This window comes from Eucyclogobius newberryi, unplaced genomic scaffold (assembly GCF_026437365.1).
Source record: "Eucyclogobius newberryi isolate DKJ021-1_F unplaced genomic scaffold, fEucNew1.0.hap1 SCAF_12, whole genome shotgun sequence".
Lineage (NCBI taxonomy): Eukaryota > Metazoa > Chordata > Actinopteri > Gobiiformes > Gobiidae > Eucyclogobius > Eucyclogobius newberryi.
In genome coordinates this window covers 23,098,742-23,387,099 of record NW_027315746.1, presented here as the reverse complement: position 1 = coordinate 23,387,099, position 288,358 = coordinate 23,098,742, and the positions used below count along the sequence as shown (strand labels likewise).

At 41.4% G+C, this 288,358-nt stretch overlaps 6 protein-coding genes across 17 annotated transcripts in view; 4 read left to right on the top strand and 2 right to left on the bottom strand.

The window, feature by feature from the left end:
• Window positions 1-19,268: 19,268 nt before the first annotated feature.
• aqp4 (aquaporin 4) lies at window positions 19,269-28,013 on the top strand. Its single transcript, XM_072441561.1, has 5 exons — window positions 19,269-19,498; window positions 21,869-22,286; window positions 23,081-23,245; window positions 24,373-24,453; window positions 26,015-28,013. Exons 1-5 carry the CDS (start codon window positions 19,452-19,454, stop codon window positions 26,252-26,254), a joined length of 951 nt encoding a protein of 316 aa, XP_072297662.1. The 5' UTR covers window positions 19,269-19,451; the 3' UTR covers window positions 26,255-28,013.
• An 11,746-nt stretch (window positions 28,014-39,759) lies between these two features.
• Window positions 39,760-59,926, top strand: LOC140356535 (BTB/POZ domain-containing protein KCTD1). 2 transcript variants are annotated; one of them, XM_072441560.1, is made up of 5 exons: window positions 39,760-40,032; window positions 48,707-48,885; window positions 52,327-52,471; window positions 54,603-54,908; window positions 58,755-59,926. In XM_072441560.1, exons 1-5 carry the CDS (start codon window positions 40,024-40,026, stop codon window positions 58,917-58,919), a joined length of 804 nt encoding a protein of 267 aa, XP_072297661.1. In that variant the 5' UTR covers window positions 39,760-40,023; the 3' UTR covers window positions 58,920-59,926. The 2 variants fall into 2 exon arrangements, with proteins under 2 accessions (XP_072297661.1, XP_072297660.1); XM_072441559.1 differs by lacking the exon at window positions 39,760-40,032 and adding an exon at window positions 47,223-47,506.
• Window positions 59,927-94,565: 34,639 nt separating this feature from the next.
• Window positions 94,566-96,711, bottom strand: psma8 (proteasome 20S subunit alpha 8). The gene is made up of 7 exons (XM_072441558.1): window positions 96,475-96,711; window positions 95,856-95,982; window positions 95,637-95,761; window positions 95,440-95,562; window positions 95,233-95,352; window positions 95,024-95,086; window positions 94,566-94,934 (listed from the first exon to the last, which is right to left on the bottom strand). Exons 1-7 carry the CDS (start codon window positions 96,574-96,576, stop codon window positions 94,839-94,841), a joined length of 756 nt encoding a protein of 251 aa, XP_072297659.1. The 5' UTR covers window positions 96,577-96,711; the 3' UTR covers window positions 94,566-94,838.
• A 525-nt stretch (window positions 96,712-97,236) lies between these two features.
• On the top strand, window positions 97,237-106,484 carry ss18 (SS18 subunit of BAF chromatin remodeling complex). Of its 3 annotated transcripts, XM_072441556.1 has the most exons (11): window positions 97,237-97,418; window positions 97,843-97,919; window positions 98,019-98,103; window positions 98,384-98,540; window positions 99,476-99,706; window positions 100,274-100,444; window positions 100,865-100,942; window positions 101,571-101,693; window positions 104,479-104,609; window positions 104,827-104,889; window positions 105,272-106,484. In XM_072441556.1, exons 1-10 carry the CDS (start codon window positions 97,350-97,352, stop codon window positions 104,842-104,844), a joined length of 1,140 nt encoding a protein of 379 aa, XP_072297657.1. In that variant the 5' UTR covers window positions 97,237-97,349; the 3' UTR covers window positions 104,845-104,889; window positions 105,272-106,484. The 3 variants fall into 3 exon arrangements, with proteins under 3 accessions (XP_072297657.1, XP_072297656.1, XP_072297658.1); XM_072441555.1 differs by lacking the exon at window positions 104,827-104,889; XM_072441557.1 differs by lacking the exons at window positions 100,865-100,942; window positions 104,827-104,889.
• A 39,053-nt stretch (window positions 106,485-145,537) lies between these two features.
• On the top strand, window positions 145,538-270,677 carry LOC140356531 (zinc finger protein 521-like). 9 transcript variants are annotated; one of them, XM_072441546.1, is made up of 10 exons: window positions 145,540-145,852; window positions 146,507-146,547; window positions 157,344-157,397; window positions 167,509-167,703; window positions 197,788-201,266; window positions 201,417-201,498; window positions 230,549-230,605; window positions 245,162-245,293; window positions 254,797-254,912; window positions 269,658-270,677. In XM_072441546.1, exons 2-10 carry the CDS (start codon window positions 146,508-146,510, stop codon window positions 269,691-269,693), a joined length of 4,191 nt encoding a protein of 1,396 aa, XP_072297647.1. In that variant the 5' UTR covers window positions 145,540-145,852; window position 146,507; the 3' UTR covers window positions 269,694-270,677. The 9 variants fall into 9 exon arrangements, with proteins under 9 accessions (XP_072297651.1, XP_072297650.1, XP_072297647.1 ...); XM_072441545.1 differs by having other exon boundaries at window positions 201,414-201,498; XM_072441548.1 differs by lacking the exon at window positions 230,549-230,605 and having other exon boundaries at window positions 145,541-145,852.
• Window positions 270,678-287,801: 17,124 nt separating this feature from the next.
• Window positions 287,802-288,358, bottom strand: part of LOC140355755 (histamine H3 receptor-like) — a 7,637-nt gene continuing 7,080 nt past the window's right edge. Inside the window, exon 3 of the mRNA XM_072440410.1 lies at window positions 287,802-288,358. This exon is cut by the window's right edge and continues 314 nt beyond it. Coding sequence (XP_072296511.1) covers window positions 287,926-288,358 — 433 coding nt within the window. The 3' untranslated portion in view covers window positions 287,802-287,925.

Genomic DNA, 288,358 nt, shown 5'->3' with positions numbered 1-288,358 from the left:
AGGACACACAAAACCACTAATGAAACAAGAGGCATTTACTGTATTTGAAGGTTATTTTGAACAGGTTTTTAGGAAGTTTTTTTTTTTTTTTTTTAAATGGTGAGCTTATGTAAAATAGATGTTTTTTACTATAAAACGATTTTACTGGTTTTATTGTTTTAGGACAAGTAAGAACCTGAGCACTTATTATACCTTTTGTTTTGGATGTGTCAGTGCAGCACTTTGGAAAGAAATCTGTTTCTAAAATGTGCTATATCAATGAAGTATGAAGGCTTGGGATTTGTTGATTTGGAAATTGTTCTCCACAAATGCAATATTAGCACAAGGCAGTCACTTTGCCTAAGGGCTTCATTTCATGTGCCTGTTTAACATATGCTGATAGTGGCATAATATAAAAACAAGTTGAACCAGAAACCCTCTTGCTGTGAGGCTGAAAGCTATGAATGAATAAAAATGGCAAACATTGTAACTTGCAGTTTGCTGCTAATCATATAAGTCAGTCATCTGTCACATGACTTCTCGTCCCCAAATGATCTTTTTCCACAGATTCCTGAAACACAGGTGGTCCTCTTCCAGTTGTCTTCCATTTTGCATGTCGCCACGGCTGCGTGAAACACAAGACATGTGGGTCTAGCGCCTTCAGCCAGAGTCTCCACAAGTATCTAGAGCAAAGGTAAGCAGTGAACTACGGGTCTGCAGGAGGGACAAATCAGTCACATATTCAGTACACATAAAGAGATCTGAATGTGATAGCATGGTTTTATTACATGACTGTTTTAACCAGTAATGCCCATTATGGTTTTTGCCATGTAGGAATTGCAATTGTAGGTCAGTTGATTTTGACCATGACCAGATAAAATAGAATTATTCAATTTAATTTATTTTATTTTTGAATAAATCACAACAGCGGTTGTCTCTGTGGGCGAATTAGAGGATATAAGCATTCCATAAAGTGAATAAAATAACTGAATTAAACAATTACAAAAAAAAGTTTCAACTGGATGTTCTGTAATTACCTAATGGCAAAACAAACACAAGCAAGTAACACATCATGTTTTTTGGAAAGAAATATTATCTTTATATCAACCTTAATTATATAACTTTATATCAACAACATTACATTAAAAAGTATTTCAGGGTAATATACGGGGCGCATGTGGGAAGGAGAGGTTTCGCAGGTCTTTCCTTCCTGCTGCTGTCAGACTTTATAACCAACACTGTTAGTCCTGAACACTCGCAATACTGACCTAACCATGTGCAATTCCGTCATATGTGCAATTACTGTTGTGATCACATGCAATGTTTTTTTTTTATTTTATTTTTTTTATTTGTTTGTTTATTTATTTTTTATTTTTTTTCTTTATTATTATTCCCCTCCATCCCTTGTTGGGAAATGGGAGGTTTTGTCTATGGGAGTTTTTGTTTATAGGAGATCTTCTACTGAAAGTGTTTTTCAGACTTCCCATAAGTGATCTGTTCTTTTCTTCTGTATCTACCTCTGTATCTACCGGCGTTGCACCAATGAAATTTCCCCATGTGGGACAATAAAGGAATATCTTATCTTATCTTATTGTGATAAAATGTGAATATATGAGTATATTTCTGTCATGTATTTTATCTGCATAATAGTGATATTTTATCTGCATCATTAGTCTAAGAGAAGAACGGGTGTGTGACAAACTGCATTTGTGAAGGGGTCGTAAAGATGGGCCAAAGGATGTTTACCCGAGGGGGGGTGACAGCCCAGAGGAGTTTGGGTAATGTTTACCCAAGGCTTTATCTCTACGGAAAAATACCAAGTGCCTTGATGTGAGGCTTTCGAATGAGAAATGTGACCCGCCTATTCCAGAATATCTAATAAAACCAACCAGCATGGGAAAAAACGAGGTGAGACGCAGGAGGGTCAGCCAGGCTCCTTACAACGGCCTGGCTGACACAGCCCGGCGTTTTCTCCTAAGCTTGCCATACAAATGTCTGATATTTCTGTGTCGTTTCATATTCTAAGTTGAATTGTGTTCTCAATGTGTTACGGAATAGCATCGGTGTTTGTCTAATTCCATGACATTTTCTGGTCCTATCGAGCCGGACGACAAGCAGCCCCTTCGCAAACATTGACGGGTGAATCGGTGAAGTCTGTGCACAGCTGAAAGAAGTCCACTTTTCCCGTGGCCGCCCATCGCACCTCATTCTCTGCGAGGAGAGCACGTCGTTTCGAAGCAGCAGGAGAACACAGGCGACGAAGAAGGTCAGACAAAACTTTGTGTGTGAAAGAGTTAGCCATAAAACGTTTTATGCATTAGTTTGATATTTACTGGAAAAATATTATAGGCTCTTATGCCCAGTTAGGTGTTACTGAGGAAATGCCCAGTTAGGTATTACTGAGGAAATGCCCAGTTTGATGTTACTGAAGAAATATTTTGGGGGTTGGCTTTGTGTAGATAAGTTCTCACATAAAGGAGTTAAATTGCTCACCACGAGTTAAGTTTCTCACCGAAAGTGATTTAATGTATGCCTTATGCCGAGTTGTTACTGACATAAAGATGAGTGAATGTAAGCGCTGTGCACGAGCAAAGTAAGTAAGAGAGAAGTGTGAATGTGTGAATGAGGATTAATAAGTGATTCACTAACGAGTGTGAGAATCACAATTAATCATACAAGGGACACAAGGCATTATTCTGAGAGATCTAAAATTTGCAGTCACGGGTGAATCTTTAAACACCTAGCATTATCTCCGGTGGAAAATCAATAAGAAATTCTACTAGAAGCTTGAGATATGACGTGACTGTAAAGCAAGTAGCATTTCTCTCAGACGACCAAGACCACATAATGCCAGAATTATCACCCCAAACTGTAAAAAGACAAAGGAAAAGTCATAAGAGGATTTTGGAGGGAGACTTCCAGTGTGCTCAGATGACGTGGCAGAGAGGGGGAGATAAGGGGGGTCAACAAGACAGGAGAATGGGAGAAGAAAGCAGTTCAGAGGACGCTCTGAACTGATGAAATAAGTAAAACTAAACTCAGCTGGTTTTAAATTTTAGTATTTCAACAAATTTAGGGGTTTTGTTGGATTGACAACAATCAATTATAAAGATTTCATTAAACTTGATAAGAGATGAAGATTAATTCAGATTTTTGTAGATGGCCAATATTTTGGGGAATGTGATCACAGACAAGACAGGACACTTCCTGTCCCCGACATAGAAGACAAAAGTTGTGTTTTGTTTTTTGTGTGCACAGAACAAAGCTATTAGCTTTTTGGACTTGACGAAAATTATCTTTTTGGACTTAATGCATGACTAGATGAAAGTACAGGACAAAAAGACAGAAGTGGTTTTAAATTTAGAATCAAAAACAGGCATGGGCCTGGAAGTGATAATATGGGTAAATGGGTGACTACTGATGTTTTTGGACATAGGAGTAGAACGGGCACTAAGTAAAGTGATAGTAAAAGTATATCAGTAACTTATTTATTTGTATTATCATGAGGAAACCTCGTATTGCATGTAGACGTAAGTGAGGGAATAAGTTAAATAGTGACGTCCAATGCCCTCCTTGGAAAGACATGACTGTGTGTCATTAACTAAAGGCAAACGACACAAGGGGGGTTGACTGATGAGTAATAAGAAAAGTTAACATTAGCAGGGAAAGATTTGACATTCTAAAGGAATTACCTGAAGGATTGTGAAGATTCAATCAAGAATTGAATAGATTTAAATTAGACAATATCATCTAAATTTAGACGCTATAGAAGTTATGAAAACCAGTGATAACAGGACTTAAACATTAAAGGACTCAGGACGGAGGCAAGAGATGGTTAGACTACAAGAAAGAGAGAAAGTAAAAGCAGGTTACAAGTGAGGGTAAGAGTAAGTGAAAAGAGAGAAAGAAAAAGCAGGTTTAGAAATTTGGAAATGGGTGTTTCCTCCGTTACAAGAGGAAGACAGAGGGGAAGACAGAGAGGAAGATGTGATGAGAGACAAAGGAAAGACAAAGAAAGTAGGCAACAATGGGAAAAAGGGTTGATAAAAGAGACGTGCCTTATGGACAAGGGGAAGGTTTAGAATCATTTAGATTTTTAATACACATATAGACTTGTTAGAACAAACTAATACACAATGTTGTAAAGCACCACATGAGCAGGTGTGAGAGATTGAGTTTGAAACTCACCTGAAGCACATATAGAAGATTAGCACATATTACATTAGATGGGTGATTTTATTCAGGCCACACAAACAGAGGAGATGTGAAATTTGATGTTAATACTCTAAGTTGTGAACTGACCCTTAAGGCCAGCTCAACGGGGGAATTATTTAAATAATTAGTATAGGTTGATGTATTTGAATACGCACACACACACATACACACACACCCACACACACACACACATACATACATACACACACACATACGCGCGCACACGTGGACACCAGACTTTTAGAGTTTGAGACATTTAGAGTTTGAAACATTTAGAGTTTGAAACATTTAGAGTTTGAAACATTTAAAGTTTGAAACATTTGGAGTTTGAAACAAATGGTGGTAAAACAGATTTACAAGTTACAGATCGCAGAGGCAGTGTCGGATTACAGACACACAGGGGGAGCCCAGCGCCGTGGAAGGGGGGCTCAGCCAGGGATGTGACCACTGAACTGTGAAAGGTCAAGAGGTGACATTGCGGAGTTGAAGACAGACGCAATTCCATCTCTTCCTTGATTATATCCTGGATTAGTGAACGTTGTAAACTATCTGGATTGTTTAAATTTTGGTTAAATGTAGAAGTTTGAGAAATGGGCAAGGCCATATCTCAAAAAGGAGGGATATGTACGTGTAAACAAATATTCCGAATCAATAATTACTAAAAAAAAAATTGTAAACAAGAAAACTGTTTGAAATACATTGAATTGTCGAAAAGACTTTGTTTATCACCACAGCAGAACGTGTTGGAGATGTGGTGTTTACAGAGACGAGCAAGGTGGACGGAGCCTCACACCGACCATTGGAGGGACGAGAACATGGATGCTCTCATGGGAAAGTGAGAGAAATGTCTGGACAACACAGCGGCAGATCCAAAACATCGCAGACGCAGGACTTCGTTTGTATGAGTTTTGTCCAGAGTCTACGGTAGAGTACGATACTCTGCTACAATGGATGAGGAGACAAATTCTACAGTACGCAAAGTGCTATACTCTGCTACGATGAACGAGAGCCAGAGGCTACGGTGCGCAGAGTACCATACTCTGTGAAATCAACAGTTATCATCATCACAGCGATGACGATAATATGGGTGCTGAACACCTGTATTATGCACGGGACAATCGGGACAATCGATCAACATACACAGAAATGGAAAATAGAAGGCAGAAAATAAGTGATCAACTTGAAAGGTTATGAAATGCATGATGTGTAATAATGTACAATGTACAATTGACATGACAGTAGCTGAAGAAACACAATGGCATATTGTTGCCACTGTTGTTTACACTAACTAAGAGAGTTTTTTTTTTTATCTGCTACAACATAACTACATGTAATGTTAATGAGATTATGAATTGAGATGGGAAATGTACCAGTTCATATGTGTCATAGGTGTGACCGAAGCAAGCAGCGGAAGAAGGTCTCTTAAGAAACCAAACGAGGACGTGTGGTGGTGTGGAGACACAGTGCTGAGGGCTTGGAGGCAAAGGATGTAGGACGATGTGCCTATGTATCCCTTTTGTGGCCAGCCATGGTCAGAACAAGGACCAGCATCACCCAGAACCATACCGCAAGGTCAAGGTCGAGAGGTTAGTGGACAATCTGGTTCCAGTAGCACCTGATACTACGTATTTGATTCTATTGGGGTGTCCAGAGAGGTCCCTGACGAGTCAAACTGACTGACCAGAGAGCAGCGGGTTTAAGGGCTTTCCGCTTGTACTTCTATATTTCCCATCACACCGCACAAATTATAGACAAGATAAATTGTCTGTTTGTCAAATTACAGAGATTGACCAATCTGACTAAAAATTTAGGACAGTAATGCTGTAGACATGTTGTGGGCCGAGAGAAAAGGAGTGTTTTCAATGTTGAGAACTGTGCATAACTTTTGAGTGTAAAAGTGTCATTTTAACAACAATATGAAAGACATGTTGAAAACTGAAAATAATAATGTGTTTGGCATATGAGACAGTAGACTAATGCTTTGATAAACAGGAGGGAAATGTGATAAAATGTGAATATATGAGTATATTTCTGTCATGTATTTTATCTGCATAATAGTGATATTTTATCTGCATCATTAGTCTAAGAGTAGAACGGGTGTGTGACAAACTGCATTTGTGACAGCCCAGAGGAGTTTGGGTAATGTTTACCCAAGGCTTGATCTCTACGGAAAAATACCAAGTGCCTTGATGTGAGGCTGACCAATGAGAAATGTGACCCGCCTATTCCAGAATATCTAATAAAACCAACCAGCATGGGAAAAAACGAGGTGAGACACAGGAGGGTCAGCCAGGCTCCTTACAACGGCCTGGCTGACACAGCCCGGCGTTTTCTCCCAAGCTTGCCATACAAATGTCTGATATTTCTGTGTCGTTTCATATTCTAAGTTGAATTGTGTTCTCAATGTGTCACAGAATAGCATCGGTGTTTGTCTAATTCCATGACACTTATGATACGATACCAATCCCGATACTCAGAGCTTGGTACGATACGTCTTGGACACATGGATATCCCGATCAAAACTGTGCAATGCATTGGAATTTCATTTTCACAATGTCATGTGTTATTGTAAATGAATACAACAATAGTAATATGTTTAATACTATACAGTGGGGCATTTCAGTCAGAGTGATACATTCTCCACAAGCAGAAAAGTTACATAGTGCACCTTTAATGATTATTATGAAATTAATTATTGTTCCACTTCTTATCAGATTTGACTCTCTAACTGTTCTTCACTTTAATCTTGCCCTCTTTGTTAAATATTTGTAATCCATAACCAGTGCATGGGTCCCAGACTGGTAAGAATGTCCAATGTAAACTAGACAGGATCACATGTGAACAATACAAATGTCCCAAGGGAGAGGTCACCTCTACGCCCGCTTTGACCCACGCTGCATAATATTGGATCGTTTGGAGAGACCCAATGGAAACATACAATACAAATAATTATGAGATTATAGTTACAACATGTCAAATACAGCTGCTGAAATCACAACGATAAACGCGTGCAGCTCTTATCAGAAGAAGAAACTATTTGTGCGTTTCCGCTGGATATCAGTACAAGCTATTTGGATTCTAAAAGTAGCATTTTGGTTTGTCATCAAAATACTATTCAGAATGCAGCTTATCTGTTGAATAAGATGCTGGTTTAAGGGGTTGCTATTTTAGTCTTTGTTTTTCATGACTCTTCCATATTACAATTAAGGGAGCACACCTTTAGTGCATTTTCACTATTATTCACATTGTTTATTGATATTATTTGTTATTTATTCATTTATAACTTTTTATTAATTAATTTATTTTATTCATAAAGTTCAAACAAGTTGCATTTGTTTTCTGCTATTCAAAGATGGCTTAAAATATAATAATGTAAAACATGTATTGTCACCCCCAGATTAAGAGTTTTTTAAGGATTTTTTAAATCTATTTTAACAATAGTAGAAAAAGCTTCAGTTGTAGTCATCTGGACTCAGTTTGAAAAAACCACCAAACCACCTCCTTCAAATATCACATCTGAAGAGAGAAAAGCACTTTCAGCACTGGAAAAAGATCATAGCATCAACATCCTCCCAGCAGACAAGGGACGTTGCACTGTGATTCTCAACGCAGCTGATTACGAAGCCAAAGTCCACACCCTCCTCGAGGACACGACCACATACGAGCACTTGAAAAGAGATCCGACCAGTGGCTACAAGAAGAAAGTGATAGACTGTTTACAAAGGCTGGAAAAAGAGGAAGTGATAGACCGGCCTCTGTATTACAGACTGTATCCTGGTGAAGCCATGCCTTGCATTTATGGCCTTCCAAAAATACACAAAAAGGAGGTTCCACTCAGACCCATAGTGTGCAGCACAGATTCCATCACTTACAATGTGGCCAAGCATTCAACAACTATATTGGCTCCGCTTGTGGGGAATTCGGTACATCATGTGGAAAACACGCACAACTTTGTGGATAAAGTGAAACATCTCCAACTGGACCCAGATGACCTCATGGTTTCATATGTTGTTGTGTCCCTGTTCACCTGCATCCCGACCTCTGATGCAGTAGCAGTGGTGAGGATCAGACTGCAGGAAGACACCACCCTACAGGAAAGGACCAAACTGACACCTGAACACATATGTAAACTGTTGGACATCTGTCTGAACACCACTTACTTTCAATTCCGGGGACAATTTTACAGACAGATTCATGGCTGTGCCATGGGCTCGCCCGTCTCTCCCATAGTGGCCAACCTGTACATGGAGCACTTTGAGAAGAAGGCACTGTCCTCATTCTCAGGCATAGCCCCAAAACTGTGGCTCCGCTATGTCGATGATACTTTTGTAACAATTAAGAAACAAGAGCTGGAAACCTTCTCTGATCACATCAATGCTGTGGACCCACATATCAGGTTTACAAGAGAAGACGCTAAGGAGAATCGCTTGGCCTTTCTTGATTGTTCCACGATCAGAGGAGAGGACGGGAAACTCCAAATAGAAGTATATAGGAAACCTACACACACAGACCAGTATCTGCTCTTTGGTTCCAACCACCCACTACAGCACAAGCTGGGTGTGATCAGAACCTTACAACACAGAGCTCAAGGTGTGCCCACCAGCTCAGAGGGCAAGAAGAAAGAGGAAAAACATGTCCGAAATGCCCTCTCAGCCTGTGGTTACCCCGCTTGGACCCTCAACAGAGTGAAGAGAACCAAAAAGCAGGACAAAAGGGAAACTGAACAGAGAAGGAAGGGTGTTTCTATCCCTTATGTGTCTGGCCTGTCGGAAAAACTGCAGAGAATTTTTAGACAACACGAAGTCCCTGTTTATTTTAAACCAGGAAACACTTTAAGACAAAAACTGGTTCACCCTAAGGACAAGTTGCCGACTCAAAAACAGAGCAATGTAGTTTATTCGATCCAATGCAGTGAAGAAAGCTGTAAAGAACGGTACATAGGTGAGACAAAACAGCCTCTACACAAGAGGCTTTATCAGCACAGAAGAAATACAAGTTCAGGACCTCAGAGTGCCGTGCATCTCCATCTTGAAGCCTCTAATCACTCGTTTGAAGACGGTGATGTGAAGGTTTTAAGCAGGGAGAAAAGATGGTTTGAAAGAGGAGTCAAGGAAGCTATTTTTGTTAAAAAAGAAAGACCTTTAAACAGAAATGGAGGGCTAAGGTTTAATCTTCCTGTTATTTATAATGGGTTACTGAACCCATGGAAAGGTAGAGGACCAGGACAAGGATATCCGGATGCTAATCAGGTACTCAGGGTGTTTGAGCCAGGGTCTCACAAAGACAAAGAGGATTCTAATAGCCCATTAAGATTCTGAATAGGCTAGCTCGGTAGATACAAGGGGGAGTTTCTGTTGAAACAAACAACTCTTTCTACTTCAGGAAGGCTCCGCCCAATGGGTGGGTCTTACCACAGAACAGTATTAATATCGGAGTTCTCGATCTAAATTCTTTTATTGACAATGACTCTTGGATGAGAGTCGAAACGTCTATTTTTTCAAACTGAGTCCAGATGACTACAACTGAAGCTTTTTCTACTATGGAACACGCCTGGACGAATGAGGGATTACACCGACATATTTTAACAATACAAACTCCAGCCACAAGTAGTCAAGAATTAACCTTCTATCTAAACCATGACTTCCCTGCAAAAATGTTAACTTTCATGTAGTTACCCTTTTTAAATTCTTCACCTCAAGATGTAATCGTATACACCACGTCGTTTGAAAGGTTGTTTTAACTACAACACATTGTCATTTCACTCAAAAGTTCCATGCAGACTAAATCAAGGTTGCGACTTACTTTTCCATTGTTTGTCTTTCTGTTAAAAATAAATGGTGCTTATCATGACTTATAACTGTGCCATTGTTTGCAACACTAACACTGAGTAATCTGTCCATCTAGATAAAGACCAGGATTTATTTGCCCGATTTCTGCTTCAAATTGGAGGATTTTCTACTTCCAAGGACCACTTAATATTTTATGCAAAAACAGCCGTTTCTTTCACAGTTTGTACATAAAGACATACTCACTCTTCCAGAAACTCAAACTCAAACAAATGAGCATCATTTTGTTAACTACGTCCTGTTAAAAAGAGCCCAATAGAACTGCTTCAATTTAAATGATCAGTCTTTGCAGCTGTTATTGCTAAACGGAGTCAATACAAAATAGCAAATATTTATTTCCCAGTCACTCAAGAGGTGGATGTTATTATAGCTGATACAAATGTTTGCATTAGAATATGAGTCTATGGTTGTGGGCCTATTAAAGATGCTTTATTCAGAACACAGGGGGCTCATTATTATAGAGCCTCCACTGAGACGCCATTAACATTTACTCAGCTAAAAGAAAGAATGGACTGTTGAAAAGAGCAATATACTGGAAAACATTAAATGGAGATAAGTTTGTTATCTTAAGTTCGGGAGCAGGACCACGCCCCTTCCTACGCCCCTTCCTGCGGCTACACTACTTAATCATCCAGATCACACACACCTGTGTTCGTGATTTTTGTGCACACGCTCCATGGCGGCGGGAGCCTCGCTCGAAAACACACTCGTTCCTGACCTTTCCATGGATCAACTCGACCTCGTTCCTTTCGATGCATCGGCCCAGCACAGGCGAGCCACACCGGGCCATCCTCCACTGGTGTCCCACTAGGACCGGTCCGGTCCCATCAGCTGTTCTCACAGGCTCAGCTCTCGCTCACGGCCAGGCTCCCGTCAGCAGACCGGCGTCCCACCTCGCATCACTTCTGCTAGTCCGGTATTGAGATCGCCGTGCATCCTGCGCCCTCCTCCCAGCGCTCCGGTCTTTCCAGCGCCCGGGTCATCCCAGCGCCCGGGTCATCCCAGCGCCCGGGTCATCCCAGCGCCCGGGTCATCCCAGCGCCCGGGTCATCCCAGCGCTCATCCCGCGGCCTCGCTCGTTAAGCGCCCACCGCACGCGCTCGTCATTTCTCTCTACATTGACCGTCCGAGTGGACGGCGGCAGGTCTCCAGACCACGGCACCGTCATCAAATCATGATGTTTTAAACTTCTCTTTTGCGCTCACAATTCCCGTTAACTCTCTTTCCACTGCGGAGCGCGCTTTGCCCCGCCCACTTTTGCGGGCAGGAGCGGCTCCTCCAGGTAAAGTATCCTCACCCTCGTCTCCTTCCTCCTCCGTAGTTTCCTTCCTCTTCCGTTGTCTCCTTCCTTCCGCACCGAGCATCACTCAAGTCTTGGAGCCAGACTCTCTCACCTCTTTCAAGTAATTAATTCACCTTACTCGCTCACCCCTCCCGCATCGCTCAAAATAACAATAAATAAATACATACAATGTATGTATGTTTATTATAAAATAATAATGAAAACGTATATTTAAAAAAAAAAAAAAAAAAACTTACCCTGCCATCTCTCCCCCCTCCTCTCCTTCCCCATCGTTAATCTTCTGGCACCGTGTCGCCAAGTTACATAGTTTTATCGCGTTGCCACGTTCCGGCAGGTTCTGCGTTTCATCCTCTGGTGCTGCGTTGCCAGGTTCTGCGTTTCATCCTCTGGCACTGCGTTGCCAGGTTCCTGCGGTTTATCCTCTGGCACTGCGTTGCCAGGTTCTGCGTTTTATCCTCTGGCACTGCGTTGCCAGGTTCTGCGTTTTTATCCTCTAGCACTGCGTTGCCAGGTTCTGCGTTTTATCCTCTAGCACTGCGTCGCCAGGTTTCTACGTTTTATCCTCTGGCACTGCGTCGCCAGGTTCTGCGTTTTATCCTCTAGCACTGCGTTGCCAGGTTCTGCGTTTTATCCTCTAGCACTGCGTTGCCAGGTTCTGCATTTTATCCTCTAGCACTGCGTTGCCAGGTTCTGCGTTTTATCCTCTAGCACTGCGTTGCCAGGTTCCTGCGGTTTATCCTCTGACACTGCGTCTCCAGATTCCTGCGGTTCATCCTCTGGCACTGCGTCGCCAGGTTCCTGCGTTGTATCCTCTGGCAGTGCGTCGCCAGGTTCCTGCGTTGTATCCTCTGGCACTAGCGGTTTATCCTCTGGCACTGCGTCGCCAGGTTCCTGCGTTTTATCCTCTGGCATTGCGTCGCCAGGTTCCTGCGTTTTATCCTCTGGCACTGCGTCGCCAGGTTCCTGCGTTTTATCCTCTGGCACTGCGTCGCCAGGTTCCTGCGTTTTATCCTCTGGCACTGCGTCGCCAGGTTCCTGCGTTTTATCCTCTGGCACTGCGTCGCCAGGTTCCTGCGTTTTATCCTCTGGCACTGCGTCGCCAGGTTCCTGCGTTTTATCCTCTGGCACTGCGTCGCCAGGTTCCTGCGTTTTATCCTCTGGCTACGTCGCCAGGTTCCCGCGGTTTACCCTCTGGCTTGGCGTGCCAGGTTCCAGCATTTTATCCTCGAGCACTGCGTTGCCAAGTTCTAGTGTTTTTATCCTCAAGCTCTGCGTTGCCAGGTTCCAGCATTTCATCCCGTTACCGGGTTTCGGTCTGACTCAAAGTCGCCAGCTTATAGCTTCGGTTACAGTCTTTACCAGGTTCTAACGTTTCCATCCTTGGGCACCGCGTTGCCACGTTCCCGCATTTTATCCTCGGGCACCGCGTTGCCACGTTCCCGCATTTTATCCTCGGGCGTTCCGTCATTTTATCCTCGGGCATTCCGGCATTTTATCCTACGGCACCGCGTATCCTCAGGCGCCACGTTACGGCATTAAATCCTCGGGCACTGCGTTGCCACGTTCCGGCATTTTATCCTCTGGCACCGCGTTGTCACGTTCCGGCATTTTATCCTCGGGCACCGCATTGCCACGTTCCGGTACTTTATCCTCGGGCGTTCCGGCATTTCATCCTCTGGCACCGCGTTGCCACGTTCCGGCATTTCATCCTCGGGCACCGCGTTGTCACGTTCCGGCATTTCATCCTTGGGCACCGCGTTGCCACGTTCCGGCATTTCATCCTCGGGCACCGCGTCGCCAGGTTCCAGCGTTTCATCTCTGGCTTTACGTCGCCAGATTCCAGCGTTTCATCTCTGGCTTTACGTCGCCAGGTTCCAGCGTTTCATCTCTGGCTTTACGTCGCCAGGTTCCAGCGTTTCATCTCTGGCTTTACGTCGCCACGTTCCAGCGTTTCATCTCTGGCTTTACGTCGCCACGTTCCAGCGTTTCATCTCTGGCTTTACGTCGCCAGGTTCTAGCGTTTCATCTCTGGCTTTACGTCGCCAGGTTCTAGCGTTTCATCTCTGGCTTTACGTCGCCAGGTTCTAGCGTTTCATCTCTGGCTTTACGTCGCCAGGTTCTAGCGTTTTATCCTCTGGCTTTACGTCGCCAGGTTCCAGCCTCATTCCTTCCATTCCTTTTCCTCCCGTCCTTTACCCTCGCTCTCTTTCTCCCCCTTCCTCCTTCTCCCTCCCTCTCGCCGGGTTCATGCCAGGCCCCGCTCTTATCCAGCGAAAGGTTGCAATTTTCTCTTCCTGGATCACTAGGCCTCACTTTTTCTCATTTATTTCTAAATTAAACCAAATCCGAACAAGTACGTCTCTTCTTCATGCCCCTTCTTTCATGCTCGCTCTCTACCCCCTCATGCTCTCTCCCCCAGGCACCGGGATGCCAGATCTCCTCCTCGTCCTCCCCCTAACCATGAACTCTACCTTTTACTAAATATTTCTCCCTCAGGCACCGGGATGCCAGACCTCCTTTTCGCCCTTCTCCCTAACCGTCAATACTACCTTTACTAAATATCTCCCCCTCAGGCATCGGGATGCCAGATCTCCTTTTCGCCCTTCCCCCTAACAATGAACACTACCTTTTACTAAACATCTCTACCTCATGCCCTCTCTCATGCTCTCCTGACACCGGGTTGCCAGGTCTCTTATTTCCCCCTTTTCTAACCCCCCCTCGGCACCGGGATGCCAGGTCGACTTTCTTTCCCCCCTTCTCCCCTCGGCACCGGGATGCCAGGTCTACTTTCTTTCCCCCTTCGGCACCGGGATGCCAGGTCTACTTTCTTTTCCCCCTTCTCTCCTCGGCACCGGGATGCCAGGTCTACCTTCTTTCCCCCCTCGGCACCGGGATGCCAGGTCTACTTTCTTTCCCCCCCTCGGCACCGGGATGCCAGGTCTACTTTCCTTCCCCCCTCGGCACCGGGATGCCAGGTCGACTGCCTTTCTCCCCTCGGCACCGGGATGCCAGGTCTACTTTATTTCCCCCCTCGGCACCGGGATGCCAGGTCTACTTTATTTCCCCCCTCGGCACCGGGATGCCAGGTCTACTTTATTTCCCCCCTCGGCACCGGGATGCCAGGTCTACTTTATTTCCCCCCTCGGCACCGGGATGCCAGGTCTACTTTATTTCCCCCCTCGGCACCGGGATGCCAGGTCTACTTTATTTCCCCCCTCGGCACCGGGATGCCAGGTCAACTTTCTGGTCAACCCCCCCCTTTTCCCCCCGGCACCGGGATGCCATGTCTCCTCCTTCCGTGAGGTTCATGCAGCCTCTTCGCTCTTCCCTCATGCAGCCTCTTCGCTCTTCCCTCATGCAGCCTCTTCGCTCTTCCCTCATGCAGCCTCTTCGCTCTTCCCTCATGCAGCCTCTTCGCTCTTCCCTCATGCAGCCTCTTCGCTCTTCCCTCATGCAGCCTCTTCGCTCTTCCCTCATGCAGCCTCTTCCCGTCTCTTCCCTCATGCAGCCTCTTCCCTCATGCAGCCTCTTCCCTCATGCAGCCTCTTCCCTCATGCAGCCTCTTCCCTCATGCAGCCTCTTCCCTCATGCCGCCTCTTCCCTCATGCCGCCTCTTCCCCCTTCGGGCACCGGGATGCTGCCTCTTCCCCTTCGGGCACCGGGATGCCGCCGCTTCCCCCTTCGGGCACCGGGATGCCGCCGCTTCCCCCTTCGGGCACCGGGATGCCGCCTCTTCCCCCTTCGGGCACCGGGATGCCGCCTCTTCCCCCTTCGGGCACCGGGATGCCGCCTCTTCCCCCTTCGGGCACCGGGAGGCCGGTCCGCCATGTTTTGGAGTCCTCCAAACAGCAGCTGGTTATACCAACTTTACCATGCAGATCATTCCCTTGGGACAAGCCCTGTATCTCCCACCTCCCGACCCTAACGTCTTCGGTTCATCACTCCAAAGCGTCGTCATTCTCATCCAGTCCATCAAGTTGCTGCTGCACTTTGATACACCGTTCTATCAGCCGGTTTGGGGGTTCTTTAAGACCAATGCTATAAGGATTGCTGTCTTCCTGTCGGGCCATTCATGTTCATGGCCGTCCAGTCCGATGACCCTGTATCATCAACCAATACATTCAGAACATTTACTACCGAGGTGGAACATCATCGACCCCAGTTCCTCCAACCTCAGCTACCACGTTTCACACATAAGCTCCGTTTCAGGTGCTTCAGTCCTCCTAGACCATCCAGCTCCGTTAACGTTCCTTCCATCATGGCTTCGTTCTACCCTCACCACGTTTAACATTAACTAATTACTTCCCATTCACCTTCGACTACCAGTCACATTGCAAGTACTCAAGCCTACCCGAGTGGCATCGACGTCTCTTCAGGCGCGTTCCCCTGCTTAGAGGCCGTCTTGTCCACAATAGTTCTCCTCACCCCGGCATCAAGGACCTCCAACCAACGCTTAAGTCTTCCCCTAAAACAGCAGGACTACTGTGGTAACACGATCTATTCCGAGCCCCTTTGCAATCCGTCCAGACCTTGTGCACTGGTCGTCAAGTGGCACTTCCCAGCAGGACTCAGGATCTGGTTCATCCTTTACTTAAAGTCGTTCCACGCCTGGTCCCCACATTTCCTACCAAACTTTTCCCACATTGGCGCTGCCACATCTGCCTCCAGTTAAGGCGTCGTTGACCGCCTCATTATATCGTGGAGCACGGGTTCTCCATGACTTTCCAGGTCTACACACACCATTACCTCCTCGTCTTCCATTCTGCCAATCCGCACTGCCTCGTTAAGCTTCTTTTGGGGGTATCGAGGCCCGGGAGCCTTCAGCCCTCATCGCAAGAAGACCCAAAACGGCATCAACTTCGTGTTGTTCATGTTTCTCCCCTGCCAATAAACACCTTGCATCGTATCTGGGGTCGTGGTCCTTGCTAGTGAAATGGAGATAAGTTTGTTATCTTAAGTTCGGGAGCAGGACCACGCCCCTTCCTACGCCCCTTCCTGCGGCTACACTACTTAATCATCCAGATCACACACACCTGTGTTCGTGATTTTTGTGCCCCTCCCTCCCACCCTCTTTAAACTATTCTAATTCATCTCCTAGATGGGGGGTATCGAGGCCCGGGAGCCTTCAGCCCTCATCGCAAGAAGACCCAAAACGTCATCAACTTCGTACATTCGTGTTGTTCATGTTTCTCCCCTGCCAATAAACACCTTGCATCGTATCTGGGGTCGTGGTCCTTGCTAGTGAAAAATAAATAAAAATGCGCCTCATTTGTCAACAGAAGTCTGAACAATGTCATGTTCTGTAGGTAAAGCCGGGACCTTCTTGCTGTGAGGCGACTGTCAGTGGAATCAAGCTGTGTTCGAATTTGTATCTGTATTTATTTGTAGAGGGACATATTAATGAACATTACGGTACACGTGTTGAATGTACATAAGTAATGATTACAGCCAACGTGGCAAAGTTCCATCTTCTTTCTCTTGCAGGTTGATGTCAACTACAGGACATAACAGTCTCACAAAAGTCACACATCAGCACATTCATCACACCAACAACCCCTCAATACTGAGAAGTTACTCATGGCGACATATTTGACCCTCCAACAACCATTTTTAGAGCCTTAGAAAAAGCTGCTTGTGTTGACACTCTTTCGTGTGTACAGACCCGACACGCTCGCTAAGCAAACGAGTTGTTCAAAAGCACTTTTTCTGAACGGCACAGAACAACAATCTAGAACCTGCTCTTGTTGTCCGATTTGAATTTCTTTTACAAATTCCTTTAGAGGAGGTTACCATGTGTGCACCAGTATTAAATCAGCACGTTTAATCATGTTGTCCCAATTGAGAAATGTGTATTTGTCAAGGATTCTGCAGTGGTGTTACCTGGAGGGCTTTTTGTCCAAAACATTCAGGGCTTATCAGCTTTGAACAAGAAGTCAATAAACCTGTTTCTATTACTATGTTGTTCTAGATCAATATTGTGTTTAACAATTAATATAATGTAAAATTATGATCTGTGCGTGTTATAGTTTAATACTAAATACTTTTTTAACGTTGAACCTTCTTTTTTTTTACCAGGATAAAAACTAAACTCTTTTGCAATAGCAAGAGGCATATATGTCTCCTTTAACATTATAATATTGTGGTTTATTAATAAGGTTAAGGCTAAAGTTATGTTACACTTTATTGTCCCCGTAGATACATTTGTCTTCTGCATTTGACCCTACATTTTATAATCTTTATAGTGTAAAAAGTAAGTTAAGTTCTTTTAAAATGACAACATAAATCCAAGAAGATCTATGTTTGGTGCATGGAGGTGTATTTTAACTTAACTTTCAACCTTATGGTCACTGGTTCAAGCCTCATCTGCATTTCAGTGTTCATAGATCACCCACAGTTTGTATTGCCAACTCCAGTCACAGTATATGTGGAGTGAACTTAAGTACTTCATTTGAAGTTATACATGGATACAGTACAATGTGTCCTTGTGACATGAAAGGCATCTGTCATGTAAAATAATAAATACAATATTGTTATAAAAATGTAAAACAAATCATCATCAACAACTTTTGCACTTGATCTGAAAATAATTTGACAGACGCTGGATCTTCATTTTGGACTTAATGTGCTTTTAGCTTCTCCACCTCTTCCTTATTTTCTCATTTTATGTTTTTACTTATTTTGTATCTCTCTGGTCCTGTTTGTCTCTGGTTTTGTTTTTTGTTGTTTTGTGTTCTAAAAATATATATAAATAAAAGGGCTGGGAATTACAGGTCCCCTCATATTCTGCAATATATCACTGTACAATACATTTTAACATGTGTTTCTTTGCAAAACCACTACCTGCACAAACTGTATATGAAATACCTCAATTTTAACAATCAAAACAGTGAATAGGTCAAATGTAATGTAAAAATGTTCTTTATCTAAAAACGCAACAGTATTGTAGCGCTGTCATGAAATAATTGAGTAAAATATCCCCAAAATGTTATATTGATACTGCAGCCCACAGTATCACCAAACTTTGTATCACACAATATAAATATTATAGTACACACCCAAACTAAACATAAAATGAGCACTTTATTATCATACCTTTCTATACAGTCCTTGTTTATAAAATGTGCAAAATATAAAGTAGATTTGAATACTTGTTAGGAATGGACAATATCAGTAGTATTATATCAGTTCATACTATATTACGTTATTGGCCTGAAATTTAGTCAATATTTAACAACAATATATTTACATCCTTTTCTTTTTAAACAATACTTCATTGCCATTTCATTATATTGAATTTATTTATTTTATTTATGTTTAATTTGTTTACTTTCAGATTGTCCCAGCATTATTTCTAAAATTGAATACAACTACAGTGGGTGGCGGTAATGTAACACTTGGATACTAAATATAAAAAACAGAACCCTAACCCAAGAAGAAGAAGAAGAAGAAGAAGAAGAAGAAGAAGAAGAAGAAGAAGAAGAAGAAGAAGAAGAAGAAGAAGAAGAAGAAGAAGAAGAAGAAGAAGAAGAAGAAGAAGAAGAAGAAGAAGAAGAAGAAGAAGAAGAAGAAGAAGAAGAAGAAGAAGAAGAAGAAGAAGAAGAAGAAGAAGAAGAAGAAGAAGAAGAAGAAGAAGAAGAAGAAGAAGAAGAAGAAGAAGAAGAAGAAGAAGAAGAAGAAGAAGAAGAAGAAGAAGAAGAAGAAGAAGAAGAAGAAGAAGAAGAAGAAGAAGAAGAAGAAGAAGAAGAAGAAGAAGAAGAAGAAGAAGAAGAAGAAGAAGAAGAAGAAGAAGAAGAAGAAATATTTTGGTCCTTGTACTGTTATGCTGCTGTGCCCAAGGTGCCTCATAGAGAAGTGGCTCCTCCCATGACTCCCTAACCCCGCCCCCTGAGTTGGCTGTTAATTCCCACGAGGTGATGCCCTCCTTGGTAACTCAATAAAGCCGTGTAGTGGAGCCATCACAGTGGTAATGTGTGGATCGTGTTCTACTCAGAGACACTCTTTTTGCTGCTGTTGCTTTCAGACCTGAGTTGGTGGTAAAACCAGGTTAGGACTTTTAACACCAGGCGTGAGAAGATGAGACTGCTGCCTGCTCAGGTAGTAGATCACTAATGAATACAAATACAGAGTGGGGAGAGAGAGTCAGAAGGTGCTGTAGGTAAGTGGATATGTGCAGTGTGTGTAAGAAAAGTGCTGAAATGACTGAATGAATGAATGAATGGTATAAAGCACTTTTAGACATGCTCATAAATTAGGTAAAGGATTTCTGTGTTATGTTTTAAAATCCCCAAATGTTTCAGCAAAAAAATTAAAAAAGCATTTGTTTATAACTCTTTCATTCTATATAAAAGAGAATGTGTCATTTTAAAATCATTGTGGTTTTGTGCCTTACCTTAGATTAAGAAATATTTGATTAAAAAAACTGAAATAATTATAACATTATTTTCTGTAATAGCAATTGTGGTATGACATTTTGCCACAATCGAGCCCAGAAATGCTATTGACAATATATTGTTCGATAAAATAATTGATTGTTTGAGACTTTCTATTAACACATAAAACCCACAAAGAAATTAGTATAATTGATTTTTTTAATACCAAACCATGCCTTTTTAAGGAATCCTTATGATACTACCTCCAGCCACAAGGGAGCAATATAGACAAGGGCCAAACTATGGCCGGGGGCCAAATGCGGCCCTCAGACAAATCTTTGTTGGCCCTCGGGCTTCCTGCTAAATTGGCCCAAATAATCATAATCAAAAATAGTACTTTTTACTGTCAAATTGGACACAATAACAAACATTTGAATGTGAAACAGACCTAAAATGAATCTTCAAACCCTTGGTGTATTTGCCATGTATTCTATGACATTATGCTTTGTACATAATGGGCCCTCTGTTTGGACACCCCTGATATAGACATTACAGATTTAGTCCTTGTGAGTGTATTTTTTTAGTTCAATCTTGCATGAACTCCTGACCTTTTTCCATGCGACAGGGAGCGAGTCTATAAGTACAATTAAAAAGCAAAATCTTCGTACCACTTGAATGAATGTATGTGCAACAGATATGGGATCACATCAGGTTGTTCAAATTAAAATTGTAACACAAATAACTGCACTGGACCTGAGGGGCCATGTCACAATAGAAAACTACAAAAGGGGAATTATGTTGGTAAATGTAGGTCAGTTTTTGAATATTTTCTGGATGCAGTCAAACTTTTACTCTCTGGTTGATGTGCATCTCATTTAGAGCATGGGCGATATGACAATGTAAATCTAATTGTGATTTGATCCCCGTCACAATCTATTCAGGTAGAATTGTCATTGTGATTCACTGTTTCTCTGTAGAAGCTCAATACGTCAACACAGACACTTTCCGCACCCACTCCTCCTATTGGTCATTTCCCGTTAAGATCTGAGCAAGTGACAGTTTGATTTAAACAATCACAGTCAAGTGTGAACTCCCAGAAGAAACAGATATCTAATGTTAACTCTTAAAGCCAATTTACAAATACTACATGCACACAAATCCACAAGACACAAGACACTACAGGCAAAACTTATATTTTTTTTCCAATGTTTTGTTTTTTGGTCAGTTTGCTCTCTCAACACATACACTTTCATATTGAAACTAAATTCTCCAACCTGAACCTAAAGATGTTTTATTGTTTTATTCAATCCTCTATATCTACCTCTGTATCTACCTGCGTTGCAACAATGAAATTTCCCCATGTGTGGACAATAAAGGATTATCTTATTTTATCTTAATCCATTTGCCTCCATAGACTTATATGGGACTTTGTGGGACATATTGCATTTTTCTCACATTTCTCACATAAAAATAAAGATCCCCACTTAGAGTAGCACCTACACACATTTATAATTCTGTACTTAAAAGGTTTTTGATGAATTGTAGCACAGCGTCTAGTAATCTCGCTTCACAAAAAGAAAGACCAGGTGGTGCAGGGAGTTTGTGTGTGGAGTTTACATGTTCTCCCTGTGTCTGCGTAAGTTTCCTCCAGGTACTCTGGTTTCCCCACCACTAAAAACATGTGTACGAATGAGAGTGTGTTATGAGAGCAAATGCGGAACAACAGATGAAAATCAGCCCACGGCTAATCCAGCATGTTTACATCATGTATATTCATTTACATGCACAGTCCGGTCCAAATAAATACATAAATTAAGTTAATTTTTCTCACTTACAACATAAAATATTCCCTTTGGATTTTTTTATTGGAACTTATATAGTAGTATGTCCACAAAATGACATTTAAACCTGTCAATTTCTGGTTTAAATGTCCCAAATATGTTTTTACACACATAATATAACATTTTAGATGACATTATGACATGATGAAAAACTTTTTTTTTCCCCCTTAATTTCCTTAAAGCTCTAAAATGGATGCCTTTGAATGTAAGGTTCTTTCCCATCCACCTGCAGTGTCTCGGCTGTACCCTGGCTGCCCTTTTGAATGTGAACATATAAATAGACTCTTCGTTTGGCTGCTTGTCCCCTTTGGCCAGGAGCTTCTTGACCTGGTGCAACAGTGGGAGCATAATGGTGGCATTCAAAGGCGTCTGGACCAAGGACTTCTGGAGGGCCGTGTCGGCGGAGTACCTGGCCACCCTCATCTTTGTCTTCCTGGGCGTGGGCTCCACCATCAACTGGCACGCGGGCAAGGACAAGCCCCCTCCGGCCGACCTGGTCCTCATCTCGCTGTGCTTCGGCCTGAGCATAGCCACCATGGTGCAGTGCTTCGGGCATATCAGCGGAGGACACATTAACCCGGCTGTGACCGCCGCCATGGTGGTCACCCGGAAGCTGAGTCTGGCCAAAGCTCTGTTCTACGTGGTGGCGCAGTGCCTGGGAGCCGTCACCGGGGCCGGGCTACTCTACATGGTCACGCCCCCCGCTGCCAGGGGGTCTTTTGGAGTCAATGATGTAAGGGTTGTGAAGTAGCGTCCTGTTAGAAGCTGTTAAGTTCAGTCCAGTTTATATCCATGCAACATTCTTACCAAAAACATAATAAATAGGTAATTGATGAACACAAGTATTCAACAACTGAATAGTCCCATCTGCACCTAAAGCTGTTTTATTCCAGGTAGTATCTATAAACCAAATTCTACAAAATGTCTACAAAATCTGTCTTTTATGTGCAATTTTTACACATAAAGCTTTACATTTTCAAATAAAAACATGATGAAACACATATACAATACAATTACATTTAAGACAGTTTAAGGTCAGGCAATGTCCAACGGCTGCCAGCTCTCTTTGCTATTTTGTCGTACTTGCTGTTTGTCATGATAACACGTAAAAAATGTGCAAACTGTTCCTATGTTTCTTCTGATGGAACAGACCCAACCCGTTCTTTTTAGTCTTGTTAGTGAGCGAAACTTTTGTTATGTGATTTTACTGCAACACGTCAACTACACTCAACCGTCTAACTTAACTCTAACCTTAGCCTTAACCTAGCTTGTTCCCAAAACCTAAACCTTTTCTTAACCTCAACCATTTCCCTGGTAACCGTCACTAAAACCACAAAGCCAAAGCGGCCATTCTTTTTGATTAATGTCACGTTAATAATCATTAAACTCACAATTTATTATCATTAGTGACGTTTTATTCCTGACTAACACACGTGACGGCTGAGTAACAGTGAGAGTTCAGAACTGTCAGGTGGTCAGACCCCAAAGACGTGTTAAAAGTACTAACAGAACTATTTCTTCTTTTAGGTTAACTCAGACATTTCACTGGGACATGGGCTTCTGGTGGAGATCATCATTACATTTGAACTGGTGTTTACCGTCTTTGCCACGTGTGACTCCAAACGCAGAGACCTGGGCGGGTCTGCGGCGCTGGCTATCGGTGTGGCTGTAGCCATAGGACACCTGTTTGGAGTGAGTCTCATCTGTTTTATTACAATCCATGAAAAAATATCATCTGATCGCAGTGTTTCATCAGTATTTGGCCTGCATGATGTCATTCTCAAAACATGGATACTTTGTCTTCAATATTGATATTACATTTGAACATTGTATCACTAATGTAGAACTCCAACACCAGAATTTAATGATGGATACATGTGGAATGTGCTTTCGGCTGTAGCAACACAAAACGATAAAAAGGACTGGGCTGATAAAAAACATTGGTCGTTTATAAATTTGCTGGACAGTGGATCAAACGAGACAGGTTCATACATTGTTTTTTTTTTTGTTTTTTTTTGCTGCTCTTTGGCTTGTTCTGTTCATTATCGTTTTGTTTTTGTTGGTATTACATTAAATACAATAAAAAGTAATGCATTTACAGCTAAATCAAATATTATTGACACACAAAACAGAGTGCCATCTGAATTGGTGAACCATATTACAATAAAATGGAACGTATAACAGTTTTTTTCACTATATTTTTGGCATTACAAACTGGTGCATAAAACATCTCCCATCCGCTGCCTGTGAAATTGCATGCATCTCACTAATTCACACCCACATGCACAACTTTATTGGAGGCCTCTATTTCCTGGCAACCGTTCTCCAGGGGCCAAGGACCCACAGAGCAAATGGATGCACTGGGAAATAAATGCTACCAGGTTATATCGCGCCACTCCCTGCTGCTGGAGCTCACTAAATCTATATTATTATTAATGCAGCAGAAAAAGAACAACACAGACCCATGTATAAACAATATCCAGCTTCCATCTCCACTTTCTTTTCTTTCCTTCTTTCAAGTTCACTGATATACGCAGGATTTGTAGAGCTTGATAAACTAGAAGCAGAATCTGGAATAATTTTAGTTGTAATTACATTTTCATGCTAATTTTGCCACTAAACGCCGCTTCAACAAACTAAGCTAAACACTTGCGCGTGTTCATGTTTTCTAAAGATGCTCTGGTGTAACTCAGGCTTTCCCAGTGCCTGGAACACTGGAAAGGTCAATGGAAAGGTCAATATATTCCTAAGCGGGCTAGATTAACTAACTACATTGTATGGCAAGCGTTAAATAATCAAATGTTCTATGTGTTTTTCAGATTCCATACACAGGAGCGAGCATGAACCCTGCCCGCTCGTTTGGACCTGCGCTAGTCACTCTAACGTTTAAAAATCATTGGGTAAGAGAATTCCGCATGCATTTGTTTTCAATCCTATTATGTCGATCTGTTTCGGAGCGATTAAAACAGTTAGTGATAGGTACAATTATTCCTGGTGAGAATTTTGCAGGAATATTGTGTCTGTCTGCTCCTTCAGTCTGAACTATAACCCACTATCACTCTAATGTCCTGACTCTGCTGCTGGAGGCTCGTGTAACAGGATGAATGAAATAGAGAAAGATTATTATATCACCAGTGGCAGTGGTCCTAACGACAGAAGCAGACTGAACTGTAATGGTAACACAATAACTGCAATATAAAACTGACAAACTGGTAGATAAGTATTAAAATAATGTGCTTCATAGTGTGTAGGAATATGTGTTGAGAATTCCTGTAGAGTTCATGCAGAAATAGATCAGATGGTGGTCTCATAACAGGCAGGTCCGGTCCAAGCTCTGTTTCAAATGTATATTTTTCAAGAAGCCAATATGAGATCACACACTGACGCATGTGTAAATTTAGCTTAATTTATACAAATAAGAGCCTACAACATGTATGAATGTGTTGAGCGAGTTATTGGTGACAGACAAAGAGGGTAATGGCTCAGGGCATGAAAAAAAAGATTAAAAATACATTGAAACATTGGCCCATATCTTTATAATAACATGAAATAGAGGTGAAGAGTTGGGACAGACATTTAGCAAGCTTTCAGAGTCAGTCGTCTCAATCTCAACTGTCTATTAATCTAATTAGTTCGGTCGCAGTTCATACATTTGTAATGATTAATGTACCTTTTGTCCTTGTCAGTGTGTTATATTTTATTTTCAATTAATAATAATAATAATACCTTTTATTTATATAGCGCTTTTCAGTGACCCAAAGACACTTTAACATCTACTAAATAAAAACATTTTTATTTAGTTGTTTAGTGGTTTTTGAATGATTTTGGTTTCATAGAGTAACCCCAAATCAAGTCATTATTTCTAATTTGTTCATTGTGAATTAAGTCTTTGTTCAAGCTTTATTAAGGCTAATTAAGGTGTAGTTATGATTCATTGCAACCAAGTCAAATCATTGTGTACAGTCTTATGGCCCCATATAATTATAATGCAAGAAATATAGGTGAAGAGTTGGGAGAGACATTCAGCAAGATTTCAGAGCTGGCAATCTCACAATGTCTAATAACTTTTATAATGTTTCATTTGGTACTTCAATTTATAGCCTAAGAATTGTTTTTTTAAAAGGTAACCCGGAGTAATCTGAAATAATAGTCTATTAAACACTAATTTGTACTATTTATACTAAAGAATTACACCAGATGCCATGCCACCATATTACTTTTACTACAAGATACACGCCTGCAGTTGGTTCACAGCATTTCGCACGTAAATCACTACCATCTGTGGGTAAATGATTGGGTTGAATTAACAAGGTGTAAATAGCATTAGCTATAAATACACGCATTGGGGGGATTTATATGCGTCGATAAAACGGCATCATGGCGCGCGTGTAATTAATTGCTTGGCGCTAGATACCAAAAGCATAACTTATCATTCTGCTAATTGCACCGTCTGTGTTACAGGTGTACTGGCTGGGTCCAATACTGGGAGGCATTCTCGCCGCCGGTCTGTACGAATACCTCTTCTGCCCCGACCCAGAGGTGAAGGACCGACTCCAGCAGGTCTTCCAGAAGGACAAGTCGGGAAAGTACAAGGAGGTGGAGGCTGACGACGTCACGATAAAGCCAGGAAGTGTGGACGCGGAGAAGGGCGAGAAGAAAGACCCGTACAACGACATGGGAGATGTGTTGTCGTCCGTATGACTATCACGCGCACTGCAAATAGAGACCAATCTGTAGCACAAACAGACTGTAGCATCTTTTAGCTTGTCCCTCCCAAATAACGGCCTCGCAATCGTTTTGTAATATCCACACTAGAAAATATGGCGTGTAGAATATGGATTTGTCATTGTTGTTGACAATTTAACAGTGGTGGAAGAAGTAGTCAATTATTGTTACTTAAGTGAAAGTACAGATACTATACATGCAAAAAATGACGTAAGAAAAAATAAAAGTAGCACGGAAAAATCTACTCAAGTAAAAGTATAATTTGATATAAAGAATCGTGCTGATCTTTGGACAACAGTAGGAATTCCAATACATTTTCCAACTTCTATTGCAAATTTGATGTGTATATTTGTGTTTGAACTTAAAACCTTTTGGTAAAGTGTCACAATGAACATGCTAAACCCCTGGAACTAGATAAAAAGTGTTGTTTTCTTTTCAGTCTAGTTCAAAAATTTAGTGGAGTAGTGGAGAAATCTGTAGTAGTAAAATGACTTAAGTAAAGGACAAATTGTTGCCCCGAAAGTATATAGGCAAAGAATCAGACACCTAAAATCATGATGTCGCACGCGTCCACAGCTCAGCAAAGGGTCTGGCTGATTTCAGAATATATTATGTTTCAGAATAATACATTATTATTTGAACATATATTCAGGAAGGACAGTGCATCAGGACAGGACATCACAGTGATCTCTATTTACAGTGCACCAATACAATACCAGTACAATTGTACTGCCTGATATGCCATTTTGTTCATTTTGTTTGTGAATTTAATGTTTCATGTTGAGTATTTCCTTGCTTCTCTGTGGTAATTTTCTATATGATATCTGAAAGAGCCACAATCTGACTGAGTCACTTTGGAGCAGATTGACACAGTGAGAAAGTGTCATAAGTGAACGACACCGGCATGTTTAAAGGGTCTGAACGGGGCCGTGCTAGCAGGCTCGCTCACTTTGGCTAAGAGAGAACGCAGTCTCTGGTAAAAGCAATACAAAAAGGCAAAAAACAGATATAAATTGGAAAAAACTGACCTGATTGCCATATTTCCAATGATGAGAACTTTATTGTTGAGCCAACAAACTTTGCAAAACAAAGCTAGCACACATTAGCATCAGCTAAGACCCAAAATAGTATATTTTTAATGAATAATGCATCATAATCCAAACCCAGTGCGATTCATAAAGAGATGTGAAAGGACAGCACAGAGGCAGAAAAATCTGACAATAATTTCTTTTAGTTTTATACATATTATAAACATCTTTTTGTGAATTGACAAGATTGGCCTTACGAAGAAAAATGATCATTCAGGTATGATTTAGATTTTATTTATTGAGAAGATATTAGTTATGTTTGGGTTAGCTCAGCAGACCTCTGTGAGCCAGGACCTCTGCATGAAACTAACTCTGCCATTAACAGAGGCGTCCCAGGACGCTCCAAAGTGAACCGGTCTGGAGGACCCGGGCCAGTTGAAACGTGGCTAATGGGACAGTTTCCAGACAACCTGATCCACGGAAATGATAACTGGTGGAAACTAAATCAATGATAGTTTATCGGTGGAATACACAACTGTAATAATTGTAATCCTAAAATGTTTTTAAGATCATGGATTCATTGTTTGTTTTTTTACACCTATACTTTTGTTAATGCATGTCTTCTTTCCTTATGTGCACATTTTCCAGCCTAAAGCGTGACATCTTGTAACAACTATTCAAATATCCCTGGAGCCTAGCAACCCAGGGCATTCAGATCACCTCATCATGCCATACCAGTCACTTACAACAGTTTTTTTATCCACCACAACTACCATCTCTATCTCTATACGTTCATTTCTTGCACAACGTTTTGTATTTGCAAAAACATGTGCGGGGTCAGAAGATGAGGTGAGCGCGGATCGGAACGCTGAGGAGGAACATGGGGCCTTGTTATTTCTGGATTAGTGTCACATTTGGTCCATGTAAAGTCCAGGTTCCCTCACTGACATTGTAAGTGCATCAGGACAGGACAAGCTCACTGTTGTAGTGTAGAGAGTGCACCCATGGCAACCAACTGTACAATCTGATATGTCATATTTGCTGTGTTGATTATATTTTTTTATATTGAGAAATGTCAATGTCGAGTTGTTCTGTTTTGTTGATCTGACAATTATGTGCACGATCCAATAAAATGCATGACTAAATTGCAAAACGGATTGATTTGAAATTCTGTTTAGTAACAACTGTTTGACTATTTAAATATTATTGATGAAATGATAAGACACAAATACGAGAAAGAAACTGAAACTGACTGAAAAAAAACAAATTCTGCTGCTTTTACATTTAGGAAGTTGTACAATTCCTGCCATAGACCATAACTTTCAGCTTGAATCACTTTATGTCTCTGTCCCTCTGTCCCATAGCAGAGCATGCAGTACATTGTTACATGTAATAAGAGCACGTCAACAAAGTCTTTCCAATCTAGTATCAGGCTAAAAATACTGCCTTGATCAAAATCCACCTGCTTAAAAACATGTCTGTTGCCGGTGCTAATATCAGCCTCAGATGATGTCTCCCTGTGGCCAGATAAATGTCCAGCAGTGGTGTATGTGAGTCAAATGCATTGTGTGTAATCTCATTCCCCCAGGCAGACGGCAGTGCAGGAAATGAGCCTACTTTGTGATACTGCAGAGCTCATCTGTTATGTCTACACTTTACTACGGAACAGGTGCAATTCAATCTTCTCTCTGTCCAGACTGCTGGGGAAACCATCAGCTCCACAGGATTGCTTTGTGAAAGACTATGAAGATTAAAAAGAAAGTACTACTGGCCTGTTTTATCACGTTAGACACCAGCATCACCTAGTGGTTCAAGCGGGCATTGCTCTGTGCGCGGTCATGTCTGGGATTTCTCCAGGCGAGGGCAGCCTCGAGCCTCCATGTGCGAGATGGAATCCAAGTATGTTGAACATCAGGATTAGACAAAGATATACTTTTGCTGTACAATGTTATGCAACTATATATAGATGTACTTTATTCTTTTCTGTGTCAAGTACTTTGAATAATAAATAATGTTTTTTTAATCAGATTATAATCATAGCCTACGACTTTCAACTCAATCAAAAATACATACATACATACATACTGAATCACCTTTCATGTGTAGGCCTATATTTAGTTATTTCTGATATAATACAACATTTTTACAATGCCTGTTTTGATCTTGCACACTTTTTTTATTTTCTTCATCTTTAAAATATTAAACGCACAGAACAGAGAACATAGAGCAGGACCAGCGAGCAAATGAAAAATACAACTAGCAAATGACACACTTATAGCACAGAACAAAAGTCAATTTCTCAAATGTCAGTTATAATTTCAGCCCAGTCCTTGATTGTAGGTTCAGTTAGCGTCATCCATTTCTTGTCATGACCTTTTTCCCTGCTGACAAAAATATGTTCTAATTGTATCTATCAACTGTGTCCATGGCAGATGTTTTGAGGCCCAAATACATCGTTCTGAAATCGAGTGGGATGAGAATGTCAAAAACAGTCTGCAGCGCTTTGTTAAACTCCAGTAAAGTCCAAAATTGATGAACAGCCGGACAGTCCCAAACCACATGACTATGGTGACCACACTTGAGAACCAACAGAATTCTTTCCAAACATGTGATTTTGTGTTCCACCATTGAAGTATATTTACTTTAGGATGGATGTCCCTCTCTTTACAATAAAACATAACAGCAACACAACTATAAGGTGCATTTACAATTGAATACTAGTAATAATAATAGCTATGACAATGTTTCTTGTAACATTTGCATCCAGATTTAACATGCTGCAGTTCTACCAGCAGCACAAAGGCGGTCCTTCCTTCTCTTCTCTCTGTGTGTCTTGTCCCTTCAGGCCTGTGTGGCTCGGGGCAAGTACCATTTCAATTCCCCCTTAATCATCTATAGCACCTGCATAAACCTGCTGCTTTATTCACCCAGCTCTTCCTCCTGGGACCAGAATATGTAAAATAGACTCATTTGAATGCACCTTTGCTTATGCGACGCCATGACAGGCCGGGACAGGTGATAGCGCTGCCTACTGTTGCACTCAAAATGTGATGTTGGGATTTGTTAGCTGTGAAAATGGTTGAAAGCTGCTTTTTTTGGGGGGGGGGGGCAATTATAAATAGTGTGATGGTGTCAGACTCAGGTAGAAGTGAGTTACAAAAACACTTGTGTGGTCTGCCAAACACTGTAATGAGAACACTCTGCTCGAATAAAGTCAACTCAAAGTGACAGCGGATATTACAGGGGCGTTCTGCTGTCTGTCGAGGTGCAACTCCATCCTCCATCAACAAGAAAGTAAAAGTGTTGCTTCAAAACAATTACAAACTTGTTCATCACTTTTGAGAAGTAAAAGGTGAAAACTGGTATTTCGTTTATCACAAAAAAAATAAACATTCCTAATCCAGCAATTATAATGACTGCTACACTCACAGGAGAATAAATTATCATATTGGCACTTAATATTGCACATTGTTCTCTCATTTACACTTACATGCACCAACAGTAAAAACACCTGTAGACTCTGTAGCAAGTAGTGATGAGGTTAAAGTCAAATTAAGTCCACATTAAGTTTACATTTTCTATATTAAAATGTATCTTAAAAATAGCAGGTTTTTGAAAAATAAAATTCTAGTATTTTTTTTTAAATGCATAAAGTCCATTTTAGTTGCACATTTAAATTTTTAGATCGGTTCAAGCTCGGCTGGAACACACACAGATAATAACAGCAAGATGCATTTTAATCAAACAAACATCTTTGGTATCAATAATAGATTGTGAATGCAATACTTTCTATAGTATTACTTGTAATCGGATCAAAACAAAAAAATCACAGGCAGGTAAAGTGTCTTGCACATGGACACAATGGGAGTATGCATGGCCAGAACAGGAATTGAACCACCAACCTCCCAGGGTAAATGGGCCAATTTCTATGAGTTTACACTTATACTCATAGTTTTAAAGTTCTGATGTTTGATGGGATGAACCCTGTTGTAAATATGTATCACAGTTTTACTTGATTGGCGTGCGGTGTGTGAAGAAAAAAATAAAAATAAAAGTGGGCTTTGAACATGTGTGGTACCTCTGCAGAGTCGTGGGTTTGAGTCTAACCCTTGACATTTGCAGAATGTCTCTCCCCTCTTTCTCCCCTTTTTATGCTGCAGCTGACCTGTCTAACAAAGCTTTCAGGCCGGAGAAACTAGGGGGAAAAGTACAGTTGAGTTCTAAAATGGAATGTCATCAATAGGTGACATTTAAATCAAAACTTAGGGACTTTTTTATGTTTCTTGTTACGTCCCTCGACTGCAAACTGCTTATCACACGGGGTTGTCCGTTAAAAGTGTGCACCTTCACAACAGATACTAATATTTTCAAACATTATAAATAATACCATACAAGTATCGTACAGGCATAAACAGGGCACTCACATAAAATGTCTATTTCCTTTGATAAAGCTTTTCTTGAAATGCATAAATAACTTTTTGACCTGGATGTGAAACATTTTAAACAATTAAAATGTGTTTAATTTGTTAACTTAATGCTGTAGAAGATGGAACATAATAAGATGAATGTTAATTGAATCTTACTATAGATTTTGAGTGGGGTTCATGTCTACCATTACCCTTGATGTTACAACATGTTTTAAATTTAATTAAATCTAGCAATGTATACAATAAAGCGCAGTTTAAACTTATCTTTAAAAAGAAATACCCCAAACAGAACCAGGCAAATGATGAAAACACACACCTTAAAGATCATTAGCAATTAATATTGGGGGATTCATGGAGGCAAAACAGCGTTAAACACTTGTTTAATAATTCATACTATAAACAAGAAAGTCTCCCACTTCCTTAATAATTTAGACGTAAGCTAATGTTGATTTATTCAGGAAGGTCTGTGCCACCAGCGGCGCCCGGAGAGCCTAAATTTGAATTAAAGTAGGACAGTAGCAGGCGAGTCTGTAATAACATTTGTATAATTTTATTATTGCTCAGGGCTCAGTTCATTTCCTCCTCCAGTAGCTGCGTGAAATTGTTTGATTCTGGAAAGTGCCTTCAGTGTGCGGCTGTGGGGAAGGAGGCTGCAGGAAGGAGAAGACACACACACACTCACTCAGAGACACACACACTCACTCAGAGACACACACACTCACTCAGAGACACACACACTCACTCAGAGACACACACACTCACTCAGAGACACACACACTCACTCAGAGACACACACACTCACTCAGAGACACACACACTCGCTCAGATTCACATACACACGCGCACACAAGGAGATAAATAACTTGTTATTCTGGGTTTTGTAATACTGTTACATTGGCGCACTTAATAAGTCGGGCTGTCTCTGCTCCGTGATGGATATTCTCACTCACCTTGTCACTTATGATGAATATTTGTCGGTGTGTGAGAGATATGGGGCAGAGGAAAGGAGTGCTTCATTACATTAGCAAATCACATAAATATGAAACTTTGTGTTTATGTTATTTCGCAGCCGACGGTGACATTTTTGGTTTGCATTACTCAAACAGACTCCCCCTTTTCACCAACTTTATAGAAATGTTTGTGTAAATCCCAAACCTTGATCATTCCATTTTTTATTTCTTTTTAATTTATTTACCAACTTCAGCCACAAGGAGTCAGCATAGGAAAAAACATTGTAATGACTTTTGGTTAAATAAGCAATTTTTCCAATCAAATACATGTCTACATGGTCTCTGCTTTATAACGGAAAAGAAGCCACCACTTTCCACCTCGATATGTTGCTATTGGTGATTTGTTTTAAAAATTCTTGTGTCCGACTGGTCGCCATGAAGATGTTATTGCATTGCCTGGAATGTGTAATGACATAACCAGTATGACATAAATGCATCCATTCCCACAGAGACCAGCAGGGGACATTATCAGGTCAATACAGGTCACGTTTGTGGAGCGATGGATGTTTTTAATGGCATTTGTAGAAAAAAAAATCGCCTGTAATAGAATTCATATTTTATTTGTGTTTTAGTATCCTGTGTTTGTTTGGTATTTATTTTGTGTTGTGTTTTACCTTTCTCATTGGGTCTTCCCTGTATAGATAAATAAAATTGATGAATGAAGAAATGCAAGATACATAAGTTGAATGCCAAACAGTGAACACCCAGTTAAAGCAATAGCATCAGGGAGGAGCAGGTGGCGGATCGCCCTCGAGAAAGGTAACATATTGCACCTTTAATGGGAGTCCCAGGTAATAATAATAATAATCTCTTACACTTGTAATGCACTTTACAGGCTCAACAAAGCTTCTGACACACCTAGCAGTAAGATACTTCTGAAGCCACAGCTGCCCTGAAGTAGACTGATGGAAGCAAGACTGCCAATCTGCTCCATTTGATCCTACAGCCTCCACCAATCATGCACGACATCCTTATGCCAGGCGGGTGACGTGCCTTGTTGGTAGAAGAGTGCGCCACCCGCTGAGCCTCTATTGCCACACTGTGACATACAATTATATTAGTTTGAGTTTAGCATAAATATTTCAGTTTTATTTGTATTGCTGCCATTCCTTTGTTCTCCAAATTAGGTCTAAATTGCTTTCTACTACTTTCAATATTTTCAAATTATTTTTCTCCAGGTCTAATCTCACAGTTTGCAAACTTCCTCACCATCATTGCACTTTTGTTTACCAATGACAGCCCGGTGATTTCCAAAATGATAATTTACCAAAGTCTGATTAGTGCAGCACAAACAATCAGGTTTGGGGAGGTATTAGCACCTGAGCCCCCGGTGGCAGACACAGGAAGTGCGGGTGGAGCGGTGGGGTATGGGGGGGAGGAGAACTTCTGATTGGTTTCCTGGGGGCTTGTGCTTTTCCAAACTTCCCCATGCACATGCACATTCCCTCACTCAGCCTCTCCTCCTCTACCTCCCATCCTTTTGTGCACTTTGATGAAACACATTTGTTTGACTTAACTCTTGCCTGGCCATCGCGGCTGGATCTGGCAGGCCCGGTGGTGGTAATGTGGCCCAACAGCGATGGTGCTTAATGAGAGGATATATGTACAAGTGCGGGACTTTACCTCAGGAGCTGTTTTCCATTTGGGTTGGGTCGGCTGCTCGCGTTATTAGGGAAACCTTTATTATTGTTGCCCTCTAGTGGGAACCATATAATAGGATTACATTTTATTAGCGCCTCGCAGCATCACCCGGGCCGCCCCGCCTCTTGTCTTTGCTTCCTCATGCTGGTGTCACTGTCCTCTGATTGAGACCCCAACTATAGTTTTGGGCAGAATACATTTGCATTCATCACTTAGCATGTGTAATACTAATAGTGACATCCGTTCAACAAGAACAGTGAATTAGATTTCTCCAGTGTTCCCATAATGTCATTGTATGGAAATGATCAAAATGTGTATGTGTTAAGCACTGTCTTGATAGAGCACTGTCTACATCACAGGAATGATTCACCCGCACTCATCGTCATACAGCAGTGTATGCAAACACTGGAGGGGCAGGAGCGTCAGACTGTTTACAAAGGGCTCAACGGCAAGAAAGGGCCCTTCAAAAATCTATAAGGTGATTTTTTTCATAGAGATAAAGGTAGTAGGTGATTCTGCAAGCAGCAAGCATGGGTCTAACTATGGACCTCGGAGATGCTACAGACTTTTACACGAAAAACGGCAGAAGATCGTCCAGAGGAACTACCGTACTCCGAGAAGATGGCCCGTCTCATCACCAACAGAACCAACAGAGTGAAGTTAGAGTATGGCTAAGAAGAGAGTTTTCCCAAGTTTCTAGAGTTCACCTGGCTATCCCTGGACACTAAGAGTGATGTAGGACACTGTGAGGCCCGGGATGCTGGACACAGTGGAGACTTTTGTCCTGAGGGCTGTTGCCCACCTCAAACTGCTCTGACACACAATCAGCTGACCCTTGAGACCTTTGACCGAGACACAAAGATGACAAAGAAATGCAGTTAAAGTGTTTTTGTCAATAACGTTTTTATCTATATTTCTAGTGCGGACCCACCAAGATGATATGTATCCAGGGCCCAGAATTTTCAGCTGCCCCCCCTGTTGAGAAGGGGCACGTCTTGCTCAAGGATCATTGATATGCTTTTCTTCTGCTACTACATAAAATCGCTTCTTTATACAGTCCTCCACTCTGCTCAAGACAAATTGCCTCTCGAGGGAAATAACGTTCATTCTATTCTAATTGTCGTTTTCCTTACAATGAGTTGGGTCAGCTGATTAGATTTATTTAAAGGAGACACAGTATACTTTTTATCAAGTATTTAGTATTGAGCTATAACATTGGTACATGATCATTTTAAACTGCAACATTGATCAAAAAGGCCCAGTAATAGAAACAGGTCCATTAACTTCCTGTTCAAAACTGCAGAACTGTCAAGCCCCGCCTCTTCATATAGTGCCATTTCACAGTAACAAGCAGCAGATTATCACTGACATGTCTTTATTTTTGAATGAATACATTTTATTAAATTCATGTATCACTCATAGTCACTCATATTTATTTTGTATTAATAATCACAACTAAGTGCAGGGATGTGGGCGGGGATAGGGGGTAGGTGAATCGATCAATCCAAATACAACGCATGCTAATTAAAACTGATTGTGTGTCACCTTTAATTCAAAAAGAGGCATGCCAAGCTCAATCTGCTGCTGTGGTCACACACGTTGCCACCTTGACTCTGATTGGTCCAAAAAGAATACACCGGAGGAAAACAAACCTCTTTGGAGCAACACCACAGACATTCTTTATATAAACTGTGGCAGGCTATATTTATACACTTTATGAACAAAATGCAATAGCCATGCCCGCTCTATCCCTCTCACCACCTCACTCAACAATCGTCCTTTTCTATCAGCTCATATAATCACCATTGTTGCTTTTTCTGCACTCGGGGCTGTACTCGTGGCATGACTTGGACTGCACAATGAGCCTATGCAAACACTCCCCCCGCTAAACCTCCTAAAGGTGAATTTCGACGTTGCAGAGATAATATTTGATGAACAGTACTGGCCTGAAACTGTACAACCCCGCCGGCCTCGACTGAGACAGGCTGTGTGGAGCGGCCTCAGCACTTTCCCTTCATCCATCCCACTCGCTTACACAACCAGAGGCCATGCCATGCAGGGGCGTGGCCTATAGTGTACGGCAGCTATTAACCTGCTCCAGGGCCAGCGCTCCTGTTCGAATAGTCGGCAAAAAAAAAAAAGCAGAGGATGTGGGAGCTGAGGTTGGGAGAATTAAATGCATCAATAGTGTTTTTTTGTGTGTGTGTTTTTTTTTTTTTTTTTTACGAGGGAGGTAGTACAGCGTTTAAAATAATGAGGGTCAGCTACTGCAAAAGTAATAAGAGGTTGAATGTGCTGTGTTAGTTCTCTCTCAAATGAGGTAATTTTGTGTTATTTTATTATTATTGTTAAACTTAATGTTTTTTTAGAGTTGTTTCATGTCACTTAAAGGTGCACTGTGTAACTTTTCTGGGGGAGGGTTTGTCACCTGCTTGTCTCTATGGAGATACTTCATCCACTGTATGACATTTACCATATCTCCTTATTCATGGGTTTCAGTTACATTACTTATTTTTGGTCACTGCCATTTTGAAGACATCCCCACATACTGTTGCCTGTCTCCGCTGTTAGATAGTCATCCAAACAGCGCATGAAACTGAAAATGAAAAGGGCTGATACTTCAAGAAGACAGGCGTTTTTGGGTTTTGATCCTTATCCACGGCGGCGAGTCACTGACAACCCACATAAGCAGTCACAACTTGCCACAACAAACTTTTGCGGACATTTACATCCAAGCTTCCTCGTCCAAAAGCCCTCAAAGCTTTCAAGAGCGCTGACTTTGTGTGCGGGTGAGTGACAGACTGTCTGATCCTAGAATATAACACCCGGACAGTTGGAAATAAGGCTTGTTAAAACTGACTGCAAGTAGGCTAAGTAGTTGGGACGACACAGGGGGGCAGCAGTTAGCGCTTAATTTGGCCAAGAAGGTTCTGGGTTTGACTCCCGGTAGAGTAAAGACTTTCTATGTTCTCCTCGTGTCTGCGTAGGCTTCTTCCGGGTGCTCCAGATTCCCCTACCAATGATAGGCTCCTCCCCTGCTAAATGCTAAATCATTAAATAAAGATCAAAAAAAATAATTATCTGTATAGCCACGCAATAATGTGAAAATAACGTTAGCCAGCTGCTAACTAAGTCTCCACCTTTCAGTCCCTCCTGACGATAGTAACAACAACAAAAAGGGTCTTTGGGAATGTTACAGAAAGAGGAATCCTTTGTTTTGAGACTCGGCCCAGCCCACAGCGCAGCAAGCGGCGTCCGTCCTCAGGATGGCAGTAGCAACTTCGGAACCATGAATAGACAACGACCCATAAAACATGGTTAGAACTACTGGTTACAACTCTATTGTAAAACATTCCGGGCAAAAGCAAGATCATTTCTATTGAGACAAGTAGATGTCAGACCCCCCATCAAAGGTCACACAGTGCACTTTTAATACAGTCATTAAAAGCCATGTAAAGGTCTTAAGGATGTATGTTGTTCTAACTAATGAAGCAACAATAAAACTGAATTATCTTACAACTGAATACAATTTAAAAGTGTTTATTTATCGCAAAACGTGAGGAATCTTTTATGGTCTGACTTTCTTGCCAACAACTTTTGTTCCGTTGTCGTGAATGGCAACGGGAGTATTTTCCTTGGCTATGGCTTTGGTGGTGGACAAATTATTCCAATGAGTTGCAGATGTGGGCCCAATGACATCATGAGGGCTTAAAGGAGAGAGGTGGGGCTCCAGTGGAAAATGAAGCGTGCACCGTGGAATCCAGTGATCAGAAGAAAAAGAAAAGGCAGCCCCACAGATCTACTGCATCTCCACACATCTGCTTCCAGACATCATCAACGCTCCATTACTGCAGGTTTGGGACTGGGACCAACTGTTGCAAAGCTCAAAGTCATATCACCAATGTGTTGTATGCAATTATGTCAGCATTGTAGTTTAGCCTCCCACCATGTTATCAAATGTAATAAAGAATTTAAGTTTAATATATTTTATTGATTTCATATGGTGCAAGCGTGTGACACATAATCAGTATTTTAGCTTACTCATATCTGTAAAGGTGCAGTGTGTGTCCATCACCCTCTTGTCTCCATGGAGATGTTGCGTTGCATGGAAAGTTTGACAGAAAAGGATCAAATCACAGGCGTTGTATTGCTTAAAATACTTTGAAACATGTATTCTACGTGTCCACAGATCTGACTTGTAACTTGGCCTGGTGGCTTCACATCTTCACATGCTTGTATCCATGACGATAGATTGTGTTTAAAGCAACACTGTGTAACATTCCAGATGAAGCCTGAGCTTTGACATTGTATGAACTCGCAAATGTATGTAAAAAACATGCTTTAAATTGAATAAAGACAGAAAATAAAGGATTACCTATGACTACCACATGCATATTTAAACATGTCAAATGTGCATCCAGTCCCAATAAAGTTAGAATCACGTGCACTGCCCTCCCAGACCAGTCTTCCCTCTCCTGTTTGTCATTCCTGCCTCTACAATAAACATGGCTGCATTGATTTCTTGTCTCGTTCTAACAGATGATGCTGTCAACAGTAGAGGGCGAGTATGAGCCTTATAGTCTGTCTCACTTAGTTTGTCACACTCCACACACCGAGTACGTTCCCAAAACTCAAACCAAATAGGACTCCTTTCCCCCCCGTGCAGGTTTATTTAGAATGCGTGTTAGGTTTCGCCGCGTGCGTGAAGCAGAAGGGGCTTTAGAAGTGTCTCAATCTTGCTGAAATCATGCATGGCTGAACATTTGAAATGAGCTCGCGCGCGCGCACCACCAGCCCGGGGCACTGATCCCGACTTGATTGGGGCAAGGCGAGCTGCAAGTGCTTATTTATACAACAACGTCATTTGGAGGTTGTCCAAAAGGGAAAAGAACAGATTACAAAGCGGACAAGAAGAAGAAAAAAAATAATTAGAGTGAGGGTGAGAGTCAATAGTTAGATTCATTAACGAAACCTCATTGATTTTTATTTTATTAATCAACAAGTACATTTTGCGCCTTTTACGCACGGTGTTTGGGGTGATTTGGGAACAACAAAGAAAACGTGCTGTAAAAAAAAAAAAGAATTAAAAAAAAAAAACACATATCAAAGCAGTCCCAAGCAACAATCTATATAATTATTATCATCTGCTGCCTTTCCTCTCTGGCAAAGAAACACTCCATCCATTTGCAGCGATGCCTCGGGGGAACATTACATCAAAACTAATCATAACGATTAGATCTGCTCGTGAGGGAGGCAAGTTGGAGGCAGAGGAAAAGGAAGAGAAAATACTACGTTTTCTTTCTGATATTATGAAAAATATATCAATTCTTACACGAGGCGCTGCTGTTATAGTGGTAGGTGTCGTGTAGCTTTAGACGTCTCTTTTCCTTTTTTTTTATTTACTCCACTTTGGTTTAGACTGGGGCAGAGAGGCATGAGCTAATTGTATCCTGATCTTTGCCTTGAGGGGTTTCGAGAGCCCCGGAGCCAGTATTCTCTGTATTTTGTTCTGTCTACCCAAGCTGAGCTATTGCGTTTCTCAGCGCTGTAAGGGAGACCGAGGAAGAAACTGCTCGTGGGGGAAACGACAACGGAGAGCGGAAAGGTGGTCCGAATAAAGATCGACTTTATGCGGCTCCATGTTCCAGGTAAGTGCGTGGGATTTCTTTCTTTGGCTGTGTTTCCTCCCAGCAGCAGGAGCAGGAGCAGGAGCAGGAGCAGGAGCACGGGACTGGGACATTCGAAGGCGCAGCAGCTTTTACGCATGTGCCAAAAAACTGATCCGAGCGGTTCAGTTCTCTTTTTCTTTTTTTTTTCTTCTTTTTTATACAAATGTTTAACCACTTCCTCGCTATTGTCGCCATAAGTAAAGATTGTGGGGGGATTGCGTGTTTGGGAGAGGTGACTGTGCCGCGGCTTTGTGGGCTACTTTTCTGCCCCGCCGCATTTGGCTCCTGGCGCGTTCCGCCTCGCGCCAGGAGCTCGGGTCCGCGACGCCGGGGCGCAGTAACTTATACTAAACTTAACACCGGACCGCATCTACGCGCCTCTCTCCCGCGTCGTGATACTAAGTTGGTTTTAGTCGTGAAACTGTTAGCTTTTCAGGCTGCCCCAGATCCTCTAATGAAAGACGCCATTGTGGAGTAATTTGGCCCCAGGCGATTTGGCTTTTTCTGCAAAAACAGGATGTACCTTCAGCCTTTACGCACGCACTACATGAACCACTACAGCAGACAAACTTCATTCTATGTGTGATTATTGTGCCCGTGCGTGATGTTATTGTATGTTGTGTGGATGGAGAGGGTCATTCGTGGATGGACCGTGCGTCAAAACTCCTGAGGTGATCCGGACACGTAGGAGGGAGCAGCAGGAATGATCATATATTGCGTTTAATATTTGAAATACATCGCAGTAACATTAACTGTAGGCCTAATTAATTAATGTTTGAACTTGCATGTTGCCTCAAGGTCTTTTTGTGAGGTTACACATTTGTTTTATGAGCTGTTTTGGGAGGTTTAATGGGAATTACATCGTTTGTCGATAAAAAAAAAAAAGTTAACATTTGCCAAAGTGTGTGCGTAAAATTAATTCATCACAAGTTATTCTTTGCACATGCCTCAGCAGCAAATGGTGTCTATTTCAGTTTTTGACACGTTCAATTTCTGAAGTGGACACTTGATGGCGCTGCAGTCACAACTCTCCTTTTTAAGACTATTCCCAGTCTTGTTGAACTTGTGCAGAAGTTAAGTTTAGGCCGCACTTGAGACTTGTGTCGTGTACAGTGTGGCTCGTTACTGCACCTTTTGACTCCCACAGCATTGACTCCACAGAGAGGCCCCGTGTTATTGTTTTTTTTGTATCCCATGAGGACTTGCCTGTGCCACTCCTGCGCCCCGGGACACCGCGCTGCGCTCGGAGTGAACACGCACTGTTACCAAGCGCCCCGGGCCACTCTGGACTCGGCGCACCTCCTGCTCCGTGATGTCAGATTGATGTCAGATTGAATAGTGTGCTGCTGTACATGAAATCTGACTGTTCCCAATAGTATGCAGTTACTCAATATAGTATTTATCAACGTTTGGCTTTAAACATTTGACAGAGTTAAACCTAATTGGGCATTATTTAGCCATTACACCACTGAACAAAACTGGATGTATCCTTCCATGTCGTCAAATAATGACCATTATAGCAGGAGAGCAGACATACTCAGTCCTGTGCTCAGTTAGATGTACAAGTAGTAGTTGAGGGAAGATGTAGGCTTACTGTGCAGCATCATTTCAACTTAACAAGTACTCAAAGTAGTACTACATGTTTACTGTCCTAGTTATACATGAATAAACTACAGTGACTCTTGATTATTAGTCATAAGAATAATACATTAGCACATTTCAAGACCTAAAAAGCAAGACTGACAATTGACCATTACTTGTTGGCACACATCATTCATACTTAAGCAAGAGGGTGAAGTACTTTTCCTATGGACGCAACAACAGTATGCACTAGAGCAGTAGTTTTCAAACTTTTTACATCAAGTACTACCAAAGAAAAGGTTTTTATAACAGTTTCTAAATCAGTTATATTACAGGATTTGTAGATTTAGACCTGAAGTAGGAATACGCCATTGCTACAGTTGTTTTAATGGAGGAACTACTCAAGGAAGAGCAAAAAAGGGGAATAAAATGTACTCAAAATGAAGTAAACATTAGAACTGGTGTCTGCGTACCACCACTAGAGCGACTTCTGCCATCCAAATACTAACCAGGCGGTATGGATACATTGTGAGTCCAGTTTAGTCTTGATGTAGACTTCGTTTTGGTCCTGTTTCAGTCCCAAGTTCAATTTAGGTTTAGCCCAGGTTTAGTTTCACATTTAGTGACGTGGTCGACAGAGAATGCACCTTTTAGATTGTAGTGAAATCCACCAATAGGTCAATAACATATTTAGTCAAACTCTCAAATTGCTTTAGGCTTGCATGAAAGTCTGCCAATCTTGGAACAGAATTGGACCCAAATATTAGGATCGAATTAGTTATTATGTCAAGTTTTGGGGATTTATAGTTTTAAACACTCATCTGCCCAACCAAACAGCCACATTTCTGATTAAAAAACAAAACTCCCTCTTTCTAGTCCCTCTTTTATCTACTGCCCATCCCTGCTGTTCCTCACTGTTCCGTCTGAGCCTGCTTCACCTGCACATGTTGCTATTCCCCCAGCCCAGACAGTATACTTAGCCACAGTGTGCTCCTGTCTGTGTGTGGACATTTGAAACAAATGGCCAGGGGCGAGAAAACAGAGACAACCCATCCAGATTATGTAAATACCAGTCTGCCTGCCTCCGACCGAATCTTAATGCTCTGATCTGAAATGCTAATTGTGTCTTTCTGCAAAATGTGGAAATACAAGCAGGCTGTGATGTCGAAGTTAACATTCACAGCCAGTGTTGCAATTATGCGAATTAGAACTTTTAGATGTTAACGTTCGGCATGGGAGTACTTGGCTCAGCTGTCCGAGGCTGTGGTACGATTATTGTGAGAAGAAACATCACTACTTCACAGTTTTATTCATGATTATTGAGAGAATGACCAAAAATACTTTCCCTCTTGTATGTGACCATGCAGCTTTGTTAAATCAAACGTTCTGGATGATAGATCAAAGTTGCAGAGTCAGATTAAAAGCCCTTGACATTTAGATTTACTTTTTTAAAACTATAAATGGAATTGAAATTACTTCCAAATCGTCACCGTTATTATTATTATTTCTTAATTATTACCATTATATTTGACCATGATAAACCAAATTACCTTAACTTCCCCAATTTAGTCAGTTTCTAGTTGTTGAAATAGATTTGTTTGACCAGGTTTAGTCCGAGTTAGTTAATTTGATCCTGAATTAGTATTGGTTTAAATGTTGTCTTAGGGTTGACCCTGTTTTAGATCTAGTTAAGTAGTAGTTTCAACCTGGTTTTGTACTGCTTACTCTTTGTTTAAAGGTCCTGGTGTACGATCAGTGGTTGTGCTAATCAGGTTCAAATTCGCCAGCATTTGGGGCTAATTTATTTTCCTTGTTAAGCCCCTTTTTAGTCCATTTTAGAGTTAAATGAAGAGCATCCAAATATATAGGATTGCTTTGACTAGAATGCACTACAGTGTGGCATTAAACTTATCTATTTTGCAAAAAAGAAAATCCCTGTAACAAAGGACAAAGATACGTTTAATACCTTTGTGGAACATTCCAGGCGATGCCATAACTTCTTCATATATAATGCACCTTTTAAGGCCTCACCAAATGTCAACTTTTAATGCAAAGTCCATTGAAATGACTTGTTATAACGTGCCAAATGATTCTGGAGGCAGCGAGTCTGTTTTGGATTTGTTTGTGCATATTGTGGTGTAGAAAGTATACACGTGGAGGAGATGCACGCTCACATTTCACTAAATATGAAAAGTTAAACATTTGCAGGCCACAGAGGTTGCAAACATAAGGGGGATTTTCGGTACTTTCCACAAGTCCACAGTCAAATGACAAAATGGCACGTTTGCCCGAGTCTATAACGTGATGGGCCAAATGTACAAAACTTAATACTTTCTGCAAGTTTATTACAAAACAGAGGCTTTTCAAGTGAGTTTATATTAGTATTTTAGCAGCAGTAGTAGTGGCGAGGCAGTAGTTTAGAGGTTTTTTTGTCTCAGAACAGGCGAAGAAATGCAAATTCGCCCACATTGTCCACTCGAGTAATGCAGCTGGAAGTTCAGACGAAAAAGAGAAAAGCTCAATTTCAATAACATCTATTTCTGTGTTCTATGTGAGATTATGTTGTGATTCTCTGACCTGCGATAAGACCAGTATATAGTTTAAAACGGAGGCCTTATCCCCGTGACCGCCATTGAATTCATATCAATACCTAATTTGGGAAGATAATGAAGGTCGTAGCCTAATTCTTATAGCACTGTTAGTCGCAAAAGTGTTGGGAGGAAGTAGTGTAACAGAAGATAAAGCATTTGTGTAGGAACAGGAAGGTTGCAGTGCTGTGCCTGGATGTGACAGGATCTGCAGCATCTGGTGTGGTTTGCTGTGGCGCTGATGAAAAAGGGAGTGATGTGGTTGTTAGGGTTGTCAAAAGTATCAGAATTTACATAATAATTGATACTAAAACTTGAATCGAAAGTAGATACTCATTTACACGTGTCGATACTGACAAAAACACATAAATAGGGGAAAATTAAGACCGTTTTTGAATAGTTTCAGAATGGTCTTGATCCTTGTCAACACTAGTAGAAGACCATCTAACATTAACTAAACTATTATTATTTAGTGTTATATTGTCTAAAAAAGAAGCATTTTTATTATAATTGTAGTATTGAAATTGTAGCAAGCCTAGTGTTAGTAGTAGTATTTTGTATGGTGACTCACTCGCAGTAGTTTAAGCATCAATAGTCCTGGGAGTATTTGTAATAGTAGTTGTGTTACTAGTAGAATATTGCTTACGTAAGTTACAGATGATTTGAGAACTTTTACATCTCACTTTTATTAACCGCAAATTGTACTCCTTCTTTCTTGCGGTTGCTTGTGGTAACGGTGATTTCCTGACCTTCAATAAAACCAAAATCATAAAGAAAGATAATTATGGCATCATTTAAAAAAAAAAAAAAAAAAGACAGGTCCATGATCTTAGAGACATTTTCAAACTCTGAATAATTTCTGAACTGGTTCCTCGGAGCCCTGAGCATGCTCATGATTCCCACCCACCTGAATGCCTGTTCCTCTTTCACTTCTCCCCTCTGCACCTTTCCATAATGCCTTACAGATTTTTACACTCCATCCACCTTTGCGATGACAAGGCTTTGAGGAAATCCAATTCCGGGCCGAGCTGTTTTTCAGAACTTGCTCCTCTCCGCAGGGACACACACACACACACACACACACACACACACATATATATAACACCATCTCGGCAAATTAGTCAGGGAACAAATTACCTGCATTGCGAGTGTGATCCCACGCACTTTGCCTGGTTTGCCTAACACAGGTCGCCTTTTGAAGAGCAGCCATGTGATTTTCTCCCTTGGTTTTGCCCTGTAGGCGCTCCTTTGCCTTCTGCGGAGAGGGATTGAGGAGTTGAATTTTAAAAACTATGTATATGCCTTGGCTTATCAGCATGCGCACAAATGGCATGCAAATCAGAGCGGGATCACACGGCGCAGCATTGGAGGCCCCTGCACTCAAAGGCAAGCTTAATTGCTAATTGGGTATCTAGGTGTGAAACGTGTTACTTGCCAATGAGAAGCAGGGAAGAGAGTGTGCATGTTTTAAGGCCAGTGGTTGAACTAATTAATTTTAATCTAAATGTCATTAAAATGTGTGTGGATTCCTTGCGCTTTTTTGGAGGAGGGTAAAAGAGCCCGAGCAAGGCCTGTAACAGTACTCTCCAGTGTGCTTGTAATGCATATGTCTTTAGTGGTCTGGCATTGTTGATGGAGCAGTCATACAAATGTGGATGAGGAGCTTGAGATGAAAGAAAACGGCTTATTCGAGTTCAGCTTTGGAGTGGAAGCAAGTCAATTGATAGTTTGGCCACCAACCGAAGTGGCATTCCGCAGTGATGTTGTGTCCTTGGGCACGACACATCACACACTTGGCCTGAATGATTGGCAGTGGTCGGAGAGGCCACCGGCACAGAAAGTTTGTTATTCTAAATGCATGAGTTTTCTTATTTGGCAGTGAAGCTTCTCAAGTTGCTTTAATCAAACTCTACCTGTTATTAATTACGAAATGAAAAGCAAAGGGAGGTAATACTGGGAGTAGCAGCATTAAAGTACTGGCCCTTTTACTTAAAGCTGTATATTGCATCTATCTAACTAGTTCTTAGCTCTTTTGGCCCGTTTTAGAACAGCTTTTTCAGATGGAGAAGTGAAGCAGGGTCCCAAAGTGTCATATACTAACGCACATTTAGTGTCATATACTAACGCACATTTATTATTGTTGTATATGTATTGCTCACTGTAAGTTTTTTGTGTTTTTATTGTTTTATTCTGTGTTTTGTGAAGCACTTTGTGACTTCTGTCTGTGAAAGGTGCTATACAAATAAAATGTACTTACTTACGTACATTTAAGTTTAACAATCTGCATTATAATATAGTGTCAGTTGGGAAAAAATGAACGTAATCAAAAAGTTGGGTCATTCAGTTGAATAAATATGTACAATGTCACTTTTCAACACAACAATGCCTACAAAGTGCACTAGCAGAGAATTCCTCCTCTAATCCTTTCCATTATTGTCTGTAACAACACCAGGGCAGAACTGTCAGCTTCTGCATACGGCCAGTGACATATACGTTTGTGGGTGGAGATAATAAGGGGCATTTTGGTCCAGGTGCTTGGTCACACTTAAAAACGTGGCTTGGCTTTGATTTGCTCGACATAATCAGAACCGGGGGAAGACGAGATGTCAGCGTGAGGACGGTGCATTCCGCGCACATGGCTCTTCCAAAACAAAGACGTGGGGAAGAGGGGGGGGCAAAGGGCAAAAGCGGTGACGGGACTGGACCCTGGATGGGACAGGACAACGGGACGGGACAGGACGGGACACCGGGGGGGGGACGACGACACATACCTGCCACAGACACAGCGACAGCCCAGAAAAGCCGCGGGCGCTACAATGCTAATGTTGTCGGGGGGTTTGACTTCTCCCAGCCATTGCAACGAGGAGCCGCTCCGTGTGACAGCCGCGCGCGCACGACTCCTCCGCAACCGCCGCAACCGCCGCAACCGCTGATCAGTGCGCTCCTCCGGTCTTTAAACTTCTGACTACTAGAAAAAGAAAAGAAAGCCAGACAGACAGACAACATCAACAACAACAAGCCCCGATCGCTCCCTAAAGTCGCCTCTGCAAATGGACGAAACTGATATCATGGACTTAACGCATCAGAAGGCGAGGAAGCGCGCGCGTCCAATCAGTTCCGCGGACGAGGCGGCGCACGCCACGCTCAAGCGGCTGCCCATGCGAGCCGTGGCCGAGAGCAGGGACATGTACGCCGGGGCGAGGGGAGAGCCGCTGCCCGCCGCCTCGCTCAAGCAGAATGACCACTCGCTGAATTCCTCCCCCAACACAGTGATGCCGGTGCAGGTAAAGCGCGCGCGGGACGCTCCGGGAGTGGATGGCTTTTCTGGATGCACGCGGCACTTTCGGGATGTTTTTATGATGGGAAGTGTACGTTGTGTTGTGTTTTTTATTACTGAAGTGCACTGAAGTTATTTGACTGCAGGTTTATGTCTGGTTTCTTTCATGTGGAGCCTGGTTTAGACAAGATGGGCATGATGAATGTTTGTTTATTACCATATGTGTATTTTTTTCCCACGTTGTAGTTCTGATTTACTATTGTTAGACTTGTTCCCTGGCTTAGTCCTGACTTGTAATAGATTTGAGTTCCCTGGGTGCGTTCATACTTCACATTCACTAGATGAAAACTCGAATTAAACCAGGACTAAACAAGGACAAGAACAGGACTAAGCAGGACTAAAATGGGCTGAATTTAGGAACAAATAACAACAAATCTGAACGTACTGTAGTTAAGTACTGGTTTAGTGCAGTTTTTATTCATAGTATTCAAAGTAAAATGTCTGATATCCAGATGTGTGACCTGTAGTTTGCAATATCATGTGGTATTGACAAAATGCAGCGTAAACCGTCTGTTGTTTGCTGTTGTTCTGTACCGTTTCAACCCCAGAAAACCAGCTTTAGTGAAATCTGCTTTTTTGCACACCATGAAATAGGCTTCAACTATGGAGACCTCTCTCTTCACCCTGTAGTGACAAATCATTTAACACAATATGTTGTTCAAAAGCCCCCCCAGTTTATTATTTATTATGCCAGTGTTTTTGGAGAACATGCTAAATATAGTCATAACGAGAGAAGGCACGATTACCGTCAGAAACTTTAAAAAATATTCTCATTAGTGTCAAAATTCACCCCCTCGGCTAAACAATGTTTGTAGGTTACCAGTGCATAGAGACATTTCACCGAAATCTTATTAGCGCTCTGGAATCAAGACGGCTCATTATTGCTCATTTCGAACGGTGAAATTGATGCTCCAAATTAATTCAGTTTTGGAGATTATGGCCCACAGGAAAGCGTGCAGCAGGGCACCATCCGGGTCAAGGTCAGTCTGCACCAAGTTGAACTGGAATCAACTGAATTACATTATAAAAGAAAAGACATGTACAACACTTTTTGGAGTGAAAAAGCATTCAAACTTGATCTAGTTTTATAAAATGAAATGAAGTACTTTTCCCCAATCGTGTGTATCATGTTGTTTTGTTTTGGCAGGATAATCGCTCCAGTATGTCTCGGCCCATGATCACGCGGTCACCGGTGTCTCCTCTGAGTAACCAGGGCATCCCCACGTCAGCACAGCTCACCAAGTCCAACGCCCCGGTGCACATTGACGTGGGCGGGCACATGTACACCAGCAGCCTGGCCACCTTAACCAAATTCCCAGAGTCACGGTAAGATGGGAAATGTTATAAATACTATATTATTATAAAGAGATGTTACAGTGTTATGAATTGTGAGCTCCTGGGGCCAAAATGCAGTGCTATTGTAAAAAAAAAGGGAGATTGAACTACATAGACCATGATGCTTTGCTTCGAATCAGTGCCGCTAACATGAAGATGTCACTGTGATTAAACATTTGTAGTAAACTAACATGTTTTTCTGTACGACCTGGCAACATTTTAGTCTCAATGTTTTGAAATATAACAGTTATAATTTCACAAAAAGCTTATCTGGAATGTTATGAGAAAAATAGCATTTCAACAGTAGCGCAATCACAATAATACCACATGAATTCCTTGTTTATGAATAACCTCAAAGCAAAGCTACAGCCCTGAACAGAAAGCAGGAGACGTGCAGCAGGCAGACAATAGCGACTTGGTTATTCTGACAGATGTCGCAGCAGCAGTGAAGGGCCAAAGGGTGAGGGGCCATCTGGAGGCTGCGGGGCTGCACTGTCACTCCGGGCTGTGGCCTAAGGGTGACTGGCACTAGCCTGGGGCATCCCAACACCCGACTGGCTCTGATCTCCTCTCAGCACCTCAGACTGAGCTTGTTTTTCGGCTTTCCTTTTGCTCTTAAAAACCTTGTAGCAACCTATATACAAAGGTTATAAAATGTAACAATAACTCCCCATAAACCTTATTTACCCCTCTCAAGAGCAGGACTAGGCTACATGAGTCAGTGGGTACATTTACAACTAGAATCACAGATAAATTAATAGTTAGATTTTGTGTGTGTTTTACATGCACAAAAAGTCTGATAATTGACAAGAACTGGTGAAGTAGCCCTGCGACGAGCTGGCCCATGTCCAGGGAGTACCCCGCCTAAGGCCCAAAGTCTCTGGGATGGGCCCCAGTCACCCACAATCTCTTATTGGAACAAGCGGTAGAAAGTGAATGAATGATTGAATGAACTGGTGAAGTATCAATTAATGTATTTTTAGGGTAACTATTGTAGTTTAAAACAAATAATTCATTTTGAAATAACTGTTTTGATCTTTAACATGTTTTCTTCTATTTTGGTATTTGCTACATTAGTTTACAATTTTTTTGCACAAATGATTGTTCATATCTGCACAGGTATGAATAGTCAGAAAGAGCTGTTTAGATTTCAATTATTCAATAACTCTAGAAATCCAATAATGATCAGATTCTTTGTCTGCCTGTAAACATAGCCAGTGTTCTTATGCTAGTTTCTGCAGTGCTATATCAGGGAGGGCATCTGACACAAACGTATCATGTATTCAAGTGATTATACCTTAACATTCTGTATATTATATATTAGAAACTTGAGATGAGAAGGCCAAAACATCTGATTAAATGAACAACATTGGATTAATCATCAGTTTTCCTTTATCACAATGTTATTTTTATCTCTTTATTCTAGCAGGAAGTTCTTTAATCTTCCCCATTTCTTTACTTTTCTCTGTTATTCCTTGTTTAAAATTGCCAGTGCTGGAATTGACATTTGCCTTTAATTAGATGAGATCACTTAAACCAAAGCAGTTGCAACTCTGGCCCAAATTTGGTGGTGTTGGCTGAACATCGTGATCTCTGTTATTGCCATGATCATCACAGCCTTCTAATCAGGCTGTAGGGATCGCCAGGCAACGCAGTTCATACAGCCTCAAGCTCAAACCAAAAGAATGACTTGCATCAGGCGGAGCATCTGCCCACGGTTAAATCAATATGTGAGTTCCCATTTATAATACAACACGTGACAGTAATGATTTTCTCAAGTGATGGATAAAATAGGCACTAAGTAGGAGTGTAATATGAAAAATCAAAGTATGATCCTGTTTATTTATTGAAGTATTTTGGGGTGGCTAATGGAATTGTGCTTTTCTAAAACTAGATGATGTATACATGTTCCAAAGGTAGTCGTCTGGACAGTGTTTTAGAGATCAGGATCTTTTGACTTCCATCCAAAAGTTATTTTCAATCTGGGTTTTCTAAATGTGTCATGGTAAGTTTGTAGTGTAATCATAAGTGTGAAAAAAATACTAATAAGTAAAAGTGTGCAATTAAAAGTATTCAAGATAGAGGTGGACAATATATTAAACTTTATTTGTAGAGCACAATTCGTACAAAGACAAAACAGTTTAAGACATAAAAGAGAAGAGTGCAAAGTGAATAATTTCAGTCATATGGCCCCAGCTAAACAAAACTGTTTTTAGCTTAGATTTGAATATTGTCAGAGTAGAACCTGTCTCACATCTTAAGAACTGTTCCAGATTTTAGCTGCATAAAACTGAATGTTTAGTCCTGACTCTGGCACCAGCAGGAGGCCGGTCCATGTTTAGTCCTGACTCTGGCACCAGCAAGAGGCCGGTCCATGTTTAGTCCTGACTCTGGCACCAGCAGGAGGCCGGTCCATGTTTAGTCCTGACTCTGGCACCAGCAGGAGGCCGGTCCATGTTTAGTCCTGACTCTGGCACCAGCAGGAGGCCGGTCCATGTTTAGTCCTGACTCTGGCACCAGCAGGAGGCCGGTCCATGTTTAGTCCTGACTCTGGCACCAGCAGGAGGCCGGTCCATGTTTAGTCCTGACTCTGGCACCAGCAGGAGGCCGGTCCATGTTTAGTCCTGACTCTGGCACCAGCAGGAGGCCGGTCCATGTTTAGTCCTGACTCTAGCACCAGCAGGAGGCCGGTCCATGTTTAGTCCTGACTCTGGCACCAGCAGGAGGCCGGTCCATGTTTAGTCCTGACTCTGGCACCAGCAGGAGGCCGGTCCATGTTTAGTCCTGGCTCTGGGCACCAGCAGGAGGCCGGTCCCTGAGGTCCTCAGAGTCTGAGATGGTTCATATGGCATTAGCTTGTCAGGTCATGGAGAGACTTGTCTCTTCTTTGAGCTACAGGGGGCAGTGCAGAGACCTGAGAACAGGACTAATGTGATGGCACTTCCTGGTTCTAGTCAGGACACGAGCAGCAGCGTTCTGGACGTACTGTACTTACAGTAGTCTAATCTTTTGTTAAAAATTTGACAAAAAAGCCAAATAAAAAGAAAAACAAAAAACTAAGTGAGAAATAGGAATATAACGTGATATTTTTGCACTCCTTTGATTAACTTTAGACATTTCACATTAAACCTCAGCTAATGAGTATAAAGACAAGTCGTTTGACTATCATTATTGGGACACTCCAGATGTTCATTCCTGTCTATTCGCCCACCATTAACTGAAGATATAGACAATACGAGACATTCCTAAAGTTGTAAATAGTTCGCCTCTAATCTCACAGCTTTAGTATTTGTTGTACCTTTTTCTCAAGCAACAGACTAAAGTTGTAGATTAAAAGAAGTAGGTGTTGTAACCGATACGTCTTGAACTCGTGCATTGCAAACACGGAGATAAATTGCCTAACCCCGTCTTCCCTCCCTCTCTGCCTGGTAGAATCGGCCGCCTCTTTGATGGCACAGAGCCCATAGTTCTGGACAGCCTGAAGCAGCACTACTTCATTGACAGGGATGGACACATGTTCCGCTACATCCTCAACTTCCTCAGGACGTCCAAGCTGCTCATCCCCGACGACTTCAAAGTAAGTGTCGAGAAAACTGTACAAAGTCCCATCAGTCAGCACTCCTTCAAGTTGGCACACACAATGAATGCTAAGGCTCAGGCTATGTCCACCCTGGAGGGGATGTTGAAGATATGGTTTAGTAAAATTAAGTGTTTTTGCCTTTCAAAAAAGTAGGTCTTTTTTTTTCTGATTGTAACGTAAAAGGCAAGTGAAATGTAAAAGTATAATACGTGTTGATAAGCCATGAAAAACTGATTAGCCAATGCACGTGATCTGATTCATAAAAGCCTCTCTCATTAAAAAGATTTAAAAGTAGCAGTTTATTCAAATGAAATGATAAATAAAGACTGAGTAAAGCCACTGTTCAAGAAGACAGAATTTGATTGTAAATGTAAGAAAACAGAAAAAAATAAGATAAATAGAATAATCAGATCAAAAAAGAAATGTGCTCCTCCAAAACATTAGGTGTCAGTTAATCAGCAGAATTTTAGAGTAGCCTTTGTATTTATCAAAGTGCAATTTAATTTAAAATAACCCTTTCCATCTTTAACATTTTCTCTTTCATGATTGTCTTTGCCACATTAGTTTTCCCGTTTTGCCTAGTTTCCTTGTCAACATCTTTACAGGCATGAACAATCAGAAAGACATCAGATTACCCACATCAGATAAGATGATAAGTATCAGATTTGTGGTGTGGATGTAAACATACGGCGCTCCTGACACATAAATACATTTACGACTCAATTCTCTCTCAATAGCTAATCAAGGCATGATTAATTGCACTTTGGCCTCATCACTACTCACAGCAAGAAGAGCATTTATTATGGAGTTTATATGTTTCTTCTGCCACTGCAGTTAAAGCATTAACCCGAAACACAAACCGTGAGATAATCCTCCAGTTTGTTGGCTCATAATCTGCCAGGTCCGAGAACCCTGCACCTGGGTCCAACCGTGCTGCTCCTGACAGGCTGCCCAGAGGCATGGGTCAAATGCAAATACTATTTTTAGTCATTTTCCTTGAATATTCATACAATAAGATCAGCCTTTATTGTCTCAGAAAGGGAGAAATGTGTCTTGGAAATCAAAGGCACAGTGAAAATAAAGAAAATCAAGACAAACAATTGCACTATCTCGCTTTTATATTCTACAACACTCTGAAATGGCCTGAAAAGTTCCATTTATATTGCACTCCTCCTGATTGGCCTTAGTAAAGTTATATTACATATTCTTAGCGACAAAGTAATAACTTCAAATGGGGACAACATAAAGTAGCATTTGTTTCCATGCCTTGCCTATGCATCGGAGGTTTTATTGTGTGCAGTATATCAGGATTTTTTTATGGTTGCCATTTTTAATTACTGAACTTGCCCCGAGGAGAAACAAATAAGAACATTATCAGATGGACTGTCTGCAGGGCGACTCAATCACTGTAAAGTATGTCAGCTAAAATAAGCAAAGACAAAACGCAGGCCCAGGTTCACTCTGAGGCCATGGAAAGGGTTTCATGAAATAACCTTGAGGAATCAAAAGGATTATCTGCAATTTCAGCCATGATGATTACACTGTGGGGCCACAGTAAACGTTATACTAATACTAGACTACATTTTTACAGTACAATTTATCCTATTACAGAATGTTGCACCGGTGAAATAGTTGAGATATCTTTCTATGAATGTTTAGGTTCATTATCCATTAAAAAAGCGTCTTCACTGAATGAGAGCAAAGCATTATGGTCTATGTAGTCCACCATAATACACAATGCATCTCAGTGAAATATCAATGTTTACAAGCAATCGATTAAGTTATCATGAGATTTAGAGGTGGGCGATATGGACAAAAATGTATGTCTCAGTATTTTTCTGCATTATATATAACAATATTTTAACAATGCATCAGGAATGTGCTTTAAAGTGTCTGTAAATGCCTTGTTTGAGGTTCAAGTATCGCACAAAATACCATAAACCAGAAATTGAACCAGACATATTGTTCTATATTAGTCTATGCAGGACTTTTCTGTCACTTTTTGAGGTAATTTAACAGTTTCCATACATCTCCCGCTTCTCATGAGATTGCATAGAACACGTTACATGGCAAAACCACATTAAAAGAAAGCGTGTATTAAAACTCGTATTGTGTATCTTCTGGTCAGGACTACAGTCTTCTTTACGAGGAGGCGCGGTACTTCCAGCTGCACCCCATGCTGTCGGAGCTGGAGCGCTGGCGTCAGGATCAGGAGCTGAGCCGGGTGTCTCGCCCGTGCGAGTGCGTCGTGGTGCGCGTGGCCCCGGACCTGGGCGAGAGGATCACCCTGAGCGGAGACAAGGCGCTCATCGAAGACGTGTTCCCCGAGATCGGAGACGTCATGTGCAACTCGGTCAACGCCGGCTGGAACCACGACTCCACGCACGTCATCCGCTTCCCCCTCAACGGGTACTGCCACCTCAACTCTGTCCAGGTAACCACTGCAGGGACTCGGGGATGTATATCTCACAAGTCTTTATGAGTTACTAATTCTGTCTAAAGTATTTACGTATATCAATGTTTTATGTCTGTACGTCTTCACTGGCCCAGGATGCTAAGTAAAGTGCTGCTAATTAGCCAGATCAAGGGTCGGGAGTGTAAAATGTGATGAGTAAATTGTGTCAAGGATTAAGGTGCAATGATATACACTTTCACACAGTCAAAATGCTCTTATCAATGTAGGGCTGGGCAATTCATTGAAAAGTGACAGATTGAGGTCCACAGTCGATCCTCTGTCAGTAAAAACATGTGGTTTTGAGCAGAGTTCAGACTTTGGGGGAAGAACTTTGAATATTATTTGTGTTAAATGGCACAGATTAAGAAGTCTGTATTGGTTATGTTCATGAAATCATTATTACATTACAACACACCCCCAAAAAAGCCCAAATAAAATCGAGATCAGTCAGTCGCCTAGCTCTATCAAGACAAAGAAAAATATTGTCTATAGAGGTTTTACTGTTCTTTAGAGGTGGGAGATATATATAAAGAAATTATATTATCTTAGTTTTTGTGTGTTGTGTATCATCTATTATTAAAACTATTAAAAGTGACATGATAAAGAGACAAAAACATCACAAACAAGGGTGTAAAATGATATTTCTGCCCTTTTGGGGTTCATTTTATGGCCCATTTGCATTTTGTACTGGACTTGAACATCAACTAAGATCATCTAAAAAACAGACAAAAAATGTTAGATATTCATATTAAGATATCTAAGAATATTACTCTAGTATAAAAGTACCGTGTGCAAAAATCACTCTTGGAAGTAGTTTGTTAACATTCTTCTTAAATAAATGTAACCAATTTCCACCAACTTTTGATTAGGAGGCAGAAGATACTATAAAATTAGCGTTAGTGTTTTGTAGAAGCCTAAATTAAAGCTGTATGTTAAATATGAATAGATTTGAGATCCGCTGAAAACAAAGGTTTCCCAATTGTGTTCATTTTCATCGCACAAAACCCACTTTATTACAAAACCAATGCACAATAACCTTCCATAACTCCACTGCACTGATCCAAACTTTGACATCAGCATACAGGTTAGCCCTGCTGCTACTTTATTTGGACATTGTACAAACTTGTTTATCCTTACAACTTACCCCCATGAGGAAAACAGATGGCGTTTGAGTGTGATTATAAACTCCTATAGTGGTTGCTGTGGGGCGTTGCCACTATAGACAATCTCGAAGGGCGATAATTGTGCACTTCACAAATGGAGAAATCTTCCATCAAGGTGGATCGTCACATGAATGTGCGGACCGAGGGGGTAGAGGCTGACAACATGAGGAAGTGAGCAATTTGGGGTGCAATAGACACAAGATGGTGCCCCTGAGTGTTCAACCGGGTTCAAATCAATGCTCCATTTTAGAATCAAACCCATACTTTTGATCGACAACTCTAAAACAGTCCTCTCGTTTTCTTGTTTTTGTCGACTCTCCGAATGGGATGTGTCAATATTGCATTTACGTGATTACATATTGAACTCCTACTAAATACATTGATGACACAAACCTCCTGCCGTGCATAAACAAATGAAAGCGAATGTGGCACGTGAGACAGGATTTAGCAGCAATTTGGCCTCTGTCTCCGTCAAAGGGAGTCAAAATCTCAACGCACACAAAACAACATGTCTCTAAAGTGTGTGCGCGAGTCGTGGGGCGCGAGCAAGAGACTGAGCACGCTCCCTGGCAGGTTGTCCCCAGGCAGGCCCATAATCCTGTTTGGATATTAAAGCTTGCCGCCGGTGGATGCTGTATCTGCGGCTAATGGAGGCAAGGCAGGGTTTTTTTTTTGAGAGAGAGACAAGGAAGGGGGAGAGCTGCCAGCAGTAGAAGGACCTTTGTAGTTTTGGTGGAGGCTCGGGCCTGAGGGCCTGAATGGGGTGGTGGAGGAGAGAGAAAGAGTGAAGGAGGGGGATCAGTGGGGTTTGCCGAGCGGACTAGACCAAGCCAAGTGGCGGGGAGAAAAGACTGGCAACTCCCTGGGGGCTCTTTGATGGAATGTGATCCTACAGCCCTCCCGGTCACGTCTGTGGATGTCTGCGAGGCTCCAACGCGCACACACAATCGCACAATATGCACCCCAGAAAACAATGAAAATGAGGGGAAAGAGTTGAAGCAAAACACAATAAAAATGTGTTGAAGAAAATCTGATCCAAATTCTCATCACAGGCAGTATGTTGTACCATTCCCAGAGCTATTTCCAAGGCTGGGCTCCAACTCGGCAGTGCAAAACTAACTAGACAAATGTCAAATTCTGCGCTCGCCAGCCTCGCAGTTATAGACAAAAGGTTAGAGGCCGGCATTAATGTTTAAGCATCGCATTATATGGTAACTGCAGATGCCAAGAAATGATGCTGCGTCAGGATGGAATATACAATGAATCGGTAGACCTTGAACTGGATGTCTGTGCGGTATCAAAAAGCAGCAGGGAGCAATGTGCAAGGCCTGGCACCCGTAACCTGTAATAACGTGTAAACCTGGAGCATGCACAGAGCACCAGCATGTCCAAATGGATACGTATACCAAACAGCACGAACATGATGGCTTATGGTTTCAAATACTATACTGTGATAATGATGGATTCATTTTCTGAATAATAATGTAGGCCTAATGCATTTTTTAAAGTCTTTTTTGTACAATCAGAGACGCTTTACATTGGCGTGTTTACTCGGTGACTCCACATCGCTCACATTACACTACTTTCATGATGGTGAAGTATCTTGCCCAACAGTAGTACGCACTAGTCCGAGCTGGGATCCAACACGCTGGCTCTGGGGCTCTGACCGCTGAAGTACTGCTGTATTTTCCAAAGACAAATAGTCATCAGAATAGTTTTGTGTACTTCAAATCTCCGTTGGTTTAGGTTTCTGCAACTTGTAATATGATGATGATATGAGTGAAATGGGTTGCGTTCACGTTCTGGAGTTTGACGTTAATTTGATGATGTCTCTAAAAGGTACGTTCACAAATTGTGCTAATGGAATGTTGTGATGTCACATGAACCTTTTGTCATCTAAACTCTTCTGTGATCTGCTCTTGAGCTGGTGATGTCATATTGTGATGTAACACGTCTCTGTTCAGTCCAACTCTATGCTCAAAGTCAAACACGTTACGGACTACGACAGTCTGAGGAATAAAGTCTGGCGGTAATGCAACAATTGGATGCCAACCGCCATAAAACAACAACAACAACAACAACTTTCCACCCACTCCTCCTATTGGTCAGCTTCTGTCATGCTCTGAGTGAGTGGCAGGTGGATTCAGCCAATCTCAGTGAAGCTCTCATACTTGTAGATAGTTGTGGCGACTTCACATAACAATGCTTTATGTACACAATATGGCAATTTAAATTATGATCCACACTACAGAAAATCGCGTGTAAATCTTATCTATTGTCTAAATAAAATGCCTAAAATGTAATATTTGTCTTATTCTACTCTCCAGACACTGCTGTAGGTGTCATTGTCTCAGTCCTCGACTAATCAGAACAATCTTTACAGCCAAAAAACACTTTCTGCCCATAAGTCTTTTTCTCTTTCCTCGAAAACCTTAAAAAATGACTTATGTAGTTATGCTTTGAGGCTGTTATCTTACTTCTCTCTAGCTAAAAATGAGCGATTTGACCCATCTTGCCTATATCTATTTGTTGTTGTTGTTGTTGTTGTTACAGAAACCATTGGAGTGAAATGGCAGCTAGCCCCAGGGCAGCTTTGGCTAATGGCTACAGAAGCACTTCGGTTGGCTACTTGCTTCACTCACATCTCATTCTGTGGTTGCAGGTGCTGGAGCGTCTACAGCAGCGGGGCTTTGACATCGCAGGCTCTTGTGGCGGAGGTGTGGACTCCTCCCAGTTCAGCGAGTACGTCCTGAGGAGGGAACTGCGGAGGACAAGTCACCGAGGAGCGCTCAATTCAAACAGGATAAAGCAGGAGCAGCTGGACTAGAAGCCTCCCACACACTAGGAGGTGCTAGACTTTTTACTTGTGGTGACCGAGTGGCACCACAGAGTTCAGTGGACTCTTTACTTTTCAGAATTACCCCTTTTTTGCCATAAGAAGATAAAGAAGACTTTTTTTTTTTGGCATTTGTGATTGTCTAGCCCCCTTACAAACTAAAGCTGGATCCCAAATAAAGATTGTTCAAGCCTACATTAGGTTATATATGATTTTCTATGTTTCTCTTTTAAATTAAAATTGCATTGAACAATATTCTATTCTAGCAGTATTCTAGCTTGTCACTGAATTAAATTACTGGCCGATATCTTTTTTTCCCCCCCTATCCCCATGTAAAAAAAAAAGTCACAGATGTGTTGCTTTCAATATAGAATGTCTCATGTCATATAAGCAATTCATTTTAAAAGAGCTTTTTTTTTTTTACTTTTAGTATAATTGCGATACCAACGAAGAGAATATTTGATTTTCATTATCACATCAAGCTTTAGTTTAAAAATGTCAAATCTCGCAGTACTGGGGGTTTGGCTCTTATAACTCATGTGGTACAGTTTATTTGGATGGCACTACTGTAAATGTGTTTGTGATTTTTACATTGAATCTTTTTTAAAGGAGAACATGTTGCCTCAGACTGGACTGAAAAGATTAAAAGCTTATTGTACGACCCACTTTTAGTCACTTTCACATTAAGACATTGCTTATAAAGTGTTTCTTAAGATGACTGACTCCCTTACACTCCCTAAATTTAAGCATAGATGAAAGTCAAATATATTTAATCTGAAGTTGGAACTGTATCCTTATTGATCACGCACCTGCTAAAGTTAAAGAGTCCAACATTTTTGATCAAAACATCATCCAAAATCTGAGTTTCCTGATTCCCTTGTGTAGTGTTTTTGAAAAGAAACTTTTGACTTGACTTTGTAAAGTTTAACTATTATATTGCACTTGTCTCATAATATTACCAAGCAGCGTAAAATAAATACATTTTCCAGAAAAAAAAAGTTTGATTTGTTTCATTGTTTCACCTATGCTTAAATATTGAATCAGTTTAGTTCATTGCTATCGTTATTATTGACAACCTGGTGGAATGTACAGATGGTATCAAAGTTTATGTGGATTTATCAGTTTCAAGATGCCCAAAGTGATTCACATAGCCTTATTTATTCACTCATAAACTATATCTGTTTGATATTAATTCGATGGCCTCCGACTACCAATAATCACATAGAAACACAAAACAAATATACGCTCTACCATTGAGCATATACAGACTCCTACAGTTACATCTTACCGAACTGAACTCCAACTTTGCAAGCGAAATGTGGGAATTAATGACTTTAATTACTTGCTAAAACAATGGTGTAGCTTGAGAATGTGTGCTGGCGCATCACTGACTACACGGAGCATTCTTTACTTGGTTATACTGAGCAGACTCGACTCCTCCGCGCATGTCCTGTCAGTTGTGCTTCCACATTTCCCTGCAGGCTTAAAATTTAAAGTGAAATCCCACACAGAGCCCTGTCGTCTTGCCTCCATCGCTTTTGGCACAATCTCCACTTTCTTTGGCTATCTACACTTTGTGCTATATGTCTCCCTTTCAGGCCTCTTTGACCTAGATTCCCTTTTGACGGACTGTTATTCTCACAGGCCAGAGGTGCAACTGTGAGTGCGGCCCTTCACCAGTGCTGTGCTTTCAATCATATATTCCAATGAGAAAAGAGATTTATTCAAAAAAGTGTTGCAGTTGACATTCGTGGGCTTGTGTCAGTGACGGAACATTGCTTCAGACGCATGGATAGTAATTCATAAATCGTTTAGTGAGGTTTCTGTCAATGAAGTGCGCTCCATTGAGGTTTTTTTCTTCTTTAAGCCCCTCCCACAGAATTAGACCTGGCTCTATCTTTGAAGTTCTATACATTTTGCACATTATTCTGACAATAAAAACTCCCTAAAGCAGGAATGATTAAGTGTTTTTTGGTGCTTTGAAAAGGTTCACTTGAAGCTGCAGTGCATAACTTTTCGAGTGGAGATGGAGATGTTATTGCTTTGCCTGGAATGTTCCATAATATGGCATTTAATAAACATAAGCCTATCTATCTCCATGGAGAAAAGCAGGAAACGCCACTGGTTCAAGTTACAGGTCAGATTTGTAGAGAAGTCAGCCAGTTTATGGTAAGATATGTATATTTTTATAGTATTTTAGTGAAATAAAAACACTTGGAAATAATTAAATGCTAGATGTATGCATTTAAAGGAAAACTGTGGAACATTCCGGGCAAAATGTAATCTTTATGGAGTTATGCAGGTAGTGGACCTTTGCCTGGCTTGCCAAGACCACACGCATTAGACAATACTTTACAAAGTGGTCTGGAATCCTATCCTGCCGCCCTGCTTGTAGATGGGCGTGATTGACAGGCAGATTAACCAATCAGAGAAACGCATGGTCCATTTGTGTCTAAACAAACATGGCGGCTTACGAGTTAAAAGCTATAATAGATCCATGGTTAAAAGGGGGGAAATAACACTGAGACATAGAAACAATGACAATTTCTGAATAACTAAAGTCTTCATTAAAGTAAGTTATATATTTTGTTCTGAATGTTATAAGGATGTAATCTGATTCCAGACCCTTCTGCGCTCAGGCATCAGTTTAGAGACTAAAGTTCAATCTCTGAACTGTGACTAACACATGGGTGGCTAAGTGACATAGCTTTAGCATTAGCCTGATATCAAGATGTTTCGTGCCAAAAAGACACAAACAAAGCCCAACTGTAATCATCTCGTCCTGGTAAGTTTGAAGTTACTTATTATTACATATTATTCACTATAGTTATTGGAACTCCAGCTGGAATCATTGTCAGCAGGAGGTTAGCATTGTAGCCTATTATCTGTGGCCTATCCATGGGTTTCAGAACGATGAGAAATTAGGACCATTGCATCAACAATTTAAAACTAAGAATATTACATCTTTTGAATAGGAAAAAGTCCTACATGGAAGGAAACCCATAAACGCCGCTCGTCACACGTCATCAGACATTTCAGTTAGACTAATGTTAAACCAGTGAAGATTTTATGATGCACTATACTACATTTAACATACCTGCAATAAATAAAAGATCCTAACTAAAAGTGTTGCCTAGAAGTGAAATGTACTTCTTGTTAATTAGTATAAATATTTCCATAAGAGTATCGATATCCAATTTCAGAGTCAGTATATTTTGATACTTTGTGTCGATACTTCCATCCATATTTACCAGTAGCGACCCTGCAGCAGCTTATCACGTTGTTCTATGTATTAGGCAAATTGGCAACTCTAAATTGGCCCAATGGACAAGCATATTCTGCTACATACACTTAAAACATTGCATCTGGTTCGTCCAACGTAAATGCTATGTCCTTAAATAAATAAATAAAAAATAAAAAAAAATCTCCAGCTCTTTTGTTTACTTTTTTAACTTTTGCTGATGTATCTTTTTGGACGTGTGTCACAGCTGACATTTTTGTTTTTCACATAAATCCTGAGCTCTATTCACCTTATTGTGGACAGAATAATGTGACACTACTTCGGACTGACACTAATCAACACTTTCATTGTTTTGGCCTTTCTACTTAAGATTGACATGGAGATCTAGAGCAAATCTGCCAAAATATTATACAAATTTGGTTGATTTGTGTCAAATGTTCAATATGCACAAACAAGTCAACAATGCACCGTTTCTCTGGGCGGCTTGAAAACGGTTTCATAGTCTATATAGAATTAATTTAGCTTGACAAGATTGACAGCTCTATGCAAAATCATACCACGGGAAAGAAGGCTGCAATTAATGGTGGCGCCTGTGGCAACTCCCGGAAGAAGGTGAAGAGTCGGCCAAAATAGTTATAAAAGTATCCCATACCTACAGTTTTCGATATGTTTGGCTAGTACGATGCCAGACCTTCCTTTATTCCATAGATTGTAGAAGTGTTTTGGTGTAAAAAAAAAAAAAAATCAAGGGGTGTTTGTCCAAGAGTTGAAGCAAAAGAGCACGCTGAGGTACTTTTTGTGCAACCTATGTGATTTGTAAGTTGTTTGACCTGTGGGCCAGCCCGACTATAATGAGCTCCTATCCAGCCCCATCTCTTTGCACTTCCTGAATTGAGCCTAACTTAAAAAGGAATTAGAAATATCCTGCTCTGAGGACACAGCCTTTCGGAGAAAAAAGTGCTTTTTTGTCGAGGGGAATAGAGCAATTTGCGGCATTGCTCTCCGCTCTTGTGAAGCCCCTCTGTGATCAAGTCTCTTCACTGTCTTTCTCTGGTGATTATTTCGACTCATCAGAAGCCAAGAGTGCAGCCAGGGGACAGCGGACATCTTTTCCTCTGCCTCCGCGGGCCCTGCTTACTCACCACTACAGTGAAGGTCAGTGGATGGACTCGTTCACCTCCTGCTTCGAATCACCGGCCTGCACCGCCACTGTTCAGCTAATGAGTGTCCGAGCTTATTATTATTACGGTGCACTGACTTTGTGCTGTGGACCTCATTCTCTGCCGCAGTCTCCCTTTGTTGATCTGTAGGTAACGCTCTCCACTCGAGGTGCCTCCTACCTTTATTGAAAAAGCCCGCCAGCCATTTTATGCCAGCTAGATAATTATAAACGTAACCCGTGGCGAAAAAGCAAAACACAACTCCCACATCCCTCTCTTTCTCTCAGCCTCCCTCGCTCCTCTCCTCCCTCAGCCTCAGGAGCTGATTTCAAATTTTCAAAGATATCTCATAGTGAGACTGGGCGAGATTGAAGGCTCATAAATATCTTTATTATAATATAATGGCCACATATTTCCAGCCATTATTTCTACGGGAAAAATTAGCTCATCCGCGTGATGAATGCCTCTACACTGTGTCGGGGCTGTAAATGTTCCTGGATGGACAATCACTATAGTCATATCTCAAATAGGACACTGGCACTAAAATAATGTAGAGAGCTGGGGAAATTGGTACTGTAGAATATATGAGTCCAGCCTTTCCTAATTTCAAGACAGCAAAGCTTGATTTAAACGTGTAGCTGTGTTACGACTAGACTTCATGTTTATTAGCTTTAAAAAGTACCTACTTGTCTTGATGTAACCGCTCAAGCTTTATTTAAATGAACAAAAACAAGGGTAATCTATCAGCGTAACAACCCCGAGTGTTGCATTATTAGCATCTCTTTACTTCGTGCTGAACAGGAATAACAACCATGGCCAGTTTTACAGCAACTTGCAGAAACAGACAAATGGAGGATTTTGACCTTCATCAATGGGAGACTTTTTTAAACAGGATTCATGATTTTTTTTCTTAACTCTGGATCCCCATAATAAGGTCTTCACTCAATACCACTCTGCTAGTTCAAGGTCCGGGATTCAGTTTTCACCCTTATTACTGTATATATCGTTATCTCTCTTAGTCACGCTATAATAAATCAATATCTACTAAAAACGATGTGACAGACAGCGAGTCAAGGAAGGATAATCACTGACAAAATGTTTCAAGGCATTGTACTTGATTTTTACAGTCTAAAAATGTGGGATAAAAAGAACTAGATAATTTTAAACTCTTTTCACATCCATCGCTCACTTAAATATTCACTGCAATGAGTTTATACAACTCTCAATGAACTTTCACAATAAAAGCTCTATAATTAGATGCAGATAAAGTTTGGTGGTCTCATTTTTACCCAAAAACATGTTTTTACGTTATATCTATTCTGGGCCTAAACAGATTTTACTTTATTACATGAAAATGAATCAGGTACAGCCCCTTTGCGTTTATGATGTAGCTATATCTGACGACACTTTGTAAAGATGTTTGTGTCATGCAGCTAATTTTAACCTAAATTGAACCGAATTATTAATGTTAAAATAGTGCCACAATTTAAAATTTCTGTAATTTGTTGTTAGTTTATTTTAAGACAACGTAAATTAATTGTTTTTAGAATAGCGCAACAATCTGAACTAATGTTTTTGAATGTTCTATTCTAATTTAGGACAGCATTAACTTCCACACAAACAAATATTTCCATTGTTCATAACATTATTAACATGCTGCCAGCGACTATCTATTACTGATCATTTTAGTGCGTCTCAGAGAAAACCCCATAGATATATAATCAGGGCGGAAACGAAATCTCGGGTATTTGAGTCAACCGGAACTATCAGGTCTTGTGCAAAGTGACCTTAACTCCCGGTATTATTTTTGGGGTCCACACTGGGAATCACGTGTAAGACGGAGAAAGAGCACAAACGTCAGCAAAATCAACAGGTGACAAAGATAAGAACTTCAATAAATCCGTTATTCAAATCAGTTATAATTATTAGCTATTTATTTTTGATTAACTCCACCAAAACTGCATGAACTTGTCGTTTGCATGGAAACAATACACACAATACACAATGGTTTCACCTTTGTACTCTAGAGGTTGTCGTCACATCTCAAAGAATCCTCAAAAAAACTAATGTTAAACCAATAGAAATACGTATTAAGATGTTAACACTATTTACTGATATTGATACTTCTGACACTACAGTGTGATAAAAGTATCTAATAACCAGTGATGACACATTTTTTTAATAGTGTTTTTGCCAATACATCTTCAAAGACGGTTGGCACATCTGGTCATAACGGATACTTAGAGGAGGGCACTGAAGAGAAGGTTTGCATTATTACTTTTATTTTCTTTATTTTCAAACTCATGTGCGTTTCATGGATTATCATCACACACTTCTTCAGCTAAATTGAATTGTAAGCTTTATGCATGTAAAAAAAAAATCCCTTCTCATTTGACCAGGTCGAGAGAGAGGCTGTGATGTATTTACTTTACAAAGTCCTAAAACGCAGGCGGCTTGGGGGCTTGTCTGGGTCCTGCACATACTTCAGGGGCGGAGTTTAGTGAATATCATCATTTTCTCCATTTGACGCTCAAAACGCCCAAGATGCGCGTCCACATAGACTTTGAATGTAAACTGGACACTTTGACGCAGCGGTGTGGACAGGCCATTACTCACATTGGGAAGAAGTACCGTTACTTCAATGAAAAATATTACTCAAGTAGGAGACTCCAAGAAGTACAATTTCATGAAAAAGTTACTCAAGCAAATGTAACTGAGTACTACCCATGTCTGCAAGCCATTTTAGATCAATATAGATACTTTTTTAGATGTCCAAAATATGAAATAATGATCTACTGGTATCATAAATTATAACTATTATAGCAGACAAAAGGATAGTATGCCTTCTGTATCAAGATGTTGATTGACCAATGTTTTTCTTAAACTGGACTAGCTCCAAAATGTGTGCTGTTCTCCAAGTGGTGAATTGAAGGTACTGCGGCATGCAAAAACCTGCTGTGCTGCTTTTCATTGTTTATTTATCAGGCAGGCCTTGAGTTATGGTGCACTAGCAGTGAGGAATTTTAGACCGGACTATGGTGGCTGCGGGCCCCTTTGGCATACACTGTACACTGAGAGGAAATCATTTATATTCTACTCCAGAGGTAACAGAAGAACATGAGATTGGGAAACTGCTCAAACACCACTCTTGCCTTGTGAAGCTTAAGGCACCCAAAAGTCAAGTTTTTTTTTCTTTCACTTCTTTTTTGGACCAAATAGTTGAGCAAGTTGTGTTCTCTGTGTCCACTAGTTTCTTCACCAATCTTCCATGCATTACATATTATACAACATTTATGAACGCTGCATGGATGTCTGATGGAATGTTCGGCGTGAATATCCACAGCAGTGAAATCTCTGACCATTGAAAGCTGGCCGTTAACGCTGTATAAGGGCTGCATTGTAACCTGCATTGAAAAAAAGCCTGCAAGGCAGTTTAAGCCACAGAGATAATTGCGAATGTATCCTTTGGCGATCAGCAGCCCCACCCCCATGTACTCTCAATACCTTCCCCTCCACTTCTCCCTCCTTTTTTTGTTTCGTCCAGTTTAGAATTAATAACGGCTACCTTGCTTAAAAGGTCTCAACTGTGCAGTATTGCTCACCGATATCGCACTGGTCTTCACGTGGTTAGACCTGCATGTTCTCGCTAATGATTCGGGGAGCTTGCCATTTGAAGGGCCACCCATCCATCATAGCGGTTAAGGCCAGCGGCTTTATTATAATACAGAGGACAGACATGCTCAGAGGCGATGTGGGACACAATAGAGGTCTTTCAACAGACCTATAAATACATGATCTGTCAGAGAGTGGTTGTCCTGGGGGCTCTCGCAGCTCTATGCAAGCCCCGCGGTCGGCCATCACTTATGCTAAGATATGCACCGGCCCCGAGGCTAAAGGCTAAGGCTCAGTTCATTTCAGCCCCTCATCAACCACCACTGTTCGACCTTCCAGCTATGGAGAATAAATAAGTGCGAGATCGGGGCGAGAGGAAAAAAGGTGATTTATTATGATGGAAAGCTTAGCAAAACAAACAAATGGAAAGGAGTGCAAACAAAGCGTGGAAAGTGCTGACCGAAACAAGTTCAAGTCATTTTGATACTGCTGGACATTTCAAACCGGAGATGTGGAGGGATGTCATGCCAGGTGATCAGAGTTGTTAGCTGCTGACATTTTCTCGAGCCAGATCAATGCATCAAGACAGTAATGTAGTGGCAACCTTTACCAAATTGAACATTAAACAGTTATTGTACGATAGGAGGAAAACGACTTACTCTGATGTTGCTTTGCTAATGCTAACGCTAAGGAGAGCACGTAATATTGTGAGTGATGAATGCTATTGTGCTAGCTAACTTTAGACATAAATAATCAGAAAAATAAAGTCCCATTTCTACTTTCTTGCAACATGTGAGGGAAAAGAAGCCAAACATGACTACTGGTATGTACTGCGCCTATAATTTTTCTATAGCTATATGTAGTGCTGTCTACCAGTGTTCATCCCATACTTGTTATTTAAAGCACTGTGCATTTTTGCTCCGTCTGTACCACAGTCTCCTCCTGTCCTCTCAACATATCTCAGGTAAAAATCTCCTTCCAACATTGCCTTGAAGCTAAGATCAGCAATCTGGGACTCGGGTGTGTACTTTTCAGAGATTAGTGCGGATGGAGAGGCTGTTGCATGTTGGAATAATAAACAGGTGAACACTTACCTCGGCATAATTTCATATCTGTAATATATTAAAATGATATTCTTCCTCCGGGGTGAGAACCAGCAGCGGATTACAGTATGTCCAAGGTACTCTGAGTAGAAACCCAATGACAAATCCCACATCGACAAGGATCACCTGAGCTGCAGCGGCTGAAAACATGGCAGTTCTCAATGATGTACTAATTCTTGCGTGGGGACTTGCAAAGGCGGCACATTAACGTTTGGGTGAGTTGTCATCCAAAAAAAAAAAAGTAGTCAATCATTCATTGACATTCACTGATTGTGTTTATTTAACCACATCTATCCAACTAGAACAATAGAACTGTCATGGATGATTACAGACTTCTAGGTGTTGTATTGGCAGCTTTATTTTGTAGCTTTGGAGAGCTTCAATGCCGAGCTGACCCAAACTTACCTTAGCTGGAGGATTCATGGAGAATTTTGGGGCGTTGAAACCATTTGTTAGTATATTGGGAAAGAACAGATACTCAAACTGACTGCATGAGAACACATTCAGTTCATTTACATCCGTCATTGACCTCTTGGTAAACGCCTTAAACATGTTCAGTTTCCTCAACACGCAAGTCAATTCAACTGTGTGCCAGTAACTACAGCAACAGTTTTTTTTTAACTGTATACGCTTGTATATAGTGCTCATCATTCAAGGGCGGCAGCAAGGTGTGATGTCTCATGGCATCGCCTCCTTGTCAACATGTTCACCCCAAGTTCATCCACATTTGGTCCAAAAAACTCTCCAGAATGCACTCGCTGCTTCCAAAGTCATGCCAAACTGGTATCGTGGCTTTAGGACGATGGAAGTTCGTGACCTGGCGAGTTGAGAGGACAAGCGCCTGGTGCTCTCAGCTTTTAAACCCATGCATAAACAACAACTGCCCCTACACCAGCCCACATCCAGCCCGCCAGCTCTGCCACCCCTTCCTCACAGACTTCTTCTACACTTTCTCAGTCCACCCCCTCCCGTCAAGATGTCTCCTTGCCACAGCTGCTGCCTGCTAGCGTCGCTCACAGCTTTCAGGAGGCTTCCCAAGTTCCTTACTCCTCTTAGCCCCGCAGCCAAGAAGGAAAAGCAGTGCAAATGGAGGGAAAATAAAACTTCAGGCGCACCACGCAAGGCCATCTGGGTAATCTTGTTCAAAAGGCTTGAGGTGATAGCTGCAATTTACACACGCAAAAAAAAAAAAATGAAGAGACCTCATTTCCATACCAACCAGCCTCAAGGAGATGAAATTGAATAAACTAAGAATTAGAAGAGGAATTACAGTAAAACCAATACGGAATATTCAACATTAGCACACGTTTGTCCTTGGATATCTCTGTGCACTTACTTTTTATTTTCAAGATTTACTTTGAAAGACACATGGTGACACAGACAAGCGACGCCACACAATATTCCGCCGCGGGGGGAAGCGATATTTGCGATGAAAGCAAATCAAACTGAAATCCAACGTGTTCAAGTCAAGTTGATTAGTGTGAAAATGTGAGAAAAAAAAAATCATCTGTGGACTGGCATATCCCACAGTCATATGTTAATTTGCCACTTAATAGCTCTGAGCATCGCTTATATAAACCTTGAAAACATGCGGAATTTTTTTCACCCTTTTCAAATGCGCTTTAATGAAGTAAACACCACCACCACCACAAGAAAAAACAATAAATGCCCCAATTAAAAAACAGGCATGAAGTTAAAGTGTCTATTTCCTGTTTGCTTTAGCCCCGCGGACATATGTACCCGAGCGTGTCTTCCGATGCACCGCTAGCATATGCAGCGCACACAAGAATCCTTCAACATTAGCATATGCAGCGAGATGTTTGGTGTGAGCTCCAGACTACACGGCTCGCGTGCGTGTAGATCATGACTGTATAGTAATGCATTCATAATTGTAACATATTGCACATCAATGTTAAGCTGGGTCTATTCTTTGTCTTCCTTCCTGCCTTCCGCCTGCCTGCCTGTGGTTTGTATGTCATCTGGACCTCGCACCCCTCCAGGGCCTTTCCCATCAGGCTGGCTGTGTTCCGATGTGTCCCGACAGACCTGATCTGATCTGAGTGGCTGACGGGTTTGTCCCTGCTGCCTGCTGTCTTTTCCGCTCTTCCCCCGCTCGCGCCAAAGAAAACACATAAACGTATGCGTGTACACAACCTGATGCGGGATGACGGGAATTAGCACCTCCTGAAGAGTTCCACTTAAGGTTCATTTTAACTGCTGAACTTGGAAGAATCAAGCGAGGTACCGTATAATACCAAGTTCCGCATATGCAAATGTGTCCGGTATATACATTTTGTCAATGTAATTTGACTGGATTTATATACCGTCAGTAGTTTTCTGTTCACTGCAGGCTTTTTGAGGATTAGTTTGACACCAAGTCTCTACACACATGCTATTCTGTACCCCTAACTGAATTAAAGAAGACTTTTACATATGTAGATCATTATTTGCATTTTGTTAATCATAAACAGCAATATCAATATAAAGCAGCTTCATATAGATATCTGTTCATGTTCAAAACTGCAAATCAGATAGGCCCCGCCCCTTTAAAGTGGCCTCTCACCAAGTAGCGGTTTTACAGTTACATGTTTTATATATTGTTGAAAATTGACAACATTTTTGACCCAGTGGGTGGAGATAGGCGAATCCACTGATATTACGTGGTTATAAGTTCATAAAGGTGCATTTTACATCTTTAAAGTCATTAAATTACAACAATGAAGAAAATATATATTCCATCCTCATGAAAATATGAATCATGCTGAATGTCAGAAGGCAAATATTCGACAAATAAACTTTGTGACTAAATTTGTAAATATATGCCTAAACATGAATGTTCAATTAAAAAGCCCCGCTGGAGAGAAACAATGGCCCCTTGCTTCAGTGGCCTACACATACACATCTATGGTGGCCCGGGGCGATGCAAGGCAAGGGAGAGAGAGAAAGGGGGGTGGATACCATAAGACTGGGGCATCAAACTGGGGCTTAGAGACAGAGATATACCAACTGGAACCACATACCTACGGGCAGAGAGCGTGTGTCTGCCCGCTTGCCCATGTTAACACAAACTAACACATATGGATGCAGCTAGTGTCGTACTGAGTCAAAAACTAGGCATTTTCTGCATAGGGGACACACCCAGAGGAGGAGTGTGTGTTTGGATATAATCTAATTGCTTACTAGTGGAGGACAAAATTGTTTGGCCTGCAGGTATAAGGAGGGTGGTGCTGATGAGAACTGGTTTGATATCCCGATCCACCAATCAGCGACGCGGGGCCATCCCACAGCCATTGTCTTAATAACTCTTTGTGTACTAATACGGCCCAAGTGCCTCAGTAGACAGGTTATTTTTGTGATAATGATTCTAATAAAATGGACATTAAAAGTATTCAGCAGAAGGCTTTAATTAAAGGAGGACTGTGTGGTTTTATCGATGTATCTCAGGCTACCGGCGTTTTAATTTCATGTTTATGATCAATGATTAACTATCATATTTGACATCTGGAATATGTGCCACACAACGCTAGTTTGACTTGTGGCCAAAGTGAGAAAAAGGCTTAAGGGACTGCGACAAAGAATAGTTTTTTTGTGTCCCATAGGGATATAGGGATGAGATTGGGGAAGGACATTGCATCAAACGTTCAAGAGCCGGATTTGAACCCATGACAACCCGTGGCGGGTTTCTCACATGGAGCGCACATGTGCTATCTACTCAACCATCGAGCAGCACACGACAAAGTTGTTTTCATGTTCTGTGTGTGAATTTGAGGTGTGCAGTTGCTTTTAGTCAGTAACATATGAAACGTTGTGCGATGATTAGTTTGTTAAAGTAAAACTTTGGCTGATCTGTATGTTAACTTTCCAGCAGATAGACCTATAGAAAGTTTCTCATATTACCTAAACAAACTACATTTCATAGCACTGCGATATGATTTCCAATTTGCTCTTTATGTATGTGGCGTCTTGAGAGCAGCTGTACTGCTTTAAGATGACACACAGAGTTGGCCGCCGCTGACATGATGTTTTGACACTGTCAGTTCTGGAAAGTCTTCCTTCACAGGCCCAAGGACATCAGCGCCATTTTAAGGGGGCATGTGTGACCCTTCGCTGGGTGTGATGGTTCCGAGCAGCTCGCCGACAGAAGGGGAGGGGGATGCAGGACCGGATCACGGGTCAGAAGAGTCATGTGACCGCCCTGAGGCGTAGTCGGGAGTGACAGGAGACCTAGCAGAGCAGTGTGCTGGAGCTCCAGCCCAGGGGTAAAAAGGAGGTCAGTGGCCACAGGAAGCAGAGCAGGAGTGCCCCAGGCCAGTGCCTTTAATGAGAGCTCATCCCCTGGGGTGCATATCCCAGCAGCCTCAGTGCCACATGAAAAACTCCAATCTATATTGAGTGCTGCAGGCCAATGAGAGCAGCCATTTTCATGGTCTAGTCCTAAAGCCAGGAGCCATCTTGTGGGGTAAACAAACCACAAATACAGAGAAGGTCCCCGTTCAGAGCTGGTGTAGTGCCATTACAGCAACCTTCAGTGTACACTCTGAGCCCTAGCCTATGAACTCACTGGAAGCCTCTCCAAAGCATCGAAAATTGATTTATTAATAAAGTTTGTGAGCTACTGAAGAACGCTGGCTAATGAAACCGCAGCCCTATAGGCTGAGTGGGAGAAATGCATTTTGAAAATAAACTTTGAGTAACTCATTAGATTAAGAAAATTATAAGAATAATAACCCTGAGCACCGCCTGCAGAGGGAAATCTCATTAACAGGTTTTTCGATTCCTCCGTTCACTACATTTGTTTAAAAAAAAAAAAAAAAGAGTGTTCAATTCTCACCCGCCCTCTCACCTCTGAGACACTGGGTGACAAGAAACCTCAGAGAAGGCTGCAAGGGAGGGGCCACCCACACGACATACACTCATGCACACACTCACACTTCATCTCCCTGTGAGTAATGGACTTTGTGACCATTTGTTTAATACTGTCAACAAACAAGACAGGGGCTGGGGGGCTACTCAGCTAGTGTTGGCCACTCTGAATGACTGAAAGCATATCATTTATAACTCTGCTGGGTCGGCTTCTACCTGTATCCTGCTTTTAACTAACCATAATAATATGTTCAAAAGGAAGTGCATCAAAGCAGCTGGGCTTTATAAGAGAACCCCACCTAAATTCCTTTCTTTCATCTGCTTCCAATCTTCTGGTTGGCCTCCGGGCTCAGTCCTTGCGGCGGGACGTTTGGAAAGCTATATTTGCTCTGGAACCATTTACAGTGCCCTCCTCCTGCTTTTGGAGACACTGGCACAGCGCCTGAGGGGGGTACAAGTCGGCCCACCTGGAGCGGCGTGGCTACATCCACCCCCCATGGTCCGAATCACCAGCACTGTTTGCCCCGGAGGCCCTCAGCTATAGAAACAGCTCGGAACTCTGAGAAATGATTTGAGGCTTAGGCATCAGCAAGCTCCATTTTCCCTTGTAATGATAATATGGAACAAAGCTTTACTGAACTCAGTTTAGTCATTTGTACAGATCATTGTTATCATCAACCTTTAAAAAAAATGTATAATAAAAATATATAAAAAATATTGTAAACTAATTTTTGTATTAATTCTTAACCCTTTGTTCTCAATTTCGAATTAGATGTTTTGTACTCAGTCTTTCCTCGCACCGTTAGAAAAAAAAAGCTAACAAAGTCATCAGCAGAAACAATTCAGTCGTACATAGCATCTGTTTTCCATGTTTGCATGCAATAAAAAGATAAGTTTAACTCATGAGTGAAAAAATAACCAACAAACCCATGTTACTCATGATACAATATGTCATTTGACTCTTGTCTTTTCTAAATGACTACAATAAAAATGTTGCTCCAGATGCTAATACTGTATATGCAACCAACTAATGTCAGAATGTGGAACGTCATTGGAAAAACTATGGTATCTCCATGGAGACGAGCAAGGGGCATAACATACCCTCCAGAAGTGTTACATGAGAATATAACACGAATATAGGCAAAGGTGGGTAGTACTCAGTTTTTCATTGAATAACTTACATTTACTTACATTTTGAAGAATCAGAGACATTTCTGATGCTGTACTTTTACCAGAGTAATATTTGGTTTGAAGTAACAGTATCCTTACTTGAGTAAAATATTGGGTTACTCTTCCCACTTTGAGTAATTCTAGTGAACAATATTAAAGGTGGTATGGACGATTTTTTTTCAGCAATTTTTTTTATCATATTTCCTACTGGCGTGGATAGATCATTAGTCCTGCCACGTATCAATCATAAAACGCACCTACCGCTCACCTGCAGCCGCGTCAGGCTCGTCCTCACGTTTCCGCGTGCCTAAGCGCATGGATCTATCATAATATAGTTCCCTCAGTGTACGGAGCAAAATGAAGACGGAGAAAGACAGTTCGAGCTGACGCAGAAGTGGACAGAAATCTACGGGAGACGAGCGATGCGATGCGCTCCGTCGCGCTAATAAACAAACGCACGTGTGTGTTGTATCAGTCCGCACGGGGGAGTGCGCATGCGCACTTCCGCCTGCGTTCTCAAATCGACGAAAAATCGTCCATACCGCCTTTAAGTGCTTTGAACACCTACACCTATGTTCTTTGGAAATACCTGCATCTGTGTATTATCATGTTTTGTCTGTCAGATCACAGTTACACAAATCATATTAGATACATTTTACGTCCAAACTGTTACTCAGTACTCAAGTATTGGTTTCTCCAAATGTCTTTTATCTCTTGTTGGCTCTTAGAGTCACTAGTTTTCACCTCCTCTGGAGTAATACTACTTTAAAGTAACGTTACTCACACACATACTGCACCTCTGAATATAGAGTATACACTATATTGATTGATTCATTCATTCTACACGAAAAAAATTCTGCAGTGCTGCAAGTTGGCGATGAGTAAACTTTGGCGATGCAACACCTGAAGGTTCAACACTTGATGCGAGGTTTATTCCTTTAAATAACCTTCCACGCAAACAGGGTGTCAAATGGACCTGTGATGACTAAGAGAGCTGAGTAGATTTCTATTTTAACATGTGCCATATGCGATTCTGGAACATTTTCTCAGGCTATAAACTATTTTTGCTACACTATAAAAACTCAACTTGTTGTTTCACACTTTTTCCCCCTTAGTAATTGCTAATATCTAAGCAAGTGCAATTTACTTTTAGCGCCTAACCTTGCCTTACTAAACCACCCAAAATATTAGCTTACGGTTTTTATGTATAGAAAAAATGCCCTCTTTTTGTATTAAAAACACAGACACTGGACACAGACACGCCATTGCTTTGAAATATCATCGCTTGAATGTGTGAGCAGCCGTGAGATGATTTGCAGATAGGTAAAATATATAAACAATAGTGTCATGGCCGCCGGCGAGTGAAAGCAGTATTTCCAGTCTTGTGCCCCCAGCAGAAAACCTGGCTTCATTTGTTTTCATTTTGCCTTCATCCACACTGTGTGAGTGTTTAAAGTGTGAGTAACATGAATTGTATATCTACTGCATTGCAATATGATGTGACAGAGGAGGAGAGAATAAGTATGAAAACGATCCATCAAGAACAGGTAGATTTAATCCCGTTTTAAGACCTTTTCTTAAAGTTACATTCACTTAAACCAATTTAGTTGAAGTAACGTGGTTTTTGCGACACTTGTATCTTGACAATTTACAAAGGATTTACAACTGACCGACCGGGATATTATATACAGTACATTTGATGAAATTGACAAACCTGATATTTTAGTAGGTTTTCTCTGTATTCTATTCTCGGAGCTTCATTCTTATAGTTCAGTGACGTATGGAAAATCAAACTTTTCTCACCTCAGATTAACATCGTCTAGAGTTTCACTCCTTCATTCTGTGATGTTTTTGTTTTATTCTTTCTGTTGCTATTGTCTGTATGTTTTTGATGCCACACAGTTAGTCAACACATTCAGGCCCTGTAGATCAGGGGTTCCCAAACTTTTCAGGCCGGGACTCTCAAAATAACCAACTTGGGACCCTTGGGAAGTAGTAAATGCATTATTGTTATTATTTTTTTGTTTATATTGGTGTTTATTTTAGTAGCAATGGTATGTATGTATTTATGTATTTATTTATTTTTATCTTTATTATTTTTCTCCTCCATCCCTTGTTGGTAAATGGGAGGTTTTGTCTATGGGAGTTATTGTTTATAGGAGATCTTCTACTGAGAGTGTTTTTCAAACTTCCTATAAGTGATCTGTTCTTTTCTTCTGTATCTACCTCTGTATCTACCTGCGTTGCACCAATGACATTTCCCCATGTGGGACAATAAAGGAATATCTTATCTTATCTTAGTTTATTGTGTTATCTGCCCCAATTTCATATTTTTTGGCCTGTAGGCTTTATTAGACAGGACAGCTGAGCGTAAAATGGGGACGAGAGAGAGGGGAGGACATGCAGTAAATTGTCTGTGCCAGGATTCAAACTCAAGTAAATAGTAATACAATGTCATAATTTTCAAATTACATCTTGAAATCATCATCATGAATTAAATTTAAAACATAAGGAGAAAAGGTGGCTTCAACGTGCTTCAACCTTCAAACTATCCACGTATGTCATGGAAAAATAGTTTGAAGCTAGTTTAAATGACATTCTGTTTGTTCGGTTAACACACAGCAAATTGAGTTCAAATAATTGCAAAAATAAAAAATATAATGTAAATATAGCCGCAAGCGGCAATGATCGGCCCTCGCCACGCCGCCGCCACGCCGCAAGAGGAGGGGGCGCTAACGCGCCCCAATTGTCCTTTTATTACGCCTACTGCTGAATCTGTGACGCTGTCACATCTTCTCCCCTTTGTTTTACCATCAAAAAGCAATTTTATTTTGAATTCTTGGCAAAATGTGCGGCTTTGCCGCACAGACACCGTGACTCTTTGAATAAAAATGTGGATAACTTTTGATGGTCCACCCCTGAAGATGAGTCTCACCAAATTTCAGGTTAATATGTCTAACGCCCTAAGAGGAGTTCGTGAAAGTCTAAAGTGTAAACATGTTCTGGCGATTTCCCCATTGGAATAACATGGGAGGTTTTGGTCATCGCTACGGCAACGCCATAACAATTATGACATGGGTCTCATTGACTTTTTTGATGGGGATGCCAAAATTGAGTTGTGTGTCAAATTTCATATAATTTCGCAAAACTAAACATTTAACCTCCATATAAAATCTGTAGGGGGCGCTGTGGCTCCAAATTAATTTATTTCACTTCAAGTAGGTTTAGGGCAAAGAGTTTAACAACTGATTCTAATTTGACGCAATTCGGACTTTATCTGCGCAAACGGCAGAAATGTTAAATTTGGGAGATTTCTGAAATTCTTGCTACAGTTTGCGGCTTCGCCGCACAGAGACCGTGACAGGTATCAATGTAATTTGGATAACTTTTGATGTCCCACTCCTCAGTAGCATTTTCACCAAATTTCAGCTTTTTAGGGCCCACGCCCTGGGAGGAGTTTGTAAAGGTACGACGTTTGGAAAAACTCCGAAGTCATGTTTAGCCATTTTTGAAGCAATATGGCCGACATTTGGTTGGGCGGACGGCGTTGCCGTAATAATATTTTTTACTTCTCTTGTCACCATCTACCTCTGCGCCAAATTTCATGATTCTACGATCACATTTTTTTGGGGTCAGTTCCCATCTCTCAATGCATTTTTGGTACATTTGGGGGCGCTGACGCGCCAATTTTTTTTATTTTAAAAAAGGGAAATAGCCAGAATGTAGAGAGGCACGATTTTTAGAGGTGTGCAAATTTTTGTGACTTTTCGTCAATGTTCACTGGGTGAAAAATAGGGGGGTTGGTCCCGAGAAGAAGAAGAAAGAATAATATTCCGATGCGAAAACAATGTTTCCCATTTTCCAAATATCATAAACTATACATTTTCGGAAAGCGCTCGCGCTTTCCTACCTCATGGTGTGGGTCCCTGGTCACTGACGGGTACTTTCGTTAATTTTGAGTGGGCTCCGCCCACTTTGTGTTTTTGGCCCTCTACACAGTAATAATGTTCAATTTTTGCATTACATGCTTATATGCACGGAACATGCAAGAGATGGGGAACGTATTCGTGAGCTACTTAGCGCAAATGAGTGCTTTATATGGGGATGACGACCGCTTCGCGGTCGTCATCTCAATGTAAAGTGCTCGTTTAGTGCGCACTTTTGCACGGGCTTCGCCCATTTACAACGGTAATGTTCCATTTTCCTACTACTAATTAGTATGCACGGGGCGTGCGTGAGTGGAGGAGTGCGTTAGTGAGTGTTTGGAAGTGGGCGAGCGCTTCGCGCTCGATTTCGTGCGCACTACGTGCGCACTTTCGCAGCCGTGCTTCGCACGGCCTTACGAGATTAATAGGCCTCTCGCCAGCTTGTGGCGCTCGGGCCTAATAATAATTCTTTCTAGTCCATTTTTGGTAACCTTGTGTCATTTCTGGGTCATAGTTCATGATTTTTTTAAATACAAGAAGAAGCTGAAAAGCATTATTCTCATTGTCAATGTCAGGAAACAAGTATACATTAATTATATTGCTTATCGTTATTTTTATTTTATTTTTTGCCATTTTGGGTATACCTCTTAATACACATTTGGGAACGCATTGTCGGCCTAAGCTGAGAGGTTTTATAGCAATTACTTTAGAAATTAGTACATGGCATTGGCAAACTACTACACCTGTATGACTTGATAATGTTTATGTTTTATTCACATCGCTAGGTACTGTATTTTGTAATCAGTGCTTTTCCCTTGAAGTTTTAGAAGCACAAAAATTCCACTTAACCGAAAAGGGGGGAAAGTGGTGCATCTTTGAAGGAAAATAGAGCGGAATTTGCACACACACATCCCGCCCCTCGCACAGTCAAACTTTTAGAGCTTTAGTTTGGATTCAGCTCTTCATTAGCCACAGGGCCCAACTCCGGTTAGCTCTAGTATTAGGCTCAATTAGAACAAGATCCAATTAGAGGACTGCTCTCCCCTGGGGCAAGGAGAGGCAGGAAATGGAGACTGAGAAATGTATAAGTCGACAACATGCGGACACAGCCAACATAAACAAACTTACTCTGTTGATCTCCGCTGTTGCTACGCAGGAGTCCTTGGGGAGTTTAAAGCCCTGCTAGTCTAAGCTATGAGATAAAACAAAATAAAAAAGAAGAAAAAAAAAACTGCCCCACGGCGAAACATGAACTCTGTGAACACAAGGGCTCCGACACCATGAAGGGAACGTCTGGGCCCAGAAAATGAAAAGCCCACGGGCAATTTCCATTTACAGCTAAAAATCCAGCACTCGCTCCCAGCCAGGGTTAGTATCAGACTCTCGAAATGAACACTTACACTACGGGGAAGAACAAATGAGTAGTTCTTCTTACGTTGCTCGATTAAATTTAGCAGTTATTAGACATATACCTTGCCATGGACAGAAATCCATAAAGCGAGGAAGAGATAAAATCCAACCATGTGTGAATAGTTGTCCTTCTAGGTTGGGGAGAGGCGGCCATTTTGTTGGAAGCTGTGCCCTTGCCTGAGGCCGCCAGTGTTCCTCCCCCGGGCGGCTGTGCGGGGGAAATGGTGTGTGAGGGTAAACCTTGACCTGAGTCGCACGCCGAATAAAATGAGCACAAACAAAGAGTTTGAGGGGATGGAGGAGGGAGGGACAGGTGGTGGTTGTTTTTACGACTCCGTACACCATTTCTACTGGCAGCTGATCCAACTCCAGTGTGGGTTGAACATCCGTGTTGAGAGTCATGTTGTGGAGAGGCTGGTGTGGTCAAACTGATGCACAAAGCAACGGGACTTTTCATTTAGATTCCAATTACTGTTTTCAAAAGAATTCACCTCTGCTGGTTGCACTTGGACAGTCCTTTCCTGGAAGTAAATGGAGCCTCAGGTGAATGTACTGAATGTTCAGAAGGTGCATGCTAAATGACAAAGCATTCCTCTTGTGCCCAAACCACTTGGTCAATGCCCAATCTCGTCTGAGCTCAGACCGTAAGCAGGATTAGGCCTGTTTAGTTTTTGGATGGGACTAGTATGAACACTAGGTGCCACAGTGGGGCAGCATGGCTCTACTGCAACTGTTGTTGTGTCCTTAAGACACTTCACCCACCTTGCCTGGAATTAATCCGGTGTGAGTGAGTAATTGGTAGTGGTCGGTGGGGCCAGTGATGCAGATTGACAGCCTTGCTTCCTCAGATTGCCCCAGGGCAGCTGTTCTTACACTAGTAGTTTACCATTGAGTATGGAGAGAATTAATAATGTATGATTATCTGGAAAAGCAAAATATAAGACTCAAGTTTCCAGTCTTTAACCCTTTCATCAAATATTACCATTCAACCTCATTTCTCATCCTTAATGATTTGAAAAATTAATCAAACGCACCCATAAACATGTATACCGTTCCTGTCTGATTATTTTTATGTCAAAGGTAAATTTCCGAATCTCTGAGCTCAGACGGTTTAATGAGTGACTCCTGTGGACATGTATTTGAATCTTACAATCGCTGGTAAAAGACCACACTTTATTTGTTTGTTACTACAGCAAAACCGGGCAGGATCAGAAAGAAAACAAAATAAGTATAAAATAAAATGTGAAAATAAGGAAAGGGCGGCATCCAATGAAAAGAAGGTTAAAGCATATTGAATACAAAATAAGGTTCCCATTTTGGCCATTGTTTGTCAAATTTGTCCATTTTCAGATTGAGACCAATTTTTTTTTTCCATTTTATGTATGTCGATTATGATGTCAGTCCAGTCTTTAATCATCCTTTGTGTCTTTAAAAAGAAAGAAAGTATACTCCAAAATATCCATCCATTGTGTCCATGGCCAAAATTGAGTAGGATGGTTGTTTTGAAAATAGTCTGTATGTCCTTGTTCATTTCTGTCCAATATCTATGTGCAACAGGACAGTCCCAGAACACGATAATGGTGTGCCTCCTGGTGACCAGTTTCTCAAACATACAGTGTTTCCTTGTGAATAATGAGCACTTTGACATGATGTTATGAAGAAACAGGTCACATTCTTCCAACAGAATTGTGGTCCTCCATTGTGAAGTACATATATTTTCCCATTCTTCGTCCGTCAATACAAAAGTTTTTAAATTAAATTACCCTCTCTTTCCTAATCCTTGGTCATTCTTCAGCTTATATGCTTTGATTAGCTCTTACTATAAGCACTTCCTCCAAATGACTCAGCCGTTTGTCGTCTGCCAGTAAGGCCTGCACAGGGACCGCCGGCATATTACTCTCAATATTTTTCCACTACGCTTCATATTCTTAGTCACACCAGTACAGCAACACGATGACTTGAACTCAGATAAAGCTTTAATTTTTCAATGTTTTACTATTTTCAACCAATAAAGTCACAATGAGATTCAAAACCTATTTTTCAAGTCATGACCAAAAGGCAACATGTTACAGCACAGTTACAACATACACACAAAGATGGTATAAAAATCAATTGTACATGAACTAATAATGCTTTCAGCTTTATTTTAAACGTATGGGGAGGCCTACTTTTTTTTTCCTGTTGTGTGAAGCACTTTGAATTGCCCTGTGTATGAAATGTGTTCTACAAATAAACTTGCCTTGCCTTACTTTTCCCAGCTCTGTGCGGGCGTAACGAACGAGATCCACAGCTGATTGTTTGATCATAAAGAGTAGGAGTCAACACTTCTCTGTGAGATTATAATTCAAATGTAGTGAGGCAGTAATGCATGTATAGTCTTGTAACTCAAAGCAAGCACAATAGGTAAAATCCTCCAGCTAAGGTTCTGACAAAGCCTGGCTCAAGTGTACTAATGTCCCTGTCTCCTATTGGCCAGGGAAGGTCATATAAGAATACTCACCTGCAATGACTTCTGCCGTCACATTTTCTCATCAATACGACACCTAAATAACTGCAACTCAAGACCAAACAAAATGGCAATGCAGAAATAACGCAAAAAGCTAAGATGATTTGCTTTGAACCTATATTGCCATTCCACACACCTTTTCCCTCGCTCTCTGATGTAACTCTGAGTGGCAGGGTGCGTATTGAACGTTGATGGGGGGCGAGAGCGTCATGTCGTGGAGCAGAGAGAGCTCAGGTGTTGTGGGTGGAAGCCTGCTACAGATGTAAAGTCAAGTATTTTGCCATTTGCCTTCATGCGCTGCCAAGTACTGGTTCAGGGGAAGATGGAAATCCCATTACGTCTCTTGCCTAACTCACTAACTCCTAAAGTCATTTGTCAAAACTGGGTACAGGTTGTAAAGTGGTTTGGAGCAGTGTGCAATGAGGCAATATTTGTTCTTTCGTTAATACACAAGTTTTGATTTAAGTTTACTTTGGAATTTTCATATTTGCCTATAGCTAACATACATTATCATAATTAGCTATTTCTGTCAATAGCCCCTGTAGTGTTTCAGGAGTTTGGTTGGTGCTGGTTTGGTACAGGAAGACGCTCGAAGGAGGAAATTTGATATCTCTGTATACAGTGGTACTAAACTTTACTAGTTTGACATTTTGGGAGTAGTAACTGGAGTTTCAACATATCAGTAATAGAAATTCATCCAAGATTATGCACCATTGCAAGAGAACATTACCAACTAAAGAGTAAAGTGAAAGAGTAGCTCACTATGTGTAAGCGTATCTGTATTTTATCACACCAAAAACAAACTAACTTTTATCTCACTGTATCACTGACCACAGTTTGTCCTGTTTCAGACAGGTTAACATGGAGAAATCATTTGTATGTCAAAGGTTAAAGGCTCTTTAAGTGACATTTCTGAAGATGTACAGAAGTATTACAATAACCTTGGTCAATCTACACTACAACAAATATTGTATTGCAATGTTAAAGACTCTGAACCAAACATCTCCCCTTGTTGTAAAGGAAAATAGCTTTTACCACATAGAGAATATTGAGAAAACCAGCACTGTATGAATAGAAGGTCGCTGCATACGCTCTGCATTGTATTCAGAATCATTTGTATCTAATGTCAAAGTGTGCACAGGGAAACTGTGGTTGCCAAGATGCCCACCATTACCATGTGTTTTGGGGCTGTCCTATTGTCCTTTAATGTTGGACTGAGATGAACCAAGCGCTGCAAATTGTTTTTGGCACTGGCATCCGACTGGACTTCAAAACAATCTGAGCCTCAAAACTCCTGCCATGGGCAAAATAAATGGATACCTTTGGAGCATAATTCTGGCTGGAGGGGAAAAGACATCACAAAGAACTGGATGACACAAACCGAACCAACGACTCAGGACTGGACCGACACTATAACTGACTTACGGACAATAGAAAAACGGACAAAATCACGTATGGACTCAACATAGAAATGTGAGACATCTACCGTGGACCTTATGTACCTTAACCCTTTTTTGTTATTGGATGCCTTCTTTTTTTTCACTTTTTTCAGCTCTGGTGCTGTCTTTTTGTGTCTTTGTGCTTTATTTTGAAAAATGAGGAACAAAATAAAGGGTAACTCAAAGATGTTTTAGTTAGTTAGAACACGCAACAAGGACAAATAAAGACGAGCAATACCTGAAAACATTAGTGGGGATTGTAGGCTTTAAGAAAAATGTGAGTATTTTTTTTAGATGTTTTTGAAAGTGTTCTGTGAGTCCCAGAGAATTGCTGTGGTCAACCCATTTTGTCAGGTTATGAGTTCACTCTTTTCTTCAGATTGTGAGTTTTTTTGGTAACAGCTTTGCAGTCTGAAAGTTGTAAAACATCGGTCTGTGCGGAAGTCTTTCTGAGAACTAATAACACGTTTGGGCAGCAGCTCATTCCTCACTCTGCCTTTTATACTACGATAATGGTGAAACATTCAGGTTTCTCATAAACTATACCTACTTTGTGAAGTTGTGAACTTGACGCAGGCTTTGAGAATTCTCAACCACTGGACTTGTTTCAACCTAGTTGATCTGACACATTGTGCTCCATTAGATAAACGGCATAAGAACACATTGGATAAGGCACTTACAAACCTTATAGCATTATGAAATTGCTGGCTGCCTCAGGTCCTCCATAAAAGCTTCCATTGATTTGTTCATCCTATCCATTGGGCTTTACGGCTCCCAGTCCCAGCGGAATAATCAGAACCAGGCGGCGTGTTGACAGTGTGTGCATCAAATCACACTGCTCACCTGTAAAAAGCCCACTGAAATCCATTACATACTTTGGAGACGACTCATGAATGGAATAATTAGCACAGCATGCTTTCCGCCCGGCTGGAAGTCTCTCTCGATAATGAACAAAGGAAAGGAAATTAGCTTTTGTCTCATAAAGTCACAACTTCAAAAGATCCCTGCCATTGCATTAATACAGCCATGGCCCGCAGCGGCTTAGAGGAGAATAAAATAAGCGCTCATGCTCAGACCCCATTCCTATCAAGGTCTTTCTCAGGACAAATACTGGCGGACCACACACACAATGGGATGGACTGAGAGAGGACGCTCTATGCAAATCAGGAAAAGCCAGTTCTATTAAAGGATTTTCCGATTGTGAGAACAAAACACACTTTCCACAAACAATGTCCAAGTAATAGGTATTTTATCATAAGTCAAATTAATAGTTGGCAAGATAATAATGCAAACAACAACACAAAAATCAAGCATGTTCCATTTGTATTGCTGACAAGTGAAGTGAAAAGCACGTACTGTATGTGGCATCAAAGACATTTCCTTCATTAAGTTGTGTTAGAAGCAAAAAATAAAATAAGATGGGCGACAGGTTTTGTGTTGCCAGATTGTGATGACATCAGATCTTCTCCTGAACTTCGGCGCTAATTGAATGTTTCTAGCGTTGTGCCTTTAAATTCAAAACGCACCACAGTTTGTTACATATCTGGCTGCAAATACGTTCAAAATCAATAACAATCTGATTCTAGAGTGTTTATTTTTCCATTATTATTATTAGTAGTAGTAGTATTATCTTGTCTTACGCTAGTTGTTTTTTTTTATTATTTTTTTTTTTTTTATATATACATATTTTTATCTTTATATTTCTATTTCATTTTTATCTTTATTTATTTTTCCCCTCCATCCCTTATTGGTAAATGGGAGGTTTTGTCTATAGTAGTTTTTGTTTATAAGAGTTCTTCTATTGAGAGTGTTTTTTAAACTTCCTATAAGTTATCTGTCCTTTTCCTCTGTATCTACCTGCGTTGCAACACTGAAATTTCCCCATGTGTGGACAATAAAGGATTATCTTATCTTATCTTATTCTCACGTTGACAAAGGGCACGCTTGCTTCGCCTTAAGTCGGTCCCAGTGTAACAAAACATAGTACACACCCTATCTGGACTATACCTGCAGTTACAAGGCCCTAGGCTCAATTATACTTCAGTTTTTTAAGGGTGAATTTGGCCAGCTACACTAGATTCAATTGACTTTTTTGTCCATTCAATACAACAACAAGCAACAAGTGCTTGACCAACTGGAATAAAGAAAACACACTTGTCCACAGGCCTAACCTTATTTACACTTGAACTTTGATCTGCCCAAACTCTTGCCTGTGGTAGTTTCGAAATCTCCCATTGTACATCACTTAACTGCAGTTTCAAGTATTGTCCAGCTGCAGTTCTAATGTTCATAATAACATAAGGACTTCTCCTGGTAGTTCCCATCTGTGATCTGGCAAATTGCTGTGTACTGAGCTACCCCCGGGAGTGTGAGCGCGCCCCTGATCCGCGCCCCTGATCCGCTGCTGGGTCATCCCGCCTGACACTGCTGCATTACAACATATTAAAAAGGCCCAAACATGCTTTAGCTTCTGCTCCGTCTGACAGTTTAGAGAGAACAAGCGTCGACGTTCTTATACTCATGGCCAACACGCATACTTAAACATGTGGTCATAGCAACCGTACTCACTATGATATGGATGCGCGGACACAAAAGAGAGGTTGATGTTCAGAACTATCAGCAGATCAGAACCCCACAGGAAACTAATACTAATCAATACTAATGCATTTCCCATTTACAACAAAACAATGTAAATACTGAAAACAATTGAGTAGTTGTGTACATCTTTAGGGGAGATTATGTCCATTTCTTAACACTAAAAATTATTTTGTGTTTGATTCCCGGCCTCGACCATTTGCTGAATGTCTATACACTCTCTCCCCATTTCATACAACGGCTCTCCTGTCTAATAAAGCCTTCGGGCCAGAAAAATTAGAACAAACAACGAAGGAATACATGTTGAATTAGCTTGATATATATGACCTTTAAATAAACTGTCAGCTTCACATTGCTCATAAATGACATGGGGAAATAGGGCTGTGCCATTAATCAAATTTCAAATTGTGATTTCAATTATCACCGTATTCAATCCCATAATTGAAAATACAATTAATTCCTTTCCCGTCAGCATGATGATGATGTGTGCTCATTCTGCCCATCAAAACTCCCCTTTTCTACTCTACATAGGCTTTTAAACAACCGTGTCACAAACCATTACCAGCTCTGTTCTTTCTCTAATAGTTTGACGTGATTGTGATTTCAATTATGAGCCCTATTGTGAACTGTGCTGGTATTTGTTTTCCCGGCAAAAACATAGACTTCACAACTATTCCAACTTTCTGTCCCCATATCCTCTTTCCTCAGCACCACCTCCTGCTGTAGCTGTACGCGGCGGTTATCTGGGAGCTGGAGGAAGCGAGAGTGAACGCGGGGGCAAAGCGCGCGTCGGCCAAGGCACTCTCCCTGGGCGTATCTTGCCTCTTTATCTGCCAGCATCAGTTGTTAGCGCTGGCAGTCTTCCTCCCCTTGTCCTCTAGAGAGATGGTGACTCTCAGCTGGAGAGAGGCGCCACGGGCCATGATGCGCCGTCTCCATTGTGTGTGGAGGGACTCACGAGGACTTGAGAGACCGGTGCAGGTGCAAGAAAGCAACAGCACACCTGAGGGGCCATAGGGGCGGCTTCTCTCCCTCTTACCTCACAAAAATTTGAATTGTTTTTTCTTTTCTTTTTTTAGTGCAAGGACATTTGTGGAGAGGGCGGACAGATGTAAGTGTAGAGGGAGAGTGAAAGTGCCTGAGCAGATGACTTCCCGCCATTGAAATTTGGCTACAGATGCCGAGCCAGAGCTGATAAAAATGTTACCGTGGTGATATGATGCAGAGCAGGGATGCAGGAGTGCCAGAGCGATCTTTGTTTTGTGGAATCTCCTTTAAAACGCAGTGCTGTGATATCAGAAATCAAGTTTAGACAGTTGATTGCCAGGGAATATGCCAGATTTAGAGGTTAATTTGCTAATGAAGAATCACACTTTTCATGAAGGGTCAAAGAAAGATGTATGCTTTCCAGAATATGTAAAGTTATAAGCTATTCTGTGAACCTGGAGGCCTGGTTTTTCTGCGCTTCAATTTGTCTTTCGTCAAGGGAAGGTCCTGGCACCGAGAGAAGATGTACTTTGCATCCCGTATTTTGACACTATGTTCTTCACTTGGATTCTGTATGAGTTCTTTTTTTTTTTGCCCACAACATTCGTTTACAGAAAGAAGCCAGCCAGGGCTGCAATTCCACCTCACACTTGCACTTGCTGTGAAAGCGGTTCCAGTGCTAACAGTTTGTTTAAAAGCTGACAGGCTACAAGAGTCTCGGTGACACCGTCTATTCATCTCTGAGTGTCAGCCGAGAATAAAGGCCGAGCTGTGGAGATGGAGGAGCGAGGAGCTTCTGGTTGGAGAAATATGTTCAGAGAAATGACCACAGAGAATGGAGCGCTTTAACAATACTTTGGCGACCTTAAGATCTCAGAGAACCCCATATGTTGAGTGAGTGAGTGAGTGAGTGAGTGAGTGAGTGATGTTGCTTTGCTTTTAATTATACGTCTCACTCAGCACACTCTTGCTCCTACTCTGCTAATTTAGATTGAGATCCTCGCAGGCTTTACCCTATCTTTCATTTCACTCCCCTCCCTCTCTCCTCTGCATCCCATCAGCCCCTTTGTAGAAAAAACCTTCATGTCTGTGACTTTCTTGCCCTGGAGCATATGAAGCCCTCTTTTATTTTGATCATCGCAGCACAATGGATTCATGCCATTCTGGCAACTTTATTCAGTATCAGCCCAAATTTACATACTGCTTAACAAGTTTGTGCGTGACTGTTGATGCCTCTGATCAAAGTGCTTTTGGAAATCTTTCTCATCTGATTTTTTTTTTCTTCACCCCCCGTCCTTCATTTCCAATGCATGCAAGAGACAGGCATCTTTAACTCAGGGGCAAAGAAAGGTAACCTTAGTGCTGCACAAGCCCAAATGTCATCCAACAAGGAGGGCTCATATCCCGGGGATAAAGATAATGTAATCTAAGCAGTATACAGTGTGTGACCATGTGTGTCTCCTTGTGTGTGTCTGCGCTGGTGCTGTTGTGTGTTAGCAGCTAAAGTCTGGAGGCGGAGGGAGATGGCGATGACAAAAGTCAAAGCAGTCATGTGTCATTTTTGGTGCTGAAGGACTGGGACCTGCCTCCAGGGCTGTCCTCTCTGTCAGACACACTCACATATCCGCGTTGAACTCTCTCTCGCCCACTTCCCGTTTGCCTGTTTCTTTCCCAAACAACATATTGTAAGGTAGCGCTAATGTGCATGCTAACATCTGCTTAAACGCACCATTCTGTGTTCACCGCATCTTGACACCATCTGCCGCCAGAGCCATTCTTGCAGGGACATAATTTGTACCATAACCAGAGAGGGGACTTAGAATGCAAGAGTAGGAGGGAAACGTGTTGACAAAATCAAGCATCACAGGCCACGCTATGAACCAGTTACCTGGAAAATTCCCAGACACAGGAGAGGAACGCTACTCCAACCCACTGCGTGAAGAACACAATAACTTTAAAACAACAAAGCACCAAATTGAACACTTAAATAACGTAGAATGAAACAGTGTCTTTCAAAAATACAGTGAAAAGATGGTGTGGGTGGATAGAAAAGATTCGTGGGAACGCAAGATTGCACCTTCCCTCGGGCAATCGAATTATCCTATGGGCCGATGGTTCCTCCTTATGCGTCGGCTGACATTTTCTTGTAACCCCATCCCGAGTAATGCTATGTGATGTGTGTGACTGGCTTCTGCCACTGCCGCAGAGGCCTTCATGCCCAGGGTCATTCGCCTTCAGCAAGAATTGTTTTTAGCACTGTCTGACTCCTTTTGCTTTTTTCCCCTCCATCTGTCCTCAGGCAAGTGGTGTCCACTCTCCATACATGTTCTTGAGAGAAATCAAAGCTTTGACAGGTGAATCCGAAAAGGCCAACTTAACTTCAAACCATGCTGTATCAATGGCTTGTCTAAAAAGGTAAACTACAACCAATATGAGGATTACAGACATGTCAGCTCAATACTATAAAATGATGTAAAGAAATCACAACAATCCTCTTCCAAATCAACAGTTCACTGAACATTTTACTGAGCCTAAAACAGAACCATGCAAATAAAGATAATAAGTAACTACATGCATTTCTGTCTTTACTCAGAAGTATTACATACTCAAATATACTCATATATTCAAATGAGTTCATTGAGATGCTATTGTGACTTCTTTTCTCTTTGCTTGCATGTTACATAAGCTACTCTACATCTCTGCTTCTGTAAATTTCAACTTTCAGTGAGTTTCAAGGGCATTTCCAGGGGATGGCTGAGGTACAAGCCAAACGTAATATGCCAGGTGCAGCCAGGAGCCAGTATATTGGGAGTAGATTACCATTTAAATATTACTACCAACAGAAAAGGGGAACTATTTATTTTTTGTATTTCAGTAATAATTTTAAGTGTTGACTTAACCTGGGCCGGCCATTGGGGCAATCCTTGGGGCCAACCTTGGGGCAATCCTTGGGGCCAACCTTGGGGCAATCCTTGGGGCCAACCTTGGGGCAATCCTTGGGGCCAACCTTGGGGCAATCCTTGGGGCCAACCTTGGGGCAATCCTTGGGGCCAACCTTGGGGCCAACCTTGGGGCCAACCTTGGGGCCAACCTTGGGGCCAACCTTGGGGCCAACCTTGTGCCACCCCAGATAAATTCTCCACAATCCAGCCTAATTGTTGTTTACTATTTACTCAATGTTATTTGGTTGTACATGATAAGTGGATGGACTTCTCCCACACAGACTCTTTCAGAAATGTCTCATTTTTGAAAGAACAGCGGATGGAAAGAGATTTAATGATGGAGGAGATGAGATGTGCGATACAAGATAATAGAATGATATTCAAAATGTCTGCCTGCAGCTACGAGTTAAAAGAGAACATTAAAAGGAACCATATTTTGATCGCTTATGGATATGTAAGCCAAGTAAACCCAAACTTTACACTTGTGAAACCCCTCTGAGGCACGATAAGGAGAGGCGCAGGACCCATCGCCTACTCCATACTCAAATAGTGGTGGGTGGATTTTCGACGTGTGATGAGCTGAAACAGGACAGTGTTGAGAGCGTAGCCTTTTATGACCCAACACACTCTGACAGCTTGGCCATGGCTCTGGGGCATGACCAAAGTTGCATTTTTCATCTGACAATTTTGAAACAACTCCGCCACCCATTGAAGTATACACAAAAGACCTTTATGGCAGCGGTAGACCAAAACATGCCAACGGATTGTGCTTACAGTTAGCTAAAGAGGAGCGTATACTGTCAATCTGTGCAGGGATGCAAAGTGAGAGGAAAGTGTGAAAGATATGATGTGGTGGGAAATGGGGAAGGCTGCTTTGATGCAATACTGCCCTCTGGTGGGAGAAGATGAGAACATAGCTGTGGACTAATGTAGGCTCATGTCCCTCAGGATGCAGAGTCTGTGTCTACCCTTGAAGCGGTTGCTTTATTTGGACCTAAGGACATTCAGTGCTGACAGTTTTTTTTATCTCAAGAGGGGCTTGCTTTTGGAAAAAATGGCCGGAGGGAGGGAAATTAGAATGACAAAAATGCAGATGCCTTATGAATAGCTTGGAAGTAGAACTGTATCAAACCAAATGTGAATAGTGTGAAAGATATAGTGTACAGTCATTTGGAAGTGGAAGGTGAATATTTATTTTTTTAAAGGGTCTATCCATTTTAAAATTAATTATCTGTTGACTTCTGCAGGGCATTAATCTGTCTGTCGCTCAAACAGAAGGAAACATTAGAACATTTTGTAGAGAGTGGACCTCTACAAAGGTACTGGACCAAAATATATTGCAATTATAATGTTGTGTTTGGCCCAGACTCAAACTGCATGGATGCATTTTCTTTATATAGTTAAACGTTTGTATTGTTCTGGAAATTAGTCCATTAAACTATCTGGGAGGACATATTGAGGAAAAATGACTTTATGAGTCATCATCAGCCTTCTCGCAGTAGTATTTTGATATCTTCATGCATGTTTGAGTATTCATACTGTCCTGCATGGCTTGAGTACTCAGAAAAGGTCGGTTCTCATGCCACTGGATGCCAGGCTGTTTTAAGTTTGAATCTGACTCCGACCATTTGGTACATGTCCGTCCCTCTCTCATCCCCCTTTCACATTGTCGTGTCAAAAAAGCCCATGGGCCAAAGAATTCTAAAAAATATATATATAATAACTCCTATTACCGCCCACATCCCTGATTATTCTTGTTTTTAAGGACACTAACTCATACACATAGGGTTCAAAAATGTTGTGTAGCCATGATTTAAAGATAAAAACACTGAAAATCTGCAGCTTGCAACCGTGGAAAAGGTGGAGCAGATTTGCAGATTTGAACATGGAGTCAATTGTCCCACTTGTGTTACCAAACAGTTTTAGATTCATATTCCAGTTTACAATGAACAGAATGTAAACTTTGTGGTCAGGGCATCTCCAGATGCGACCTCAATTGCTTATCTCTTTATACCTGACCTGCATTCTGTGTACTTAAAGTGTTTTTTATACTGCCAACCATTGTCCTGCCACCCCTTCACAGCTCAACTATCCCCCAACACTCTATTTATGCCGGTATTCAAATCCCTGATACCAAATGCGTCAATATGTACCAACATATGCCTTTGAAAGAGTCTGATGTGTGCTCACATAATACAGTCCAGTCCACGGGCTGTGTTTGTGCTATCGGCCTGGGAGCTCTCAGTCTGTGCATACAAACAGAGTGGGCAGCCTGAAGCACTGCGCACAATTCCAATCCTGGGGCTGTGTTCCTCCGCCGATGACCTCTGGTGAAGCCATTATTTTCTGCATTAACGAAGAGCTGAAGTCAGTGATGAGAGAGATGGACTTGGGCCCGAGGTGATGTGGCAAATATATAAACAAAACTAAGGATGAAGACAGAAAGAAAGTAAAGTCTCCCCACAAGCACTTTGAGAAAGACTGGGAGGGAGCCTTAACAGCAGCATAGAATAAGCCGTATTGAGCTACAAGAAGATGGATCTGGCCATCTTTGTTGCTAGAGGACAAGCCCAAGTACACATACCTAGTTTGCTTGGATTTTGTTGGATTAGTTGGTTGTTTTAAGGCAAATTTTATGAGAGACGTGGCTGAGGAAGGTCAACAATTTGTGAATAGCCTTGATTGAGACAGCGCTAAAACTACACAGCATATTTACACTTTACTTTCATTGTAATCCATTTTGGTTTAATATGGTTTTCTGACCAGAGGATAAAACTATTGACCATATGATGAAATCCACATTATTTTGTGTAGCAGAAGAGTTAATTGTCAACTGAATAAATGCTCTCGATTCCCCACTTGAAAACCTCTTAAATTATGAAGAATTGTTTCTTTAGTGGAGACAGTGGGGTGTTAATGAACATATTGTATGTATTGTCATGTCATTTCCATCCGTGGTGCCACATTCAAGCACTCTCTCTTTCATACACTTCACTGGAGGCAGAGTGAGTGAAGTGTCTTCCCTTGGCTACTTGACACAGTATGCACCAGAGCAGTGTTTCAGGAAGCATTTCAGATTCAAAGGAAAGGTTGAATCAAATAGTAGAAATAAGACATGGAATTTGTAGAACATTTTACATCCTTAATGATGTTTCTGTACTATCATTTTGGCGAAAACAGAAAACGGTTAGCAGCCCTATAATTGGCAATACATACTAGTAAACACGGGTACACAATTACACAAGTGTGACAATACTTGAGACAAAAAAAAAGTTGAGAAGCAATGCACTAGAGCCCTAGATCCTGGCAAAGGAAAAGGTGGTTTGAGAGAGTTACAAGAGGCTTTATCTGTCTGGAAAACAATCCATCTCTAAACAGAAATGGGAATCTTGTCACCTCCATCCTCCTTCTTTAAACAACTAGGTCTATTTGTTGTTGTTTTGTAGTAAATCCCTCAACTCAGAGAGATAAAATGCAGGGTCCCACTAGTTCTCTAGCAGATGAACTGAAGCTGCTTAGATGAGTGGCAAAACATATTCACTCTGAAAACTGTTGTCCAGTTGACAGAATTCAATTTTCTTTTGCTATGAAACCCTGCACCTGTCGACTGAGGGTCAACACAAAAATGTATAAATCTTAAGAAATATCTGTTCAAAGAGTTGGCATACATATTAAGTGAATTAGAGATGAATAATACATGTTGGCCTTTTTTGTTTCATCATTGCCTAATTGCACCCTGATTCCTGCCCACACCACACCTCTGTTAAGTCTGACCAAACAAGACAAATTGTGGAGAAAGTGCAATTGCTCTCGTCAAGACAGCCAGGGCCCCCACTCAGGAAAGGAAATCCTGGCTCGGGGAGATGACTCTAAATGAAGGACTTTACCATTCACCATTATGTCTTTGGTGAGAGTCAGAGGGAACCCCGGGGGCTCTTCAGCACAGCACGGCACAACTTTTCAAAGGGCTCCCAGATTAAAGTCACTGAAAGTTCCCACTGGGGTCTGAGGCCAGGATCCCATTAAGCAGCAGCCCCACCACACCGCCGGCCATAATTGTGTCGTTGAGAATTCAGAGCAGCGGTTGCTTGATAAGCGAATTTAGGGTGAAATAAAAAGGAAAGCGGAGAAAGGGGGTGTTGTAGGACCACCATTAGACACTGTGTTCACTCAGCGCTAATTTGTTTTAAATGAGCAGGAGAGGTGGGTGTTATATGACGCACTATGGTGCTCTGACATCAAGTTTGTTAGTATAAATAGACAGCTCTTTTTTAGGACTGAGTTGTGTACAAATGTATGAAAATGTATGCGTTTTAGCTTGTTTTGAAATACTATTTATAGGGAGACAACTTAAGACTCCCGGAACCAACGTAAAGACAATTCCGTCTTGCACATATAGCACAGGAGTTATTTTTTCTTTGGTTGTTGAGTCTAGGGCATCACTCTGGATAACCATCTTTATTGCACCCGTTGTGATTTACTTGGGCTTTGGACGAGGAGTGACTAAAGTATTCTTTTTTCCTTGAAACACCAAAGTCATGGATGGACATTAGAGAAACAGACTGTTATACTGCCCCCTACTGACTTCCACTAGAATGTATCGATCTACAAATACACACAACATTGTAGCTCTGAAATGTAGTGTTGAATTTACAAAAACGATCACAAGAAAACTCCTTACAAACAAACAAACCTATTTTATTATTCGTTTGATTATGATCCTGTGTACAAATTGTTTTAACATTTGACAAATGCTTCAATGGACTGTCTTGAGAATATACAAAAACATACAAGTGGAGTAAAAGTTTAAATTATAACTCGAGCAGGATCTGCAAATCAAGTTATAATTTACCACTCAAGTATGAAACAAATATGAGGAACCCGTTGATGCCAACTGTTGCAACCTAAAGAGAAATTTGTAGTCTTAAGTGCAGTAAGAAGGACCAGGCAATGGCTTCAAGAGGACTTTTTCTGCTTTTTCTTCTCTGCTTCTTCCTCCTTTTCTTTTTCAATCTCAGCTACCAGGGTCTCAATTTCTTTGGATTCCAAAATCTGCAGTGCATGAAATGATAAATGTGTGGTTAACACCAGTGCATTGATCATTGATGAGGTCATTGAAACACACGGAATGCTCGCATTACCTTGAGTGGCTGATTCCGTCTGATAACCGCAAGCTCAATATTTTTGCCCCCTGACTGCACCACCTATAAATATGGACACATTTTCATGAATTAGCCAGTAGTATTACAATTTCAATGCCATGAATAAATATAAATATTATTTTCAAAATGTATTACAATAAAATTCCACAGTGAATCCTAAAAAGCATGCACGACCAAACCGTTTTTACCTCGAGCAAGGCTTTAATGGCCAACTTGATCGTTTCATTGTCTCCCGCAATAGCTTCATCTGTGTAGTTCTTCTCCAAAAACTCTCTGACAGTTTTTGCACTTCTGCCAATGGCATTTGCCTAATGTTCGGACACATTTAGTTTAGATTTTAAAGGTTACAACTGCGGGCAAAGTACAACGCAAGACAAGATAATCATCTCCCCAACCTTCCACGCATGGTACGTTCCTGAGGGATCCGTCTGATACAGCCTTGGGGTCCCATCATAGTCAAAGCCAACAATTAAAGCTGAAATTCCAAATGGCCTGCGCCCGTTGCTTTGAGTGTAACGCTAACAAAAAATGGTATACATTAAAGCACGCAGAGCAATGACAAAATCAGAAGTTAGCAAAACGCGCTTCATACCTGTTTCAGTGTAGCAATGTAGCGTGTGATGTATTCAACGGTAACAGGGTCCTCGACAGTTAACCTGTGGCTTTGGCATTCAACACGGGCTCTGTTTATCACGATACGGGCATCTGCTGTAAGCCCTAAGAAAAGAAGCAGACAAATATTTTAAATTAAACCTAAGACATGTATGTTTACGTTGACTGTATTATCTAAACCGTATCCTAAAATGTGTACCTGCAAAAGCCATGCAGACGTGCTCATCAAGCGCACAGATCTTCCGGACAGTCCTTTCCTCCTGCAACTTTGCCACAGATTTCTTCTCCACTCCAAGAACAACAATGTCTTTGCCTCGGATTCCCACCTGCAAGACAATGGACATTGCTTGAGAATTTCCTTTGACAAGTTGTAAACACAGAATGATGCGCAGGACAATTCAAGTTTCAAAATGCATCCAATGAAACATGCACATAGTTCATTATTTGATATTTGGAAGGTAGAATTAGAAGATTAGATTACACACCTATATACACACTTTATTTGTGTATATAAAATGTTGAATGCGTATTGTGAAATTTAAAGCAACAAATAGTTAGTATATTCAAATGCCCCTGTGAAACGTTAATGAAACTGAAACTATGACAAGAGTGACACAGCGACAAGACCAAATGTGCTTTATGCAATTTTATACCGATTTATATTCCAGTGTGAAACAAGTCCTTCAGATTTAATTGAACTTTGCCTTTCAATGAATTACAATAAATAAGTTACAACTGAGATAAATGAAAGAAAGCGTGTTAGCATGTTAGCTTCCACGGTTAGCTTTAGCACCAGAGCTAAAATATCCAAAACTTACGGCTGTGGAGCCTTTCTTTACAGCCTCTTGCGCATATTCCACTTGGAAAAGATGACCATCAGGGGAAAAGACAGTAATGGCTCTATCATATCTCGCCGCCATTTCAAAATAGCAGACGTACAATGACAACAAAAAGTAGGACTTGTACTAAATGATTCAGCTGGATGGACGATAGCACGGACCGCTTCACTGCTGTAAACCGAGAGCTACTGAGTCTGCGCGTGAACTCTGACCCTGGGACAAACCATCCGCACACAAACAAGAAGCACAAAAACACATTTTACTTGTATTTTGTAAGAGATTACTCTTAATAAACTCTAACCTTTCGTCTATGAAAATAAATAAATCAGTAAATGCCTAAATTATTCTCGCCTTTTAGTTTTTTTTCAACATAAGGATTAGAAACAAAAGCAACGATTAATAGTTTTGATCCACTTATTTACTATTATGACCGCTATTTACAAAGAATATAAAAATAGTTATACTCAATGAATGATAATTTTGAGCGGTCTCTTTTGTTTAAGTGGTCGATTTCCCGTGGCCTTGCGGACTGAATGTGGACTGTACCATTTTCTAAAATAGGTACAGTAGTATTTTTGGAAGCATGAGAAGCTTCACCGTCACCTTCAAATAAAGCTCTAGTTAATATTTTATTACATACATATTATTTTCTATGAACAACAAAAAGCATACGTACTCAGGGATGCAAACTAAAACCAAGAATAAACTAAACGTCGAGATTTACACCCCTGAAACGGACCACTGCATTACAAAACGGCATCCTCCTGTTCTGAACTGTTTGATCGGAGTTGTACGGATTTGTGGGAAGTGTGACTTTTATGATCTAGCCCACGTTTCATTTCCACAGTGTGACCATGTCGGTGGCGTTCGCACCTCACAGACAGCGTGGAAAGGGTGACATAACGCCCGCTGGGATACAGAAGGTAATTCATCTGTTTAGCCTGTCGCAGAATGGAGGCTGGTGCTGTTAGCCGCGGAGCTAATGAACGTATCAGAGCGCGTCCGAAGTCTTTACAGTGAAAACATCGGGACAGAGCCGCGGTGTCAAAGCGCGCTCAATATGAACCTCTGCGGAGCCAGGGCGCCATGTGTCCGCTTCATCTGCGCGGTTATGGAAGCTTTCATCTAGGTTTTAGCAACAAATTAATGAAGGCCCCGCGGTTTTGTTAGCTGAACACTGTTAGCTGGCGAGACCCGTCTTTTGTTTCCCAGAAAGCCACATTCACACATTTTCTATTGTCCCGTGAAATGCATTGTTCAGTTCTCCCCCAATCAGTTCTCGTTCCTAAATTCATTAACGATTCGTAACTGTATCACACGGTGTAACCTCTGTAACCCATCTTCCAGTTGCTTGATGAAAACAACCAGCTCATACAGTGCATAATGGACTTTCAAAGCAAAGGCAAGACAGCAGAATGTTCACAGTAAGTGAAGAGGATGCCACGAGGGCCCATGATTGTTCCTACACAAAAGTAATACGTTTGTAATCAGAGTAATGTGTTTTGTGTTGCTCTACTTTCCAGGTACCAACAGATGTTGCACAGAAATCTAGTGTACCTGGCCACGATAGCAGACTCAAATCAGAACATGCAGTCTTTACTTCCAGCTGTGAGTATGGGGCAGTGCAAATGTGATGAACACTATAAGTGCTGTAATGATATTCTCTCATAAACATTACAATGTTATTATAGAAGTGTCATTAGAAGTTTATTATAACAGTTCTGTTGGCCAGTTATTCACATGGTTGATGTCTATGAATGCATCTAGGAAAGAAATACCTCGTGCCGTATAGGTTCTATATAGGGGTCCTGTTTAAGTTCATTGATGGAAATGTTCTTCATCAGATTTTCATTACAGCTGACATTGTGTCTTCTTTGTATGCTTGCAGCCACCCACTCAGAATATGCCAATGGGCCCTGGTGGGATGAACCAGAGCGGCCCCCCTCCTCAGCCTCCTCATGGTCACAACATGCCGGCTGAGGGGATGGTAAGTGGCGGCCCTCCTGCCCCACACATGCAGAACCAGATGAATGGACAGATGCCTGGTGAGTGTCCCCCATGTGCGTCTCATTTCTCGTCCCCTTTTCTCCTTCACTCTGGCTAAGGTTGCCTAGCAACACCACAGAGCTGTGAGGGAGGTCGCTCTCTGGAAAAGATGATGTCACCTATTTTAGCTCTGGTAGTCTTGGACATTTACATAGATAAATGTTCATCTTTTCTTTCTTTTCTTGATATAATGTCTAAACTGACTATCAGAAAACCTTTGTTGCTCTATGGAAAAGCATTTGTATTGGGGGAAAGCTGCTGTCAAAAGTATAAACCTCTACTAATATTGTTTATTGATGAATATCACTTTAATGCACAGGCCTCCATATACTACATTTGATGTCACAACTCTTATAAGCTCCACTGCATAACATTTTGGCTAAAAAAAATTTACGCAAATAAAAACATATTTTTTTATTTAGGATTTCCATGGAAATCTTGTTCCTTTGTGTATTGCATAAATCTTTTATAGACAATGTTCAGAAGTAGGTTTTACATTTCTAAATCCATGGACTCATGCTGGTGATGTAATGTTACTTTAAATTCACAAGATACAATTAACCAGGCTTGCCCATTCTAAATGCTCCCATCTATACTAAGTTTGTCCTTTAAAAAAAAAATGCAATTAGCCCTTAAAAAGAAAAGTGCTGCTACAAATAGTTTTTGATCCGACCTGTGTTTTGTTTGGTTAGATATAATGGAACAATATTAACCCCGCAGAGAAATTAACTTCTTAATGCAACGTTTGACAAACATTGAAGTGGAAATGGCTGTAGAGTAACGAGGAAAAAAACAGAGCTGATTAGTTAAAATGATTTAAAGTCAGAATAACTTGGTTAGTGTGTAACTTCAGAGTCTTAATTTCTGAGGACTTCATCTTTTTTGTACAATGCTGTCCTTATCAACAGCTAACAATACTTGTGTTGTTTCACAGGCCCTAATCACATGCCCATGCAAGGCCCCGGTCCTGGGCCTAACCCGCCTCCCAGCATGCAGAGCGGCGCCATGAACATACCCCCCAGCAGCCATGGCTCCATGGGCGGATACAACCACACCGCCCCCTCGTCACAGGGCATGCCCGCACAGAGCCAGATGAACATGACCCAGGGACAGGCCATGGGCAACTATGGGCCACGACCCAACATGAACATGCAGCCAAACCAAGGTAAAGATGACACTCCCACTAGGTGTCTAATATGGATCCACAGTAGTGCATTATGGGCTGATACAATGATCAATATCACAACAAACTAAATGTATCGCAATAACACCAAGGTTCTCCATCTGACAGAAATGTATGGTTTTTAAAATTAAAATGTTGAAAATGGCAGATTCTTGATTTAGTCTTGGCTTATACAAAGTGCTTATAAACTCAAGGTGAATAATATGGATGCTCGGAAAACTGAAATAATTGTACAAATATCCAAGTATACAAATATCCAAGTATACAAATATCGCAATCATATCTATCGCAGTATTTAGCCATATCGCAATGATTTCCAATAATTTACAACCTTAGTATCTCATGATTCAGAACTTGAATGACTTCAGGTGCAAAGTATCAATCTGTAAGGCTCATATTGCTAATTACTGTGCTTTTATTAAAACAATGTGGTATATAAAAGACGAAATACCAATGCCAAAGTATTTAAAAGCCGGAATAAATAGGTTAAGCTTTAGGTCCATGCATTTTTCTGTACAAAACTTCTATTCATAAGTTGTTTTTTCTCAGGTCCTATGATGCACCAGCAGCCACCCTCGCAACAGTACAACATGCCCCCTGGTGGTGCAGGGCAACATTACCAAGGGCAGCAGACCCCCATGGGCATGATGGGGCAGGTCAACCAGGGCAATCATGTCATGGGCCAGAGACCAATGCCCCCTTACAGACCCCCGCAGCAAGGTATATCCTGCAGAGTCCAATCAGTGTGAACGCAATTAAGAATGAATGTTTTCTTTCTAATCCAACACGTTTTTAACATTTCCTTTCTATTTTATTCCCCTTTCCTTGACTTTCTTAAGATTTAGTTGAAGTTACTGGGTTTCAGATCACATCACAGCGTAAACACCTGTAGTTTATTTAAAAATGCGCATAGGCAGGTTAATTGTTCTGTTCTTTTTTTATTATTGAGCCATCAATTCCGCAATACTGGCCACTAACTTAGAGAAGAACGTCATCATATTTACACAACCAGAAAGCAACTAATTAGATGTCAAAATGCACCAAAAATGGGCAAAGAAAGTCCTTGTCCTTATCCACCCTCCCACCCTCCACCACCTGCATCACCTTGGGTCTACTTGTGTGTATGTTGTGTGTGTATAGGACCCCCTCAGCAGTATCCGGGGCAGGAAGACTACTATGGGGACCAGTACAGTCATGCAGGACAGGGAGCATCAGAAGGTAGGAATGCCAAAAGAAAAAAGACAAATCAATCCAGAAGACCAGTGAATCCTTGCGCCCAGGATTCACAGACACATCAACACCTTTTAGCAGCGCCTTAGCAGCTCCCAGTTGTGCCAGGAGCTCCACCTGTTGGTGTGAAGGAGAAGTCAAGGGCATCCAGGCTTAATAAACGTGAAGGCTGCACTGAAATTATGCAAAGTAATATTTCTATGTTTTGGTAAAGGAGTAGATTAAAATAATTTAATTAATTATGCATTTGCCTTGAAATAAAATGTTATAAATATCTTGCATTAGAAGAAAACTAAATCTCTGCAGTTGCTTTTCTGCTTTTTTCTTCATCTTTATCTTCACTAATGATCATGCTTTGTTTGTAGAGCTGATTGCAATCATTGCTAACTAGGAAACAATAGTATCTTGGGTAGTACTAATAATGTGTTCTGATCGCTTACTAACATCTCTTACTAGTCAGCTATCTTGAAACAAAAAAAAGAATAATACTTTGACTAACATCATTCTGGATACTCTAATTGGTGTCTTACGCATCTTAATTTAGGTGCTTGTGTGCTAATTAGTTGCTGTATTTTAGTTGTCAATGAAATGTGACGTCTCGTGTTGCTTGGTGAAGGTAATGCCCAGTACGGCCAGCAGCAGGAGACCTACCAGCCAGGCCCGCCGCAGCAGCAGGGATACCCTCCTCAGCAGCAGTACCCGGGGCAGCAGGGCTACCCGCCACAGCAGCAAGGCTACGGTAAAGTCTCTAATAGTCAACAAAAAGCTTTGAAAAGAAGCAGGACAGAAGAGCTAGTAAAGGGGAACCTCTCAACCGTGTGCTTTTTAACTGCTCTTCTTGATATTTGTGTATATAAGACAAAAAACTGGTTCTATTTTTGCCGCATTGGGCTTTTTAATCTAATTCACTTTCTGATTAAGTGCAGGAGCCTATATAACTTCAAAGAGAAATACTTTCTGAGGAAGTTCTTCAGTCACAATTTATTGAACCTTTTCATTATTTGTTATAAATTGGCTCCATATGAATCTTATGACTGTGTCAAAGGCGTCAGGTTTACACTTCTGCTGCCACATTCGGCGTCCCCGGCATCAGACGCCTGAGGTGGATAAACTGAACACTCGGTACAGCGTCAACCAATCAGGAGCTTCCTCCAGAGCAGCAGTCATTCTGAATAAAGTCACTGCACAAGGCGGCGAGAGGTGTATTTGTCTAGTTCAGACGCTGCCAGTGTCAAAAGTACAGGCGTCCAACTAGAGGTGTTGCATCAAAGGCCTTTAACTAACAACAATCACATTTTTTGTGTGGAATAATAGCACCACTTTATGGAATTATTGTGAGAATGATTTCACTTTTGCTTATTTATGCTGAAGAGAGTGAACTTTGTGCTAGTTTTTGTTTCATGTGGATCGGCCCAGTTATTCGAGACCATAAACCAGAAGACAGCAATCTCTTATTATTAATTCTATAACATGAAATGCAATGAGTCTAAAGTGTCAAATAGTAGTTGTTCTAGTAGCCAGAATGATGCAGAATATTTAACTTTTTAATGAACAGTTGGAGGGTTGAGGTTTGTAGCGTAATCACAAGCAGTTGGTACCACAGTATTAGCATTTCTCCCAGAGCTTTAGTTTTTTATATTGACACACAGTTGTTGCAAAAATGGAAAACGATGATCGCTTAAGGGCACAAGCATGAGAGAGACGGCCAAAATTATTGAGGTATTTTTCATTTTAGCATTTTTTGATTTGCTTACTAAAACTCTTGTTTGAATACAAATGATTTAAAAGTACCAGCAACTATACCATTTTGTTAGCATACCTTTACTAGCATTGATAAATATGTTACCTAGTATGTATACAATTTTGAGACCATCAAATTAAATTCAACATGTTTTGCTCAAGCAATTCTGATTTAGCAATACAAAATGCAGAACAATAAGCGGCTTAATTTGATTATTATTGTTACGTTTATTTTTCAAGCGCCTTGTTTTTTAATCTGAAAATCCCTTTAAATCTCAGGGACCTGGCACAACTCCAACGCAGCCCAAATTCAAACACAATTTATTTCTTTTTAATTCATCCCTTAGAGCAGATTTCCATCATTAGTAAGTGTATTCAAAGCCTCTTGTTTTCGAGGATTCCGTGAAACATCTGAACATCCTGAACAAACCTTCCGGACAGTTTGCGCGATACATTATACGTACAGTCAGTCTGTATTGGCGAAATGAAAACCGCCAAACATTACCGATATATTTGCTGCATAAATAATCAAGTGCCACAGATTTGAACACGTCTTTCATCAGATGGTCCATCTTTAACTAAGCAGTAGTAGCAGTAGTAGTACACGGGTATGTGGTTTTCTCTCCACATCTGGATACGTGCTTAATCCTTCAGGTAAGTACGCCTGGCCACAAACCAACGCAATACAGTTTCAAGAGTCCAATACGACGAATGCATTTTACCTGAAACTAAATACACCCATTGCATTATTTCACATCCTCACAGCACTCTGAAACGTCGACGCGCAGTATTGGCGCCCGCTTGCCGACTCTTATTTCCTCCTCATCCAGCTTTTGAGCCGAGCCTTCCCATCAGTCAGGCGGCGCGTTCGCCAGGGCTCGCGTTCAGCCGGTAATGAGCGCGCGCAGAGGCAGAGGCTGCGAGGTGAGCTCCATCTGGCACCGGCGCGCTTTTCTCCGCGGCCCCCACAAGGTTACGCTCAACAGCAGAAGGCATTAGCGGAGCCTAACGACGCTGCGTGGGCCACGTCTGACTCCAGACCCTCACCTCTGCCCAGTCCTCTCCAGCCCCCCCTGCGTACATTGTCGCTCCGTGTACGGGAGTTTTGGCTTTGCTTGTTTTGAGGGAGATTCTTGGCGTTTTGAAGCGTTAAAGACCAAGCTCCAAAGCGATTAATGGCAGTGGAGATGATTACAGAGTTTGCACAATTAAGGATACAGTGGGTTAAAACCATGTGCAGCTTGTTCTAGTTTGTAAAACCTTTCATTTGGGCTGGACGATATAAAAAAAAAAAATCTTGTTATTTGATTTGATTTGATTTACCGGTAGTCTTTTTCAAAGCAAAATAAAAAATTACATAAACGATACAGGCTTTTAACCGGTGCAATTTAACACACAAAAATGTCTCCCCTCTAAAGTCTGGCCTCACAATTCAAAAACCCCAGCAATGTCATTGGCGATTTGAATTTCCCCGTAAAGTATAAAGTATGGGATTTTTAACTAAATTAGCTGCTATTAATAAAAAAAACAACAAAATACATGTTGATTACTGGTAAGGGCAGTGGAGCATTGTGATTCTAGGCCAAACACTTCACTCAACTCACTACGCATTGCAGGAGGAAGAGCATCTTGTGTAAAAACTTAAGTACCTCAAATAGAAGAGCAAAATAATGCAATCACATGTGCAAATATACTTGATCTACCTTTTGTATGATGGTCGTATTGGACTAGTATTTGAAAAGAATACTGAATAGTTTTTGTTTTTCTATTTTTCCTTTCCTTAGGTCCCTCCCAAAGCGGTCCAGGCCAGTATCCAAACTATCCCCAAGGGCAGGGGCAGCAGTACGGGGCTTACCGGCCCCCCCAGCCTGGCCCCCCACAGGGACAACAACAGCGCCCATATGGCTACGACCAGGTGAGTATGTTGGCTGACAATGTAGACTAGAAATGGCTCAGTTAATTGGCTCTACACTGTGCATAACGCTAATCAGAATACTGTGATAATGATTTGGGTAAACATTAAAACTAAAGGTGATTGTGCATAAATGGGGGTGTATGTGTGTGCCCTGTACTGATGTGGTCTCGTGTGGGACCACCGCTGCACTTTGATGTCTTTATCTTTGAACATTCAGGGGCACATGAGGAAATAAAGACCAGAGATTTGAACCCCTGACTAGCTCTGTTAAGAAGCAAAGGTAATGGTTGCTGTGAAGACCCTAGACTTTTTGTTTTGTCCTGCGGCCATAAGCTGCTTATGATATGATGCATTTCTCACGTTTCCTTTGATCTGCTCCTTTCATTCTTATTGTTTTGAATTATTGTTTCAATCAGGGGTAAAATGTGTGACATCAAGCCCCCAAATTAGCATGCGCAAACAAACTATATTGAATTTGACATATCAACAAAAAACAACGTATCCAGTGAGGAAATGCAATAAGGGTTTACTGGAACATGTCCGGCTCAGTTGTGATGTCATGCTGCCACCTGCTGGTCATCACATAAAATCGCAGTTGTTAAGCATTTCTTTTAACGCAGCTTTCCTCTTTTTGACTGAAACGTTTGCTTTTTGTTCCACAGGGCCAGTACGGAAACTACCAGCAATGAAAGATTGTTACAGCAACCTTTTTAACCCTGGTTTACTGACGAGACTGATTTCAACCCGTTACACATTGTTGCCCCCTGTGCGTGTGGGAATCACGCCTGTAAAAAAAAATATATATACATCTCTCTCATGTATTTGTCAAGTCCCATGATAGACCATCTCCGTCTCAAAGAAGCAGCAATGCCTTACAAACGGAACTGCCTTATTCTTGAGCATTGCAGATTTCGAAACGGGCCTAAACAAAATTTTGGATATCGTTTATGATGTTGAAAATGTACAGACGCATCGATCACGGTGCATTCATTGTCAATATGAAGCAATAATGCCAGCAGTAGGGAGACCGCTCCAAAACCATATAAGGAACTTCCTGCGCCGCCATGGTACACGTCTCGTTGTATGTGATTATGTACAAATATATTTTATGCTTTATAGATCGAGTAACTCTGAATAAGACGGAACTAGTCCTAAAGATGTGTTGTTAATTTCATAAAGGTGTTATGTGTCAATGTTTTTTATGATGACCCATCCAGCACATTGTATTTTTTATTTTTTTTGGTATGTATTTTTTGTTCACTTGTACAACTGTGGACTCGGATCTAATCAATGGTGACTTGGACACTAAGAGTTGTTTGTTGTAAAAATGAAAAAAAAAAAGTAAATAACAGACACAGGGAAAGATACAACAAAAAATCAAGACAAGTGTGAATATGGGTAAAGCATGCAACTGTTGCTATATCCTGTGTGTTTTGTTTGTGGAAATAGTCTAATTTGAATCACAGTAACAAGCCGCCACTAAAGAAGGCTCTTTATCTGAACAAGCGCCTCACTCTTATCCATTGTCTGCAAAAATTGTGAATAGGGATCCTCAATCTGAAAACCTGTTAAATACATCTTAATTCTCTGAAATATTGTTCTATGTTAATATGAAGATTGTTACTGTCCAATATGTGATAATAATGTTCTCCAATGGGTTTGTTAATTTGACAGTACCAGCGGTTGTGCATTTTTATGACTGGCTTGATATGTTTTATGGTGCATACATTATTGATCCCATATGCATAGCAGCTGAAGGGGAGGAACTCAAACTGTTTATATGGCTATTGTAATAGTTTGCATCTGCACCCCATTGAAGTGGTCACATTTGGTGTTCTGTATAACTGTACATGAGAATAAATTGGAAGAATCTTTCATAGACTTTTGCCTACATTATTCTAGTAGCTGCGATCATGACAGCTTGATCTAATAGTTGTCTTCAGCTGCTTGCCCTCATGTCCCTCACTCCCAGGCCCTTCCTAATGACCGTGCCCCACTGCAGCCTGTGAGCTTTGGCCAGATGCATCAGGAGATGTCCAGAGCACATTTACACCCAAAATTACCTCCACGTCCTGCTCCTCTGCCCCTCCAGAGGCAGAGGCTCTACCTGACACAGGGGAAGGCACAGATGGCACAGCAGATGTGTGTCCGGAGCGGTGCTGGTGTTTAGGGGCCACAGACTGTTCCATGGGCCTGAGCAGGTGATGAGTGTCTGTGAGAGGAGCAGATGTGTCTCAGGTATACGTGCGCTTTTACTGCACACCAATGTGAGTGTTTTTAGTGAGGTCTAAAACAGTTAGTGTCTCCTTTAGTGGCACCTTCTCCTCAGCTCAGTGTCCTGCTGCTCCACAGCTGGCCGCTCCGCCTCTCCCAGCTGCTCGGGGGCGCCCTAGCCCGGCTCTTGGCTCAGCCCCCTTTGGGTGCTCCCCCACCAGCTGCGCACCCACACACCCACTGGGGTCACACAAAGTCACTCCTACGGCTGGGCCTGGGCTGCGGCTGGGCTGGGCCTTTGGACAGAGATCAAACAGCCACAAATGATACGATTTTAAGAATAAGGACAACGCTTTAAAGATGCAACAAGAAACTGTTTTTAGGGTAATGCATGCAGGCAAGTGCTATTCAATTTCATTCATCTTTAATGCTTTTTTCTAGTTGTCTGACCTCGGCAAAGCACTACTCAAACTTAAACAAACTTTGCTTTAGCTCCCTGTAACAACATGTATGTGCCCATCACTTTTAATTAACATGATGCAGATGACATGTCATACACTGATCCACCATTTGACTAAATGGTGCATAGTGTGTACTCAAACAGTGCAGTGGCAGCACCATTTAAGGTGATGATTATCTTGTTCAATATTTTGATAATTCTAATTCAGGGCACCTTTCCGAGGAGGCCCTCTCCACTGAGGGGAAAATGACTTTGTGATCAGAGCTGGCAGGCACTCTCTCTCTCTCTCCCCCTCTCAATGGGCACTAACTCTGCCTTTCACTCTCTCATCCACAGCCTCGGTGTGACAGAAAGTCTATGGGGAGGTATAAGAGGTAGTTATGGGGGGAATGCAGCAGCCTCCACAGTTTAATTGGAGATGTGTCACACTAAATAAATGGTGCAAAAACAAGCGCTGACTGGAGGCTTGAGGGAGGGGCCCTGGGGAGGCAGCCTGTTTTATTGGGCAGGAGCTCTGCAGCACTCCAGGGTGAAATGGGGCTATGCACTGCTGAGATAGCCTCCAACAAGCAAAGCACCAGGCCTCCCCAAGACTTACCGTCTACACAAAGGTTTAACTGCATTGCAAAAACACACCCAATCGATATTAGAAAAACTTGATGGCCCTTTTGTCTCCCCTAGATAAGATCATCTTCTTTATCTAAAAGAGCAAAACTCAAAGAGTATAGTGGCTTAGAGAGGCAAAGACTTCAATATCAGTAAGGCACAATTAGTAATTGTGCTTATAAGGTTTTTCAGATATCATTTAGAGCCATTGTGGATGAAGAAATTATAATTACTACTTGCAATGTAGAATTGTGTTCCACAGTTACAAATAGTTCATGTTGCTTGGTTGCTCCATGATGAGTGTTTCAGCCTCACAGCAGGAAGGTCCTGGGTTCGATGTCGGAGTGGGGCCTTGCTGTGTGGTTTGCTGTTCTCCACGTGCTTGTGTAGGTTTCCTCCAGATACTCTAGTTCTCTTTACCACTAAAACATGTTCAATAGGCTCCCAGGACTCCCCTAAAAATGAGATTCCAAATATCAATGGGACTTAAGGAAGTAGAATCAGTCAAAATAACTGCTCATGATGATAGAATGGTCATATAAGTGGCATTAGAAGGGTCCAGGTTTCCCACACTAGATGGAGCCTGTATCTTCTTCCCGAGTCTGAGTGGGTTTCTTTGAGTACTTTGTTTCCACCTGCAACACAAAACATGTGCAATAAGTCCTCATGACCATGAACCTGAATCAAGATCTGAAGATGGGTTGATTGGCACTGCACTGGCACTGCACTGGCACTGCACGGGCACTGCACTGGCACTGCACGGGCACTGCACTGGCACTGCACTGGCACTGCACGGGCACTGCACTGGCACTGCACTGGCACTGCACGGGCACTGCACTGGCACTGCACGGGCACTGCACTGGCACTGCACTGGCACTGCACTGGCACTAAGCAGGGCTCAAACACAACAAACAATTTCCCCAAGGAGGCATTTAGTCGTTATATTTGTACTATTACGTCTTGAATTAGTTGAAATTACAGGTTAATGTAGTTGTGAAAGGGGTATCAGCAGGTCATTGTTATTACTAGTACCAGTGGTGAGTATTTGTAATTGTAAAACGCTTCTATTTTCATACAGCACCAATACTGCATGTAATATATGTACTAGTTGTAGGAGCATGTGAAATTTTATTACCAATTTAGAAAGCCATCATCCTATCCCATACCGCTGTCTATTCTTATGCATTTTCCATTATTCTCCTTGTGTTGACAGGGGTTCTGTCTGGTGCATTTTGTGCGAGGTTCAGGGCACCAGTTTTGATTTACCTCTATGTGCAGCGCAGTAATTGGAGCTGACACCATTTTGCCTGCTCTCCCTGGGGGCCGGGGCAGGAATCTGACTATTATGGCCCCGCTCATGAATATGTCAGGCCAGGCTGCAAACAAAAGACTGCAATTTGGGTAAGTCTTTGGCTGTAGGTTATGTGCTGTGGGGTCTTGATGTATGAGCTGAACATGGAAAGGGTAAAGGGGTTTCTTGTAAGGCAAATTAGTGGGATTACTGGTGATTCATTACTGTTGTTTGAGGAAAAAACACAATACACATTTGTTACAAAAGGTGTAGCTGCCTAGTTTCACATTTTAGAAAACATGATTTTAGTTGGCCTGTGTTTCTATGTCTTTCATATTTGTCTTGACCTTGAACCAGCCTTTTGGTCTGGCAGTAGTGGAGATCACAGATATTGGGGCAGTCGTAGCATTCGATGTAGTAGAAATATATTTAGGCGTGGTAATAAGGTATTTGTAGTTTAAATAGTAATTCTGAAGTATACAAGACTAGTAGCTGAAGTCATAGTTATGGTAGAATTATAGAGATAGAAGTAGAGTTATTAGTAGTAATATATTAGATTAGTAAATTGTAGCAATAGCTTATATGAACAGCTGCTGTTAGTGACCTTTGATGTGGTTTCTAAAATAGTCATTCTAGTAGGCACAATACGTTTGTTTTCTATTATTATTTTTACCAATTATTTTCTCAGGGTGGCACAGTGGCAGAGGAAAGTCTAGGTTTGATCCATGTAGGACACTTATATTTGGGCTGGTTTCCGTGAACCTCACAAACCCTTCACACCTGCTGCCAGACCATCATCTTCTGGCTGCCATTGAAGAATGGGTCACATTTCCATGTTAGGGAGACACTGAAGTAAACCCATTGGCCAAACTTAATCTTGAATTTGTGGACTGCATTGCTCTGCATGCATCTGGTGACAGGCTTGTGCTTTGTTAAAATCCTGTGGTTTGTTGAGGCCATCCAATCAAAAAGGTGTGCTGTTTTATATGTCACCTGCCTCTTCTAAGTCTATTGCCTGGGTCTGACTCCAGGTAACGCGCTGATATCAGTATTCCCTCAGCCTGCATAATTGCTGTAATTTGCTTTCCCTTTGGGTAATCTGTAAACATGGCTGTTTTGATGTTTTTGGCATCCTCCATTGGCTGAGCACTCTCCTCCTTCAGTGAAGCCCCCCTCGTCCCCATCCGCGGCTCAGGGTGACACAAATAGATCCTTCCCCAGAAAACGGCACGTAGTTCCACGCATGGCATGGATCGATACGGGCCCAAGTTACGTCGCTTTTGGAACTGCAGCGGTATTAAAAGTACCCCGTGCCGTTTTGGTCTCACCATGGCGGCATTTTAGGGAAATAAAGCTATTGATCCTTCGGGGGTGCACACTGACAGCGTATTAACCTGGGCCGGCACAAATTAGAACGTGCTCATCTTTACGCATCTGCCCCGCGCGCAATGTTCCCAAAAAGCCCGAGTCCAAGCGAGGCAACGGGAGGGGTGTGAGGGGAGAGGGGAGGGGGGCGCAGGGCATGCTGCTTTTCAATGATGAGTGGAGCACTACTTGACGCCCGTGTCAGAGCGGGGGAGACGTCTGGATGCCCGGGACTTCCATTAGAGGCCCAGGATGGGACAATGGGTCGATGGGCTGAGGTTTGGTTGGGGGTACTCCATCTCCGAGCAGCGTGGTTCCTTCCCTGTGAAGTGGAGAGGAGGAGAGGGGGATGACCCACAGTGAACCTGGCATCCAGAGGCACAGGGGATGGAGAGGCAGAGGGTGGATTTACTTTTTTTTTTTTTTTTTCAAAATAGGCCCAGTTTTGACTTTTTACAAACGTGTGGCAACAAGAATGAATGCATTAAATCAAAATCCACTGCTCATTTTATGCATTCATTCTTGTTGCCACACGTTTGTAAAAGTTGACACTGGGCCTGCTTGAAATGGCCATTGGCTACTTCTATTTTACTCAATTACTTTCTTGGATTACATTGATAACTGCTTCCTCTGTAATCTACAATTGTTGGCCTTTACTCTATCAATACTTCTACTGCAGTGCAAACATACAGTAGTAGAATATGACTATTATATATGCCCCTTGACAATCACAATACTGCAATAAGTTATTTCAAGGTCACCATTTTAGGATTGTAGTTGACTGGAGAATTTCTTGGTCAACTAAAGACAAGCTTTGCCCATCGATTAGTTGTCAGAATGGTTGAGGTGTGCAGTATCTCTATGATCAAACCAAATATCTGACCTAAACTCACTCAGGACTCCTAAACTCACTCAATATTTAATAGAAAAGCATTAATACAGTACTACAAGTATTATTTGCATGTAAAAAGTAAGAATAAACTCACAATTCATCCTTTTATCCCAGAAATATATATAGTTGACAGAAATATTGGACCACGTCGACAGATTAATCAACTTAATGACTTAAGACCTACAGCAATACTACTGCTACTAGGCCTACTACTAGGACAATTACAGTCGAATGCCATCCCCTAAATACTCTTTCAAGACACCCTACTCACAGACCATAGTATTATTACGTGGCTTATCAGCTATAGGCATCAAAACGTATTTGGAAAAATACACTTATCTCAAAATCACTAACAGTACACACTAACTCATCCTTTGCTGCCAGTTTTATTTTGAATGTTTTGAAACAGGTGGTGCCAAATCAGGTGAGTGTGGCTTTTGGACAGTAGTTCAAAGCCTCAGTCATCCACCGCAGTCATGGCAACAGTGACAGAAGCCGTGAAAAAAGTCCCCTCTCTACATGCCGCGTACCACCAAATAATACTCTGGCAAGAAAGTTGTATGTCCATTTTTATTTTATTTTATTTTATTTTTGTGCTCACTGGAGTTTATTGAATCTTTTTGAGAAATTTGCATTGTGCAAACGTAGAATCGTATAAAAGCGTGTGTAAAACAAATTTGCATCGTAATTATAATGAATACTATGATCAATACTAATAATGACGCCTCCTCTCTTAGCTCCATTTGTGTGTAATTACAAATGTTGCCTTTTCTATTTAGGTGAAAAATATATTTACCAAGGGGAGGCTCAACTTCCCTTTCTGCTGTATACTTTGTTCTGACCAAACATATTTTATGAAACTTATTGTAATGTATTTGGCTGCTAAAGCTGGAATTCTGTCCCTGCATGAACGCTATAACACCACCGTGGATTCAGCAGCAAAGTTCCAACGCAGTCCTAATATTTGATCAGATTTAGCATACGCAAACATTTGGTTATGAATGCACATAACTTTTCAGCAAATGAGAAAAGATTCTTGATAGAGTCAGATGGCATCAGGAAAAGGACCGCATTATGTTGTCCCATTCAAATAAGATAGAAGTTGTGTCAATGAGGCCTTTAAATACACTTCATATTTGGACCACATTTCTGTTAGTCTGTCCCAGGGCAGTTGTGACCATGTGGTTAGTGGTTTACTTCCCTAGACTTGAGACTGGACAATGATTATTCTCAAACTTTGCTCCTAAAACTTAAGCCTCACCAAGTCTAGCACGCTCTTGAGTTTTTTAACTTATTATTATTATTTATTTTATTTTATTTTTATTCCCCGTATCATTTGTTTTGCTTTTATTTTTATTTTTTCTTATTTTTATTTTTCTTGGTGTAATAAGTGTTGTTGAGTTTGCGTATGTTTTATGTTCTGATGAAAAATAAAATAGTAAAAAAAAAAGAGAACGGACAATGAATAATATAAGATGTTACAAAAAGAGCTCAGTGAAACGTATCCTCACATCATTGCGGGACGGTGCTGAAGCTAGTCTGTTCTTGTCAGTGGACATTACTTTACATTGTGATGGACTTCTTCCCCTATCGTCCGCGACAACAAGCGGCCACCATGTTTGCGACGGACACACAGATGCAGTTTCCCCCCCCCCCCTCCTCGTGCCCTAGCAGTGGGAAGCTTGTGGAAGTTCTCTGCCCCAGTTCTCCATGTCCTTGAGAGTTGTGCCTTCAGGGGTGGGGTGGCAGGGTCCCGCGGTGCCGCAATGTGTGCCTCTCCCGCTGTAGCCCCGCCCCCTTCTCTGGAGACCTGCCAAGCTCCGAGGGGTTGGCTCGCCCGTGTGTGCCACAGAAAAAGCTCGCCACTAACCCAACCCAACTGGCCAACCCTCGCGCGCGCTCCTCTCCCCATGACGATTGACCGGATATAAATCACTTTGGCTGGATGTGTTGCCCACGACGACGGCGGGATGCTGGTGGAAGATGTTATGAATAATCAGATTAATTGCGATAAACAGTGTGAGGTGATGTGAGAGTGACTGAGGAGCTGGCTAAACATTTCTCAAAGGTTACACCGTGATGGGCCCACTGGCCGTGGTGTGAGTCGGCAATATTGTAACTCATTTTTGTTAAAGGTGTAAACTTTTCTGATTAAAACGGCCGCCATCTAGTTATTGCTTTGCCTAGAATATTTCAGAGCATGGCATTAAGGTTATGTATCCTCATTGAGATAAGCAGCCAGGTCAGATGGAATCATAATTGAAGATAGATAAGTCCAGGTAAAGCAATAACATCTCCAAGCAAACGAGCAAGTGGAGGAACCATCACCTGAAAAGTTACATATTGTACCTTTAAATATACACCTTAATCTGCCCCGCCCACTTTTACTTCTGACTGCTACTGATTGACACTTCCGTCGTTTTGGCGTTTCCAGTTAAGTGGGAATTCAGATCACTTCACTTGATGGAGAATGAGATAAAAGTGGAAAATGTTAAATGTTCCTGTGAATCAATAAGTCAACAATGTTTCTATGTGGCTTGAAAACGCCTTTGTAGTCTGTAAACGTATTTGTCGTCGAGATTTGGCCGCGCCGTGCTAAATCATACAGGCAGAAGGAGGGGGACAATTAATGGCGGCGCCCTGGTAAGTTCCAGAATTAGGTGACAACTCACATCCAACTTCTTTTTACTTCTTACCATGCAGAGACGATGGCTGTAGCTCAGGTGGTTGAGTAGAAAGTTGGAGGTTATATTCCACTTTCAAGCTAGTTGTTGCTCCAGTCATCGTGTCTTTTGTGTCTCCAATGGGGTTTTTATTTGATTATTATATAGATTTGGCTGTGACATTCTTAGTAAACTATATATATCTGACAGGCTAGGAATAAACTTCAAGAAAAGTATTGCTTGAAATTTCAATTCGCCTGCTCAAGCACAGTTATCTGCAATAAAGTTCTGCTATTGGAATTGTGCGAAAAAGTTTTAAAGCTTCACACCAGCTGTCAGGAAATTGTACATGCCTAAACTAATATATAAAATGCTTGCCATGGTAGTGAATATTTGCACTGTATTTTGTAGCCACATGTTTCAAATGAGCTTTTTTTTCCTGCCTGAAGAAAAAGAAAAAGAATTTGATGACTATATGTCAGTAGCTACTTCTAAAGTTCATTGCACTTGTATTCAAAGTATTGTAATTTTTGTGATATTCATAATCAGTAGTAGAAGTAACACCAGAGCTCGTGAAAACATATAATAGTAATAAGCTCTTTAAAGTATCTGTAATTAGTCTTTGTAAAAGTAAAGTACTTTACTATTAGTAGTATTTGCCATGCTGAAGCTAATGATTTTTTTCTCACATTTTTGTAATTAATATGGATATTGGCCAAGAGCAAAGATAAAGATCCATTTTCAAATATTTTGTCCTTGGATTGTGCACTGGGGGAATTCTCTCCCTCCTTTTTCTCCTGTTTCTTTTCCCTGGCTCAAGCGTGGGGAATTGGTGCGGATTTGAGGCTATTCCCTAAATAGCCAATGGCAAGAGGTATCCTGATTAGCATGCTAGCCTTGCTCTCTGGCCACCAGCGCTATCACTTACACACTGTTTGTATTTGTACTTGATAGTGTGTGTCGTTATAATTGGAATGAGCTCTGGAACCTTTTTTTTTGAGTTTTTTTTTTGTGTGTGTGCTTTTGATCCGTTGCCAGCCACTCCGGAGTGCTACCGGTGCCACATAGCTCTCACCTCCATTCTCCCAGTGGATTGTGGGGAAAAAACTGCAACGCTTATGTTCTAAAAAGCGCCTGACAGCATCTCACTCAAGGTCGAACAATAGAATGGTTAGGAGTGGTACAAAAAAAGACGGGAGGGTAAAAGTTGAAGTGATATTTGATGTTGCGCATGGGGGATCCGAATGGAAGCTAGGGGGAAATGGTATTTTAGACTAATATTTTGTGAAGGTAGTTACAAGGATATGTGAAACGATGGCACTTGGGCTGTGTACAACATATGTTAATACTGTATTCAGTCCATATGAAAAATCAATGGCCTGTCTTGACCGGTGATAGGTGAAGGTCAGCCCAGGCCGAAATGCAGCCTTGGGGCCAGAAAGTCTAATTATAGGGAAGGGTAAAGCTGACATATAGGGAAAATAGATATATGAACATCTGTTTGCATATTTATGTTGACAAAAATACATATCACTTTTTACATTCACAAAAATGGTAAAAGATAAATAATCAGAGTTTGATCTCAAGGACACAAATTACTCTAATTATGGACTAGAAAAAATGAAAAAATCAGTTCTGGACTCAACTTGAAAATAAACACATTTAACAGACAATGGACAAAATTGATTCTAATTTTGACTCAATTTACTTTAACCCTTCTTTGGATGTCACCCCCTTGTTTTCACTTATCTTATGTTCCCTCTGCCCCTTTATAAGGGCTTTCCACAACTCTTTAAGTGGCCAAACTGAGTTTCGCTGACAAACATTAGCATGTTAACTTCTTGCTTTGTGGCGAATAAAATGCTCTATAATTTGATGCAGAGAGCTCAGTCTCTTTTTCACCCAAATAGGTGAAATAAGAATAGGTGCTGTTGTACAGCATGGGACAAAAGTAATTTTATTGTATTACATGAAATAAACCTTTAAATGGTTACCTGTTATTGCTTTGCCTGGAATGTTCCACCATATCGCATTAAAATTAGGCTCTATCCAGTATTGATGACCTTGAAAAGCGTGCATTCTTGTGGTGAGCGTGGTCTCCACAGATCTTACCTGTAACTTGACCTGCATGTCTCCATGGAGATAGATTAGTTTAATGGCATACTGTGAACATTATATCTGGGCAAAGCAATGCCATTTCCATGGCAACAAGCAGGTGATGGCCCCTTCACCAAAAAGTGCATCTTTAACAAAAGTCAATAGTAAATTCTAAACATAGACATCACCATCTCTGATGAAACTGATGAGTATCTGACGATCTGTCTTCAAATAAATAGTTCACAAACCATGTCTGACATTTGAGCTGTGTGAGGCAAAAGTGCCCCAGCATTGCATCACAGCAGTTGGAGTGGTGAGGGAATGCCCATCACCAAACGAAGAAAAAAATAACACAAGTCATATAAATATCCATAGTGTCTGGCAGCATTAGTTCTTTATTTATTTGTCAGAAATGTACAAAGACATTCATTTAAAAGAAGGTTCTTTGCATCAGACTGAAGGAGCTACATACCTGTCTGCAGACGACTTTTCGGTCTAGTTTCCTCTCTGCGACCAACAAACCAAAAAGCAGGTAGTACAATAAAGCTTGTGTGGCTAAATTGTTCTGAATCGCATTGAGGCTAGTTCCCTTGGCGACCGTGTTCAATCTCTAATGTCAGAAGTGAGGAAGTCGTTCTAATGATGTACACAAGCTACATTACATTTCACTCCGTGGCATTTTGCTCTTTGATCAGCTGGCTCAGCACTTTTACCGAGTTGGACGGTCCTACAGTGCCAAATGCCAACAGGCCAGTGAAAAAAGATGTGGAACTAGTGCTACGCTCAATATTTAATCAAGCGCGCGGTTACATTTGCAGTTTGATTAGGCGAGAGAATTTCACCTCGCGCCTCAGGTCTGGGATTGCTTTGAAAATATTTGTCTAGGAAGAAATTAATTATTCTCTTTCACCTGTGAGCCTTTGCTGTTAATTTGAGTAAGACGTATTATTGTTAAAGCCCACATAACTGACATATTTGTGGGAATTATGAAGATAAGCAGTCGTTTTGTAGATTACCATTTCGGGTTCATATAAAAGCCAATGTGAAATGAGATCGGTTTTATGCAATGTTTAGCTATACGTTTTCCAAAATGTGGAGGCGCGGACAGTTAGCTAAGTGTGGTTCGTCTGCTCTTCCTCTTTTATATTAATGCAGTGTCTAATCCAAGAGTATTCATCTTGTCTTCTATTTGAATACATAGCCTAATTGACATGCTTGATCCGTTTGCAGAACATCAGCTGATAAAAGACAAGCCGCCATGACCAGGTGACACGTCCAAGATTAAAGTTTACCTCTCAAAGACATATTCAGCTAAGGAAAATATCACCTGTTTATTGCCCAAAGTATTTTTTCATTTCATTTTCACTTCACAGCTAAAAACATTAGAGACCTGCCAAATGTATGTGTGTAGAATTGACTTTATTCAGGAGTACTATATGAATAATGTTCATTGATGTGAGGCCTGTGAGGTGACACAAGTTATATTGAAAGTACTTTTATTGAATGAGAAAAGTCGTTAAAAAGTCTCCATTTCTTTGACGTAGAGTTGATAGTGCAAAGCCTCGAAATGTTTTTTTTTGGTTGGGTAAAAATGTTTGTGTTGATGAGGAAAAAATCCCACCCAGTCATGTGGAGACAAACTTTACTTTTTGCGGAGACTGCCGTTTTATCTTGTAAGTATTTTTCAATTTTTGTATTCTTTATTTATTTTTTCATGAGAAACACATGCAGTGTACACATGCATTTATTTAATTTGAAATTATAATATTAAAATTGTAATTCATTTTATTTTAGTCATATGAGATAAAAGACCCTAAGGTCAGCATACACTTAAAAATATAGAAAAAAACACTGAAATAAGCACAATCTGATGTTACTATTTATACAGTTAATACTTAACACTGATAGTTCAAAATGTTACACATTACATGTCCATTTTTACAAGCATTTGCTTAAGTGCTTATGACAGGTTGGACGACTCATTGAATAAAATAATGTTAAGTTTTGTTTACGGTATTTAAAATGTTGCTAAAAGTTATAGAATAGCATTTTTTTCTTTACGTTTATAATTTCACTTCCTGTTTGTAATTGATGACATCACATTAGGAAATTACCCAGCAAAGACGAGGGGAAAAAAACTCATCTGGCACTTTTTTTTGTTGACTAATACAAATATATGAAGGCACCATTTTGTTAAATTATGTTTAGAATGTCGAAAAAGTGGTTTATTTTGATTAATTAATGCATCAACTTTGTCTGAAATCAGTGTACCTAGTGGGATGTCACCTCCTGTAATAGTCTACAGATTTTTCCACTTTTCTCTACAAATATCGGTGTAAATCTTTCATTTATATGTACAAGAGGTATAAATACACATCATATACATTTTAATATTTTGACTGTATGTTGTAGTTGTGAGTTCTTAAATGCCAACGTTCTTTTTGATTCACTGATCTCTTCAACACAGGCTGCCTCGTGCAATCCCCACCTAACGACAGTCGTGTTAGTGTTGTTCCTGTTGTTCCTCCTTTCTCATCTCTCCGTCTTCCTGTCCGTAAGTGGGTCTGGCCTTGTCCTTGTAGTATTCCCACACAGGACGCCCCGGTGCCACCTGAGGATACTCCTGATGAGCCCGTTCGGCGAGGGCATTACCACTGCTTAAGCACAAGCACCTGCTCAGATATTGGCAATTAGGACGTAATGAGCTGCTAATGTATTTCTAATCCGGAGCGGGGCCATAGATTTGTCTTTTTTGTTGCATCGACTCCCTTTTTTAATGTTCTCCGTTGTTATTGTTTTCCTCAGGTATTTGTATCCCTGGAACGCCGGCTAAGTGGCCTAGTTCATCATATGCAAATGGCTTATTAATTACACATGCATTATGCCTGGAATTCGGGAGACATCAAAGGGGCCTCAGATGGTCCCCCCACAGTAACCACGCGCAGGTTACAAATGGCTGCGTGTGCACTTTCCAATGTGTCTTTTCGGGCAGAATAACATAACATCCTCAATTAAAAATGTTCACAGCGAGAAAAAAAAGCCGACTAATATTTGAGTTGCACCTCCGGAGGTCTGGGCTCCATGGCTTGTTTAGTATAACAGCAAATTGCGAATAATGTTCCAAGCCTAGATTACATTGTTAGAAAGAGGCTCTAGTGGGGGAAATGAATATGCAATGCAATATTATCAGCAGTAAATGTTGGGCTTGTTCTGGAATATTTGTATCGCACTAGTTGTTTTATTGACTTCCTTTTCCTGTATATTTTTAAATTTCAATTTCAAGTGGGTTGCAAGAGAAGTAGCATAAGAAGCTGAATCTGCATGGGATGTAACTATATCTAGATCTTTGGGTAAAATATCACAATATGCATCTCGTGGTACTGTATTTATTGCAATATTTTGAATGGGCAAACAGAATTGTAGATATGCTTTTATTTACTTTTTAAATGGTTTAGGTAATATTCCAAAGACAAAAAAAATGTTTCTTTATATTGTCTGCGTTGAGATGGAGCAAAGGATCATGGTCAATGTAGTTCTCTCTGTTTTTAGCTGCTGCTGCAACAAAACAATGCATTTAACAAAGAAGCTTGTGGTTGGATATATTGTGAAGCCCGAGATATTATCATGAGACTTTTGACAATACCATATCACAATAGTTTGGTTATTGTTACCAGTACTATACCAGATATAGCAGGTAGTTGTGCCAATGGTATAGATGTAGTTGTGGCACTCTGTAGTTCAGTTAATAGCGCACCACTCCATGTGAGTAACCTGCAGCATTGTGAGTACAAATCCAGCTCTTGACAATTCACTGCAAAGTCCTTCCCCAGTCTCATCCACATTTCATGCTACACTGTCCTGTCTCATACGGCCCACGGGCCAAAATATCCTTCAAAAAAATAAATAAGAAATGGCATCAGCAGTATAAATAAGTACAAGTGCAGTAGCATATTTATTGGCAGCAGAAGTACTATCGTAGCATCGTACTTGGGTGCAATACCAGGGGAAATGTCACATTTGTAGTTGTTTTATTAGTGGTAGTTAGATGGTGGGCGATATTGACAAAAATCAATGCCTCAATATTTTTTTGCTTTAGCACAATAACAATATTCAGATGAAGTTTAAATGTGCCTGTAAATATCTCATTTGAGCTTCAAGTCTAGCACCACACATGAATGAACCATAAAAAGAAAACTTTAAACCCTTGTTGGAGAGATTATACTTGATGTTTCTGTCTTTTTTGAAGTTATTTTCAATAGTTTTATGATTGACATCACCATATATTCAATAGTTGGATTTGGCATAACTCCAAAACTATAATTGGGATATTATCCAGAGGAGTAGTTTTAGCAGACAAAATATTACAACGCAACAATCACCATACTTTACAATGTTCCTAAACTTATAAAGTAACACTACATATTTCAGTTGAAGATATTGAGTATGGGACAGAGTAAAATCTATTTCCACCGTATAACCAAACAAGGATGACACTTATTAGCATTAGTAACAAACTGTAGTGATGCATGTCCCTTACTCATTGAACATGTTGCTATAGTCAATTAAAAGAAAGACAGTAGTATTTTATTGTTTCCTTTTTTCTAAACACTGAGAGCAAAATATGGATTTGAAAATGTGAGCCAATTGTCCAACTTTTTATATGAATTAACCTTTTCAACGGGGTTTTCCATCAGATGTAAAGATATTGTGATCATTATGGGAACGAGCTTTTGAAAATCACATTGCAGTTACATTTGTAGTACTTTCCCTCCTCATCTGCAGCGTATCTACTGTAGCCCTCTGAAGCTTATCAAGTCGTCCATGCAAAGTCTTCATTGATCCACCTAGCTGCGATCACTAGTGTTTTGGAGGTGGTCCACTTCTTTGCCGTGGACATTTTACTCAAGTCCTTACTCTACATGTTTGTTTTGTCCGTCCCTGGCGACTCCCCTGCTAACGACCCATACAGCAGGTGTCGGCCCGTGATTTATACGCCCTATAATGCCCCACATTGATTAGCAATAGCACTCTAATGCGGTGCCCGGCTCTCCTCACTCTCCCGCTACCAAAAACACAAAAGAAAGCGCTGTGCCCACCTGCCACGCCCTTTTAGTATTATGCAGTATTAGGGAGTTTGTATAAATATGGAGGGAGACAGTGTGTGTGCAATCACTGTAACCCTGGGCAGTCCTCTGTTATCAGTCCCCGGTGGGCCGCTCAGACTGGGTGCTGCTAGCGTAATTAGCCCAGCGCTGGCTTTGATGATAAAATTGGTAATAGCGCGCTCCGTTCCCCCTCTGCTACCTGCCTGATTTTAGCACCGTTTATTGATCTAATTAAACCCGTTCAGCTTGTTAATGGTGTTGTTTTTGCGCTTTATGGAAAGTGAGTTTTGATTAAAAGTGTTGGTACTTGATTGCGTTCTGTCCAGACAAGTCTTAAGCCATCTGCACCTATACAGCTTGTACTGTGGAGGAAGTTGAGTCGTAATACAGAATGATCCCACTTATGTGCTCCGGCTCCTTGAGCAGTCTGCGCGCCTTAAAAGCCTTTAAATGAGACATATTATGTTTTACCCCATGTTCCCTAATCATTAACTTACACAGAGTTGTGTTTTGATTGATCCTTGCATTTGTAAGTATTCCTTTATTGTCTTGTATTTGAAGCACAGAAATGTTCTGTTTTAATCTCTCCTGTCTGTACTTCGATTATAAAGTACATTGACCCAGTGGCAGTGAGTGGCAGGACAACTGATTGGCTTTTTGGCTTCCTTTTTGTCCAAGAAGCTCTTGTTTTGCTCGAATAAACTTTGCGTATATGGCAAAATAGAAACTGAAAGGAGTTTCTCCATTGTTGCTCTGACTGTGTGGTGCTTACTTAGCTTGTTTGGTCAGGGAAGGAGATTAATGACACACCACAACACAACAATTAATTTCTTCAACAAACTCAAAAATACTCCAAAACATTTTAATTAGGGAAAGAAAGGTAATCGGTTCAACTGTTTATGGTTCTTGTTGTTTATCTAGTTTTCTACAACTGTTTACTCGATTTTCTTCTCTTAGATGTCAGGTACAAACCAAATATTTAGCCGCAGTGTAGACATTTATATTTGTTTTCAAATCTTTCACAATTTAAATGTTTTTACGGCAAGTGTCATTACTCAACCACTGACGCACACCATGTGTTTTTGGCAGTCAAATTCAGAAGCTAGAATTCAGTTTTATGTGCATTATAGTTTATACTAAATACCAGAAAAAGCATAATATGTCTTCATTAAGCTTACATTTGTGGCTCCTGGACATGTGGCTCCTCACAAAACCAAAAGATGCTTCTGTCCCAACTCCTCGCGTGACGTTTTAATGTTAGGCCCAGACTGGCAGCCACTCTTTTGTCAGTCTGCCCCAGGGCAATCGTAGCATCATAAATAGCTTACCATCAGTGTGTTTGAGGAGTGAATAAATTATGCATGACAATGTAAAGCGACTTTGAGTGTCTGAATACGATTAATTTTGCACCCGCAGTCGACCCGGGCCGGATTGATGAAAGCAGGTTCTGACCATCACCAATCACACTGCTGCATTCCCATAGGGCCTTATGGGGGAGTGGCACTTGTCAGTAGTGTCTTATTGATGTGTGTTGACAGATTATTATTATTATTTTTATATAGATTAACATTACTTCCTGGGCTCCACATCTTAAACACAGATTTCTTACACAGACATAGAAAATTGCAGAATAATATACAATTTAAAATACGTAAGAGCAGATGTTTGAATTGTATTGTCTGGCATCAATTACAGTAATAGTAGTATAAGATAAGATAAGATAAGATAATCCTTTAAGGTCCACACAAGGGGAAATTCCGTTTGTTACAACGCAGTAGATAGGGAAAGGACAGATTATAGGAAGTTTCAAAAAAACACTCAAAAAAATTATTAACAAAACTCCTCTCCAATCTTAATAGGGAATGGAGGGGGGGAATAAAATAAATAAATACAAATAAAAAGATAAAGATAAAAATAAGATAATAATAAAATAAAATAAAATAAAATTGGATGCTATACTTTTTTTTTACTGCCAACATATTAAAAATGTTAGATTACTGAAAGTGTTTTCATTGTGTTTCTTTTAAGCAATATTTCCCCCCAAATCAATAACAAAGATTAATACTTCTAGTTGATGTTTTACAATCCTATGTCATCTTTTACTACATCCCAGCAGCTCTTCTTGTACTTCAAAGCCACCAGGTGGGGCTGCTTCTTACTGAAAGCCCTCTCTCCTTTCAAACGAGCATCACCATGCTGAGAGTGAGCCTGTGTAATCCTATGGCACGTCTGCATGGCACCTATAATTTCTCATTAGGAGAGACCAAAGCGCTGGTGGATGTGTCCTCATTACTAAAAAGGTAGAGAGCCTCTTTCCCCAAAGGTAACTTCATCAACAGCCGAGACAAATCTATCTTAGGTGCACTATTTATATTTCTGACTCTGCCACAAAGATTTATTCCACGCTGCTGTCAATCCATCTCTCTAATGGCCGATGGCATCCTTTTTAGTTTGGACGGCTACTGCGTTTTGTGTGTACTCCCAGTGTGTGTGTGTGTGTGTGTGTGTGTGTGTGTGTGTGTGTCTGTGTGTGTCTGTGTGTGTCTGTGTCTGTGTCTGTGTCTGTGTCTGTGTGCGAGTAGAATTTTTGAAACACAAATACTTCGAAGACAGAGAACGCCTCGTCTCCTAAGAGTGCCATGGAGCGCCTCAGATGTGATGTAATTAAGGAGATAAAATAGAAGGCCATTTGCACTTGCATGGGTTATTAATGTGGACTAATGACGCTCAGATCAGCTGTAGATGGCTGCTAGTTACGGGGTTAATCTCTTCGCTCTCGCAAAAGCCACACAGATAAGACATCTTGTGTGCAGAAAATGGGCTGTGGGACGTCTCCGGGGAGCAAGATCAACGTCACGAAAAAGTTTCAAGGACCAAACACAAAACGGATGTGCCACTGCAAGGCCATTTACTAATCCAAGGAAATCATGATCAAATTATCAAAGCAATGAATCATGCAGCGGTCACGTTTTAGTTCGAGACTCTTGTATGCAAAAACATGAAGTGAAATTGTTTAATTGCACTGCATGATTTGATCAATTATGGATAAGGGTGGTCAAATCTGGTCTTCAAACTTCATTTATCAGTGAAGTTATTCATTTCAAGTTTCAAATCACGCACAAAATTGTTCTGATAGTAACCAATAGTTGTTTATGGTGAATAGCGTTTTCCAGATAACTGCATTTATCCATATTATATTTACACACGGGAAATTGCTTATAAGTCCACAATGTGAGATTTTGCAAATATCACAAGCTAGAAAAGGATTAAAAATGTTTAGAAGCTTTTAACCATAGTATGATTGTTTCCCCCTCTAGCTTTTAGGCAGCATTTGGTGACAGAATCAGACTGCTGTGTGCTGTCTGCATCTAAAAATAATCTTCTAAACTTCATGCAGTGCTTGGTGGTGTCTGAAAATGCCGTTATAATGACCCTGAGCAACCCTCAAATGAACTCTGGCCACTTCATTTCTGCTCTGAGAAAAAAAAACTGGGCCAAACACTGGACTCATCTGAATGTTGTTGAATGTCTGTCTTTTTTAAATTATAGATCTTCTTTGGGTACAACATTGTGCTAAAGGATTTATGAAACCTAAGAATTTAGTTTGCACATCAGGTACCCCAGCGTTAATAAAAACAAAAACAATATAAAAGTAATTCAAAGGTCAGCCAGGAATTTTCCACATATTTTAGAGCAATAAAAACGCCTCTGATTGAATAAATGTCAAACGGAAAAGCTTAAAGCAGAACTAAGTAACATTTTGACCTTATTGGACATCTTTTTTGTAAGTCCCGTGATGGTTAAATGTGTATTTTCGGGGCGTTTGAAGTGTCCATTATCACCCCCTGCTGTCTCTGGGAAAACCAGCCTTTTTCAGCTGAGAAACCCTGGCTCTTTTTAACGTTTGTCAATGTGAAATGTTTTACATGTGATTATACTGTCTTATTATGATAAAGAAAGACAGAAAGCTTCATCGACAGCAAGCTTCATCGCCAGAGTTACTTAGGCCTACTGTGGAAAATTACAGACAAAGCATCGTCATAGCAACATGCAGTTACACCATGGACATTTTTACAGCATTTTATAAAGAGCCTTTTCTATTTCCTTTCACTTAATGAACTCTAAACGCACAATAATCGAATATATTTAACAGAAAAAGCCAGGTCACAACTTCCATCCCAGTCCTCTTACCTTTCTCCACACAACGGCCTTGTTCTCTAAACTTTTCACCCATCACCAAACTACCATAAGTCATACTCCAGTGCTATGAACTCACACATTTAATCTCCACCTTCTCCTCTGACTTCTCTAATGGCGGTCGACCTGCGGTTCACCTGGGTGCATGGGTGGTGCGGCGGCTCCTTCCTGTACGTGGGATTGTGTTCATGTCAGGCCCCGCTGATGACTCTATCTGATCATTACATTGTCATTAGTTTAGCGGACGCCGTTGCAGCTCGTTAAAACAGCGCACAAACAACGCTCGGATAATGTGGCGTGGTGTTGCCTGTTTAATGAGGGTCCACATTTGCATAGCGGCCCTCTCCCGCCTTCTCCCATCGCCACCCTGCGCTCATTTATAAAAATAAATCACATTAGTACAACAGCGGCTAATAAAGTCGACCCGTGCATGGCTATGTCTCAAGGCAGATATGAGACAGGAGAATTCTCAAAGGACCAGACAAAACCTATTACGAAAAACATTCTTGCGTGGCAGGAAAAAGAGAGAGAAAAATGGTGTTCAGTGTAAGTAAATGACGCCGGGTTTATCAAATCATCTATCAAGGAAAGCATTTGAAATCTAGCGTTGAAAGTCAAGCCTTAGAATTGTTATAGCCACTTACTGAAGTCAGGATTAATTACGTATTCCATCCTGAAAAGAAAAAAATAGCAATGCGTTTGATTTTGAAGTAGTTTGTAATCTTGATTGCACATAATTGTACAGGATGCCACCTGAGGAGAGCTGGTTTCATAGTTGTTGTTTTTTTAAAGCTTTGATTTGCAAAAGAATAGACTGTGCTTTGATTAAGGATCACATATAATTAATACAAACACTAGAAAGTTGTGGGTTTGGCTGGATGTTTTATATTTAAGGTGGACTTACATAAAGTGCATCCGGAAAGTAATAACAGTGCTTCACATTTTTTCCATGTTTTTGTTATGTTACAGCCTTATTCCTAAATTGATTAAATTGATTATTGCCTCATAATTCTACAAACAATATCTCATAATGACAATGTCGAGTTTTGATTAGCAGATGGAGAGTGACCCTTAGATGAAAGTCAAAACGTTTTGCCTTAAAAAAAAAAAAAAAGAGTCGAGACGATACAACTGTATTTTTTTACAACGTGAAAGAGGGTCTATCACATTGTTGGCATGTTTGCATTCTTTGCCTCTGATACTAATTACAGCCTCAAGTCTTTTTGAGTATAATGCTACATGCTTGGCACACTTGCATTCATCTTTCCGTTGATCTTGACTAGTCTCCCAGTTCTTGCCTCTGAAAAACATCCCCACAGCCTGATCCTGCCTCTGTGTAGGGATGGTACTGGTCAGAGGATGAGCGATGCCTGGTTTCCTCCAGACATGACGCTTGCTATTCAAGCCAAAGAGTTCAATCTTTGTTTCATCAGACCAGACATTTTTGTTTCTCATGTTCTTCAGGTGCCTTTTTGCAAACTCATGTGCCTTTTACTGAGGCTTCTGTCACATACCATGACACATACCATAAAGGCCTGGTTGGTGGAGTTCTGCAGAGATGGTTGTTCTTCAAGAACGTTCTCCTCTCTCCACAGAGACACGCTGGAGATCAGGTTCTTGGTCACCTCCCTGACCTCCCTTAGGCCCCTCTCCCACGATGGCTCAGTTTGGCCAGGCAGCTTGTTTTTTCCAAATGTTTTCCCTTCCCAGATGATGGAGGCCACTGTGCTCTTAAGAATGTTTCTGTACCCTTCCCCAGATCGGTGCATCGATACAATCCTGTCTCAGAGGTTTACAGACTCAATTCAATTCAATTCAAATTATTTTTGTAACGCCCAAAATCACAACAACAGTTGCAGTTGAAAAAGTAGAAACCTGGAGGAGTTCCAGAGTGAAGCAGAGACGAACAGACGGACGCGAGGGAGACTGGAGCTGGAGCCACTCTTCAGGCAGATGAGGGACCGACTGAGGCGAACTGGACCCACTCTTCAGGCAGATGAGGGACCGACTGAGGCGAGCTGGACCCACTCTTCAGGGAGATGAGGGACCGACTGAGGCGAGCTGGACCCACTCTTCAGGCAGATGAGGGACCGTCTGAGGCGAGCTGGACCCACTCTTCAGGCAGATGAGGGACCGACTGAGGCGAACTGGACCCACTCTTCAGGGAGATGATATATTTACATTTGCAAGGAATTCAAACAATCTTCTTTCACTTTGTCATTATGGGGTATGGCTTGTAGAATTTTGAGGCAAAAATAAAAGGAATAACAATGCTTCTCAGCATTGTACAATACACAGAAAAATCATAAAAATAGTACAATGTAAAGAAACAAAGGGGGCAGGTTTAAAAGTTAAACGTAACTTGCTGGACCTAAATGAGCTTCAAAAGTAAAACCTTTAAATCTATTCTAAAAGGCACAGGGAGCCTGTGAAGGGCTGAAGCTGGGATGATGTGTTGTGGTCTGTTTACACCAGTGAGATGTCGAGCTGCTGCTTTCTGAACCAGTTGGAGGCATGAAATGCATTTGGTTTTGGTTTTGTATTGTAGAGTATTTGGGGGTGGAGCCTTGTGTATTTTAGTCTTTGTATGGAAGCTGTGTAGGACTGAGGCCAAACAGTTTTTTGATCATGTGAAATATGATTTATTATGGAATCTGTGTTCATCTTCAATTAAACCTCATACATTTTGATGATATTTTTCATTTACCCTAGACACATGAGTTGAGCTAAAGCCGTGCCCTTACAGCTATAGAAGCAAACCATCTGAAACTGCCACTACATATAATAACTAGACTTATAGGGTCATTTGATCTCAGTGATATAGCTGTGTGCCGTCAGCGTAACGGTTATGGAGGGCAATAACGTGTTGTAAGGGGAACATATTCTGTAAATAGTAAATAAAATGGGACCTGAAATAGAACCTTGTGGCACACCACTGGAGCTGAGGAGGTAATATGACCTATGGTGAGTCCAAAGGTTCTGTTTAAAGAATAAAACCAATCAATTCCTATCAAAATCCTTACTTTTTACAGCCAATGTCGAGGGACAGACTCGAACCTACGACACTGCAGTGGCAGCAAACAGACACAACCTGGGCTATTTTCTACCTTACATACCATTTTTTGTAAAAACTGTGATTTGGTAACCTCAAAAAAGAAAAAAAAAATTGTTCATTAAATTGTCATAGCGTTAGTTATGAAATTAAACTTTAGGAATGATAAAGCAGAAGCTGAATTATCACAATTATAACTTAATCAAATCATCTTGACTCCCTTGCTACAAACTGAAGCTGTATACTGTCAAAATGCATTCATTTATTTCCCAGAGGTCTCATTTCAAGTGGGAAATTTGTCTTGGGCTAGCCACCCATGCTGCCATCAGTGCAGTGCAATAAAATACTCGATTCATAAATACAAGAGGAAGTAACACAATTTGCCATAAGGTGAAGTTAAAACTAGTTCATTTTAAATGCTTTGCAGCAAATGTTTTCCTTCACTTTTCTAACACATTCCAAGCATCCTAATTATTCACTGCAATGAAACTTTAAGCATGTTTCACAACTTTCAAATGCCAGCGTGAAGCTTCCCGTCTCTCTAATAATAACTAGCTTAATTCCTGGTACTTGGATGATAAAACACTTTATAATTTAATGCCAACACCACAAGGCTGTAAAAAAGTCTAATTTTTACAATATATCTGTACTTTTGAAAAACATATGATCAACTGAATGGACAAAAATCACGTAGTGTAGAAAATGTAGCTACAATTATGGACCTTGTCTCTTTGACCACCACAATCATGCATTCACACCAAGGCAGATGAAGTATATTGCTCAAGGACACATTGGCGCATTGGCCATGTATTGCTGTAGTGATTGAACTAATACATCTAAATTTAGTGAACAACTAGAGTAAACCACAATCAGAGAAATTGTGTTTATTTTGTGTGTTAACCATTTGTGCCCTTTAGTCATTGTGTCTTGATGCTTGTGTCAGCCCACTCACTGGCCCCTACTTTACTCGCTCACCCACTCCATCCTGCCTTCATGCTCAAATTGACACTTGGTGCAGAGGCGAGGCAGACTGGGGGCCCTCTCCTCAGAGCCCCTCCAGAGATGTGGCCCAGCTGTCAGCCATCTAATCCAGTCCAACCTCCCCCCGAGTGGGGCAAAGGCTCCGCGCGCTCCCCCTTCTCAGCTCTGTCTCCTCCTCAGTCAGGCCTGGTCCTCAGTGAGTGCTGCAGTGAGCCACGGGGAGAGCAGTGCTTTGCGAGTCAAATCTATATCTGCAGCTCTCCATAAATCAACAACAAGCATGTGGTGTGCGGTGTGCAGGCGGCTGGTGTGTTGAAAAACAACAGGTTATCGACAGTAATCTGGCAACGTGCTCTTTTCTGATGCAGAAAGATAATGTTCTTGTGCAGTCGAATCTTCATGCAGATTTATGGTAATGTTCAATATTCAAATACTGGTTTTCATGCTTTACAGCCCATTTAACAGGTTACGTTCACATTCTAGAATTTCATAATGTCATAGATGACATTTCAGATGGAGTTCAGTGGCCTACTCATGGGTTTCAGCCTCCTGTTATAGTTGGATTTTTGTTCTAAATTGTTAAAAGCAATGGAAACTTTAATGATTTTTCATCATTCAGAAACCCATGAATATAACTATGGAAAATGATCGGTTTTTGGAAGAAATATCCATATGTATGACCCATTAGTCAAGCCGCAGTTAATCAAGAAGAATAAATGTTGATTAGGATATGAAAAGGACATAACATCAAACGCCTAATTCACATTTTTTTCTGACAGTTTAAACAATCATTTAAGAAACATATATTTTAGTTCAACTTCTTCATATTGGGTTAATTGTTTGATGCATATATCATGATATTTCACATGTGAGCATACAAACGTTTTTCTGCATTTTTTACAGTTGTTTGAAACATTTGCGCTCTGTCCCGGTGCCGTTCTTTGGCTCTGTAACTCCCACCTTTTGTGGAGAAGGTTGTTTGAAGCGCAGACACATAGTATATGAGAGGTGATACGTAATTTGATGCATAAAAAAAGTTAGTATAATTCCTACTTCCTGCTTCCTGACTGTAATGTATGTACTCTTATCACTGGCCCATCTGATTCCCATAACCTTTGAATAATTTAACAAATAATACAATTATCATTCACAATATCCATAATAAAGTAATCCATCAGGTGATGTGTATACAGTTAAATACAGTTACTATGGCAACAACAGTACTGCAAGTGCATATCTCCACAGTTGTACATATGGAGTGTTTACAAGCTGCTAATATTCCATGTTGAGCAAATGTTGGCGGTTCCATTCGTGGGCATGTTTGTTTTCCATACCTTCATCTCCCTTCCCTGATATCAGTATTCCTGTAGGTGCGTTTCATGTGTTTGAAGCCACAATGCTGCAGACTTCTCGGAACATGACAGTAAACACAGGCTCTCCTCCCCAGTGGAGCGGTGAGGCGTACATACCCCAACCCGACGGGGTACAGCCTCCCGTGGGACGCCCTTCTGACTTCCCTGCACCTCTCTGGATAAAAATTCCACCTCCGCCTTGGTAAAACAAAAGCACCAACCAAAGAAACGGAATGCCAAACACGGACTTATGACAAGTTGCGGAACTCACTTAACCGGTTATCTGACCCGGTGTCATGATGTATCCCTTTTCAATTTTTTCCTCATGCCGGGAATGCAAGAATCCCGGGGGAAATTAAGGCCCACACTATGTATCTCTTGAGAATTCTTCCTCTAAAGAATGGGAATAAAACAAGCGTCATGAAAAGAGAGGCAGTGCTGGCGTCGGAGAGTTATTGGTCTGGCAGAAAAAGGGGGGATTGCCAACACATCAAAATAAGGCACGGGTGTTGAACAAGACAGAAACTTGCACCGTTTACACCTGCCAGAGAGAAGGGAAGAGGGGAAGAGAGAGGGGGAGAGAGAGATTTCCATAAACACTGCATGATGCGAAGTGCAGAAGTCGTAGCTTCCTGTCACAGCCAATCTGAAGAAGTGTCACCTGCAACACGTTGGCGCCACGGAGGGGTGCTGCATGTTAGATTTTAGGTTACACCGACAGCTATTTGTAAAGCGGAGTGCAGATGACACTATGGAACAGTGGTACGAATCGGTGGTGCAAAGGCATGTGCACTTTAGAAAAACATCCGAGGAAGTAATGGGAAGTCATTTAAGATTTATATGTGTAAAGACAAAACATTAACTAGCACATCTAGTTCCAAGAGGTAAACCTTGATAGTTGATACTGAGAAGCCTTTTGCACAGTGGAACAATACAGAATTATAAAAGGCAAAAGTCACTACTTACTTACTACTATTATTATGTATCTCTACACTACAAAAAAGGACTTCTTTACTTTGTCTGTAGACTAGTTCCAACAGCATCTTTTCGTCAAATAAATCCACTGAATCACAGTAGAAACCTTCTGTAATAACCCTGATCTTGACCCAGTATTGAAGAAGTCATCCAAAAATATATGGGCCAGAATGAACCAAGCCAAATGACCCCCGCTGCCATTTATTACCAGTTTCCTGGCCCATATTATAAGCTTGTGTTTGTTCACAAGTTTGGTGGAGGTCAACATACTGTATCGTCTCGACTGAAGGAAGGTGTAAGCTTATGTAGCAGATCATACAGAACAAACTCTATATTACTGGTCTATGTGACTCACTGCGTACAGTAAGTTTGTTATCACATGCCAGTACGCTGACTGTCAAACACGCTACAGCGAATCAGCATGTAAGAAAAAAGATTTATACAGGATGATTTTTGCCTAATGAGAATTGGGCAGCAAGAACCAGGATTAGAAGATGATTTAACGTGGTCTAGATCAGGGGTTCCCAAACCTTTCTGGCCGGGAGCCCCAAAGTGAAATGACAACAGTGATCAAGAGGCAAGGTGTTGTTCATTTGATTAGTTGGTTGTGTTATTAGACTAAGTTTCACTAAAGGATTGTGTTTTCAATAAAAGAATAGTCTAGATTCATTATCATCATTTTGAGATTATACGTTCTCTCACGACCCCCATCAAAGTGTCTTTTGACCCCCACTTTGGGAGCCACTGGTCAAGAGGCTGATTAAAACAACTCAGGACAAAGCTGAGATCAAACCAGCACTTAATCAATCTATTGAAATGATGCTATAAAGTGTAGCAGCTAGACTTGTGTAGCCTAAAACTACGCAGGTGAGATTAAACCTATTCTATTCATCCAAAAACAGATGGAACGGAGTTTTCTGATGAATATGAATATCTAATATGATAAGCACAGAACCATATCGTCACATCGAACTGAAGGACAAAAGTGCTCCACCTTTGTGAAGTATCTTGTCAGGTCACTATAGGCAGGTGACCCAGCCGAGGCAGCCACCCTTTCAAAAGCACTGGCCCAGAGCCTCTCCATCGGGACGACCCAAAATCTCTGTGGGCCTCATTATATTATTGAGGTACAAAAATCCAGGACCATCTCTTTAATGACACCCTACACACACACACACACACACACACACACACATACAGTATAAGGGTTGGCCAGACCGTGAGACAAAATGGGATGGGGAGAGCCCAAGTGTAAAGGGGAAGTGCATGGCTGTAGAAGGGCAGTCCATTAAGGTCAGACTGACAGAACAGAACAGATGAGACGGGGCGGCGCAGGAGGAGGAGTGTTTTGTAGGTGGGATGTTGTGGAGGGGGGGGGGGAGCGAGGGGTGAGTGGGGTACAGGAGGCAAGAAACTAGGCCAATGTCCAGACCCAGAGCACCAAAGGCCTCGTGTCCCCGGATGATTGTGTCAAGCGTCTGACAGCAGAGATGGGACTGTAACTTGGAGTTTTTCAGCAGCAGCCTGTCTAAAGAACACCCCCACCCACCCCCACCACCACCATGCCTCTCTCTCTCTCTCTCTCTCTCTCTCTCTCTCTGTCTCTGTCTCTGTCTCTCTCTTCTTTCCTTCTCTTCTCTTCTCTTTCTCTTTCTTTCTGCGCTGCTCCTGACGCTTCACCAGTCACACTCTGAGCACACTCGTTACAATAAGGAGGGCACATGGCATGGGACCTCCAGCTTTTTGACTGCGCCCTCCACTGGGAAGACTTTGGGGATCTTTCCAAAACTAAAAGAAAATAAGAAATAAAGGCACAAAAACATTGCCAAACTGCTGTAAAAGTGTCCTACAAGGGTCCTACATAATGCTTAACAGATTGCTTTGAGTACCTTGTAACAATTTAATCATTCAATCACAACGAATGGATTATTTAGATAATCGTCACCTACTTTACTAATCAAATAATCGTTACCTGGACTATGCACAAACTTCAAAATCTGCCATGTGATGTAAAATTAAGTTTCATGGCTCGGACAAAGCAAGAATTGGAGAATTTGAATTGTAAAGAAGAAAGCCAGAATCAGAATGATATTGGGTGTTATTAAAAAAAAAAAGTCTTCATTCTTCTTATCGTATTCTCGATCAAGATGGGCTTTAGGTGAGGGTCTGGAAAATACACAAGACAAACAATAATTGGTGATTTAGCAGTGGCTGTCTCCTCTTGAGCTTCAAAAGTTCATTTCTATGACACAAATGGAGCCACTGGTAATTCATTTCCTTTCAATAGTAAAAACATCAACCCAAAACATGCACCAGAGGTAAAATCCTCCAGCTACAGAAGTCCTGACCAAGCTGAGTTAAAGATCTGGAGATGGATCCCTGGGCGCTGTGCTCACTGCTCCTGACAGGTTGTGCCAGCGGCATTGAAAGATGCAGAGAATGAATTTCCCTTATGAGGGATTAATAAAGTATACCTTCATTAAAGAAATATAATAATCATAGCTTTATAAGTCTGATGCGCCTTGCCTTTGCTACACGGCTAATCAACACGTTCCCATTATAGACTTTGATGATGTCATACTTTCAGATGGATGATTTATGACCTGACAATACTCTAACTACTCTGCTACACGCTCACTACCTTACCATGTAACATTAAAAACATCATTGTATTGTTACGGTTAATCAGATGGTCTGATGAGATACAAAGCAGAGAGTCAAATGAAGAGTACATTTTTAAATCAAACACTTCTCCTGTGGGAGCACTTCTCTGAGGAGGACACAGGTTTAATTATCTGAGCTGGTCTGGAGAGAAGTTATGAAAATTCTTTAACTCCCTCATGTTTGTCTCACAGGCTCGAGAGTATTTTTTAGGATTCCTTCAACTGGCAGTTATTGTTTTGCAGCGCTTGATTGTCACCTGTCTTATTTGGCCCAGTGAGTGAATACAAACCCATTTCCTCAACTGTGAAATATAATGTTTTAGTATTAAACATAGTGATTGTGTGCTAATGGGTGGAGTTTAAAGCTCCAACAATTATTAATTAATTATTTTGGATGGATTCTGTCAACATTAGGTTTCGCCCTTATCCAATAGAATCTTCAGTTCTAGCACACCTCTTGTAAGGGGCCTATGTTTTATTAAAGAATTGAAGAAGCTTTGATGAGAGCTAGAATATATATAATATATAACCCTCATTTTTAAAATGGTTGACTAATTTAATAAAAGTCTTAAGCTGAACAAAACAGACTCTAAAGCCTGTTCTAAAATATGTTTTATCAGAAAGACGGCAGCATTACTAATGATCAAAATTACAATCCAAAATACATTTGTATATATTGTAGCATTATTATTCAATACATTATGATTATTATTGTTATTATTAAATATCAATAATAATAATAATAATAATAATAATAATAATAATAAATGATAGGTAATATCTATAGCAGCTCAATGATTGCCTGATAGAAATCATTACAAAGTACATTCTGGTAGTTAGAGATATACAAATGTTGCATGGTGAAATGTAACAGTTGTAGAAAACTTCTGTGGAACGTTTGTCCATTTTTTTTCTAATATTAACCAGATTCTGTGTTCTCAGTTTACTTAAATGAATTTATCTTACATATTGCCTCAAAGCATAATCCATTTATCACTTATTCCCCGCTGATCCAAAACACCTATTTCGATGTTGGCGCTCCTAAAGTAGGCCAACTCCTCTCCCAAATGGGCATTCCTTTTTTGAAAATAAAGCTCCATTTGGGCAACCTGACGCCCATAATTCATCATTATTTAGCCACCTCCCGCAGACAGTGCATCACACATGGAGCAGCCAGAGCCACCAGCTGTGCCCCATCACAACTCTTGTCCCTGGACCTTCTCACCTCTCCTCTTCTCTCCTCTTCTCTCCTCTTCTCTCTGCTCAAAGTGGAGTTTTTCCTCTTGTTCATCTCCAGCTCGTGTCTGCTTCTTCTTACCTCTGTGACATCCTGCAGTAATGGGGCCTGGCACACGTCCCGCTCTCTAACGAACTGTGTGGAGCTGCGTGGGTGGTGTTTAGGGAGGTGAGAGGGAGCATCTTTGGGACCCACTAATCAGCTCTAAAGCCAGGGGCCCAGGCGGGGCAACTGCGGCGGACAGGTAAGGGGAACCAGCCGCTGCTCCCCTCCTTAGCGCCAGGTCAGTATCAACGCTATCCGTTATGTCCCCCTCCCTCGCTGTCCCTGCATTCCACTGTGGAATACCTCCAGGGGGCCCACAGCACCGAGCAGATGCTATACCAAAGGAGAGCCCCCCAAATGTGCATACTCACGGGCTCTTGTGTGCTAACCTTTTCTTTTAATTACTTCTACCCTAACTCCCTAACTCCCCCCACCGCTGTCCAGAGAGGGCCTTATGCAACTGTCAGAGAACACTGCAAAAAGAAGTAACTAGGTTAGTTGAATTTAGAATATTAATCTTGATTTTAATAGTTTTAAGATACTTTCAAGATTCAAAGCTATGGTTTCCAATTTAGTGGTGTCTACACTATTTTATCTTTATTCTAGCCAAAATGTCAGTGTTCTCGCATTTTTGTCACAGTTTGACAGAGTAAGCTCTTAACCCAAGAAAATTGCACTTGAAATAAGAAAAATAAATTCTATCAGAAAAATGATAAGTTGATTTACTAATTTCACTAGCTGTTCATGTGGGTAAAGGTCAGAAATTGGATACACACCGTTACACTCATTGCATTTTTGAAAATCAATCAAGATTACCATTTTGAAGTTTGAACTATTTTTTGCAGCGTTGCAAAGTGGCGGGTGGACCCATAGGTGAAGGTTCTAGCTGCAGTGGGCGGGTGGAAGTGATGAAGGTGAAGGGGAGGATGAGGAGGCAGATGAATAATGCGTCCATGGCCTGGGAGTTCCAGCTTCTCCTAATCCTTGAGAGCCAAAGCTTCATCCGACATGCTCTCAGACAGACTTCCACCAGCTGCACATTTCCGAGGGACACACCAGTGAAGTCAATAAGACACGCTGATGAGAAGATGGCCGCTTTTGATTCGGACTCGGGCTCATTAGTGGAGGAACAACGGCGAGAAAGATGCCATTGGCGCTTCGGTCAAAGAACTTGGCGCGTTTGTAGAGATTATAACAACAAAAAAGTACTTTTACTTGTATTCTGTAACTCATATTTAGTGGCCATATATGAGTTGTCTTGTTGTAGGCTTGTTGTAGGCTATATACAGTGAAAAAAGTGCCAGTATGGTTCCAACTGTTAAAAGTTCCTGAATTAAAGACACAAGGGACAGAAATGCTTTCACCCTATATAAAATCAATGGGTGTTTTTTAACCTACATTTATAATGTTTCAACAGGCCCTGGTCCACCAAACCTGTTCACTCTCTCATCTCGAGCTGCTTCTGTGGTGGAAGGCATCTCCATGGCAAGGGCGTGGCTCACAGAGGTCTGACAGCTCCCAAATATAACTAATGTGTTACAAATAAATCAAATCTAAATTGTACCTGAATTGAACTTTTTCCTTTTATAAGGCTGATCTCAGAACTTCACAAAAACACGTTTGATTAATTCAAAAGAGCACAGTGAGCTGTGACAAGAAACAAGAAACAACTTCAGGTTTGTTGTTCGTTTTTCTGCATTGATTTAACTTCTCTGCACCTCTACGCAGCGTTTTCATGTCTCTTTGTGAAATGCTTTGGGTTGCGTAGAGTTATATGCAATATACACTGGGTCAGTTTTGTTTTACTATGATTGTTGGCTCCAAAATCAAAATGATCATCCCTGGAAATACTGGGGTTCATCACAAGACCAAGTTAGTGTTTGGTGAGGACTGATTATTTGTTCCCTCTCTTGTCCAATCATCTCACGCTAAAGTGTTCTGTCAACTCGCCCTGGGAGCAAATGCCACCAGAATCCTCAAACGGGGCGGTTCGGATCACTTTCCGCAGTGGAAGCGCCACAGGACCGCACTGCTGCCATGGAATTGCGGCTTTATTGTTTTTGTGCAGTTGTTCATGGTGCATGTTAAAATCCGCATTAAAGAAAACTGGAATACCATTGAATACCATGGACGTGGAGCCATGATACCATTACCATTTTTACAGCACTTTTGAATATTGAGGTGAAGTATTTTAACCAGGAACGCAAGTGATCATAATCCTGTTACATTCTGGTCCGGAGGCAAGGGCTTTACTGGCAGTGCCACTATCTAGCCACTATAGGCTACGATATAATACGATATAATAAATCATGTAAGTTAATTTTGCACAATACGTTATTAAAACATTATTTCCAAAGACTGCCTGGATATAAGCCATGACTCTCAGTATATGTTTTAATCTAAAGTACATGTAAAAATGATATCAGAGCATATGTGAGTTAAATAATTGAATTCAGCTCCAGCGCGATCATTACCTTTTGAGAGCGTAAAATGTAGCGCATGATAAGAGCAGGGGTAGTTAACTCTAGCACCATAATATTAGGTGACTTCCTGATTCTATCTCAAAGTGGAGATGGTCTAATGAGAGACTTGTAATGAGGAAGGAAAAAAGTAATTCCGGTAGAAAAAAAACTCCGTCTTATCCTTTCATCTGGAGCGCTGGTGCCAAGTGGAAAGTGTCCATCTTTGGTCAAGTTAGATTTTTATGTCCGTCTTGGCTCTGGCTAATGCTCTCCCGGGGGATCGGCTTCTTGGCATGTTCATAGTGGTCACCATTTGCCGGAGACAGGCTGTGGAGGTCAAAGCCATTTGAGAAGGACATAAAACCCCTATGATTTTTGATCGCACCATGAAACCCTCCCATTGTGGCTGCGCTCATGCCAGTAAGTGATTCTGGTCGGGCCGAGTGGTTTAAAGTTTGGGGAATAAATTTGCTGCTCAGAGGTGGCTTCTGTCACACAAGAATGTCTGCAAATATGTACTAAAATGTGTACTGTAAAACACACACTTGGTTTAATAATAACCCCAGTCCAATGGAGAAGTAACAGCTCTAGCTCCTCAGACTAGAACTAGAAGGCTTCTGAATGGTTGCTGAAACGTCACGATTACATCCCCCCCCCCCCCAAATTACTACATTTGAAACCTTTAAAACAGTAAATTTTCCTCTTTTGTTTTGGTTTTGCAGGCTTACATTGATAATCCCTGGGACCATGTTTATGTGCCATAGATTCAAGCTAAATCTTTATTTACCAAGTCTTTATTGACACTGAAGCTTTCATGTCAATGGTTTCTGAAGCATGCTTATAAATGTGCTTGCATGTCATTGTCCAAAGAGGCAGAAGTTTGTCGCTTTTCTGTATTACTTAACAACTGTGGCACAGGATCATACTTCATTTCATAAAAGTGTACAATGTATGTTGATGAAGCAATGTGGATGGGGGGAAAAAAGGTGCAGGAGTGACAGAATCCACCTGGCTTTCCGAAAACTCTTGCACTTTAGGTTTAAGTCGAGCACCTCACGGCCTCTGCTCTGTAATGGAGTAAGTTACAGAGGGGGAAAACTGCCAGGACCTTCTCTCCTACTGAAGACCCAGAGCAAGGGCACGCTCTCCCCAGCCCCATAGATCAGCCAGACCTGGATGTCAGAGGAGAGAGCCAGGAGTGCCCCTTCTCTCCTCCCCTCTCTCCTTTCTCCTCTCTGGCCCACGATCTGCTGTCTGGTGACACTGCGGCGCTAATGACCCGGTTGGGGAGTTGCTCCGTGGGGCTTCTTGGCTTGGGAAACATGGAAGTCGTGGATATCCAGCTGGAAGGTCACGGTTTTAGGAGAGACCACTCACTCACTTCAACAAAGTAGAAGTGTACCAAAGTATTTTACCGATTGAGAGGAAGCTTTGGACATTATTTTGATATTTGTTTTATTTGTAGCAGACAAGACGGCGATCAAGAAAATTGTCCTCGATAATGGTCTAAAATGGTGGTGCCACATGATGAATGGAGTGAAAGATAACTTGTGTTTTACTTAACGTCTCCATTAATCAGACACTCTAGTTTGAGAAGACGAAGGAAGTATTGCATAGTAAGAGGTTCTGGGTTCGACTCCCAGGCCTTTCTGTGCGGAGTTTGCAGACTGGGTGGGTTTCCTCCTGACACTCAAAACATACACAAAAGGGAATATCTTGCAGCTACAGTAGCCCTGAGCAAGCTTAGATCAACATACTGAACTTAGTCCGGAAGTTACCTGGGGCGCCACCGTCTGTTGTAATCCTCCTTCCAGTCGTGTTATTTTACAAAGAGCTAAGTTAAGTTCTACCCAGACACAAAACCGTTTTCAGGTCGTCCCGGGAATCAGTGCATTGTTTACTTGTTGGTGCACAGATGGACCTACTTTATATCATATTTTAGCCTCGAGCATTTAAACGAACGGACTTTCTGCTCATCCGGAAGTGCCAAAACAACTGAAGTGCTGATCCGTAGCAGAAAGAGGTGGGACAAAATAAGGTAAATAGAGATACAACAACCGGGCGTGACACTGCGGCGCCCACTGCTCCTTCCAGGTTGTCCAAGCGGGCATTGAAGGATTGAAGGAACAAATCTCCCTACAGGGGCAATAAAGTGTACCTTAACCTTAACAACCAGGATCCTCTAACTACTGTTGCACGTCAATGTACCCTTGTGTACTGCATTATTGGATCCAGCTCCTCTGTTCATGTGTACTCTGGACATCACACTCACTGTTTCCCTCAATCAAATGGTGGCAGATGTGACTATTTACTCCCTGACAAATACACAATCATTTGAAGTTTGTTGGTCGACACTGTATTCACAACGGACGCATGTTTATACAGACCTCATACATATGATCATCCCGGTTCCAGTGTGTAATTGCTCGACAAATTGGATAAGAGTGAATTTGGAACACGACCCCTTGCGCTTCGCCTGCCAACGAGGAGCGCTTCTGATTGTTAGCTCTCTATGTTGCTTCTCTTATTTTTCTAATCAGTTTGCAGCGAGAGCAGGCCTCCCCGCTCGAACAGGCCAATGATTCACTTTTTTCCACATTTTTAGCCCTCAGGAGTTTGGCTTGTCTGAGTGTTAAATCCCCCTCCAGGGAGTCTTTCCTCTCCTGACGGGGGCGCCGACTCGACCTCACTCATGGTCTTAGTGTGGGTGGCATCCGACCGCCGAGAATTACTTTGCAAGACGTTGGAAGATGGTGATGCTACTGTGCGCTCTCCATGGATCCCGCCTTATTTTCAGGGTCAAGCGTTCAAGCAATCGCTGTAATTATAAGCAAAAAAGTGTTGTTTCTGTCTTTCACAAAATGAACGCTCCTCATGGGAAACGTTCGCATCTCAAAGTATCTGGTATTGGGATTGGTTTTAATGAGGCAAGTCAAGAGAGTATGTTGCTGTGTTCCTAGCCCTTTTCTCACTAGCATAATTGTCCGAGTGCGCTTTTAAGACATTTTTAAATCACAGTTTGCGAGAAAAACGAAATAGCCTTCAGTGATTATTATTTCGACAAGAGACGAAAGGCGCTCATTGGGAATAAAAACTTTTGGTGAAGAATTTGGAAGTGTTTTTTTCGGTTGATATGGACCCAAGTAGGGGTGAGAGGGCAGAGAGAGTACCCCAGGGCAGAGGCAGGCCGCCGGGGGAAGATTTGGTCGCGGTGAGGAGCAGAGTGGAGGCTCGGATGCACAGGCACGCTCTCTTGGCGTGGAGTCGAACAAGTCTAAGTAAAAGCAACGGGGGGTGAACCGAATCATCTCCACTGCTCAGTTTAGCTCCAGAGGCGAGGGGTAAAGACGGTTAGGTGATCTGAAAAGTCGCCCAGGATTTCTGTGATCGCAGAGTTTGGTGGTCTGTCTTTTGTCTAGTGCAGCTTTCAGGAACAGTTTTATTAATGGTGGAGGGTTTTTTATGATCAAATTCTTCGTAAGATACTGAAGACGAGAGCAGATGTAATGTCTGTTGCTAGTATTAATTATTGTGATGATTAGATAAATAGCAGTGCGAGTTTCTGCTTTCCAGAATCAAGTCGGGGGAAAAAAACAGTGTATGGATTGTCATGACTCATATCAAACAATAAAACCTAAGAAGATGGTCAAAGCAACTAAAATATAGATCAAACTAAGTTAATTTATCAACCCGGTCAGTGTTATTTCATCTTAAAGTTATAAATTAACATTTTAATGAGAATTACTGCTTTTGTTGTCATTAGCTCCGTGTCAACGTGAGCAACATTAGCACGACAAAGTATTTCTAACTGCAGAGGCCCAACAGCAGGTTCAGAGACAGATGTTGAAGATACAGAGGAAATAGCAAGAGTACTATCAATATTTTAACTTTGGAGTGAAAAACTTTATCCAAACGCAGGGCGCCGCCATGTTGAACTGTCTGTCAGATAACCTCCAGGTTCTGAAATGTTGAGTTTCCAAGTAGGAATACCGAGATGTGAGGGTGTTCCAGAGTGAATTTACAAGTCGGACGTCCGAAGACAATGGGAACGCAGCTTTAGATTCCTATTTTACAATCGGAAAACAAACAGAAGTACAAGACAGAATTAAGATATGCTCTTGCAAATTTAATTGTGTAAACAGAATATTGTACAAAGAGGCTTTTCGCCCTTTTTCTTTAAAAAAATGTGAGCTTTTTTTCATTATTATACATGATACAGTTACATGGTGTTTAATGTTTTGTACAGAGCCCAACAGGAGCAGGCTGAAGCAAAGGCCCATGGGTCTTACTCATACCTTTATGCCTTTAAAAGGACATTTTGTTTTAAATTGTTAATGCTATAGCAACAGTCCTAACTTTTCAGCATTATGAAAAACCCATGGGTCATGCTTTTGTGCAAGTGGATGATGAGTTTCTAAGAAAAAGTAACAACAAAAAAATGCACCCAAAATATTAGATAAAAAATATAATGAAGTAAAGTACCCCTCTTACAAAAAGTAAACAAACCTGGAGATGTGTCTTAATTTCTTCTGTCATGGATCAGTGTACTGAATTGCTCCAGTCTGCAAAAATGATAACTTTTATATATCATCATGTTCACTACTGCAAACTTGTCACAATTGTTTTTTTTAAAGGTTAGATTATTTATTACTTCCTTTGTACCTCTTTGCTCCCTAAACCCTATATTTGATTTTCTTCTCTCAAAGTTACAAAGCTTTCCTTCCGGGAGCAGCCATGTCAGAGTTTTTGGGCGCGTCGTGAGCAACATTAGCCACCCGAGGCCTCCTGCATTTGAAGAAACATAACAACAACAACCTCTGCCGCACCGGTGTATACTGTAAGTTGGATTGTGAACTTACTTTGTCACTAATGAAAGTAGCAAAGTGCCCGCGAGGACCTAGAACTACTGTTTGTTTGGTGTTTTTGAGAGCGTTCACGAGGTGCAAGGTGGCAAAACTTTGGGAGATCTTTCTGACAGCGCGTCGAGACCCACGTTGAGGGGGGTGGGTTGTTAAGATTGAAGTTTCTAAGACACCCTGGGACCTCCTGACAAGATTCCAAATAGGCATTTCATATGAGCGTGTTTACCGACCGCAGTGAAGTCGGTGAGGGCTTTTGAATTGAACCAAAGCACGTCACGTCAATCTGTGTCACACTTATCTTTATTGATCTCCGGCACAACGTACTTGATGGAAGCACGTGGGCGGCGGGAATTATGTGCAAAACTAGATTCTCATTTGAGTCAAAAATGTATGAAAGACGGCTCATTATGTAGGTCGCGTAAGCCTGAACTTTGAAAACGTGTCGGCGCTGAAGAAAATGGGTTAGAATTTACTGGATAAGTTAATTACAAGTACAAAGGAGACAGCAGGCTTTTTGCACACCGCCTGCAATGTTAAGTCATTAGTTATATTATTGCGTCGAAATCAATAGACATCAACAGAATCAATAACAACTTATCGACTATTGTGCCTTTGATGCAATGCTTACTAATAAGGTTATCACACATTTTTAAAAGGTTAAAATTGCTTTAATGTAATTCACTCTTTTTACTTTACCTTTAACAGTCTCCCCGTCTGAGAAATTAGTATTTTTTTGTAGCATGAGGGTCCCCGAAAGTACATGCGGGTAGTTCTAGGAGCTTGTTCCTAAAACTGCACAATTTAACTTTTTGGTTCCTACTTACATCACCTCTGTGCTTGGAATGTTCCACGATATGGCATTAAACGAATAAATCTTGTATTTATTCCATCCAGTGTATCGTAGAAAAACCTTGTTGTTACTGTGAGCCCGGTGACTCTCCACAGATGTGACCTGTAACTTGTCCTGGCGACGTCATCAGCTCCACGGAGAAATGTAATGCCACACTGTGAAAGTCAAAGAAATAGCATCTCCATGGAGACAAGCAGGTAGCAGACCCCTCACCTGGAAAGTTACTTAGTGCACCTTTAATATAGTGCATGCTTTTTAAATGTAGGCAGCACTCAACAGAAGACGATGAGAAAAGCTCCAATTTAAGTAGCTTTATGCGCTTTAATAATGATCAAATAAACTGGTGTGATATGATTTGTCATCTCAACAGTGGTGGGCCCGATATAAGTTTGGATGTAAAGGTGTGAATACTCTAGAAGCAACGTTGTTATGTGAAGCTCTATCATGAGCTGTGATGGTTTTTGGATTTAAAAAAAACTGTGTTCTGAACCTTCAGTAAAAGCCATTAAAATCATGTTCTATTCCAGCCAATAAAACCACACTTATAATGAGAATAGAGGTACATGGACTGTGATGTTTACATGGGGGGCCCCTGGATCTCATTTTCACAAGGCCGGGGCCACAGCAGAATAAAAGCCAGGGTGTGTACAGTCAGGGGGAAGTGAGTGCAGGCAGAGTACAAAAGATACAGAAAAAATATAATGAAACAATCAAATAATCTTACGATAATTCATATTCTAAATCAAATTATGTTTAAGTATGTTGCGTACTCCGGATTATGTTTTATTTTGTTGTTTGAATTTTGTAACAGTTTTTATTGTGTCTAAAATAAATTACGTGTATAGAAGTTAGTGCATATTGTCACTAGTAATACTTTACAGTCCTATTGTTACTAGTATGGAATTACATTGTCTCTTTTCTGAAATTGTCGCAAAGTGATTAGACCTATAACAACATTGTGTCTAGTGTAAACATTTTAATTTGTGTTTTTAATAAGCCAACATCCTGATTATTAAGCTATATAAGTCAATACTAATACGTATTCACCGCATGATTGGAAAAGTTGGCACGGATTGTTCCGTTAATAATCTTGTCATGATGTGTAGAAACATGGAAACAGATGCTGGAGCAGGTCATGTGATATCACTATAATGAAGAAGACTTAATTAGAGAAAAAACATCTGCAGTATTTAAAAGTGTATTGTGTGAATGCCATAGTGATTCAAATTAAGAAGCCATGATATCAAATTCCAAACCAAAATGCTACATCTTTTGACACTTAAAAAGCAGCTGAAACACATAGTTGACCAGATACTACCATTAGCCTGTTATTATAGCATTTGTCTTTATACTAGTGTCCCATGTGCTGTCCTACCATCCTCTCAATTAAACCAGAACAGCCAACACACTTCTGACTAAACGCACAGAAAGCACATGTTTAACACGGGAATAGCCCCTGGATCCACGTCCCCTCGTTGTCCCGGCTCGTCGCGGTCCCGCTCCCGGTCCTGTGCCCACTTGCCTCCGCTGAAGCCTTTCCACCAGAAGGGGGACCAGTCCGTCTGCCGTACGCCGGGAGTGTCCGTCGGCGAGGCGCGCGATGCGGAGGGGACGACCGTGAGTCCGGATCCGGCGCGAGCAGCCGATCCGGCGCTCCGCATCTTGCCGCGCTCCCTCGGATTTTAATCATGCCTCTCTGTCTGTGTGTGAGTGCAGGCAGGCTGACAATGATTTCCTCAGTGATTACGTACAGAGCGAGTCCCTGCGGGGTAGGGGCCCCCTCTGGAGCCATCCTGATGGCTTTGGGGGCCTTGCTTCCATTTTCCATTATTATGTGGACTACCGGAGCGACAGCGCAGTCCAAGACCTTGCAGGTTTGTGATGAGGAGGGAGCTTCCATCTTCTCTCTGTTCTTCATCCTCTTTTAAGAGCTATTTAGACGTAGACTTAGAGCACATTCCGAACCTAATTCGTGATTAGCTGAGTGCGGCGGGAAAAGCGCTCGAGTCCAGCAGAGTTTTGACGCTGTTTGCGGGATTTGAAATCGAAGTGTTTGTGCTCGTTTTTACCTGCTTTTTTGGGTGTTTCGTTGCATTTTTGCGCACTCTCGCAGGAGGCGGTTGCCGATTTCGTTCTCACGCGGATGCATTTCAGATGAGAGACGCGAAATGCTAGAAGTCGTAGTAGAAGTGTAGCGCTTTCCCTCCCTCCACGATGCCCGCACGCGCCTGTGTTTTCCCGGAGAATGGAGGCGCGTGACGGAACGCTGCTCTCCCACTTTTGCCGTCGCGCAGCTGCTCCGCAACTAAACACAGCCTTTAGCCCGGCGAGGGCGCAGTGGATTCTACCCGTCCAGCCGCCGCCGCCGCCGCAGCAGCTAAATACCGCCGTGCCCGTAGCGCGCGGCTCACTTGTGTATGTTTTAGTGGAACGCTACGACAGGCGGTGGTTTTAAACGAGATTTAAACAACGCCAAAAATCCCAAATCAGACAGAAACTGAGCAACTTCGGCGTTCTTTTTTCTATAGGATGTCGCGCCGCAAGCAAGCGAAACCAAGATCTCTGAAAGGTAAGTGGCTGTGCGGCTGTGCCAACATTTGATTTAGCGGACTTCTTCTCAGACTGATGAACTTGACATATGTTTATTCTCTTTTTGGCCGGGGCTCTGCTTGTGTTTGTGCGCGCGTGACGTTGGGCACTTGTTTTTTGGCGCGTGAGGAGCGCAACAGTGTCGTTCACGGACCGCGGCCGACGCGTCCGCGCAGCTGCTGGAAGCGGCGCGTCAACATCTGGATGTGCTCAGGGAGGGAAAAGACGCTCCTTTTCACTCCGCGTTTGCTCCGGAACTTGAGCCCGTCTGATGGAATGGGGCGCACACCGTCACGTGACCTCCGCCCCCTCCATCCCTCTCATCCTCCCTGTCTGTCCCCCCCCCGCCCGCCCCGCCGCTGCTCCCTCGCGCGTCTGTCCCCCCCCCCCCCCCCCCCCGCTCCTCGCTCCTCGCGCGTCTGTCTGAGAGAAACTAAAAAGGAGGAAAGTGTTCGTGGAGAAGGGAGAGAGGACGTGGCGCGGTGACAGGTGTTAATACCGCGGGGCTAATTGGAAAAGTTGGTAATGAAGTTAAAATTGATGCGTGTTTATTTGTCTTTGTGACGTGTACGTGATGTTTGGGTCAGTGGTTCACGACGTGTGATTAGACCCTAGGGCAGCGGGGCTAGAGCCCAGGCGAGACTGACATGAAGAGAGAGCAGTTGTTTATTCCAGTAGCATCAATCTTTTTAAGTGTTTCCAAAATACAAAGCTTGCAATTCTTTCCACTAAAAAAATCTAAACTTTTGTGTGACTCTAGAATAACCACTAACAGCCCTCTACCACTGTACTTTTCTCTGTGTTGGGGGGCTACAGTTCATCTGGCAGCCATTGTATTTTTGCCCAGCGAATAATCGTCCACAATTTCACATTCCCAGCTTGCGGTCGGTCGGACCCCTTTCGCCTGCCTCTGCGTCTCCTTCTTCGCTCCCCCCTTTTTCCTCGGGAAGTCTTCATCTCAAAAGGAAGATTACATGGTCTGTGTGCGACTGTATTCCTGCAGCCACCATTTTAAATCAATACCCGCGAGAGGAGAGGAAAATGAGCGTGTACCGCAAAACATTTGGTCACTAAAATCCATTTGCCTGTAAATAACCTTGTCCATCGCTTTGGCGTTTGTTTGTTTGTTTGTTTGCTTGATTTGCATGACATTTCTACTCCCCCCAACAACTCAATATCTTTGCATTCTACAAGTGTGCATGAGAACATCTGTTGGGAGCTGTGGAGAATGAGGTATGGTGTGAATTACCACGCAAGTTTAGCCATTGAAATTCCAAATAAGAAAGATTTACAGTTGTTAAAAAAAAACAAAAAACGCGCTTAGCTTTTCCGTCTTCATCACAGAGCGTGTTGAAGTGAGAGTGTACCTTAGGACGGCCCGCAGATGTTATTTATTTTTCTTTGTCAAAGTCCACTGAGATCTGGCAGCACTTACAGATGTCCACATTAACTGTACTCGCATCTTTTTTTATGAAGAACACTTTTACGCTTTCGCTCAATTTAAACTGCTTAGTGTTGCTGTACTTGGATTTGCTTGTATCCAGTTTTGGAAGACACATATATAGACTTGTGCTGACTCGAAGCGGTGGTCACTGACTTTTTTCTCTGCCAAAAAGTACATTTTGTTCCAGGAAGACAAGCCAGAAGACGATGGTGTGGGGCCATATGTTATGTGAACGCTGCATGCAATAAGTATGTTGAGTACTGCTGAATGACATGATTTTATACTCATTTCTTTGAGTTTAATTAGAAAACAAGGCAAAAAAGTGACGCAAACAGAACTATAGACAAAACACAAGATCACGACTAAATCCCAAATGTTATTCTTATTATTTGTTTTGCAGTTTATAGTCTCAAATATTACTGCTTCTGGATGTGTTTTTCAAAATGTGCACAGTCAACGTAATCCCTCTGTAGAAACGTTTATTGCAAATCAAATCGACATGGCGACACTGTCAAGGATTAAACGCACAAAGTTATATCTCCAATCATTTTTTTCCGAGGTTATATGAAGTTATAGCTTATATTTGATCCTTTGCCATTCCCGTGCAAAACTTTAAACACTATTTTTTTTAATTTCCTTGTACATTTTGACCGCCACACGTAGCAGCACATCCCGCCTACATTAAGAAGACAATATCATTTGCGAGACAGTTGGCACTCCTCTTTCCCTCTCCCTCGGCGACAACCCACCCCTCTCTCCCTCTCGCTATTGGCTGACGTGGGGGAGTCAGAGGTTATGTTTTTGGTCCCATGGAGAAAAAGGGCAACATTACAAGTCCCGTTTCAATTAAGTCTGAGAGACAGATCCGGCGATGTTATTGCTTGGGGGAATAAATGGCGCAGGACGAGCCCCATACATCATTGGCGTATATGCAAACACTTGAGCCGCGCATCTGACATTTACTCAATCCTCCGGCCCGCTGCGTTCCCCCACTGTAGGCACATTGTAATTTTGTTTTGATGTGCGGAGATGTTGGGTCACCGGTTTTCCGACTCGCCCCTCGTCACGACTCGATATCCGAAAGTATCGTGCGGTTTTGAAGTGCGATTGAGGCGATATGACAGATGTCCCAATTTTATCTTATTTAAACAAAACAGACGCAGTACATAGTCCAATTTCTTTATTTAAAGTCTGAATTCTGCTCACATGCTTTTACTGTCTGAGTATTATATTAGCTGTTGACATCTTCATTAAAAAGTTGACAATTATGAATGACTGATGTTAGTTTGAAGCTGTTTCTTTTACTATAGCGCTCGATACGCATTTCAAAAAGCTGCAATTGTTTAGTCATGCCAGTTATAAAATATAAACTATAAAAAACTGCATGTTCGCTCATCATAGTTAAAGGCGGTATGGACGATTTTTCGGCGATTTGAGAACGCAGGCGGAAGTGCGCATGCGCACTCCCCCGTGCGGACTGATACAACACACACGTGCGTTTGTTTATTAGCACAACGGAGCGCATCGCATCGCTCGTCTCCCGTAGATTTCTGTCCACTTCTGCGTCAGCTCGAACTGTCTTTCTCCGTCTTCATTTTACCCTGTACCCTGTACTATATTATGATAGATCCATGCGCTTAGGCACGCGGAAACATGGGGACGAGCCTGACGCGGCTGCAGGTGAGCGGTAGGTGCGTTTTATGATTGATACGTGGCAGGACAAATGATTTATCCACGCCACGAGGAAATATGATAAAAAATTTGCTGAAAAAAATCGTCCATACCACCTTTAAATAATGGTACAAACATGTTTTGCAGAGCGTGTGATTCTTATGTTAGTTTAGCAGTTAATATTTCAGTTTTCTCTTAAATGCTCCTGGTTGTGCCTTGTGTTTAAAATGAATCTTGATTTTAAAAAGTAAATCGTACTCATAGAAAGACATCTCGTGCCTCAAGATCTCATAAGATAATTTTGGTTTTCTCCATTTGTTTACATTTGGTTTGGATTAAAATAAAGGGTGAGTTTTCAGACGCTGTAGTTCCAAAAAGCAGTGCCACAAAGTCAGCATTTTGTAGATAAAATAAATTAAAAGTTGTCGTGAAATTGAGCTGAATCACGCAAATGATCTATTTTACAGTAAATGATCTCAAATTCCCGTCTTGTCTCGTGTCCTGGAGTAAATAACAAACATAATCACGTTGGCAAGTTCGGTATTTTCCCCCCAAAATTGTTCCGATTTGCATTTATAAACACAGCTTTTACTTGTCACTTTCCCAGGCCATGGCAGATGTCATGAAGTCAGTGCCTTGTCATGTACTGTTTAAATATTTGATGATTTCCATGTGGGTTGAATTTCCATCCATTTGAGTGACGGCAAAACACAATAGAATGTTATTTACAAGATGAAACAGTTGGATTTTGGATCAAAGAAATGGTAATACTTTCATTTTTGGTACATGGCATTTCCCATAATTTCATAAAAATCTAATATTTAATTCTGGAAAAACGTACACAAATGATCATAGTTGCATAACAGTCCCAAGTTATGTCAACCAATCTCAACTTTTTGAAAACATTTGTATATATTGAAACGTAAAATGACATCACGGCCGTCTGCAAAAGAACCACACACAAATCAAATTCCCAGCTTATTTTGCACATTTAATCAAATATTGTCTCATTTATTTGAACAAATGTTTTTTTTTTAACTCCCTCCACTCCTGTTCAAATTAGCAGTTGCTTAGTTTGGGAGCAGGCTGCTGCATTCCGGTCTGTTCGGTGAATTAATAGACTGTGGCATAACACCCATTAACACTTTTCTAATTTGACACCAAAATATGGTTAGTATTATTATTGAGGGAGCGATGGCTGTGCTGTGGAGACAGACGCACTGTTGGTGCTGGTGTCACTGCTCTTAATGTGAAAGTCTGCCCTGTGTGTGGCATCTGCTGCTTCCTCTCATGAACTGTCAAAAGTGTCATACTGGGAAACTGGGATTGACTCTTGTATTTCCGTACTCTTGATTTCATCCGATATTTCACAGCATAATTAACTTTCTCCCCCTCCTCTGCGAATGAAATATAACCATCAATTAGTTCAGAAAATGTGCAACGTATTGAAATCTAGAATAACTGAAAGAAGATGCTAGAATAATAGATTAGAATAATGCAAGATGATAGAATAATATAATCTTTTTGTTTTAGAGTGAGGCAAACGTTTGTATAGCAGCAACACATTTTATAAAGTAACCGTTGTACTTTATACTTTGTACTGTTCAAGTAGCACTCTATTCTGTAAGGTTTGAATCAATACTGATCGAAAATATTGATCTCGTGCCACAAGATCTCGCGAGATAAGATTGTACGAACATTAATGGGAAAGGATCTTGTGTAATATCATCCCGAGAAGCATTAAAGCAGCAAAAAGCAGCGCAATGACGCCAAAACTATGACATTGTGTGGCCAAAAGTGGATTGCGCAATTTGTTGTGAATTATGTCAAAGTCTCTCGTTCTCGTGGAACCAGCCTCCTGTATCGTCTCTTTTTGTGGTAATTGTGTTTCATTATACCACTAATTGAATATTTTGTTATGTTTTTACATATTTCAGTGTGAAGAATTGATTAGAAAGCACTGCACATTTACGTATCATCACACACACACACACACACACACACACACACACACACACACACACACACACACACACACACACACACACACACACACACACACACACACACACACTAACTATACAGAAAGGTTGAATAATATTTGATAGACACAATAACAGAATAGAATAAAAAGCAAATGTTCAGTTTTATTTTGCTTTTTTATTTCCTTCATTATATTTCAGTGGCTGCGTTACATCTAAAAAAAATAAAAAATACAACACTTACACAACAATGAGAGACAAACAAATAGCTGGGACAGTGACAGATTCAAACGTAACTCCTTTTTAATGTCCTGTTTGCTTTTACCAATTTGTCACCAGGATTACAAATGCGATTAACACGCTCCTCTGCTGCAAATTATTTATGGCACTAATCACCAGTTCAAATAATGCTCATTAAGAAACTCGTCCTCCCCTCCCGCTCCCTCCCACACTCTCCCTCTCTCCCCCTTTCCCCGCTCCTAATTGAGGAGTTTTGACCTCTTGACCTCTGCTAAATTGAGTTGTCGTCCCCGCGGCGAGCGTCTCCTTTGCCGGTCAGTCAGGGCGGATTACACAGCCATTGTGTCGTCCAGAGCCGGCTGTAACCAAGCAGATGAGACACGCATATCTGAGGAAACGAGCTCAGAGCGCGCGCCGCCGCTGTCCCGCTCGCTCTCCTTCTGTTTCCCTTCTCTCTTTTTTTTTTCTCTCCCTCACTCTTCCTTCCTCTTTCCCCTCTCCGTGGAGGGGGAGCAGCTCCGATATGCACAGTCATGTCAAATAGACTTGTCCAGCGATCTTGAACGGCACGAGCGCGTAATGGCGTAAGATGGTTTTTATTGCGTCATTTCTTAGTGTTGGTACGAGGGATGGCAAGGTTATTCGGTTAACTGATGATTATTCAGGTCGCAGTAATATGTAAGAGCAAAAAAATGATAATTGTGACTATTTTAGATGCAGGTATTTGTTAATTCTCCCATTCTACGGTCAAAAATGCATTGAAATGTAGAGTGTTTTTGTCGGAATAACTTGAAATTGACCGGTCACAAACTTGAGGAATGGGAATGTATTAGAAAATTAAAGGTTTAAATGTTGGGTTATAAACAAACTTTGATAATGTCACATCCCTTATGTCCAAATTGTTGTGTGAAAAACTTGGCAAATAGTTCTGTAGTGTCATTATAATATATGTGTTTCCACTAAAGAATTCAAGCTTGTTCTTTTATAGAGAAACAAAATATAATGTCTGTATAAAAGAAAAGAATTACCTTATGCTTATTGTAATAACATTTTACTTCAAGCAGCAAAACATTCATTTAGATTTTTGGCATCTAATAATCGACTTTATAAAGTTTAAAGTTTCCCTTGTGGATTTTTCAATAACGTATATAAAAGACTGAACCCTGAAAATAACATTTGAAACATAAAAACATATATTTTAATCTCAACCTTTAGAACCCAATTCATTATCTTTCCCAGTTTAATGTTTAAAGTTGAAATTCCAGTTTCACATTTTTAATTTTCAGCCAAAAATATCACAAATTACATTCTGGATTTCTTCATATCGACCTTTATTCCTTGGTGCGAATGACACATAAATACTTTACCTAAATACTTTAAAATGTGTACATGCAAACACAATACAGCTTTTAATAGTAAACTTACTGTAACCAACTTCAAAAACACAACTTGACCTAAAACGGCACAAGTTCAATTACGTAATTTCTGACTCTTTTCCTCGTTTTTTTCTTTTCTTTTTTGCCATATTGAATTGTTTGCGAGTCCCCCTCCCTAAACAGCGAATGGGGATCGTTCTTCACAGTTTGACAGGCAGTTCTTTCTGTGTTTGGCCAATGCTTGCGTTAATTAGTGGCCTTTTACCGCGACTGTTTTTTAAAAATCAGACGAGCCCCTCTGAAAAGGTCCCGTGTGTGTTCTGGATTGTATCAACAAAAGCTAGCAGCGCGATTACAGTTTGTCACCGGCCAACTGATACCTGTACACGTCAAAACATTAATTAACTGATAGCGGATGTATTAGGAACAAACGGGAGCGGAGTTAGCGGTGAAGTAGCACGCTGTTTACAAGATGATTGTAGGTGGAAGCGTGTTTCAGTTAAACTAACCGACGACTGGTGAAAGATGAATTGCAAATAAAAATAAATGGAATACAAATTAGTTATTCAATATTTTTGTAAGTTGCGCTGGGATTTGGATGGTGGAATTAAAGCTGAATCAAAATTGGGGCTAAATTAAAGGTGGAAATATGAAGATAAACAACTTTTTAAAATTGAGTATATTGTTTATAGTAAAACAAATGTCACTAAAGGCAATTTTTTATTTTCTAAAGAAGAAAAAATAAGGGTACAAGATAATATTTCTGCACTTTTATGATTCATTTGACGGATATGTCACGAGACCCCAACTAATATGTTTAAAGGCATGTTTAACACCTTTTTGTTTGACATAATGCTGTTGGAATGTTGTTATCAAGATAATCAGATTTTTTTTTTTTTTTTTTTTTTTTAAATAGAGAAATAGAGATTTATTTTTGTCAGTATTGGCCTTCCCTAGACTAAACTAGGACTAGACCCAGAACTAAACCAGGTCTAGGCCATGACTAAACCAGAACAAAAACAGGACCAAACCAAGACTATAGTAAGTTCTAAACCAGGTCTAAAGCAGTAGAACTGTTAATCGATAAGTGGATTAATTGTTTGATGTCTTAATCAACCAAACATTTATTAGTCGGATTAATTGTTTTAGATTTTTAGAATTTGGGAGCACTTTTGAATTTGGGAGCTTTTGAATACCTAGTTTATTTTACCTTTATGTATGGATGTTTGTTTTGGCATGAAACGAAATCCTGCGTTTGTGGTCATGTGAGTGCAGTTTGTGTCAGATCAGAGATATTTTAATCAATATGAGCTTTTAATAGCACCATCCATTGTCTCCTTTAGCAGCCGAATGCAATGGGCAAGTTTTTAGTCGACCAAAGCAGGACCGACCAGGTGAGAGTAGCTTTAAAGCTAGAAGTCCTGTGATATACAACAATATCCTGTGAATAACATGAATATATTGTATACTGTGACTTATACCTACAATAATTCTTTTTAAAGGAAGATTTATCAGCCTGTGCGTTTACTACTGATCAAAAGTGCAGCAAGGGATGTCAAGATTATTAGGTGGATCGATAACGTCAATATTTAGGTTACAATGTACAGTCATTGTGAGAACCAAACTAAAAATAATCAAAAATAAGCAAAATAAAGTCTTTAAAAAAATCTGTCTCTTTTTCTAGCTTTTTTGGTCACATTGATATATTTTTACTGTACAACCATACAGTTCAAAAGACTTTTCTTCTTTATTTAAAATCTTCTCAAGTTTTCACCAGTTTGCGATGGCATCATGTTATATCCCCATTCTCCGTGAATTCTCTGAACCCCACCGCCCCCCGTGGCCCCCACCCCTCGGCCCCCACGACTTGACGTGGCCTTCACAATTACCCACCTGTCGGATGCAAATGGACGTGGCTAATTCCGAACGACAAAACTTTTAATACGTTCACTGCGGCGACAAATCACGGCCGTAATGTCGCCGTAATGTCCCCGCTTCTTATGGTATTGTGAACTAGATTTTCTGCCTGAACTGCCTCATCTCGCCAACACGGAGGGTAATCAAAACAAAACTCCACACACCAATCTCTGGTGGAACGGTGGGGGATTTATTAGGACCCCCTATCCCGGGCCCATTTAAATTATCCCGATGTGCAGAGCTGGAGAAAGCCATTACGCTCTCAGGGCCGTCTTGATTTCTGACTTGGAAGGGAACAGTCGAGTTTGTGGCTCCCAGGGACAGAATCTCCACCGTGGCCGACTTGGGCTACTTTTAATTGATTTCACTAATTAGTTGCCAGAACCACGACCCTTTGTTTAGCACTTTTACTGTGTGTGGAATGTACATTGAAGGTTTGAAATAGTGATACAAGTTTTCCAGAAAACTTAAAAATGATGATCAACTATTTGCGAATGACAGCTTTCTGAGGACTGGCTGCAGCGGAGGCAAGATTATTACTGTAAACAATACCAAATCCTCTATTTTACAGTATAAATTATGTAAAGCTCCACGACCTTTCACGTCTCATTAAATAGTTTTGATTAGGATCATATTTGCATAGAAAAGAAGAGCGCTTTGTCAAAGATGAAAATGTACAAGAAAATTGACACATTTTACAGTATATTATGGTAAATCTTTATGAGATTGTGCTGTGTGGACAATTTAACATGTTTGACACATCTATTTGTAATCTAATATTTTAGTTTACGTGCTTATAGATGAAACACTTAACTGACAAAAGTATATAATTAGTGGTGTTTTGCGTCCGACTGTGGTTGTGTGTTGATAGAACGGAACAGCAGTTGAACGGTGCTGTTTGTCGTATTGTAGAATCTCTCGTGTTCGCACCCTGACATTTTGATCCTTTATGATTAACTATTAGCGCCGTGAAAGACTCTTAAGTTACACTGATGATTGTGATGCCAGATCTGGCTGGACAAGGCCTGGCAGTGGAACACAGCGGTGCGTAGCCGTCTTCAGAAGAAACAGCTCAACACTTTCCCTCTTCATTTTTCACCGAGCCTTGACACCCCGCTTGACACCGACTCTCGCTCCCCCGAGGAAAAGGCTTCTGCCACCATAGGATCTTGCCTTAATTATGCAAAGTACTGGATATTTTGTGCGATTTTAAAAGTGCACCAGTTTCTGCTTTGGCAGTCGCCTCTACTCTCCCCTACTGGGAGGGCCTGTCAGATAAACCCCCCCCTTCGCCTCCATTGCTCGCAAAAATGAAAGGCTAGAAAGAAAAGACATAATGGAGAATGCATTTCAACGGCAGGGGTGGAACGCAGACATGCAAGGAGTCCTCGACGAGACCCTCGTTTTACATAGAACAGGTGGGAGACTCTTTTGTTCTTCCCCTGCTGCTAAAATCCATTTCATTTTCGGGTGTTTGACACGGCACAAGGAAACTCCGCGGTTCTGGCAAACAACGTAAAACATGTTTTTTTTTTGTGTCTTTTTGACTAAACAAGAGTGATGTTTTGTCCAAGGCCAAAGTGCTTGTCAGAAAAGTCAGTGGCGGATTGGTTTCCAAGCGCCTATAATGAGCGGTCCCCATCGCTGATCAAGCCATCACTATTTTGTCATCTGCCATGTTAGCGAGCAGACAAGCACTTTGCAGCTGCTAAAGTTGTCAGGACATTTTACACACAGCGGGATTTGAAAGAGAGGTACACGCGTGATCCGGAATGTGCAAATCTGTCTTTGATTTAATTTTGCAAGTCAAGGCACTACTCGCTAATGCAGTCATCAAGGTGTTTTGCAGTTGGTCGCTGGTGATTTCGATTTCAGGGGTGGGGGGGGAAATGGTCCATAATTCATTACCCAATGTGTTATTTACGTAAGTGTTTGCTGCAATGCCAAAAGTCATCCTCATGAAAGACTTGCTCGGATTCCCAGACCGCAAGTTTAGCTGTCGAAAGCTGTTGGATTCTCCTGGAGTTTCCATACAGACAATTCTCAGTAGTAAATAATAGAGAAATGGACAACGTGTACATCTTGTTAACTGTTTCTTTCCCTCTGTCCCCCCCCCTCTCTGTTCTCTGTCTCTTTCTGGCTGTAGAAGACAATGTGACGGAGGAGCTTCACAGTCCCGGGCAGACTGCCATTCCAAGCGGTAATGCTCCGTTTCATATTTCATCATTTTTGGGGCAGGAAAAGTTGTGTGTTGGTGAAGGAAAATACAGATTTAGCCCGTGTTTTGTGGGAAGTGTGATTTTGCACACTTCATAACAGAGGCCTGACTTATGAATTCTTACTGATCTTTGCATGATACTGTGTTGGATCCTATATTATGCTATTTTTACCATTTCATAGTCCACCCTAAGGGCATAGTTGATCATGATAAGTGTTGTGCAACACACATAACATATTGTAGTTAAGGGGTAAATGCTTTGCCCCTTTTAACCCACAGACCCATTCTGAATACAGTACATGTCTTAACTGTGAGCATGACACTGGGCCAGGACCATATTGACAGTCTTGATATGTTCTTGCATTATCTTTAACAATATTCTCACATTGCATCACAATGTGACTATTTGTGTCTTGGATGAGGCACAAATATTCCATAAAATGTGAAAAAAACATTAATAAATGGTCCACAAAAGTGCAGAAATACCATTTTATTCTCTTTAGGGATTACACTTTATGCTGTTGTTTCTTTTTTAGGTAATTTCAATAGTTTTGATTAAAAATATATGTTTGAATTAAGAATTTCTTAAACAACAATTGCGATTTAATATTTTGTTTTATATAGCTCTCACTCCTAATTCAGTGGTATGCATACTATGTGGCATCTTTATTTTAGATTATCGTCATTGTCCTAGCGAACAAACATTGTCAAAACCACATAACTAAATTTGATATTTGGATGTTACATATACTTTTATAGTGACAAAGCCTTTCATTGAACATGCTTTTCCTTGCTTTTTTGCTTGTAGATGTTATAGTCGGACTACAACCACAAACCCACTTCAAAGCTGCATTATCCCAGCTTATTATCCCAGCCTGAACACTTTAATTCCATGTAAACAAAGACAAAGAAAGTGTCGATGGGTTTCTATGTGTGCGCATGTGTGTGCATGCACAAAAAACACTTTTTGTTTATGAATTTATGCATCGCCAGCCCTCTTTGTTTCCCAACCTTTACCGGTGTATGATGTAGGATAGCATTCTGCAGATGAATGTGCCTTGTCCTCGCGTATGCCATTCACGGCGCCCCCTCAGGAACAGCGTGGTAATTCAGGTCAGGCCTTGGCAGAGAGCCCCCTATGAATGAAGGCTGCTCCGGATGCGCCACACTGTATATTTTCATTTCATTTGTCTCTGCTAAAGGTTAAGTCTCAGGCGTGGTTATTTTAAACCCGATATGGATGGGTTTGCCCAGCAGGCTGGGGACCCTGGGCCCTCAGAAGGCTGCCACATTAGTCCAGCGTTTACCCAGTGCAGTGCAGCGCGAGTGAGCTAATGCACCTCTGCTACAGTCCAGGCTTTTAATGACTGCACTATAGTGTCGTCTGCTATAATGTATTACCTGCTTTGGTGATGTAGATTGTGCTGATATGTCCTTCTTTCAGATTAGGGCTCTGTCAATATTATTGTCCATAATCTGTCCATCCAGGGAAAAGAAAGATGTTGTTTGTATATCATCGTTGTCCAATATCTAGTTTGCAACTTCACACTATGATCTCAGCTTAAACCTATGCCAAATGTTACTTATGTTTCAGCAATGTGCAACAGTTAAACCCCATTTTACACAACCTGAAAAGAAAAACCCATGATTAAATTGGTTGGCAGTGAACAGTCAGTGGTGTCCAAGATCAGAGTTCTTTCCCTTCTGTTTTAGAAATGTGTGCCCGTTATCAACAGAAACGGAACATTAAATAAATCATAATTTGTTGTGTGATTGATATTGAACCGTTTGTATCTTAATTTAGGATTGAAACACCGTATCTTTTTGAGGCACTTTTTCCTTTTGTACTTTAGTTTATTCAAATAGCACATCTATAGTATGTAATTATATTCTAATTCATACATTTGATCAAAGATGCCAAGGCTCCTTTGTAGCTTTACCTAAACAACAAATTAAACAATACAATATTATAACATTGTACGCCTTCTGTATTCATATTCTCCATGTAAACTAGATGGACTAATGTTTCTCTCTCTTGGCTGCGCTCCACAAATATAAACATATGGATCTTTATATTTATTTAGCTTTTGGCTTTGGGACTGGGCAAGTTTAAATCTGGATACGCTTCCAGTCACAAGCATCCACGAAACTGAGAATATACTGTGCTTCCACCTTGGCAGTCAAAAGTTTGGAGTTAACATACAGTTGCTGAAGTATAGACTGTTGTGCTAATGTGTATTGATAGGTGTTAGCGGGTGGTTCACTTGTGGAGGAACAAAAACAAAAGCAGGCTCCTTAGCCCCTAAACAAGCCCAGCTCCGGAGACTCGGCCCGGGGTGGAGCGGGGGGTCGTCTTTGGGTGGTGGGTGGTGTGGGGGGGACCTCCAGAGCACCGCTAATGAGAGTGCTTGATTACAACAACCCCCCCAGACTCACGGAGGCCCTCCCTCTCCCCGAGCCGCTTCCACCTCCAGGGCCAGGGAGCAGGGCCGCGACGTGATCGATGTCTGCCTGTGGAGAAATCAGGAGGGCGCACAAATTAATTTCTCACTTTCCTCATTCGACTTCATCCGAGTGATTTATTTTGAACCCATCTCTCTCTCAAGATGCAACTTTTGCTAATCACCGATGAGGGAAAGTTTTCAGGGATGGTATACGTTTTAGGAAGTATTCGGATCTGTGACCAAACTTACTAGCCCCAAAGATCACAGATGTTGTCAAGAACTGTTGCTATACTAGAGGTTTTATGTAACTTAAAATAAGAAGGGGATAGATAAAGTGAATATTGTTAATATGCAGATTTTGGTGTTGTATAGCAACAGTTTTGTCTTGAGGAGGATTTGGTTTAGTCCTGTTCTAGTCCTTGTTTTGTCCTGAGCTAGTCCAGGTTTAGTTTCAGGTTTAGTCCTGGTTTATTCCCAATTTTGATGTGGCGAATGTACAAGTTTTGTGAGCTGTGATGACACAATCCCGTTTTCTTTTAAACTTAATATGAATCTGAGATATGATGACTCACTTAAGTGTATCTAACCTTGTAAGTATAATCAAATAGTTTATTTGATTTCTTTCCTAAATCGATGTAAGGCCAACCACCCAAAAGATCAACAGTTTAGTCTTGCTTTTTATTGTGGTTTATGGCTAAGTTCAGTCTTGTTTTGGTTTTGCAACACCTCCATGTGTGTAACAAACTTGATTCACTCAGTTCTTCATTTAAACCTACTTAGTTAGCTTAGAAAGTTAAACACAGTGCTAAATCAAGCCCCAAATGTAAAGGTAGCTGTCTGACGGACAAGCTACAGTAGCTATTAGCCCAGCTGAAGGACTTAATCAGATGCTGTGTGCAGAATGTAGACCCCCAGCCGTGCTCTTATATGACTCCAGAAGGGTTCACCGGCCACTACATCCTGTTTTTCATTCATGTGTGATATGTAGCGAAGGCAATGGAAGAAATGCTAACAGAAGAGGCCCGGCAGTGTTACGCATGCTGTAGAAGAGGCTAAAACAGCAAGAGATCTGGTTTAATGAGGCGCTATGTAGATAGTGGAGTCTGCTTTAGGTCTGCAGACTTTAGTTGCCACTGTACTCTGTATTTAAAACTGCACGTATTTTTCTGTTATTCGTAAATGGAGTTAGATTTTTTTTGAGTGGGTGGACTTTGCAAATGTGCGCCGTAAAAACAAAAGGTAAAACAAATACACCGGGCTGGAATTTGATGTATTGTACATTCATGACAAATCCATTCATTCTTTATATGCATGGCTTCAACAATTAAGTAATACCACTTAGCCCATTGTGCTGCATTCATAATTTTCTAAGTTTGGTCCTGATTTGGGCGCAGTTTAGTCGTGATGTAGACCTGGTTTGGCCTTCTTCTGGTTTTAGTTTAATTCTAGGTTTAGTCCCAGTTTAGTCTTAATTTTGTGTGACGCTAGTGTGTAGAGGTCACTGAGGTTGAACTGCAAGTGTAGAACTATAAAAAAAAAGGACAAAACAAGATTCTATTAATTGGATGATGATTGAATTTATAAGTTGAATACCTTTTACATCAGCACAAAAAGTTATTGTCCTGGATCTGATTACCCCTGATACAATTATATATCCTTGAGTTCACTGATTGCCATTATCATACAGTCCAATGATATTTGCCTGCGTAGTCTGTCTTTGTCGATTTGTAGTGGTCTGGTGTCGAGCTAATGCCAAGGCTGCCCACAGATCAATGCACTGCTGGGTTTTCACTGTAGCAGGAAGAGCCCAGAACTCTTTCTTCTCACCACTTTGCAAATCCAACTTTCTATTATTCATTTCCTTTGATGCCTTACTGCACTAATGGCATAGCGATGTTCAATTATACTACTCGGGTCTGGAGAGAAGACTGAGAAAAGAAAGGGTTTTTTATTTGGTTTCTATGCTTTCAAGGGGCTGTATTTTATTCATCTGTTTTGCCTCTGTACAGATACTTTGTAAAAGTAGTTCTTGGGGTCAAAATGAGAACTGTGTGCTGGCTGTTTGCATTTAATTCTTGAGTTTTTTTTAATTGGTCGAGAACCAGGAAGTAACTTTGGTGGGCTGTTAGCATGCTAGTGGTTAGCATACTGGAACGTGATTAAAAAAAAATGATATAAATGGGCCAAAAGTGGACCTTTTTCAACAATTTTAAAATGGTCTTGACCTGTCAGAACTTACGGTAATTACAATCTGAAAATTGTGTTTTCAATTCAAATTATTTTCCATTTCCTTTTGTATCAAAATCAAGTTGGAAATGTTAGGAAATACTTACGGTACTTACCCAATACTTGATAGTATTATTGACTACTATTAGTTTCAATACTAGATTTAATTCATATTTGCTATACAGTTTTTGTCACTACTGTATTTTAGACCCAGTTATAATGTAAAAGTGCATTATAATGTTAATACCTAAATCTAAGTAGAGAATGAGAGTTTTCTGCTTGCTTTTTGACAAACACCTCAGCTAATCTGGCGTAAGGTTCCACATGCACCAAATATGAAACGCTAATTAGCGCTTAATATGAATCAAGGCAACTCGGCGCACTAAATCAGATTGTGCAGGCAGATCGTGTGAACACCAGCTCTCCTCATGCAAATCCCCGCCATCGTTAGCAGCCTGCCAAGTCTCCAGTTCACCGTCATTGGCTTCTTTAATGACAGAGGATCAGTGGCTGTCTAAAGTGGAGAGCCCCTATCTTCACATTAGAATACTTCATGGAGGCACGTGCGGTATTAGAGCATACGATGTGACCTATATATCGGTAGCTGTGCAGAACAAAGTTTTTTAGATTTTTAAATAATGAGGTGCCGGGGAAGCGTGTGAAGGTTATTCAATCTTAATGTCCTCCTATTTCTGACAGCCTCCCTGACTCTGATAAAGGAGCAAGCCCACCTTTGATCAAGACCGCCGACATGTGTCTACTGAAGCCGCTCGCTGGTTAGAATAAATTCTTAATTCGAACTTGGGGGTGGGTGGTTGTGGGTCGGTTCGGAGGTGGAGGTAGGGTAGGGGGGCATGGTAGGACTAGGATCTCTGGGATATGGAAGGGAATGAATGTAATACGGATGTTTTCAATGGTGACGAGAGATAGAAAATGGTAGTGGTTCAGAGAGAAAAAAAAGTTTTTTATTGTTGTATAATGACGGATATTCTTGCCTCACAGCAAAAGGTCCCAGGTTCCATTCTCGGACCATATACAGTACCCTCTTTATGAAGTCTGAATATAGTCTCCCCATGTCTGGGTTATCTCTAGTAGTGATGGCTTTATCTTTACCAAAATAGTGATATATCAATCTTGTCAAGGTATCGCAAAGTAATGATTCTCATGCAAAAAATCAACATTTTATAAAATGATTGTTGCTTTTTAATGAAAAAACATTTTACTTATATTTTAGTTTATCACCACATGTCTCTTAGTGGCTATAAACATTTTCAAAATTAATACATGGCTCATCGATATTGGATCAATATTACAATACTTTATACTTACATAATATTACAAAATTATACATACTAACCAAAATATAAGGTTTCACCTTCACCTAAATTAAAACATGCAGTTGACAAATCAAGCTAGGTACTCAAATATCCTAGTGAAGAAGGGTTAAATGCAGGTAGACTAAATTCTATGATAACTTATGCCATAACAAGAAACAAAACCAAACCATATTATTTCAATTGTAAAACTAATTGCCTCAAAACTGATAGATTTGATACAAAGCCTTGGGTTGCACTTTCAATTATAATCTTCATGGTCTGAAAATATGATCATGCAAATTTGCCATGCCTTTTGTGATGCCATAATAGACGACATAATGTAGTATAACCTCCTTTTTGAAACCCTATCACATTAAAACTCCGCCTTTGCAAATGAGCCTCCGCCGCTTACCACTTTTCCCTTCTGAGTGCTCCTGCCCGCATGGTCAGTGTCTCAGCTTCTCAGTGTGTGGGCTAGACAGTGGGGGGTGGGAGGGGGTGCGTCAAGGATCCCCTGCCAACCACCCAAGGGTCCCTAGTGGGGCTAATGGAGCGCAGAAAGAATATCAATTAAAATGTTATAAATATTTAAGAGCAGACATATTCAATAATATAAGGGTGGGGGGCCAGAGGGATTTTTTCTTCCTCAAGATGAAAGTTGTGCTGGCGATAAATGTCACCAGGCTTCCATAGGAGACGAGAGTCAATGTGATGGATGGTTTTGGACTTTTAAGACGGAGATATTGCTATTCTCGTCTGGTGTCAATCACAACAGATCTATACTTTAATATTAATCCTGTGAGAGGTTGTAGCTGCATAACCATGGAACTTCAAACATGTTTTCCCCCTTTGATTGAAGGCAACATGTAGTAATCAATAAATACGCACTTTAAGACATGACTATCATTAAGGATGAGGGAAGTTTGCAAGTCTTGGCCAACCTTTCAGAAGAAGGGACGACTGTAGTGCAGCTTCCAGGGAGCTCGCTTCATGTTGACCCAGAATCTCATGTTGAGCCAAGTACCTAGCCCAAATGCTAGCCAGATGCACCAATCACACCCATTTAGACACAGTGCAGGAGTTAAGAGTAACATGACATGTGCAGGTAGAGTAGGTCCATCCCAATTTTGACCTTGGATCTTTTTATGGAAGAGGAGAATGTGTTGGCGGTTTTGGATCAATTGGTCAAATCCTCCCATGCAGTTGCTGGTTGAATAATATTGTCATTGAAATGTATTTAATTTAATAATAATAATAACTTTTATTTATATAGCGCTTTTCAGTGACCCAAAAACGCTGGATTTTATTTTTGGGAATTTAATGTTTATTTATCATCTATTTATTCAGGGAAAACCTTTTTTGTGAGCACCATGCACAAAATACAGATTAAACAAACAAACACAGGATATCCCGATAAAATGCCAATAAAACATTTCAGTAAAACAATACAATAAATACAATGTACAACTCCACGAGAACACACTTTTATACATAATGAAATGTGAAGGTAAATGAAGAAATCTTTTGGAGCATACAAGTTGTGCAGATCAACTTCGTCGCCATTTTTGTGTTGACCTTACCACGTTATAGATCACCGTTCAATGCCTCTCATGTGTCTCCATATCAGTGTTGACAAGTTCATTAGCAACAGTTACAAGCCCTTTTGTTGTGTTAAGAAGAAAGAAAGTAAAAATCTCAATATGTCGCCCCGATCTCATATTCCGCACGTGATTGTCAGCCGTGGCAAGGGCTCGGTGCTATTGATTTGCTGTCCGGCCTGTAGAGAGCATGCTCGCGGATGTCCTGATCTGATGGATTACTGTATGAGGCCCAGAGGCGCAGGAACCGAAGTTATCGACGTGCTTCTTTAATCCCAGGGTTGGACATGACCTTGCTGTGTCAAGCACCCTACGCGCTTACACTGTACTAGCAGCTTTGAGATGCTACCAAACGTCCACCACTATCTAGCACTTAGCAGACTGGGAGCAAAGGTTTTGGAAGTTGTTTGGTAAGTCAGGTTAAATGGCAATGGAAGTAGCTAAAACTACCTGTGAGACCTGAAAAATGTTGATAGATTTGGTTTGTGGGTACTTTGTGGTCATTTGAGTGGAAAACATTTTGACATGGATACTGTATTATCTAGGGTCATAACAAAAACAGAGAGTGTTTAAATTGTCATTTGATTTCTCTGGGCGGGCTGAGCTGTAATATTAGAAATATTAATGATTCATAAAGGCCACTAGAAAAAAATATCAAAGTTGTCACCTCCTCCACTGAAGCACGTACAAAAAGCCTTGAAGTGCTCACATTTCTGTTTATATTTTGAATCCTATGCCGGTGAGTGTGGATGAATCATAAGTCTATATAGTGTGGCTTTTGGCCTCAGTCTGAAGTGTTTTCCCCCAGAGCAAGACCTGCCTGCATCTGTGAGGATTGGGTTGGGATTTTCATTTTCTTGAAACACCTTCTGTTCTGTTCTGCATGCTCCCACTGGGGACCACGGGGCTGATATTTTTAGAGGGCATGTTCCGAGAGCCTGAGTCGCCAAGAGAGAAGGACAATGGAGGGTGTGATGTTACATCAATACTTGGCGCAAGTGGGGGAAAGGAAAAATCCTGGGTGGCCTTGATGAGTTCTGCAATGCCTTTTCCTCAAGGAATCACACAAGCGGAGCAGCACCCTATTAAGATGGACACAAAATGGCTGCATGTTGAATAGTGCAAAGCTGTAGTTATACATTTTATACCAAACTTTATACAAATAAATAAAGGTTATGAAAAAAGAATTAGGTGCACTTTATTGTTCCCGCAGCAATGCAGCTGGAGCAGGAGCAGTGCAGCGCTTTGGGCCCCATCTCCAGATCTTGAGCTGGGTTTGGTCAGAACTGGTTGTTCATCAACTTGGGTTTATGGGGGAAACTGCAGTCCCCGGAGAAAACACTTACAGACACGGGCCCCCACACAGAAAGGCCCAGGAGTCAAGCCCAGAACCTTCTTGCTGTGAGGCAAGAGTGTTAGCCACACAGCCCCAGGATTGTGTCTAAAAAAAAAACACTTGATTGTGACTTCTTGTGGCTAAATCAATTAAAGATCTTTAAAATTAAAAATAGGGTAAGAATGAAAAATGTCTTCCAGTTGTATAAACCTAAAGATCTTGTCACAACAAGCTTTTGGGGCAGCTGACATTATTGTTTGATTGTTAGTAGGGCTTCTTAATCAGTGTTATTGTGCAGGGTAATAGTCACAGCAGGAAGGAGAAGGCCTCTGGGTCATGCTGCCAACCTGACGCTGTTCCGAGCCAACCATCCACTCTGCTATTCTTCTCGGTGAATTTATTCATGTGACAAAAAACATTAGGTTGGATTGTTGCATCACGGGTGCAATTACAGATGAGACGTGTATTGTGAGAGATGACTTTTGGTCCTTACTGTGGGTAGTCCATGGCCCACCGCTGGCACTGCTGCAGCACAAAGCCAACAAGAGACAAAACTGCAGATGGATTGAAGAATATTGATGTGCGCGACCCGCGGCTGCCTGCAAGCAAGGCTGAATAATTTAGGCAAGTGTGTCGTGCGACAGCCTAACACACACCAATCTCAGTTTGGTGTGCCTTTCTCTGCTGGCTCCATACATCCACGCTGCTGGCCTAGATGTCTGGGTAATACGGCAAGGCCTGTCTGCTTTAATACACACTGACTGATGCTATTCAGTGGACTGCCAGGATTTCATATGTCTCCGGTCCAGCCAAAAACTGCAGGCCTGGATTTATTAACTGCACGTATTCCCCTCTGTCTAGTCTCATATACTGAAGTTTTGCTTGGGTGCAGCAGGGCAAACATGTGTAAAAGCATTTCTAATAACACAGTGTAGATCTGTGCCACCCCACAGTCTCTCCCTCACCCCAGCTGCCCGCTTCGTGCTGTGGCATGAGGGCTTGAGTTACACAGGCTCAAATTGAAGCTGCATTTTTATTACAGCTTTTATTATTGTTTTTATTAAATTCAGAGTTGAGAAATCCATTTTATTGTCACCCAGAGGAAGCTATGATGGCTGGTGTGTGGGTTGCCCCACTGACTGTGTTCTGCTGTCATTTCCTGTGGCTGTGCAGATTCCGAGTGCGCCCCCGAGAGGCTGGAGGAGGATGCTGCGGCTGTGCGTTTGAGGCAGAGACTGCGCTCTCCAGAGGAGGCTGAGGAGGGAGAGGACGACGACGACGCACTGCACAGCTGCGACAGCTGCCGGCAGGTGTTCCCGTCGCTGAGCCATCTCACCGAACACAAGATTAATCAATGCCAGCTGACAGGTAAACACTGTTCTGCCCACCGAGTCTGGCTTCTCTCTGCACTCTTCTCCCACTGCTCTGTGTGCTTCACATGTCTGTGCCATACACTGCACTGAGGGGGCACAACACCAGAACCTTCACTGACTCAGATCTCCTAGAAACAGGGTTACGTTTACTAACCTCTCCTATATTTCTAAGTAGGCGCCGTCATTCAGATATATACCAGCAGAATCCACATTTTTATTGGGAGCCAACATAGCTTTCCGCACTGATAAAATTTATATTATTTATTTTATTTTATCAAAAATCCTACTCAAGGTAATCAAATATTATTTTTTTTGTCTTTTTGAAGCCTTACTCTTTTTTTCCTGTGAAAACTAGATTACATCAGTAAATCTGTGTCTCTGAGATCGCATCTCAAAGATTTAGCTGTTGGTTTGTGGACTGTCAGTTACACCCGCATCTTACGCACAACCAGCCCACTTGCTATTCATATGAGCAGCTCATCAATATGTACACAGCAGCAGACATCCAAACAGGCCTCCATGTGTCCTTATAACAGATCACTCTAGGCTACACATGCGTATTTATAGTCTCTGCCTAGTGTCCTTGCTTGGTTCAGCACAACTCACTCTGCACTATAGGTGGGTTCGAATACTTCACCAGAGTGCACTGCAAAGCAGAACAATAGTCCACCCAGTGCAAACATACGCGCTCCCGGATGGTCCCCCAGCTGGTCCGATGCAAGGCTCTAGTCGCAGTGGTAATATCTAATGGGACTGAGAGCGGCATGCCAATGGCGGACTGTGTCATTGACCTGTTGATGGATGAATAGTGCTATAAATACGCTGACAAGGTGGCAGACAGGACTAATGATGTGCACCCAAGGTTTTCCGTGCGCTCCTCCTGCCCTCCTTTACACTGGGGCTGCACTAAACATGAGACATTTATAGTAATCGCAACATAGGCAGATCAGATGCGAGTACGTCATTGATCCTCAGAGGAAATCATTTAACTGGTGTAGTTATGAATAAAGCTATTGTGTACAAAGGAAACCATGATCTAAAACAAAACAAATGATACATTAGATTGTGTAAATGAAAGGTACATGGAATGATGCATTTGAAAAGATAAGCAAGGATATTATGATCGGATTATTAATGTATTGAATCGATCGCATTTAGAGCTGGTTTTGTCATTGGCCGGGGCTGATTTAGGTCTAAATTAGTCCAGTCTGTTCCTTTTTCTCTTTTCTTTATTTTTTTTAGACCTTGTTTAGTCCTGACTTGGAACAAATAGTTTTGGTTCAAGTCTCTTAAAAATCTTGAATTTAAAACCGCTTTCATCCAGAAAATGTCCCATGTTTTCTTTCAGTCTTTTACTGCACAATTACAAGCTAAAACTGAGCATTTTCGGATCCCCACAAATTCAATAGCTGGCCCTGAGAACTCCATTGTAGCCCGTTCTTTGTTTACATTCAGGCTCTGTTTGATTTCATAGTAGTTTGCAACCCGCCATCGACAGACCACAAATTATAGGCTAGACATCCCAGGAGTTTTTGCAAAAACATTTCCATTAAGAGTACTCTAATCTCGGTGCAAAGAATAGGTTATTTTGTTTGGGCGATTTGGTCAAGACGTATCACAAGCTTGTGTTAAAATAAAAATGCATGTACGTTTCTCATAGCATGTCCGTGTCACTCTTGGGCGTTCATGTGTGTGCAAATTCTAGAAATGCAACGCTTGATCAACGAAAGGTGTGAAAATCAATGTGTTGGTTTTCACATCAAGTGTAGTCATTTGTCTTTTTTAAGTGCTGCTTCTTTCATTTTCTAACACCACTTTATAAACTAAAATGACTGCTAGAACATATTATAATATAGAAAACAGACTTTCTTCGAATGCTCTTTCACCCGCCTACAAAGAGTTTTGAATAGTCGTGTGACGTTATCTTAAAAAATAAAAGTATGCTGTAAATGAGTTGTTAAATTTTCCGCCAGTTTTAATTTTATGCCTTATGGACAAAAAGCTAATTTAAGGAATACATTCCATCATAATTGTTTCCTCCTATTTCAAGCTTATACTACAGGCCCTTTGATATTATAACATCACTCACCAATGCTTCATATCATGTTCGGCATCATTTCAATATTAGTCAGACATTTTTTCTTAGAATTAGGCTTGCTTTCATGAATGTCAATCTTATGGACAAATAGTTCTTAATTGCTCAGTGATAAAAACAGGCAGTTTGGATAAGGGCCCCTGTGGAAAGCAAACAAAAGAATATAATTGCCATTAGGGCATCGTGATTGTGCAGAAACACTCTATTAGTATTCAAGCAGGGTGGGAGAAAAAGAACTTGAAGATAGCATACTAAGTACTGAGCCTGTGATTGTGTATTGGCAGTAATATGGGAGGAGATTTCCTATGTGGCATTATGTAGACATCCATGACCAATTAATCTGCCTTACATCAAGTCTCTACTCACAGATGGATCCTTTATTAGAAGCATTTTCTAATCAAGCGCCGGCACCTGCTAAACTCGCATTTTTACAATTTGAAATGTTTTATTTTTGGTAAACAAATTGTAGAGCTTGACTGGAACCAATCCAAATATGCAGATTTACGTGCTGTTCCTTGACTGAAAACAGCACTTTTTCCTCAGCAACATGTTTTGTAAACAAAGTAGTCTGGGGAAGTAGTTGTTATTTTACATATTCTTCAGGTAGGATTAACAGATAGTGATGCAGTTGTCCCATTTGATCCCTTTATCATTGTAATTACTACTAAAGGAGAATCTCACAATTGCTGGTCTCATATTGTTGCATTTACACACTCGGCTCTCTGCAGCAGGATCACATGCAGGCCTCATTATGGTTGTTCACGTTTGCACTTTTCTGCCCTGACTTCAGACATGCTTTGCTCGTAGACAACACCCCAGACGGCCAGAGGAAGATGTTACATGTCACCTCGATCAATGGCCGCCATTGTCTCTCTCTGTCTGGCCGAGGTATAACACCTTTCCATGCACTTAAGCCGTGACCACTGCAGTGCGCTAAGGGAGCACATGGCTATGGATCGCCTCGTGTCCCCAATGCGATCGGTGCTATTGATCGCACTAATGCTGGACTGCAGAGGAAGGAGAGGCTGAGAAATGGAGCGAGGGAGAAGGAGGAGATGAAGAGAGAGCTGCAGGAATGTATCCCCTGGGAGCCCGTCTTTGGCTGGGGCAGGGCTTCAGGAATGCTCCCCAGGAGAGCAGCACGAAGGCTGGGTTAGAGCTGGAAGAATGCTCCTCCAGAGACTGAAGAGTGGAGGCTGCTGGGGCAGGGCTGGAGGAATGTTCCCCCAGAGCACCCCTTCAATCTGGGCAGAAGTGAGGGGCACTGCCTCCCACTGCCTCCCTCTGTGGGGGGAGACAGCACTGCCTCCCTCTGTGGGGGGAGACAGCACTGCCTCCCTCTGTGGGGGGAGACAGTCCAGCTCTGCCTCCCTCTGTGGGGGGAGACAGTACTGTCTCCTTTTGTGGGGGCCTCCGGGGGGGAGAAAGCACTCCCTCTGTCTTTAGGGGGAGACAGCACTGCCTCTGTCTTCTGTCTTTAGGGGGAGACAGCACTGCCTCTGTCTTCTGTCTTTAGGGGGAGACAGCACTGCCTCTGTCTTTAGGGGGGGACAGCACTGCCTCAGTCTTTAGGGGGAGACAGGACTGCCTCTGTCTTGTGTCTTTAGGGGGAGACAGCACTGCCTCTGTCTTTAGGGGAGACAGCACTGCCTCCCTCTGCGTCCGTCCTCCTAGTGGCTCCAGAATGGCTGCGGATCAGGTTTCCTGCTGACAGGGTGGAGGTTGCCCTGGGGAGGAGACAGGAGGCTGGGGGCTCTGAGTCCATAGGACTTTCCAAAAACCCTTCTGCTTTGTCTTAGTCTGACTGAAGAGTCTGCGTCCTCTCTACTGTTGTTATTCTTCACTGAGCCAGAGTCATTGTTTAGTTTGCTGGCACGCTCATGTAGTAGATGTCCACAGAACATGGGTATAAGACCTCATCGCAAAATCTTTTTCATTTTCTGCCAGTGTTTACTAGAAAACTCCCAAAGTAAATAAAAATAACGCTGTAGCTCAGAGTTTAATTCAAAAGATCTCATTTCACAAAGCCCTCTACAGGAGCTCGATGAAATCCTGCACTCGTATTTGAATAGCCTGGTGCACACGGCCTGGGCCTGGTGACCATTCTTTCATTACGGGTCCAGCTCCCTTGGGCAACACCTTTCCTTGTGTCCTTCACTAGAGGAGGGGCATAGCGACCTCCCCAGGAGAGCTCCGTGCCCTGCTATTTTAACCCTCTGTGAGATGACCTTTTTAATAAGTGTCTTACTCTGTTTTCCTGCCGGCCAGTGTGCGAACAAACAGAGCATGTCTTCTGCTTCCCTCAGATAAAGGAATCAATCAGAGAGCAGGCAACAAAGAAGAGGCAGATAACTGGGCCATATATGGATTTATATTATGTAGATTTCCCTTTTCCTCTTCCCTGTAGGCGCTGAAAAATGCTCAGCTTCAATAAAAGACATTTCGGATTTATGAGAAAAATACAAATGCAACGAAAAACAATAAACACACTCCCCACAATGCAGATGTTAATATGATTCAAACTGTTTACACTGTTCAATATGAAGCTTATATTTGTGATTGCAATCACTGCATATATCTTACAACACACTAATATATTTTTATATTTCCAGTGTTAAAATGTTTCGTTTCAACTCATTTTAAGTCTTCGGGTCACGGAAACATGCAGTCATCTCCTTTACTATGAGCAGGCTTCTGGCAGGCCTTGTCTTCTCCTAACTCTTTCCAGCACACTTCTTGCCTTTTTTTTCTTTCCTTTACGAACTTTGTGTATTGATCCAACAGCTGCTTCATGGCTGCCAAAAAGAATGTGCCAAACTGCCAAGACTTTATTTGTTTCAAAAGGCTCGACATAAGAGCGAAGCTAGACCTGATTAGCCCTAACTCAGAAATTCCAAATTCTGCCCCTGTTTTTTGGGGATGTTTTTCCTCTTTCTTTTTTGGGGCGTCTCACGACATTCCGGTACAAAAAGCAGAGCACTGATTACGAGGCTTTGAAAGGACGAGAGGCGGTCAGCGGAGAATAGCTACTCCTGGCACGACGCAGTCACTGAGAAAGGGATCTCATGCTAGAGTGAGCTCCTAAAATTGGCCTTAGGTCCTTTCAAGTGCGCGTGTGAGAGTGTATGCCATAACAGCAATCGTAGAGTAGAAGTTGTCAACCTGAAATGCTTTAGTGCTACAGTGCTAGTTAGGTTAGCAGGAGTGGTTGTGATTAGGAATTCAAAGCGCATGCCCTCATGAGGACGCCCTGGTTCTCTCTCTCCCCAGTGCTCCTCTCCACATTATGCGCTGTATAAAGTATTTATTGCTCTTTGTCAGACAGAGGCTGCGTTTTGTGCCAGAAAACAATCAAAGAACAGAAAAAAGGAGTCAACATTTGGATGCGTTTTTGTCTTTGTAGGAACACTACAGAATGCTGAATACATAGCTCTTTTGAGTCAGCACAGAGAGGACAATGTTCAACTAATTTGAATAACTCCTCCCGCTTTTCATCTGTAATTCTGTTAACCAGGCTAGCCATCTTAATACTTTTCTTTATTCCAGACAAATTCAGAGGCTGCACTAAGAATTTTCAAAGGACAAAAAACAAACAGACACTGATGAAATGAAACATTTTGCCAGTTCATGAAAATTTCCAAATTCGTGTTAGTTACATTTAATGTCCATTTTATAGTGGAGGAGGAAATTATGTTGTTATATATATATATATATATAAAAGATGGATGTTCAGGTTTTGGGACCAAAAAAAACCCCCAAAAAATAAACTCTACGGTAAATGGAGTAAGTACACAACCAGAAAATCATAAAATAGTGTATAGTTATAGAAATACAAGATGTGCACATGAAATGAATATTATATGGTGAATATATATTTGCATTAGCTCAATAACAATATTCATACAGTATTTTAACATGGCATCAGGAATACACTAAAATGTGCCTATTAACGGATGAGGTTCAAGTCCAGCACAAAACGTAAAAGTATTTTATTGTTGCTTTTAGTATTTAGTATTGCTAATCTTCTTCTAAAGCATCACTGGGCCTCAAGAAACGAATTCCATTCTGTCATGTGTTTTTTCCTCATGTTGGACCCTTGTCCAAGGGTCCCACCCTTGTGGGAGATTGCACTAGACATTTTTTGCCCACTCAATATTTTCGTTTAGCATATCTCCAAAACAACAATACATTTTTAGAGAACTCTCCCACCATTACTTTGAAAGACACCAACCATCAGTGAAACACAGCGTCACATACTGTAAGCCCATCCCTTTCTTCTGATTGGCCAGATGGCATTTAATTTGGTTAGAAAAAGCATTGAATGGGAAACAATCCAACCCCACTTCACTTTGCTCGCGAACATATTTTAATCCTGCCCAGACACAGCTGTCCCTATACGATCCGGCTGCCGTGCACAGACCTTTAATCAGAGCATGAATCCATACATAGTGGCGCTTTAAAAATGACAATAGCCTGCTTGCAATTACATCCCCCTCCATCTGACATACATCATCTCCTGGGTTTGCTCGCTCAATCAGTCATCCACTTAGGCATGCGCACACACACACACACACACACACACACCTGCTTTCCTCTGGCACACCTGCACTCTTCACATTTTAGACCATACATAAACCAATGTTTGAAAAATTATACAGATTTTTGAAGAATGGAAAGAATATTTATTGACCAGATTTTTCAAGATTAAAATTGCACAAGATTTCTCATCCCAATGAAGATTTATTTAAAAAAAAAATTGGCACCCATCTGCAACAAATACATTTTGCTGAAGAGTGAAAGAATAATAATTATAAACATAGTTGTGCAGCTTTGGGTAATACGTTATTTCATTGAATTTAAATGTGTTTGTTTTATTGTGGACCTCATCTTGTGGTTGTCATGTGGAATTTGCCTCTCATCCCACCAGCCAAATATTTGAGACTCACTGAATTTAAAGTTCATTTGAATAATCCTTGACATTGTTATGTGTTTATTCTTTTCGCAGTAATCGAAACACTTAACATTGCGTCTTTCTAATTTGACCGTTTTGCTCCTGCTATTATTCCCCCCCTTATTTCTTTCAAACTTCAACAGTGTGACAAAAACCCTCGCCATGCTGCACTTGCCTCTTTTCCCTGGCCCTGGCTCCATCTCCACTCGTCTTTGTTTCTCAGCCTGCAAGTCTTTTTCTTTTCTTTTTTCTTTTTTTTCTCGGCGGCACAAGCAGAAGAATGGCACATTAAATCTTAATAGGACTGCGTCTGGCCGTGTTGAATTGCAGAGCATGTTAAGCCGGCGCTTTCCTCCCCCTTGGCACACGCTCGTGGAAGTGGAAAACAATTGAATAAAAGAAAAGCCCTCTCTCTCTTTCTCTCTCTCTTTCTCTCGCTCTCTCTCCTCCCTCTTTCTCCCTCCATCCCTCTCTCCCTGTATAGCAAGTGACTTCGGCTGCTCTCGGAAAGCGATGAGAGCGAACTGACTCCTGGACACAAATGGCTGAGGCCTTTCCCGAAAGCGTAACATTAATGACTATTTGATATTTAGAGGGATTAAGACCTTTGGCTGAACTACAGGTGTATGTAGATATCATTGTTAGAAGAGCTGGCAGGTCGAAGGTTTGATGCTTAATCTGTCGTGTCATTGGGAAAGACACTTTTCTCACCTTAGATTTAAATGACAGATTAATAATGTATCAATTTGGAAGAAAAATAAACTAAATTACTCATTTGTTTGTGTTGTGTCTTGGAAAAATGTGAATGAAAAAAATAAGTTGGATAGAAGTGGCAAAAATATTGGTTAAAAACGTTATAGGAACTAAAACAATGTGCAATGTGGTCTTTATAGCAAGGTCATAATGTCGTGTTCTTTTAAAGACAATTATTGTTTTTGAGAAACATGTTAAAGGCAACATATTTTGCAAAATCAACTTTAATGAGCTTTCAACCATCCTTGTTTTTCCTCAAAGTTGTCTCTCGCATGTTTTAGTATGTAATCTTATATTGTCCTGCATTTAAGCCCTAATAATTCTTGCTTTCACCTCTGCGCTATTCCTTCCCACATCCCTGTATTTAGTCGCAATTATTTGACAAATTAAGAGTGCGAGTGACACGTGTAGGGCCCTAAAATGTCTCACACATTTTTCACTTTTTTTTTTTTTAAATGACAGTCTGCTAATTGTTGCAGGGAAATATCACTATGAAGAGGCGGTTCTGGAGTTTTGAACAGGAAGTCAATGGACACGTTTCTATTACCAAACCATTTGAAATCAATATTGTGGTTTACAATCAATAAAATGTAAAATTATGATCGACTTATTTTATAGTTCTATTCAAAATTAAAATAAAATAAATACATTTTATTAATGGTTCCTCTCTTCCAGGAGTAATGACATTTCTACCACATTATAATTTCTGTCAACACTGATAACACCTAGTACTTACACGTATACGAGTTCAGGTGGTGCAGTCAGAAGCCAGCATGAGCCTCCATGGCGCAGTAGGCCAGACCAGCTTTGTGCGTCCGTCAGAGGTGGTAATTAGCCCGTGATGAGTGGACGGCTTGTGTGTCCAGTGCACGGCAGCTCAGGGTGGGGCTGTGGGAGGCAGATAAGGCCAGCAGCAGGCTTATCTCGGAGAAGGACGGGCACCAGACCTGCCAGGCAAATCCACCCCCACACCATCCGCATTTTATTAACAACATCATTAATGCCAGACAGGTTATGTGCGGCGGCTCGGAAGAGAAGTCCAATTGAAACATTTTGAAAGAGTGTCTATTCCTGCTTGACCGGCCAGTCTAGGTACCCAGGCGCAGGTTGACGTGTATTGAAAGCAAGGGGCCGGAGGAGATGTTTACCAGGTAGGCAGGTAGCGGAAGGGCACGCTTGGATCGCACCTCTGGGTTTTGCACGCTCTCCTCTGGGCTGCTCGAATTCAAATGATTTTGTTCTTTTTGTATATTTCAAACGCAGAGCTGCTCCCCGGAATAGTGATGAAGTCGATACAGAGAAACACAACTGGGCAAAAAGACAAGCCCCGATGTATATTGAAAACTTTATGAATCGTGCTGTTACTCTCCCACATCGAGTGAAAGAAATTGCATTAGCTCCAAACAGTAGAATATGATCTGGCATCAGCAAATCAGTGTTATTCGCTCCTTTTCATCTAATGAGCAGTTATGTGAAACGTGTAACCAAACAAAACAGCTTTTAATTAACACTATTTGCATATCAAATGGCAAAAGACCTGTTCATTCAGGCGCTAAAAGCATTCATGTCAACAAGCAGGTTAGAACTACAGCACAATGACGAGCTTGAAAGAAAAAGTGTCTAACTCATTCCGGGAAAAACATTGGAGTGGTGTTTGAAACCTCGACTGAAAAGGTCATAGATTTTGGTTGTCGGTGTGGAAATCTACTGCACATTGATCCCCAAAGGATTGTTTTTTTTCCCTTTTTTTCCTGAAATGTTTTTTGCCAAAGTTGCCAGTAATGGGAGGAAGGGAAGCAGGAATATAGCGGGCGGTGGAAAGAGTGACCAGCCCGACAGCTTTATGTCTCCCAGTGGAGGTCTCTGGATTGGACCCACAGGAAAGAGCAGAGCCAGCACTGACGGCATCCTGCTGTAGCCAGTGCGGTTTAGGAACTTTGGGGTTATACGCTATCACCACCTCAACGTTTCCCCTCACTGCCCCCCTCCCTGTAGCCCTCCCTGGGGTTGTTTTTGTTGGCCGGGGGGGCCGGGTTTGGGTGGGAGAGCCATGGCGCCCCTCCTTTTATACTTCAGGGTACGGGGAGTTCAGCCACCCACAAGGACAGCAATCTCAAATATCACATGGAGTAACACATTTGTTCCTTGGCGCTAATTGCCATTTTCAAGCTGAAAGAGGTACATAAATTTAGTTTTTATGGGCAGGATGGGTGTCGTTAGGGTCCCTGAGGCCACCAGCTGGACTTTGCTTTCGGAGGTGTTTGCCGGCACAAATTGTAATATGCGCTGGTGCTGAGTGGTTTGACAGTATAGCCTGGATGTTAGGCGAGACAGAGATGTGCTGTTAATGCTAAGAGCAGGGGACAGCGGGGGGTCCTGCACCACTGAGAATGGAAAGGTCAACTAATCTATTCCACCTCCAACCTGCCCGGCTGATCGATCATCCTGCAGGACTGGATCGATGTGATCAGAGAGCCTCTCCGAAGAGACCGCCTCCCTGCCAAAGGAAAACTGCAGAGCCTGCCAGCTTGGTACATGCCTCTGCGATAAACCAAGACATTAGAATCCCTGATTAAATAGTTACTCTGGCCACCGGTGGTAGCATTCTCACTCTAAGCTTGAACACCGAAGAACGTCTACTGTTTCTGTCGCTTCATCATGTTGTTCTACTCATTCCATATGCAACGCGAGTGCACTTAAATCAGATCAACAAAATCCTACAGGACTGACTGACAGCCAAGAGAGATGTGGTAAACAAAGTGGTAATGTTTATATTAGAACATTATGTGCCCCCAGTCCGACCATGATGCATCTTTCTCATCATAGAGCGGGTTTGTCCAACATACCCCACAAACAAAGTCAACAGACAAAAGCGTAGTGTGATTGGATTTTAATCCGATTGCATTATTATTCCGGCCTCCCATTGGCCATTCATTACTCTCACATGGAGCCTGTGTGGGTTGTTATCACCCAATCAGACCGCGGACTCGATTCGGGTGAGCATGCTTTCGTTTGCATCCTTTAAACCCTATGAGCCTTCCGTCTCTCCGGGCCCGCCAACGGAATACCTAATTCCAAAGTAAACTCATTGCGCTCTCCAACAAGATTACGGAGGTGATGATGTTAGCCAAATGAGACCACTATTCGGATGCAACCAGGGCAGGCTGGGTGCGCTTACTGCAAGATGACTGATCAGCATGTTAAGAGAAACAAGGTTGGTTTAAAAAAAAAAAGAGGAGGGGTAGAAATCGAAAGAGTGTGCTGGAGAGTTGTGCACGCGTGGGGGTAAGCAGAAATGTAATTTGCTTCTCACCTCGGGCGACTGGGCTCGGAGGCCAGTAAATATGCAAACAAGCTGAGCCTAGCCATCAATATGAAGACCCTTGATGATTACTAATCTCCACCGCAGAAGTAGATTGAGGTGTGTTTGGCAGCACCATGCAACAAGAGGGAAGCATCTCCATATTTGCCCCCTAACTTGTGGTTACAGGCATTTTTGACCTTAGAATGTAAGATGCAATACTCTGGATGCATTTAAACCAGTTTTGGTGGAATTTTACCTATATTGCAGCATGGATAAAGCTATTGAGGCAACTTCGCCCCAACTATGAGCCAATCTTGTCCATCTTGGAAAACTCTCCGTCAGATATGTGTACATGAGGTTGCAAAGTTTACCGGGCTATTGTCATTCCCTATCTGTAATCCAGGATAAAAAAAACCTTCGGGAACATACCAAGCTGGAGTCATTAGATGTGTGCGTGGCTTACCCAAACATCCAGATAAACCTGATGCCTCGGGATGGCCAGGGGTCATCTCTGCAAACACAATTTTGATGTCCTCACTACCTCTACTTCTACACTACGCAGTTTCGTTTTTTCCTCGACTTTTTTCTCACCCATTTGTTTACTCTGCATCGTCATCACAAACGCCAAGGTCTGCGTCGCCGTGGAGCTTATAGGAGCCGCGGAACCTGTCAGCTTAAGAGGAGGGGAGAGGTAAGACAGACTGGGGAGAGCGCTAGTCTGTGGCCCTAGGTTGAATGCCTTGAGGGTGCGCTACGTGTGAAGGGTAGTTAGAAGGTAGAAGGAAGCGCAGGTGAATCGGCTCATTTTGGGAGACTTAGTGCATCCGAACACCTCGAGGGGGGACGGCTTTTTACATGAAGAACCTTGATAAATAAATGCAGTCAAAGTTTTTTCATTTTTGCGCCTATTTTTATTCCGTGCTACAGCGTGAGGCCATGTACTGCAAATCTATATTCTAAGGATGCTCTAAATATAATTGACTATCTCTTGTATTTTTTCGAGTGCATTTTCAGCACCGAGCTCTCCCCTCCGCAGTGAGAGCACAAGGCTGGAGGATGTTTACCTGGCATGGTGCCTGTTGTAGCTGCCCTCCTGTTGAGGAAAAGCAGGTCAGGCTATAGCGTAGAGTTTGTTTGTTTGTTTGTTTGTAAGTACATATTTTGAAGCCTGTGTGTATTTTTGAATGTGATCTTGCATATGTGTGGAAAGAAGGGGAGATCATTAGGATGAAGTGGCAGAATGCTTGTACAGCGGCAGCCAATGTGATTGATGCAAGAAAGAAATAGTGCAAAATCATCTCTAAGAATAATTTGTTTTAGCAGGGATGTGGCCAGTGTTGGGAAGAATACTTTTAAATGTAATGCCGCCTTAAAACGTCCTTTATAATATAGATGTAAAAACACTGCCACTCTAATAGTTATTTAAACTAATAACTATTCATTGCACTGTTCACTTTTTGCACTATGTCTGACCATTTGTACATTCCGTGTACATACTCAGAACAAGTCTATTTTATTTTATTAGTGAATTTAGTCTTATCTTGAACCTTTTTAAAGCCAAAGCAAGTTCCATTAACAACTTAATGTTTGTTGCACCTTTTGACATGCTTTTATTTATCACTATTTAGAGACGGCACATTCACACATAGTATTCACTACAAGAGATGTTTTTCAAATATCTATATTTTTACTTCTAATACCCTGGAGTCTGAAGACTAATTTGCATGATCGCGTACCACAATGTATTCCTTTCAGTTTAGGAAAATAACTAACTCTGAACACCAAATGAAGCTGTAACTGTACCGGAATACATTTAGTCAAAATTAGTATTCTTAGTAAATTTGGTTTCCTCCCAATTCTGGATAGGACAAGTTACAAGTACTAGTGTTACTAATTGGAATATTCAGCACAGTACTGCCACCAAACGAAGAAGCTATGCAGTCATAGCATTTTCAGTTGTAATTTAAAATATATTGTGTTTATATACTACAAATATGCACGCTGTCTATATGTTTGAAGGCTCTATTGGTGAATTTACTTTGTTTTCAGTTGTTTTTAATAACTGGGCAAATGCTCGAGCAGTTTTAAATTGACCTGAAGTGTCAAACTTAAGAAGGGAATGCGCCTGTCTTGTCCCAACAGACAACCAGAAGGATAGTTCAAGTATTCCAAATCTCTTCACGGTTCACTGCTGTTACAGACCAGCTGAAGTCAGGAACTCAAATGTACCCACTCCATAAATGTAATCAAGGGGCCATTGTTAGTTGGAATTGTACTTATCACCTCATAAGCCCATTTGAAAAGCTATGTTTTTCTTGCCATCATTTAACATCATATCATACATGTTCTTTTTCTATTGTTTATGTTATATGGGATGTATTGCATGTACACACTAGTATGTACACAAACGCTCACTGAACTGTCCATGTCTTCATCCATCAATCCAGCTCACTGCTCATTCATCCGTCTACCCCTCGCCGCTGTCCAAAGGGCCGAGTCTCTTTGTGGCCCTGATAATCTCCAACAATTTCCTCTGCAATTTATTTTCCAAGCCAGCCACCCACCTGGTCAAGTAACAGACGGCTTCTCAAGGTAGCGCCACTCATCCCAGCAAGAGCCAGCCCACCAATCACACCTCTGCTTTTCTCACTGCTCACAAACCATTTGTCAGGGGCTATGAAGCCTTCTATGTGTTTCTATTTCACTATTTTTTGTTTGTTTTATTTTATGTGTTGTCAATTGAAAAATATCATGAAGCCAAATATATATCTTAGGAATGAATGGTCATGCAAATAGCAAAGTGTAAAGACTTTTTTATTTTATTTTTTGCTGTGGAAGAAGTACTTAAGGCCTTTTCCAAGCAGTTCTAGTTCAGCCTCTGCCGTTACTAGATCTGATATTCAGAAAGTTCTCTAGTAATGTCTACATGGTGCTAAAACTTTGTCAAATTGATTCTGTGTTTTTATGGAAAACAAATACATTGGACAGGTTACCACTCTAGATGTATGCATCATAAGGAATCAATAAGCCACTGACAGGGCTGACTAAAATGTTGTGATTCACCTTGAATTCGATGTTCAGGGCGTCCTGATCATTGCATTGAACTGCATTATGTGTCGAGAGATTATGAATGACCCTCCCTCAATGCGAGCAAGTCATAAAGTCCGGTTCCATCCAGACAAAGACAATAATTGAAATGTCTCCACCTGCATGTAAACATACTGTATTACTGCTCCCTCAATGGCGCCCCCTCCCTCCTGCGCTGCGTCCTGTCACAGCTCCTCAGTATTCCGCTGCTGTCTTGTGTGGAGTGATTTTGCCCAGACACGTCTGGCTCTGGGTAAAGGCTGGTCCCCGGAGAGCCAGCTCGGCAGCCCCCAGGTCGCCGGCACCATGAATACATTATGATCCCCATTTCCATCCTGTTGCCACGGCAGCACTTTCGGAGCCGCGGGGCGATTAAGACGTGTGCTGTCGATACCCCTGATAGGCCCAGAAGTTGGATGGGGAAGGCGGCCTTTGATGGGATCTTTGCGATTGGTGGCAAGACAAAGGAGAGGTCTTGTGAGTTCCTTATTGGTTTGACACCTGCTGTACATAATGCTAATCAAATCTTCAACTCTTTTCTGTCTTCCCTGCCCTAAACCTTTTCCTACCCGCCGCACACTTCCGTCGCTCCTCCCCATCGCCGCAGTTCAGCTAAGGCAGCAGAATACGCAGCATGTCTGATATTCTGCTCTTCTCACAAAGGAAGCAACTCCCTTACCTTTTATTGTTTTGCTTTTTTCTTTGGGGGATGATGTATAAAACATGGAGCCTCAGGTAGAGGATGTTGGGTAGGAAGCCATGTCCCCCTAAATGGCCAGCCGTGTGCATGCGCCTAACACTTCACTGAGCAATCTGTCAACATGTCAGCAACACATGTTTTGTAAAAAGCCTCTGGTGGGAGCCAGGGGAAAAGGCACTCCTGCCAGACCAGAGAGGAAATGCTTTTTTCTCTTGGATGCAGTGGATTTTCTATTGCTGGTGCTGGTCCCACGGGCCCACGCTCTCCCCTCCTCCACACATACACCCGTCGTCTGCACTTCAGAAATTTGAACTGGGGACCCTCCGGGGGCTTTGCCGGGAGGGTGGGGGAGGCCTGTGAAGGAGGGGCTCTCTCTTTCTGCGAGCGTATGAAATTGTGAAGGTATATTGTGGCAGGTCCCTGAGCGGTCTTTTCTAATACCTGAGTTTCTGGCGAAGCTGGAAATTACCAGCGGCTTCCCCGAGGGACGGTTTTATCCACACCAGGAAGGAGCACAACTCAGTGGGGAGGTTACTTAATGCATGACTGAAATAAAAGAATTTCTGAGACACACAGGCTTTCTCTCTGGCTGCCTCTCTCCTCCCCAGTAGTATAGTTTGCCACTCTGTGCTCCTCTTGAAGGGTTCTAGTTTAATAAACTTTCACAGAATCCTGCTGCTGCAGACAGCTCAACAAATACCCTTGTGTGTTCTCTTTTGTTGGAGATACAGCTTTTTGTTATGTTCTTGCAAATTTGATTTCTCCCTGTTCCTTTGGTTGTCTTGCCGCCCTCTGTCTTGTGTGCGTTTCTGCATTTGTCTTCATCTCCCTGGATCTTCTCTCACTTTGCTCACAGACACACACGCAGTCAAACCCAGTCTCTGGTGGATGAGTTTATTGTTTGGTCTGTCTCTCCCTTCTCCCCCTCTGCGCTTCCTTTTGTTTTCTGCGTGTTTTGTTGTATTGTGCCGAGCGGCGGAGATGCAGATAGAATGTAGACAGTTTGCCCTGGGTGCAGAGTGCGCACCCGCACCCTTGGTATCTCTTTAACAAAACACATTCATCTATTTACACACCACTAAATATATAAAGCTCATGCAAATCTAGCAGTGGATTGCACTCTCTGCAGTGCTCCTCGGCTCTCCTCGCCCCTCTGTGTGTTGTGAGGATGGCCTTTTCCCCGGTAATAAGCACCTGTATCTAATGTCAATGGATCATTAATCTTGGTCGGTCCAACTGAAAAAAATAACAACATAAAAATCTCATTCCGTGTACGAAGCGCTGCGCTCTGGTTCTTCTCCTCCTCTCCTGTTGGTAAATAATTCAGCCTTTTCCCTGTAACAAGTGCTGGCCTTAATAGGGTGCAGTACCTGTAGTTGAGATAAACAAGACGGCCTCAGCACACACAGCGATGAAACACTGGGATTTGGATTTGGAGAGGGCAGAGGAATAAGTCGTTTCCTCGTGAAAGGCGGAGTAGACAGGCTGACATTAATTAAACCCTATAGGATAAAGGTTATCTGAGGCCCAGAGAAGAACAGGCCATGCACGTGGCGTGCTATGTCTGCAGCATCCTAATCAAGCCTTATTAAAGGAAACATGTCTGAGAGCGGCTCATGTGCGCCGCTGTCTTACTCCAAGTATGTATATTAGAAGAGGAGTTTGTTATCCGACTCACCTGAATTTGACCTTGAACGACGACTGTTAAATTACCGTTGCATGTGGACGTTGCATGTTCTCCCTGTGTCTGGTATTAAGAACAGTGTGCTAATTCTCAATTTTGGTGCTGGCCAAGGTCCTGATTCAGATTATTTTCTCATTATAGGTTTCCCCAGCAATATGGGTCAAATGCAAAACTTGATCTAAACTTGATCTAACCAAACCTGTAACGGTCAATTTCTTTGCTTTATTGACAGTGGGGTCAGATTTACTCAGTTTACTGTTTAAAGAGTAAAGGTTTTGCAGATGACATCAGAACATTTGGAACTTTTAAGTGAGCAGCAAAACTGTTTGTCAAGGGTGAGTCATGACCTTTTCTCCCATAAGAGCTCAAAACGGTACTACAATGTGAAGGGACTGCTACAATCTAATAGCAAATATAAGGCTACAACACTGCTAACCCTAACCCATATCTAAAAAAAACAAAAATCAAGTAAACCAGATAAACAACAGGAACACTGTAGGCGTGGTCATCAATCACAGTTGAAAAAATGACCTTTCTGAGTGTTAAAGGACCCTTCAACTCGCTCACAACAATGTATTTCCTTCATCTCCCTAAGCAAACAAGCTAACTAAACTCTGCTCAGTTGAACCAGGAGAAGGAGAAACTACTTTCCGCTTCAGTTTTGGCATATAAACTTATTTGAGCGAAACAGCAGTTGCGCTGCCAATAATCCTGACACCAAGTCGGAAATCTGCATAACCTTTTATCATGAAAAACACATATTTCACCATTAGGTTTTAATCAAAATATATGCATAGTACTATATCATTGGCTACAAGCTGTGTGTCCTCCCTTCAAAATCCTCTGCCGATGCTCCTGTGTCACCTGACTTGAACTTCCGTGCGGCTCTCATGTTTTACAAATTACCCATGGGGCTTTGTGCCACCCCGTGCCCACATCTCCTCCCTAATGTATGCACCGCTTTTGGGATTCTGCTCCCGAAGTCCAGGCAGGATGAAGCCGGTCACCTCACTAACCTGCGCATGAGGTAAAAATACAAAAATCCTGTCATATGTTGTGAAAACAGAACAACATTGTCTTACCCTTAGAACACCCGTACAAGTTCCTCCCTGCTTCGCATGCGCTATCTGCATGCCAAATTTAATTAAAGGTCGCCCTATTCGTAATATTCTCTTGATATTTAAAGTAGCCTAGTGAGAGAGCCACTGGAGAAATGACATGGCTTTTATTATCATCTCATTGTGTGGTGTTTCTATATTAGTGCCGGAGTAACTCTAGCTATTGCACATATTAGTGGTGAGCAGATAGATAATGTCCTTCTGTCTACAGCAGCCAGTGCAGCGTAATTAGCTGATATGGCTTCGGCTGTCACTGATAACTGATATTAGGTGGACGATTAAAAGCCTGGACATTAAAATGAGTTTGTCAAATTAAAGCCTTACATTTTGATAAGTGGAATTTGAACAAAAAAGTCAGGCTCATAAAAAACTACACCTTACTAAACTAAAGTCAACAAGGATCAAATCGGGACCATTCAACTGGAATTTGATTTACTTTTCAATCCCTTTTATGACTTATTTTCTTGATCTTTTTTGTTATATCATGTGTGAGCTACTTTGCCCAATCTAGCTACTTTGTGGATCAGTAAAGTTTGTTCCATCCTCGTGGGCAGAATTAATACTAGAAATTGTACATTTGTATTTTATGTTGACAATATTAAATGATTTGAACATTTGCACCGCGCCTTCAAATATGAATTTCTGGTCTGTGATCTTTTGAAAATAGCAAACTTTGAGTCTGATTTAACGTTTTGTCTATCAAAGTACATTAACATTATAAATCAGATGTTAGGCACAAACATAGTCTTACAATTGCTCACTTAAGTAGCCTAGTTTCCCTGAATACTTTCCTTTTCTTACTCAATCTAAATCTCTTGGACCACTACTTTGTACTTCGACTTGAGTAATATTATTTAGGCACAACAGTTGTCTTGTTTGAGTCAAAGTTTTGTCTATTCTGCCCTCCTTTGATTTCCATCCTTCCTTATATCCTTTATTGAAATGGTTTAGCCAATATCCAAATCTCTACTTAGGCTTCCTCAGAGCGTGTGTATGACAGATCGCTCATATGGCATTATTGGTTGGCAGACGCACTGATTTTCCTCTCCGGAGAGCACTGCAAATAGCCTCCCAGGTGGCACTATGTAACTAAGTAAGTGGTTACTAAGCCAAAGAGAAGAGAATGGAAAGATGGAAGCTGCTATACCCATCGACTGAGTAGTGAGTGAAGTGTTTTAACTCCGTGGAAGTTGTAAAAGTACGTCAGCGCGCAAACTTTGCCCTCAAATCCAGGAGAAACTTTTTTTTTTTTCAACTGATAAATAGATAAACAGGAATAAATCAATGCGTAGTGATGGATGAAAAAGTAAAATGCCCTGTAGTCATTTGTCTGTGCGTGTGGAGGCTTTATATTCCAAGCCAAATGATGATAAGAGTGTGCGCGTATTATAAGAAGCTAGCAAACACAAGAAATGAGCGCTATACAAAGCTAACTGTTGAATCTGCCGGCCATTTGTGCGCGCACACTGTACACACATGTCGTGAGGATTCTGGCACGGGGAGCAGGTCTGGGGAAGTGCTGGTCTGGACTGGACATTCTCCAGAGACGACCCCCTCCCCTCTCGCCCTCTCTCTCTTTTCTTTCCTTTCCTGTGGAGGCTATGGACTTTGGACCGAGTCTAAGGCGACGAGGCTGTAGCACAACAGACCCGCGCAAGCTGTTGTAGCCAGCGAAAGAAACTGTCTTGAAATTGAATTAACTGACTTGTGTTTTTAAGAGGTTTTAAAGAAGTTACAGTGTGTTTAAATGTGACTTCCGCCATTGCCACCAGGAAAGTTACATAGTGTACCTTTTAAGGCCTTGCCCCTGACTTGGCCTATGCAGTTTTGCACTTTGCACATATTTTGCTCAATGCACTTACTTTAGGCAGTGTATTTTAGTGGATGAAAATGGAGCCATAAAGTTCCTTTCTGGCACCTTGTTGAGACCATCCAGACTGTTGTTTCTCTTTCATGGTGCAACATCAAAGTGAGAGAAGGGACTAAGTGGGCAGGGCTAACAGTACTCAACCAGGCCTTTTTAAAAAGAGTGGTTTGTGTGCACTCAGACAATTGTAGTAAAAGTAATTAGTATATATAATATATTGTGATCCTAAATTTGATGATACATTATCGATATGTTGTTGTATCGACATGTTTTTTTTATATACTTTACCAAATTATTTCGTGTCAGCACTACCATTTGGTTTAGAGAAAGGAAACTTGTTTATTCCCTTTTAAAGATGAAAAAGATTGTATTTCATTAATAAAGAAATAATCGTATTAAAATGCATTTGTTTTTTTCAAAATCATTGATATATCACAGTATATCATGAGGGACCCTGTGATTCCCTGCCGTAAATGTACTTATTCTAATAGATGTGGTAATGGTAGTAAATAAGTTACGATGGGTTGGCATTTTTAAGTACTTAAGTACTACCATGTCCTTCTTTGTCTCTGTGTATTTTGTATTGAAGTGTTCTTCTTTTCCATATACTTTTATACTACAAAGGTCTAGTAAACCTATAAAACACCTGTTATAATTCTGCTCCATCTCCTTAGACGGATATCTCTGTTTTACCCTCACGGACTCTGCAGAAAACCTATTCACACCTCTTCTCCCTCGTGTTAACATGCCAGTCATTTCACGTTGCAGAGTGCGAGACATGTACACGTCTGTCAAATACAAATACACTACCAGGTATACAGGCGTGCCACCAGAAATACTCCGCAGTGGAGTTTTGACATTAGCGGACTCGCAGTTTATGAGCTAAAAAGGTGGCGAAGATAACTGTATAAAGATGTAGGTACAGCGCTCGCGTCGTGCCAAGAGAACGCAGTGGCTTTGTTACTTTGCTTGTCTGTTCATCTCGACACTGATCCGCCCATCCATCTGTCAGCGTCCTTCTTCAAATCCGACTCTCCCCTTTTCCCTTTCCTCCCGCTCTCTCCGTCGTTCTTGGATTGGAGAAGTAGAGGCTGCCTTCTGGCTTTTTATGGAGAAGGGGATGAAGATGTTTATTCATCTGGAGGGTATTAGAGGCATGATTAAGGAGAGGAGGGAGCGCGGCGCGGCCCGTGCGGTGTCTGCGGAGCTAGCTCTGCCGGGATCGTGGCCAGTGCACCAGGAAAACAAGAACCGGAGCGGGCTGGAGAGAAATAAAAAGTTGTAGTCAAATCTAAGGTTGAAAGATTTGTCGTAATCGAATTGAAATTGCAATTTGGATGGTCTGAATAAGCAATTATTATTATTATTATTATTATTATTATTATTATTATTATTATTATTATTATTATTATTATTATTATTATTATTATTATTATTATTATTATTATTATTATTATTATTATTATTAAAGTAGTGGTTGCATGGGCTTCTTGTATATCATTTAAGGCTTCTCTCAAATGTTAATGCTCCTGGACATGGTTAAATATGCCCTGAATTTGAAACTCAAATTGCAAATAAAAGCAACATTTTTGAAGTTATCCGATATTTTTGGCACATTTTTCAGCCCTTGTGGCATCCCAATCTCACAGGAATGTTAGAAGTTGAAATTTTCTTTATGCTTTTGTTTTTCTGTCTGCCTCATGTCCTCGGAGCTAATTATTAATGAATGCGGTTTTGTGTGGAACCTTTGAGAGGTGCTTGAGTTGACGCTTGTTTTGCTTACCCTCCCGTGCTCCTCTTTCCCGAAGTTGCATGTTCCGGTCTCCCCCCCTCGGGCCGCAGCCGGCACTTGTTCCAGCGTTGACAAGTCGGGACGGCGGAGAGGAGATATCAAAGAGCAGAGTTAATAAGGGGAGCAGGGAGGTCATGGGTCAGCGGGCAGGGTCAAGGAAGGCTAAATGAGGCTAATGCTAAAGCTAACAAAACAGTATGTTCAGCGTACTTACTTTGGCACACACGGAAGTCTTTGAAGGATATTAGCCGTTCAGTTAATCCATCTACTAGTGGACAGTTATGGTACTGCAGGAGGGGACCGAACTACTGCATCATCTTATCATGTTGAGTAAACAAATGAATAGCTCATTTGTAAGAGGAGATATCTGTGTTTTTTTTTTTTGTGTGTTTTTGGAAACATCTTCTAAATTAAATTCTGTCAACTGGACAAACGTTTGAAGAGTGAAGCCGTTTCGCCGCTTGTTTGAGTAGTTGTCTCCTCAGTTCTTGGACGAGCGGTGAAACAACTTCACTCTTAAAATGTTGGCGATGGAATCTACATAACATCTTCTACACAAGTAATAAGAGTGTGGTTGAGAACTTTCTCAAAAAGGGATGAAATTATGTTTTTATTGCACTTAGATTTGTTTTTGCTGATTAAGAATAAATTGTAAAGCTTTGCCTTTTTTCTCTCTTTTTCCCCCACAAATGGAATTTTGCAAATTACCTCTTTTTTAATATTTTATTCATTAATTTACAAGTCAAAATAACATGCCATGATAGAAATGTTGTAGAATGCTGTAATTTCCTCAGAGGTTTATTAGTTTAGTCATGCAATCAGAAAATCTAAATGATATTTGGATTTAGAATGATTATTCCACTAGTTTGTTATCATGATGACAAATTTGGAAGAGCAATGTATTGATACAGAAAAATATCATACTAAAAGATAATATTGAAACTATTCTATGCCTCTGACACAAGCAGGATGGCCCCACTAAACCTTCTAAATGTACAGGTCTAGTTAGTACCTACAATTACCTCATCATTATTAAAATATCCTTTTCTTGTAGGTTTTATTGGACACTTTTAGAAAAGACTTAGAACCTGTTTCCTGATTTCAGAGGCTGCTGTGCTGTAATATATATCACCTCGGGAAAGTTGCAGCGCACACCCTATTTTAATGAAAGCGCCGTACAATAACTCAGCATATTTCTGTATGCACACCAGATTTTTCTCTCTCACACTGATCACATAAATCACATCTCCATAAGTAACTAAACAAATGAAGAAGTAGTAGTCATAGACGCTGGAGGAGTAGACCGAGAAGTGGAAGGAGAAAGAAGAAGTAGTAGTAGTAGTAGTAGTAGTAGTAGTAGTAGTAGTAGTAGTAGTAGTAGTAGTAGTAGTAGTAGTAGTTAGTAGTAGTAGTAGTAGTAGTAGTAGTAGTAGTAGTAGTAGTAGTAGTAGTAGTAGTAGTAGTAGTAGTAGTAGTAGTAGTAGTAGTAGTAGTAGTAGTAGTAGTAGTAGTAGTAGTAGTAGTAGTAGTAGTAGTAGTAGTAGTAGTAGTAGTAGTAGTAGTAGTATCCAGGCATCTCTAGTTAAGGGGTAAATGCTCTTTCCTATGTACTGTATAACGTCACATGGTAAAGGATAAAACACATTGTCTTGGAATGACTATATTGTTTTGTATCGCACATGCATTTGTAACCCTGAAGCAGTGATAAACAATCTCCATCTCTAAATCATTTTCAGCATGAGAATAATTTAAGGTCAAGCATAATCCATCAAATATAACTAATGCTACATATTAGCCCTGAAGCCCACCCACTGCACCCTCAGCATTAGAACTACTTTTATCACACAATTCTGTTGTAGTTACATTTCATATTCTTATTGATTAGATTGATTTTCAATTTGCTCAAAGTAGAGAAAAGTAAAAGCAAAAACTTGTTCAAGCACTATCAGTAAGAGCATTGTCGTTCCAATTTTCTTTTAAGAAATTCTTGGTGGTGATTTAATTCCAGTACAGATTTGAATTAGATTTTTTTTCTCAGCCATGTTTTTTAATAATTCAGACCCATTTTAGCCCTGGTTTAATCCCACTTTAAGCCTGGGTTTTTCTTGAGATGGTCAAATCTACTGTCTATATTAAAACAACTTGTATTTTGTCTATATTTATGAGTGATTTTATTGACCACATGCCCTAGATTAAAAACCCTGTGAGATTAGCTATATTAGTATTATTATTATTACTACATAGTGAATTGCACAAAACTCATTACTTCTGCGGCTCTTAATTACATCGCAGACTGATATCAGCCTTCTGTCGTCACGCAATGAAAAAAAAACAGAAAATCTATAGTAAAGGATGAGTGGCCGGCCTACTTTCACTCCTCTGGCCCTTCCCATTTGTCTAAGTTTCGCTGGACGCCGTTGGGAAGCCTGTGATTTCTGGGACAGTGACCAAGTGCTGCTGTCTGAGCTCGGGGACAGGGCCGTAATGTGGACAAAGTAGTTGACAGTTTGGCTTTGCTTTTTTTTCCAACTGGATCTAGGGAGGGAATATAATGGACAACCCGGAATGGCCACAGGGACGTGGGGTTTGATGCTCCGTGTGTTTGGTGGGAGACTTTCCCTTTGAGTGCTGCCTGGCCTAGGGTCAGTGGACATGATGGTGCTAATATAATGGCAGACGCTGGTGCAGTGTGTGACTTTAACTGATTTGTCTTTCTGTGTCTGACTCATGAGCGTTTGCTACTGTATGCTTTAGTTATTCGTTTGCATTCACTCAATTCACCTTTATTTTAAGACAAGAATAATCAGTTATGTTTTAAAAAGGCAGCCATACCGGTGTCTCGTACATGTGGTCTTCAATTTAGGTCTACAATTCCGAGAATAGGTCAAGAGAATGAGACGAGACAAGATTTTGAATGAATTTAAACATTTGTGAGATTCAGTTCACATTTTGGCTCATTTTACATGCGGGATCAATATTGTGGCAATTTTATCTTGCAAGATCTTGTGGCCTGAGATCTTTTCCCATCCTCATTAGCCTTCTTATGTTTTAAATTTGATTCATTCATTTTTATATTTAGCTCTTTTATTTTGGCTGATCCACAATTGTTTAAAAAGGGAACGTTTCATTTTATGATAGTTTTCAATTATTTGTGATATTTTTATGTATTTTCATTTCCACTTTGTTGCTTTTAACAATACGGAATATTGATGAATGTGATTGGATAAAATAAACTTAAAAATAGCTTTACATTTCTCAAAGGTAAGCTGATTTGTATTCACTCAAACTCAAAATCGGCCACTGAATCCACCATGATTCCTGGTACAATAATGGACGCCCCGAATGGCCAGCTGGGACGTGGGGCTTGATGTTCCATGTCTGTGGTGGGAGCGCTCCCCGTTGACCGCAGCCTCCTGTATGGTCCGTGGACACAACGTCAGGCCAGAATAACTCCACTGATGAAATGTTCGGAAGTGAATCTTTATTTTATCCTCCTCCCTTCCTCCGCTCCCTCTCTTCTTCGAGTGCCGTGATTGATCTGTTGCAAAGGGGGAGTGGGACCTGACATTTCTCAGTGATGTGTAAAAAACATATTGTGTTTGCTTAGAAAAAAATATGTAGTAGCCGCACACACTCGCTATGCAGTTGGTGTGGTATGCAATAGTCAAGCATTGTTTTAATATATCTCCGGTTTGGAGGGAAAGGCATGTCTCGCCACCTGGCATTTTGTTGGCAGCCGTGCGGGAATTATCAGTGTTTCATTTTGACCGGATTTGATGTCTTAAAACAGGACTTCTGTGTGTAAAGCCAACGCTGGACTTTTTCCAATAGATTTTTCACAATTTGGATGTAACAGAAAATTGGGCAACTACAATCTGCTATATTTCTAAAAAAATAAAAAAAATAAAAAAAATGGCCTGAACCGAGTTTACCTCAACAATATAACAGCAGGCCACTATACGCAATGAGAACATGGAAAAAAAGAGACTAGATAGATACAGATCATGTTTTTTAGCAAGCTTTTCCATCTGAAATGTAGGCCTATTATTAAGTGCAATTCAGAGTTTCAAACTGAGCTGACTGTATTAATTTTTCAACGTTTTGACCTTGTTCTTGTTTAATATCTCCATAATCCCTGGGCCTGCTATCCAAATGAAACAAACGCATAAATGGACTAAATTATATATTTTTTCACAATAGCATTCAAAGTTTTAGCATTATTCAATCAAACAAAGGCGTAATTGTTACAGTTGAATTGACACAAATCACAAAACTAAAGGTGCACTTGCATTTTTTATTGAGATGTTGTTGCTTTTACTTGGAATATTCCACACTATGGCTTTAAATGTACCTGTCATGCATTTATTCTGTTGCAGGTCTGCAGCTCAAAAATACTTTAATACTGTTAAATACTAAATAGAGCTAAATGTATTAAATATCATACTATAGAATATTGCAGAAAAAACACTATAATTTCCATGGAGACAAGCAGTTACATAGTGAAACTTTATGGCCGTTTTTTAGGCCCAGTCCCAAAGCAAATAATAAGGTTCAACGTAAGCTATTATTGAATGCTTTGAAGTTCTAGAATTAATATTATTTAAGTCAAGTATTTTGTTTTTCTGACACAAAATCTTTTATGTTGTAATAAAAAGCGTCTGTCAGATTTGCAACATAATTATAGCCATCTTTTTTTTTTTTTTATCACACCGTCATTTCAGATTTGTAAATTGGAAAGCGAGCATATCCTAAATGCTTCTGTCACATGAAACGACTACACGTGCGCGCATGTTGTCGCTATTTGGGCATCAGAAACGGGGAACAAAAAAGCCGGCGCGCCTCTCCTCCTGGGACCAGTCTGACTACTTCTCCCTCTAAGTGTAAAAAGATCCTCGCCATGAATATGAAGGGAGGTCAGGGTGCTACATCAGACAAGTTGTCAGTTTTTTGTTTATTCAATGAATCCCCCAGTCCCCCAAGCAGCGCAAATAACACCGCCACACACAAGCTTAAGGCAACCACAGATCTCCAAAACGCTCATATCAGAAGTGGCATTGGCAACGGAGACGGTGAGAGCAATGGCTTCCGAACAACGTTATGTCTTCTCCGAGTATGGCCGATAAGTGATTGTGGGATGACTTTTTGATAAGATAAGGTTCTGGAGCAGGATAACAGTTTGGCGTCCAGAATCAGAAAAAATGGAGTGAAGCTGGGAGGTAGTGATAAGGCAGAACTGAAGTGAGTCCAGCGCAATGGCAAAGGTGTCAAAAATGCATACTAAAGCTTACAGAGACTGAGAATGAAATGACAGTGACTAGAATTGTTGAAATCGTAAGCCCAGTCTTTGTTCAAGTTCTTTGTTTGTGCTGTTCAGGTGTTTGGCAACTACATTTTAAGTTTTGGTTTTGTTGTGTAGCATTTAGAAAAAAAACATCCCACCATATGTAGTCTTGTCCAAAGGGAGACGGCGGCGTCGGGAAAATTAATGAGCAGTTCTTAAAATATATTATACTTGTTAAATGTTTAATATGGTAATTGCATGAATGTGAACATTGTGGAGGAGTTGTGAAAGTGGCGTGTACACAAATAGTAAAGATACCTGTTCCCAGCATTAGCTCCTTATTTGAGCAGTGATATTTACTTTGGAAAAGTGAGATATAAATGGAGTGGACAGAGGAAGTGTGGCTCAGACTGAGGAGGAGCAGAGCACTGGAATAACACTTTATGACTTCCACATTCAGGTGAGGCGTGTTTACATTCTTAATGCTGCTGCAGCCCTGCTTTGAAACGGCTGCAGGAGCTGAGGTGGACATTTGCTCCGGTCCATAGGAGCTCTGTGCTGACTTGTTGTGTTCCATAGGAGACATTTAAAAGGGAGCAGGGGGCAGGGACAGGCCTTAAGATGGAGGTCTTCCTCCCAGGACGGGACAGGCTGTTGGCTGGAGGATGCTCAGGAAGGCCTTGGCAGACCAACAAAGACAGCCCTTCAGCTGCGGGGTGTAGTTTTTCAGGCCCCAGCATCCCCTTTGGCATCAGCACACAGAGCGCTGGCGCACACAGGCCCACGGCCCCGGGGACCGGGAAGTAAGGCCCTCTTTTATTTACTCAGGCTGCTGCCTGGGCCCGGCCACTTCTCGTCTGGGTGTAGAAGGAAAAAAACAAGTCTCTCTCTTTCCTCCTCAGGTCTCTGGAGGAAGATTGCTCTTTCATCTGCAGTTGTTCACACATTGCACTAGTGTCTGTGTGCTGGCCTCATGTATGTGTGTGTAGGTTTGTCTCTGTGCTGTGGATACCACAAGAGTAGTTTCTATGGGAGGCATTGTCTGTCACACTCAACATTACATGATGAAAACCAGATGTGAAATGTTTTTTTCCTCCCTCTTCAGTCTTATGTTACAAACTTCATTTTGGACCCATGATGTCATCATACAGCTCAGTAGGACACTTTCAGCAGTCTGTTGGACTTATTTCACAAACAGATTTATTTTGAATAAGTTATTATTTACTCTTCCACTCGTCTTCTTAGATGTCCATATGTATTATTCAAGTAAAGGCAGTAAATTAATACCATACATCAGGTCAACTGTACAAACACTGAAAAGGCTAATGCTGTGCTGTCAGCCTCAACATGTCTCAAGGCTAAGATGTGCTCATTTATGTAGAATTTAGAATGTATACAAGACCATTTATTTGTTTGCTTCACTATTGTCTCCAAGCCAATGCATTTCACTGTAAGGCATTGTCCGGGGTCATTTTTTGTGCACTGTCTTCTCCTCTCTATATCCTGGGAGTGCTGTGCTGGAGAGGCCATCCACCCCCTCTGTGGAGGAGGGCATAGCACTGAGTCACCCAACCTCCCTCCAACCACCACCAAACACTGCTAAAACATTGTAGATAAAGAGAAAGAACTATATCAACAGTGTGTGTTTTTGCTCCTTGACTTGACTGTGTAAGCGCGGAGTGGGCACCTTGCCAAGGGTGGGAGGTTTCCGGGAGGGCCGCGGTGTGGAGGTGGGCTCTCGATGTGCCGCTTTCAGCAGTTTGGAGGGGAAAAGGAATGGCCTCCGACCCCATCTGTTTCCTGAAGATAGGCCCTGATGGGGGTAAGTGCTCCACAAGGGCATGATATCCTGACAAAGGGCAGATCTCCTAGCAAAAACAACCGCAAGAGAAAGGGAGAGAGGGATGGAGATGGAGTGGGGAGGCTTGGACTTGTCAACCAGAGGAGAATATAGAGTGGTTTGGATCTTGGAAGGAGCTTTTTCTTTTCCTTTGTCCCTCTCATAAATCTCGCCAGCTTCCTCTTGTTTTTCCCATTCCGAAGTTGTGGCCTTTTGACACATATTTTCTCTGTTGCTGAGTGGAGATTGCACATATGTATTTAGGTTAGGAAGTTTGCAGTACTTAGAATGTGTCAGAGGAGGGAAGATATGGTCGCTAACCTTGTGAACTTGTGGAAAGTGCGTTTTCCATTCATAACAGTGGAATGGAATGTCAAGAGTCAAGTCTGCTGAATAGGGACACATTAAAACTCATTGTGCATGCTCTTGTGGCCTGTTCTGTCTGGACATATTTTGGACACCTGCTTGTCCTTGGGAGAAACCGTTAACCACTCATTTGTTTTGCCCTATCCGTTTCCTCTCCTTGTTCCCGTATATGACATGACAAGCTCATCCATCACGTATCGCTTGGCTCATGGCGACCAAACTGATAAATAGGATAATAACACATTCGGTATATTGTGATATATATTGACCAAAATGGTGCCACATATATATTTCATAACGCCTAGATTGCTATTTCAATCTTATTCTTACTGTCAATTTTTTTTTTAGGTCATTCAAAGGGCTTATATTAAAAAAAATATAATTTAGCAATTGTTTCTGGATAATAGAAATGTTCTAATTTACCTCATGCAGGTTCTACATTCTAAAGTGCACCCATTGTCTGGCGCTGGTTTTAAATGTCAGAGAGATTGTGTTTTGAGTCACAGTGGGCTAAGCCATTACGCGGCCACATACAAGGTTAATTGTTGTAAAAGTATTTCCACTCATTCTCTTCTCTAATTATACTTCAAATTGCATATTTAAATGTAACTTTTCAGATAACACCTAAGGAGAGGCATTGTTTCCGCTAGAGAAAAAAGAAGGGGGGGAAAATGGTCTAAGTTCTCAACACTCCTTTATTTCTACAGCTCTACTTTATAATTGCCATGACAAATAACTAGGTGGCCCACCTATTGTATTCAGAAGAATGAGACAAATGAGTTGCTAATACAGTATTACAAAGCAACTCTTGTAATCTGTACTTGTGCATTTTTCTTCTAGTTTGGCTGTATTTGTAACTTTTGTTAAAACTGATATTTTGTCACACACAAACAAAAATAAATATTAGTCCCCAGCATTCATAGGCCATGTCCTTTCACTGGACTTGTTTTTGTATTTTTAATGCTTAAATTGTTTTCACTTAGCACTTATTGATATTATAACATGTTTCATTCTACACTGTCCAGAAGATGGTGGGAGGCATTTTTTCAAGTATGTTCGGAAAAAATGAAGGCACAAGCGCATCCAATATTATTCAGATGGATATACATTAGTTACACAAAGTGAAATGCCAATAAAAAAAAAATGCTTTCTGAAAAACTGCCAATGGATGACACTCCTATGAAACTTATTGTCCAAAAAGTTTCATTGTTTAATAATCTGTTTTTCTTGTTTGCTTCCAGACGGTGCCGATCTTGAGGATGACCCATCATGTTCTTGGCCTGCATCTTCGCCCTCTAGTAAGGACCAGACTTCTCCAGGACATTGCGAGGACTATGATTTTGGTGAAGAAGAAGGAGTGCCAGGCCTTCCGTATCCTTGCCAGTTTTGTGACAAATCCTTCAGTCGTCTGAGCTTCCTCAAACGACACGAGCAAAGCCACGGTGACAAGCTTCCCTTCAGCTGTACCTTCTGCAGCCGCCTCTTCAAGCACAAGCGCAGCAGAGACCGCCACGTCAAGCTCCACACTGGTGACAAGAAGTATCACTGTGGTGAATGTGACTCTGCCTTCTCTCGCAGCGACCACCTCAAAATTCACATGAAAACTCACGCCTCCAATAAACCCCACAAGTGCCCGGTGTGCAGGCGAGGTTTCCTATCCTCCAGCTCCCTCCACGGGCACATGCAAGTCCATGAACGAGGCAAAGATGGCCGTTCCGATGAATGGAAATTGAAAGAAACAAGGAAATGTAGCCGATGTGAAGAAGGATTTGATGTTCCGGAAGAGCTCCAGAGACACATCGCAGAGTGCCATCCAGAGTGCTCACCGTCAGAGGATGGGGGTCTTGGTGCCACCCTGCAGTGCATCTACTGCCATGAACCCTTTAGTGACGAGGGCACCCTGCTGACTCACATAGACCAAGCCCACAGCCGGGACAGGAAGGGCCACACCTGCGCCATCTGCTCGGAGCACTTTGAGTCCGTGGAAGACCTTTACGCGCACATGGACATACACCAACTACCGGAGTCTAGCAATCACAGCAACAGCCCATCTTTGCTCACAGTGGGCTACACCTCAGTCTCTAGCACCACCCCAGACTCTAACCTCTCAGTAGATAGTTCGACAATGGTGGAGACAGCGCCCCCTGTCCCCAAAGCAAGGGGCAGGAGGAAGCGAACAGCTCAGAACACAGACCACGGAGGCCGATCCTCTAAACAACCCAAAGTATCCTACAGCTGCATCTACTGCAACAAGCAAGTGTTTTCCAGCTTAGCAGTTCTTCAAATCCACCTTCGGACCATGCACCTTGACAAACCTGAACAGGCTCACACTTGCCAGTTTTGCCTCGAAGTCCTGCCGTCGTTATTGAATCTCAACGAACATCTGAAGCAGGTCCATAATGCAGAAGACCATGCCGCATTGTTGGCTAGCTTACCTGATGCTCTTCTGCAGTGCAACTTCTGCCCTGAGGTGCTTGGAGATCTCAACGCTCTCCAAGAACACATCCGTTGCTCCCACGGCTTTCCTAGTCCCGTCGCCAAGGAGAGCAATGCCTTCTTTTGCCCGCAGTGCTTCATGGGCTTCTTAACCGAGGCCACTTTGGAAGAGCATGTTCGCCAGACTCACTGTGATGGCGGAAGCTTGAGATTTGATTCCCCGCTTGCAGTTACGCCCAAAGAACCAATCGTTGAGGTCTATTCTTGCTCGTACTGCACCAATTCTCCCATATTCAACAGTGTGCTCAAGCTGAACAAGCACATCAAGGAGAACCACAAGAACATTCCTTTGGCGCTCAATTACATCAACAATGGAAAGAAATCATTGCGGACCCTCAGTCCGTCATCTCCCATATCCGTGGAACAAGCCACCATCTTCAAGCAAAGCAGCTCCTCACGTGCTAACAGCAGTGAATTTATATGTAATCAATGTGGAGCCAAGTACAACAACCTAGATCTTTTCCAAACCCACCTCAAAACGCACCTTGACGGTCTACAACCTCAACTCACCTGCCCGCAATGCAACAAAGAGTTCCCCAACCAGGAATCTCTGCTAAAGCATGTCACCATTCACTTTACAATTACCTCCACATATTACATCTGTGAGAGCTGTGATAAGCAATTCACTTCAGTGGATGATCTGCAGAAGCATCTCCTAGACATGCACACTTTTGTCTTTTTCCGTTGTACGCTCTGCCAGGAGGTGTTTGACTCCAAGGTGTCCACCCAGTTGCATTTGGCAGTCAAGCACAGTAATGAGAAGAAGGTATACCGCTGCACCTCCTGTAACTGGGACTTCAGACACGAGACGGACCTTCAACTTCACGTCAAACATAGCCATCTGGAAAACCAAGGCCGTGCACACCGGTGTATCTTCTGTGGAGAGTCCTTTGGAACGGAAGTCGAGCTGCAGTGCCACATCACCACTCACAGCAAGAAATACAACTGCCGCTTCTGCAGTAAGGCCTTCCATGCTATTGTTCTTTTGGAGAAGCATCTAAGGGAGAAGCATTGTGTGTTCGAGGCGAAGGCACAGAACTGTGGCGCTAACGGCTCAGCTCTGAGTGGTGGGGAAAACCAGCCAAAAGAAGAAGTAGAACTACAAGGTCTTTTGACGAACAGCCATGGGGCGACTGCAGTCGGGGCATCCGTTGTGGAATCTCCAAACAACCATGATGGCAGCGAAGAAGAGGTGGACACAGCTGAGCCCATGTATAGCTGTGATATCTGTGGTGCGTCTTATACCATGGAGTCGCTCCTCACAAACCACCAGTTGAGGGACCACAATATCCGCCCCGGTGAAAGTGCCATGATGAAACGGAAAGCAGATATGATCAAGGGTAACCACAAATGTAATGTTTGCTCCCGCACATTCTTCTCTGAGGCTGGGCTCAGGGAGCACATGCAAACCCATCTTGGGCCAGTCAAACATTACATGTGTCCCATCTGTGGGGAGCGCTTCCCCTCGCTGCTCACCCTCACAGAGCACAAAGTCACACACAGCAAGAGCCTGGACACAGGGAGCTGTCGCATTTGTAAGATGCCTCTGCAGTGTGAAGAGGACTTTTTAGAGCACTGCCAGATGCACCCCGACCTGAGGAACTCCCTGACCGGATTCCGCTGTGTGGTTTGCATGCAGACAGTCACCTCAACTTTGGAGCTGAAAATCCATGGTACTTTTCACATGCAAAAAACAGGCACCATGACAAGCAATCACCCTGTTGCCCGCACGTCCCACAACCCACAGTTGCACTTTTCCCAAAAAGCTTTCAAGTGTGCTTCTTGTCTGAAAGACTTTCGTTCCAAACAGGACTTAGTGAAGCTGGACATCAACGGACTGCCTTACGGACTCTGTGCATCCTGCGTGACGGCCGCTGGTTCCAAAAGCTCCAGTCCAACAGTGAATGGGGGAAGACAACCTCTGCAGCAAGGAGGCGCTGTTACTCCTGCAACCACAGCCGCCTGGATCCAAGGAGAGCGCCTGAGTCCTGCTGAAGGCAAAGTTAAAGTGGCCTCTTCAGCCTCTTCATCCTCATCCACCTCCTCCTTATCAGCGGGGAAGACGCGGTGCTCCAGCTGCAACGTGAAGTTCGAGTGTGAGGCCGAGCTGCAGAACCATGTGCAGACTGTGCACCGGGAGCAGACCGGGGACAGCAACAGTGGACTGCTCAAGACCCCACAAGTGTCTCCAATGCCCAGAACCAGCCCATCACAAACTGAGGAGGTAATGTTAAAATCACTTGACCATACCTTTATAGCTGCAGTCATTTTGTGTCTTAAATGTTTTTGATAACCATTTACATAGACATCCTTGTAGTATAATGTACAGCTTTCAAATGTTGTGATAATTATAATGTTGTGTTATTTTCAGAAGAAGACCTACCAATGCATCAAATGTCAGATGGTTTTCTACAGTGAATGGGACATCCAGGTTCACGTGGCCAACCACATGCTGGGTAGGACAAACTGCTTTTCCCTCTTATTCATCATTGTCTCTGGTGCTGTTCTAAAATGAGCTGTCATGAACACATCGCTTTGTAACGCTGCATGTATCGCTGCATTTTTGCAGATTATTCCGTTTTTATCAGCTTTTCTATTATTATTTTTCAAAAATACGGCACAATTTGAGAATATTGTGCACAGTTCCAGTATAAGATCATTTTATAGGGCTGCATTATTGATTCTGTGCAGAAGACTACCACACATTCACTTACAGGGTATTTATATTCATGTAATTGTAACCTTCAAAATGAAATGATTGCAGTACGTTCTTTTAAAATGATCCATTTCTGTTAAATATATTATTTTCATTATCTGATTGTTGCAAATTACATGGCTATTTTCCTTCCTTCTTTTCCTACATGATACGACTAACATACCAAATGGAAAGATCTACAGTTGCCCTTACTTGTGCCCGTGATTGGTATGCAGGCTGAATCGTTTGAGGAGAGAAAAAGACAATTGGAAACGCTCTTTTCTTGCCCGCAGTTAGTGCGTGTCTGAAACTCCTCTCTCACATTCCTCTATTCATTCATTTATTCAGCTCGTTTGGCGGATCTTTCATTACACCGCATTATCTGTTGTCTTCGGTGGGAGAGAGCGACTCATTGATCTGGAACCAAGGCGCCTCCGCGTTCGGGACACACTTCTGGGCGCAGGTGAATTTTAAAACGCGCCGGGCAATTCTATCAGGGACCCACTGTTTGTGCATAAACAATCAGAAGCATGTGATTTGTGATTTCTGATGCCGCGCCGTATTTGCAAAGGCGAAGGGAGGGAGGGAGAGCGGGGAAGGGGCGGGGGAGAGACAACGCCGCGGGTGTGTAGGTGTGTGTTTTGTATTCATCTTTGAGATCTGCTCACCCACTATTCTATTGGGGGTGCCTAATACAGTAGCACACCAGCATTAGTCCTTTCTCTCACGAAGGCAGGCACGGCGGCTCACTGGGAGGGTCGAAAACAAACACCCCTACTGCTTATTTTATGTCTCTCAGCCGCGCACGCTCGCAGTTGCCTCGTAATAGTGGAATTCGGGCAGCTTAAGAAAACAGGGGGATAGGTGATTGGGTTATTGTGTGATGTCTTACTACTTTGATATGCCACAGCTTTGTATTCAACATGATCACGGCTTTCATCTGCCATCTCAAAAGGGTTTCTGTGGCATGGGTTTGTTTGCCGATGTGTAAAATTTAAAGGCTTCGCAAGACATTGTGATGGAATCGTGGTAGGGAGGTTATGCCTTTGGTGCATACAACATAAAGAGGGGAAAGAGTGAGGAGGAAAGAGAAATGTTGTTGAGTGGGGTTCATATGTGCGGAGTTAAATGTAGACAGGGGTGCTTTGGATTGCCAAGCCAATTTGGGACGAATCGTAGAAATAAGGTAATTGGGAAAAGCGCTAAATACGTTCTGTACTGAAAAAGGGACACTTTCTCCTTTTTAATGGCCATCTGCACAGGAGAGGGCTGGGGTCATCTCGCTCAGCTGTCAGCGTTATTAGCGTAGGTAATGGAGCAGACGCTGGAATCATAGGGGTGTTGTTTTCATCCATGCCCCTCTCCTTGGTGTCAGCTCACACTGATAACTCTATATATAGTGATGTGGTGTGACATAACCATAGTGCCAAGTGTATGGAACAACAAAACCTGAGCCTGTCTCACCCAGACAAGTCCATATTAGCTGCCTTTGGTAATACAATAGTGGCCCTTCAGCGAGTGCACTCAGCCGCCCCCCGAGCAGCTCCCTTCGGGCCCGAGTGCTCAGACTGCCTCTCCTGTCTGACTGCCAGCACATTGTGATGCATGGATATTACACTGTGATGAGGACGGCCCATGTGTCCACAGAAAGTGCAGCTCTGTGCCCAGCTCCTCCACATTTCCTGTGATAATGGAGCTAAATGAAAGAGCAGAGATAGAGAAGGCCATGGGTGCGGGCGGGTGTGGAGGTGGGCCAGCCTCAGAATGGCCCCACGTGTCTTAAGATGGAGGCCACAGCCTGTGAGGGCCCAGATGGATCAGTCCACATTTGCTGTACAGCTGGTCGCTCTGTTTGGGGACCTGGTGTGATCCTCCTATGGAGAAAAAATGATATCATCACCATCCAAGGAGCAATTTAATAGCAGGCCAGAAGACAGCTGGCCACTCTTTAGTTTAGAGTTTTTTTGGCATGGCACACTTACAGAATTGAGGGTGTCCGATGTTTCTCTGGAGATGCACAGATTTATACAGCTTTCAGCTGCTGCAGTCAATATCAAGTCTACTATGTGAAATTGCTCTTTGAAATTAATATCAGGTTTGTCCGTTTGCCCTGACGCTCATAGTAATTGCAAAGGACACAATATTTACAAGCACATGCTCTCACAAAGTGGGCTGTTTTGAGAGGACCTTTGAAGGTCTTTCATTGACACAAAAGCCTGTTTGGTTTTATCAGCAGGCCGCCCGCTGCCCCATGGCTTCACTCTGACCCCACTGTAAACTCTGACATTTGGAGCCTCATGGGGGGTGTGTGTGGCCCATTTATCGCTCTGTTTCAAATGTCCCTGTGTAGATTTGTCACAGCTCGGACATGTTTGGTTGCAAAGCCACTGTCTTAAAAGCTTTTAAAGGTGAAAAGGATATTTGCTTTTCTGTTGTATCTGCTTTCAATCTAATTTACCCTCACCGCAGTCCATTCCAAACAGCTCAAAGCCAAGGTGGCAGTGCTCAGAAGGACAGTCACAAACAAACCAGACCACTCCCAGAAAAGTGTTCTGCAGGGTCACCTCTACAGATTTTTGGGCTGGTGACAGCACTGAGCTTGAAGCCAAGTCAGGGAGGAGCCTTTTCACTCAGAGAGGAGCCAGTGGCCCGGGTGGCCCGGGCAGAGGGGGGCACTGGAGGGGTGCAAAGGTTCGGGGGCGGAGAGGGAAAGGCACATTTGCTGTACAGCTGGCCGCTCTGTGTGAAGCAGCCACTGTGGGCTGTTACCAGGCTGCAGCAGAGGGAGGCCTTTAGCTCTCCTCTCTCCTCCCTGCTCTCATCCCTATTCTCCTTTTACTCTGATGCTTTCTTTTTGTCCCTTCTCAATTCTTTCCTTCTCCCTTGTCTCTGTTCTGTTCTCTTCTCTCACTTCTTGTGTCTTCTCCCTTTTCATCTGCAATCACTTACATCATGCATACACTCACTCATGTTATCATACTAGCATTAAAGATAATAACGGTTAAAGATGTGTCATGGCAGTGTTTGAAGCTAAAAGTCTTTTTCTCCCCTTGTTATAGTCATAGACCAATCTTGACTGACATATCTCTTTGTGTCTGGAGCTGGGAGCTGCTTGGCCAGTGCATGCAGGCCAGTTTCCATCACAGTCTCTGTCCTGGTGGCTCCACATTTACCTCTATATTAAACCTCCCTCTCCTCATGATGCTTAAGATTACTACTTTGTCATTCTTTGTTCCTTTTGCATTCTGATGAAGGCAGAAGGTGACTGTGTATTATGCCCTACACATGTAATCTGCTAAATAACACTATTCATATCACTCCTGCGAGACCGGATCACAAGAGGATCAATTTTATGAAATAAATAAGACCTGGACCCACAGTGGAGACAAAGGAAACCAGGCGTAACCATATTCAGACTGTGAGATCTGCTGGATTTTTATTAATTGGTGAGAACGCCTTTCTCTTCGTTAGCGCAGCCACCTCCCTGTGCAGCTAAGTGTGTAGCTGCTAATGTGCAATTATGCTCGCTTTACCGCCTGTTACATTGTACCTTTCTCTGACTCATGTAGCACCCATGAAGAAAACGAGGAATGGAAAAAAAATGTTTCGATGCGATCACACCTTCTTGCCTGTACAATTTGAATATAAGGGGGAAAGAATCCTCTACAAACACCTTACCGTAACCAGGAGGCTGCATTAAAAGTTTTACAGCATTGCAGGGACTGTTATGCTCTTCTTGGTGTTTTTTTGTTGTAAAGCAGAAGGTAATTGACATCACCATGGGGATGCTCTGTTGCTAGGCCAGACAAGCTCGGTGTGATGTGGTCCTTATCTATCGATTTTCCTGACATTTCCCCACACCTCACAGGCCGGGCCAACATGTGAGCAAAACTAGAAAATATCTGAGGCTCTCAGTTCATACAGGCTGTTTGGACAAACTCTGGGAGCTCCAGACCAGCGCCGGGCCTTTCACTGCATCGCAATTTCAGGGTTGATGTCTCCATGGCGATACAAAGGCTCAGTAACCCCCTCCTTACAGGGCACCTCTCGGGATTTGTCTTTGAAAAAAGTGGGGAATGATTAGTGGAGAGTTTAAATGTTCTATTATGTTGCACGTTTAAGTTCTGGAACACAGACACTGATATTGGACGTACTCTTTTATCTTTCTGCGTCAGCAATTCCAATAGCTTACAGGGTCATTTTGCTAATGAGATAATAATTGTATACGCTGTTTTATACAGATCAAAGTTCTGAAAATTAGATTCAAGGTACACATTTGTCTGGCAGTTTGATTTGATTTATTTCCCCTTATTTACACTAGTTATGTCATTACATGCAAACGCTACTCAGAGAAGCAATATCAGTAGTGTGTACATACAAAAAAAAACACTGCCAGGATCAAACAGATCTTTAGGACATAGGTCGGACCACCTAGGATAACATTCTAGGAACACAATTTCTATTAGGATTGGAATCTGAATTCAGTCGACCCACCGTTGCCCTCGTATGCCAAGTGTAGACCTGCATAAAGGTGCTCTCCCTGTGCTGTGGCCATCTTTTATTGATATACAGAAGGGATGTCTCCTTTAGAGTGTTAATGCCAACCCTTGTTCTGAAGCGAAGCCTATAAATACTGGATGATCAGAATTACTGCATTACTCCCGCCTCCCCGTGGTCCCTTAGGTGTCACAGGGGTTCCAGGGTGCACCATCGCCCCCTGGTTGGATGGGGTTGCTTAGCAGTCAGTCCGTAGGGGGGCTCATGGCAGAAGTGCAAACACAGTCCTGGCTTAGTAAAGGTCAAAGTGACACCCTATATGCTCCGACTGTCCACAGAGCATGCCCAGAGAGACAATGTCCTCCACTCCCAGAGAGACGGTGTCCTCCACTCCTAGAGAGACGGTGTCCTCCACTCCTAGAGAGACAATGTCCTCCACTCCCAGAGAGACGGTGTCCTCCACTCCTAGAGAGACAATGTCCTCCACTCCCAGAGAGACAGTGTCCTCCACTCCTAGAGAGACAGTGTCCTCCACTCCCAGAGAGACAGTGTCCTCCTGTCCCAGAGAGACAGTGCCCTCCTGCTGAAATGTGTGTGGTCGCAGGTAACTTTCTGATGTGACTCTTTGTCCCCAGTGCTCCATTAGTTTTCTGCAGGTCTTCAGATGTGATTCAAAAAGCATTCTGGGACATTGGAACCATCCTTTTTAATTGCGACAAGATGGACATATGTCTTTTTGCAGCTCAATCAATCAATCAAAATGTATTTGTACGGCACAAATCGTACAAAATGCAATTGAAAGTGCTTTACAGATACATTCAAATCACAAAACGATATGAAACCACAATACAAACAAATGAAAGTATGAATAGTCATTTTAAAATTAATTGAAAAGAGAAAGTGCAGAACATTTTTACTCATAAGCACAGCCAAACAAAATCACACAGTTGGGATGTGCAATATGCCAAAAAATAAATAAATACATATATAAACTTGTATACTTAGTAGCATATAATATAGTGTAATAATGTACTATTTTTCTGTACAAATGAAATGTAATTCTTATTTTTTTAAATGATATTACCCTCGTTGTTATGATATTTGAGCCACAGATATCTACCAGCCTTGCCAATATTTGCGGAGGGCAGTGTACTCAAGAGGGAAGGAATTCTCGAATGGAGCGAGCGCTAGTGCCAGGCTGTCTGCTGCAATCCCGCTGTGACAGATCTGATCTAAGTAAGCGTGGTGTAGCTCGTACTCGTTCTATCTGAAGAATGATCACATGCTTGGAATGTGTATATATATAACTGCTAAGTACACTTTGAACAGTAGTTGTCGACAGATATTTACAATAAAAAGATGACAATGAAAAATGTATTAATAGTATTGTACAATTGCTGTGAGAATGTGGTTCTTTTTTTTTAATAGAATATTGTCATTGAAGTTGCACTATGTAAATCATAACTGTCTCCATGTGCTTGTTTAGCTTGGAATGTTACACACTATAACATTAAAGTTGTATGTATTACATTTGAGTTTTTTTAATTGCTCAATACCTTAAAAACTTATAAGTTAAATAAAGTTAAATGTTTTACTTTGGAAACTTCCAGGCAAACTAATTGTCTCTATGAAGAGAAGCAGGTGCTCTACCAGAAAAGTGACATTAAAAACTTTAAAACCCTCTCATGAAAGGTCTATGAAATATACAAACAAGCAAATAAATCTCCAGCAAAGTAACCTGGATGCGCTCCAAAATTAATCAATTACAAATATTTACACTGAGATTTGTTTTAGACCCCAAACAAATTCTCTCAAAAAAGTTGTCTCTCTCTTTATAGTTTTCCAAATGACTGTCATCGTCAAACTTTTTCCGAAAACGGCAGACATGGGAAGAGGCAGGCGAGCGGTCGGAGGCGAGTCGGGGGCGAAAACGTCTTCTGAAAGAGCCCCCCAGCGTCGGAGCCTTAATAATCATGTGAGCAGCGCTGGACACCATTACCCTCCTGTTCGAAGCGGCCCGCTGCCAGGCCCGGATTGCTGGCTGGTGGTGGCAAGGTCAACGGCGGAGGAAAAACCAGTTATGGAGAGCGAGAGAGAGAAAGAGAGAGAGGGGGGAGGTCGGCCATCTGTCTGCTCGGGCCTGCCATACCCGCAGAGCAAATGGACACGGGCGGCCAGAGGAGAGGCTACCGACGCCCATAGAGTTATACCCAGTGAGCATAACGCGCAGCAACGGACTTCAAGCATGGCCAAAGACACAGGGCCTTGGTAGCACTAAAGCATATATAGGCACGCGGCAGAACGGGCCATCACCCTCAAATTTGGCACAAGCGCTCTGTGTGTTTATGCATGTTTGTTTTTTTGAGTGGAGCGAGGCGCACTACTGGCCCCCTTACTGTTTTAAGTCCAGATGGCAAAGCTTTTGATTAAAAAAAAGTTGATAAAAGTTATTCTGTTGGCAACGTTTTCTCGCCGTTCTGGCCTTTTAACGAGATACGTTTGTGGAGAATCTGAGATCAGGGAATGTTGTTAGTGGCTTTCGGACATATGTCCAATCCCTACAGGCATTCAAGTGCAATTAAAGAGTGTTTTTATGATGGCAAAAGTGCTTGTTCTGCTGAATTGTTGACCTTGGATAGTCCATAAGGAATAAATGTGTGAATAAACTGCAAATTAACTAAAGTCAAGGAATGTTGCTAAGTGTGTTCTATTGAACATCTTTTTTTTCTCCCTCAGGACCGAATGACAATATTCAGACAATATTATGGCAATTCATAAGAAACCTTTAAAGTCATTGATCAGGATGAACTGAAAATTTAGGTAAAACGTTTGATCATTTCAAAGCTCTGTCTTTTTTCGGATTTGTTTTTATTATGGATTATACTTGAACGCCTATTGTAAATTCCAAAACAAGCATTAGAAAATATTCTATTTAATGATTATCTTTTAAGTATAAAAGCTGAAGATCTGACGGGTTCGGGCCAGGCTGTGGGGGAATAATGTCTGGTTCAGGCATTAAAAATCGAATCTAATAAAAGTCAGTCTTGTCGGGCTTTGGTCCTGTCGGGTCAAAGTTTTAAGACCTGGTTACAGCTCTAGTATGTGTCATCTGATTAACAAAGACTTATATCTTGGAATTTAATCTGGTATCTTGTAGGGGTAAAGGCGGTCTTCGGTCTGCTCACGTGGAGCACCCGTGTACTATCCACTCTGCCACCAAGGGGAACTATCATTAGTTTTCTTTATGGCTGTAATATTAACGCAAGTCTTGAAGTCTGTTGATCTCTTTTTCTAATACACAGTATGATACGACTTTATTCATGCTTGGAAACATGAGATTGTGGGCTTTCGAGTCCTTCACTTTGCTCTGTGCTGTTGTCTTAATTGTGCGGCCCACTCAGAGAGGTCCTTTATGATGCCCTCTGGCTGTAGGGGAGGAACTGTTGAATGTAGCAGAGCTGTCTAATATGTTTCAGGTGCTGTGAGCCCCCAGCCAGGCCCCATGTCCAAACTCGATGCATGTTTCCACTATAAAAGCAAAGCCATTTATTCAGAGACGTTGACAGATTGTCTTTTAATGTAACTTTTTCTAAATGAAATGTATAATGTAAGACTTGGTCTTAGATCTGTGGTACATGTTTTATTCATGCAAGCAAACTCAGAGGACAACTGTCTTGTGAGGACAAATAAAGTGTACTTTTAATGCTAATGATTTCATATTGGTGATCCTTATTAATGTATTGACCAATCTTGTTCTTTTACTTACCCCTTGTGGCTGGTGGTAGTACTTTTTAGTCCATATATGTCCTTAATATGTTCTGATACTGATCCCATTTTGCAGTTCTTACTTTGTGGGACACACAAAGGTTTAAAGGTTATCTTATATTTTTTATCTCAACTTTGTGGCAGCATTAAAGTACATAAAAAAACAACAACATATAAATACATACAACATAACTTAAAACAAGTGTCGGTGAGTTTGCAGTTGGGTCTCTCTAAACTTCTTCTCCCCGACACTGGTCCCCCCCTGGCTCGTGCGCACATGCTCCGGAAAAAACTGTGGAGATGTTCTTGGGCTATTCCCCCTTTTGTCATTAATGGAAATCACACAGGAAGTCCCTGGATGAAAGCTTTATTAGTTATTAAGGTTTAATGTTGATCAGGGTGTGTATCTGTTTACTGGAGTGCAGGCGGCGATGCAGCGCAATCGTCCGAGAGGTGCAGATTTAGGCAGGAATTAGTGCACACACAGGGTTTAATTAGGGGATCTATTTCCATCTTGTTAGAAAGCTATAATGTGGCTAGGTTATGATATTAAATGCAGTGTCTTTAACTGTGTGTACAAGTGGTGTTCACGGAGAACAGATAAAATAATGGACCAAAAGATCAGGGGAGCTAAAATGCTGTGTGGGGTCCATGTAAAATACCACATTGGGTCAAATTAAAACACTACTTTGGGTCAAAGTAAAATACTAAATTGGGCCAGAATAAAGTACGTCATTGGGTCGATGTAAAATACAGCTTGGACCAAAGTCAAATACAGCAACGGGCCAAGCATCGAGCCAAAGTCAAATAATATGTTGTGCAAAATCCATATTTTCACCAGTAGGTCCAGAGTTTTCTAAAGGTTAAGGTGTAAAGACCTTTTTTACTTTGCTTTAAAATATGACTTGTTTTTCAGTGCACAACAAAATGTTATTTTAGAGATGTCAGTGTTTCTGTGTATTGTAATATTACTTTTACTGTGCATAGAATGGTAATGGTCAAATGGTTAGTTAGGCTTTTTGTCCTTTCACATAATGCCTTTGACCCATCATGCATTGCTACTTGGGGAAAGCTGAGCTGTGGGTGACCCTTCTCCAGAGTCAAGACCCTGTTAGGACTGGCAATCTGAAAAAACTGCAACATTTTTATTCAACAAAAAGAAACAGAGAAGAAATATAGTCCAAATAAGTAATTTTCTAATTTTTACATATATACTAGATAGAAATATGAATTAACTGTCCATTTTATCACGTGTGTCATGTCAAAAGATTTTGTACAAGAATTTACATCATTCTGAAACACTATTAGTTTAATCTGAGTTAAAAATGCAAAGTGGCTTCCATTAGCACTAAAAGCCCCTGATTCCAATCTTTTTTTTTATATGTCGTGTTCCATTTGTCATGCGACAGTGGAGTGTGAACAGGGAGGAGACGTGGCCCTTTTGTCTGCGCTTTTGTCCCGCTGCTGCCTGGAGACGCCAACCTTAAGCCACGCGCTCGCTGATTAATCTTTAACATTTATAATTACTAATTAAGTTTGTAAGAGACTTTTAATGTAGTTCTCTTTCGGATGGGAGCAGAGAGGACAACAGATCATTAGCTTCAATAATGAACGTGGATGAGCCTGATAATGGCCTGTGATAGGTGAATACTGACAGATACATTAAATGGAGCGAGGAGACGGGGAACATGTACTAAGTGATGTAGTAGTGGTAATGTAGGCTGCTCCGACGCCACAAAGGTATTGGAAGTCTTTGAAATTGTCAAGGACTGATAAAGAAATTAAACTGCAAATTGAGAGATGTGGAGATTGGACAGTGTAACTAAACAAATCCCATTTTGAGCCGAATGTTTTGTGAACCAGGGCAGACGTAAATTAATTAATGCGTGAGTTGCAATTGTGCACACTTTGTTATGATTTTGGAATACTGTTGGTAGAGGAGATGGAAAGGCTGAGGAGGCAGATGGTTCTACTACAGTGGGGATATACGGTAGATTCATTTTGAGTATCTGGACAACCTTTTATGCTTGAAAAAAAGCGTAAGCATAAAATAGAGGAACATATAGCAGGTCTGTATATGACATTTGTCTTCTAGAACTGATTCGCTTGTAAGTTGACTTTACAAAGATTACATAAGGTAATACAAATCAACAAATGTACTCAAATTGAATATTAAAAATGGCTCGGTACTTTCTCTTCATTGTTATCATCTCCTAAATGTTACTACTACTTTACTACTTACCAAATGGGTTGTTTCCTTTGTTTACCTACCCATCCTTTTGTCCCCGATGCATTAGCCGTAGCTCATTATTACATTAGCGTGTGCATTATCAAGGTTGCTGCCCATTAAAACACTCATTTGATTCAAGTTTTTTTTCTTATTTTTTGTACCTAACGATGATGCTACCCTGGCACATTCGGCGCGTCTCTGTCCCACTTTGGGGAAGGTGCTTATGCCATAATGATTATTATCATTAAGAAGATATTAATGTGCTCGGTGTTTAGCCCCAGCTGCTCATCACGGCCAGAGACACTGCCAGCAAACGTCCCACCTGTCCAGTAGGGGGCAGGGTCACTGGAGGTCACGCACACCCACCAACAGGAAATTAGAGGAGACAAATAGAGATAAGTCTGGCACTGTGAGAATCATACATGGCCGTTAACAGCAGTGAATGTGAAGAGTTGTTTCCATTGTATTAACAAAAGGAAAGTTGTCTACATTTATTTAGATGTATGAGAATATAATGCTACTAAATTGAACTGCACACTTTTTCAAATATTGCTTGATATTTTGAACATTTTTGTTTATACATTTTTGTCTAGTTGTTGTTACTGAATTGCAGGAGTGCTTTAGATTAATACATTCTCACATACTTTTAGCAAAAGCCAAAATCATTGTCACCCCTCCCAGGAGTGATCTGTCATAGAACAAGTTTCAAATGTCAAATGGACAATGTTTTAAAATCGACTTCCATCTGAGTTTTACTTATAAGTAAATATAGTGGTATATAGCAATACTACTACTACTGAATTCAGATAGCAATATATAAATAATACTTTTGAATCAATTAAAAGGAGAACATTTTATAGTTGTGAGAAAGTACTTGTGGTGATGGCTGTAGTAATAGTCGTAGTGAGCAGCAGCTGAGACACTGGTTGTCATTTTAGTAGCAATAAATACACAACAAAATTTACTATTATAACACTTTTGAATTAACCTGCCTCTTATTAACTTGTAGTAGCAGCAGCAGTAGCAGTATAGCACATGAGGTACTGGCAGTATTGGTAGCAGTAGTGGTTGAAACGGCCCTTTGTTAAGCCAGGTTTGTCCCATTGAGATCCTGAAAGCCAAAAGTAGAAGTACAATTGTTGTTGTTGTTGTGATGACTGCAGTTGTAGTATTGACTAAATTAGTTTGGATTACACTCAGATGTTGAATATTCCCCCTCAGTTTTAAAGCCTCTTTCCTGTATGCATGTATATACTTTATGTGTCCGCTCCCACATTTGTGCACTCCTGCTTCATTAAGGCCTGGAAAACAAAAAGCGTACTGTAGTTACATTTAATCAAACAAATCGGTGGGGCAGACCACATAATCAATCACAATCCTTATCCAATATACAGCTGCACTTGGCAACAAAAGACTGCTCCTTTGCTGGGCCTATTTATATTATAGTACACAGTAGTTCCCTTATGTGCAAACAACACTATTTACATCTGTTACTTCAGCCTTTTTATCCACTTAGCGTTCATAAATAACTTGTGTTTTAGTGTCATGGTATTATTTACACATCGTACATATATAACATACAGAGTGGAAGCTATGTATGTATTTTGTTTGTTTTTTTCAGGGCAAATAGAAGTTTATATTTTTACTTGAGCATTAGTAAATGTGATGTATATGTATTCAGTCATTCATTCAAGAATGTATGCTCTTCGCAATATACTTCATTACACTATAATTTTATAACGCACATAGGAAGGAGTCAAAATTAATTAATCTACTTTTAAATCGTATACACTTATATCACATAATCCGTTTATTTGCAATCAACATTTCATTTTTGAGCGTATAATCTGAGAGCAACAAATTACATAGACACAGGCTCATCAGTAAAACACACACCCCCTCTCACAGAGGTATCCGGTTGGTGGGGGCCCTCATTGGTGGAGATGGTGGGGGCCCACAGGCTGAGGCTCTCATAGTCCCAGAGTGGCTCCTGGGGCCGGGCTGCCAGTTGTTTGCCAGGGCCGTCCAGGTGGAATTCATTCAAATTAAAGCCGGGTCCCTTTCCTTCATCAGCATTCCGCCGATGAGAGTAATTAAAGCAGAAATGAATTCGGCTGTAAGCAGAGGAGCCGCAGAATCACTGATATTACAGGCCGGATGATGAATGCCTGGCATCAAGGGAGCTCTCGAGGGAGTGGGGAAATTCACACATCTCTTTCTTTCCCTTTGCGTTCTCTATCTTTTTGCTTTTGTGTCTTGCTTTTTCGCCACTGCCCTCATTGCCCACTTCATTGTATGTCTGTCTTTAATATGTATTGCGGTTATGATGACTCAAGATCTTCTATCAATTAAACATGTTTAGAGATGGGTTCAGACGCCCAAATAACAATCACAAAAGAAATGTATTCTATGTGTAATCCTTGCAGCTCCTTTCAACCAATACGCTTAAATTGTTTACTGCCTACAGATTCACAGACATAATGCATAGGGGGACATGAAATATCATTGAATCATCCTGAATATTCTACACATAATAAGTAAAATGAACATTTGATAGCCTACATTTATGATTGAGGAGTGATCCGTCATCATATACATAGAGAATATCAAGGGGGGCGTGGTCTGGGCCATCTACCTGACCTTGACGTAAGAAAAGCCTTTGATGCCATCAATTCTGATATTGTGCCAAATTATCAAAATTTAACTTGATAGAAAAAGGCTTACAGTGGATATAATCTTAAAATATAGAAAACAATTGTCTATATCCATGCAAAACTGAGAAGCTTTCATCTTTAATTGGTGTCAGTCAGTGAGTTTAAATATATCATGTTTACGTCTCAATGTTAACAAAACCATGTATATGTTCTGCAAATAAGGAGAGCGATCAAACAGGCAGAACCTAGCGCCTGAATCTCCCTCAGTCACACCAGCCTGTCAGACCGACTGTCCCATATCCTGTCTATTGCCATATTAGAGTTTAATGATGCTTCAAAATATTAACATTCCCACTCATATGAAAATACAGTGCACTTCTGACGAACCTGTTAAACAAGGGCAAGCAAGGTGTCAGCACCCTATATAAAAAGCAGGAGGTGTGGAGAGATGCAATTATCACGTGAAGGTTTGGGGATGCACGCTGCATTTGAGTGTTCTGTTTTCCGGAGGCAGAGCTGGAGACAGGAGCTGGAAGCTGCACAGATGATGCGATATTTCACCCAGGATGATTCAATGATCTCTCATGTCCCCTGACGCTTTATTTTTGGAAAAGCACATCTTTAGCGAGAGCAGTCACAAGACCAAAAGACAAACAAGAGAAACTCGGGGAAACAGCGTGGGCGTGTGGATCTATCAGGACTTTTTATACTTTTTTATGCTCTAGAATACAAGCCATACAGCGTAAAAGAAAGCTGAAGTAAGCATAGAATGACTGTTGTGTTTAATCTTGGTAAGCATAAAGAGAAGAGTGGCTTATAGCAATTTGTTATTGGATTTAGTCAAATCTTCAAATGTAGACTTCTTTTTAACCAGTTTTGCAGTAAAGTACTTCTGTAACAACAACTGATACCACTTTGTACGCACAATACTTCCACTGCCATTACTGACCTCATTTGAACCCATTTAACATTAAAAGTGTCAATATATCAACACTGACAGTGATGATTTCAGTATCTGTATTGTGCAAATAATGATACTAATGAACATTTTAGGGCCAGACATCATTTACTTTACAGCCATGTAGTCATTGTAGAATCGTCCCATCACTACTGCTAACATGACCATTGCATTTTCTGTATGTCATCTTAACTTATGTTGGTCGTATTTACTAAGATAACCGCTTAACCAGAGCAAAACATGTACATTCTCACTTCAACTATTTGTATTCCATCACATTAAATTGACCCACATAATAGTAGCATAGTCATTTAACCTGCAAACCTTCATCATTATTGTCATACTTTATGTTTTTGTGAGTTTTTTGGGGCTCGGAATGATAAGAAAAATATCCACGTTATGTTTTTTTTTTAAAGCATAAAAAGTCTAACACAAACTAGGAGAACTCACGGACAGCAGGGTCAGATGAAGCCGTCAGTTGGCCCGCGTTTCCCTTCGAATCAAATGGAATCGCACAAAGGTTAGCTCTTCGGGGCTTTATGCTAATGCGATATACAATCCTGCCACGGAATTTGCCAATGCATGTCTTCGCACTGTCTGACTCCGAGGAAGCGTAGAATGGTAATTGCGGTGACCTCTGCCCCTCCCTTACCCAGTATGCCTTGGGGGTAAAAAGCCCGAGGTGCTAATAAACAATACATAGATCTTTTCGTTGTTTTTTTATTTCACTTTTCTTGCCTTTAATGACTCACAAGAACAGCCCTCTGCTTTGAAAACGACTGCATATCAAGAACCAAGAAGGAAGTTGCATTGCATTTTAATTGTGCCAGAATAGCTCAATAAGATGTAAATGAATGGGAGTTCAAGCTTAGAGTTAGCGGCGGTTATTAAGAATTTAGCAGGCTGGCATTGAGCGGAAACACAGGGCCGATGATTAGAGAGAGTAAAGAAGGCGGAAAACGCAGAGGAGATGCAACCTGGGGCCCCTCGGAAACATGCAAGGGCCCGAAACTAACACAGACCTGTAGCTGGGGCCAAAGGCAGAGGTGAGGAGAGCATGCTATCATCACTAATGCATTTTCGTGGAATCGAAATGGACTTAATTTGATGCAAAGCTTAAAGAATTTGTTACAGTCTAATTTATTGCATGTTTAGCATTCAGTGTTTTAAGTAGCAGCCTGAAGAGAGTGTGAGTATGAGTTGTTATCACAGTTTTTGCTGTAGTTTGCTGTAGATATTGACAAAAATGTATGTTTCGATATTCTTTTGGAGCATCTCCATAACGATATTCAGATGATATTATGTCGATTCAACAGAAAGGTGTTAAAACATGTCTTTAAACATACTTTTTTTAAGTTTAATTATTAGACAACTGTGAAATGTCTGTAAAATGAATCATAAAAGGGCAGAAATGTCACCTTGCATAAATTCTAAACAACAAATGACGTTATATGTATGTATATATATATATATATATATATATATATATATATATATATATATATATATATATATATATATATATATATATATATATATATATATATATATATATATATATATATATTATTGTCTAGTATATTGGCGGCAGTTATAGTGATTGTAGCCAGCACTGACATTGACTTTCTGTGCACTTCGAAGCACTTTTTCATGGACTTGAGTTGCTTGTTTAAAACTTCACACAGCACCAATAACCATTTCACATCAGAATTGTATTTATTTTTGCCTGTTTTTAACCAACAAGAAAAATCCTCTACCGATTATGTGACAAAACCAGCCAACAATTCAATGGGTAAACCTTTTTGTGAAATCAAAAGATGCATTGAGATGTTTCCTGTACAACTCCAGGCCAAATTTTCCATGTCCTTATTTCTTTTTGCTTCTCCACTTCCCTTTAAATCAATGATAGAAAGCATGGAGTTGGACTGGTACGGCATTTCTCCTCAATTATTTATCCAACTGCATCTTTTTATAGACTCCGCTTTACCTATGGAGCCCGCTAAAAGCGCACTACTTAGCTGCAGTTAGCTTCCCTTGTCTCCGCATTGGATCAAGTTCCCCCATCATTTTTTATATGTCTGCCATCCCGGACATGGCACCATCGCTTTGTTTGTCCATCGTGTTCCGCGCACCAATAAAAATACACTCAAAGCTAAAACCTTAAACGCAATGACACTGTTTCCCATAACACCCAAGACATCCAGGAGTCCCTGAAGAGATCTTACTGCAAGTCTTAGTGGAACCGAAATGGGGTTGGGAAAATCAATGGCCTCCTCTCTCTCCTCCATGAGTCTCAGGCCCGGCTGAGTTACTGTAACAAGATGCTGCACTTAGAGGAGTCTTGGGAGGGCCGTAGGGAGGGAGAGAGACACTTTTAGGGACATGGGTGCCATTTAGACTAGGACTTCAGCGCAGAAAGCCTCTAAAAGCAAGCCAGTGATCCCGACTGGGGAGATGATGGTGGTGGTGGTTTGGCCCCCTGTGGTTAAGGCCAACGCTGAAATGTACATCAGGATTTTGAGGTCAAGGCAAGATCGTTTTGTAAGATTATTGAAGGAATTTTAAAGTGGATGTTGGAGAAGCTAGCTCTGATGTTCATTGAGGGTTATTGTCGTTTGAATAGTTGATTTTTACAGTCATTTGGAACTGCGGTCAAACGATCATAGCTTGGTCTGTGGGAGTTTATTGGTGGCGCAACCCTCAACATTGTGCAAGAAAAGAGGTGGTCGTTCTACTGCTCCGAGTGTGAAGACGGCGCCAAAATCGTTATAAATCAGCCGAATAGACACGTGGCACTAACACCACTTCTGAGGAAGCCGAAACATGTTAAAACGTGAAGACCTATCGAACCATATCTTCTATGTACTGTCACAAATGCAAACGATAAAGACAACATGTTGGAAAAGATGGGAAAAAGTACAATGAAAATTACATTTTTAACTTTTTTTTTCTTTCTATTTATTTTTTATTGTCTAAATTCATATTCTATTGGTCGGTGAGTTTTTGAATTCTTGAAAAAACGATTTGGCTATATGTAGTTTGAAAACCACCTTGGAAACATTAGAAACAACCAAATAATTGACATGACTTACATTGACAAGAAACATTTTGACACTGAATTAAGAAAACTGAAAAGATTAAGTTGCTAAAAATATAGTAAAGTGCATTGTTCAAGCTTGTGAGGTCTTCAATTTAATCTGACCATTATACTACTTTTTAATACTGTACTATTATAGATATACTAGTCTCATCTGGTCTCAAATCCTTGGTGCATTGTCAATTTATCTGCATATTGCTTTAAAACTAGGATGCATAAGAAAAGTGAGGATTCCACTTCATTCTTTACTTTATATCCAAACACGTAAATGCTTGTCCAACAAACCATGCTACACAACCAAAACGCTCTACTCCTGATGCCTTCCCCTCCTCGCCTGTGTCAGATGGGCGTTGTTTAACATCCACACCGCACTTTGCTGTCTGAACTGTGCAGATGAAAATGAATCCGGCTCGTTTGGGCAGACAGGACGCGGCGCTTAAGAGACCCAATCCCTGTAAGTGCCATTAGGTGGAAATTGGCGTTCACATATTCCAGTGGTTTGATTAATTACGAGCTCTCATGTGCTTTCATAAAGGCCCAGTGAAATATGGCTAGCAAATTGCGTTGTGTTCCTGTATGCTGTTATGTAAAAAGATTTAGCGCGCTGCCCGGTGGTGGAGTGGTTAAGGCACAGCACACGTATGCCGGGCTCCAGGTGCAGCCGGCCACAGTGTCGTGAGTTTGATTCCTGACACTGACTATTTAATGCATGTTCTGCTTCTCTCACTACTTTACTGTCAATAAAGCCTACAAGGGCCACAAGATGTAAAAAAAAAATTAACAAATAAAGATTTCCTTCATTAAACAACATATATATTTTCTGTGTCTTGTGGCCCCAAGTAGTGCTCAGTTTATATGTAGTCATAGCAACGTTGGACTATTTCACCATTTATTCTTAGAAAGATAAATAAAAGTGATTGTTGCAGCCTAAGTCAGACTTTACTCAGGTCTGATCTATTTTGTAACATTTATCAACAGTTAAAATATATCATTTTCATGGACTTGAAAACATCATATTCTTACCATAGTAAATTGAACAAACAAATCTCAAAAATGAAGTTTGTCCCTCGTGGTGTTACTATAGCAACTTCAGCGCTCGCTGTGCTAAATCAGGCAGGGTTTCAAATTGGGAAATGGCATCAATATCTTTTGTATATGCCATGTATAATTATAATACAGTGTTTGTCATTTCTACAGTTTGATAATGTCACAAATACATTGAAAGTGTCCCGTCATCTAAAAGTGGGGCTGTTAACAAGCCTTTCTTTAAAAATAAAAAAAATTCTTGAAAGAAAAGTAATTTACCCTTTTGCTGCAGTATCCAGTTTAAAGTAGTGCCCCCTACAGCCTTGGAGACCTAACTGCAGTGATGGTGTGAGCAGCCTGCATAGCTTGGACCCACTCTATCAGTATTCTACAGTGTATGTGGAGGTATTAGCTCATAAACCCTCCTACTGTCGCATGAACCGCCCTGTCCCTAAGCTCTATATGAACAGCAGGCCTCAGACACTCACTCCCAAGCTGTTACTGTTTGCCCAAAACTCCAGCTTGGCGCTCCCTACCTGATGTAGTTGACTGGGCTGAATAAGTTAGGTAGGCAGTCCCTGACGTTGTGCCCCCCTCTTCCCTCCCAATATGCACTTGGACCAGGGCGCGGGCTGCACCTTTTGTGTTCCACAGGGATGGGGGGCCAGATGGAGGAATTTGATTAACCAGCAGTGGAGGACCAAATGTTCAATTGGATACAGACCCGTTTGGAAGGCGTGAGGGAGTGCGGAATGAGGGGGGGGTACAGGCAGAAATCTAAAATGGTTGGTCATGAGCGCCGGCCAACACTTTCCAAAGGGGAGCCCAAACCAGCGCTGAGGTGTAGTAATGCACAAGCCCTTTTCCAAGTGCCAGCTGGGCCTTTTAGGAGCCTCCATCCCCACGGCACACAGTCGGCAGCCTCAGAGTAGCTTGACTTTACCATATGTGGAGCTTTTTTTATGCTCCACCTGGTTTCCCCGGGGGACCAGTGCCGCTGGGACGCCGGAGGCAGGTGAATTGCTCTTAATGCAAGGCACTGAATCACTGGGCCAACAACATGAGGGAGGTGCCCGGGGAGAGGAAGTGGATCTGCACAAAGACTGGCACGGACCACAGCGACCTCAGAGCCCGCTGTGGCAGAGGAACAGGCTCTGCTCAGCATCACTCACACTCAACCTGCGCATTGCATTAGTCACTGTACTACTGTTTCTATTTCCATCTTACCACATGAGTTAGTGTTACAAGAACTGTTTTCATTTTTTCTGTAAGATTACATTTGAACGCCATGATTTAACAAAATGTACTTTTACTAGATGTAGAATAAATAATGCGGTTCAAAGGTTATAGGGAGTTGAATAGATTATCCACCATTACATGTTTATTGTATTAGTTTGTGCCTCAGTCTCTCTGTCCACTACAATTTCTTTTTTATTAGATTCAAAAAGAAAAAAAGAAAAAAATTAACTAAATAACAGTGAGGGGTAACGTTAACATTTTCCACAGCTCTGACACTCCAACAGTTTCTTAACCATATCTTCAATCTTGAATGGTCAAGGTTAATTCCCTTTTTCCAACATTTGTTATTGCCATTGTCTGTTATTTTTTACCCGGCTCATAAAGATCTTACTGGTTTGGATTTGAATCAGATGTGCCATGTCCAGCTGCAGTGAGGAAAATCACATGATAGAATGTTCTTTTTTTCGCTCTAGAAAGGGTGACCATGGCTCAGTTTATCCAGTCATTGTGTTCTAGGGCAAGAAACAAATACAAATTTGCGAGGGTTTTAGGAAAAGGAAGATGACTTACAATTAGGGGTGGGCAATATTAACAATATACATTTCTCAAAACTCTTTTAGAGTATCACAATAATGACGTTCAGAATATATGGGTTAGAGTTATGTGGGTTAGAGTTAGTGGGCATCGTCGTGTTAGGATGTGTTATGATTTTAGTCCTGGTTTTGTCCCTAGTTTTTTCCTGTTTTAGTCCCAGATGTTGTAGCCTTCCTTTGGTCCCAGTTTTGTCCCTGATTTAATCCAGTTTTTTCTTGCTCCACAATTCAACACAAATGTGTTAAAATATGTCTTTTAATGTATTAGTTGAGATTTAAGTGACAAATGAACTGTAAAATTACTCTCAAAAGTGAAAAAATATCAGTTTATACTTGATTCATTTTTTATTTGTTTTTTATTTTAAATAATATATTATAATGTCCCATAGCTTTAAAAAAAAATAAAAAAAACATTCAAAATATTGTATTATTTTTAATATATTGCCCACCTCTACAAACCTGCTTTATTGCTATGTGATTTATTTTCACTATAGCAACCAAGAATAATCAAGAAACTAAAAGATAATAAATGAATGTGATTACAATCTTTTTCCTTCCATTTTACACCATCAAAAGTTTCTACACAAAAGTCCACAAAGCTTTATTTTTCCAGCTCAGACTTAAACTTTGGTCACGAAAACCCACATCCAATACCAAAAAACCCATCTGTTAAAACCACTCTCTGACATTTATCTTAATTATGCGTCACTCTCTATTACAACTCCTCCACTTTTCCACTTCTCTCTCGGTTATTCCTGGAGAAGCTGGACCATCAGGACAGGGACAGAGCGGCGCGTATTTGGCTGCTTCGTACTGCGCTGCGTGGTCACTCTCCCGCCTGCACCTGTCCGCGGCACCGAGCCAGAGGTCGTAGTTCAGGGGTCACCGTGGGGGGTGTCAAGGTCGAAGGTTTATCACCCTCTGAGGGGTCCATCATTCAGACCCTACACAGTTTGCCCTGTCCAGTTTCTCTTCCCGTTTTTTTCACCCCCGTCACTTTTTTCTAATCCTTCCAAATGGCGAAAACTCCTGACAGCAGCAAGAGAAACAAACTGCGTATGAGCTCTAAGCCATCAGCTGGAGATTTCACTTTGAAAAGATTCCCTTCTACTTCGTGCCCTTTCCACCAATCACAGAGCCCCACCAGAGTCAAGGCCCCCAGACCACATGCCCCCATGACCCTGCCAGCGGTTGTTGCTTTATTTTGTTTGCAATTTTTTTTTCAGAGGATTGCTTGGTTTTGACAGGTCAGGCAGCAGGGTTTTGGATGAGGTCTTTTAGAGAGAGAGGATGGCGAGCTCTTCCAGGATAATAAGGCGCAGAGGTTGTCGTGTGTGTGTGCGCCGACATGTGGAAAACGGAGCGTTTTGGAGCGAAGAGAGGGGCCATTCATGCAAAGTCAATTCTGTGGAGCCGACAGAAATACCGCCGTAGCCCTGTTTGTGCAGCTGTGCCCGCTGATCGAATTACAGACGCGCTCTCCCCACTGCCCCGCGCCAGGAGTCACAGGGGCTGCTCACTGGGGAGGGACTCAAGGCCGGAACACATGGGGAACTAGCTTTTGTTAGAGGGGTGTATTGGCATTATACCTTCATTGGTTATTACATAATTCTATTTTACGTGAGAGAGAAGCCATGCAACTTGTCTTAATAAGTATACCAAACTTTTGTCCAGTAACATTTGAGAATAGTCATCTTTCCTCTGCTCTCAGCTCCATGTGCTCCTCTGGTATCATGGTGCTGTAACCCACCTAGCTCAGAGTAATTGGGCCAAAGCCGTGGTTCTCTATGGGTCAGAGGAGGGGTCTGTCATGACAGGTCCGCTGGGGGTAAGCAGAGAAACCATGTCCCGGGAGAAGGCGTACTAACCGTCATGCTGTAGCTCTGCTCTGACAGACTACAGGGAGTGTACCGCCACGTCGAGCCTGTCAGCCGTGCCAACAGCGCGAGCTGATCACACTGCCCTCCGCTGGGACTGCATTACTGAAGCCTTTCCTCTTCCTCTGTTTTACTTTTTGGGGCAGGGAGGGCAGGATAGAGCGTGTGAGAGGGTGTGGAGGGGTATAATTGAGTGCACACAGGGAGCATCGTCTCTCTATCTTATGATTTGGAGGTGAAGACAAGCGCCCTCGGGGGCCCCCTGTCAGAGCGTTTGGGCGCACTCTGTGCAGGCTTCAATAAAAACACACAAAAAGAATTCCCCCACAAGGGCGCTCATCTGAAGTGCTGACGCCAAAGTAAAAGATCCCGTTTCTGTGAATCATTTAGTACACGACCCTGACAATAACAGGAAACCCCCCTCTGTCCAACTCATTGTGAAGAAATGAGAATCACAAGAAGCGCAGACAAACCAAATGATTTTGTTCACACATGCTTTCACACATGGATCACCTGTACATTCTGCTAGCTCCACCTCACACTCTTCTCCTCCTATAACTGTATGCTTCATGACAAATGTCAGGCACACTTTTTTTTCCCCTGTAAGTGGGGGCTTGGCACGCTGATGTGCAGTGGGACAGCAGTGCTTGAGCACATCAGCAGCAGATATTTGTGTGAAAGTAACAGAATTGTTTGAAGGTGTTGTCACAAGCTCACAAGTTCCTGCTGTGTGCATTCACCGGAGGGAAATGGCGCCTTCTCAGTCCTTTTGTCTCTTCCTTCTCCATTGTTGTGTTTAAACTTATTCCTCTGTTTAGTTATCACTTTTATTGTGGTTAAGAACCACAGCATGCCTGTTTTTGTGGTTTTTGACGGAGGGGGTCGGTGTGGTAGTCAGAGTTAAAATTAGAGGAGTTGCTTTTGCGCGCCACTTGGAGACATGTCATCTTGTGGAGGCAATGGGGAGTCTGTCAGTCACAGCCACTGTGCGTTTTAATCATTGCTGTCCCACTTGGTGCAGTGCTGACGGTTAGAGTGAGGGTTCCCTCCCCTGGACAATACCACAACGCTCTCACACGATCGCACGCTCTGAAGTCAGACGCAGCAGCCGTCTTTAAGAAATCTGAGACTATTCTTCCTCAAGTTAATCCTGCAAATTCAATGGGGGAATCAAGCCGACGTCTAGCAAATTTGAAGACGTATCGCAAGTGTGTCTGAAGGTTTTTGTGATCTTTAAGATAGATATGACAGCTAGAAGGAGATTGGCAACAAAATAGCTGGAGTTTGTCACTAGAACAAGAGGAGGGAGAGGATGGGATAATCAAAACCAGAGACATCTTAGGAGCCTAATGAGCAAGGGCTCCCCCCAAGCGAGCTGCAATAATAGCGTTTTGTAATTCTATAGCCGCTTTAATAATACTCCAAGGGAATTTCAAAAGATGTTTCTTTGTTATGCGAAGTAGGTTATGTTTTATATTTATCATAAGGCTGGTATGATCACTGGAGAAGACTAGAAGCACTCACTGTTTTTGTTCTATCTCGCGATGATACAGTGCCCGGATACGGAATTCAATAGATGTGCTTTTTGTTGAAGAAAATACTCAAAATGTCACTTCAAAAAATATTAAGCAGTTGAGTAGACGTATAAGACAAGAACACAACTTTTTTTATACTGTTCTTTTTAATTACAATGTTAATTAAAACGCATAAGTTTGTCTGTAAGAATAATAGAAACGTATGAGTAATCGTTTGCAACTTCACTGACATCTTGTGGCTGTTGTGTGAAGCCTATCTCGTACTTTTAAAGATCTGCCACAAAACCCTGCTCCACTCTATTCACGTTCTGTTTCCATTTGAATCTTACCACTGCCTTTAGAGTTATCGCAAACAAACAAACCTAGAAGCCAAACCATGCATTCATAACTAAAGTACTCCACTCTTTCATTCAACTTCTTCTGGACCGTCCAATACTGCTCGTCCTCCCTCCGCCTGAGCACTCTGTCTGAAGGCCTCTCCAGAGAACTGCGCTGGAGTGTGTTAATGGACAAGTGCTCTCTTTCTCTCGCTCTCTCTCTGAAAAGACCACACTCCATGTCAGATAAGGACCATTCTCCACTCATGTCCACCATGTCTCCCAACGCCATGTGTCAATGTGCCGGAGTTAAATACAGATGTCTCAGAGTGCAGCCTGAACAGAAGGAGGTGCTTGTGTCCACAAACGTGCAATCGTGGAAGATATGTTCTCGAGCTTAACGTGGTTTAAAGGTCCGCTATAGGCAAAGAAACGATGTACACCCCTCATCTAAACACTCCTTTAAACCATATCCTTAGCTCTAAATGCTTGGCCTCACTGTATGACATCATTAGGTGGCAATTCTCTACACAACTATCTTCACTCCACACAGTTTCCATTTACTCTGATTCACTTCTGAGTCCTTCAAGTATCTGTATTTTCTTTAATTTATTTATTTCATAAAACCACTGCGCAGATAACTTTTTTAAAAACGTGTACGGTACTAGGGCTGCAGCTTTCGATTATTTTGCTTTTCGTTTCATTCGTTTTTAGCTCATGAACAGTCTGTGATTAGAGATTTTTTAAACCGAATTTGACCCGGATAAAGCCAAGTGATGCCGAGGTCATGTTGATCGAAATATACTTGCAGACTAAATATATTTGTCATCGAAAACACTAAATGTACTCGTTTCCTGTGTCATTTTCCCCGTAACTCTCGTGTTTTGAAGACTGTGTCGACGGTTATCACAATTGCGCGGTGAATCGATGAACTTGTTTCAGCCCTAGTCGGTACAATATATCGATATATTCCTCTTGCTTCATCCAAGTCCTTGCTTCTTCTCACCTATCAGAACAAGACGTATGATCTCGCCAGCAGTGTAATACGTTGTCACACATGCAATATTATAATAGCCCTTCTTACACATAGCAAATGAAAGTTAAATGAAAAGTGAGCTTAACACACATGTACTTCAAATATTCCTCGCCATCCCTGAGCAATTAGTCCAGCGGTGGCCTCTTTGTCCACTTCACCATTGTGTTCTTTGTGCCAGCTCTTCTCCGGCACCTCGACTCGCTCCCTCCTCTGAGACGCCCCTCGCACAGATCCAAGGGCTCCGAGTTGAACCCACAGTTGGTTTAAGTGTAATGAAATGTATGTCATGTTTCAGACCCCCCTACGGCCCCTAGATAGCTCTGCCTTTGACAGCCGGGGCCCCCGTGGTTTCTCCCGGCCTGATCTTTAGCCCCTCTAGGTCTCACTGACTGTTCCAGGACGTCCGCTCCCCGTCCTGTGCTGGACTGGACCGCTCCTGCATTTACAGTAAAGCGAGGGGCAAAACAAGCACATGATATGAATATGCAAAGTCATTGCTCAAAGGGGATCGGCAATCAAAGCAGGAGCTACAATTATGATCTATGAAGCCTTTACACAATGGGGAAGAGCACAGGGGTTCAATACTCATCATAAGGCTGGAACGATGACTGGAAGAAGACTAGAGATATCAATGACGATAAATGTGCCGATGTGGAAAAGAAAATACAAAAGGATTAATGTAAAAATTATATTACTCGAGTAAAATAAAATGTCCAATAAGTTTATAACATTGTTCCTTTGAATCTTAAAACTTGTTTCATTTAATATAAAAAAAAAAAATATGACTTTAAAAAAACGTATTAGCGAATATGTTGCCGTAATCCCTCATTCAACACTATTATCGAATATAATTTTTCTAATATAAATTGGATAAAACTCATGGTATTATCTTTAAGAAAAATATAATGATTTGCTATTATTACTGACCCCTTGTGGCTGGAGTTGGCCCTATCTTGCAGTTGTAAATATCAGAAGATCACAATATCATTTTCCAGAAGGAATTAGCACTGTTAAATTGGTTCTACATGATTTTGATAACAAAGTAGTAATGTATTGTATTATAATTAAAACTATAGTGTATTTTGGTGTAAACATAAGTGACATATATCATAGCCAATATTATTTGAGGAATTCATATTAATCTTGTAATATAAGCCTACTTTAACAGACAATTAGAGATGGTTGACTTCAGTAAGTCTCGTAAACAGAGTTAAGAGTTTGAACACTGAGGAAGGCTCTAAGCTACTGTACATAATGCATTAGAATAATAGGTGTTTTGTGCTTAACTGAGCTGAAAAAGAGGTCCAGACAATAGTTCACTGTCAGCTTTCAATTATGCTCTCAATCAGATTTTTTTTGCCATGCCCCATCAGTACGTTTCTGTAACTGTAGCTTGTATCCTGGGAATGTCTTGTGGTCGACATGCATGTAAAAGTAAGTGTTTAGCGATGGTGCTGCAAGCAGAGCATGTTTTTCCTTTTATGGCTTAATAGAAACTATGGCAACAGAAGTCAGGTGCGTTTGTACAAAAGGCACCAAGCTGAGTCGTTCCAGATGAGGCACATTCAAATTTGAACAAGCGCTAGGCGTATATCACTACTGTTTCCTGCTATCTGTTTATTCATCTTACATTCAATCTGTATGTAAATGAGACGTATGCGATCAGGCCAATATGTGCTTGGAATTTTTTTCAGGATTCTAAGATATTCCAAGTGGTTCTTCCTATTTGTTTTTAAGGAGATGTGGCTTCTCATTTCTTTTTCTTTGTTTGAAGATTGTGTTGCCCGTAGGCTTTATTAGACAGGAGAGGAAAGTGTGAAATGGGGGATGAGAGAGAAGGAGGACATGCACATTGTGGAAGTTGGGATTCGAACTCACAACATAGTGTGTGTATTTTTATTTTATCTATTACGGAGCAAGATAGACAAATTGGTTTAAAATAGGAATGTTTGGGACAAGATCGACACTTTAAAATTTTAAGACTAGTGATTATTTTAACAATAATTACACTTCTGCCATTGATTCTAATTAACTGGTAAATCCCATTGGTCTATTAAACTTCTATATACAAACTAATTACTGCTATAACGGCTCTGTTCTCTATTGAGCTACAATTTTTTTTTTTTTTTTTTTTTTTTGTAATGCATAATAATATGGCATGACATAAAAGTTCCTTCTGCACACACTGCTATAATCATTTCTTTGTGTTTTTGTTTGAACCGTTTTATATTTGGACACTGTTTGAGACGGTTCCATATTCCTACTTCACAAACAGAAATACAAAAGCTTTTCTTCTTTGTTCGGACTCGGGCCTTAAATTATAAATATAATGTTTCTGAATATTTTTAGGTAATTGTTGTTTGCCTTATATATTATTTGTGTGGTCTGGAGGCTAATCACATCCTTGAGTTGAAACATTTTTGAATTAATAAAAAGCTGGTTGGTATGCTGAATTGTAATCATTATAATCAAATATTTTTATTCTTGGAGTTGAAATTGAATCAATGATATTAGTGGACTCTTTTTGGCTATTGCTCAAACCCTGTGAAAATAGTGAAAGTAAATATAGCCATGTGCTAAATGACTTTGACACAGATTCCTCAGCCTGTCTTGGCACATACATGTCCACTACATTAGACAGTGCGTGCGAGGTGGGAGGGGTCTCAGCGTGTGTGCATCCACCGCTGTCTGCTCCTGTGCTCTCGTCAGGCCAGCAGGGTGCGCCATTCCAATTTACCCATCAGGCCCCCGAGGCGGGGGTAAACGCAAGGGGGCATCGCTGCCGGAGACTTCACATTCGAGGGACACAAGATTACCATGGTGAGGCCCCCCCCCTGTGCGGAGGTGATGAGGGAGGAAGAAGACAGTTTGGGGGAGTGGGGGAGGAGAATGGGGTCGGAGGGGGGTTTCTCCATAGCACCCCCGGAATCTGTGGATTTGGTGTTTTTTGTGCTGAGAAGAGCTGCCAAGTTGCACATCTGTCGGACACCAGGCGCAGTGGTACGGCAGGCGGGCGCTGTCGGCACTCATTCACTTCTCCATACTCCCAAAGACAGGAGACAAGCGGCGCTCAAAGTTTTCACACCAAGGGCCACCTCGGAAAATATTTGGCCGTTCCATGTGAGATCTGCAAGGAAAAAGGTTTAAATCTGGGTTGAACTATAAGGGATTACATCGTTTTTGTTTTGTTTATTATACCCAGATACTGTTACTAAAAATAGTAAATTAGACAGAAAAAAAAAGTATAAATAGGATACGTTTGGACCTTTCCTGAGCCGTTTTAGAGTGGTCATGATCTATATCTAGTCATGGTTTATATAGACCTGGATCAGTTCTGTTCTAGTCCTCGTCTACTCCAGGTTTAGTCCCAGTTAAGTGTGGACCCTAAAAGAAGCCCCCCCGAAAGCGGATGTATTCCACACAGTTTGAGAATCTCTGAAGTCTCTATAAAACGTGTGCACACCATTGTGTCGTCGTACGTGCAACTTTTATCTGTGCTAATTATTTCAACATGCTAAGTTCGAAAGTAGGGTTTGCTAAAATTGCCAGAGAACATTTTTAGACTTTGACGCTTGTGTGTTGATGTTGGATTGTGTCACCCCCCCGCCCCAAGTGTTATAATAGTGTGCCTGTGGAAGTGTGCAGCAGAGTTTCTACAGAAGGGTAATCATTTTGTAGAGGACCTCAAAAACAAACTAATGAAGTTGAAGAATGTTTCCTTGACGTTTTCCCATTTAAGTGAAGATATAATATTTGCAATAGTGGCAATTTTGAAAGCCAGACATTGTACCATCATGAACATGGTTGGTTGGTTGGTTAGTTGGTGTTTCAGGATCCCCATTCCATATCAGTGGATAATCGTCCCCGGGTCCGCATCATAAAAAACACATTTAATCCATACCGTTAAATCATCTCACAATCAAAATAATTCTACTCAAATTCCAGAAATCAATAAAAACCTAAATACAATATCCTGCATTGTTTCAGGTGACGTCAGTAGGCCAAGTTACAGGTCAGATCTGTGGAGAGGCGGCCCCGCTCACAGTAAGAATGCGTGTTTTTCAAAATATTTTTTTTGGATTGGAACAGACTCTTCCAGTGATTGTAAAAAGAACTCCTGCTTTCTAAAGGCTGGGAGCGTCCCATGCTTTGGCTCCAATGTGTTTTCAATGGGAGAGTTAGCGTCAGCCTCTAAACATCACAAACTATGAAAAACCAGGGCTGTTTTGCCGACTGACAACCACTCGACAACACTTGAGGAACACCAGAGCCTTGTTAGAAAACATTACCGCACGTTGCACTGTTTTGCATAGTTTATTGACGTAGCGATTAGTGCCGACATTAGCATAAATAAAACCACGTAATGAACATTTCTTAACTCGAACATTATGCTGGGCAAAAATGTGGCAAAAACAAAGCAGGTCCCAACAGTTTTACAATGAAACGTTTCTTTTATTTCATCAAGCACCACAAATCCTACTTACATTAGCTAACTTCAGAAAATAAAAGTTAAAAATGTAAATGTAACAAACATAATAAACAACCATTTCTCTGCGCAGCCTAAACACAAAACCACGTCTTTATACGGCTGCCTCGTTAAAATGAATGCAATAGAGCGTTTGCATTAGTACCAGCCTGTGTGCGCAGACATTCTAAACTCCTTACTCCTGGAAGGGTCTATGAAATATCAACTTCATGCCATTCTGAAGAACATTCGCGGCGAAGAAATAACATCTCCGTGAGACAAGCAGATCCTCCACCAGAAAGGTTATTTAGTGCGCCTTAAAACACAATAGTAGCATTGAAAGCTGCAGCTAGTCTGTCCCCCTCTGCCTATATGTGGAGTGCGAGCCAGCCCCTGCAGCCTGTGGAGGAGACGGGACATTCCACTCGGTACAACTCACTCCGTTCACCCTCACCGCTGCCATCACTTAATTATTTGCAGGTGTTTTCCCCTCACAAGTCCATGTATTGTTCTGGCCCTGATGAAAAGAATATAAGTCCAAGTTCATAAAGCCAGACAGAGCAAAGAAAAGCGAAAATGGGGGGGGGGGGGGGGGGGGGGGGGAGTGCAGGAAGTGGCTGAATGTGCTGCGTGAAGCAAATTATTGCCCCCATGTAGATTCATCAGTTCTCCCTGCTGGATTAAAGAAGGGCCTTTCTAATGAAGTTCGCCCCGTCAAGATGAAGGGACTAATTCTGATTTAGCTGAGGTAATGAACTTCCCCTCTCCTAGTGAGAGCAGCACCATGGGGCGACACGAGAGGGGCGGCAGGGAGGACGGGGATGGGCCGGGGCGCATTTCTGAGGGTGAAGTACGGTAGCACACGAGGCGACCAGACACGAGAGAGAAGGGGAGAGGAGACGTGGACAGAGAGATGGAAAGCATAGGTGGGGAGAGGGAAAAATTATGCAAAACGCCTGTCTCGTATTTGCTGAGATGTATTAAATTTCCTGTGTTATATAAAATTATGCTAATGTCCCGTGGCCCGCTGTGAATGGCGGCTTGCTGGTCCTGAGCATGCGTGGCTGGCCGCTACACGGAGCGCGCTCAGTGGGACTCGGCTTTTCTATTAAGGAAAACCTCTAGACACCTGATGATGAATTCTCTCTCACCAAATGTTCACCCCCCCGTTTGTGTGTGTGTGTGTGTAAAATATGAGCGCTTTTCTAAATGACTTTGGAGAGCCCGGCGTGGTGCGATGAGCTGGGGTTGAGAAGTAAGGGGGGGGGCGTCCCTATGCGCCAGGCTAAGGGAGTCAATTAAAGCGAGCGCTGATAATTGTACGGCGCAGAACGCAGGGGCCGGCTAATTGTGCGCCGCTCCATGCCGCGAGTGCGACCGAGGGGCCCGGTCCTTTGTGTGCCCCGCGGACCCCCAGGAGCTCATCGTTCAGCCTGACAATGCCGCAGACAGACGGGCGGCCAGGGCTGGGCAGGTGCCGTAATTAACTTTTACATCCAGGCCACTCATTCTGTGGAGACGTGAAACAGAGATCCGGGTTAGCTTCACACACCTACTTTCCTCAACGCTCCTCACTAGTGGTATGTTGTGTTTCTCTGTAGCGGTTTAAAGTCTTTGGTTTCTTGGTTTTATCCTGTTCTAAATCTGGTTTCGTAGTTCAGCTCAGCCCTGGTTTAGCCTTTTATTTAGAATTTGCCTGTGGAAAAAATGAAAAGATTGTTATTTTATTCATCCATGAGTTTCAGAGTGATTATGCTCACTGTTACCATTGCAAAGTAACAATTAAAAACAAAATATCTCCCTCTTTGAAAGGTGAAAAGTACTTAAAATAAAAAAACTAAGCCCATGAAGTAGTTTTTGCAAGAATTGGAACTATTTACTTTGTATGTTGATCTAGTTTTCATTTACTTTTTGTTGTGGTTGTTAAATTGTCCACAGGTTTGACAATAAATAGAGCTGAAAGTTAGATATTGACTTTTAAATTGGCAAATGTAATGAGCATATAACAACAACTATTTATCTGCACAGCCAAAAAAACTAAAAATGTTTGTCTCATTAAAATGAATTAATTATTAGTACCAGCCTGTATGCGCAGCTATTTACAAAAAATACCTTAAAGAAATAAGATGTAGTTTGTGTCTTGTTTTAAGGGTATTTTTCATATTCCACTTTATAAAAAAAAATAAACAACACCAGTTAGAAATGTGTTGCAAAGGTTAAATTATTGTGGCTTTGTTAGTTTGTAACTTTGTTGGTCAATGCTCTTCAAATGTACCTGAACTTAGCTCCTGTTCGGTGTAGTTTTGTGAGGGGATTCGAGATGTTTGTGCACTTGGCAGTAAATATTTTCTTCAGTCTTGGTAGAGTTGAATCGCAGTCTCTTGACCTTTGTTTCCCCGCAGACATAAAAGGCCAGCAGTTTAGAATAGGCATGGAAACCGTAAATGAGAGCGCTCAGTCCAGAGTGGTGCAGTGTGGCTGTAGGGGATTTGTCCCCAGTGGGCTTCCGTACCTGCCTACACACCATTCATTAGCAAGTGCTTGGATTTCTGTGTTTCGTTTCTCTTCCATGACCTCCATCGTGCACATTTGACCGCATTTTGGCCATCTGATCTCCAGCTCCTTCAACAGTTCAACAAAACATAAAATCGGAGCAGTTTTAACACACTCCAGCACCACATAACATGGTTTTCTCCGAGTTTCCCTGTGGCAATGTTCAATTTTTAGTCCAAAAATAAAAATCCAAAAATTCACCAAACAGTTCCAGGACATAGAAAGACAACCTTATTTCGATGTATTTTCCTTGTAGGCTTCGCGCTAAAAATCAATATATACAGTACTACTTAATCTAGAATGTTAAAAAACATCTTATTTTATGAAATATGAAAAACATGCCACTATTTTTTATGTGCAAAGTTTTGTTCTAAATGCTTACAATACAAATACCTAATGTAATAACAACCCCCCAGCAAACGCAGACCACCGCAGGCTCCAAATTACAGACAAAAGAACATTTTTCTGAATAGGAATAATTTCAACCCACTTCAAAAGGTCAGAACAGGGTCATGATGTGAAACTATTTTCTATTATTCTGCGAGCAGAAATAAACAAATGCAAGACATTTGATTAATAACAAAATATGTATTAACTTGGAATATAAGACAATACTGTATATTTTAAACTTTAAACCGCTAATATTGACAATGGTCTATTCAATAAAATGACAATAAGAGAAAATGTATTTGTGGTAAAATGTAATTTTTTATTAAATTAGATTTCAAGGTACGCTATGTAACTTTTCTGCTGGAGGCTCCACCACCTGCTTGTCTCCATGGTGATGTTACTGCTGTTCCTGGAACTTTCCGCATTATATGGCCATTACCTTATCTTGTCTTATCTTGTTTTCAATTACAAGTGTTTTTTAAAACTCCAAGTAAAATATGCATTCTTTGGTAGCTGCTTCACCTTTCCACAGATCTGACTTTTAAATTGGCTTGTCTCCATAGAGATACAGTATATGCCATACTGTGGAACATTCCAGTCAAAGCAAGTGATAGAGACATGAGACCCTCCACTAGAAAACTGACTTGGTGCACCTCTAATGTTATACTGTTAATAGTGAATGAGAACTGTTGTAGTAGTAGTAGTGTAGCAGTAGTATATAGTTGTATAGAGGTGGGAAATGTATAGAATAATGGATAATATCACAATTGTTTTTTTGGAGATATGCAAAATTAGAATTTAGAATATCAAATATATTGTGTATAATTCAAACTATCAAACATTACTTGAGAAAGACGCATAAACGTCTGGTGTAACCTTCCAAACAAGAGTATAAATAGTGATATGTCTTTAGTGGTTAATTTCGTGGTTGACTCAGTGTGGGCGAAACTTGAACCAAGGCATTCACAGACACATTTTTGCACATTACTATTGCATCGTAAAAATAAAATCTGAATATCGTTATCAATAATTATTCCCGTCATTGTTTGGATTAGCAGTAATATAATGTTGACTTTTTTTTTTCTTTTTTATTCCATTTTGTCCTACTCCACGTCCGAAAACATCACCTGTAATTACCAAAACAAAGACTGCGGTGAACCTTTGCCAAGTGCAGATATGTCAGGTGGAAATGTTGTGTGCGCTCATGCTTGGGAACAGAGAACAGAGCCCTCTCCTCGCTTCGTGCACCCCAAAAGGTGTTCTAGTCGGCTAAACCTTTTGTAACAGCCATCCAAGCATCACGCATGTTTATCTGGACACGCTACCTTCCCCAGTCCCCCGCGTACACGGAGGAGAGAAGCGGGTATTGTGTGTGTGCGCGCGAGGTGGGGGGGCTTTGAGGCAGTAAATGTAGGCTCAAGAAGCTAGCCGTGCTCTGATTAGCACCTCCAACGATCCGCCATGCATCACAGCCGACATCTTCCCAGAAACATGCTTTGTTTTTGTCTTTTTACCCGCAGTCTTTTGCTCTGGCGCCGCGCGTGTAAGGGAGCATCAACATTACTGACATGTCACTGGCAAGAGTCTGAACCGGGCTCTCCGTTCGGGTCCCCGTGGAGGATGGGAACACTGGAGGGCAGAGCGTGACATAGAGGGGCACGCTTTAGTCAGTCTTTTTAGTGAACTGTGAATTCTTGTCTGTGTTATGCTGCTTTGCTTCCACGATCTTTTTGATTTTACAAGTTGGATGTTCCCTTGGTGGGAAGTGACTAGATACTTCAAGAATATTTTACGTTATCTAATGGTATTCTAATTCTATCGACTACTTTTTGCAGTATATCGGCGTACAGTGCAGGGATTGAAGCGTCGTCTCACTAACCAGAGGGTGTATAGTTTGAGTTTTATCTCCTTTATCTACTGTTTTGTCCTTTGTAACAACCAATCTGTATAATGTCGTCAAGTTAATGTATCCGGTTGGGTTAGGAGAGGCATCTGACACTTTGAAATTCAATATATTGCTGAAGAAAATATATCGAGAATATAGTTTATGCCGCTGACGCATTAACCCTAAAGCAAGATAATCCTCACAAAAATATTCTAAGTCTTCAATATTGTTAAAAAATAAAAAAAATGAGCTGCATATAAATAGCAGAGTGAAACCCTTAAGCAGCTAATGTCTTTATTTATCCATCCGTCTATAGCTCAAATCTTGATGCAGTAAAGGAAAAACACGACGAATATTGATCTCCAAAAGTGATTGTTCCGTCTCTCATTTATTGAACGATAAGCCGAGTTCGACCTTAGACTGCATATGCTTTCAAAATAGCTTTCAATCGCTATCATATTATTATTTCTATACTAAATTACTCTTACTATTCTGTTTCCCTGCTATTTCAGCAACGATCCCACTTGCAATGTAGGACTTCCAAGAATAAGCACATTTTCAAAGCTTACATAGGAGAAATCATCATATCGTTCAATAAATAATAGAGGGAATTCATTATGGGGGGTTCAATATTAATTGTGTATTGTGTAGTACACTAGGATTTGACACAAACTAACTATTGTGTATTTAATTGGGTTATTTATCTCTTTTTTTATAATATTGTATAATAAATAACAGAATTGTGGTGTTATTGTGTCAGTATGATAAAATGTTCACAATGATATTTTTAGTAGCAGCATATTGCCTTTTTCTTTTTTTTTTAAATTGTGAGAGGCCTATGTATGATACAGTTGAACATATGTCGCTATCTCATGACTTAAACGCAGAACAGGATAGATGCCATAACAACAATGCTTTCGTCTCTTCTGCTGCTCTCGCTCTGCTCTGCTTTCCCATCTTTTTCTGATTTTATTAGCTTGAACCGGAGCGCGCGTTTCCATCACACATTAACTCTTTGATTGAATGGGGTGATTTTTATAAGGTGCGACCATTTAAATCTTGTACTTTAATTTCCGACATTTCGCACTTGATTCGCTCCGTCCCTCTCCGAACTGTTGGGGGCAGGAGATAGATATTAGTCAAGTTCCCCGCGGGCTCTGCTCTTCCAATCAACCGGCGGTCCTGGGGGAGCTCGTCCCACTGCGTCTCCACCACCCACCACCTTCCTGGCCCCATTTGCCGCATTCGGAGGGGCCTAATGGGCTTCTGCAGTATCTTTGCGAAAATGAGTTTGTTTGCTGATGTTTTTTTGTACCTTGTGAGGGAGGGAGAGCTCGGGCTGCACATGTAGGTGGAGTCAATTTGTATTCAGCCATAATTCCCTGGGCCTTAATCACTCTGATTTTCCCCCCATTATCTGTTAATGGATAGTTCCCACAGAGACAAGACACAAGTAAACCCACCTACTGTTTACAGGCCCGAAGCTGTCTCTACTCCATAGAATCTTGTGTACAGAGCAAACTAACCAAAACGTCTCGACATCTGCTCGGGTGTTGGGAGAGCGTCGCAAGATGCTTTTACTCAAGTTACCGTAGTTTGGGGTGGGAAATGAGGTATGACTTTTCAAATGAAATTAAATCTTCGCTAGGTATATATGTATCAAGAAAGATATAGAACCGGGAAGAATAGAAAGTTCTCACCCACAATAGTAAAATAGAAAACATAAAAGGTTTTGTCTTAAACTACAAAATCATAATCTGTTGAGCTTATTCTTTCAGAACGTTGGTAAGTTATTTGTTCATTGTGTTTGAATCTTACTGTCTCTTTGATGGTATGTTGACACTTGACATTACATCAAAATTGGGGCTAAATTTTGACCAGACCAGGACCAGAGCAGAACCAGGTCCACTTCAGGTCTAAAACAGGCTCAAGTGTAAAACTCAAGCACCTTACAATTATTTGAACAATTTTAAGTTTAAAAACTAAAAAGAGATGGTGGTGTTTTTACTGTTTTTTATTCACCGGTAGGAAATTCTAAATATAGTATAATTACTGATACTACACTTTTAAATTGTTCCCATGTAATCAATTTTTTAGGATTAACTCTTGATTTGGAACTAGCAATTTTCCTCTATAAACACTATTATTTTGAAGGTATTCTTTTACAGAAATCCAAATTCCTTACAGACCTACAGATATTTCACAGTCCTTTTCCACTAAATATTCTCAATGTGCTCTCCTGCTGCTTACGTTTAGAGGTGCTGTGATTGATGCCCTTAATATCATTTGTTAGTGCGCTGCCTGTGCGCCACCATCTTCCTCTGGAGTAACTTTCAAACAGTCCTTCTTCACTATGCCCCAGAGAGGAGTGTAAATCTAAGCATCCAACATTACAGACCTCCTGCCAAAGACGCACTCTAAATTCTGTTTCCACTGCGCCGACTAAGTGTCAAGGAGGGGGTAAAACTAGATTGGTCAATATTGTGAGAGGCGCATTAAAAGCATTTTACTTGAATCAAAAATTAGTTGTGATCAGTGTTGTGTACATTTTAAAGTAATTAGTTACCTTACTTAATTACTGTCTCAAGAAAGTAACTTAGTATTAATTTGAGTCAATAAGACAGCTCCAGATAGTTTGTAAATGTGTTTTTGTTGTTTGTATGGCGTTTGTGCTCGACGATGACTCGACAATAGAAATGTGTGACATCTCCTCACAACATACATGATATGAGCCAGTTCATTTCTGTCTTTGACGTTACTGCTTACATCGTGTCGGTGCCTCATCAGAGGAGGCGGCAGCAGTTTATTGTTCTTTAGTTTCCTACTGTGAAACACTGAGTGAAACGCCTTCGGCTCACCTGCCATGTTGTTTTCCCTCCTCGTGCTCAACGTGCTTCGTGTTTGCAGCGTAAACGGACGTAAGGACGCCTGCAGAGGAAGTTTATGTTCTTTATTCAAGCAAACTTTATTTTCATGTATAGGAGCTTGTGAACTTGGCTTGGGGTCAGAGTCTTGTGAAGTTCTGATTATTGGAACGGGAACACCAGACGCCACAGTGGGGCGCTGGAGGAAATGTCATTGTGGCAAAACACCTCACCCACACTTCTACAATGTAACACCAGTAATTATTACTGACAACCGTTATTACTGCTGCCGTTTTTGCTTTTACCGGGCTCCCTAAATGTTACTAAACTTAGCCCTAACCTCACCCTAATTGTTTTTTTACAATACTTTATTTCACAAACATCTTAATTAATGCTCCCATGGAACAAAATGTAGAAGTTGTTGGAAGTCACTTACTTCTACTACTGAAGTCACTTACTTCTACTTCAACTACCGTTGGACAAGAATCAGAAAATAACTCTATAAAGAATTCCACCTACAGTCCACCATTACATAAATCGTACAAAACAAAACCTCAAACAACCTTCAGCAGAACTTTAACCCTGATATATAAACAAGTACTGCAAGAACTAAATATCTTTCTGAGTGCACATTTTCCACTCTCTCTCTCTCTCCTTTCCCTGTCGTCCACTCGGGACAGATATTAGGCGTTTGTGTTTTAAGGAGCTGTGGAATACATAAACCATGAGCGCTCAGGAGAAGTCGGGCCCCACGGATATGCAGATGTCGGCCGGGCTTAGAAGGGAGCGGGCTGGGGAAGGGCCCTCATCTGAAGGATCTGACTTTTGGGATGCTTGGAGGCAGGGTGGCGGCAGCAGAAAAGGGCGACCTGTATCACAATCCTTAAGTTCTTTCAAAGATGGCTCCAGTGGAAGTTTTGAGAGGCTGTAGACTTTGGCAGCAGGTAGAGACGAGGCCGAGGTGGCTGATGGTTTTGCTGCTGCGTTGAAGATGAGGTGTCTGACTGTGTAGCTGAAGCGCGAATTACCTGGAAGGTGATTGGTTGAGAGACGAGCGTGGAAGGTTGTGATTGGATAGCTACACAACAAGAACTGAGAATTAGGGCTCACGATACAAAACATATTGATGATCCGATGCTAGCAGAGGTGAGCACTATATTAAATTTAGATAATATTGTTAATGTTGTTTTTAAGATATAAAGTGTGTTTATGGTGAAAAACAAATGCAACAAAAAGAGCAGATTGAAATTTTAAAAAAGTAAATAATAAGGCGTAGTATTTCTGCACTTTTGTGATTAATTTTACAGTCTGTTTACATGACTCTGATATTTAAACGTCAAAGTTCACCAGTTTGATATTGCTCTGAATAACAATATGCATCTGAATCTGTGTCCACAATGCTGTTGATATAAGAACACATTATTGATTTGAGTTGATTTTGAGTAGTTCATTTGGCAATTTATATCAAATTATATGTATATATATTTTTAAGTAGCATGATACAGTAGGGTTCAGCGAAAAAACATCTAATTATTTGATCCAATTTAGCTTAAACTAAACATGTCTTTAACCACTGATTTCATGTGTTTCAACATAAACAAAACCAAATTTTAGTCATTTCCATTTAACACATAAAATAGCCAAATTTCTTCCTCCAAAGTGTGAACTGACAGAAGATTGACTGAGGACCTCTCGATTAAAATCACCCTCACATATAATTGACGATTAAACATGACACACTCGATTAAATTCTGATTAATTACCAGCCCTAAAGTATAGTATAATACAGCCTCTCATAGTGAAACGTGTATTGCTAAGAAGTCCTGATGTCACAATATACAGTGCTGCCATTTTGATATTTTGAGTACAGCCTTACAGAGAATGATAGTAGGCGTTTCTTTATTCTGTAAACCTTTTCTGTTATTTTTTAAAAGTTGCCTTGCCAAAATGCACTGACCGAACTAGAACGTCTCACAATAAATCCTACCAACAGTGTGGAATTATGACCAACAAACAATACTTTTTGGAAAGGAGTGGAGGATGAAGACAGACTGAGGGCTTACTGTCCCTCGTGGCTCTGTAACTAGATCCCAGGCGCACGGGGGTGGGGGCTCGTCACGGCCAGTGCTGATTGGTCGATTCGGGGACGCATCAGGAAGTGACCTCAGCCCACAGAGCGAGGGAGTGAGAAAGAGGAGGCTACAGGGGCCAGTGCATGGACTTCCTCCCATGGCTCCCACTAAGCTGGGCCAAGCTGCCAGGCTGGTTCCAGTAAGAAGCAGGAGCACATTACCGAGCAGTGTTCAAACATGACATACTTCCTCCCGTCTGTTTGTGCACCGGGCGCCCTGTACTTTTACACCTTCTGCACACGCATGTATTTATATGTGTTTAGATCAACCACCTTTATTAAAAGAGCACCGTGAAGAAAAGTAAATGTGCTAATGTCGCATCACCTCTGGGTATTTGTTATAGCATAAAAACACAATTGCGACAGTTTTTTTTACCGTTTGGCGTATTAGATGAACTGAAATGTTGTATATTCTGCTCTGTAGGTACAAGGATTTAGAGAAACAACCTGAGCCAAGGTCTAGCAGTTTATCCCCTTAGAATTATAAAGTTCGATTTGCGTTCAGTGTAGTTCTGAGATATGTAGTTTTAAAGTGTTGACTACTAAACGAAAGGATTTGTTTATTTGATATGTGGGGATAAAGGCACCCATAGGAGAACATTTAGAAAATCAAGTTTTTTGTGTGTATTGAGAAGTGGTCATTTGCAGATTGAACCTTATAATTCTGAAAATGCAATATTCATTTAGAATTATAAAGCGCTAACTACAAACCATGCCCAAAAAAAGACACACTTATGTTACAGTGGTCAACTTATTTTAATTAACCACTTTTTAGAATAAATTTAAAAGTCAAATTTGAAACATTTTGAGTGTCAACATTCCAAAGCAATTGAATATGAATGGTCAATTAAAATGTATTGTTTCAGGTAGATAAAAGTAAATCTTAAAAATATAAACGGTTTTTGCTCATAAAATCCTCTAAACTGCACTAAAATCTATGAAATGTGGATATAGTGAATAAAAGTAACACAGAAACAAGATCATAAGAATAACAGAATTTCAACTAAAAAGTCGGATGGAACCTTTAAATTCCAAAGGACATTCTTCCCTTTATGTTGAATAATCTATGTAAAAGTATCTCCGTCATATCTTATATTTAAACGTTTGACATTCAACCTGTTCAAAATGATATTCTCTAAATATCCAACACAAATTTATTGTAAATACCGGTACATTCAAATGAAAAGAAAACACATATAAAAGTAATAATAACTCATCCCCCCAAACACACCAGTAGTCTAGTCTCCTATTTTCAGTAACAATTTTTATTTGCCAAAACTGAATTAGGCCAAATGTAGCTGTCAGAATGAAGTACAAAACGCATAAATCACAATTAGTCTGAACCTCTAAAAACAGAACGCAGCTTTTATTTGCTAAAACTATATATAATTCACTCAGATTTGCCATTACGCCTGCACCTGCTTACATGCACAAAACACACATGCATGCAAGTCCGAGGTCAGCAGGCAGGTGCACTGTGATCTGCATAATGAAGCGGACCATAGCTCTCCGCCGGGACGGTCCCGCGCGGAGGGGTCAAACGCAGAGGTGGATGCGCATTACGGGACGGGAGCAGACACTAACCCGAGCGAGGATCAAAGAGACGCGGTGGCCGTTCGCACACAAACGCTCGCGTAGGCTCATCTGCCAAACGCGCGGTCGCACATGGTCGAATGGGAAACGTTTGATCGCGGTTATTGTAGGTTTGTCGTGGGACTATTAGCAAAAGTTAGGTGTCCTAGTTAGCTGCAAAGGAGAAAAAAGCAATTAAAAAGGCCTTCATTGTTAGAGGTGGGCAATATATCCATTCACATTAAGATAATATTGTGAATGTTGCAGATTTGAAGATATGCCAACTTTTAATATCGAGTATATGTTGTTTATAGCCAAAAGAGCTGGTTAAAAATAAAAATGAAAAAAGTTATGCTGAAAACTTTCAAATAAATGTATATGGGGATATTTCTGCACTTCTGTTATACATTTTTCAGATGTTTCACATGTTTCTAATAAGCAAACCTCGACTCAAGATATGTTTTAACACATCTCTGCTGGGTTGACATAATATAACAAGATCAATTTTTGTCAATATCGCCCAACCACTACATCTTGAAATAGTAATAGCTATTCACATTTTTGTATATTCTTCTGAGATTTGGGGAGCTGCACCCATTTTTTCCTGCAGTAAAGTTAAAAAAATATATACCAAATTACTGACAAAAAATGCTAAATAGATAATTTATAAGTGCTCGGGAGCATCTTATGATTCATAGATCTGTCGGGTTGGCAGAAAGTGCTAAACAAGTCTACACGGTTCTTTCCGGCGTGTACGTTATTGAGTGGAAATGTCAAATAGCATCTGGTAATTGAATGTATTACTTCTTTCTTTTGGCTGTGGCCCCCTCTCACACTTTCCTGTCTGTTTAAAGTCACTCTGTTGCCGTTCCTGGGTAAGCGATTATGCAAGTTTACAGAGGTTATTGTATAATTCTAATGCAATTATGAATGTAATGTTCTCTCAATAGACCATATTTTTAAAAACACATACCACACGCAAGATTTGATGTTGGTTTCTGAAGCTTAGTTCATGAATTATGGATCTTGTTGACTTTCCAGGAGGTCAATCAGTGTTGGATGTATTTGTGATAAAAAATATATTAAGTTGATTAAATTAAATTCTTAATTATCACCTTTATTGTAAAATGTTGGGGAGACGCATAAATTCAACTAGTGGCTCAGAGGCCAAATGCAACTCATGTCAATAAGGGGGCACAAATATTATTTCTAACTTTGTATTAAGGTTAAAGTTGTTTTATGTGGTCATTTTGTTGCGCTAAGTGACTGTACCAAAATAATTATCTCATTGTTTATTGCTAGTTAGTTATAAATACTCGTTTTGCATACTCTACTTTATCAACACATCAAAATATGGGCAAACCATGTCAATATGAAGACTAAAATGGACAAAATGTAGGACCAAATAAGTGTGTCCGCTCATTTGGCTAATGAAAAATGTCAGCCCCGTAAATGTCGCACTACACTAAGTAAAATGTGGGATTGAGTCAGCCTGCGTTTGGAGAACCCATTCAACCCAAGTGCTCCACTGTGGTTTTCTGCCGTTTTAGTTTGCCTCAGCCTGGAGCCCCGTCGATTAACCGTCCTACTCCCTCCGCTCTGGGCTTTAGCGGGCCTTAGCCACTCAGCTCCTCTGTGCATTCGCCGTGTTCCAGAGCCCAGGCCTGAGCCACTGCCATCGGACTCAGCCGCAGACACAGGCCTTGGATGGGTCTCCGGTGGGTCGGCCGTGCTCTCTTAAGGCCCGGTAATGGTCCGCCCGGTAGCAGTTTGATGGAGCAGTAGTCGGGCCCCGGTGGCACCCACTATAGGCCTTTATTGATGCTGTGGACGTCTGACTCAGCACTTGTCTTGGAGAGGTCTACATAAGGAGACACATTTGTATGAGCGATAAGCGAATGAAGTGTAGGGGACATAAGATGGTTCCGTTTACACATTGTCTACAATATGCCTGACGTGTAGCGGTTAATTTTCTGACAAAGAATTCAAACACCCTTCTTTCCCATTATCATTATAATCTATGGAGATAGATACGTTTTTTAACATATTTTTGAGCATGGAACATTCATAGCTAAACAATAGTATCTCCATGGAAACCAGCAGATGGCGAGCTCTCCACTAGGAAACTTGCACAACTTTACATTAAAGACGAGCATAATAACTAACTTGTCATTTAGGGGTGTTTTTCCCACATTTGTTCAGGAATCTATATATATATATATATATATATATATATATATATATATATATATATATATATATATATATATATATATATATATATATATATATATATATATATATATATATATATCATTCAATATCACTGTTTTTTATATTCATGTTAAAGCAAGCCTGTCAATAAATCCAATAAAATGAGCACTTTGCCCTTATGTTTAAAAAAAAAAAAGCTGATAATTATGAGCATTGTCTTTGTTTCCTCATGGACATGTCAACAGGAGATGGATTGTTCTTCGGATAACCATGACTGTAACTGAAGACTGAAGTTGCTTTATTAACAATGGGAAATTGCTCCATTTGACTGCGCTTAATTAACTCCACTCTTAAATAAATCTTGGTGCCGGTTAATTAAATAGCTGACATTCACCGTGTTACAACAGTGCACAACCCCATCCGAGTGATTAGTTCCCTTTCAAAATCATGTTATTACTTCCTGTCATTCCTCTTGTTGATGCGTCGTGCTTACGTATTGTCTTGTGTCTGTTTTTTTTCTGTGCAGAGGAGGGCCTGAATCATGAGTGCAAGCTGTGCAGTCAGTCGTTTGATTCTCCGGCCAAGCTGCAGTGCCACCTGATCGAGCACAGCTTCGAGGGCATGGGCGGGACCTTCAAGTGCCCTGTCTGCTTCACAGGTACCACTTATTCAATATATATTTATGATGGGTTGCCATGTTTTTCTAATTATTACTTAGTTTGGTGTAAACGTTTTACATCAGTCAAGTGTCAGTCTGTGAGGAGAAATGAAAAATACAAGTGGAAAATTACAGGAATTGGCTTCATGTCCATCCAGGATGGATTAAAAAAGTAAAATTATAAACTTCACCAAAATTGTCAGTCAAGGGAAACTAGTATTTTAAGGCAAATCTCTCTCTAAGTCTAACCTGTCATATGTGCTTGGACTATGTGCTTGGATGGATTCCACTAATTTCTTCATAACTGTATTTTTTAAACCAGAGACTCATTTCGAGATTCTGAATATTTTCTACGTGCTGGTTTATATGATACAGACAATGTCAATATCACTGCTAGAAATAGAAATATTCCAACTCTGCTCTTTTACAGAAATTTAAAGAACAATTGTTATGCATTATTTCTCCCACAATTGTCCTATTAACATGTTCTTTTGCACCTCTGCTTTGGCAAATCATGTTTTAGAAATTAAAATGATATGTTTAATACAAGATAATCAGACCTTTTAGTAGTCCTGCATTCCCCATGTCAGGAATTGACTTAGAGCTCCATCTACTGGCTGCAGAGGGAGTTACAAATCGTATTTAAATAAACCTAGCTTTCCCCCGACATTCTGCGTAGCCAAGCAGTTGTAAGGGAATCATGTCAACACGAGTCTGGTAATGATCCATGGACTTCAAAACAGCTCAGAAGATCTTGCAGCTCTACCTTACTAAACAGGGCACATCAAACAAACATGTGACGCTAAACACAACTACAGGTATGTTTGTGATGAGGGAACAATGTTGTTACATAGCTAACAGCTCTGAAAGTAAATGTTGCATAATATATGTCCTCTAAGTGGATTGGGTGTTTTGAAAGGGTTCAAATGAGTATATGAGTGTGTTCTGATGCTCGAAAATCTCCACGCATCACTGCTCAAGAACTGCAGAAATGATTAAGGGTCGGAACATCTCCCAAACTACCTCCGTCATCTCAGCTTTTTTATCAGGGGGACAATATCAGCAGAAAGCATTGTATATGAGATGGGAAGTAATGCTTTAAGGCGCACTTTATCTGTAGTTTTCCGATAGCTTCTAAATGAGTTGGGAGAGGTCAGGCTGGATCCATTGGAGCCGTTTGCTGCATGCGGCTTCTTATTTAGTCAAATTGCCTCTGAATCAAAGCCGTGGAAGTGTCGCAGGGTGACTGGAGAGGGGTGCAGGGGGGTGACTGTGTGATCTGATGGGAGCTGAGGGGCGCGCAGGGGAGATTTGGGGGGGTAAGGAAAAGGAGACGTGCTAATTGTGGATGGCAGTGGTGCTGATAGCTGTAATGATCTCATCTGTCTGTGTGCGTGGAGGTGGAAGGACCGGACTCCTCCTGAGAGAATAGCGCCCTCCTTCAGTGTCAACAGGGTTAACTATCTCTATAATGAAATCTGCAAAGTCGTTAACTTGGACTCTTCACTATTTCTCCCTTCTCAGCTCTTTAGTCTTCCTCGCACTTTCTTAGGGCTGTTCTGCGTCAACTTAGAGGACGGCCATGTAAAGTAAACACAAACAAAAATCATTGGTACCTCAAAATTCATGCAAACTGAAAGCATTTTGAAAGGTCCTATATTATGCTAAATGAACTTGAAATAATGCTGTTGTCACAATACAGCTCAATTTTGATACCAAGTAAAGCACACATGTCCGTGCGACTATGAAAATAAAAAAAAAACGTAATAAAATTACATTTTTAACACAAAATATAGATGTAAAGAGGAAAAAGGTCAAATGTATGTACTTTTTTCAATAACGATACTTGTTCTAATCAGTATTTTGCAGCCTTACATCTTTGTTATGATTAAGCATGATTTTTATCTTGGAACCGAACAAAACGCTGTACTCTTTATTCTTAACGCAGACCTTGTGCACTCTGCAGATATTTAGCATACCGAAATGTCCTAGCAGCTAAGGCTTGAATTTTCCAGACACATTTTTGTTCCATTGGTCATTAAATACACACTTTTACTTCCAACTATTTGATCAGTTTTCTCCAATAAAATCCGGGATACAAAATTTACAGCAAAATACATAAAAACAATCACCGCATAAGCAACTTAGCCACCTGCGATTCCACCATAAAGCAAAAGCAATTGGTCCATCATATTACATTCAGCCTTCTCCTCGCTCCTCTCCCCCAGAATCTTATTGATATCTCCCCAGCCCGCTCCGTCCTCCAGTGCCACCATCAGGGGAGAAGGGCCACTTTAATATACAGAGCATGTCTTATTCGTCCCAGCCTTCATTTTCTAACAGCGGGCTTTGACAGACAGGCCCCCTCGCTCCCTCCGCGCCCATATCGATCACGGCGCGGGAGAAGAGACCAGGAGAGGAGCGGGCAAAGCAAAGCATTCTGGGAGGAGAGGAGAAAGGGAAAGTGGGAGGAGCCGGGCAGAGTGAACCCTTCAGTACAGCGGTCTCGGGGCAAGCAGGACAGATGGGTCCCTCTGTTGGACAGTGAGGGGACAGTGGGAATGCTAGAGTATGGATGCTGTAATGAAAAATGGTGAATGGTTGTCCTTCAATGGATTTTTAAGAAAAGCCTGTGCATGAACATTACTTTTCAAATTGTGCTGTTGATGTACTGCTGTCAGGTCTAACATGTTACATTAAATTAAGTCCCTTAACACATTCGTCACATTTGTACCAGTGTGTGTTGAATCTGTCAATTTTCTTTCTTTTTCTCTTTAGATATATATGATTAAAAAACAAACAGAACAAGACAGACGCGTAAAGCCCACAAAACTGACTGGTCTAGAGCTTAGTCCGAGCCATCCATTTCTTTGTAATCATTTTTTTTTCAAGATATCCATCCGTTGAGTCCATGATAGGGATTTTGTGTCCCCCTATGTATTGGTCCCCTCTCTTTCAGTGCCTGATAAATTTGTCACTTTTCAAGTTCAAAGTAAAGTAATCCTTTCCTTTTTGTAAATATCTAAAGTCCTGAACAGTTGGTTCTTTTCCTGTCATCCATTTCCTTAGTGGAGTATATGCATCAAGTATATTTTGCATGTATCCATCAATAATTTCCATAATTGCTGTTTTATGTCCTAGATACAGTTTTAAAATCAAATGGAATGTCCATGTTAAAGACAGTGAGTGAGCTATATGGCAGCAACAGTTTCTCCAGCAACAGGTATTTCCCTGTGAGTAGTGTGCAAACGTGATCCTTTCCTTTCTTTCGACTTCCGTTGTGAATTGAAACCATGTACTTTAGATTTTAGGTTTGTCTGAGTCATCCATTTCTTTTTAATAGACTTTTTTCCTTTGAATCCATTATAGGTGTCCCAGATATTTTCACAAAAGTTAAACTGTGTGTTGATGTTGAAAATTTGCAGTGCTACGTACCCATCCAACATATCTAATATGATGGATAATGTTGAGCTACCTGGCAACCACAATTTACCTGGAACAGTTTATATCGCATATGTAACGCTAAAGGCTCAATATTGGTATTTTAAACTGAGAAAACTAGATTGGTACATTTCTGAAACTACTTAAAGTGGGAATAAAGCGGCAATCGGATCGCAATTTCAATGGGCACAATTAGCAAACAACAAATGTCCTGCCTCAAAGCTGCTGTATTTTAGACCTCTGTTGAAATGCCTGGGAATCTCTCGAACGTTAAAGCTCTTGACTTGTTTATAATGTAATCTTTGAACAGAATCCAACTATTAAAATGTCAATCAATTACCATATTTTCCGCACTATAAGGCGCACTTGAAAGCTTTTAATTTTCTCAAAGAACGACAGTGCGCCTTATAATCCAGTGCGCCTTATATATTGATTCATTCTGGTCGTGCTTACTGACCTTGAAGTGATTTTGTGTGGTAGACGTTTTGTTTCGCTTAATGTACCTTATAGTCCGGTGCGCCTTATATATGAAAAATGATCGAAAATAGACCACTCATCGACGATGGTGCGCCTTATAGTGCAGAAAATACTGTAGTTGTACCCCCCAACAAGCTGTCAAAAGAACCTTTAAAAATAGCACCGGAGAAGTAGAAATCAGTTATTCTGCCCACATTAAACAATTAATGAAGGATTGATATGGATATTGATAGATTTGGGCTCGTCTCCCCTCTTTGCAGAAATGCCCTTTTCACTTTGAGCCACGTCATTTGACCCAAAGGATTGAGTCCTTTGGGTCAAATGACGTCCTTCTTACTCTGCACCTGTGGGAATTCCCATAAGGAGAACAGACCTAAAAGACCCCTACATTTGCTATAGACAAAATAGAGGAGATATGGAGGAGACAAAACTTGGTGAAGGAAGGTTGCAAGTTTGGATGTGAGATAAAAGGCGCAGAAGACGAGGAGGAGGCGGTGGTTGGGGAGAGGGAGGGTAAATGGAGAGAGGTCCATAAGCCCCTGGATGATGAGAGAACGCTGACTCTCTCAGGACAGATTTGACAGGTTTCAGAAGTGGGGGAGCCTGCAGCTAGAATTGTCTGGCTGCACCCTCAGGAGCGCGGGTTGCTACCGAGGAGGAGGCTGGCGGGGCGGAAATTCTGATTGGGTATATGTGCTTAAGACAAACAAAACAGAAAAGAAAGCAAAAGGAGGCGTGATGAAAGTCGGGATGCTTATGTCACAGCAAGAGCAAACTCGAAAACCTACTGGAGGCCGGGTGTTCCAACATGAACTGTCAATGTACTAGTTTAATTAGTTTGTTTGTGTACGCTTTGGTGGAATGATGACATCTTACTTTTCCTAAATTGTTGTGAGATCAAAATACTGGTGTGCTCAATTAGCATTTGGAAAAAAGTTAGAATAATTTTAAAGTCTCAAAATAGCAACTAAACTTAATATTTTTGACAAGTTGACTTAAGGAAGTTTAAACAGTTTAATCATGAGATATATCCACTCTAATCTAATGTAAACGTTACTCAAAACTCATGCTGCAAAGTCTGTTTTGATCAAACTCATCAACAAATGTTTTAATATATTCAACCACCGTAGTAGCATTCTGAAAACTTTCTTGGCCATTAAAGATCGGACTATTCAGGCTGTATTATGATTTTAATGTATTTACCATGCATTCTGGATTAGACATGATGTGCAGTCGTCCATAGAAAACCTGTTCTAGCCATTTGTTTGGCTGGAAAAGTGTTTCCATCCCACACATGGACTTAAGGATTTGGAAAGTTTTAAGATGTACCTTTTGGCAATTGCATGTTCCCCCTGCTCGCTACACTAGTGCTAGTCCCAAACATGAATGGATAATAAAAGGAATCTAAAAAGGGGTAGAGTGGTAAATTAATCAAATGAATAAACAAAACATTTAAAAAAAAAATGTGTGAATAATCTGGTGTTATGATAATAATTGCAGCATATTTTAATGGAACTCAAACCACAAAGACTAATATCAAATCACAAAAATTAGGTGTGGGTGCAACAACCGTTTATGGTAAGAGAGCTACTTTTTAAAAAGTTACATGTCTTTTAAGTATATATTATTTGGTTTTTTTTTGCCTCCTCATTCATTAGATATAGTTGTCCCTAATAAAGTGGCCCTTAAACATGATGTCTGCTACTGGAGTGTACAGTTTTCTGCTTCTGGCCTGGTCCTTGGCACAAACTCGCTTAACAAATGAATAAATAAAAAGGAATGAGGGAGAGAAAGGCCTTTTTTTCTCCTCCGTACACAAACAGCTTAGTATTGGTGCAGTGTGCAGCCTGCAGAGAGCACCACCCTGCCAAAATAAAGATGAGCTGGGGCCTGTAGTAAAGGAGATGTCTGCCACGGCCGGCCCCAGAGAGCTAATCAGAGGCCTTAATATCCCCCACAGCGAGGAGACCTTGGCCCCCCAGTCCCCCCAGCTCCCACAGCTCTGACGCCCCCGACAACCAACCCAAGCTAGCCAACAAACTCTGCTAACTTCTCACACGCACACACACATGCACGTCTCTGCACTGGCCACTGATCCTGTTTTGGACGGCCTTTTTTGGATTGTTCCTTGAGCCCGTTTGTCCTCATTCTAACCCTCCAGGATGCAAGACACGCCTCTGTTCTTGTGGCTTAATGGGCAACGCCAAGGCAGATTTCTAGCTACATGCCAGACCACTGTCTCTTTATTATGTTGCTTGCTATTTGAACACAGAATATGGGATAAAATTGGAGAATGTCTGAGCTTAGTGTCTTAAAGGAGGCATTTCAAGATGGCATTTGAGTGAATGCTGTTAGATTTAAATGTGCATTCTGTAACTTTTTTCAACAGGAGGTCCATTATCCCGTTGTCTCCTTGATTATACTTTGCAAATGTTCCACAGCATGGCACATATCAATTACTGGTGTTTTTACTGCTAAAAAACATCTTGAAAAACATGCATTCTTTCTGTGATTGGGTTCACCTCTCCACAGCTGTGACCTGTAACCTGTCTTGGGGGCTTGATTGTCTTCATAAAGATAGATGCGTTAAATGCCATAGTGTGGAACATTCCAGGCAAACACTTCTATGGAGATAAGCAAATGGTGAACCCTTACATTGTACACCTTTTTAAATGGAACGGCGAAAATACAAGAATTAGCAAAAAATATTTTTTTGATAACATACAAATGCTAAATAAAATAGTTATCACTTTTGCCAACCTCTTGGGTTCCAGACATAAAGAACCTCATGCCGCTCGTCTACAGCTCACTCACATACACTTGAACATTGAGAGGGGAGGAACCTTAGCACCATGTAGCAGTGGAACTAGTCATATAAATGACATTGCTGTTGTATCCGATAGTGAAAAGAAATCATTGGGGCCAGTATGCTTTGGAGTAGGCTGGCACGTCAACAGAATATAGCCTTTATTTTTTCTTTAATGTAAACCAAAATGCTGTTATGCACATTCTAATACCAGCCCTTTAAATCCTCCACCATCTCCGAATATGCAGTTTTCCCTCATTTTATTGTAAATGTAGTGTGCAAGTGCATAGATGATTAGGTTTGTCCCTTACTGGCAGTAGATGTGGTGTAAACAGGCAGATGTGGCTAGCTGGACATCTCACTTGTGTTTAGCCCTATTGTACTACATTTGAAGGCCCCCCAAGTCTCAGATCCATTTTTATTTTTGCTGTATTGACTTTTCCCTCCTCTCGCCAAAGACATAATGAAGGCTTCCTGCGGGCTGCCGTGACCTGCTTACTGTTACCGTATATTCACGCATAACACGGCTATAGAGAAGAACACAACTCTAAATTGTTTTGTTTTTTTAAGGCAAACCATGACTGTACATGATTGCTCTGGCCGTAACCTTGAGCATAACAGTTTTGCATTGTAGTAAAACATGCCATTCACAGGCGGTTATTGTTGGTCGTTTGTTACTGAAATGGACTATAGAGTTGTTTATTCATTAGCGCAGGTTAGTTAGCGACCGGTTAGCATGCGGCCGGGTTCCAGAGGCAGATGTCACACAGGCATTAGCGATCTGGAGCCAGTTGTTTAAAACGGAAAGCGCAAATAAGTGGAATGGTTATGATTGGTCAGTCAGGGATGATTTGGGCAAAATTGTGGAATAGGATGGTTTCTAGATGACTGTTTTAACCTTGATTTGATTGAGACAACATAGTCCATGCCACTTGTGATCCAGTGATACAGATATTTTTTTAGTTGACAAGCAAAGTTGACCCTGTCTCTCAATAAAACTTATAGTAGTGGTAGTTAAAGCGGTCAAAGATTAGTTGTGTATTGGAGTGCTGTAATTAGGCTACTATGTCCAATGTATTATTCCACTTCTACTGTTGCCATCACCTCTAGGCTATAACACCAATTCGTTTTTATACATATCCACTACTGCTATTATTACCTGCCTACTACTACTAATACTATTAGGCTACTTGTTTTAGTCATTGTTTTGCAAGTCCTCAAGTCCTTGGCCTAAAGTACCAAGTCAGAAACAGGAAAGTCCTAGTCAATGGCCTAGAAGGACATGTCTGATGCTGCGTTCACATCCTGGTGTTAAATTTGCCCCTGACAATCCTGATTTTTTTTTTTTTTTTTTTTTTTTAAACCTGACAAAAATGTGAGATTTGAGCTCAGGACAAGCTGCAAAAATGCTGGACATCCTGGACGCGCGTTCACATAGAATATAAACTTACCGCTTTGACAGTCCGAACACACCGTTGTGCGTTGACTTTCAAGTCCTTATACCAAATACAGGATGTTTAAGTTGGGAGCGAGTTTCAAACCGTCAACCTTCAGATTAGAGGTCGAGTACTCTACCCACTTACTACTGTCGCACTTATGAATAAAAACGTGATTGTTTTCCAAGTAGACCTACCGTAGACTGCATTATAAAATATATAAGCACATTAGACTACATGCCCCTCCACATTTGTACTACTTGAGTCAAAGTAGTGCGTTAGACCCTCTGATGTTGTGAGGCAGACGTCACTGAGGCATTAGTAGTCTTTTATTTCCCAGGTCAGGCGTGTGACATTCACTGAAGCCCGCTGCGTCTCCCGTGTGTGCGGCTCAATAATTAATAACGTCTGTCCCAGGTGAGCTCAAAATGGGACACGCTAATGTTTCCAAACCCCCGCGACCCCGAAGCCGTCTTCCCTCCTCACCTTTCCGCTGTTGTGCCTTCTCTCTCCCCCTCTCCTCTTGGCCCCACGGCACTCACATTAGAAGAAAAGTTATTTTGAGCCATAAGAAATTCAAATGAAGGCCCCTCACATACTAACTTCTTTTTCCACAGACCTTTTGAGACTAGAGAAGCAAGTCCTTATAAAGCACAAGGGTCCGGGATAACAACTGCTGTGTTTGAAGTTCTCCTTGGAGAACAGACACACAATTGCACGTCCCCGAGCTTCTTCTTAGTGTTGACCGTGCCTTACTTAATTAAAGCACAAATGTATGATGGTATATGTTTTTAAGTGGCAACCAGTTGTGTGTTTTTCTACCAAATATGTAATCTAGAGCCTGCATGAATAAGTAGCACGGCACCATGAATATTTATATTGTCAATATAATTAGCAATGTAGACTAATGGAGGCCATGTTTTGCACTTGAAGCCATGCCAGTTTTTTTTTCCTTGTTTATTTTTCCGCTTGTTGTCCCCAAAGTAGTGCTAAATAAAGCGCATCATTATTCCCCAAACATTATGTATGCTAGCTTGAGTGCCATTAGCGTGACCACTCCGGTTCAATTTGCCCCTCGTATTTTTTCAATTATTTTCATTATAACAATGTTTTTTTTTTCATTTGTTTATCTGTTCTTGATAGCGGATTCATTTGTTTATAATTAAGTAATTTTCCTTGCCGTTTGACATTTTTTAATTCCTACCCAGGCAGATGCAATTACGACGATGCTGCTTTTGTTCCCTTAATGCAGGCGTCGCTAATTAAGCTGCAACGCTAAGTGAAAGCACCTAGCTCAACCTAACAGTTGAGTAATATCATATGTTTGTATTGTTTATTTACAGTGTTCGTCCAAGCCAACAAGCTACAGCAGCACATCTTCTCCGCACATGGACAAGAGGACAAGATCTACGACTGCTCGCAATGCCCGCAAAAGTTCTTCTTCCAAACAGAGCTACAGGTGAGCAAATGAATACATTCACATAGCCGCTAGCAAAAAAAAGTGCTACGTCGCTAATCACACATGACAGCTTAACAAACTAGCCCTCTCCGTCTCAATTGGGAAAAAGGGAGCGCGGGTGCGGGAACGGGTTTGACTCAGAAGGAATTATTTCCAAAACTCATTTGTGATGTACAAGATATGATTTGATTTGCTTATTAGACCAGCCGAGCGCTAAAATATCTGGAATTAGCCGGATTAGCTGAATGCAGGTTTTTGAAGAAGTAATTGCGCACATCGCCGAGGCAAAAATACAGGTCAAGTCAATACGTCTGCATCTCCCTTTCTAATCACACAGGAGGCCTCGTGGCTAAATATGAGCCGAGTCCACCGGGGAGGCCATATCTGCCCTTCAACAAAGTTAGTAGTTGGACTTATGAACTCGCAATGTTAGAGAGATAATCCATTTTCCAGCAATCTCTCTGCGCGGTCCTTGGAGAGCATGAAAAAATGAAACAGACCATATTATATTATTTCACAGTGGTGGTGTTTTCGAGCGGCTCTGTTTTGTTTGGGGGATTCTGCTCGTACGCATGGCACTCTTCTCATATCCACATCTCCCGTTCCTTTGAAAGAAAATCTAAATAATAGTACAGTATGAGTGCTGAATCAGATTACTCGATCCATGCAGAAGATTGGCTATATTTTGACTGTGATCGTTTAAGTTCTCCATGTAAGATTTCACACTTTGTTCTCGCTACCTACATAGAAGAACTAGAAGCACTACAGCAACAGAAACAGTGCACTATGTACATTTTTGGGTGGAGGTCTGTCATCTGCTTGTCTCATGTAAAATATTATGGCATTTCTTGAAATGTTCAACCATAGGCCCATAATATAAACATATTTATCTTTCAATCATTGAATGAAAAGGCAAAAACAGTTTTTTAATGCATTTTATAGAACATTCCAGGCAAAACAATAAGATCTGCACTGAGAGTAGAATGTTTCAGACCCTTCATCTAAAATCTCACACAGAGCCCCTTTATGCATTTCATACAACTGCAACTACTTGCTAATTACTACTGCATCTACTTCAGTTTCCAGTAATGTTATACTGTGTAGCTAAATCTACCACTATCTGTTACGACTTGGCCACGATTATATTTATTCTGGCATAGGGAGTTGAACACTTAAAGGCACTGCAGGCCTTAAAAAATAGAAAAACAGAACTAGTTGATGTTAAACTATTTGGAGTTCACTTTCCTAACATATTCCTGTCTTCATAATTATTCACAGTGATGAATTTATAAGCAAATCTTACAACTTCCTTGTTTATAGCTTTATCATTAGATGCAGAGGATACAGTGGTTTTTGACCCTAAATGCTGCTTTGTACTGTATTTTATTATGTGGGGGCAAATGTTTGAAGTCCTTTTAAGTAACATATTCAAAACACATCTAAAACTGCCCAAACTAACTGCTAATGTGATGTTAAAACAAGGTGTGAAAAGACAAGTACTACGTTTTCATCTGCAAAATATAGTCAGGGAATAATACATTATCTAGTAGATATTCACCAATTCAAATATAACTACATACCTCATTGTAAACATGCTATTGTTTACTGACATGGGCAAATTTAATACATTGCACATCACACGCTCATTTATTTGGATTAGCCATGTTCCGTATTAGCAGGTGTCCAGAGGTTAGAGCTAAAGCATCCAGGGCTATCGATCGTCCGCCATTTTCATATTGAGATTCCCGGCGTAAACAGCGAGGTGTGTGTGTGTGCCAGGAGGAAGGTGAACGCGATCATTATCTGCTGGTCATCTGAGCTTCAATGCCATGAATAAAACAGATCCCACCAACTAGAAGGTTATTTAACACATCAACATGGCAGATTTTCATTCACACCAAGGCCTTCTGTTGATCACATTTTCATCTCGCATCTCTCACCAGCCCCGCTCCACTCACACAGGCAGATAAACAATCTCAAATAACCCGAGGATGTTTGCTGACTTTTTCTGTCGCTTTGACATTTTGGGGAATGAAGTGATCTCCGCGTGCCCCTCGAGGTGCCGTTTCATGCATGATTATATTGTTTTACATGGCGGCGTGTGAAGAGTGCTACATGAAAGACCTATGGCAGTCGGAGGTGGCTCACAGATGGGGGTGGGATGGAGGGGGGGATAGGGAAGATCAGCACATGCCACTTTTCCAGTCCCAAAAGAGTAAAAAAGACATCGAAAGTATACTGTGCAAGTATTTATTTAAAATTATTCTGTTGACTTTTTCCAGGGTTTTTGACAAGAATCATTCTCACTTGTCAATTTTGAAAGATTAAGAATAGCGTTTTGGAAATAACTTTGCAGATTTTGTTAGAAGTGGTGACAACAGGCTTTTGGTAAAGTAAGACTTAGTGCTTCTTTGTTTGTTTTATGGTTTATTCTTCCCGATACCAGTACTTAAACAGTACCTGGTTATGAAACACAAATATGCTTGAACTGCCTGGTAACTTTCTATTGTCTTAGGTCCAACTAAGTACCAAAATTGGCACAACTTGGTACCAGTTTTTATACTATTCATTACTATTTTGTTTTTCGATACTAGTCCAAATGACCAAGCCTTTCAAGTTGAAGTAATAAAAGTAATGTTAGTAGCAGTTAAAGTTGTAGTACAAGAAGTATTTTGGTTTAACTTAACCTGACAAACTATAAAAGTTGCGAGTTTAGCCCCACGTTGTCTTGAGTTAAAATCCTCTGGTTGGACTTGTTGTAGAGTTTGTTGTTTGTTTCCCATGCATCACCACTTGAAAATGTCTCCCTGACACGGGCCGCTCGTTTGTCAGTCCGTGTGAAGTGGAGCTGTCTTACCCGCAGCAAGAGGCGAGCAGGGGAGCCTCTCTCTTCTCGCCACCTCTTGTGGACTTTGAGACTTTCTCCCTATTTTCTGGCTGACACTCTTGGCCCGTGCTCGCCGCTGCCCTGGCCCCCGCATCTCTCTCAGTAGTGGACGGGGTCAAAGGCCAGAGCAGGCTGGGGAGAGAAGGCAGCGAGAGGTAGAGCTGCCACGCCAGGTAAAGGGAAGCAGGAAGGATATTTTATTAATTTGCTGCTGCGATCCTGAAACAGACCAAAGGCTGTGACAGGTATCCACAGCACCGCGCCTCCCCCCGCCAGGCTTCCCCCCGTGAACTCTACCCTGCGAGGGGCTAGCCAATTTTCGTCAGCCTGTCGAGAAGGATGATGGGAGAGCATCCGTCTAATCAGCCCTCACCGGACCCCCACCCCGCCTCACAAACTGGCCAGATTGACTGACTCCTGGGCCCATGTGCCCCAGAATCCACATTCCAAAGGAGAATAATCTCTTTCCTCTTTTATTTCTGCGGCCCAAAAAAAGGAGGAAGAAAAAACTGTGAAATGCACAGACCACCATTCTCTGGGAGTCTCCAGAGATGGCCCCTGTACCATCACTCCTGGATGTCCCACTCCCACACCCCATTAAAATATGGAGCAAGCCCCACGTAGATATTTCATGAGGGGCTTGTGGGGAGGGCGAGAGCTGACCCTGGATGGACTGAGGCTACTCCCATGCACCAGTACAGCGGCTAGTGTCTTTGTACAGCAGAACTTGCAACTTTACTTCCCAAATAGGCCTAAAGTTTGGATATGAATTGAACACTATCAAGTCAAGATTGTTGTGTGTTGCTTGCAATAGCCTGTTTATCCAGTAGATTATTCAGAGTAATTGCAAGAGTTTAAGAACAGTAATACTACAATAGTTTAGTTTTGAAAGCTGTCCTTTTGTCCATTTTGCTTTCATTTTAAATAATCAACAAGACTCAAGTTATTCTATCTCTCTTTCACAACAAACAGCACAACAAATATATACATACAAAGAATATGAAGTTAAATGTAAAAGTTAGGGATACGATAGGGACTCAAACTTTACAAACTAGTTTATACAATTCCACATCTCAACAGAGAGAGGAGGGCTCTCTATAGACCAACCAAAACATATCAGCAAAGCACTGATTCTTGTGAAAAGCAACAAAGAAAATAAGTACTGCTAACTCATTCTACGTTTGCATACACATGAAAAATAGTTTACTTTCTTGCAGATTCCCCAGACTTAATTCCGTAGTCACATACAAAAGTCCCAATCCTCCTTATTCCACGACTCTGAATGTCCTTACAATACTTCTTCAATCTGCAGTGAAGTTCCTGACAGTGCTGCTAGGCTGGATTAATTACCAAGATTCATTAACTGATGTCTACGCGCCAGTATTAGCCACAGCTTATATCTGACATTTTTCTGCTCATTAATGCAAGAAAACATACACATAACTTTGAATAGTCTTCTGGGCCCTTCTTTTCCCAAGTACCCCGGCCTCTCAGAAGACAAAGCCACCGCTATTTTGTGAAATTACATTTTACAAAGCTGGATTCCCCTGTCCTTTTTCCCCCCTTTATTCCGTCCATCTTCCCAATTTCATTATCATTCCTCGGAAGTGACATGAGATTGTAAGTCGCGTGTTAAGTCGTATAGCCGGGGCGTTAAGAGTCTCGGCAGACGCCCGCAGGACACATACCTTAATTGGAGTGTCTTTTAAAAGGATTCCTTCAAAGAAACTCTCTCTCGTTCTCTCTCTCTCTTGTCCTTAATGAGTGCACCGCGAATGACAGGAGCGCATCTGCATCGTGCAATACGAGCGCACACAAATGAGAAGGCCCCGTCTCCCTGCGTGATGGCTATTATTGCCAAGCTGTGACCAATTCCAGCGTTTTAATTAAGTATATTTATTGGCTTGGCGGTCACCAGGTCAGTGTAAACAGCCATGTGTGTCATAACATGTGTCTGCAGCAAGAAAATAGAATGGCAGAAAGGAAGGAGGGGACTAGAGGAGTATTTTTATTTAGGGATCAAATATAAGTACTAGTTTGTAGAGGAAAAACTACAGTATGTACATGTCATAATTGTTCAAGTAAAGGGCTGTTTGAAAAACTAACTCCAATGAAATTATCTTATTTAACTAAAAGCCATAAGAGTCATTAGGACCAAAGATAAACAAAGTATAGTTCTTATTAGCCAATTACAGTTCATAACATTCAGATAAATCATATAATGACTATTACAAAACTAGTATCAAAACAAGATACTTCACAAACAGGACACTTTCCTAAATAGTTTTAGAAGGATCTTCTGCTTGATCAGAGCTTGTGTCAGACAACATTGTAACTGAAGAAAGTACTGTTATTTTGTATTGAAAATGTGTTATTATCATTGTGGTATAGAAATCAAAATATAGTTTTAAATATTAACACTACACCATAATGTACTATATGTAAGGCATGTGTTTGACCTGTATAAAGTGGGGGGAAACTAAAATCGAAACATGTTTGTGTGTTCAACTTATGACAGATTTACACTAATGGGATGTAAGAAGTAATCAATATGTTGTTTTGTCCCTGCAGGCACTTTACCCCCACAGCGCACTCCAATCACTGTAATATGGCTGGTTGCAACGAAAAAATAAAAATAAATACTGGTCACCGAGGGACTGGTTTAGAATAGCGCCTCCCGATGAAATAAAGCAAGTATTAAGAAGACTTTTTTTTTTTTTCCCCAAACTCGTGCCCCTGTGTGCGTCTCGACTGCCCTTCGTCTCCAAAGCGTCACACTAAAGCAAACCTTCGCTCTGGTCCCTAAGCGCCTCCCTTAATGTCTTGATGTGCCAACTATGACAGCTCTTCATGCGTTTGAAACTTGTATATGTTTTCTCCCCCTTTTTTTTTCTTACCTGCTTTTATTTGACAACTTGTTTTCTTCTTTATCACCCCAGGTGCTCCGGATTCTGTCAGGATTTCAAAAAGTTGCACTACAAAATAAAAGAACAATGATTTAAGAAAAACAAAAAAACGCTTGTACGACGCCATTATTAATATTGAACTTTATTTATAATTGCGTACAGCGCCCGGGCCGTGCCGTAAATGCATCACAATTGCGCTGCTCTAGTTCCGTGGGTATGTGAGGATTAGACATTGACAGGGCTAATAACCGAGGGAATACTCTCTTGTATGGTGCGTATACAATGTGAGCGTACTATTTGTATTGGGCTCTCATAGGGTTTTGATATGTGCATGCAAACACACTGTCTGCAGGGAAACATGACAAAAACTCCCAGAAGCCTTTGAAGCGTTCTTTTTGTCTCCGTCTCCTCCGGTGCACCGCTGGGGTTAAATCCAAACAAAGAGACAGTGCTTGATGCAGTCTGCTATCACGGCTTGTTGGATCTCTACTTCAAATCTTAACTTTATTACTTGTACGACAACTTAGCACATTTTTAAAGGTTTAATTTGTGTTTGTAGCCTAGATGGTGAAAATAAATCTCAATGTACCGCCTTTTTCTTTCCTTGAGTGCTTCAGTCAGAAGGAAAGGCAAGTTTGGTTTGGCGACACTTTCCAGACGTTCTTCTAGATTTCTTGTGATGGCCGACTCAAGTATCAAATCCACAAAGAGGTCAAGTTTTTGTGGAGTTGTATTGGTTTTCAAATTGAGTCTTGAACAGTTGAGATATGTACTTTTGACCAAACACTGATTATGTCGAGGAGTGCCCCCAGGATGCTGCACTGCGGTCAATCTGCCTCACTGGGGTTAAAGGATGGGTCAAATTCAGACATGCAGAGTAATACCCCTTTAAAGAATAGCTCTTCAGTAAATGAAGATATCCTTGTTTTCTGACACCGTACAGCGAGGAGCGCGTTCAAAATGAAACGATGTAAACTGGTCGTCACATTAGTAGAACAGCATGTCTGCACCAGCACAGCGAGGTAGCAGGTATAGGCGGGGGCTCGGCGCAGTACTCTGTAGCCTCCCTCGTACCCGCCGTGTTCCAGACTGAAGTGGTTAAATGTGAGAGTAATTGTGTTTTGTTTCGGGGACTGACATGCGGACCCCCATCTCCCTCCCAGTGACAGGCAGCAATCCCCGCGCCCGCCCCCCTTCACTCTGTCTAATTAGAGGATGTAGCCCTGGGCTCGAGTCCCAGGAAGGCCCTCCCCTCTTCTCCCACACCCCCTCCCAAGATGGCTCCCCAAAGAAAGGCCTTAATTGGGTTCTTTAGTCATAGTCTTCATTTTGGCCGGGCTGGCGTGTGTGTTGCGCTCACCTCTGAATGCTGTTTGGATGGCTCTCCTGTGTTCCTCGTCTCCTCTCTGGCCCCGCGTCTCTAATGCCGTTGCTTTCTGTCTCCCACTCTCGCCGTACTTAATGAGGCCCCATAATAACGCGGCAGTTGTGCAGTTGTTTTGCTACCTCAGTCAAACAGCGGGGTCGCAGTGTAGTGTGTTCCTAGTACCATTCACTTGTCTACTTAGACAGGGTAATGAGTATCATTTGGAGCTACAAAGCGCTGGCCCACGAAAAGGGTGGTCCGTCATTTCCACTTACACCTCAGAAAAATCGGATTTAAGCTTGTTAGACATCTCATCAAACACGGAGCTGTACGCGTCCTGTGTATATTGCCCACCGATGCCCACCCGTGGACTGCAACAATAACACAGTGACCTGCCTGACCCACTCTGCCAAACAGCCCCAAACACTAATACTTTTAAACTTTTATATTAAAGGTGCACTATGTAACTTTTCTGGAGAGTTTGCCACCTGCTTGTCTCCATGGAGATGTTATGACTTCTACTGTATGGCAGCTAACATTTATTCAATTACAGTAGTAGTAGCAGTCGCAGCTGCAGTCGCTTTCGTTTTGTTGTTAAATACCTTGAAAAACATGCATTCTTACTGTGAGCGGGCTTGCTTCTTCGCAGATCTGACTTGTGGAGATAGATACATTTACTACTTTACCATAATGTTGAACTTTACAGGTAATACAACATGCATCACTGCTGTAGTACTGTAGCTCCATGTTCTGAAAGAAATGAATCTTAAGTAGCAGTTTCATTCAAGCTGATTTGAAAGATCAAAATTGACTAGAAAAAAATAATCGTCACATAAAATGACAGTTTTGTTTCAGAACTGCTCATATCAAACCTGAATTATAATTATGAACACGTCCAGGGGGAAAAAAACTTCATCAATAAAATGTATTTTCTCTTTAATGACCCATTGAGGCTGTTATCTTGCTGCTTACGCCTAATGCAAATGTGCGACCAAGCCGCTAACTAATCTCCAAAAAATAGGAATCATTTAGGTTAAACTATAAATGATTTGGCCTGTTTAACGAACACCCACCAGGTTGGCCTTTCTTGAAATATCATAAAAAGTATATGATTACTGTAAGTTAATTTCAACAGGAACAGAACATAACCAGGTTAACAGAATATGACCGTTCCTTTGTGAAAGTCAATGTCAAAACGTCTTAGTCTATGATTAGTGTCTCCATTATTCTGTGCTAATACAAAGGAAAACAACACAATACAAACTTTCAAAACATACATTGCCCAAAAGTGGCTGTATTTATCAGTCCTACAAGCTCAATAGTTGGCCCTCCATCTGCGATTGTGACGTTTTAGAACGTATTAGCTTTTATTGGTTTCTGCATTCTGTTTAAAGGAGACATTTTGAGGACTTTAGCCCGTTTGAAATATCAATTATTTAGTTTTGAAGGGTTAACTGTACTAATTAGGCCTAACTGCTAATTTTTCATCACTCTGAAACCCGTGGCGTGGATACTGCCCACTGTACTTTCAGCCTTTGTGCCATTATTTCATTTTGACACTCGAAACTATTTCATTTTGAAAAGGTACGCGATGTTACTTTATAAACCTTTTGTTGCTACACACGTATGACCAGCACATCCCAGGGTGCCGCACTTCAAACAAGACACGTCTGTTACCATGGCGACGGCGCGGATGTGGCAGGGCAGTGTTTGGGGTCAGAGCTCCCCGCGGCCCGATAAGTGATGACTGTGGAGAATGCCAACTGCCGTATTATTTATTTATTTGATTGTGTTGTGCGCGCTCTAACGCAGCAGCGGTAAGCCTGGCCCCGGGTCTGTGCAGGGAAGGATTACTCAGTGGACTGGTCAACAGTCGGAGGCACACGGGGAGTACCGAGTCAATACTGAGCTTACCTCCACATACCATTAAAGATCAAGAGCTGCAGGTCAACAGCTACTCTCAAACTCAACTGCTTTCATTTCAGTACAATGATCTTATACTGCAAGAAAGAAATACCTCACTTTGAAATTTTCTTATTTTACTGGTGGTAAATTTACCCTCTCATGACATTAGAACCACCAATCATAAAACTTTAAACTTTAAAAATCATGTCATTGTTTAATTTAGAATAAAATGCACAAAAAAGATCATCGAATATGCAGGTCCACACATATTTTTGCATCATTCATTTTGACACTTCACTTACTTGTGAACTTGATAATCTGCATTAGCTTCTCATACACTTTTTTCCCCTCAAGAATAGTTCCGAAAGTGAATTAAATTGTATATAGAAATTATGCAGTAACACCTCTAACTTCAGCTGAGCCGCTCCTATTTGAACGTGTGGCGTGTGAAGTTGTTAATAGCTTATATTTTGACTGTAAAAGTCTTTAAATGTACAGTTTCTGATGTAAATCCCTACATTTGTAAGCCTATCTAAAGGCTGATCTTAGCGGTGGTTAGTTCCCTCTCATCTCTTAGTCCTATAAACCCGAGCTCCCTGGTCCATGTGTGATCATGTGAGCGCAGGTTTAACACAGTCTAATCTCACATAGTTAGCTCAGCTCTTAAGTGTACAGTGTTTCTGTGATGTTGGACACCAGAGCTTGCCCTAATGCAGCCCATCAGATGAAAGTGGATGTGTGATGTAAGAGGAGCGTGTCTGTTGGCTCATGGTCTTATCAATGGAGACCAGTGCACTGGGGAACGACACATAGAATGATCAGTTCATAAATCACTTTCTGCTCTTCCCCAATCGCTCCCATCTTCTTACTCTCCCTGTCGGCAGCTGCTAAACTCCTCAGACATGTTGCACCTGTTTGCATGGGTACACAAGGCCCCCTGCCGGGCAGCCCCCTCCCCTCAGTGTGCCCCAGGGCGCTGCAGAGGGTGATGTAATCACATGAAAGTGCTGGTGTTTTAACGGGGCCACGGAGAGGCGTCTGAGTTGAAGAAGAGGAAACAGGCAAATGCAGGGTGTCTTCATAAGGCTGCTATTGATCAGAGTGAAATTTTATTTGGTGTTGGATTGACTGGGCTGCTTTACCTGAACACCGGCAGCGCGGGCCCTGCCACAGGCCTCTCTACCAGCAGGGGGCTCCGGCCCAGCAGCAGATTAAAGCCCGGACAGAATGGGAGGAAATTGATGATAAGGGAAGAGTTTCAGGGGGATAGTGCTCTTGTGAAGGGGCTGGATTGGAGCTAAACGGCTTAATGGAGGGCATCTAATCCCAAATTGCAGCGATTCTGGGGTGACACCATTAGTGACATCCCCCTCATGTCAGGGCACTGGACACTTTCCTCTGGAACATCCATATGGGACCTGCAGACAGGAGCAACTGCAGTTCATAGCTTCAGTTGGCCTGGCTGACCTTTATCTATCTACATACATTACACATATTTGTATTATGTAGATCTTAATTTGTTTAAGTCGCTGGTTTGATCATGTTTTAGTCCCACTACCTATAATACTTCTAGAAGTAGTAGTCCTATAATATTGTAGTAGTATAGTTTGAATATTTCTCTTGCAAACAGTGCAACACTAAACTACAATAACTCAAGTTTCTTACATAAGTTGCTGACCTTCTGTGAATATCACTTTTACTTGCCTAAACTCAAGCTGCCAACTCCCTTCTCTGCAGTCCGCGTTGAATCTTTATGGGTGTCTCCGTCAATTGGTCCACTGTTCTTTTTCTGTCTGTGGGGACGCTGTATCCGATGTGTTTAACTTCCTAGTGTAGTGCAAAAGCTACTTGAAGAAGTTGACAAGGCTGAAGATTGGAAAGTAAATTCTCTGGGTCCAATCTCGTCCTCACGCAACGTACGGCTTATAGCTCCTCTGCGGAGTTCAATATCCTCTGAGATGAAGGTATCAGCCTCACTTTTCTCTCAATGTTTTTTTTTTCTCCTCCGTCGCCGTGGCTGCCTCCGCCAGTGAAGTCGTTTAACACCGTCCTTGAGAAAGCCCTCGGTGAGAAAACTGCTGGCATGTTTAAGGAACAGGTAGACTGCAGTGTGTTAGACAGGGCTGGGACATTCAAAAGGGGGAGAGTCGGCCCCTGGAGGCGTTATTTTCCCCTCTAATAGCTGTTACGAGCCCTACATTATATCCAAGGAGCCACGTTCCTCTGGGGTCCGCACACACCTAGACAGTCACACAAAGGAGAGCACAAATTTCCTTTTCTCTACTTCCTCGCTCACACACACACACACACACACGTTTAGTCGTCGCCGCTCTGCTCTGCCCGTGTCAATATCCTGCCATTTGAAGTCACGTACAGCAGGGGCATTGGGGAGTCGCCGAGGAGCCAGGCTGACGGGTAATGGACCGCATTCATTAATAAGGTTGCGCCTGTCCCTCTCCTCTGCAACGCCAAGGATGTCTTCACCAGGGGGTAGGGAGAGAGAGGGGAAGGGAGGGGAGGGGAGGTAGAAAGAGAGAGCGTCCCGTTGGGAATCTCCTCCAGGCTCACTTAGAGGAGCTTGATTTCAGCAGAGGAGAGCCAGAGAGAGAGGGGAGAGAGGCTGTGCTTTAAAAAACCAAAAGGAAGCAGCAGAGGGGCCCGGGCGTAGCATGCTAACCCTTTCCCGGGGTCACCATCCTGCTCCCCGTCAAACAGCTTATTACCCCACCTGTCGGGAAGTAATCGGCCCGGCTGAAAGGAAAGCTGTCGAGGTGTTTAAATGCTTTATACAGAGGCAGCTGAAAGGGTGAAGAGGAAAGGAATGAATACAGAGGGGGTAATAGTTGTCTGCTATATAGGCTTGTGGGGCCCCGGGGACGACGCACCTACAGGATTGAAGGTGACTGTTTTGGCGAAGCTCCCCAAAATGGCCGACGCGAGTTTCAAACTGCAACGGCTAACACGAGGGCAAGGAGGCACTCACGCGTGGAGGTGCAAATTTGTCAGCACTGTGAAACTACTGTGTGTACAATATCTGTATGGATGTGGTGTGCATGTGAGTGATTGGTGGTGGTGGTGGTGGTCGGATGGGCCAATGGGGCAGATTGGCAGCCTTGGTTCCGGCAGCTGTGGCTACAAGAGGTAACCACCACTGCGTTGGAGTGAATGAGGAGTATAGTGTATTGCTATGAGAGAGATGGAAATGGATAGGTTTTATGTAGTATTGCGGAATCCATGAAACTCAGGAGGATGAAAAATGAGGACTGCTGCCATAGTGATTGACATTAGACAATGTATTTATATGGGGAAAAGTCCTCAAAGTGTTGCATTAAACAGTTTCTCTCTCTTTCGCTCTTTTCTCTCTCTTTCCTTTTTTACATTTTTTTTAACAGTATAGCGTAAAACATATACTTTGAAGGCGTTCAACTACAGAAGGTGGCGGTAATGTAACACTTTATGGATACGAACCGCCAGTAAATACTAGAAGTTCGACATACAACTACAGTAGGTAGCGGTAAATGCACCTTTTCAGTTGGCTGCCAACCGCCATTAAAAGCAATAGAAGGAGAAGGTCAGATTTCAGATTTGTAGACCTGGTTTATGGTTCATATCTGTAATTACTGGGCCTATCCACATGAAACGCATTAATTAGCATAAATAAACAAAAGTGAAATTTTAAAAATTCACAATAGCTTCAGAAAGTGTTGCCATTCCAAAGGCAGGATCGTTGTCAGTTGAAAAGACTTAAAACCATAAGATCAATTTGAGTTTGTGGAGCCGATCCCTTACAATCATTGATATGGGTCAACGTTTGTGGCTTTCTATTTTGGATTTATTGGTTGTTGATTCTAAAATGTGATGATGTCATTATTTCAGACAAGAGCCAGAATCCCCAATAGATTACATGAAATATCCAAAAGGTAAAAACTAAAATGTTTAATCTGATAATTTCTTGTATTATAAAAAAACAAAACACTGCATTTCAACAATATTAATTTAGCAGAAAAATCTCTTCATACCCTTGTTTGATTAAACTAGACATTTCTGCTCATTTTATTTTTGATTGGCTCTCTTTGTTGTAATTTTGAATAGTTCTAATTACAATTTACTTCATATTGTAATCTTGTACATCGCCAAAACAATAACTCTGACAATTTGACTACTTTACTACAACTACCACTTCACTTTTCAGGTTCACTGACGGCACTTGTGACAGGTGCGTTTAGTCCATGCCAGCTCGGAGAGTCCAAGGCCGTGTTTTGAAACAGAGCGCAGCAAGTGGGGCATGTAGTTTGCATTAAAGGGATTAGCAGTCACTTCAAAAGATGACCTGGATTCAGCCCACCAGGGACACCAGTTACACACCCCCTGGTCCACACTCCCCTTTAAAGAAACCTGGCACAGCTGCCCTACCACTAGGTGTGTGTGTGTGTGTGTGTGTGTGTGTGTGTGTGTGTGTGTGTGTGTGTGTGTGTGTGTGTGTGTGTGTGTGTGTGTGTGTGTGTGTGTGTGTGTGTGTGTGTGTGTGTGTGTGTGTGTGTGTGTGTGTGTGTGTGTGTGTGTGTGTGTGTGTGTGTGTGTGTGTGTGTGTGTGTGTGTGTGTGTGTGTGTGTGTGTGTGTGTGTGTGTGTGTGTGTGTGTGTGTGTGTGTGTGTGTGTGTGTGTGTGTGTGTGTGTGTGTGTGTGTGTGTGTGTGTGTGTGTGTGTGTGTGTGTGTGTGTGTGTGTGTGTCAATAAGGGACATATTTGTGAGGGGGATGTGACGGATCCATAGCCTCACCTGCGCTCTACACTGGTCAATACAAGAGGCTATAAACATATATAAACAAGACTCAGAGGAGAATACTTCTTCAGGTGTCAGAACTGTGTCATGGATTTGTCTCCGAGAAATTGGATGTCGCCTTGTCAATGCTGTCTTACTTTTATATGACACCGGTGCGGCCATGTTGAGGTCCAAAGTTTACCCACCTACAGCCATTGATCTGTGTAACATTCAACTTCACTCTATGGATTTGATATCGGTGATTTCAAATGTCAAGGTAATTATCTGCAGGAAATGGTGAAGTGAGATTGTTTGAGTACACTTTCCAACTGGAAGTTGTTTCTGGCTGCATCTCCTGAATTCAATTTAAAAGAAAATTGCAATAGATTGTAGCTGACCGGTCTGATTTTCCTGTCTTTTGCCATGTGTTGAGAATTTGTTCTTAAAGGGGCTGTACCTTATTTTTTATTTATTTTTTGCAATATGGTCAATTCTGTTTGTGCTGATATGTTGTAAAAGCCGCTATTTGATTGAAAATGCCGCCATTGTGCGCTTTTTGCCTCTAATTATAGAGCCTTTTATTCATTTTAGCATGACGGCAAAACTTGAGAACGAAACACTTTGAATATGCTAGAACTGCATTAGGTTTTGTGAGCAATTCATGTGGACCACTGTAAAGAGTTTCAAATGAACTAATTATGTTTTTTCACGTTCAGGAAAAATCTGAAACTGTACCTTTTAACTGGCTTTCCTGATCAAACAAGAAATGTATAACAACAGTTTTTTCTTTCTTTCTTCCATAACATCACAAGTGGAAACTCATTTGACCCCACACCCAGCACAATACACTGCACACTAATGGAGATGTCTTGCCAGTTGCAACATTTCTAACGCTTTCTTTTCTTTGTGTCTTTGGCAGAACCACACGCTGACTCAGCACAGCAGCAGCAGCTAACATGGCCGACACCAGCGCCCGGCCCAGGCCAAAGTCACATGACACCAGACAATTCCATGTGACCACCAACTACTGTCAGTGCATCTTCTCCCACTGATTGAGGAACAACATCTGTATTTGTGGACAAGAGGAGGCTGAACTTGGACCCTCTGTACTGACAATTTGTTTGGGTGGGGGGAAAAAATCTACTTTCTTTGTATATAAAATCCTTCATGTGTTGCTTACCAGTTATATCGCAATCTTAAAACAGTATTTGCAAATGTACAGAGCAAAAAAAAAAAACATGTTTGTATTAAAAAACTGTTGTTGTTAAGAAGGCACTTTTCTAGCCTATCTGCGGACTGCGTCATTCTGCAAATATGGTCAATCATTATAAACCTAAGGACCAATGGTGCAAGTAATCTGCATTGGCGTTGAAAAAATAAAACGACATAAAGCGAGAGGAGGGAAAGCAGGACACGATGCTGATATATGCAAACGCAGTGACACACATTTGGAAAAAAAGTTCCTCTGCTTGGCTGGCGAACAGAGGCATGAAAGTCCCAAGTGGATTCAGCTAATTCAACCTGTACATTTCTGTTGTTAATGTTTACTGCTCGTCCAAGCCTGGAGATTACTGGAATATTTCTATGTTTTTGTTTCGGTTTTGGGTTTTTTTTCCTTTTGTTTTCAAAGGATTTTTATGTTCGGGGGTCATCAAGTTTTAACACAGCTGTCCTCTCAAGCTGGAAGCCGCCTCGGCACAACTCTTCGTATCCATTCTGTTATATTGGTAATGTTTTGAGATGCACTTTTGTATTATGACGTTTTGGACATTTTCATTGACGCAGTTTACAGGACAAATCAACATCTCCTGGCGCAAAAGGACGTTTATCTCTGATGTTATTAAAATGTATTGTACAAATATGGAGTTCTGTATTTGGCAGACCTCGTTTTTTGTGTTGCACATGTGATGAAAATATTAAAAACTGTATGAATACTTAATGGGATTTTTTTTCATAATTTAGCTTTGTGTAATTTTTTTTTTTTCTTTTGCATTTTTTTGTGTGAAGAAAAGTTATAACATTTCTTGTCTGGACAATCATTAAAACATATAATACATTTATTTTTTATTTGAGATGTTTATGATATAAATGAGTCATATCTTATTTTGTTTTTTGCTCAAAACCATGCCACAAACCTTAATGCTATTTAATTTTTTAACCTGGTTTGGTGAACATATTTTTTACTTCATTATGTTTTGTTTTTTTGTATTTTACGTTAAAAAAAAACAATCAACTCATTACACAATATCGTTAACAGAATGGTTTATATACATACATATGTTTTAATTTGCCTGTTGAATCAGTATTTTTTTTACTTCATGTGAGGAAAACATTACTAAATGACAAATCTCAATGCTCTGTTTTTAGGCACAACCAATCAGCCATCACACAGACACTTCATCATCAGCCCAATCCTATACCTCTTCTCTTTTTGCATCAAACTGCATGCTATTTCCCTCCGCTCCCTCGTGGCTCTCACTAACGAACATCTGAGCATCTTAAGGGAGGTCTGCTGTTATTAATGACTCCATTACCCATCACCCTGTGCGGTCCCCATTCCACACACCCATGCGCGCTCTATTTAGGGAGGCTGCAGCACTCCGGGGGACGACGCAGAATAGAACGATTCACCCAGACTTTTGCCAATCGGGACGCGAGCCGCGCTGCAACATCTGCCTGTCTCCGAGAATGATTCATCAACAGTGACACGGAAGAGGCAAAACATTTGTTAAAGATCGGGTGTCGTTTGGGGGGGAAAGGGTCTAGGGTTTTATTTTAGCGCGACAGAGAGAAGGGATCAAACATGGTGGAAGTTAGTTTGAACCAGGACTGAAGCTGGACAAATGGACTTTACTCAAAAGTATTGTGAGACCTCCACCACAGCCTATTGGTTTTGAACTTGATTTGGCTCATTTTACCGCCTTTTGAAACTTCAGGATGACAAGACTTTTTCTAACCTCACTACAGGAACAGAACAGAAAGCACAAACCTCACAAATAAACAAGGATTATTTAACCATGAGATAAATAGACACATGATAAAAAACTATTGTAATAAGCTTTTTCACTTTCTTTGGTCTGGGCGCAGCCATCTGACATAATCCTTCTACCGGTTGTATTAGTTCACATAGAGCTGTCGACCTCCAGAGAAATCAAGTTCTACACAGACTAAACCGTTGCATTGTTGGGTTGTTGGTCACATGAACATTGGACATTTTACACAAATCAATCTATTTTGTAGCATGTTTTAGCAGTGAGACTTTTCGTTCACTCTCCACTTAAGTGAACAGGGCTCAACTGGAAGTGCCATTACAACAGAGGTGCCGGAATAAGGTGAATAGAGGTTATATAGTGTATTTAGTATAACAAAATGGAAACTGTGTGGTTGTTTACACCTCGGTGCTGTGAGTTCCATTTCAAACTACAGCTGTCCTGTCAATTAATCTCTTTATGATCATGTTTTATTTTATTTTTCAGGGTGTTAGGGTTTATAAAAAAACTTTGCATGTGTTTTTAGTGAGTAAAACTAATACTAAGGCGTCTTTTGAAAGATCTTCAATTGCCATCCATAAAAAGTAATATGACTAAGGCCCATAAATAAAATGACTTGAAATAATTGCTTGAATCACAACATTCTTTAGTCCAATGATATTCTATACAGAGAGGGCAACTAAAATTTAAAATAGTTAAATAGCTAATTTTTGATGCAATAAAGTGAGTTCTACTATAGAAATTATGAGGTTAAATATTTGTTTTTGGGTTATTCCTTGACAAAGCACAATGAAATCAATAGGAAAATGAAAACCCAGCTCGCTAAATAGCTAAAAGGTAAATTCACAAATCTTTCATTAATTAATTCACTTCTTGTATCACAACAAAAATCTGCATTTTAACAATATTAATCTTAGCTGCCTCCAACTGTATTAGATATGATTGTTCTATAGAACGTTGTGATGTCATCTGTAACAAAGAATATGAAAGACGTGATAAATAATATAGGATTTCTAGCTAAATCTCCCAGTATTTCACACTACACTGGGACCACACGTTGAACTGCTGACTTGACTTGTTTCTCTGGCGTTGATGCCATATCTGCGGTGTGACATTACCCGCGCATGTTGTCTGTCATCTGTACACTTTGATTGCTCGACTTTAGTGCGCATCAGACGACCATCGGAGACTCCTCAACAATGAAACTCCCCCACGCCAATGAGAGATGGTACAACCCGCCATTAACCATCATTCTAAATGCAAGCTGGGCATCCATTAAACAACTTCGCTAGTGTCTCCGTGTGCCAGCCACTTTTAATAAGCTTCAAGGGCATTCCGAGCTGGTCCAGAACTTTGCATTGCCAGAGATGGACTGGCCCACATCATCCATTACATTAAATTGGGTGGCGGCCTCCAGCTCATATTTATGATTTAATTAAATTCACTTGTGAGGCGTATCCGTACCCGCGCGCCTCCCTTTTAACGGAGTAGCAAGCGCGCACGCTCGCACACACTGCAGTGATCCCACATGGGCGCGCGCGAGTGTTGTGTTTCTGACTCTCGCCCAAGTGCTGGGACTCGGTGGGTGCATTGGCAGGGGCGTTCTCCTGGGCACATTTAAAGCAATATAATTACACAGCCCCCAAGTATTGCTCCATCAGAAGGCAGCAGAGTGGATGGCTTGCTCAGTGATAACTCTGGACATGTTAACACCAACCGCAAATAAGGGGCCCACATCAGAGTACATTGATTTTGGGATTTGTTTATGTGAATGGTTTGAGCTAACTGAACTTGACAATTGAAGAAATGATTATATAGATACATAGTAGAAAAAGCTTCAGTTGTAGTCATCTGGACTCAGTTAGAAAAAAAATAGACGTTTCGACTCTCATCCAAGAGTATTGTCAATAAAAGAATTTAGATCGAGAACTCCGATATTAATACTGTTCTGTGGTAAGACCCGCCCATTGGGCGGAGCCTTCCTGAAGTAGAAAGAGTTGTTTGTTTCAACAGAAACTCCCCCCTTGTATCTACCGAGGTAGCCTATTCAGAATTTTAATGGGCTATTAGAATCCTCTTTGTCTTTGTGAGACCCTGGCTCAACCACCCTGAGTACCTGATTAGCATCTAAATGTCCTGGTCCTGGTCCTCTACCTTTCCAGGGGTTCAGTATACCATTATAGATACCAGGAAGATTGAATCTTAGCCCTCCATTTCTGTTTAAACAACTATATTGGCTCCGCTTGTGGGGAATTCGGAACATCATGTGGAAAACACGCACAACTTTGTGGATAAAGTGAAACATCTCCAACTGGACCCAGATGACCTCATGGTTTCATATGTTGTTGTGTCCCTGTTCACCTGCATCCCGACCTCTGATGCAGTAGCAGTGGTGAGGATCAGACTGCAGGAAGACACCACCCTACAGGAAAGGACCAAACTGACACCTGAACACATATGTAAACTGTTGGACATCTGTCTGAACACCACCTACTTTCAATTCCGGGGACAATTTTACAGACAGATTCATGGCTGTGCCATGGGCTCGCCCGTCTCTCCCATAGTGGCCAACCTGTACATGGAGCACTTTGAGAAGAAGGCACTGTCCTCATTCTCAGGCATAGCCCCAAAACTGTGGCTTCGCTATGTCGATGATACGTTTGTAACAATCAAGGAACAAGAGCTGGAAACCTTCTCTGATCACATCAATGCTGTGGACCCACATATCAGGTTTACAAGAGAAGACGCTAAGGAGAATCGCTTGGCCTTTCTTGATTGTTCCACGATCAGAGGAGAGGACGGGAAACTCCAAATAGAAGTATATAGGAAACCTACACACACGGACCAGTATTTGCTCTTTGGTTCCAACCACCCACTACAGCACAAGCTGGGGGTGATCAGAACCTTACAACACAGAGCTCAAGGTGTGCCCACCAGCTCAGAGGGCAAGAAGAAAGAGGAAAAACATGTCCGAAATGCCCTCTCAGCCTGTGGTTACCCCGCTTGGGCTCTCAACAGAGTGAAGAGAACCAAGAAGCAGGACAAAAGGGAAACTGAACAGAGAAGGAAGGGTGTTTCTATCCCTTATGTGTCTGGCCTGTCGGAAAAACTGCAGAGAATTTTTAGACAACACGAAGTCCCTGTTTATTTTAAACCAGGAAACACTTTAAGACAAAAACTGGTTCACCCTAAGGACAAGTTGCCGACTCAAAAACAGAGCAATGTAGTTTATTCGATCCAATGCAGTGAAGAAAGTTGTAAAGAACGTTACATAGGTGAGACGAAACAGCCTCTACACAAGAGGCTTTATCAGCACAGAAGAAATACTAGTTCAGGACCTCAGAGCGCCGTGCATCTCCATCTTGAAGCCTCTAATCACTCGTTTGAAGACGGTGATGTGAAGGTTTTAAGCAGGGAGAAAAGATGGTTTGAAAGAGGAGTCAAGGAAGCTATTTTTGTTAAAAAAGAAAGACCTTCTTTAAACAGGAATGGAGGGCTAAGATTCAATCTTCCTGGTATCTATAATGGTATACTGAACCCCTGGAAAGGTAGAGGACCAGGACCAGGACATTTAGATGCTAATCAGGTACTCAGGGTGTTTGAGCCAGGGTCTCACAAAGACAAAGAGGATTCTAATAGCCCATTAAGATTCTGAATAGGCTCGGTAGATACAAGGGGGAGTTTCTGTTGAAACAAACAACTCTTTCTACTTCAGGAAGGCTCCGCCCAATGGGCGGGTCTTACCACAGAACAGTATTAATATCGGAGTTCTCGATCTAAATTCTGTTATTGACAATGACTCTTGGATGAGAGTCGAAACGTCTAATTTTTTCTAACTGAGTCCAGATGACTACAACTGAAGCTTTTTCTACTATGGAACACGCCTGGACGAATGAGGGATTACACCGATATATAGATACATTTAAATGGACTTTACTATTTAAGTTCATTTATTCATCTTCTGTTTCAGTAGATGTATATTGATTTCTTTCTTTTCTTTTTGTTACCACGATGTAGGCCTATTTATTTTCTTTTAGATACTGTTACTGTGTTACCTGTTTTGTTACTTAGAGTATGTTCACACTTGTCATCCAAATCAAGTTCAGATTTAGTTCTAAGTTTAGCCTTGGTGTAACGTGACTGTGCTCTTAGTTTAGACACTGGATGAAGGAGGCCATGAAAATCAGGAAGCGAGGCACAGACACCATCAACCAGGATGAAGGGGCTTTCCTCTTCTCACACACCACTACCAGACGGCAGGAGGCGTGGTCTGTCTGAGCGACCTCAGGAAAACAGCTGGTAAGAGACGTCACCAAGGCCAGTGACATGTCTGAAGATGGCTCGCAGCTAGTAATATGTCAACATCTCACTAATAAACTGTCTGTATATATCTTAAAATCAACTTCCTTCCTTAAAACGTGACTGTTAGTTCCATAGTTCAGTGTATCGTGAGAGCCATAATGCCTAAAATGTTAAAGTAAAATGTGTTGTTTGGATTAAAAAACAAGTCAAATGTAAATGTATGGTAAAGGAGCACACAAATTGATGATTTGGATTGATTTAGTTCATTTAAAAGACATTCTGGATGCGTAATCTATGGATTTTGTCTCCTCATTCTTCAGCGTAAGAAAACGTTCATACCAGTTTGTCATTGTGGATGTTAAACGCTTAGAAATGGCCACTACATGTATAAAAAACTTTAAAAACATCAAGGATTACTAGATGTTGTTAATATTTACCTGTGTGCGGTGATGGTTGTGAGAACTGAAATGGGAGACGGACAAAGATCTTGTGCATATGAAATGAAACAAACCCATATGTTTTTACTGAGAGAACAGCATTTCTGGCATGAAGGCTGGTCTGTGTCAAAACACATTGACATCACTTTTTTATATTAAAGGACTTTTAAATCTAACCCCTCAGAGTGCCTCGGGTCACCTTGCCCACCTAACAGCACAAAGCAAGGGCTACTTTTTTCTTTCATTTTTCTTTTTGAACAAAATTACATAAAGTAAAAAGGAAATTTCGCAATTGCCAATATATATATTTCACAAGTGTCCATATGTTTTTTTGTTCGTTTTTGTGTAGTTGTTTTTTCCAATCAAAACACAGGCATGAGGGGCAGCAGTGGTAATAATATTGTACATAACAGTTTTAGCTGATTAGTTTTAGCTGATTAGTTTGCCAAAAATCTCCCATATAGCCACAGTTTTACAGGTTGCTCGCGGGGCTGGCCTCTGAGGTATTGTTCACAGAATTACACAGGCACTCAATAGTCCTGAGTGAAAGCGCTCAGTAACCAGATGTTTGGGAATAGCAGCAATGGTATTGTTCATGTCCTTGTGAAACAGCATTCTGTTTTTATACGACGGCCTAATACTGGCAGTTCTCCTGAGGGATGGAGGCAGCAGAGTGGCTTTATTAAAGAATTATGACAGTACCACACCAGCAGAACGCCACACTCCCGGACACATTCATGGTGCCGCTTTATCCGAAATGAGCAACCAGTACGAACGTGAGCATTTTGCCCGTGTCCCCCGTGCTCCCGTGCCCTTGCCATCGCTCTTCTTTGGCGCAAATTTAGTTTAGGTGAAAACTCCACATTGTTAGGCTACACATTCCTCCCTGTGAAGGAGACCGGAGAGACCTCTTATGGCATTCAATATGTGCGCCCAAGCGTGAGATCCAGAGCCATTTGGCCAGGACATCCACAGGGAGAGTCGGGAGTAACCCAATCCCTCACACAAGAACCATCTCCTCACTTCACAACAATGTCAGCAAAATGGACGCCTCCTGAGGTAAATTAGTGGACTTTCCAACTCTGCGTATTGAAATGCATTAGTATAAACGGGCTTTTCGTTTGCTCAAGACACAAAGTGTTTTAGGCCATTTAGTGTACTGCAATTTGAAAGTCTCAAATGAATCACCAAGAACAAAGGGTCAAAGGTAAGAACTAAAATGTGAATTGGGGACTGAAAGTTTTAATAATGATTCAGTCTTGGCTTCTCCGTCTAAGAATTATCCAAGAATAAACCAAGTCAGAGCCATAACTTCACTACTTGTTCATATAGTTCATAAATAGTGAATAGTTCCATATCATTGGATCGTATACCAGTTAAACAGAGACTGCGCTTCCATATTTGTCACCAGTTGTAATGAAGCCCTGTCTCCTAAATCAGAAAGCTGAAGGTGAGCTCTCCCCTTCACTCATCTGTCTCTGTCATGGGGGAAAAACTGACAGAGTGAGAGACTGAGAAATCTCTTTGTGTGGCCAGGGAAGGATTTTCAAAAATGCATTAAACACTGAACAATAAAATATGGAGCATGTGGGGTTCAAATTCACTGGAACTCTGCTCGGCCTGTGCGGCTGATGTGGCCTGTAAGACGAGAGCCTAACAAGAGCACAGATAGTATCAATAATGCAGCTCCGGTGTACGCCGCTGACAGTGAGGTGGAAAACACACTGGCACAGAGTGGAAGAGATACTTTCAGTTTGTTAAAGATGTAACTATAGCAGTTTATAGCAGCGAGAGTACAAATCACTATAAATGTATTCACCATTGAAAGCCTTGAAATGTAACGATCTGCGACACTTTTGGATTGAATGATTAGAGCCAGATTAGACACAAAAACAGTCATCTTTTCAGACTCAAGAATATTTCTGGTTTAAGTGCAAACGACAGTGCAAACTTTATTATCTGTTTTCCCCTTTGTAATTGCTGAGGTTTGCACACTGAATTGTATATTGCTTTACCTTGCTTGTACTCACTATTAAGTACGTATAAGAAAAGAAGTATGTTAGTGACTTAGGTTGAGCTTAAGGACAAGCAGTGTACTTCATCACGCACGCTGCAAAACTCATATTGTGTTTGTTTTATAATTTTTCCTGAACAAAAATGCACTGTAATGGCGCCCAGAGGAGAACACAGGTATCCCATGTCCCCAGGGCTTTACAATTTAGGCCCGAAATCTATTTTCCACTGCACTCACTGTGAACCTTGATCTCCTTCTTTGTTCACACATCCATTCTGTGTTTCCCATTCCTCACCCTGCATGCTCTGCCGTCGCCCCGTCCCAAACGCCTCCCTCTCCTCCCTTCTTCTCCCCATGCCTCATCTTCATTTCTTGTATTGTAAACATCTCGACAAAAGTGTGACAAGGTCTGCGCTCGTGATCCCCCTTTGCTTCCATTCTCTGTTCTCCAGCTATTTGTTATTATCTGCACGCTATCGCTGTGTTTGTCTCTATCACATTTCCCCCCTTTATTCAGTGTTTTTTTCTTTTTTTCTCTGTGTTGCATAAAAAAACAAAAGTTAATTAAATATGGAACGAGATGGAGCGGCGTGTCTTTAAACCATCATGTCATTAAAATGGCATCCCTGGGAGATGGGCTTAAAAGGAGTCGGAGAACAATGTCTTCTCAGTCAGATATTTATGGGGCTGGTTATGTAAACATGCTCCCTTTATTCTCTATGTATATTTCATGTAATTATCACTTTTTGTAGCGCTCGCCCCAAAGGATTTGGAGAAGGCAAGAAGTTACTAGGGGAATGTCATTAGAGGAGCCTATTGTTACCGCGATGCCGGGATGTGTGGCTGCTGTGGCTGCTGTTCTGCGCTGTAGCTTTAATCTATTTGACTTCTTTATATAAAAATCATCACTTTTTCACACCTGCAGTGGGGTGTGGACGCTTCATGCTGTTGTCCACTATTTGTGGTCATTTGTGTTGCTACTGCACGCTTCATGGACAAAACTATACCTCAAAATGTTATTGGATGTTTTGATTCTAGATTTGAGTGAGGAACAAGTCATAAATACTGTCAGTTTCAGTGCTGCAGGTTGAGCTGGTGTTATTTCACACATGCCACGAAGAGTGATTCCTGAAAAAGAAATACTCATTGTAGGATAAATTTTAGCTTTGGTATAAAACTGGGAATTATGGCTGCACAATATATTGACACAATATTGGCTAACGCATAATCTATATCACCACCAACTAAATCGCAATAACACCATCTGATAGAAATTAAAATGTTGAAATTGTTAGTGAGTCTAAAAGCGGAAATGATTGTGTCAAAAAGTACATAATCATATCTACCTTTACAGTAATTAAAGCTGAGGTACCTAATTTTCACACAACAAAAGGAGGAAGTATATAAATCTTTAGTAGGTATTTAAAGTAGGTATTTAAACATAAAAAACATACAATTTTGGCCTTATGCTCTGCTTTTAAAGAGTTTTTTCAGATGGCAAATTGAAAATAGGGTGGCCCACAAAAGCGCAGCCAATCAGAGCTTCCAAGTCTTACTTCCTGGTAGTCAAGAACCACATTTTTGTATTATGAGGTGTAGACAATGTGGTTTCATTTTGACACAAAGTGCGGATTTTTGGGGGAAAACACAAAATTCACTCATTTAAAACCCCAGTTTAAACAACTACATTGCACATGTAATTTCCAATACTGTGGAGCCTGAATGAGAATCTTCCAGTTCAGGGGTACATGCTTAATCAATTGGGAGCTGTGCACCAAAATAATCAGCAAATTAGTGTTCAAAAATTGTATTACACTGATCCCAACATAAAACTAATCCTCTATATGGATAAACAGCAAAATCACATAGTTTCCTTGTCCCCTCTGACCTTCTCTGTGAGCTTTATTCAAATTCCAACTATAACTTTTTCATGTTTCCTTGCCAGCTCGTAAACATAACCTTCTTGACAGAGTTGGCGATCCGCATGTACACAAGTTAACACACATGACATTATTTTTAGCTCCAGTTATTGTCCAGCGGTTCTGGGATTGTGACTCAAAGCCCACTGTTGTACAATATGTATCTTAGCAGCCGTTCACAGTTTTGCAGCACGTGCCCACGCTTCCATCTGCTCCAGACAATGTGAAGACGTGAACTAGATTTCTTAGAGCAGCGCAGGGCCGGTGATGGGTGCCAGCTGACGGAAACTGCTAATTAAGAGGGCTTGACGAGGAGTCGGTGGGGCGCCTTATGAAACGGGGGCACCTGGGTTTCACAAGGGGGGAGGTTAGTGGGGTAGAAGAGGTGAGGGTACGCATCGCCATTCATCTGTTCTTCTGCACCGGGGGGAGCTCACACGCAGTGGGCCACGTCAAAGTTAGCGCCCTCCCCCCTGGATCTGCCCTGATGCGCATGATGATGAAATTGTTGCACGTCAAGGAGCGTTTGATTCCGCTTAAATTGAGGTAATGATAATGAAGCGGTGGATACAGTCGCCAACAGTCGTGCAGTTTATATAGAATCAGAAGTGAAGAAAAGTAATCAAACCAAGCGACCGACTGAAAATCAACTGAAACGCAGCATAACCTTGAACCACTGCTAACCTTGCAGGACATTTATTCATAGTCAAACTGGGTAAAATCGTACATGTTGTGGAAATTTAGGATACTTGTTTCTTTTAGCGAGCGGAGCAGTAACACTTAAGACCACATGACCCTGACCTGTGGAGTGCCCCAAGGGTCAGTCCTGGGTCCCCTTCTGTTCAACCTCTACATGCTGCCGTTAGGCCAGTTGATACGCAGTGAAAATGTGTCCTATCACAGTTATGCAGACGAGTCAGATCTATGTTTCACTATCGGCAGGTGACTATGGACCAGTGGATTCACTCTGTCACTGCATCCAACAGATCAGTTTGTGGATGCAAAACAACTTTCTCCAGCTCAGACAAGACTGAAATAATCGTTTTTGGCCCACAGAAACAAAGAGAAAGTGTTAGCGGTCACCTCCAGAGTCTCGCTCTAAAACCTACAAACCAAATTAGAAATCTGGGGGTAATAATGGACAGCTTTTTACCATCTAAAAAACATTGCCAAAATCAAAAATATAGTGTCAAAACAAGATTTAGAGAGACTTATCCACGCGTTTGTCTCCAGTAGATTAGACTACTGTAACGGCCTGCTCACTGGTCTCTCCAAACCAGCTGTAAAACAGCTGCAGTACATCCAGAACGCTGCTGCTCGGGTCCTGACTAGAACCAGGAAGTATGAGCACATTAGTCCTGTTCTCAGGTCTCTGCACTGGCTCCTGTGGCTCAGAGAATAGACTTTAAAGCAGCTCTGCTTGTGTACAAGTCTCTCCATGGCCTAGCACCAAAGTACATCTTGGATATGTTAGTGCCATATGAACCATCTCGGACTCTGAGGACCTCAGGGACCGGCCTCCTGCTAGTGCCAGAGTCAGGACAAAACATGGACCGGCCTCCTGCTGGTGCCAGAGTCAGGACAAAACATGGACCGGCCTCCTGCTGGTGCCAGAGTCAGGACAAAACATGGGGAATCTGCGTTTCAGTTTTATGCAGCTAAAATCTGGAACAGTCTTCCTGAAGATGTGAGACAGGCTTCTACTCTGACAATGTTCAAATCTAAGCTAAAAACAGTTTTGTTTAGCTGCGCATATGACTGAAAGGATTTTTTCTTTGCACTCTTCTCTTTTGTTTGTGATTTTATTAGTTTAGACAATCAGTTGGATTGATAATTTTTAATTTAGTTAATTTTATTGTATTTCTGTTTCTGTAATTTCTTTGTGATTTGAATGCATTTTTCCTGCTGTGAAGCACTTTGAATTGCCTTGTGTATGAAATGTGCTCTACAAATAAACTTGCCTTGCCTTAACACAATGTCCAGTTACTGTAGACCCCCTTCTTTCACTTCTGAGCAGAGCCACAATGAGGAGAGCAAAGCAGGTGTTGCTCATCTAGTTTATTATGCTGATATTTAATTGTGATGGTACAATACACTGCTAAATTATTATTACTTTTGTGTGTTAGATTGTACATGTTAGCACGGAGCACTTTAATTAGAGTGAACGTTCATGAAAGGGGCTGTACCTGGACGGCGTGTGGCGTTAAAAGTAGGTCAGCCACGCCTATTCATTAGTGTTGAGTGTGGCCCAGGTGTGTTGTGGGTGTTGTAACCTGCGTGCCTCAAATGTGTTATTCTGAACCTAGTAGGCCTAGTGGACTTAGTAAAAGTTGCAAAACGGAATGTATCGGCGTATCATTCAAGGGTGCAACACAGGCACTTGCCCAGGGCCCCAAGCTGAATGCCTAAACCAAAAATCTTGGAAAAGTAACAGCTGTTATGATAAATCAATGTTTCCTCTTACATATTCATTGTTAAACTAAAATAAAACTGTATTTTAAAATCATTATCTGTTTAAAATCTCTCTGATAAAGGGCCCCCAGACCCCCCAATACGGTCTGGAGACAGTTCTGATCATGGGCACCAGGGTTTACAGTGCACACAGTGTTAGTTATATAGTTCAAAGAGGAGTGTCTTTGCCCAAGAACACAACAACAGCCTTGTATTGCAGCAGGCATCAAACTGGCCAGCTTCTGCGTTTGTGAAATGTGTTCAGTCTCAACCACTATGCTCCAGGGAAAATAAAAAAATGGCATTCTGAATAAATGCTTCACTGCAAAAAACATTTACCTGATTTCAAAATATTAATCTTGATTTGAGTTGTTTTGACCAGGTATAATATAATTGCTTATGTGATGTAGAATAGTTCACTGGTTTTGAGACATTTTAGACTAGTTTCAAGATAATTTAGCCTGAAATAAGAAAATAAATAATGTTAGTCCAGTTGGCAAATAATTTGGCTTGAAATAAAAAGTAATATAAAGTCAGAAAACGCCTTTAAAATTGAAAAATGATCTAGGGCCATAAACAAATCAGTTGTGAAATCAAGATTACTATAATGAATCTAAGTAATCTTAACCTTTTTAGAAATATATAGTTTTTAGCTGTTGTTTTGTTTTAACCATGTTTTGATCGCGCTAGTTTTCCTCAGCATTGTCATGTTCATATGTGTCCAATTTCTGTCTCCATTAACTAGGGGTGGGTGATATTTTTTCATCATCTCATCAACATTATTCAGACAATATTTTAACTAAGCATCACAAATGAGCTCAAATGTGACGGTAAAAGTCTTGGTTGTGGTTCAAGTGTTGCACAAAACAAACATGAACCATAAAATGAACCACAAAAGTACAGAAATATCCCTTTATAATTGTTTGGGAGATTACGCTAGATGTTTATGTCTCTTTAAGAGGTCTTTTTTATACTTTTAATGGCTGTATACTCTCCACAACAACAATTGTGATATCATAAATGTTTGATATATATCTCCCACCTCTACCACCCACCAAGGTTTCTAAAAGACACTTAAAATCCAAAGAGAAATACAGCTAAATTAGAAAATCTTGTGAACTCAAAACATTCCTGTACATTCCAATTCTAGTTTTAAATGCAAATAAAAATGGTTGAGCACCTTTACATATCTCACCAAGCTTTTGTTTCTCGATTCATCTTTGCTTTCAGGTCAAAATGTCTCAGAGTAATCTAAGTAGCTGTGGCTTTAGGGACAATATAAGGCCTGCCGTGAGTTCTGTCATTACTGTAGAAGCCACCAGGGGCAGATCTAACTCCTGACCACCAGTGAACCTGCCATATTGCTATCCATTCTGACCCCCGCAGATGCACTAAACCTGAGTGAACCGCACTTTCCAAAGTCGACAGCAATAACCACTGCAGAATTGCTTTTAATCAACGTCTGAAATGAGGGTGACTTGAAGCGTCGCCCCATGCTGATTAAATGTAATTGTTTAATTGCCAAGTGCTGGGAACCCATCCTAAGAGGATTCCAATGGAATTATTTAATCTCTAGTCAGGAAGTACATTGCAGAGGGGAAGCGGAAGACTGGAAAAGGCACCGAATCAAACAGAAATGGTGGTGTTGTGGTGTTTTCTGTTTTTGAAGTGGATGAAATATTAATAGTGGTTTACATTTGAAGTCGTGAACACGCTGGAGAGGGAGGGAGAGTACGCTAAGTGATGCTGCAGCCGCTGAAAAAGAGGTCGCGTGCAGTTCTGACCTGCATCTGCAATAAAAAGGTTTAGTCTCTCTTCAGAAGCTTATTTCTAGACATGCTGCAAGTGCAATGGTAGTTAGTGCCTTGTAGGTGTCGTTGCAAACTGTTCAGAGCTGTTCGACAAAGTACTTTTCATCTTTTAGATCAGTGATTCCAAACCTGGGGGTCGCGAGGGCCGCTTAAAACCACTGCAAACCAAATATTAAAAGTAAAACAATACACTTCATCAAGCACCAACAAACTGTGTAGCGACCTGTAATAACATGTACTCAAACCATGTAGCCCTCATCCTAACCCTAGTACTTCGTAATTACCAGGTTTGTAAATGGTATTCATCACGTTGTGGGGACGCTTCAAGGAATCTTTTGCTTTGTGTGGACCAAAACATCCAATCCCTGTGAGGTAAACCCATCAGTATTATATCAACAAATTAATCATATGGGTAAGGGCTTTGGTTAAGGTTCCTCTCAGTCTCTAGAAGATAAATGTAAGCTAATGTAATGTCCCCACAAATCATGGAAACCTAACATGCATGAGCCTAAAATGTGATAAAAAGTGTGACAGGAAAAAAAATCTTTTACTTTTGACTTCTACTGATGAACACTTCTGTTGTTCCAATTAATTTTAATGGAGAACTAGAGAAAATTCTTGAGGTTGATTCATTTAAAATGTTCAATGTTCAAGTGCACCAACAAGTCATCACTCAATGTTATTGTTAATAATCATTTGTTACTGTGTATCTCGATACTGACATTGAATTGAATTGAATGAATTTTATATCAATCCAATAGAAATCTGTAAAACATGTCTTTCTGCGTATTAATCGAAGGTTATTCATCAGGAAAATATCAAATGTCCAATACAAATGTACAAATGTACAAATGAATGGCAAAAGTGCAAAAACATCACATTTCACCCATTTTCAATCAGCTCTTTTTGTAGCTTGTTGTGTTAACTATACACGGCAATATTCCAATTTTGCATATCTTAAAAAAAATTTTTTAAATATATTGTCCACCTTTAGTTGGCGCCCGTATCAACTTCTTGAACAAGATTGATAAAATTAGAAAAATGTATCTGAGAGGAATATCCACTGATCACATTTTTGTTACATGAATCACACTCTTTTTATATTCATTCCAGCATTCAGCATTATAATCTCTCTGTAGTTTGAGGATCTATAAGGATGAAAAGCTATTAAAAACACATGTATTGATTTCACTCACAATGAAATAGATTTACTTGCAAAAGGCCGCATCATTTCAGACCGAAACCCACTCTAACCTAGTACAACGGGGTGAGAGGAGACTTTTAAATCCAGCTCCTCTTAAGCAGCAGTCGTAAGCCCTCTACCCCCTGCGATCACTCTGTCTTCTGCTAATGGGCCTCTATAAACTTAAGGGGCACAGGTGCGCTCCATTTAAGGCTACACGTTGGAGATGCATTGCTCGCAGTCACAGACACCCCCACCACCACCACCACCACCACCAGCAGCAGCCCCCCATAAAAAACATGCGCATCCACAACAAAAAAGAGGGAGACATTGGAGGGACAGTTGGCACGATTATCAACGCACACTTCAGCCAATATGTCTGGCACACATGGCATGACATTTCAATCTATCAAGGAAATCAATAGCAGTGGTCCCTTGTGGTAAAAAGAGCCCTCCTCGCCATCTCTTTGCATTTGGATATAGGCCTAGTGCAGAGAGCGAGAGAGCGGACCCGGCTGGCCATTCTGCTGATAAATGCACTTCTGCCATTCTCAGGGGAAATGTGTTTGCATCCCTCCGGTCAGAAAGCGCGATTGTGTCCCCACTCCGGGCCACATACCAGGGGGGTTGCTAGGGGGGGGCGGTTGGTTGTGTTGGCCCCCCCCTCCTACCGTTCCCCCTCCCGTCCTGCAGCTGTGGCCTTATTCGCAGCACCTGACCGCGGGCCCCAGATGTGCACAGCGCCTGGGCAACGGCAACAATTCGAGCAATGCGAGTCCCCCCGAGACCGAGGCACCTGCAAACATAAGCCCGCTATCCAACATGATGGCGTAATTACAGGTTTAATAAGTCGACATCTGGAAACGACTCATTATCTATCAAAAATAAAGAGACCGGGTTCACAATGCTGAAATGGTATTGCACTCTCAGCACTTTGACTGCGCATCAAACAAAAGACACGCAGCTTCTGGCGCTGACCCAATTAGCCATCAGGTACAAGCGCACGGTGCAGCCATTCACAACACAGCAGCCTTTCTATTTATGTTCTGCCCTGTGTGTTTATTATCAAATCTTTGCCCGGAGACAACTTTTGACCTATATTCAAATACTTCATTAACATTGAGCAGTTAATATGTCCACAAAGGCATCACAGTGTACATTGTTCCATTATAAGTGATGCAGAAGGCTATGACATTGAAGGAGTTTGAAATCCATATTAGGAGCACATTCCTTGTAGATCACAGTGTCCGTTAGCCTGTGAAGCGGTGCAGTGTTCCAGCTGATGAAGAAAAGAAGAACTTTGGAGTGGAAGTCTGTCTGTAAACAGAGCTGGCTTAGAAAAACTTGGAGCTTATTGCTCAATGCTGCTCACACAGAAGTGTGAAGGGTTATGGTGACATCTAGTGGCACACTCACATACATACACCAACTGTTCACAGGTATGTGGTCATTTGGTCACAATTTGAAATAGATCGAAGTAAATTCAGAGGAATAAATATCATGACTAAAAATGTAGTCATGTTTCAATAAATACAAACAAAGTAACTGCATAATTGATCATAAATAAGAAAATATTAAATTACATATAATTAAAACTTACAGTACATAGCCTGCAATATTTACATACTTGTTTTGTTATTTATGAAGGGCTACATTAATATTAGTTAAACTCACTTTTTGATTTCATTAATCCATCTTCTGTTGTGTTCACTTTTTGACCAGCAGAGGGCAACAGTGATTTGTTTTACAGTATCACTCTGCAGCTGGAAGTTCATAAACAGAAAAGTTTTTTTTAATGGACTGGAAAGCAGAAAAATAAAAAAAAATGTTGCAGTTTGTCACTTGTTCAAAGTTCATGTAAACTCAAGGCGCGCATAGCACAGTCTGTGGCCCTTTCCCTCTGTATACTGGGGAGCATCTCCAAAAATACTGATGAAGGCGATGGATGGACTCTCATATGGTACACCACTAATCTTGTTAACATATATTACACTATGAATGACTATAGGCACATCCATGGTGTCTCATATACTTCCATGTACAGTTCCGTGTGCACCTTATTCCTCTGTGGCCACAGTTTTCACGGGGCAGAGCGCATGACTGATGAGGAGGGAGTGGTGTAGCGTTTGGGGCATAGGATCTTGCCAAAGGCCCTGCGGAAGCTGCTGTGGCAGAGCGGGTACAGAAAAGGGTTAATGGCAGAGTTGAGCCACAACAGCCAGAAGGTGACCTCGTACCAGTGGTGAGGGATGCAGCGCCCCCTACAGGCAGCTCTGATGATCATCAGGAGAGTGTATGGAGCCCAGCAGATGGCAAACACGCAGACGATGACGGCCAGAGACTTGGCGATTTTCTTGTCCCTGGACAGACGGTTGGGATGAATTGTCCTGCTGGCCGAAGAGTCCATTTTACCCAGACTTGGAGAAGAGCTCTGAGAGTGTATGGAACCCCTCACTGCCAGTTTGGTCCCCCATGTCTGAGACAGAGGCAGGCCCTCCACCTGAGCAGAGGTG

Bases quoted from the DNA above. Each gene is read 5' to 3' on its own strand.
- aqp4 (XM_072441561.1), top strand. From the start codon at position 19,452: ATGAATACAAATACAGAGTGGGGAGAGAGAGTCAGAAGGTGCTGTAG. The intron at 19,499-21,868 runs GTAAGTGGATAT...CCCTTTGGCCAG, and splicing joins AGAGTCAGAAGGTGCTGTAG to GAGCTTCTTGACCTGGTGCA. The intron at 23,246-24,372 runs GTGAGTCTCATC...TGTGTTTTTCAG, and splicing joins CCATAGGACACCTGTTTGGA to ATTCCATACACAGGAGCGAG.
- LOC140356535 (XM_072441559.1), top strand. From the start codon at position 47,273: ATGGACGAAACTGATATCATGGACTTAACGCATCAGAAGGCGAGGAAG. The intron at 52,472-54,602 runs GTAAGTGTCGAG...TCTTCTGGTCAG, and splicing joins TCATCCCCGACGACTTCAAA to GACTACAGTCTTCTTTACGA. The intron at 54,909-58,754 runs GTAACCACTGCA...CTGTGGTTGCAG, and splicing joins GCCACCTCAACTCTGTCCAG to GTGCTGGAGCGTCTACAGCA.
- psma8 (XM_072441558.1), bottom strand. From the start codon at position 96,576: ATGGCGGCGAGATATGATAGAGCCATTACTGTCTTTTCCCCTGATGGT. The intron at 95,563-95,636 runs GTATGAAGCGCG...ATTTTTTGTTAG, and splicing joins ACATTGCTACACTGAAACAG to CGTTACACTCAAAGCAACGG. The intron at 95,087-95,232 runs GTAAAAACGGTT...CCATATTTATAG, and splicing joins CCATTAAAGCCTTGCTCGAG to GTGGTGCAGTCAGGGGGCAA.
- ss18 (XM_072441555.1), top strand. From the start codon at position 97,350: ATGTCGGTGGCGTTCGCACCTCACAGACAGCGTGGAAAGGGTGACATA. The intron at 97,920-98,018 runs GTAAGTGAAGAG...TCTACTTTCCAG, and splicing joins AAGACAGCAGAATGTTCACA to GTACCAACAGATGTTGCACA. The intron at 98,541-99,475 runs GTGAGTGTCCCC...GTTGTTTCACAG, and splicing joins GATGAATGGACAGATGCCTG to GCCCTAATCACATGCCCATG.
- LOC140356531 (XM_072441545.1), top strand. From the start codon at position 146,508: ATGTCGCGCCGCAAGCAAGCGAAACCAAGATCTCTGAAAG. The intron at 167,704-197,787 runs GTAAACACTGTT...GTTTGCTTCCAG, and splicing joins TAATCAATGCCAGCTGACAG to ACGGTGCCGATCTTGAGGAT. The intron at 201,267-201,413 runs GTAATGTTAAAA...TGTTATTTTCAG, and splicing joins GCCCATCACAAACTGAGGAG to AAGAAGACCTACCAATGCAT.